This window comes from Cervus elaphus, chromosome 2 (genome assembly GCF_910594005.1).
Source record: "Cervus elaphus chromosome 2, mCerEla1.1, whole genome shotgun sequence".
NCBI classification, from domain to species: Eukaryota; Metazoa; Chordata; class Mammalia; order Artiodactyla; family Cervidae; genus Cervus; species Cervus elaphus.
In genome coordinates this window covers 4,905,382-5,188,772 of record NC_057816.1, presented here as the reverse complement: position 1 = coordinate 5,188,772, position 283,391 = coordinate 4,905,382, and the positions used below count along the sequence as shown (strand labels likewise).

Genomic DNA, 283,391 nt, shown 5'->3' with positions numbered 1-283,391 from the left:
AACACCTTCATACATGCTTGTTGGCCACTTTCTTTTATAAATAGGTATATATTAAAATGCAGAACATACGTGAATACATACAAACAGCTTTAACACTTAACTACGTGGTTCCTTTTTCTGTGAAAGCCAGCGTCCTTGATGGCCTGTTTTCTCCCCTCAGAGGTGACCATACATTCAACACCCAGTTTAATGTGTTGTTTAAACACAGTAACATGTACTCCTTTTTTACGTCATTCCTGTCGTCTTATAATCTTCTCTTTTTCATTTGCTATTTGTATCACTAACATTTTCTTTACTTTTACATTTTCAGTCTTTTTTGAAAGCTAAGTAGTATTTCCTAGTATGTAGTGTAGTACTTAGTCACTCAGTCATGTCCGACCCTTTGAGACCCCGTGGACTGTAGCCCACCAGGCTCCTCTGTCCATAGGGGTTCTCCAGGCAAGAATGCTGGAGTGGTTTGCCATGCTTTCCTCCAGGGGATCTTCCCAACCCAGGGATCGAACCCAGGTCTCCAGCGTTGCAGGAGGATTCTTTTCCATTTGAGCCACCAGGGAAGCCCATTTCCTAGTATGCGGACACCGTATTTCATGGCTTTTATCCAGTTGAGGAACATGTATGTTTTTCAGGCTTCATTACTATTACAGGTCATGACACAGTGAATATCATGGCATATGTACCTATGCACCTGTGTACAAGCTCTTTTGTATGATACCTTCCTCATCAAAGAGTAGATCCATTTATACAATTTTAAAGATACTGACAAATTCCTTCAAAATTCCTTCCTGCACCCGTTTCTACCCTATCAGGAATCTCTGAGGGTACACACTTTCCCCTCTCCTCTCTGTTGCTAGAAATTGCCAGATTCTATTTTTTAAAGTCAATTTGGTTAAAAATTATAACACACTTTGATTTGTTATATCTCCTGGAGTTTGGTCAAAGTCATGTCCATTGAGTTGGTGATGCCAACCAACCATCTCATTCACTCACTTCTCCTGGCCTCCGTCTTTCCAGCATCAGAGTCTTTTCCAATGAGTTGGCTCTTCACATCAGGTGGCCAACGTATTGGAACTTCAGCTTCAGCATCAGTCCTTCCAATGAATGTTCAGGACTGATTTCCTTTAGAATTGACTGGTTTGATGTCCTTGCAGTCCAAGGGACTCTCAAGAGTCTTCTCCAGCATCCGAATTTGAAAGCATCAGTTTTTTGGTGCTCAGCCTTTTTTATGGTCCAACTCTCACATCCATACATGACTACTGGAAAAACCATAGCTTTGACTATATGGACCTTTGTCAGCAAAGTGATGTCTCTGCTTTTTAATACACTGTCTAGGTTTGTCATAGCTTTCCTTCAAAGGAACAGGCATCTTTTAATTTCATGGCTGCAGTCACTATCCAGAGTGATTTTGGAGCCAAGAAAAATAAAATCTGTCACTGCTTCCACTTTTCTCCCCATCTCTTTGCCATGAAGTGATGCCATGATCTTAGTTTTTTGAGTGTTGAATTTTAAGCCAGCTTTCTCATTCTTCTCTTTCACCCTCATCAAGAGCCTCTTTAGTTCCTCTTGATTTGTAGGAACTCTACTGATTTGTGGGCTTCCCTTGTGGCTCAGCCAGTAAAGAATCTGCCTGTGATGTGGGAGACCTGGGTTCAATCCCTGGGTAGGGAAGATCCCCTGGAAAAGGGAAAGGCTACCCACTCCAATATTCTGGCCTGGAGAATTCCATGGGTGGTATAGTCCATGGGGTCGCAGAGAGTTGGACACAACTGAGCTACTTTCACTTTCACTACTGATTTGTAGGAACTCTTTATTTGGTGTGGACATGAATTCTTTAATATATTTGCTCCAGATTTTTCTTCTGGTCTGTAGCTAGTTTTCATCTTTGTTTTTAGTGGTTTATTATTCCAGAAACATCAGAAAGTTCTGTGTAATAAAACTCAATCTGTTCTCTTATGGATTCTGGGTCCCATGCCTTGTTTCTCTACCCCTAGATGGTAAATGCATCTTCCTTTATTTTCTTCCAGGACTGTTGTTATTTTGTTGTTTTATATTCAGACATTATTCTTGTTTTTGTGTGTGTGTGTGGTTATGGTTTTGGGGATATATGGTGTGAGGTAGGGATCTGAATTGTCCACCCCTGCCCCCCAGTAAGGGGACAGGGAGTGAATGGTGTGGTTTATCTAACCCTAACCCTCATTCACGTAAAATGCTACTTTTTCACCTAAAGTGTTCTCAGGTGCTTGCCTCCTCGTTCTGGAACCTTCCCTCCTCTCTTGACCCACTGGTGTCTTTCTGTACCAGCCTGCTGCTGTTTTTAATCTCTGCAGCATCATTGTATATTTTGAGATCAATTGTGAAATTACCCTGCCATTGTTCTTTTTGAGAAATTGTGTTGACTCTTCTTGTGCGTTTACGCTTTGGGAATAAACTTCACAGTCAGCCTATGAGATTCTATCGTTTGCTCTCTTGATCTGGGGACAGTAACTGGTGACATTCGATGGGTGTCAGAGGGCTTTATACGTGGCCTCCGGCAAGCAGTCTGGTCTCCGGCTGTGGCAAGAGATTCGTGTGCAGCCACGATGGAGCTGGTCCTCGCATTTTCTGTTCCCGTTAGCATGTGGAGTGCTTCAGAGGCGGTGTGTCTGCTGGATGGCCTGGGCTACTCCTGCTGCCCGGCTCCCGCCCGTGTCCGCTGGGGAGACCAGCTCTAGTGCAACTAATTCCAGCGCCAGCCTGGAGGCAAATATAATTACCTCTTAAATGATTGCTCTCCTGCCCTCGTTCATTCCACAACAAAATGTGAGCAACTTTAATTTCTTCCCTGGGCTGTACCCCTCTATTAAGCCAGATGGGGAGGCGGTACCTGTCTAGCAGAACTCTCAGGAAATTGCTCAATGGGCATTAAAGGCCTCCTGAGTGTGTGGCCCTAGCCCAGACACGTGAGTGTGGGGGCCTGGGGGCCTTCCAGACCCGCCTCTCGTGGGCAGCTGCCACCCTGGACTCCGCCCTGGAATGAGCAGGCATCGTCCTCGATGGGAGCGAGGGGATGCCTTCCCCACAAGCTGGTTGCCGGGCAAGGTGTGTTCTTGAGCTGGCATTCACTGGGGAAGGCCATGGCTCTGAATTTTCCCCAGAGTGAGCTTGGTTTCCCGAAGAAGACTGGATGGGGGATTGGGGTGGGGTGGCACCATCTCAGCCGCCTGCCCTGATTCATCTCTACTCAGACTGGAAGTGGGGGCCACTCTGGTGCCCGGTCTTCCTCTCTTCTCTGGATGTGGTCTGTCTCCCTTCCTTCCCGTACCCAGACTCCCGGCTCCGAGGCTGCCCCCCTGGGCCGTCACGGGGCCCCACGGAAGATAGATTCCGGGTAGAGGATTACGTCAGCTTCTAGTTGTTGTCCAGTCCCTAAGTCCTATCTGACTCTTTGTGACTCCTTGGACTGGAGCCCACCAGGCTCCTCTGTCCATGGGATTGTCCAGGCAAGAACACTGCAGTGGGTCACAGTATTTCCTCCTCCAGGGCATCTTCCCGACCTAGAGATCAGAGCTGCAGCCCTTGGCTTGGCAGGCAATTCTCGTGTCACCTGGGAAGCCTCGCTTCTAGTTGGTCTCAGCTTCCCAGAACCTTCTTCCCCTTGCCCATTTCTCTTTCGTCCCGGCAAGATTCATTTTTCTGAAGCTAGTTTCATTACGTCCTCCCCTTTTTAAGAAAATATACACTGGTTTCTCGGTGTCCAGAGTTGAAACGTTTTGGTTTGGCGTTCCACGCCACCGCTGAACTGGCATTAGCCTTCTCCTCTGCTCTCCAAGGTGAGCGCTTCTCCAGGCAGATCTGTCTCCTCCAAGTCCATGGTCTCCTCTGAAACCTCCCGTGGTCCACCCAGTCTGAGGGCCTGGGGTGGGGCAGATGTCTTCATCCCATCCTTCTGCCTCTGGCCTGGTGTCTGGTGGGCAGAGGCCCTGAGGATGCCCAAGGCTCCGTCTGCCTGGGGAGTGGATCTTACCCATCCTTACTCCCTCTGGCCCCTAAATCTACTGTGTTGTGGACTCCCGCCTGCATCCCAGACTCCACCCTGATTGTGTTTCCCGGGTAGCAGAATACCTGTCCTGCCTCATGACAGCAGGATTCTGGGGCAAGTGTAGGACCCCCCCCTTCCCCCACTTAGAACCCTTATTTCTTTTTTAAAGATTTTCCTGACCATTTTTAAAGTCTCTTGAATTTGTTACACTATTGCTCCTGTTTTATGTTTTGTTTTTTTGGCCATGAGGTCTGTGGGACCCTAACCCTGACCAGGGATTGAACCCATACCCCCTTAGTGGAAGGTGAATTCTGAACCACTGGACTGCTAGGGAAGTCCTAGAACCCATATTTCTGAGGTCTGTATTCTAAGATGAAATGTGAAAATGTTAGTCGCTCAGTCATGTCCAACTCTGCAACCCCATGGACTGTAGCCTGTCAGGCTCCTCCAGGCTAGAATACTGGAGTGGGTAGTCATTCCTTCTCCAGGGATTCTTCCCGACCCAGGAATGGAACCCAGGTCTCCTACACTGCAGACGGATTCTTTACCGTTTGAGCCGCCTGGGATTCTAAGATGGCCTGCTATAAATAAAGCTGGCCTTTGTTTTACTTCAAGAAACCCAGCAAATCTCAGATGCACTTGACTGTGATGTCTTGGGCCCAAATAACACCTCCCCACCTCTTGGAAATCAACCTTGAATATTCATTGGAAGGATTGAGGCTGAAACTGAAGCTCCAATCCTTTGGCCACCTGATGTGAAGAGCCAGCTTGTTGAAAAAGACCCTGATGCTGGGAAAGACTGAAGGCAGGAGGAGAAGGGGGCGACAGAGGATGAGATGGTTGGATGGCATCACCGACTCCATGGACAGGAGTTTAAGCAAACTCTGGGAGGTGGTGATGGACAGGGAAGCCTGGCGTGCTGTAGTCCCTGGGGTCGCAAAGAGGCGGACACGACTGAGTGACTGAACAACTTCCACAGCCCAGACTGAGACATCACAGGGGTCCTGACACCTGCATTCTTCATTCGTAGTTTGTATCATCTTTCAAAATAGCATAGAACATTTTCAATCATGCAAAAATAGTGGCAGTGGTGGGAGAAGGATTTTTATGCTAAAAAAGAAAGCTTGTGTGCTTTTGAGTGACAACTGCAGAATAGGAAGCTGAGTGACAGATACTGCTAATGAGTTTTCAGGAGTTTAAGCATTAAGAGAGCATTGCCCCCTTAAGGTTGCCCCTTGAGAGATATTTTAGTTCTTTTCTCAGTTGTATCACTTGTTAAAATTGAATCTAGAAAAATTTCTTAACTAAAAATAAGACTTTTAGGGACATCCCTGGTGGCCCAGTGGTTAAGACTTCGCTTTTTGATGCCGGGAGTGTGGGTTTCATCTCCAGTCGGAGAGCTAAGATCCCACATGCCTCACGGCCAAAACGCAAAACATAAAACAGAAGCAATATTATAACAAATTCAATAAGGACTTTAAAAATGGTCAACATCCCCGGAAAAAAAAAAAAAAGACTGTCTTTTCTATATTTAAGCAGGTTTGTGTGTTGGAAACTTTCTGATTAGGCATATTTATCTCTATATCATTTTATTTAGTGTCCATTCAAAGCATGGGAATAAGTTAAATGAATTTTTAGTAAAAAGTTGCCCCCTTGGACGTCTGAAGCTTGTTCTGGTCGCATTGGCACTGCCGGGCTTTGGCGTGAGTTTGCTCGGCACCATTCGATTCCTGGTCTTGTGCTGTGTCATGGACAAGCGGGCAGTGCCCGGCTCCCGAGCCTGGCCGCGGTGGGCTTGCCACTTCTGCCTTCCCCTTTAAGAGACTCACTGCTCTGCGCGCGGCCACTGCAGCTCGGGTCCTTGCCTGGCTCCCCACTGAGGCTCTGAGCTGCCCAGAACCCACGAGCTGCTGACTGCCTGCTCAGGGTGCCCCAGCGGAGGAGGGGCCTGTGCTGGCTTTTACCATGTTGCCTGTGTTGGCAGTTTTCTCCAGCTGGAGTGTCGGCTCACAGGGCTGATGTGCTGGCTTTCTGCCAGGGTGGGGGCCCAGTGCAGGGGACCTGGGCATGCATCTCTGCCCAGAGAGCACAGTCCTGGTCACCTTGGGGCAGACAGTGGTCTGCCCTTGGGGTGGCCCATCCCCACCTCCTACGAGCAGTGAGTGGTTCATGATGCACAGAGAATATTTAACACCAAAGAGTATTTCCATCCTTTTGGCTACTAGGTCTAGTTTTTTAAAAAAATTTTCCCTCTTTTGAAAGATTTTATCCTTTCAGGGAAAGTACATTTGTTAAGTAGTAATCTTTTCTCTTATTGATCCCAGACGCACACAATCGCCAAGCCGGGCTTGCAAGCTTTCCATCAATCCCTCACCAGGGAGTTTGCATTTGGCTTCTCAGCCATGAAAGTGCCTCTTGGGGCCAGCACACCATGTGGCCCCTTGGGCTGTGGAGCCAGGCTGGGAATGAACTGATTTGGAGGAGGATGTGGGGTTGGCTCCAGGATCCAGGCAGATCTGGCCTCAAGGTGGGTGCTGGGCTTCAGGCAGCCCCCTTGCCCGGCTCCGTCCGTGAGGTTTCAGGAAGACCGGTTCAGAGCACCCACCAGGTGACTTTCTCCTGCTGGGCTCCAGTGACCCTCCCTGCAGGGCCCAGGTCTTAACATCACATTTGTCTAGGTACCCAGTGCCCCGCCCTGCCAGGGTGGAAGATGGCTGAAGTGGGGACCCCACCCCACACTCTGCCCTCCAGCCTTGGATGACTAAAGGATTGTGTTAGGGACTTTGGACCTGTGCTGCTGCTGCTAAGTTGGGCCAGTCCCCGTGTCCGACTCTGTGCGACCCCAAAGAAGGCAGCCCACCAGGCTCCTCTGTCCATGGGATTTCCCAGGCAAGAGTACTGGAATGGGTTTTGGACCTGTGAGGGGGAAGTTTTCCAGACTCTCTGGGCATGTAGTCCCCAGTCTGATCTTCCGTTATAAGGGTTAAGGTCTCTGGAAGGCAGGGGTCTCAAGGGATGTTGTGTTTTCAGTGGGGAACTGGTGAGGTTTAGGGTTTTTCCAGGCTTCCCGAGCTGGTGTCAGCAGCGCAGGGCGGTCACACAGGTGGGGGTGCCCAGTTAGGAACGTGTTCTGATCTGTGATGTGTGGTCCTGTGGCTTCAAGGGACGCATTGGGTACGAGTGTCCCTGCCTCCCCTTTGCAGGTGTGAAGAGGACAGGTGGACCTCTCTTTCCTCTTGCCTGCCCACAGGACCTAAAGCCAGCTTGGTCCCCAGTGGACACTCCAGGTGGTCACCCTGGCGTGGCGTGCAGTCCCCTCCAGCAGCCTTGTCCAGTGCTGGCCTCCGAGCAGACCTGCTGGCTCAGACACCCCAGGGTAGAGGACACCCTGAGTGCCTGGCCTCCTTCCCTGTCACCACCCGCCCTGGTTTGCTGGGAACAGCTGAGGGGGCGGCTGGCAGAATCCCAGCTGCGATCCTGGGGGCCCTGGCCTGGGGGCTGCCCACCCAGCCTCCTCGGCCTGGAATCCCAGGGCACATCGGGCCCCGCCCACCTGTTTCGGCTCACATTTCTGGCTCCACTCCCAGCTCTGCAGCCTCCGACAAGCGAGCAAACTCCTCTGGCCTCAGTTTCCCCGCCATCTGGGGGTGGGGTGTGTGTGTGATTGTAGGGCGCCCACATAGACACGCCCGAGGATGCACAGAGATGAGGCTGTAAAGTGCTTAGCGCGGGGCCAGCTCCTGTGAGCCCTTGGTAATTATTAGCTATTAGGGTTATTATGGCAGCCATAATTGTGGTTCTCCAGGGAGAGGGCCCTCAGGGGCTTCTGGGATCAGGTTCAACTCCAGCTGAAAAGGTGGCCTGGTGGGAACCTCCTCGGTCCACCTCTGATGAGAAGGCGAGTGTCTAGTTGCGTTAAATTGCCCGGAGCGGCCTGATTGCTGTAGTCCTGAACTTTCTTCCTCCTTGAGGTCGAGACGGCATTTATACTGTAGCTGGAAGCCCGCTGTGGTGGGCTGCGGGAACCCTGGGGCTGGGGGCAAAGGTGCAGGTGTTTGAGGGCGGGGTCCCTTCTGGGGCCTCTGTGAGAGGCGTGGCCGGGAGGGCGTGGCCGGGAGGGCGTGGCCAGGGGTGCCCGGCCTGTCTTATTTGCTCAACCCCTGCCCCTCCCTCCTCAGAGGCCGCTGTCCTTCTGCCGGCCTAGCCGACTCTCAGGGCCTCCTCTGGTTGGCTGACTAGGCCCCGCTCCAGTCACCTCCAACCCGCCCCCCAGTCCCTCCAGCCCCCCGTCATCGCTGGCCTGCCCGCCCCTCGCTTCCTCCCTGGGCGCTGAAGGCCGACGAGGGAGCCCAGGTGCCCGCTCTTCGCCCTCCGACCGCAGTCCGAGCTCCACGTGGCTTCCCGCTCAGCACCCGGAGGGTGGAGTCCCCCGCCCCTCCTCTGCGGCCCTGAGCTCCTGCCCCCCTCCATAGCTGCTCAGGTGGGACGGGCCTCCGCCCCAGGCTAGATGCTGACCCCGCTGTCACCTCCTCTAGCCTCTGGCAGGGGGTGCCCAGAACCACGCCCCCAGGAGCCGCATAAACACCGCCAGACAGGCGCTCTCTCCTCGTGGCCAGCCCAGGCCCGCGGTGCTTCTACCTGAGCTGAGGGCTGTGAAGGGCCTGCCCTCCCGTGCCTGCTGCCCAGGGGGTGCCGCCTGCACCCCGTCTTCCTCTGGATCGGTCCCCCTCTTGAGAAAGCGCAGCGGCCTCTCCCCCTGCAGTGCTTGCCTTCTGGAGCACTATTCTTCCACTCCTTCCACCGGCTCGGAGTGCAGGGAGGTCAGCCTCATCTCCATGGTCACTGATGCGGCTCAGAGTGGGGACGTGAGTTTATGGGGTGACCTGGTGAGGGGATACGCCCCCTCCCTCCGCCCCCAGACTCAAGGCTCCATCATGCAGGGTACTTGTAACTCCACGCTGAGAACACCTGAGCTCCGCCCCGTCCCCCCCAGAGCCCACACGGTCCTTATGACGAGAGCCCCTGGGGGACGTGGGCTTGGACTCTTAGGTGGTTGAGTGGCTGAAGCTGGTGGTTTGTCCAGTCCTACAGATGGTGCGCAGGGACAGGTACCTTCCCTGTCCACGCTGGCAAGTGGGGGCCCAGGGTGGGAGCCCCAGAGATGAGCAGGAGGGGCTGTTGACCCAGCAGCCTGGCCAGCGAACCCTTCAGGCCCACCGGGAGCAGAGTCCTGCTTCCTGGGCTCTTTCTGCCTGAGAAGGAACAGCAGGGAGCGTCAGGCTGATGACAGGCGGGTTGTCCTGAAATGCTCGAGGGAACCTGGTCAGAGGCCAAGGGTCATGGCAGTGCCTTGGGGGTGGCAGCTGCCTCAGTGTCCAGTCTTTTTGCAGAGAGATCTCAGGTCATTTGATTGCCCTGTTATGTAAAATGAATGGATTTCAGGTGTGGCAAGAAACTCAGCTCTTTGATCTCTCATCATTGGCCGAGTGGGACTTTGGTCCCCTTGTGCCTCAGTCTCCTTGTCCATAAAATGGGGTTTCAGCAGCTCCACTTCCTATGAGGACCCAGTGACATCAAGTACTTGGAGCACTCGGTACTCAGATGCGCTGCAACTCGGGAAGGGTGGTCAGACGTGGGGAATCGGGAGGCTTCCAGGCACAGTGAGTGAGGGAGGGGCCTGGGGAGGGAAGGAGTGGGGGGTTTCCTCCAGGTTTTCTCTCTGGCGAAACCTGCAGCACGTCTCTGTACCTGTCTGCAGGGTCCCCCAGCATGCTAGGGCCCTGCAAAGCCCTAACTGTGGGCGTATCCACGTTTATATGAACCTGCAGGCCCAACACTCAGCTTAGTTCATGAGAGAATCGTTGCTGCTCCTCAGCACTTCACCCCAAAGTAACATAAATATTTGGAATTGAGAGCTGCCAGCCCCTCAAAGAATGTCAGCATCCTGAAAGGCTTCAGCAGGGAGCAGGGGGCAAGAGTTTTCTTTTATTCGAGTTTTCTTTTATCTGATGGTTTTCATCCATCCCCTCTCTCCGCAGGACAGAGGTGTCCTGAACCCTAGGCCTTTGTTTTGGCTCTTGGGGCAGCCTCTGGGCCTTGGCACCCAGGTGGCTATTTTTTTTTCCAGGAGCATTGGAAAACAGAACCTCCCAATTTTGCCCCATAAAAAGGAGATTTTGTAGAGTGATGGTCAATTTGGCACATCTTTATTATTATTATTATTATTATTATTTTCTACAACACTTAGAAGAAAAGCTGGTACAAAGGTATGCTTGTTTCTGAAGTGAGTTTCCTTTCCCAGATGTTCTTCTCTGCCAATTCCAAAATGCATTCTGAGCTCAGCTCTCTGGTTTCCTCTCTGCGGGGCAGAACAATGAGGTCTCTGTAACCACACGCGGAACACGCCGCCTTCCTTGCCAGTGGGCACAGGGGGAGGTGGGACCGTCCCACCTTCCCCCACCTCGGTGGAAACGATCAGCCCGTGCCAACCTGGTGAGAGGCCCTGGCTGCCTGTTGAGGGCCTGGTGGTCTGCTGGCCCGTGGGGGTGATCCAGGGGTTGTGACTTAGAGGCACTGAAGACTGCACCTTCGTACCCAGTCCTTGAGTTTGCCACGTGGCCTGGTGCTAAATTCTTGGGTCTGCATGGCGTTTATGGACCTGGGACTCGGTACTCTCTTACCAGGAATTGATCGGGCCCCTTTCCTCTTATTTTTTGTCTTTATTGCGTCAGATACCGGCCTCACGCCAAGGGCAGAGCTCCGGGACACAGTGCAGACGCAGAGTTTGCTGGAGAGCCAAGTAGAACCAGGTGGGCATCACCAGAGCCCAGTCACTTCGTTACTTGACATACAGGGTGTATGTGCTCCTTACGGGAGCTGTGAGGCACACACACACAAACACACACATACACATATGCGCACACACACAGTACCCTTAGAAGTGCTTCCTTAATTGATTTCCAAGGACAGCTAAGAGACCCTGAAAAGTTGCACTTAGGGCTGTTCAGATACTGGTCTCCATTAAGAACGATCTCTGTGGGATCACTTTATTTGGAGCATGCATTTAACGAAAATCTTTATTTTTTTGACCATTGCATCCTGCCTTAAAACACCGAAGATACAGATCTCTAGACTTAATAGATAAAAATAGCTCACATTTGTGCACACTTACAGTGTACCAGGCAGGTCCTAAGAGATGTTCACTGATTGACGCATTGAATCCTTCTGGCCTCTCAGGTGGCTGGGTACCATCCGGCCCCCATCGTACAGGTGAGGAAGCTGAAGCCGGGAGAGCTGAGGAGCTCTCAGGGTCAGGCAGGCACTATACCTGGCTGACAGATGATGCCCCAGTGCCTGCCTCTTAATTGCTATTTGAACTACAAAAGTATTTTCTTTCCATCTAAAAGGAATTGCCTGAAAAGCCCCCAGAGCATTTAAGTAAGTGTGGTGCTGAGTCCTCCACCCAGACCTCCCTGTCCTCATTTGCCAGGCGAGGAAACTGAGGCGTGCAGCGGGCGCTGCCCTGGGAATCCCTCTCTGGGGGGAGCCCCGCTTTCTGCACAAACCAGGGGGCCTCCTGATGCCTGTTCAGGATGGGGCCTTGGGACTTTGGGCGAAAGCCACGGGCTTGCCTTCCCCCAGAGCGGACAGAGCCCGTCCCCATCCAGCGACCTGGGTCTCCCATCTTTGTGGTGACCTTGGGCAACTTCCGGGAGCCTGGCAGGCCCGGAGCCGAGGAACCGAAATGGTATGTAATCAGAATGCTATATTTTGTCGAAAATAAGAATGTTAGTAATGGGCTGGTTTCTGGCAAGTCAAACTGGGACTCTGAAATACATATTTTTCCTGTTCTGCCCTAAACCTTCTAATTAGTGAAAACGCACATTGGCAGACATAAATCAAATGTCATATCCCCTAAAAACTTGTCCTTGGTATCACTGAGTGGGTAACCTTCTACAGCTGCTAAATTAGGGCTTCCAGAGGGGAGTGCATGTGTGGGTGAGTGTGCGGGTTTGTGTGTGGGGGTGTGGGGCTGTGGGAGTGTGTTTGGGGGTGTGTGTGGGGGGTGTGTTTGGGTGTGTGTGTATGTGGGGTGTGTGTGTGTGGGGGGCAGTGAATGGTGTGGGGGTTGGCTGTGGGGGGATGTATGTGTGGGTGTGTGTGTGTCTGTGTGTGTGGGGTGTGTGTGTGGTGGGGGCTGTGTGTGTGTCTGTGTGGGGGGGCTGAGGGGTGTGTGTGGTGGGGGTGTGTGTGTGTGGTGTGTGTATGTGTCTATGTGTGTGTGTAGTGTATGTCTGTATGTGTGTGTCTGTGTGTGGTGTGTGTGTCTGGTGTGTATGTCTATATGTGTGTCTCTGTGTGTGTGGTGTGTGTGTGTGTGTCTATGTGTGTGGTATGTGTGTGTCTGTGTGTCTCTGTGTGTGTGTCTGTGTGGTGTGTGTGTGTGTGTGTGTCTGGTATGTGTCTGTGTGTGTGTGTGTGTGTGTCTTCGTGTGTGTTTGTGTGTGTCTATGTCTGTGTGGTGTGTGTGTGTGTGTGGTGTGTGTGTGTGTGTCTGTGTGGTGTGTGTCTCTGTGTGTGTGTGTGTCTGTGTGGTGTGTGTGTGTCTGTGTGGTGTGTGTGTGTCTGTGTGGTATGTGTCTGTGTATGTGTCTGTGTGGTGTGTGTCTGTGTGTGTGGTGTGTGTGTGTCTGTGTGTGTGTGGTGTGTGTGTGTATGTGTGGTATGTGTCTGTGTGTGTGTGTGTGTGTGGTGTGTGTGTGTGTGGTGTGTGTGTGTGTGTGTGGTGTGTGTGTGTCTGTGTGGTATGTGTCTGTGTCTGTGTGTGTGTCTGTGTGTGGGTGTGTGGTGTGTATGTGTCTGTGTATGTCTGTGTGTCTGTGTGGTGTGTGTGTGTGTCTGTGTGGTATGTGTGGTGTGTGTGTGTGTGGTGTGTGTGTCTGTGTGGTATGTGTCTGTGTGTGTGGTGTGTGTGTGTCTGTGAGGTGTGTGTGTCTGTGTGTGGGTGTGTGTGTGTGTCTGTGGTGTGTGTCTGTGTATGTCTGTGTGTGTGTGTGTGGTGTGTGTGTGTCTGTGTGGTGTGTGTGTGTGGTGTGTGTCTGTGTCTGTGTGTGTCTATGTGTGTGTCTGTGTGGTGTGTCTGTGTATGTCTCTGTGTGTGTCTATGTGTGTGTGTGTCTGTGTGTGTGTATGTGGTGTGTGGGTGTGTGGTGTGTGTCTGTCTCTGTGTGTGTGTGTGGTGTGTGTGTGTGTGGTGTGTGTGTGTCTGTGTGTGTCTGTGTGGTGTGGTATGTGTTTGTGTGTGTCTCTGTGTGTCTGTGTGCTGTGTGTCTCTGTGTGTGTGTGTGGTGTGTGTGGGTGTGTGGTGTGTGTGTGTCTGTGTGGTATGTATCTGTGTGTGTGTCTGTGTGTGTGTTTCTGTGTGGTGTGTGTCTGTGTGGTGTGTGTCTGTGTTTGTCTCTGTGTCTGTGTGTGTGTGTGTCTGTGTGGTATGTGTCTGTGTATGTCTGTGTGTGTGTGTCTGTGTGGTGTGTGTGTGTGTCTGTGTGGTGTGTGTCTGTGTGTGTGTCTGTGTGTGTGTCTCTGTGTGTCTGTGTGTGTGTGTCTGTGTGTGTCTCTGTGTGTGTGGGTGCAGGGGGCAGGGAGGGACAGAGATGCCCCTGGTGAGCCCCCCTGCACGTTTTCTTCCCTCGGCTCCGCTTCCAGCCCCCCCGCCCCCCCGCCCCCCCACCGGCCTGTCAGCACCTGCCCAGCCTCTGCAGTGGAATATATTTGCCCAGTTAAAATGTAACTCACGGGGGGACTTCCCCGGTGGTCCAGTGGCTAAGGCTCCGTGCTCCCAGTGCAGGGGTCCCAGGTTCCATCCCTGGTCAGGGAACTAGATCCCACGGGCCACAACTAAGAGTTCACGGGCCGCAGCGAAGATCGAAGACCCTGTGTGCGGCAGCTAAGAGCTGGCGCAGCCAAATAAATAATCAAATAAAAAGGAAATCTACTTTTTAAAACTGCAGATAAGATCGCTCCTGTCTCAGCAGGGGGCCCTGAGGGCAAGTGGGGCAAAGGTAGGGGGTGGGGGGCCCACAGCAGGCGCTTCTTCCTCTGCCCGGCCCGCTGGGGTCTGCGGCACCCCCTGCCCCCCACCCCCGTGGGTGTTGGGCTGGGGGCTGGGCACTGGTGGTCATCACTCGCAAGGTGCGGGACTTGAGGACAAGCTGCTGTCATCCCTGGGAGTGACCCTGGGCTGGGGGTGACCCTCTTGCTGGGTGGGAAATGGGCCACATGATCATTCCTGGAACGGTCCCAAGTCACCTGGCTCAGGGTCCAGACCCTCAAAGGGGCCCTTGGGGCTGATGGGCTGCCCTGACTGACATCCAGGGGTCCCTCTGCAGGCAGTAGGCCTGGGTCAGGCCCTGGCCCTTTGTTTGTCCCCCGGGCCTTCCAGAACCTTCCGAGCCCAGGCTCTTTCCAAAACAGAGGTTCAGTCCTGTCCTTGGCACGGTCAACGTGCCCTCCTGCTGTCCCAGGGCTGTTGTGGCCCAGTGTCAGGGCGATGGCCCCCCATGTGGGGGATAGCAGGGACGCCCCCCCGCCCCAGCCCATCTCCCCGTTTCTTGAAGACTGGGAGCCCATGTTCTTAGTTTCTTTGTCCTCCAAGGTATCTGACACCAACCACCTCATTTTCTTTTTATCTTTTGCAACTGATTTCTTCTTTCCTGCTCCACCCCCAAACCTGCCCCTGACTGTTTCCTGTTCGCCTGCTTCCCTGACCTTTGAAATGTGGTCCCTGCTCTGGAAGCTTGCCGGGGGCCCAGGGTTAATTACCACCTTCCCACAGGGCCCAGTGTGTGTGTGGAAATTAGACTGGGATGGGGGCTGGGGAACAGCAGAAATGGGGGTGACTGAGCTGGGGGGGAGAGGGTGTGTTGAGAGCCCGGGCCTGGCTGTGGGTCTGGGTGCGGAGCACATGGTGTGGGGGGCAGGCAGGGAGGCACCGGGAACTGGGCAGTGGGGGTGAAGGTGGGAGTGATTGCGGGGAGCAGGGTGTGACCACGTGCCTGGGCAAGGGCAGGGAAGAGGTCAGAAGGGGTGGCCCTGGTCCTTCCCCCCGTGATATGCACAGACTCGGAAACACAGCTTGATGCGTGAACGTCCACAGCTCACCTGTTCGCCCGGATCAAACCTCCAGTGTTCCGGAAGATTCCTTGAACTGCCTCCCAGACTTCACCCAAGCACTGGACCCTGGGAGCCAAATTCTAGTGTGCTCTGCTCTGAACACCCTTGATATCCCAAGCAGCCTGGACTTGGGAAGAGGCAGGCTGTCCTTCAGAGTGGCTTCCAGTCTTCTGCCTGCCTTGGCTTCTTCATATGCTGCGGATTTGAAGCAAACTCTGGGTCTCAGAGAGTCACGACTGAGTATGCGTGCCCGCGTGCATTTCTTCATTATTTGTACGCAAATGTCAGCAACTCACACACTTGGTCAATTGATCGTTATCCTGACAGCTCCTGCAATGGGAAGGGTGGACAGCCCCCACTGGCAGCCGGCCTTGCTCTGCATGGGGCCCTGTGGGTGGCACCCCATCCCTGCCCCCGGGAGAGTCGGGTGTGGGCCCCACCTGATGAGGTAGACAGCGCGCTCAGGGGATCAGGGCCAACTGGGCGGACCCAGGGAGGACACAGGCTCCACCTGCGCCAGGCTTGGCAGCCAGGGAGGGTGCGATGGGGGTGGGAACCGCGAAAGGCGTGGGGGTGGAGTCTGCAAGGGAACCTGGGGGCCTGAGGCCAGGGTGGAGAAAGAACAGGGAAATGCGGGGATGTTCCCTGGCTCAGTGGGTCCAGAGGTGGGTGGGTGGGAGGGAGGATGGATGGGGGGGTGTGGACTTTTCTTATGAAGGGAGGGTCTATGAAAATTTAGCTGAGGTGGAAGGCGGGGAGGAGACTCATTCCCCAGCATTTGGAGATGTTATCAAAGATTCCACTTTCAGGCCTGCAAGTTTCAGTTTGCCGAGCTTTCCATAAAAGGGCAGAGAACATCTGTTCAGTTAAAGGAAACCTAAGATTTTATTATTGTCGTAAATGTCAGGTCTCTCCTTTCGAATATTTAGACAACTGCAGGATGGTGTCCCCGAGTCGAGCCTATCTCGAAGGCTCGAAGACCAGGATAAAACGTAGGAATCTGTGGCTGGGATTGTGGTCCCTGTGGCTCCACGAGGGTCCCCGTGGCTTCTGTGGCCCCCCGCGGGAGCCGCACGGGCGGTGAGGGCCCCCTGGGAACTGAGGGTCGGGTCGGAAACCTGGGGCAGAGGGACTCTCGGCTTCAAGGGACTGCCTGCAGAAAAGTGAGCTTGGATTTTTATGAATAGTATTTCTTCTCCCTTAATTAGGAAAGTTCCAGAAGAAGCCGAGGTGTTTGTGATTTTGCGGAGATGCTGCTAATGGCTCAGCAGTGACTATTTCCAGCCCATTTTAAGGTCTCTGAGCCTCATTCTGGGCAAAGCGGTGTGTGGTTCTTCTATCACACTTGGAGACAAGGGACAGAGTTTTTCTGTGCTCAGAGCCAGCCAGGGAGGCTCTTTCGCTGGCAGTTTGGGGGACCCCACAGGTTTCTCCTTGGTCCCCGTCATTGTAGCTGGATCAGCACTTTTCACCCAGTTCCTCTTAGATGGGTAAATAGAACTTTTCTGTTTGGGGGCTAGGGGAGGCTTTGTCCACACCCCAACCCAAGCGTCTTTGAAGTTTCATGTTTTATCGTAAGATTCATGGGAATTTGGCAGTCTCTCTCTGTTATAGTCATGCTAGTTTCATTTTTTTTAATGCTTTGAATTTTATTTGAAGCACCTGGAACTGTATCTGAGACATAATGTGCAAAATTGTATGCACAAGAAATAATAAGATTTTATGGAGACACCAGAAGAAGACCTAAATAAATGTTTATGGCTAGGAAGACAATATCATAGAAATGCCATTTCCCCCCGCAGTGAGCTGTAGACTCAGCAGGATTCCCTGCCTCTCCCCCGAGCAGAAATGTTGGTGCCTACATCTGAGGACAGGTGGTGGGGGGGGGGGTGCCAAGGTGAGGCGGTGACATGACCTGGGGGCAGAGGAGTGGAGGGGGAAGGCCAGCAGGGGCTATGGGAGTGGTTGGAGGTGGGTGATACTGAGCCGATAAGTGTATATGTTGACAATCACAAAAGCCATGTTGCTACTTTGGAGAGAATACTAACAAATGTCGTAGAAAGAGGGAAGGTTAGGAAGTATCTCGAGGGGGGACCTCCCTGGCGGTCCAGTGGTTAAGACTCAGCACTTCCACTGCAGGGGGCAGGGTTTGCTCCCTGGTCAGGAAAGTAAGATCCTGCATGCTATGTGGCATGGCCAAAGATAAATTTAGGAAAAAAAAAAAAAAATCAATGAATGGCAGTACCTTATTTAAAAAAAAAACATAAAATTTAAAAGAAAGTACCCTGAGGAAATGTTTAATAACATTTCACAGGAAGAGCTATGAACGCGTGGATTTTTACCACGTAAACACACACACACACAGAGAAATGGAGAATATGATGTGTGTGTGTGTGCGAGTGTACATGTGTATATAGAGGGGAAGATCCCCTGGAGGAGAGCACGGCAACCCATATTCTTGCCTGGAGAATCCCATGGACAGAGGAGCCTGGTGGGCTGTATAGTTCATGGGGTTGCAAAGAGTCAGACGTGACTGAGCGACTAACAACAACACATATACACACAGATTTTCATTATTCACAGTCATTCTGTTTTATAAAGCCACTGCAAACACCGAATGATGCAAATTCTAAACTGCTGGTCCTGGAAGAAATACAGGCTTGGGTTTCCCAGAACCTCGGGTTTCATTTTCCTCTGCTGATCAGTACACAGTCTTGTGGGCAATTAGACACCTTATTCAATGTGAATTATTATTTCATGTCCAGGTGGCTAATGGTAAAGAACCCACCTCCCAACGCAGGAGACAGAAGAGATGCAGGTTCAATCCCTGGGCTGGGAAGATCCCTGGAGAAGGGCATGGCAGCCCACTCCAGTATTCTTGCCTGGAGAATCCCATGGACAGAGGAGCCTGTCAGGCTACAGTCCATGGGATCGCAAAGAGTCAGACACGACTGAAGCGACTTAGCACGCATGCATGTTGTTTCATTCACACTGACCATGACCAGTAGCGCTGTAAGCTTACCTAACCCGCCGTTTTCTCTGTACCAACACCACACCGCCAGCCACCCTGTATTCTGACAGCCCTACAGCCCTGTGCCTGGGGCCACTGTCAACATTGAGTGTTAGTCACTCAGTCGTGTCCAACTCTTTGTGACCCCATGGACTGTAGCCCACCAGGCCCCTCTGTCCATGGGATTATCCAGGCAGGAACACTGGAGTGGGTTGCCATTGTCTTCTCCAGGGGGAATTTCCCGACCCAGGAATCAAACCTGGGTCTCCTGCATTGCAGGCAGATTCTTTACTGTCTGAACCACTAGGGAGCCCAACAGTGAAATTCAACAGTGAAATCACCCACAAAAAGCACAGAAATGCAAACAGCGTGGCATCGAATGGAGAGGATGCTCATTTCCGCTGTGAGCTGAGGCAGGAACCTGGAGCTGGCCTGTGCCACCTCGTCTGGGGGCCCGTGTGTGGGGTGACTCTGTGCATGTCCCGAACGACCACAAAGCTCCCAAGCATCGGTGGGATTAAATGTAAATCTGGTCCAGCGGGCGACTCTCCAGGCGGCATCTGTGAACCAGGAGAATGGTTGGACTGTGTGAATGTTTTTCCAGCACCGCCTGATGAGAAGACCCAGGAGCCGTGGGCACCCCCAGCGCCCAGCTCTTGGCTCCTAGGGATCACTTTCCACTCAGAGGAGCCAGAGCTCATTGGGAAACGGCCGATTCTCAGGCGAGGGCAGGGAGAAATTCACTTGAGCCTGGAGCATATTATTGTTCTAGAAAGAAAGTAAAGAAACCCTCAAGGGATGGTGTGGGGACATGCCAAGAAGACTCATGGGACGGTGTAAAGGGACCCTCACTGTCCAAACCTGGGAAACACTTGAAGGTCAAAGTGAATGGGGATATTGCATCTTAATCCATTTGATGAAATAGGAATAGACGAGTCTACTCTGGCTTCAATTAATTAATAAATATTGGGTTGGCCAAAAAGAAAGGGGGTGTGGAAATTCGGACGAACTTTTTGGCCAACACAATATTGTATGTAGTGGGCATGCTTTAATGACCAGCCAGCATTTAAAATAAAAAACCCTGGATGAAGTCTGTAGCTGTAATTCTGAATTATTCTTTTTTTAAAAGAATGATTTTTTAAAAGTAATTTTTAAAATTTTAATTAAATTTAAAGAAATCTTTTAAAAGATTATTTATTCATTTTTGCCTGTGCTGGGTCTTTGCTGCGCGGGCTTTTCTCCAGCCGTGGTGTGCAGACTTCTCATCACACGGGCTTCTCTCGTTGTGGAGCACAGACTCTAGGACACACCAGCTTCAGTAGTTGCAGCTCAAGGACGCAAACTGCTTCTGAGTAGTTCTGCAGCAGTTCCCAGGCTTCAGAGCTCCAAGCTCAGTAGTTGTGACACACAGGCTTAGTTGCTCTGTGGCATGTGGGATCTTCCCAAATCAGGGACCGAACCCGTGTCTCCTGTATGGGCAGCCAATTCTTTACCACTGAGCCACCAGAGAAGCCCCCGAGTCATTCTTTTTTTGTAGCTTATAATATTCTATAGTATCACTAGACCGTCAGTTTTTATTTATGTTATTATTTTGAATTGTGTTAAAATACATATAACTTAAAATTTACCATCTGGCCCGTTTTGAAGCGTCTGGTTCGGTAACGTGAAGTCCATTCACGTTATTGTCCAACCGTCACCTCCGTCCATCCCCCACCGTAATTCAATAAATGAGTAAAAGCAGGTTTTCACATTGTAAACACTTTTTTAAAACGATGCCATGAGGAACCCCAGAGGGATTTTATGGGACTTGAGAGCTGGTGGTGGGCTGTGTGAGGGGACGTCGTGGGCCTGGGACCAGCCCGGACATCCCGAGGGACGTACATTGGGAGGGACCATCTCCGTGGCGGCCGGGGCCGGCGGGGTCGAAGGAAGAGGGGCCAGTACCCAGTCTGAGAAGCCCAAGCTGGAAGGCACCTGGAGCCACGAGGCGTCAGGAAAGCTGTTGTGGGTAGAATTCATTCCCTTGAGCGCCTTAGCTGCATCTTAGGGTTGGGCGTCGGCATGCTGGCTAAGGCCCTGGTCTCCCTCCTCCAGGAAGCCCACCGGGGCCCCCACAGCCAGCTCTTCTGTCCTCCAGGAAGTCTGCCGGGTTCGGGTTCACGTGGCAGCTCATTCTCCTCCAGGCTCCAGGCACCGCCTGTCTATGTCACTCATCTGCCTTTTCTTCCTGCTTGGTGGCTGTTTATCCGCACGTGTGCGTGTGTGTGCCTGTGTGTGTGTGTGCGTGTGTGTGTGTGTGTGTGTGTCCTGCCCGACTGCTCTGTGAGTGCCCCGAATGCGGCCCCACCTTGTCTTCCATTTCTTGGCCTTCTTCGTGGGGCTGGTGTGGGACGAAGGACCGTTCCTGCCCAAGAAATCCGTAGGTTGCGTCCAGGTTCCAGGCTGCTCCAGCGAGCAATGTGATGCTTGGTGAATATCAATAAGGCATGTACTAAGACGTTGCTTATTTTGGTGTCGCAGCGGAGTATTCGGTTACCGTGAGTCGGGCTGTGTACAGTGTAACCATGTGAACGGTGTAAAACAGAGGCTATCGGAATGGAAGCCCAGACATCTGCTATGAATTCTATATATAAATACTGGCTCTGCTTACTTTACGTGGGTTAAAATGGGATTGTTGGCGCTGGCTTCTCAGCCTCCCGATTCCTCCGCGGTGGGGGCTGCATGTTAGCCATGGTCCCAGTACCCAGGCCGGGAGGGGAGAGAGTGGCCTTTTTTCTGACACTGATGGGCCGAGGGTGCTGGGAATGGCCCGAGACCCACCCTAGAAATAGGTGGGAGTGGTCAGCTCTCCGTCCCCAGGCAGGGAGCTGGGGGGAGCCCCTGGGACTTTGTGGGTGTCCCCAGGGCCGTGCCGAGAAGGGACTGTGTGATCAGGGTCACAGAGGGGCTTGTCCTTGCCTGAGAAAGCCAGTTGGGAAGCCAGGCCCAGAGATGGCTGTCACGGGGGGAATTCAGTGGACTTGGTGTGCGGCAGTGCCTCTAAAAATTATTTATTTTAAAAAAAAAAGGACTACCCTGGTGGTCCAGTGGTTAAGACTCTGTGCTTCCTTGCAGGGGCACCGGATTGATCCCTGGCCTGAGAACTAAGATCCCACATGCTGCATGGTGTGGCAAAAAAATAAAAAAAATTTATCTATTGAGGTGAAATTCATGCAAGGTAAAATTAACCATTTTTTAAAACTCGTACTTATTATTATTAAAAGTGTATTTATTGTTCCATTATTATTTTAGGCTTCGTAGAGTCTTCCTTGTGGCACACGGGATCTTTCTTGTTGTGTGGGGGCCTTAGTTTCCCTGCGGCATGTGGGATCTTCCCCAGCTAGGGATCAAACCTGCGTCCCCTGAATTGGAAGGTAGATTCTTAACCACTGAACCAACAGGGAAGTCCCTAAAATTAACCATTTTAAAGTGAATAATTCAGTGGTGTTTAGTGCATTCACGGGCTTCCCCGGCGGCTCAGCGGTAAAGAATCTGCCTGCCGTGCAGGAGAGGCCGGAGATGCAGGTTTGATCCCCAGGTCGGGAAGATCCCCTGGAGGTTGGCAAGGCAACCCACTCCAGTGTTCTTGCCTGGAGAGTTCCATGGACAGAGGAGCCTGGCGGGCTACAGTCCATGAGGTTGCAAAGAGTCGGACACCGCCAAGCGACTTAGCATGCACACAGTGCATTTGCAGTGTTGCAGCCGCCACCGTCTAGTTCTAGAACATTTCATCACTCTCATAAGAAACCTTGGAGCCATTAAGTGATCTCACCTCATTGCTGCCCACCCCTCCCAGCCCCTGGCCAGCACTAATCTACTGTCTAGTCGGTCTTTACGGATTTGCCTACGTGGGACCTTTCACGTGACCAGAACCCTGTGCTATGTGGCCTTCCATATCTGTCTTCTCGGAGCACGATGCTTTCAAGGCTGCTTCGTGCTGTGCCCTGTGTTAGTTCTCCATGCCTTTTCATGGCCAGATAACATTTCCTTGTGTGGACAGAGCACACTCGGTTTATCCATTTGTCTGTGGATGGACATTTGGGCAATTACGAGTCGTGCTTCTGTGAACATGCGTGTACAAGTATCTTTTTAAACAGTTTTATTTATTCGTTTACTTTTGGCTTTGTTGCAGCACAGGTTTTTCTCTAGTCCCAGGGAGCGGGGGTTGCTCTCCAGTTGTGGTGTGCGGGCCTCTCGTTGTGGTGGATTTTCTTGTTGCGGAGCACATAGGCTGTAGGGTGTGCAGAGTTGCCGGCCCGGGCTCTAGAGAGCAGGCTCAGTAGCTGGTACACGGGCCTAGTCCCTCTGTGGCATGTGGGATCTTCCCGGACCAGGGATCGAACCCGTGTCTCCTGAGTGAGTAGCTGGATTCTTGACCACGGACCCACCAGGGAAGCTCGAGTGTGTAAGTGTTCGTCATCACCCTCTAACTTTGGTCTGTTGGGTGCCCACCTAGGAGTGGAATTGCTTGGTCACGTGGTAGCTCAGTGGGTATCCTTTGAGGACTAGCCGGGAGGCTCTGCACCACAGCAACAGGGGCCAGCGGGGCCTTTCCTAAGGAGTTACCGTTTCCTGCTGGATGGATGAGGAAACGGGCTCAGAGCGGAGATAAAACATCTGGCCCCAAGTCTCCCAGCTGGAGGTCAGGCTGAGGTTTGCACCAGGCTCCCTGAGTCTGAGTCCAAGTACTTTCCTTTGTAGCAGGACTGGATGAATGAAACATTTAACTACAGCTGCTAGCACTGCCCTGACTGGTGTGTGTATATATATATATATGTATTTTAAAAAAAAATGTCCTTGGCTACTACGCCACGTTGTCAGGTGGAATTTTAGTTCCCTGACCAGGGATTGAACCTGCGCCCCTTGCACTGGAAGTAGAGTCTTCACCACTGGACCTCCAGGGAAGCCCCTGGAAGGTATTTGTTGAGAGCCTAAAACGTGCTGTTGCTGGGTGAGGCTTTGTGTGAATCGTTCTGTTGAAGCCTCACAGTCTCTGATGTGGGGGTACAGTGATGACCCACATTTCACAGAACATTGAGCTCAGAGAGGCCCAGGTCTCAGCCGTTCCCCTGAGCTGGCTCCAGGGCTCTCCCTCGGAGAGCTGCCCTGGGCTATGTGTCCTCGTGATACGTGGTCCTAAAAAAATATATACTTGCACAGAGAATGCCGTAGCCACATACGTGGAACCTGGGGTTAAAATATTTAGAGACATAAGGATTTCCCTGGTGGTCCAGTGGCTAAGACTCTGCGCTCCCAAGTCAGGGGGACCAGGTTCCATCCCTGGTCAGGGAACTAGATCTCACATGCTGCAACTAAGACCCAGCGCAGCCAAATAAATGGATACATTAAAAAAACAAACAAAAACAAACCCAACCATTTAAAGATATTTATCTAGTGACTCCACAGAGTCGTTCACTGTGCTGTCACTAAGTCGAGTCCACTATCCAGTCTCTAGTTCAGTCTTGGTTCCCACCTAGCACCTTCTCGTACCTGCAGGTCAAGTCCAAACCAGGGTTTATAGGTGTGTGTGTGTGTGTGTGTGTGTGTTAACATTTCTTACACACTTGCTGGTGTCACTGCAGTCATTGTCTTATTGCTTTAACAGACACAACAACTTTCTACTAAGAGAACAGTCTAGGTACCCGACGCTGGAGATTTTGTATTTGTTTATTTTTCTTCTTATGAGGAAGGCTGCAGCAAATATTGTGTCTAGGACGTTTTCCTTCCTTCAGGTGTTCCCTGGGATAAGGTCCTGCGAGGCTGATCCCTGGGGAGAGCGTTGAAACGGTTGTGGTCCCAAATACCAGCAGGCGAGGCATTTCCTGAAAGGGCTGTTCCTGCCTCTGTGGCCGCCAGTGGCCATGTCTTTTTCCCCCGACCCCGAGGGGGTCCTGGCGGCCCACGCATGGCCCTGCTGTCTGCCCTCCCCTCCTCTCCCTCCTCACACTCCTTGTTTCCTCTCGCTGCTCCAGGAGCTTGGGCCACTTGGTAAGAGAGCATCCCGGAGTGGCCTGGGGCAGGTCAGGGCGCCCTTCTAAGAGCCGCAGCCCTCACCTGGGCATGTGCAGCTGGGACTCGGACCTACCGGGTCCTGGGCCTGCGGGCACATCACCTGGGCAGGAGCACGTAGGACCAGTGTCTGCCGCCTCCCCCAGGCTTCACCCCAGGGCCTTTGCACCAGCCATTCCCGTTGCCGGGATGCCTTCCCTCTGTCCTTCTCTCTCCCCCTTCAAGTTTTTGTCCAGGGGTCACTTTCTCAATGAGGCCACCCTGACCATCTTACCTGAAACAGCGGCGCCCACTCCAGACCCTTCACTCGGCCCTGTTTCTCCAAACCACAACTGACATCACCTCACCCACATGCTGGTTGTCTTGCCCCCCACGTAAGACAAGGCAGGAGGCTGGGTTCTTGGCTTGGTTGCGTGTCCCTGGCATGGGCTTTATAACACTCTGCCGCCAGCCCGCTGGCTGTCTCGGTTCTGGTCTCAGCCCAGCGCATCCCTTCCCAGGACTGCCTGTCCACACCCCAGCCCCTCGCTGGCTGCTCCGATCCTGCCCAGTCCTCAACCTCTCCCTCTCCCTCCCGTGGGGCAGGGGGGCCCCCCTGCCAGAAGCTACATCTCTGTGACCAGCCAGAGCCCCTGCTAGGCTTGGGGCCGCATCAGCCAGGGCTTCCCAGGCCCTAGGAGGGGCCCTGGGCGGGCAGGCGGCCCCGTCACAGAGACCCCCGTGGCTGTGAGTTCCCCAGGTGACCCGGAGAGTGAGTGAGTGAAAGTCGCTCAGTTGTGTCCAGCTCTTTGCGACCCCATCTACTATGGAGTCCATGGAATTCTCCAGGCCAGAATACTGGAGTGGGTAGCCTTTCCCTTCTCCAGGGGATATTCCCCAACCCAGGGATCGAACCCAGGTCTCCCGTACTGCAGGGGGATTCTTTACCAGCTGAGCCACAAGGGAAGCAGACTTAGGAATGGAGTGTGTGGTGGTCTCCAACCATCTTTGAAGCAGGAGCCGGTCCTCCTGGAAAGAGCCTGCCGGCCCCTGACCCTCCGAGGCGGCTCCCTGCCTCAGTCTCCGTTTGAGAAAAGCACAGAAAATTGAATGCCCACCCCTCCCACCCCCCAAGATCATCTGTGGCCTTTGAAGGGTGCACCTGAACAGCCCAGCGTGTAAACGGTGGTGAAAATGTAGTCTTTCCAGTTTGGGGAGAAAGAACAGAGCAGAACTAGGATGCTTTTTGCCCCGGGGCAGCTTCCTCCCCATCTCTCCCCAGCCCTGGCTCCCCATCCCCCTCTGGGACTTTTGCCTCGGGAAAGGCTTTACTTACTGGGTTTCTGGCTGACAGGTGGGGCTGGTGACTTGCTTCCTGGCTATTTCCCTCCAAAGAGCTTCCCCTCGGGGCTGGAAAATTTCCTGTCTGAGACTCCCTGTGTGTGGGCCGTCCATCTCTTGATGCGGATGTCGGGTGAGTTTCGTCCCTCACCTACGGTCACCAACGTCCACTTGAACACCTGTGGCATCGGGGAGTTTACCTCTTCCCAAGATAGTCCCTCACATTGTCGCCTGGAGATGCTAATTTGTCTGTTTATTTTTAGTACTTAGGGCTTCCCAGTTGGCTCTAGTGGTAAAGAACCCACCTGCCAGTGCAGGAGACATGAGACGCAGGTTTGATTCCTGGGTCGGGAAGATCCCCTGGAGGAGGGCATGGCAACCCACTCCAGTAATCTTGCCTGGAGAATCCCATGGTCAGAGGAGCCTGGTGGGCTACACTCCATGGGGTCACAAAGAGTCAGACATGACTGCATGCATGCATTTTTAGTGTTTATTTGTTTGGCTGTGCTGCGTCTTAGTTGTGGCATGCAAAATCTCTAGTTGTGGCATGTAGGATCTAGTTCCCTGATCAGGGATCAATCCCTGGCCCTCTACATTGGAAGTGTGGAATCTTAGCCAGTGGACCACCAGGGAAGTCCTCAGAGATGCTAATTTAGAGAAGAAAGTGGAATTTGCATCCTCAGGCTGGGGCTGGGCACACCCTGTTGGCGGGGAGGTCATAGGCCTTGGTGTGGGTACCTGTGTGTGTGTGTGTGTGTGTGTGTGTGTGTGTGTGTGTGTGTGTGTCCCTGGGGAGAGGATCAGCTTATCCGGGAGCTTTTGACCCCCAGGAGGTTAGGAACCACCTGGCCAAGGTAGGACCACACGAGAGGAGATGAGCCGGGATACCTTGCTGCGAGGAATCTCGGGAACCTGGGCACATCGAACAATGCCGGCAGGGTAGGATTACCGGTCATCTTTGCTCCAGTGGCCGGAACGACCCTGGTGACGGTGAATGAGCAGGTGCCCTGGGGGTCCTGTTGCCCTGAGTATGCTGTTGGGGGTTGGCTGACGTTGGCTTTGCTGCCTCCCCCCATATGCCTCCAGATCTAACACTTCTGGCCTTCACGATTCTTCCTCCTCTGAAGGTCTGGACCCTCCCGGATCCAGCGTGTCATCCCCTTGCCCTCTGTCCTCTGACTGGCCCGTGTCTGACCCTTGGAGGGCAACTGACTGCCGGCCAGGCCTCCAGTGGTGGGTGTCACCGCCTCTGCTCCCCGGGCCTCCGGCTGATGGTGGGGTTCTGGACCCTTCTGGGCCGCCCATCCTTTTCCTTCTTCCCTCTCAGAGTGCAGAAGCGACTCACTGTCTTGAAGCTGGGATGCTAGGGGGTAGGGGGAGGGAGGGTGAAACGCTTTTATAGAGCAGCTGCCTGTGCTGGGGCTGGGCAGGGCAGGGCAGGGGCGTTCTTCAGATGGGCAGGTGAGCCCTCCTGGAGTGCAGGGTCCACCGGAACCCTTAGCATGCTATAGCAGCTGGGAAAACGGAAATTTCCATTTTTAATTAAAAAGACCTTTTTATTGAGGTACCTATACACAGGAAAGGAATGCATTTTTGTAAACTAAATCTATGTTCACAAGCAGTATACGATGAGTGTTCCAGAGTGTGGCACCTCTGGTGTGCTATTGAACTTTGTTCCTCTCGAAGACTTAACTTCCCCTTCTGTAAAATGGGCCAGCTGCCACCCGCAACCCAGGCCTCTGTACCGAGGGCCCAGGGCACTCAGAGAGGAGCCCGCCCAGCCCCGCGTGCTGTGCATGGCCGGCAGAGAGCTGTCGGCCCATGACAACTCACGCTCTTTATTATCTGTTCGGACCTGCTAGGGGCAGGGAGGGGTGAGATTCGGGACAGATGTTCTCCATGGACCATCTCCTCCTTGCAGGATGTCAGGACGCCCAGCTTGGATGCAGTGGTAACACCCCATTGTTCGAATGTTGCCGTGTGATGTAATGTGGCGATGGTGATGGTGGGAGTGGTGAAGCCCCGTGGGCGGTCCTGACCTGGAGCCCTCCACGTGGCCTCTGTCCTGCAGGGGTGGGGGGCCAGGATGTGAGCCGGTGTGCGCCCTGGCAGTGTGGCCTTGTGGTGGCATCTGTGGGCAAGGTGATAGGTGTGGCAGGAAGGGCTGCTGGGGCCTGGCGGGGGTAGTGGGGACACATGGTAGCCCTCGGTGATTCCAGTAACTATAGCTGCCTTGAAAGAGCCTCTGAACGGGTGCTGCGCCCACCCAGGCGGCTTCCCGGCAGTGCCCGGGGATGGAAGGCAGGAGCCGGGAGCCTTGGGCACAGGCCGGGTGGGGGCCCCGGGGTGGTCCAGGCACATAGCCCTGCCTCCCAGGCTGTGCGGCCTGCAGCTCAGCCAGGGTCCTCACAGTTTGCTTCTGTCCCACAGCCTCGCCGCTCCTCCTGTTTGCCAACCGCCGGGACGTGCGGCTGGTGGACGCCGGCGGAGTCAAGGTGGAGTCCACCATCGTGGTCAGCGGCCTGGAGGACGCAGCCGCCGTGGATTTCCAGTTCTCCAAGGGAGCCGTGTATTGGACAGACGTGAGTGAGGAGGCCATCAAGCAGACCTACCTGAACCAGACGGGCGCCGCTGTGCAGAACGTGGTCATCTCCGGCCTGGTGTCGCCCGATGGCCTGGCCTGCGACTGGGTCGGCAAGAAGCTGTACTGGACGGACTCAGAGACCAACCGCATTGAGGTGGCCAACCTCAATGGGACGTCCCGGAAGGTCCTCTTCTGGCAGGACCTTGACCAGCCACGGGCCATCGCCTTGGACCCCGCGCACGGGTAAACCCAGCACCTCACCTCCCTGGGGGTTGGGGGTGGGTGGTGGTTGTTCAGTTGCTCAGTCATGTCTGGCTCTTTGCAACCCCATGGACTGCAGCACGGCAGGCCTTCCTGTCCATCACCATCTCCTGGAGCTTGCTCAAGCTCATGTCCATTGAGTCGGTGATGCCATCCAACCATCTCATCCTCTGCTGCCCCCTTCTTCTCCTGCCCTCAGGCTTTCCCAGCATCAGTTTCTTTTCCTGATGGTGGAGTGGGTGGGGCCGTGATTTTTCTCTTGAATTTACTTGAGACCAATTACCTTTTTCTGAGAAAACCCGCAGTCTTAAAATGAGTCCACCCTGCAGAATTTGTTGAAACACCCTGGAATGTGTTTCTTTTCTAAACTCACTGCAACCGATGTGCTTGGCCGTGGATCTGAATTGTTAAACGTGTGTGTGTGTGAGTGTCTGAGGAGGGTATGGGCACTCTGCCAGGTAGAACCCACACCTTTCACCTTCTTTATGACTGCATCAGCTGAACACGGTAGAAAAAGTGAAACTCCCCATCCAGATGTGGAACTTGGAAAATTGTTGCTCTGGTGTCTTCTGGAAGCCCTCTGCTCCCCCCTGCTTCGGTCTGCTGAGCTCATGAGACCCCCCCGGAGGCTCAGGGCCCAGCCCCAGTTCCAGGTGGGGTGTTGCGAGTGGCGGGAAAGCTAAGGACTTACACAGAGTTGAAGGCTGGGCTGGAGGGATGGAGGGGAGATGGCAAGCTGCCCTCCAGGCCATGCTAGTGGCAGGCTTTCCTAGCGGGAGCTCTTGACTTAGTAACCCTTGGCCCTCTGTCCCCTCCTCCCGCCGCCTGGGAAGGACACACCCTTAGTTGGGCGGTGTCAAGCCTGGTGCCCGCCCACTGGCCACGCCCAGCCCACTGCTGGGTCCGTCCGCTCCTCTGCAGCACGCTCATCAGGAATGGCTGTCGGGCATCTTTTGAACAGAAACGGAGTAGGACCCTGGTTTCTGATCCTGATGCCCTCCGCTGCCCTGGGGGTGGTGCTGGCTGCCCTGCCTGCAACCTGGGTTGGAGGGACCTCTCAGCCCACCTGGGATGGGTGGAATGAGGGCCGAGGGCGGAGGCCAGTCCTGCCAGGGCGGGTGCCTGAGTAGCTCGGGGAGCACGCTAGGTGAGGGGGGACACTTGAGTGGCTGATTAAAGTTCCTTCCGTGGACTTCTCGGCGTGTTGACTTGAGAAAGTGCACTCGACTGCATCTTGATACCAGGGAGGAGTAGTGCCTCTGGAGCTGCTGGGTTGTGTAAAAGCTGAGAGTGTGTGTGTGTGTGCATGCATTGCCGGAAAGTGTGTCTGAGCCTCTGAGTGTGGGCCTGGAGGGTGTGAGCGTGTGTGTTGGTACCTATTTGAGTGTACCTCTGAGTGCATCTGTGAGCACACGTGTGCCTGTGTCTGTGTCACGCATTGGGGGTGGGTGCGTGAGATTTATTGCCCTTGGTAGCTGACTCACCGAGGTCAGGCTAGACAGCCCTGGTGCCCTCACTCCCGAGGGCCGCCCCAGTATCCCGGGTGGGGGGCATGCCAGGCAGTGACTTATCTTTAGGCCCCCTCACCCCCCGAGGAAGGCTGAGCCACTCCAACCGCCGGGAGGGGCTGGGGGGGCAGGCTGATCTTCCAGGAGGCTCTCTGCATTGCCTGGGAAACGGTCCCTGCCTCAGACCTCTCCCATCCCGCAGTGTGGCCGCAGGGGTCACAGAGGGTCACTGTCTTCTGGGTTGTGGTGGCTGGGGTGGCTGAGTCCCACTGGCGAAGAGGGGGCATCCGTCAGCAGCGGGAGAGGCTGAGGGGAGCAGCCCCGAGGACGTCACAGTGCGCTGGGGGGGGTGCCGAGAGGGGGGTGTGCCACGCGAGGGGGCGGCAGGGCGCGGGCACAGGGAGCGGAGGCGGGGGCCTCCCGCTGTGGTCAGGAACCCGGGACGTCTCTCGGTAGCATTTGAGCAGAGACATGAAGAGATGAGGGCAGGAGACATCTGGGGGAAGGGTTTCTGGGCAGAGGGCGCAGCTAGTAGGAGGGCCCTGGACCTGTTGCAAGGGTGGGTGTGTGGGGGGACCAGACGGGCTTTGAGGGGAGGGGTCGCTGGTCTGACTCACGCTGAAGGGGCTCTCTCTGGCTCTTGGGGTGAGGGGAAACTTTAGGGTGGGAGCTGGGAACTCCATTAGCAGCTGTTACTGCGCTCCCGGCAAGAGAAGGTGGACAGGACTGGGCTAGTGGGTGGAGGGTGAATGGGTTAGAGGTAGTGGGCTTGAGTAGTGGGGGGTCTGTTTTGAAGCTGGAACCATCTGCATTTAGACAAGAAGGGAGGACGGTGCAGGGCTGCCCTGTGCCTCGGCATCCCCATCTGTACAGGGTTGTGACCCTGCCCCATGTCATGAACACCAAGAACGGTTGTAGCATCAATAAATGGTCACTGTTATGTTAAAAATGTCCCTCCCGCCTGCCTGAAATGTAGTCTTCATATCTGTGCACAGACTTCTTTTTTCTCTTCCTGGCGGCCTTTTGCCATCTTGGTTGGGAGGTGCTTGGTGCTTGATTGGGAGGTGCTGTTGCTTGGTTGGGAGGTGTTTGGTGCTTGCTTGGAAGGTGCTCAGTTGAGAGGTGTCTGGTGTGGTCGGAAGGTGCTCAGTTGGGAGGTGCTGGTGCTTGGTTGGGAAGTACTCAGGAGGTACTTGGTGCTTGGTTGAGTGATGCTTTATGCTTAGTTGGGAGGTGCTTGGTGCTTAGTTAGGAGGTACTGGGTGCTTGTTTTGGATATGCTTGGTGCTCAGTCAGGATGTGCTTGGTACTCAGTTGAGAGGTATTTGTGCTTGGTTAGGAGGTGCTTGGTACTTGTTTGAGAAGCGCTTGGTGCTCAGTTGGGAACAGTGTTCATGCTCACACCCACACTGGCATTGCCTGTAGCATTCACAGGAGTTGGTCCATCTCTGGCTCTGGCTTGTCTTATTTGAAATCTTTTCTGATCTTGCCTTTGAATTCTCTCCTCAGATCCTGCTGGGATCACACCCCTGCCCCTGGGGGCAGAGTTGACTTTGGTGTTGAACCTTGGGCAGGATTTCTGAGGCCCCAGCCTCTCCCCTTAAGCTCCTCCTTCCCCGGTGATGTGTCTGATGTGTGATGGAGCGAAAATGATGCTGCCAAGTGTCACTCTCACCAGCTGGAATGAGGGTGAGAATTCTGCACTGTGGTCCTAGGCTGGCTGTCTGGGGTGTGGTTAAGGTCAACAGTGCCTGCTTTATCTTCTTAAGCACCGCTGCTCAGCAGGGGAGGACTCTAGGCTGGTGCAGAGGAACCATAGGCAGCACCCCAACCTCGCTAAACACTGGCCTGGTGGTGGCCCTTGGTGTGAGCTTGAGCTGAGTCCTGGGACAGTGGGTTTCTTTCTCCGCCCTGGCCACAGGTGTGAGGCTGCAGGGGGCATCACCACCTCCCCCAGCCCCGTGGGAGGCTCTCCTGTCTCCCTGTGTCCTCTTGTGATGTCCTCTTTCTGCCTCACAACTGGGGTCCCTCCTCTGATGAAGGGATACTGCCCCAGATGTCATTAGGAGGGTCCTCAGTCCTAATGTCCACCCCAGGCTGCACGTGCCCAAGAGCCCCACAGGCAGAAGGGCCCACAGACCCCGGGGACTGGACTGGGGCCGTTTCAGCAGTGGCACAGTGCAGCGCCCAGGCCAGGCCCCTCCGCTGCCAGCATCAGGTGCCCACGTGGGGGGCAGAGCAGGCCTCTCTGCCCTGAGGCCCTGGGGCTGTGAGGACATCGGCCCCGCGCGGGGGCGGGCGATGGGGCCCATGCCTGTACCAGCCCACCAGGGAATGCGGTGGCTCCTAGGTCTCCAGCTGAAGCCAGGCTGAAACCCAACCCCCTCTTTAAAATGCAAAATGGCCCTTCCCTAAAATAAGACCCGACCACAACCGCACCAGCCGCGGCCCTCTGCGCTGAGCCCAGGCTGCAGTGCTCGGCCTCGGAAGTCGCTGCTCCTCCGTGGAACTTGGCGGGGCCTCCGGCAGCCTCCAGGCCCGGCACGAGCACGTCCGCACCGGCCGGGCTCTGGGAGCGGGGCGGCCCACGAGTTCCCCATTTAAGGAAACCAGCCGGCCTCTGTTATGAAACCCGGGGGAAGGAATTTGAATTATGCTCCTCGCGGAGGTCCTCAGCCTGCACTTTTTCCGGCCTTTCCCGCTGGCCTCCGAGGAGACTTTGGGGAGGGCACGAGTGGAGGGCTCTGAGATTTATTCTCCTGATACCTTCTGGGCAGCTGGGCGGCCGGAGGCTGGGCTCGTTCCAGGCTGCTGGGGGTGGGAAACACACAGGGAGGGAGGGTGGCCCGCACCAGGCCTGCGGGAGCCTTTGCAGCTGGCCGAGGGCACCTGTGAGCCTCAGGGGCCAGGAGAGGTTCACCACTGCCCCAGGCGGGCAGAGGGCCATGTGTCCCCAGGTGGACAGGCCTTGGCCCCAACGAGAAAACCACACTCTGCTCCTCCTGGAGCCTGTGACCGGCACAGCGCACCCTTTCAGAGCCTCGGTTTTCTCCCTTGTCCCGCTGGAATAGTAATTCCTGCTCTCCCTGCATTTTGAACTGTGGTGCTGGAGAAGACTCTTGAGAGTCCCTTTGGACTACAAGGAGATCAAACCAGTCCATCCTAAAGGAAATCAACCCTGAATATTCATTGGAAGGACTGATGCTGAAGCTGAAGCTCTGATACTTTGACCAACCTGATATGAAGAGGCGACTCTTTTGGAAACGACCCTGCCCTGATGCTGGGAAAGACTGAGGGCAGGAGGTGAAGGGGTGACAGAGGATGAGATGGTTGGATGGCATCACTGACTCAGTGGACATAAGTTTGAGCAAACTCAGGAGGAAGGTGAAGGACTGGGAAGCCCGGCGTGCTGCAGTCCATGGGATCGCAAAGCGTCGGACACGACTTAGGGACTGAATGACAACTGTGTCACTTCTTGCTAGATGCAAAGAAGCGTGCATAAGAGGCTTTTTGGAGAGGCGTTCTGAGTTCTCTGGGCCCACGGGGCTGGAGAACAGGGGAGCTTGTGACAGCGGGGTATGGCTGGCCCCTCGCTGCACGTGAAGCCCCTGCAAGCTCGTTCTCATCATCTGTCACAATGCAGCAGCACCAGCTCCGACATGACCCCCTCACTTGGCCCCACAGATGGGGGTGGTCCTCAGAGCTCCGTCTCAGGGGGATGGCAGCCGTGCGCATGTTGTTTTCTCTCTCCTGCTGGACAGAGACCCCCAGAGGGCAAGGCTGGGCCTGGTCTCCCCAAAGCTCCTGCCGTCTTCGCTGGTCCCTGGTGAAGGGCAGCACAGGGTTTGTGGTGAGGTTTTACCTCGGAAGTTGTGGAGGTGAGAGCCGGGGGGCGGGGAGGAGCTTGATTGGTAAAAGAAGCTGCTGAAAGGGAAGCCCATGGTCCAGGGAACTAGGATGCCCGTGAAGTCACCTGTTGTCACTCCCGGTATCCCACAGCCTCTCTGGTCCCCGTCTGGGCTTGAGCTTCCTCCCTGACTGCCCACCCCGCCCCCCACAACAGGACAGGTGGCTCCTGGGAGCTACCCCTTCCAGACTGACGCCCGTTTGCCCAGTGTAAACCAACCATTTGTTTCTAAAGCAGCCTCTAAGGCCGAGGATAGTGGGGTTTGCTAACTGCCCAAGACTCTTCTGTGCTGCCCCAAAAGGGGGTGTGGGGGCAACCACTGCAGCTGGAGAGTCTCATGGGGGAGAGGACCCTTCGAGGGGAATCCAGGCCCTGTTCCCCCTCCACTGTGGAGAGACGCTGATGGACAGAGAACAGGTCTGCCCCTTTGTGTCCTGTGACTGACCCACAGCCAAAGAGGCCAAGAAACCAGGAGATGCGTGCCCTCCAGGCTGGTGGGTCCCCTCTGCTCTCCACTGAAGGGCCGCATGGAGCGGGCATCCCGCTAGGACAGCTGGGCCCTGATGGAGTTTGAACCCATCACCCGAGATGCATGCATATTATCTCCGCTCTCATGGTGGGACATCAAATAAGGAAGCCTCTACAGAGGTGATGGGTTCTGGCTGGAGACCCTGAGATCATGGTTAAGCAGAGCAGAATCACCCATAGCCCACCTTGGAATAACTGAGATGTTTATAATTTGTTTTTTTTTGGCCACACCAAAATAAATAGGGCATGTGGGATCTTAGCTCCCTATGATGGAAGTGCAGAATCTTAACCACTGGACCACCTAGAAAGTTCCAACAGACTTTATTTTTTTTTTTAAGCAGTTTTAGGTTCACAGTAAAAATGGGGGGGGGTATAAAGAGAGGTCCCACATATCCATGAACATTTAATGGCTTTTGACAGAGATTTAATGTTACATGTCCACCATTGTCGGAGAAGGCAATGGCACCCCACTCCACTACTCTTGCCTAGAAAATCCCATGGGCGGAGGAGCCTGGTGGGCTGCGTCCATGGGGTCGCTATGAGTCGGACACGACTGAAGTGCCTTAGCAGCAGCAGCAGCAGTCCACCATTGTGTTATCCTGTGGTGGTGGGTGGTTTAGTCCTTCGCTATTTCCTGTCCAACTCTTGCGACCCCATGAACTGTAGCCTGCCAGGCTCCTCTGTCCATAGGATTTCCCAGGCAGGAAGACTGGAGTGGGTTGCCATTCCCTTCTCCAGGGGATCTTCCTAACCCAGGGATCGAACTTGGGTCTCCTGCACTGCAGGTAGATTCTTTATCGACTGAGCTACCAGGGAAAGTCCCGTATTATCCTGTGGAATCATTTCACTGCCCTACAGATCCTCTGCGTTCCACTTATTCGTCCCTCCCAAGCCCAGAGCAGTCCCTGATCTTTTTACTGTCTCCATAGTTTTGTCTTCAACAGAGCATCCTGTGCGGGAACCAGAGCATGCAGACATTTCACGCTGGCCTCTTTCACTTACTAATATGCATTTCGTGTTGCTCCGTGTCTTTTCACAGCTTAATAGCTCATTTCTTTTCAGTGCACAGTAACATTCCATTATACATGTTTTAGCTGCCTTTTAGAAGTTCATTTATGGCATTTTCGTAGGAGCAAAAAATCAGAAACAACTGCAAACGTTCAGTGTGGAATCACTTAAATAACTTACGGAGCCTGGTGGGTTATAGTCCAGTCAGTCAGTTAAGTCACTCATGGACTGCAGCACACCAGGCTTCCCTGTCCATCAACTCAAACTCATGTCCATTGAGTCAGCGATGCCATCCAACCATCTCATCATCTGTCCTCCTCTTTTCCTTCCACCTTCAGTCTTTCCCAGCATCAGGATCTTTTCCAGTGAGTCAGTTCTTCACATCAAGTGGCCAGAGTATTGGAGTTTCAGCTTCGACATCAGTCCTTCCAATGAATATTCAGGACTGATTTCCTTTAGGATGGACTGGTTAGATCTCCTTGCTGTCCAAGGGACTCTCAAGAGTCCTCTCCAACACCATAGTTCAAAAGCATCAATTCTTCAGTGCTCAGCTTTCTTTATAGTCCAACTCTCACATCCATACATGACTACCAGAAAAACCAAAGCTATGACTATATGGACCTTTGTTGGCAAAGTAATGTCTCTGAATTTTAATATGCTGTCTAGGGTAGTCATAACTTTCCTTCCAAGGAGTAAGCGTCTTTTAATTTCATGGCTGCAGTCACCATCTGCAGTGATTTTGGAGCCCCCCAAAATAAAGTCTGTCACTGTTTCCATTGTTTCCCCATCTATTTGCCATGAAGTGATGGGACCAGATGCCTTGATCTTAGTTTTCTGAATGTTGAGTTTTAAGCCAACTTTTTCACTCTCCTCTTTCACTTTCATCAAGAGGCTCTTTAGTTCTTCTTTGCTTTCTGCTATAAGTGTGGTGTCATCTGTATTTCTGAAGTTAATATTTCTCCCAGCAATCTTGTTTATAGTCCACAGGGTTGCAAAAGAGTTGGATGTGACTTAGCGACCAAACAATGACAAAATTCCCCTTAAAAGAACAAGAAAGATTCCTTTTAGTAAGAAGAAGAGAGTACTCAGAAGATACTGCTCAATGAGAACAAGTGGAAACAAGGATATTTCATTATTCAGCTTTGATTAATAAATAATATGTTAGTGGGGATTCCACACTTTCATTGCCAAAGGTGTGTGTTCAATCCCTGGTTGGGTAACTAAGAACCCACAAGCTTCCTGGACAAAAAAAAACATACGTAGCACTAATTGCTTGAAAGTAAATCAGAAGTAATAATATCCCATGGCCTAAACACTGGGTGAGATTTCCAGGCAGATTCATCGTCTCTGTTTCATATGCTTGCATTCATGTAGACAGGAAAGAAAAACCAAACAAAAGCAAGCTTTCTATCCTCGTAGGTATATGTACTGGACAGACTGGGGAGAGACGCCTCGGATCGAGCGGGCAGGGATGGATGGCAGCACCCGGAAGATCATCGTGGACTCGGACATTTACTGGCCCAACGGGCTGACCATTGACCTGGAGGAGCAGAAGCTGTACTGGGCCGACGCCAAGCTCAGCTTCATCCACCGTGCCAACCTGGACGGCTCCTTCCGGTAAGTCCTGGCTCCGGGCCCTCCCCTCATCTCTGGCCCGTCAGTCCCCTCTGGGCACTGGTTGACCCTTCTCAACTCAGGCCGGTGGTCTTGCATCTGAAACCCTGAGGGCCTCAATGCAGGCCTCCTCAGAACAGAGATCAGTAATGGTGTGAGCACCGTATCTGACATCCCACCCAAGCGGGGTCTCGGGAGGCACCTGTATCTGTTTTATGGCAAAATGTAGAAGGTTCATTCTAAGTGGGATGGAAAAGGCAATAAAGAACCTCTCAGGTTTTGCCACCAAAGCGCTTTCAAATTTCAGAGTTTTTGGTTTCAGTATTGCAGATAAGCGATTGTGGACTCAGGCCCTGGAGTTGATGGGGTGTGATGACTTATCTGCACACCTTCCTCCCCCCAGCACTGAGTTTCTGGAGGCAGAAGCATGGCCAGAATTTTGTTCACTTCATTCCTGTCTAGCTAGAGGGCCTTACGTATAGTAGGTGCTCAATAAAATAGGCTGAATGAATGAAAAGGATGTTGTCTTTGTTGGTAATTGCTGTTAGGGCTTGCTGGTCAGCTGGTCAGCCTAACAGCTTAAAATGCTTCATGACATTTTACATGTAAGGAAACCCCCCGAGCCCGCACCCCGCCTGCCTGCCCGCCCTTACAGGTCAAGGGTGGTTTATTCACTGACTTCCTGCCTGCTGGCTCTGTGCCAGGTCTTGGGACTTCTCCCCCTTGAACAGACCCTGAACCTACACTGGCGGGGCTCCTGGGCCAGGCGGGCAGTGTGTGGGTGCTCAGGGTTGTGGTGACATTGCATGGGGACGATGCAGCAGCCGGACCTCTGCAGACACGGGCAGACACCAGCTGGAGCAGATGTGATGAGGTGGCAGCCTTGCCACATTTTATCCAGGCCATGTGCCGTGATCATCTGCCACTGTGTATCAAAGTACCCCAGACCCTGGCAGCCTGAAGCAGCGAACAGACTTCTGGGGGCATCTGAATTTAGGAGGGGTTTAGCTGGGGGGTTCTGGCTCTGAGTATATTCCGAGGTTATAGCCAAGCTTCCAGCTGGGGCTTCGGTCACTGAAGGCAGGACTGTGGCTGGAAGACCCACCTCTAAGGTCACTCTCCTGGCTGTTGGCAGGAAGCCTCAGTGCCTCTTGGGCATCTTAGAGCTGAGCCGTGTGCCCCAGCTGATCTGAAACGTTCCCTCCCATTGTCCTTGGATCACAGCCTGGCCTGGGGCCTGTTTGAGGTTTGGTGGCCTGGGGAACCAAGGTCCTTGGAGAACTGAGTGATCCAGGCAGTTATGAAGGGTGAGCATTAGAGTCTACAGAGGCTGCGGGTGGGAGTGCCCTGCTCAAGGGGTTGTGATGAGGGGCAGTGAGGATGATGGTGGCATTTAAATCATGGTAGTGGTGGTGGTAGTGATGATGATGAAGGGGATGATGGTGATGGTGATGGAGGTGGCAGCAGGATGATGTGATGGTGATGGTGGTGATGACATGATGGTGATGAAGGTGATGATGGTGGTGATGACATGATGGTGGTGATGAAGGTGATGATGATGGTGATGAAGGTGGTGATGGTGGTGATGAAGGTGGTGATGGTGATGATGGTGGTGATGAAGGTGATGATGGTGGTGATGGTGGTGATGATGGTGGTGATCGTGGTGATGATGGTGATGAAGGTGATGATGGTGGTGATGACATGATGGTGGTGATGGTGGTGATGATGGTGATGGTGGTGATGATGGTGGTGGTGGTGGTGATGATGGTGATGATGGTGATGGTGGTGATGATGGTGGTGGTGGTGATGATGGTGATGATGGTGGTGGTGATGATGGTGATGATGGTGATGGTGGTGATGGTGGTGATGATGGTGGTGGTGGTGATGATGGTGATGATGGTGGTGGTGATGACGGTGATGATGGTGATGGTGGTGATGGTGGTGATGATGGTGGTGGTGGTGATGAAGGTGATGATGGTGGTGATGGTGGTGATGGTGGTGATGGTGGTGATGATGGTGGTGGTGATGATGGTGATGGTGGTGATGGTGGTGATGATGGTGGTGGTGGTGATGAAGGTGATGATGGTGGTGATGATGGTGATGGTATTGATGAAGGTGATGCTGGTGATGATGGTGATGATGCTGGTGATGAAGGTGATGATGGTGGTGATGAGGGTGATGATGGTGGTGATGAAGGTGATGATGGTGATGATGGTGATGAAGGTGATGATGATGGTGATGAAGGTGATGATGGTGGTGATGAAGGTGATGATGGTGATGAAGGTGATGATGATGGTGATGATGGTGGTGATGAAGGTGATGAAGGTGATGATGGTGATGATGGTGATGATGGTGGTGATGAAGGTGATGATGGTGATGATGATGGTGATGAAGGTGATGATGGTGATGATGGTGGTGAAGGTGATGATGGTGGTGATGAAGGTGATGATGGTGGTGATGGTGGTGATGATGGTGATGAAGGTGATGATGGTGGTGATGATGGTGATGATGGTGGTGATGGTGGTGATGATGGTGATGAAGGTGGTGATGGTGGTGATGATGGTGATGATGGTGGTGATGAAGGTGATGATGGTGATGATGGTGGTGATGAAGGTGATGGTGGTGATGAAGGTGATGATGGTGGTGAAGGTGATGATGGTGGTGATGAAGGTGATGATGGTGGTGATGAAGGTGATGATGGTTGTGATGACATGATGGTGGTGAGGACATGGTGGCAACGTGATGATGTGATGGCTGACCCTTGTATAACATTGGTGTTTTCCTGGACATCCGTCAGTTAATTTCACCCTCATACCCACCCTGTGAAGTGTTTGCTGTCTAGTATGCCTGTGCTTAGTCATGTCTGACTCTGCGACCCCATGAACCGTAGCCCTCCAGCCGCTTCTGTCCATGGAATTCTCCAGGCAAGAGCACTGGAGTGGGTTGCCATTTCCTCCTCCAGGGGATCTTCCCAACCTAAGGTTTGAACTCATGTCTCTTGCATCTCCTGCATTGGCAGGAGGGTTTATTTTTTTTTTAACCACTGGCACTACCTGGGAAGCCTTGTGTTATGATCCCCTCTTACGATGGTCTACAGAGAGGGACTTGAACTTGCCCAAGGCCACACAGCTAGTCAGAGCCAAGGCTGGAAGTGAGGCACTGTGACTCCGGGGCCCACTTTCAGCCTCTCTTCTACCTACTTGATTTTTCTGGCTCTGCAGATGGTCAGTGCTCATTATGGATGTGCCCAGGGCTATTCAGATGGCACATTACCTCCTGGTAAACAGGGTGAGCCCTGGAGCAGACGGACCTGCCAGGCCTCTCTCGTGGTCATGACGGTGACTGGGTTGCTTCACTGCTCTGAGCCCTGGGGCCGGGGATGGGCTTTGGGGACTGTAATGCTGCTTCCCGGAGGCATTCACAGGGTCTGACTTTTTTGTGCGTGGTGTCTGGACACAGTAAGCCCTCAGTGAAGACGTGTGCTCGGGATGTTCCTGGGAGGCAGAGGGGGCATGGGTGGAGTTGCATCCAGGGGCCTGGGGCATCCTGAAAGGAGCAGTGAGGGTGGGTGAAGTGAGCTGAGTCTGGCACTGGCTTCGTGGCCCAGCTGAGGCAGGGCTCAGGGAGGAGAAACATTCCTGAGAAGTGACGGGCCTCTGGCTTCTCAGTGACGTCATGGAAAGCAGTCTCATGGTTCCCCAGGGTGTGAACGTTGAATTATCGTAGGATCCAGCAATTCCGCTCCTAGGTTTATGTTGCTGCTGAGTTGGGCCTATGTGCTCAGTCCTATCCGGCTCTTTGAGATCGTATGGACTGTAGCCCGCCAGGCTCCTCTGTCCATGGGATGTTCCAGGGAAGAATACTGGAGCGGGTTGCCATTTCCTGCTCCAGGGGATCTTCCCAACCTGGGATCGAACCCGCATCTCCTGTGTCTCCTGCATTGGCAGGCTCATTCTGTACCACTGAGCCACCTGGGAAGCCCTTCTAGGTTTATACCTGCAAAAGAATTGAAAATCGGAATTGAAATAAATGCGTGTACATGAATATCCATCGCAGGACCATCCATAATAGCCGAAAGGTGGAGACAACTCAGATGCCCACCAGTGGATGAATGCTAGATGGATACAAAAGGGGTGTCACATCTGTGCCACGGAGTATTGCTCACCCATAACACGAATGAAGCACAGAGAGATGACGCGCCACAGATGGCCTTGGAGACATGCTGTTCCTGAAAGAGACTGGACGCCAAAGACCACATATTGTGTGACTCCATTTATTCGGAAGGTCCAGAGCAGGCCAGTCCTTAGGGACAGAAGGCAGACTGGTGTCAGCAGGCGCTGTGGGGGCAGGGGAGTTGAGGAGATGAGGATTAATTGCTTGGTGTGTTCGGGGTTTTCCTATGGGGATAGGAATGTTTGGGAAGTAGCTGGAGGTGGTGGTTGCCCAACATTGTGAGTGTGCTATGCGGCCCTGAATTATTCACTTTGAAATGGTTAGTTTGTGTTATGTGAATTTCACCTCAAGACATTTTTTTTTGTTTGTTCGGTTTTGGTTTTTATTGAGATAAAATTGGCATATACAATTATGTTCATTTTGGGTGTATGACACTGTGATTTGTTACACGTGTATGTTGCAAAATGATGACCACAATAAGTTTGGTTGTTTAGTTAACATCTATCCTTTTCACATAGTTACATTTTATTCCCCTTGTACCTGTATATTGCAAAATGATGACCATAATAAGTTTGGTTGTTTAGTTAACATCTACCCTTATTACATAGTTACATTTTTTTCCCCCTTGTACATATATACTGCAAAATGATGACCATAATAAGTTTAGTTAACGCCTATCCCTATCAGTCAGTTCAGTTCAGTCGCTCAGTCGTGTCTGACTCTTTGTGACCCCATGAATCGCAGCACGCCAGGCCCCCCTGTCCATGACCAACTTCCGGAGCTTACCCAAACTCATATCAATCGAGTCGGTAATGCCGTCCAACCATCTCATCCTCTGTCATCCCCTTCTCCTCCTGCCCTCAGTCTTACCCAGCATCAGGGTCTTTTCAAATGAGTCAGCTCTTCACATCAGGTGGCCAAAGTATTGGAGTTTCAGCTTCAGCATCAGTCCTTCCAATGAACACCCAGGACTGATCTCCTTTAGGATGGACTGGTTGGATCTCCTTACAGTCCAAGGGACTCTCAAGAGTCTTCTCCAACACCACAGTTCAAAGCATCAAATCTTCGGCACTCAGCTTTCTTTACAGTCCAACTCTCATACATGACCACTGGAAAAACCATAGCCTTGACTAGACGAACCTTTGTTGGCAAAGTAATGTCTCTGCTTTTTAATACGCTATGTAGGTTGGTCATAACTTTTCTTCCAAGGAGCAAGCGTCTTTTAATTTCATGGCTGCAGTCACCATCTGCAGTGATTTTGGAGCCCAGAAAAATAAAGTCAGCCACTGTTTCCACTATTTCCCCATCTATTTGCCATGAAGTGATGGGACCAGATGCCTTGATCTTAGTTTTCTGAATGTTGAACTTTAAGCCAACTTTTTCACTCTCCTCTTTCACTTTCATCAAGAGGCTCTTTAGTTCTTCTTCACTTTCTGCCATAAGGGTGGTGGCATCTCCATATTTGAGGTTATTGATATTTCTCCCGGCAATCTTGATTCCAGCTTGTGCTTCCTCCAGCCCAGCGTCTCTCATGATGTACTCTGCATATACGTTAAATAAGCAGGGTGACAATATACAGCCTTTTCCTATTTGGGACCAGTCTGTTGTTCCACATCCAGTTCTATTCCTATACGCAGTTACAGTTTTTTCCCGTGTGATGAGAATTTACAAGGTCTGCTGTCTTGGCAACTTGTAAATTTACACAATATTGTTAACTGTAGTCACCATGCTGTACATTACAGCCCCAGGACTGACTTACCTTAAATCTGGAAATTTGTATGTTTTGATCTCTTCCACCTATTTCAACCCACCGCCCCACCCCTGGCAACGGCTAGTCTATTCTCTGTATCTATGAGTTTGGGCTTTTAATATTTTCTGTTGAGTTATAATTAGCATAGAATATTACTGTATTCGTTTCAGGTGTAAAACATAGTGATTCAATTATGAAATGATCACAGCAAGAACAGTTAACCATCTATCCCCAAGCAAACTCATTATGGTATTATTGACCATATTCCTTATGTGTACATTACATAAATCCCCATGACTGACTTATCTTGTAGCTGGAAGTTTGTACCTCTGATCTCCTCCACCTATTGCGTCTGTTTCCCCACCCCCTGCCCTCTGGCAACCACCTGTTTGTTCTCTATCTATGGGTCTGTTTCCCTTTTGTCTTCTGGAATTCACATGTCAAGAAAATCATATGGTATTTGCTTTTCTCTCTCTGACCATTTTTTCAGTTTGCATAATACTCTCCAGGTCCATTCATGGTGCCACAAATGACAAGGTTTCATTATTTTTATGGCTGAGTAGTATTCTGCTGGATTTTATTCACACACACACACACACACACACACCCCGTCTTTTCTTTATTCACTCAGTTCATCTGTCTGCGGACACAGGTTGCTTCCATACACTGGCCATTATAATCACAGTTGCAGTGAACACAGGGATACTTATATCTTTTCAAGTTTGTGTTTTCATTTTCTTAGGGAAGTTATTCAGATATGGAATTGCTGGATTGTACGGTAGTTTTATTTTCAGTCTTTTGAGGAAGCTTGATACTGTTTTCCATAGTGGCTGTACCAATTTACACCCCCACCAGCAGTGCACGAGGGTGTCTTTTTTCTACATCCCTGCCAACATTGTTGTTTCTTGTCTTTTTGGTGATAACTATTCTCTGCTTCCTCTTCTATTTTTTGGAATAATTGGAGAGGGACAGGTATTAACTCTTCTTTAAATATTTGGTAGAATTCACCTATGAAACCATCTGACTCTGGACTTCTGTTTGGGGAGAGTTTATTGATTACTGACTCAATTTTGTTACTAGGTATTGGTCTATTCAGATTCTGTTTCTTTGTGATTCACTCTTGGAAGACTGTGTGGTTCTCGGAGTTTATCCATTTCCTCTAGGTTGTCTGGTTTGTTGGTATATATTCTCTCATGAGGGCTTCCCTAGTGGCTCAGTCTTAAAGAATCTGCCTGCAGTGCAGGAGATGCAGGTTTGATCCCTGGGTCGGGAAGATCCCCTGGAGAAGAAAATGGCAACCCACTCTAGTATTCTTGCCTGGGAAACCCCATGGACAGAGGAACTTGGCAGGCTACGGTCCCTGGAATGGTAAAAGAGTCGGACACGGCTTAATGACTGAACACATTCTCTAATGATCCTTTGTATTCAATAAATTGTTTTAAAGAGTGACATCAAGAAAACAGGGAAGGGACTTCCCTGGCAATCCAGTGGTTAGGACTGTGTACTTCACCGCAGGAAGCTTGGGTTTGATCCCTGGTTGGGGAACAAAGATCCCACATGCCGCCTGGTGCGACGAAAAAAACAGGGAAGAGGCAATGTCGGGTCAGATGGACACTGAGCATGAGCGTATGGTCTTTGGTCAGTGATGCCTCTCGAGTATTCCTCTCTCCTGGGTGCTGTACCCGGGGCTGAGGACGTGCTGGTGACCACCCACCCACAGCTCCTACCCCCTCCCCTATAGTGGGCCGAGAGTCATTAAAGCAGATAATTGCATGCTACCAGCTGTGTAAATTACGATTCTCTTACCAGCATCCATAATTTCACTAAAAAACAAGTTCTTGTTTGCTGGGTTTTATAAATGCACAGAACTCTTTTCCCCTGCCCTTCTAGGTGCTCATTCGTGTCCGACTTTCTGAGAGCCCATGGCCTGCAGCCCGCCAGGCTCCTCTGTCCATGGGATTTCCCAGGCAAGAATATTGGAGTGGGTTGCCATTCCCTTCTCCAGGGGATCTTCCTGAACCAGGGATCGAACCCACGTCTCCTGCGTCTCCTGCATTGGCAGGCAGATTCTTTATCATTGAGCCACCTGGGATGTCCTAAATACACAGAAGAGAATACCTTTTTTTATTTTCACATTGATGCAAGTTTAATTTGCTTTGGTAAATAAATTATTGGTTTCAGAGGAAAGAGCAAGTTGCTTTTGGTCTGGTTTGTATTAAGCTGTTAAAGCACCAGGGCAGGACAGGTGTGCTTGTCATCTGTATGTTATCACCAGCTGTGGCTTCTTGCTTGCCACTTCTCTTCCGTGTTTCTTCCTTGTGGGGTATTTTGCCAGCATCCCCTATTCTAGAATCAGCTTGGATGGGGAGCAGTTGTGTGTGCAGGGGCTCCCATGTCACTGTCGGGGGTGGTCGGAGGTTGGCTGGGTCTGGAAGGTGCAGCCTGATGGAGGGTTCCTGGGATGCTGGGGTCTCAGGCTGCTCCATCACTGCTCCGTGATCCAGTGTGATATTGATGGGTCAGCAGTGATGATGGAAGGCTTACAAAAGAGGGAGTGCAGTGGGGACCCCCCCTGATGGCTTCTCTACCCGCCCCTGCAGGCAGAAGGTCGTGGAGGGCAGTCTGACACACCCCTTTGCCCTGACGCTCTCTGGAGACACCCTGTACTGGACGGACTGGCAGACCCGCTCCATCCACGCCTGTAACAAGAGGACTGGAGACAAGAGGAAGGAGATCCTTAGCGCTCTCTACTCGCCCATGGATATTCAAGTGCTCAGCCCAGAGCGGCAGCCTTATTGTAAGTCAGGGGGTGGGTTGGGACTGAACGCAGGAGGCTGGTGTCTTCTCCTGGGGAGGGAGCAGACTGGGAGACATCCCTCTGCAGAGCTGGCGCGGGGGCTGCTTTGGGCAGGGCTGTCCTCAGGGGTGGCAAAAGGATTTCCAAGGAAGGTTGCCCTGTTTTCAAGGCCCAGTGGAGGTTACCTACTTACTCATATAAAATCTGCTCCAGGTCTGAGTTCTCCGCCTGGGCTCCCCGTGGGGTCATGGAGGGGTCTCTGATGGTGAATAGCCCCTGTGACAGGCAGAGCCAGGGACTTGCGTTCACCCGCTCCTTCAAGGACCACCACCTGCTTTTATGGGGACCTCCACCAGTTTCCATGCGGACCACGGAGGAGGGGTGGCTTCTGGCCTTGATGCTGTTGAAGGTCCCAACTTTGAATTTAAGAGTGGGGGTCCCAGGGGTGGAGTTCTCTGAAGTTGTTTTCTGGGGAGAGCTCCATGGTTCTTAAATGCAAGCTGGGTTCAGTCCTTGGGTTGGGAAGATTCCCCTGGAGAAGGGAATGGCAATCCACTCCACTATTCTTGCCTGGAGAATCCCATGGATGGAGGAGCCTGGCAGGCTATATAGTCCATGGGGTTGCAAAGAGTCGGACACAACTGAGCGACTAACACTTTCAGCGTTTCGTGTTTCTTGGGTCCCGTCCCATCCTGTCCTGGGCAGGGTGAGATCCCGGGAGCGTTCGTCAGTTCAGGTGCATGATGGTAGTGCCAGGGAGAGCGAAAAGCCTCGTCATCAGCATCAAGAGGCTCGGCCCCGTGTGGCCACCGAGCGCCTCTGCAGAGCCCATGAGGTCCAAGCGCGTGACAGATAAGACAGGCCTCCGCCCCAGGAACCCCCGACCCAGGGCGCACCACTGCCAGGCGGGCAGGTCCTGGGGTCCTGCCGGCGAGGGCTGGGGGTGGCCTCCACGGGGGAGGTGGCCTTGGAGGGGCCCTGATGTAGACGGGGTTTCTCGTTGTAGGAAATCGAGAGGAGGAGGGGGAGGGGCGGGGAGGATGCCCACGTCGGGCGAGGCGGGGGTGGGGGTCGAGGGTCAGTTCGGAACTGTGTCCCCCCGACCCATTTCCCGCAGATCACACGCGGTGTGAGGAGGACAACGGCGGCTGCTCCCATCTGTGCCTGCTGTCCCCGAGGGAGCCCTTCTACGCCTGCGCCTGCCCCACGGGCGTGCAGCTTCAGGACAACGGCCAGACGTGCAAGGCAGGTGAGCCGGGGAGGGGCGGCCGCCGGCCTGGGTGTCTGCCGTCTGCTTCCCTCGGGGAGGGGCTCACACGGTCTGGGCTCAGAGCCGCTGGGATTGGGTCAGATCTGGGCTCTGCTGCCTGATGGGCACGCGGGGGTTCCCATCTATAAGAGGAGGTCGTGCCAGATGGGCTGAGACCCTGAGTGCCGAGCACCCTGCCTGCTTGTGTGATCACACCCTAAAAGCCGGCCGTTGAGGAGGGCGGTGTGCTAGGAACTGGGAGACAGGAGGCAGTGTCCTCTCCTCCCGTCTCTTCCGAGGGTTCCCGATTCTGCAGCACCATGGGCCCTCCTGAAAGCTCCTGTCTTTGCTTTTCTTTTTTCGTAAGCGTTGCTGTGGAACTCATAATTCATTGAAAAAATTTTATTTTTTATTACTACTTTTTTTTGGCTACACTGTGTAGCAATATGGTTCCCTGACCAAGGGTGGAACCCGCGCCCCCTGCTGTGGAAGCACAGAGTCTTAACCCCTGGACCATCAGGGAAATCCTATAATTCATTTTGACCCTTGCATCCCGTTCCCTTGGGATCTTCGTGCCATAATCACCCCCCTTCTTCCCGAACCTGCTGGAAACGTAGGTCGTGAACACATCCTTAATGGGAGTTATCTTCCGGATGCATGAAGTTTACCTGATTTCCTGCCCCCCACACCCCTGCACGAGTGATATTCTTTGCTTTTGACATTTTTCCGCCTCTTTATTCTCCCCCTTGCTTGTCGCACGCTTGCTGCTTCAAGCACTAGTGCTGTGATTATTTGTAATGAGGTGTCATCTGTCTTGGGGCGCTGCCTGGGGCCTCTACTGCCAGGTGTGGGGTTCAGGGTGTGCTCTTCTGGAAATGATGTGTGTCCAGGATTCAGCTTGTCCCCTGGGGACGTCCAGGGCCCAGCACAGCCAGGCAGCACCAGGGTGAACTTGGGCCAGACCAGCGAGGGGGGTAGTGAGAGGTGACTGGAAGCAGCCACTCCTGGGCCAGCCCCACTTGAGGGAAAGAAAGGGAAGCCGAGGGCTTCCCTGGTGGGCTGGGGGCAGAAGGGAGGAGCAGTAGTAGAACTTGGTCCTGGATTTAAAACAAAAGTTCATGATGGCAAATCTGAAAAGCGTGGCATCTGCTAGGTTCCATATACCCCCAGGTCGTTCCCACATGCCTGCTATATGCTGGGGCTAAAGCAGGTAGCAAGCCGGGCAGGCCTATTGGCCTGCCGCTCGCAGAGCACACGTGCTAATTGGGTCAGGTTGGTGGGGCACACATGTGAATAAAAGTTGTTAACAGATTTGGATCAGAGTAATGCAAGACACACGAAAGGGGCTGAGACAGAGAATATAGTCACTTACACTTTCACTCACAACGCAAGACCCACGAAAGGGGCTGCGGCGGAGAATATAGTAAGTCCCCTACATCTGAATGAGTTCCCTTCTGGGAGTGCGTTGGTAAGTCTAATTTGTTGGTAAGTCTAACAGTTAGCCAAGGTAACCCAACTAACACAATCGGGTATATAGTACTGTACTGTAATAGACTTATAATAGTTTTCATGCAAATAATACATAAAAAGCAAACAAACATGAAACTTAAAACATTTCTTACCTTACAGGATAGTACCTTGAAAAGTACAGTAGTACAGTACGCAGCGAAAAGGGGCTGGCATCGAGTGAACTGGCAAGAAAAGTTGCTGACTGGGGGAGGGAGAGGAGCTGGGAGACGGCAGGGCTGAGGGATGGTCAGCGACGGGAGCCGGCGGGACAGGAGAGGTGCAGGGCTGGGCACCTCTGGCGTGCGTGGCACAGGTTCTGACCCCCGCCGGGACCAGACGCGCGTTCGCATCTTTAAAGTTCGCAACTTGACGGCTTGTATGTAGGGGGCTTACTGTAATGCACAGGGGGATGGGTAGGGGGGACTGACTGCCTGAGGTGGATGGCCAGAGAAGGTCCACCCCAGGAGGCACCATTTAAGCTGAGACTTAGGGCCTAGCAGGGAGGAGGGGGATGGAACAGAGAGAAGGAGCAGCCTGTGTGGCTGCCCTGTGGCAGGAGCCGGTTGGTGTCAGGACCGACCTCACGGGTGTCTGATCTGTGCAGGCACCTGGAGCCCCAAGTTCAGAAGAGCCCCATTTTGTGCTCTGTTGTCAACTTGAAAGCGCCCTGCATTTTCACTCTGCAATGGTCCCTGCAAATTACGGAGCCATTTCTGCTTTGTGTATTGCAGAAACTAAAAGGAAATCTGGAATTAGTGGAGATATTTTGGTGTATCTTTCTCTGCTCTTTTGTCCAAGTGTGTCTCTACATTTCAGTTGACAATATTGCAGGAGTATTTGCAATTACATGAGCTATGTCCCACGTGGTTCAGTGGTAAAGAATCCACCTCCCAGTGCAGGAGGCGCAGGAGATGTGGGTTTGATCCTTGAGTTGGGGCGATCCCCCGGAGGAGGAAATGGCACCCCACTCCAGTATTATTGCTGGGAAAAGCCCATGGACAGAGGAGCCTGGTAGGGTACAGTGCATACGGTCACAAAGTGTTGGACATGACTACACATGCACGCACAGTGCTTCAGGAGCACGTGTTTTACTGCCTGAAGAATGTTTTATCAAGTGTGTAGACCTTCAAATCATCTTCCTCCTGTTGGGCATTTCTGTTCTATTTGTGTTTTTGCAATTTCCGAGTCTTGCTGCTGTGAGAGGGCTGGCTTGGGGCCTGGCCCTGGAGGTAGAAGGATCTGGATCTGCTGTCTGTTATCTGCCATCGATGGGTGCTATCTGCCTGAGCCCTGAGTTGGATTGGTTGGTGATGTCTGCTCTGGGAGAGGGAGGGGGATACAGGTATGGTTGCCATCTCCACCCACTCCAAGTATCTAGAACCAGGCTGCATGTGGACATTTGGGGAAGGACCAGGGATGGATATGTCAACTTTAAAAAATACACAATATGAGAATTGTAGTTGTGTTTTATTTGGGGCAAAATGAGGACAATAGCCCAGAGAGCATCTCAGATAGCTGAGAAAGTGCTCCAAAGAGGTAGGGGAAAAGGTCAATATATATATGATCTTGGTGAAGGAGAAGTACATGCAATCAAGTGCATATTTTTGCAGAAGTTTTCTGCTAGTCACAAGGAACAGACGTCACATGAACGGTTGTAGCGCTTTTCTAGATATGAGGAGATATAAGAATTGGGCTCATAAAATTGGCGTCTGAAAATATCTAACCATCTGAAGACCCGTCCTGCCAGTTTTTCCTGGAGCACAGACGCCTCCATTTCTACTCTCCACCCTGAGCTCCTTTCAGGACGTGTTGAAAGTCAGCAGCCGCAGCCGCACACGATTTAATCTTGGTAGAGGTGGATGGCAAGTGCCTATGCCACGTGCCAATTTGTAGTTGACAGACACAACCCCAAGAAGGTAGATCATGCAGTCGTGCCTTCCCCAGTGGGGGCCTTGTGCAGCTGCTTTTGTTAAGGGGCCTGGGCGGCTCCTTCCCGCATCAAAGTTCCAGGAGTGGGGTGTAGGCAGAAGTGGGTTGTGAACCCTCACCGAAGCCCAGAGTCACGGCCCAGTGAAGTGGCACAGCCAGAGAAGCCTGGTGTTCCAGAAGGGACTTGACCAGATTGCCCTGGGGTCCTGCCACTCTCTGCCCCCCTTCCTTATCTGTGAGATGGCGGGGGGTAGGGGGGCACGGGTTGAGACCACCCCCTGCCAGGGAAGCTGTGGAGAACCCAGGGCATCAACAGGAGTTGCAAATGGGACCCCCTGCAGGCAGTGGGTCCACATATACAGTGGCCATGCCCACCATTCACACCGCTGACATTGCGTCAGGCCCACGGGGCTAGGTTTGCCTCCATTGTCGGAGGATCCTGCCACCCCCTGGGGGAGGCCCAGATTCCTTTCCAATCAGAACAAGTTGGGACTGTAGGCTTCTTTCGGGTTTCCACCATCCCAGTAGCTGGGGCCTCTGAACTCTGGGGGCCGCTGCCTGGGGTCGAGTCCTTTGAGAGGCTTGTGTACCCTCTGCAGGCATCAACCGCAGGGAGAGGGGTGGGAGGGCTTCCTGGAGGAGGCAGTACCCGGGGCTGGAAGCTCTGTGCTGGGAGCTGACACCGATACCCACAGGGGGAACTGGGGATTAGTAGCAAAGCCAGTCTTTCCTGTCGGAAGCAAGCCCTCGGGGGCGGGGTGTGCGGGGTGTAGGGTGGGGTGGGGCTGGGGCCGATCCAGTTCCCAAAGAGCCCCTGGGAGTCAGCCACAGGGGCCACCTTTCCTGGTTTTGTCAGAACTGCCCGCTCCCCAGCTGTGAAGGACACTTTTTCAAATGACTCAGCTGGAGAATGCCAAGCTCGTGGAAGAAAAATGTTTTTGTTGTCATTCCGAGGGGCCCCTGCTTGGTTGGGAGCGAGGAATGGGGCGGGGGTCTGCATAGAGGCAGACAGGATCTCACACTGAGGCTGCATCCACCCGCGTTTGCTCCACATGCGCCGTCCAGGACCAGGGTCAGAGGAGGGAACAGCTCAGGGAGACAGAAGCCGTGGGTGGGAGTCTTGGTTTGCATGAGAATGGGATGCCCAGGGCCCGGTTTTTAGGAGGCTGGTTCGCACCCCAGTTGCTTCCCACTGACACACGGGTTCGTTCTAGGGGTCAAGGGCGGCTTACGTAGCTCCCTCCTTGGAGTGTGTTAGAAGCTGAAGGGATCTGGGGGCAGCCGGGATGGGAAAGGGTAAACAGAGTTTCCTAAATGTTTTAATTGAAGTCGAGAAGCAACCCAGAAGCTTCTTAGAGCATTTCAAGGGTTTGCCCCCATGGTGGCTTTCTGGACATTCGAGGTGGTCCTCAAACATCTCCCCATGTCCTTCACCCAGAGGAGCGCGGGCGTGAATGAGAAGGGGGTTCTGTCCCTGAGGGGGCCCCCTCAGCTGTCTCGGTGACAGATGCAGCGAGTCAGAGCCTGTTCTGTGATCGAGGACCCAGTGGGGCTGAGGGTTTCAGATGTCACAAACAGTGACGCCCCCCCTGGTGGACCGGGGGCTTCGGGACTCGGATCCCCTTGCGTCCAGTTTCTGTTCCTTGCCACAGAGTGTCGTGTTAAAGGACAATGTTTGATGAAAAGGACGGCCCCCGCCCCCCTGCCATCACCTGAGCGCGGTGGCTGCCTTCCCTGCTCCCGCAGCCTCCCGAGCGGCCGCGTCCCCTGACGTGTGTCGTTCCGCGTCCCGGTGGACGTAAATCGTGTGTGGAATGCGGGTTTTGACTGCTGACGCCGTGCGGGGTATCAGCTGCAAACACTGCCTGGAGACAGAGGCTGGCAATGCGAGGGTAACATGAAGAAAACGAGGCGCTGAACCTGTTGAATGTCACTGGCGGGGCTCTGAGGATCTGGCGCAGGCGCCTTGCTGGCCGGAAGGCAGCGGTGCCCGTGGAGGGCCGCCAGGGTCTTCCGAGGCTCGGCGTGTCCGGTAGGGAGGATGCAATTTCGGGGCCAGCTAAGGAGGCCCTGGGATCACTCGGGGATCTCCTCTTGGCTGTGGAATCGGTGAGGTCCAGTGTCCCACGGCGGGTGAAGAGCCAAAGCCATGTGGTGAGGGCTCTGGAGGAGGCCCTGGGCTAGGGGGATGGCCCCTGGGACAGAGGGAAACGGACACGGACTGTGCCTTGGGTGGCTTCTGTCCAGGATAAGGTATGTCGAAGGCAACATTCGCGGCATGTAACACGGCTTTGGTCCCCAGTTGAGAGCCTGCCGAAGACTTTTAGGGTAGCAAGGAAATGCTCTCTCAGGCAAACCCAGAATTTAGAGTGATTTTCCTGGTGGCTAGGATGGTAAAAATCTGCCTGCAACACAGGAGACTCAGGTTCGATTCCTGGTTTGGGAAGATCCTCTGGAGCAGGAAATGGCAACCTGGGACTCCAGTATTCTTGCCTGGAGAATTCCATGGACAGAGGAGCCTGGTGGGCTACAGTCCACGGGGTCACAAAGAGTCGGACACGACTGAGCGACTAACACTTTCACTTTTCAATCATGCGATGGCTTTCTGTGTCCAATCTTCCTTTTATGAAACCTTAACTCATGTCCCGGCTGTGTGATCTTGGGAAATTGGCTCAGCCTCTCTGTGCTTCCATTTCCTCAGCAGTAAAAAGGGATGATCAGCTTCCCTGGTGGCTCAGACGGTAAAGAATCTGCCTACAGTGCAGGAGACCTGAGTTTGATCTCTGGGTTGGGAAGATCCCCTGGAGGAGGGCATGGCAACCCACTCCAGTATTTTGTCTGGAGAATCTCACGGACAGAGGAGCCTGGAGAATCTCCATGGACAGAGGAGCCTGGTGGGCTATTGTCCACGGGGTCGCAAAGAGTTGGACACAACTAAGCGAGTAAGCATGTAGTACCCGATTCATGGGGTTGTTGAGAGGAAGGCCTGGCTGCCTAACAAATATGAGCTATGCTTGAATTTGAACTTGAACTTGGAGCCAGGCAGGCAGGATGGCAGGAGAGCAGCTTTTCCCTGGACATTTGGAATCAGGAGTAGATGTGGATGCCAACTGTTACCCAGAGGAGTTGGGAGGGGGCCCAGTGTTTGGGGAACCCTCTTCGCCTGGCCAGTGGGGAAGCCAGGCATGTGGCTCTCCTTTCTGGGATGAAGGTCGGCATTGAGCTAGAAGGATTCTGGATCGGGGCAGGGGCCTGGCTGTGTTGGAATTACCATCACCCACGTGACATCCAGGTTCCTGGCCCCAGCAAATCTCCATGACAAGGGACTCGGTGTGGGCAGCGAAGGGCTGCCTCTGCCCTGGATGCGTGCCCAAGGCAGCTGCGGGGTGGTGGGTCGGGAACCACCAGCGCAGCCAGAAACTTCTCAGGATGGGAAGCCAGGGTCTCGGGCGTAACTTGCGGATTCCTGGCTCTCTCACCCCAGGTGCCTGACCTTTTATGCTTGTGTGTGTGTGCTAGTCACTCAGCCGTGTCTGACTCTTTGCGACCCCATGGACTATAGTCCTCCAGGCTCCTGTCCATGGGATTCTCCAGGCACGAATAATGGAGTCGGTTGCCGTTTCCTCCTCGAGGGGATCTTTCTGACCCAGGGATCGAACCCAGGTCTCCTGCATTGCAGGCGGATTTTTTACCAGCTGAGCCATCAGAGAAGCCCATGGAGTTGAATTTGAAGACATTTGTGTGATGTGAGTGAATCCTGTTTTTTTCCTGATTTTGAGCCAGGGAGCCTGATTTTGAGCCGCCCCTGTGCAGGGGTCAGCGCTTTCCCCAGGGACAAAGCTGAGATGGGATGATGCTTGGACCCCAGCATGTGGGAGCCTGCGACATCCTGGGGTGGGTGCGGGGGCGGGGGGCGGCCCCCGGGAAGTGGAGGGTGGAGTGGGGGTTGGTTCACTTGCTGCTGAATGTCCACACAGCGGGGAGTCCATCAGCCCGCTGAGCTGCGGCCTCCTCACTGGTTTTGTGGGGAGATCGGAGGACACCCCTCAGCGGGGCTGGAGCGGGTGTCAGGGGAGAGGCAGAGCCTGCCGGGTGGGGGCATGCAGACAGGACAGGAGCCCTGGGACGCCCTGCCTGTGGGCCGAGGGGCGTCTCTTCCCACAGCCCCCTGGGCGCGGATATGACACCCACTGGCTCCGGGGGCCCGTGTTTCTGGAGACTCAGGGAGGCACCTGTGGGTTCCGAGACTGGAGTGGATGTCCCAGCAAGTGGCCTCCTCCGCCTTGGCCCTGCTGGGGGCTGAGTGAAGTCTGGGGGAACCGAGTGACTCTGGTCCCCAAGGCGGGGCGCCCGCCCTGGGCCAGGAGCCCGCCCCAGGCCAGACCGCGAGCCTGCGTGCCCTTCAGCGCCAGCCTCCCCGCCCCCTCCCTGGCAGCCGCGCCGACGGAGGTGCCCGGCTGGCTTTGGTTTTCCCCATGTTTTTCCAATTATGTGGAATGGGCTAAAAACAGCAGTAGTGGGCCCTTATTTGGGAGTTACCACCAGCGACCCAGGGCGCCCGCTCTTGCCGCTGCTTCCAGCCGCTCGGGGGCCCGCCCCTCGGGGGACCTGCCCTGTTCTTCTGACTTCTGTCCCTGGGCCTTCCTCACGCCCGTGGGGCAGCCCCCTCCTCGGGGCCCGAGTGACCTGGGCAGGTGACCTGCGGCTTGTGGCTCTGCCACCCGGGGGTGGGCAGGCGGGGCTGGGAAGTCACTCTCCGTACCCCCAGCCCAGGCCTTTCAAGATGAGGCGGGGGCTCGCTGAGTGACGGCCCGCCTGCCGCACCTCGCCAGGAAGGAGTTTTAACAGATGTTCGTGGGGGCAGGAGACGAAAGGGCGGCGGGGATGTGGCCAGGAGGGGGCAGCGGGAGGGACAGAGGCGCCCACTGTCGGGTCTGACGGGCGGGCTGACAACTGGGCCCCTTGCATCCGTCCGTCTGTCCGGGAGGATTAGCCGAGGCTCGGGCCCGAGGGATAAGGGGTGCGTTTGTTCCCAGCCTGGCTGTCTTGTCACTTATCGGGGAAGTAGGTCGAAGGGAAAAGAAAGGAGGCCCTTGTGGCCCAGGCTGCCGCCACCCGGGCAGTGATTGGCGTCGACTCTGCAAACAGAAGGCAGCTGCTGTTCTCAGCCACGGACCGTGAATTTTTAATAGCAGGAAAATCAGATTGCACCGTCCCAGGAAATGGTGTCACAAGCCCAAGTGCTGATTTTTTTTTTCTTTTTTAAGAAATTGAGGTATTTAGTATAACTTGCAGACAGTAAAACGCACAGGTTCTAAGTGTAGATTTTGATTAGCTCTGACAGTTGTATACGTCTACATAACCACCACCCCACACCAGATACAGAAGACTTCCATCGCCCGGAAAGTTCCCCCATGCCCTTGGCAGCCTCCCGCCATAAACCAACCCCCCCCCCCCCCATCCCCCCCACCAAGGCGGCCGCTGTCCTGACTTCCATCACCACGGATTAGTTTTGCCTGTTCCGGAACGTCACGGAAATGGAACCACACAGCATGTGTTCTTTTGTGTCTGAGTCTGAAGACGAACTTTTAAAACTAATAAAAGAGGAGAGGGGAGCCTGCCATATTCTTCGAAAGAAAACAGTGTCATCATGGGGCTAGGCCCTCGGACAGGCAGGCCTCCGGGGTGCAGTCAGGCGCGGGGATGCCCGTGTCCACCGGCCACAGTGAGACTGCGGTCGCTCCACACGTAGCCCCCTCCCTCCCAGCCTGTCCGACGTGCCTCTTGCTTCTGCAGTTGAGCCCAGCTCCAGCCTGGCCCTGGACGGACCCCGGGGGCTGAGACGGCTCCCCACAGGGACACGTTCTGTGCTCTCAAGGTCCGAGCTCTGGTGGATGGACGCCCCAGCCCCCAGCACTTCCTGGGGGCTAAGGGTGACGCTGTGTGAGGCAGGGTCTCTGGCCGGCCTGTGTTGTCCACATGCACAGTCAGAGCCACAGAAGGAGGGGCAGAGACGGGACCTGAGCCCGCGCAGCCTGGCCCAGGGTCTGTGCCAAGCCTCCCCGGGCCCCGGGGACGTCTGCCTGCAGTGCACCAGAGTCGTCTACGGGACACTTCTGGTCTGCCTGGGCTCAGAGCGACCCGCGTATGGGCTTTCTACAGAACAGAGCCACCTGCCTGAAGAGGTGGGACGGAGCCTTCCTCGTGCAAGTCCCGGGCTCTTTGCCAGCCCCCCACCCCACATTCCTGCCTTTCAGGGAGCCTGGCTGCCCACTTCTCATTTGCCCACCCAGCCACCCTCTGTTGGAACATGTCTCTCTCGTTCCCAGCCTCGCGTGGGGGCCTTATCCACACCTGAGTCCTTTCCGTGAGGGACGGGCCAGCTTGCCTGCTCAGGGTCACTCAGGAGGGAAATGGGGCTGGGGGCTGAGGTCGGTTGTGACCCCTGGGCGTTGCTGCCTGTGGAGGGCCATGTGAGGGGCCTGGGGAAGGGGCCGGAGGTGACTGGCTGCAGGGGGGTCACAGGACTGGCACTGACCCGGCCGCTGTCCAGTGACCCCGGGCCCCAGGGCGGGGGTGACCCCCGTCCCAGAGCCGGGCACACAGGCCCAGCCCCAGGCCAGGGCGGGGCCCGTGGTTCCCAGGGGCCGTAGCCTCCCTGCAGCCTGGCCCGCAGGCCCGAGGTGGGCCGTGCGGGGGGACAGCTGCTCGGGCCTCAGGTTTCCAGCGGAGCCAGCGTCCGGCCCGGCCACTTCCTCTGTGCCTTGTGACCCTGTGGTCGCTCGGCGCGGTTTCCTGGGCTGGAGTGCCGGCCTGTCGTCTCGGTGTTTGTCCAACCGCTTACCCCCAGGGGGGCAGTGGAGAAAATCAATTGCTAAAAAACAAAAACAAGCCGGCTGCCTGCCTGCTGTGAAGCTGTTTATGGCCTTAGAAGCTGCAGCGTGGACCGCGGCCTACGCTGGGCCCGGCTCTGCCCGTGTGGTTCTGGGCCCGGGTCATGGTCAAGGCGGGCTCTGCCTCCCGTGGGGGCAGCAAGGGGAGATGGATGCGGGAGACCCGAGAGCCAGGACCGGGGCTGAGGACGCGTCAGGCAGGCGGAGAGGCATCTCTGGTAGGAGGAGCCGTCGGGGGTGGTGCGGCCTTGGGGGAATCTCCAGGTTTGAGCCTCGTCCTTCCTGCGGGGTTGGGGTGGGGGGGGGCGTGACCTTGGAGCTGCAGGTGGTTCAGCGGGGGGACAGGGTGCTCTCCATCCTGCCTGCTGGGCTGGGGGGTGGGGAACTCACAGGCCCCGCCCCCTCTTGTATCTATTGATGTGGCCAGTCCAGGCCCTGGGATGCACGCTCGTTTTGCCCATCATGAAAAGTCCGTTTTCCGAGTTGGGGTGTGGAAGGGGTTAACCACGAGGCCCTTTCAGGTGGCCCCCACACTGGGCGACCGCCACCAGCAGCGTCCTCCTGGACTTCCAGGACTGTAGACCCTTCTTCCCCATCCCTCCCTTCTGTTCTTCCAGCTCAAACAGCTCAGAACCTCGAGGCCGAATATATCCCCCTCCAACCTCCCTACCCCCGTGGCAATTTAGTGGAGAGTTAGGGCACTCCCTGCCAGGTCACCCTTGAGAAAGCCGAGGTGGGTCCCCGGATTTAAGACCATCACCCCACCTGGTCTGTGAGATCTTCTAACCTGAGAAAGGGAAGGTGGATCCCCAGAATTAAGACCATCGCCCCACCTAATCTGTGAGATCCCCTCGGGATGAACTCGTGCATTGTCTTTTAAAGCCTTTGTTTTTCTTGTTTTGAAGTGACATTTGTGTTCTCTGTAGGAAGGAAAACATAAAAAATAACTGGAGAAAATAAAAAGCTCTCGTAATTTTGCCACCTAGAGATAGCTGCTGTTAATATTTTGAAGTGTGTTTCTTGTCCTTTTATTTATTTTTTTGACTGTCTCGTGTGGGATCTTAGTTTCTTGACCAGTGATCAAACCCGTGCCGCCTACGATGGAAGCGAGACGTCTTAGCCACTGGACCACCCCGTCCTTTCTCCTTTCACGCATTCACATCTTCTTGCGTGATTTGTTCGGATCATGTGTGTAGCATCATGCTGACTCTCCCGCTTACTGCCTCCCCAGCCTGTCCTGCCCCCGCCTTCTCCAGAGGGTGCCGTTGGGGCCTGTGTAATGACTGACCTGGACTCCAGCCCCTTCATATATGTAATGCTTTCCTGGTGGCCCAGAGGGTAAAGCGTCTGCCTGCAATGCGTGAGACCTGGGTTTGATCCCTGGGTCGGGAAGATCCCCTGGATGAAGGAAAAGGCAACCCACTCCAGTATTCTTGCCTGGGAAATCCCATGGACGGAGAAGCCTGGTAGGCTACAGTCCATGGAGTCGCAAAGAGTCAGACATGACTGAGCAACTTCACTTTCACTTTTTTTTCCTTTAGTGAGATCTCTAGGTTCTTTACGGGTTCTTCCCTTCGGGTTTGGGTTTTGCTGTTTTCATGAAGCCTTGGGGACCCTCTGTGACAGAGAATCCATGTGCATTTCTAGCTGCTGTTTTGGGCTGGCTTCTCGGAGGGGAAGTTGCCTGGCCAGAAGGTCCCTAAGCCACACTGCCATCCAGGAAGCGTGCCCGGGACAGTCCCCTGGGAGGTGGGGACACCCTGACCCAGCTGGTAGCAGCAGGCCTCTCACTTCTACCTGCAAGAATCCGCCTGCAATTCAGGCGACCCGGGTTCGATCCCTGGGTCAGGAAAAACCCTGGAGAATTCCATGGACAGAGGAGCCTGGTGGGCTACAGTCCATGAGTTTGCAGAGAGTCGGATACTACTGCGTGACTAATGCTTGGGCGTCCCTGGTGGCTCAAATGGTCAGGTTACCAAGAAGTTACCCATTTGTCGTGTTTATTGACTGTGTTTTTTGTCTTCTATTAGTTTGTGTTTATGGTCTTTGCCCATTTATTGTTGGGGTCTGGGTAGTTTTCTTATTGATTTGTATGCTTTTATATTTTATATTTTTATTTTTAACGGACTTTATTTTTCAGGCAGTTTTAGGTTTACGGGGGAGTGGAGTGGAGAGCACTTGGAGTCCCTCTGTGTTCCCTCGCCTCCTGACATGGTTTCCCGCGTTATCAGACTGTAGTTCTGATACGTAAAAGTCACACGTACTGTCCCACCAAGAGCTAGCAAACCCCCAGCCCCCACCCGTGGGCCAGACGGCTCGCGGCCTGTTTGGGGGCAGCTGTGGGCTAAGTTCGGTTGAATGAGGATCACGAGAGGAGTGTTTTGTGACCTGGGAAAGCAGTAGGACCTTCAGGTTTCGGCGCCCACGTAGGACGCTTTGCTTACACGCCTTTGCTGATGCGTCAACTGTGGCAGCTTCTAGCTGCAGTGGTGGAGCCGAGGGGCCGTGAGAGGCGGCCGTGGCCTCGCAGAGCCCGGAGCGTTTGCCGTCTGGCCCCTGGACGGAAGGCGCACGGAGCCCTGTGGGGACTGGAAGGCAGGCTGGAGGGTGCGGAGATGACGCTGGTCACAGCGGCTTCCTCTGGCCTCTGTCCCGGGGGGCTCTGTGTGTCTCGTGGCCGGGCTCTGCTATCCCCACGGCCTGCCCTTTCCACGAGGCTTCCTTGTAGACAGGGGTGGGCTCAGAGCTGCCCCGGCATTCAGCTTGCAGAAGGTATTCAGGGTAGAGTCGTGGTCTGCTGGACCACCCTCGGCGGGTACCCAGCCTCTGAGCTCAGATCAGACCCCACGGGAAGGGGGCGGTGGAGGGTTGCCCCACTCCTGCCTGCGGGGCTGCAGAGCGGCCTCCACAGCGCCCCTCTGTCTGGAGTTCCTGCCCCTGAACCCGTCCTTCTATGGAAAGTGTCTCCCAGCCCCGTGCTCCCCAGCTGTTGGGAACAGAATCATATCCTCCCAAAAGACACGGTGAAGCCCTCAGCCCTGGAGCCTGTGGATGTGACCTGCCTAGGAAATAGGATCTTTGTGGCGAGAACCAAGACAAGGTCGTGCTGTGTTTGGATGGGCCCGACCCCCCAGGGACCAGTCATCTTCTCAGAGGGAGGCTTAGACACAGACCCCGGGGGCGGAGGACGTGTTAAGACGGTGGCAAGCAGCCGCAGACCAGGGGACATCTGGGATTGCTGGCAATGACCAGAAGCTGGAAGAGGCTGAGAATGGTTCTTCCCAGAGCCTTCTGCGGGAGCTTGGCCCTGCCAGCACCTTGATTTTTAATATTTAATTTATTTATGTTTTAATATTTATTTTATTGACTGATTGATATTTATTTTACTTATTTCGCTGCTCCGGGTCTTGGTTGCAGCATGTGGGATCTAGCTTCCCTACCGGGGATCGAACCCGGGCCCCCTGCATTGGGCGTGCAGAGCATTGTTAGCCACTGGACCTCCAGGGAAGCCCTCAGCACCTTGACTCACTGGCCTCCAGGACTGTCAGAGAAGCAGTCTCTACTGATAGGAGCTGCCCAGTTTGCGGGAGATGTGACTGCAGCCCTCGTCGTTTGTGGGGACGGTGGCTCGGTCTGGATGCTGTGTTGTCAGGGAGGAGGGCTTGAGCTTGAGTGTCCGTGGCATCAGTCTCTCCCTCCAGTCTGCTTTTCCATTTTGAGGCGAACACTCTGCCGGGGAGGGCTGTGTCCTGAGCCGACGCCTGACCCCAAGGCAGGGGTGCGCCCCTCTTTCCTGCGTGGGTGGGTGCGTGGGGGAGGGGAGGGGTCAGAAGTCGGCCCCGAGGAGGCTCCAGGGACCGCTGGCCAGCCAGCGAGGGAAGGTTTCACTTTCTTCGGCAGTGCCGCGGGGCAGGCTATTTGTTTAAACAACCCCAAAGAAAACCATTTGGCCAAACTGTTAAGTTTCTAAACAGTTTACTTCCCTGGTGTTTAAACAAAGTCCTCCCCGGGCCCTGTGTCTGGTCCCAGGGAGGGGTCGCCTGTCTTCCTGCTGGGCAGCCCGGCACCCTGCGCCCACTCCAAGGCCAGCTGCTGCTTGCACCTTGCCGCAGACAACCCTGGAGGTTGCCCCGGTGAGCGTCTGCCGACCGAGGGGTCCAGGCCCCCTTTGTGGTCTTCTCTCTGTAGCTGCCCCGGCCGACCTGGCCCGGGACTGCACGCCCCACGTCTCCGTGTTGGCCTTTGCCTGCTCAGACCTTCAGGCTGACCATGGCCGGACCTTGGCTCTCTCCTGGGGGTCCTAGTCTCTGCGTTTTTTTTTTTTTTTTGCAAAGCTCAACTAAAAACCTCAAAGGCTCCGTGGCCCAAGGGGTGTCAGAGGACTCCTCACCCCGGTTTGGAGTCATTCAACACCTACAGATTTATCCCAGCGTTTAATTACTGCCTCGGCCTCAGAGACTTGATTCTGAGAAACGCTGATGATGGGGGTCCCTGATGGCGGGGTGTGCGCAAGGCTTCGTACTGACTGATTACCTGAGGGCCGGGTCTGGGCACACTTCGCCCCTGGTGGCTCCGCGCCCGTCAGGGACAGGCTGATGGAATCTGTTGCATCCGTGGTCACAGTCCTGTGGATCCCAGAGGCTCCTGCTGGACCCCAGACCCCTAGTTTCAGCCAGCCCCCTTACAGGTGCCCATGACCCCCGCTTTCCTCCCAGCGCTGGTTCATTAATGGTCATATTCACTGAAGGTCTGTGTCCTGCAACTGCAGGAGCACCATGCGGGCAATTCCCACATCTCTTCTGCCCACCCCCAACCCCAGCACCAGGTTCGGGGCCTGGCCTGAAGCTGCTCCCCACAAAGCCACTGGTGGAGTGACCAGACCCGCTGGGCCAGTGCGCTGACCTTGGGCTTCCTGTGTGTGCCAGCTCCGGGGATTGAAGTATTCATGGGACCTTACTTTGCCCACTTGCTGCTGTGTGTCCTTGGGTGAGGGGCTTAACCTCTCTGTGCATCGGGGTTCCTCTTCTGCAAAATGGAGCATGAACTCATCTCAGAGGTTGGTGTGAGGATGGTGCTATCTCAGATAACTGTGTCTGTAGGATCATGGGAACAGGGATGGGTGAAACAGGCTCAAAATATGTTTGGAAACCGAGTGTCTGGTTCCCTAAGGAACCAGCATTATCTGGGCGCTCTCTCCAGCTCCCATGGGGGCAGATTAAGGCAGAACCCGCCATAGAGTTTGGTTTATGGTTCTCCTTGACGTCAGGGCTAGATGGGGATTCCCATCAGGTCTGGCTGATTCTTCATTCTAAATGAGAAAACCAAGGCCCAGAGAGGGTTAGGGACCTGCCCCACGTCACACAGCAGGAGCGGGTCCAGGAAGTTTCTGCCCTGAATTCTCCCTGCTTGTCTTGGGGTATTGGTACCTGCTCTGGCCAGGGCCTTGTGCTGGGGGGCTGCAGAGAGCAGAGCGGGCCACGGGCCAGCATCCCTGTGAAGCAGTGGGGGCGGGGGGTGCCTGTGTATGTGGTCCCTCTGACCACTTGGAGGGGAGGCAGGAATGGCTTCCTGGAGGAGGAGGCAACCTGTGACCTGGCCCTTGAAAAGCAGGCCTGATGTCACTAGAACCTTTTGGGAATGGAGCCCAGCAGAACTCCCTCCTCTCTGTTCCCCATACCCCAGGCCAGAACTTGCATCACACCTCTAGCTAAATCTGAGTTCAGGGAGGTTTCCAATGAAGCCGGGTGCCTGGGCACCTTCTCCAGCACTCCCAGCGCCTCCCCATCTGCCTCAGTTTCCCCAGCCCTCGGTGCGTGAAGCCGTTGCTGTCCGTGAGCCCCCTCTAGTGGGGGGATCGGGTTATGAACACGAGGCCTCGGATCAGGTTCCTGCTTTCACTGGAAACGCAGGGCGGGGGTGGGGGGACCCCAGAATCACTCTGCAAAGCTCCGGAGTCCAGGGGCTCCACCCTTGAGGCCAGAAGCTGATCGGCTGTTTGAGGCCTGTGGCTGGACCAGGCGTGAGGAGACCGCGCAGTTGAGTGCAGAGCCCAGCCCTGGGGGCCTCGGCCTGAGGGGTGCAGGGTTGGTCCCCATCCTGTCCGCATCCCTCCCTGCTGTGTGATTCAGGCGGGTCCTTGCCCGTTCTGGGCCTTCTGTCAGACCAGGCAAGGGACCCCCGAGTGCCAGAGATGGCTTCTGAGCATAATCTTTTTGCTTCTGTGGATCCTCGAGACCAGAGAGGGCCAGAGTGAGTGAACGGGTTGGGGGGGGGGGAGGGCCACATCCTGGCCCCAGCAGCCTCTGGGGGTGTCCGGGTCAGGGCTGGCCAGCACCCCCAGGGCCCTACACGGAAGGCTCTGTGTAATAGCATGGGAGGCTACCTCGGCCGGAAGTTCTGACGACTCTCTGGGAGGATCCAGGATGTGTTTTGTTCAGGGCAGGTTCTGCTTAGAGACCGAGACTGTCTTTGCCAATGATTTATCTAACACAGGTTCACTGTGGGGAACTATGATTTATGCTACTAATAGTTCACAAGCCAATACTGTAAGGAAACAGTTCAGTCACTCAGTCGTGTCCGACTCTTTGCAACCCCGTGAATCGCAGCATGTCAGGCCTCCCTGTCCATCACAAACTCCTGGAGTTTGCTCAAAGTCATGCCCATCAAGTCGGTGATGCCATCCAGCCATCTCATCCTCTGTCGTCCGCTTCTCCTCCTGCCCCCAATCCCTCCCAGCATCAGGGTCTTTTCCAACAATCAACTCTTCGCATGAGGTGGTCAAAGTATTGGAGTTTCAGCTTCAGCATCAGTCCTTCCAATGAACACCCAGGACTGATCTCCTTTAGGATGGACTGGTTGGATCTCCTTGCAGTCCAAGGGACTCTCAAGAGTCTTCTCCAACACTGCAGTTCAAAAGCATCAATTTTTCGGCGCTCAGCTTTCTTCACAGTCCAACTCTGTAAGGAATACTCTCTTAGTAAGTCAATAAAGAAATAACGTTGTTGTTTTGTCACTAAGTCGTGTCTGACTCTTTGCGACCCCGTGGACTGCAGCACTCCAGGCTCCCCTGCCCTTCCCTGTCTCTTGGAGTTTGGTTGGTGATACCATCCAACCATCTCATCATCTGCTGCCCCCATCTCTTTTGCCTTCAATCTTTCCCAGCATCGGGGTCTTTTCCATTTGGACTTTAAATACTGAGAATCTGTGAGCCCTGGGCAAGGAGACTCTTGGCTGACCTACACTGCCCTCCAAAGATCTTGAGAGCTCCAGCCATGGCCAGGCCCACTCCCGGTCAGCAGTGCTGTGAAAGCATGCAGCCATCTCAGGAAGGGAGGAAATAGCTGTTCCTGCCCTGAAGAGCCTCCTCCACACAGACGGTGGGAGAGCAGCGTCAGGGCCCCTGGAGTGATGACCTTCAGCTTCAGCATCAGTCCTTGCAGTGAATATTCAGGGCTGATTTCCTTTACCGTTGACTGGTTTGACCTCCTTACAGTCCAAGGGACTCTCAAGAATCTCCTCCAGCACCACAATTTGAAAGCATCAATTCTTTCGTGCGCAGCCTTCTTTATGGTCCAACTCTCACATCCGTGTACTCAAAACCGGTTACATTATTGTTCCGGGCAAAGGGGAGGCAGGTGTAGCTAAGATGTGCCTTTCTACGAGTTGGTTCTCTGTAGAGTCAGTCCGTCCAGTTAAAAGCTGGCTCAGGTCCCTTGCTAGTGGGTGACAGAGCCTGTGGGGTGGGCAAGGTGGGCTCTCAAGGTCATCACTCCAGGGGCCCTGACGCTGCTCTCCCACCGTCTGTGTGGAGGAGGCTCTTCAGGGCAGGAACAGCTATTTCCTCCCTTCCTGAGATGGCTGCATGCTTTCACAGCACTGCTGACCGGGAGTGGGCCTGGCCATGGCTGGAGCTCTCAAGATCTTTGGAGGGCAGTGTAGGTCAGCCAAGAGTCTCCTTGCCCAGGACTCACAGATTCTCAGTATTTAAAGTCCAAATGTCCTTTGAGTCATTGTCCCTATCGAGAAGCCCCCCAGCAGAGCCTGGAGTGCGTCACCAGCTGAGCTTATCAGCCATGAAAGGAATCGATGACATCACCCCTGCTTGGCTTCCTCCCTGTAAACTGACTCACCTTTAGATCAAAACAGCTTCACTTAATTCGTAAACAAGCCGATTGGAAATCACAGCAAATCAATAACACAGCAAATAACACAGCACAATATGGCCGGGTGACGAAGGGGGAGGTGGGGCGCCTGCCTCCCAGGCACTCGCTCATGGTGGTGAGATGGCCACCGGGGAAGGATGGACTCGTGATCATGTGCGTGGTCACGGGACTTGAAGCTGCCTTTCTGGGTGGGTATCGGGAGGCAGGGTGGGCTTCAGGCAAGAGGTGGCATTTGAGTCCAGCGGGATCTTTGAGGAGCATGGTGAGCAAGCAGAGCCTGGAGCCCAGAGCCTGGGCAGGACTGGTAACCGGGGCTGTTTGTGGCCAGGAGAGGGGCTTGCAGGGGAGAAGGGGGACTGAGCGAGAAGCAGCTCTCACAGTGAAGTCAGATGGCTGTGTGGCTTTCTACTGGCCGCTTAACCTCTCTGTGCCTCTGTTGTCTCGTCTGTAAGACGGTGATGCAAACAGCGCCAGATGGACTAGGGATCGTGTAGGAAAATCTCGTGAATATTCCCTAACCTTAGCTGCCCCGGGAAGGAAGCCCCGGGGACCTGGCTGAGCCCCTCCCCTGCCGCACCCCACCCCACTCCCACCCCGCAGGCCCGCCGTGCTGCCCGTGCTGCCCGCCTCTGACCCCGCTGCTCATGTGTGTGTTGGTCACAGGGGCGGAGGAGGTGCTGCTGCTGGCCCGGCGGACGGACCTGCGGAGGATCTCGCTGGACACGCCGGACTTCACGGACATCGTGCTGCAGGTGGACGACATCCGGCACGCCATCGCCATCGACTACGACCCCCTGGAGGGCTACGTCTACTGGACGGACGACGAGGTGCGGGCCATCCGCAGGGCGTACCTGGACGGGTCGGGGGCGCAGACGCTGGTCAACACTGAGATCAATGACCCTGATGGCATCGCGGTTGACTGGGTGGCCCGCAACCTCTACTGGACCGACACCGGCACCGACCGCATCGAGGTGACGCGCCTCAACGGCACCTCCCGCAAGATCCTGGTGTCCGAGGACCTGGACGAGCCACGAGCCATCGTGCTGCACCCCGTGATGGGGTAAGGCTGGGAGGGGGTGCTGGGAGCCAGCCCGAGGCGGGCTGGGGGTCCCGGAGCTTTCTCCCCTTCAGGAGGAAACAGATGTCTGGTTAGGAGAGCTCGCCCTTCTAACAAGCTCCCAGGTGATGGGCTGATCTGGGAACCAGACTGAGAAGCTCCAACACAGAGCTTGGTTAGGTTTATAGAAAACCTAGAGACCTTGGGTAAGTCATTTCCCACCCTGGGCTTCAGCCTCCTCACCTGTGAGATAGAGCTATCCACCATGGTGATTTCTGGGCCAGCAATGGCAACAAGATTGACGGCCACCGAAGCCCTTACTCTACACGTGCTGGGTCTCTCACACGTGTCCGTCTTGCCCTCACCTTCTGGGGTAGGTTCACTGGGGGGACGCTGAAGCCCAGAGAGGTTCAGTGACTTGCCCAAGGTCACACAGCTGGGAGGCGGGACTTGGACCTGGCAGTCTGGTTCCAGCTTTCCCATGGAGGAGTCTGTGAATCTTGGCCATCAGGGTAGGAGCCTTTCTGAGACCACCCCCCCAGCAGCTCAGAGGGTAGCAGCTGAGCACCTTCCTGCAGCTTCATGACCAAGAACACGAAACTGGCATTCCCTAAGTCAGCGGGGTGGGGAGCCCTGAGAGCGCTTGAGGGCTGGTATTGAGGCTGCAGGGAAGCCCCCTGCCCTCGGTGTGGGATGGGCCCCCCTCACTGGGCCCAAATCCTGGGGCCGGCCTGGAGGGGCTGGGAGGGCCGCCCTGGGAGGCAGCCTCAGGGGCGATCACTGGGGTGGTAACTGAGCTGCACTGGCCGTAACCATGGTACCCGGAGCCCCCAGGGGTCTCCAGGTGCTCTTCCTTTTTCCCCTGGGGCTGAGGCTCCGGGTGACCTGACCCTCAGGGGGCCTGGTGGCGGGCAGGCTTGCAGCCCACCTGCCCGGGGAGCCTGCGCTCTGGGCCCTGCTCCCTGTGGAGCTGCCTCTGTCTCTAGAAGCCCAGCGGCGCGGTCCTCGGGGTGGTCACAGGGCTGCGGCTGGACAGGCCCGGACCTGGAGCCTCGAGCACCGCGGAGTTCGGGGTGGGGCGGGCCGGCAGACAGACGCGGCTCCGTACAATCTGCCAGGGAGCAGGACCGTCCCTCGGGGAGGGCAGGTGGGCATGAGAGGCCAGTCCCCTGGGTCTGCGGGGCAAGGAGGCAGGAGCTCGTCACCAGTGATGGGACCCGGGCTGTGGGCCGGGGAGACGGGGACCTGCTCCCCCCACCCCTGCCCTGATGGAGGCTGTCAAGTCAGTGCCTCTGCTGGCCTCACTTGGGGGCCTCGTCCTCCCCTGTGAGATGGGATCGGGTCCTTCCCAGCACTGGGTGTGCTGAGGGGACAGCTCTGGATGCTTCCCTGGACTGAAGCGTGCACACAGACACACACACACACACACCCCGCCACCAGAAAGCCCAGCCACTGCACGCATCTCACTTTGTTTCTCGGACAACAGACAGCTTGTTGCCTGATGTGCTTGGCACGTGGGGCCCTTGAGCTACTTGAAGGAGGTTCTGCTCTGCCTCTCTCCTTCTGGGCGCTCGTTGCCTGCGGCCCCGGGACCCTCGGCGGGTTGTCTGCTGGCTGCAGTCCCAGAGCCCGCCTGGTTAAGCCCCTGCGGTTCCCCGCGGAGTCCCTGGTGCTGCCCACGGGCTCAGGCGTGATGAGGGTGGACGCCGTTCTCAGTCCCGGGATGGACCCAGGACATGCCGGACGGGCAACCTCACGGACGTGTGCTTCTTCTCCAGCCTCATGTACTGGACAGACTGGGGGGAAAACCCCAAAATCGAGTGCGCCAACCTGGACGGGCAGGAACGGCACGTTCTAGTCAATACCTCCCTGGGCTGGCCCAATGGCCTGGCGCTCGACCTGCAGGAGGGCAAGCTCTACTGGGGAGATGCCAAGACGGACAAAATCGAGGTGAGCGTCCCCATCAGGGATCCCCAGCTGTTCTGTGGAGGTGGGGGCCTTGCCCGTCAGCCCCTGACCCTGGGCCTTTCCACCTTCCTGGGTCCTGCCTGGAGCACAGGGCAGACCCTTCTGGCATGTTTTTCAGTGGAGAAGGGCTGCAGGGTGAGCTTTCTGGAGGTGCCCTGAGCCTTCCCGGAGACTGGGTCGTGGGAAGCACGTGCCAAGCACATGGGCTGCCCCCTCTTGGGTCTTGGAGTTTGCCTCTGAGCACCCAGTGAGCACAAGCTCTGCTGCAGGTCTGGGTAGACGTGCCCAGCAGATGCTTCTCCGTCTTTCATGCCAAGTCGCTTCAGTCGTGTCTGACTCTGCAGCCCCACAGACTGTAGCCCGCCAGGCTTCTCTGTCCATGGAATTCTCCAGGCAAGAACACTGGAGGACGGGAGTCTTCCTCCAGGGGATCTTCCGACCCAGGAATCGAACCTGCATCTCTTTTATCGTCTCCTGCATTGCAGGTGAATTCTTTACCCCTGAGCCACTGGCTTCTCCGGTGCGCCCCTCAAAGGATGAATATTGCGAACCTTGGGGATTAGGCTGTCAGCTCAGGTGCGGACACCCCTCCTGGGGTCCAGTGGAGTCGGGGCTTCAGGAGAGCAGCCTCGGGTGAGGGGCCGCATCTCCTTTCCTGACAGCGTCATCAGACTCCAGGTGGGTGGGACGGTCAGGGGAGGCCCCCCTGGGGCAGCCCGGTGATGGGGCGGCTTCCCGCAGTGGTTCTGTCTCCAGTGCCCCCGCCAGAGGCTAAACCGCCGAGCATCTTCTCTGGCCTGTCTGGCCGGGTTGCCTTGGAGGGGAGAGAGGGTTCCTTCAGCATGGTCGCGCCCGTGGCCTGGCTCCGAGCTCCGAGCCGGGGCACTGGCAGAAAGGAGCCCTGCATGGTCAGCCGGCTTCCCTTTGAAGCTGGCGGCAGTCTGGCTCCTGCTTCACGGGGCAGCTGTGGCAGGTCCCCCGGGGCGAGGGGGAAGGAGAACCAAGCTCTGGAGCCCACGAGGCATGGATTCCTCTGGCTTCCACTGGCCGGCGGTGGCGGCACATGGATGGATTTGTGGAACAGCGTCCAGACTGTGGGAGGGGGCTGCGAAACCTTGCAGGTGGGCCTCCTGCCGCCTCGTCTGTGACAGCATCCTGGACGGCAGGGTCAGGCCAGCCCAGGTTCGCAGCCCCTCAGGGGCTTAAGCGCAGGGCGGCCCCCAGCGTGGGGTGTGGGTGGGGAATGGGCTCGGGGCCGGCTCGCTCGGGGAGACAGCCCTGAGGTGCCCTCCCTAGCCTCAGGGACCAGAGGTGGACTGGTCAGTCAAGACTGGAGCTGTCTGGGGTGGGGGTGGGTGCGGGCCTGCCTCCCTGCAGCCCCAGAGCTGCCCGTGCCGCCTGCCCTACTGACTTGGGTCTGGAGTTCCCCTGCGGCGCCTCCTTAACTCTCGTCCTGAGTCTGGAGCCCTTGGGGTTGGAAGTTCCTGCCACCGGCGCTCAGCCCTTCCTGTGACTCCGGCCGCACCCGGGGCCCTGGCCTCTCACCCGCTTCCTGCACCTTTTCCCCTCCTGCCCGTAGCCAGGCTCCCAGCTCCTACCCCTCCGATCTGCCCCTGCTCTCTTGCGCCACGAGATTCAGCTTTATTGGTAAAAGTATCTGGGACTTGCTGGCTCCCTATTTAGTCTCAAATCGACGGCCGCTTTGGCCCAGCCTCTCCCTCCTTTCTCTCTGACCTGCTTCTTGGTAGACGCCAAGCTTAGTGAGGGTTCTTCGCGAGGCGGGGCCATCCATCCAGAGCTTGTTCTCGAGCCCACATGCCCAACTGTCCCAGCTCTCTCCCCTGGAAGCATTGGTTCTTCGGCACTCAGCCTTCTTTATGGTCCAACTCTCACATCTGTACGTGATGTGGAACAGCCAGAGCTTTTGATTGTATAATGAAATACATACCCCTGCATGGATCACAGCCTTGTTGTGGCAAACGGACTTGCAGATTTCATTATATACATACAAGTGTAATAAGAATAGAAATAAAGTGCTCAATAAATGTAACGTGCCAGAGCCATCCCCTGACCCTGGCCTGTGAAAGGACTGTCTTCCACGAAATCCATCCCTGGTGCCAAAAAAGCTGGGGACCATTGAAGTAGAAGCAGGGGGCCCGCCCTTTATTAATCCTGAAATGGGCAAAGCGTTCACACAGCCCTGTGCGCACACCGTGATCTGGCAAGGTCCCTGGATGGCAGTTTGAGCCATTCCTGAAGAAGAGCAAGGCCGAGTCTTGCCCTCTGTGGCCTTGCGGTATCTTCTAAAGCTTCCTCCCTAGCGGCTTCCCTGGTGGCTAAGACAGTAAAGAATCTGCCTGCAATGCTGGAGACTGGGATTCGATCCCTGGGTCAGGAAGATCCCCTGGAGAAGGGAATGGCTACCCGCTCCAGTGCCTGGAGAATTCCGTGGACAGAGGAGCCTGTCGGGCTACCGTCCACAGAGTCACAAAGAGTTGGACACGACAGAGTGAATAACCCTTTCAGTTTCACTTCTCCCCAGGGTTGCTCTGACTCCGGGTGCAGTCTCACGGGCCGACCCCATAGACCTGTTTGGCCCGTCTTTGAGGCAGGAAGTGTCACCTGTGTGTGGGTTACCTGGCACTTGCTGGAGGCCCAAGGGGTCACCCGGACTCCTTGTGGCTCCCCCCGCCCCCACTGCGATGTCTTACTCAGCCAGGACCCTGGGGAGCTGGTGTCCTGCAGCTGACATCTGCTGGTGGTCATCTGCTGTCAGGGTGGGTGCTTGTGGGAAGTACCCAGCGGGGATCGACACACCCGGGGGGGGGCAGGTGGGCCAAGAAGGAATCACAGCCTAAGATGAAAATATACTCCGTCCCCCTGCTCCTGACATTTCCTGAGTTGGTGGAGGTGATTTCCAGCACATGTGGAATAAACCCTCATTGGAGGAGTGGTGGATGGGCTGTGTGTCCAGGTCCATGAACCCTGGGGAAGAAGGTTGCAGGACCCCTGAGCAACGGGGCCATAAGCTCTGCGGGTGTGCGTGGGTATATGTGTAAGATCTTTTGAATTACGTGAATCAAAATAACCAGGGCAGTTTTAATTTGGGGTTTTATGTGAGTATAGTCATTCTATCAGAGAGCAGAACTCTTTTTCCTTGTTTTTTTTTTTCAGTTTTTTTTTTTTTTTAATGTGGGCTATTTCTAAAGTCTTTATCAAATTTGTTACAACACTGCTTCCTTTTTCTTAAAAATGTTTTGGGTATTTTTTGGCCTTGAAGCATGTGGGATCCCAGCTCCCTGACCAGAGATCAAATCCACACCCCCACAGCATTAGAAGGCAAAGTCCCACCCACTGGACCGCCAGGGAAGTCCCTCTTTTTCCTTTAAAAGTTTTGCTTTCAAAGTATTGGTCCTGGGAATCACACCCCTTTGCACAGCTAAGTGCTGGAAACAGCATTCAGTGTAAGGAAAGTGCACGTCAGGGGACGTTTTGGGGTCCCCTGGTTTGTGGGTGGCCATGCAGACCCCGCAGCAGTGGGTCCTGCCCCTTGGACATGGCTGAGGGTGGGCTTCTCTGGGGTCTGCCCACCCTTCCTCCCGTCGCACAGCTGTTGTTCTGCAGGTCATGCAGTGAGCTGGTCGGGGGACGGGTGTGTTCTCCTGCCACCCCCCACTTCCCCGACCCCAGACCTGGGCCTGGTGTGTGAGGTCAGCTGAGCATAGGAGGCCGGAGGCCTAGAGGTCAGAGAGAACACGCTGCATGCGGGCCCCTTCCGCATCTGGCTTGGCCATTTGAACATAACTTCCTGGAGGCATCTAGTTCTGGGTCCTAACCACTGGACCGTCAAGGAATTTCTTACACTTTTAAATAAAAACAGTCAAAGGAGTAGTATCTCGTGGCATGTGAAATTTATATGAAATTCCAATTTTTTTGTTTTTATTTTTTGTTTTTGTACAAATGAAGTGTTATTGGGACATGTTCCATTCCGTTCAGTTGCTCAGTCATGTCCGACTTTGTGACCCCATGGACTGCAGCACACCAGGCTTCCCTGTCCATCACCAACTCCCAGAGCTTACTCAAACTCATGTCCATCGACTGGGTGATGCCATCCAACCATCTCATCCTCTCGTCCCCTTCTCCTCCTGCCTTCAGTCTTTCCCAGCATCAGAGTCTTTTCTAGTGATTCAGTTTTTCGCATCAGGTGGCCAAAGTATTGGAGTTTCAGCTTCAGCTTCAGTCCTTCCAGTGAATATTCGGGACTGATTTCCCTTAGGATGGACTGGTTGGATCTCCTTGCAGTCCAAGGGACTCTCAAGAGTCTTCTCCAACACCACAGTTCAAAACCATCAATTCTTCAGCACTGAGCTTCCTTCATAGTCCAGCTCTCACATCCGTACATGACTACTGGAAAAACCATAGCTTTGACTAGACAGACCTTGTGGCAAAGTAATGTCTCTGCTTTTTAATACGCTGTCTAGGTTGGTCATAACTTTTCTTCCAAGGAGCAAGTGTCTTTTAATTTCGTGGCTGCAGTCACCATCTGTAGTGATTTTGGAGCCCCCCAAAATAGTCTCTCACCGTTTCCATTGTCTTCTCATCTATCTGCCATGGAGTGATGGGACTAGATGCCATAATCTTGGTTTTCTGAATATTGAGCTTTAAGCCAACTTTTTCACTCTCCTCTTTCACTTTCATCAAGAGGCTCTTTAGTTCTTTGCTTTCTGCCATAAGGGTGGTGTCATCTGCATATCTGAGATATTGGGACAGACTCACACTTATTCTAGGCTCCCTCCATGGCTGTTTTTCTACGACAAGAACCTTATGGCCTCAAAGCCGAAAATATTTACGCTCCTTTTCAGAAATTGCTTGCCAGACCTTGTCCTGGACGGTCCGCCTGGCCCCCATGTTGTCGATATCCCAGGTTCGGATCTGTTCTTTCTGCATTCTGTTCTGATGTGTTACTCACCCCAGAGGCTGATGGATGGGTTCCCTGTGTCTGTCTCCTCACCCTCCGTCAGAGGGCCCAGGGAAGTTGGAGGTCCCCAAGTTGGGCCCAGAGGGAGCCTGGAGGGCTGACATGTGTCTACCTGTAGACAAGCCGCCCTCGTCAGGATTTGGGAAAGACCTGGCACAGCAGAGTTACTTTGACAGATGTGTTGGATTTGCTCAAGGTGTGCTGAAAGCTGCCGTGAGAAAGGCTGCCGTAGGATCGTTTATTTTCTTGAGTGTTAGAGTCTTGATGTTTTTCCAAGTTGGAGGGCTTGCTGGGTGTTTCATGGGGTCTGTAATTGTGCAAAGAGGAAGAAGGGAGGGCTTCCGAGGCAGAGGAGTGCCCTGCCAGCCCAGAGCCACGGGTCTGTGCTTGTGGTGGGAGCCACCAGCCTGGCCCCAGGGAGCAGCTCACGGCCTCCCCCACTTTGTTCTGGACAACTGAGACGGGGAGGTGGGGGGCAGGCAGAAACGGGGAGGTACTTCCGGGCAGCGTCCGCCCCCCTCAATGGTCCTGTGTCTTCCGTGGGCTCACGTTCATCATTCCTAAGCTGGGAAAATGTACTTCCTCACCTCAGTCAATGGAACGTGCGCTTACTTATGTCTGTTGCTGCTGCTAAGTCACTTCAGTTGTGTCCGACTCTGTGTGACCCCATAGACGGCAGCCCACCAGGCTCCCCCATCCCTGGGATTCTCCAGGCAAAAACACTGGAGTATCTGGAATGGAGTTATTAAAGGAAATGAAGAAAATGTGGACCCAGAGAAGGACGAGAAAAGTCTCCAGAGAGATACTGCTGACCCTTCGGTGTATAGCAGGTGGCGTCTTTAGGTTCCAGACATGGGTTGTTTTTGTGGTTCTGATCTGTATCCACGGCCCTTGCCTAGCCCTGGGTATTCAGCGTCAGAGAAGGAGTGGGTGTGTTGCCTGTGTGTGTGTGTGAATGTGAGATGGACCGTGTATTCTTGGAGACGCTCTTCCTCTTGCTGTGCACTCCCCTCAGGTGAGACCCCTTCCCCAGGTCCAAGTTCTGTGTGAAGCGTGTGTCCACCATCTTTACGTGCCTTCGTGTGGTGGGGCCAAAACCAGAACCAGCACCCTGCACCAGCTTGGAGTGTCCCTGCATCCATCGCCTGGCCCCTGGGGCTAACCCGCGGGCCAGAAGTGGAGCCCAGAGCTCTGCACAGAAATCCTGCCATCTGAGGTCTGCACGCCAGCTCGTGACACAAGAGATGGTCCCTCACCTGGGCGGCTCATTGGAGCCCCCAGGGGGGCCCGTACCTGGCCTTCCAGTTCTGATGTAATTGCCCCTGGTGGGGCCCAACCACAGTAGTTTGATTAAGTTCCCAGGGGGACTGAGCTGCCCCCCTTAATTACAGGTGGGCAGACTGAGGCCCTTGGGGTGCAGGGACTCGGCTGTGGGCAGAGCAGGGGTGGGCTCCCCGGCTGCAGGGTCCTGAGCTGCCTGTCCCGCCCCCACCGTTTGACCCAGCAGTTTTGAGTTTTGTCCTGTGCTGTCCAACAACAGAGGACCAAAGTCTTTTCTGCTCAACACACACCCGATCTGTCTTACGTGTGTGCCACCTGCACAACAGAAGGCTTGGATCCTCTCCGATGAGCTGGAAATATAATCTGGCTGTAGGAGGCCTGTTGAGACTTGCCTTTAATTCATTGTGTCTCTTTGATCCTGGCCTGAAAGCCCAAGAGTTGGGATGTTGCGTTTTCATCATCTTCCTTTTCACATCAGCTTCTGCGGGCTCAGCTATCGTCACAAGCACATCTTATCCTGTTTGTGTGTTTCGGTTGGTTAAGGCGTTCTTATGTTTGACAGTACTTTTCTCATCTGTGGCTTTTGTGGTTGACGCTTTTAATCAGCACTGACTCGTCAAGAAGATTTAGCTTTTACATCTCAGAGTTAACGACCACCAGTGTGTGTCTGGGAGGGCGTCCCCTGCTGGCTCAGCGGTAAAGAAGCCACCTGCCAATGCAGGAGATGCAGGTTGGATCCCTGGGTTGGGAAGATCCCATGGAGTAGGAAATGGCAACCCTTTCCTATGTTGTGCCTGGGAAATCCTGTGGACAGAGGAGCCTGGTGGACTATAGTCCATGGGAGTCACAAAAGAGTTGGGTAGGATTTAGCAACTCAACAACAAGAAGTATGTCTGGGGTTGGATATTGTCTTAGAGCTCTAGGCTTCAGACTTAGAACCAAAAGTGTCCTCAGAGTTCATCTGGTCCTGACTGAGCGAGAAATTAGTCCACAGGCAAGCGGGAGGCCTTGTCTGGGGCCTGCAGTGCGTTTGTGGTCCAGCCTTTTGAAACTGGGCTCTGTGTCGGGGTGGTGATCAGCGCCTTCTCGTGTTGTGTCTGGGCAGACATTGCTAATCAGTCGGTCTGAGACCCACACCTTGGTACTCCAGTCGATCAGCAGTGGTGAGGCAGAGGATACCTGTTTGCCTTGCCTGCCCCTCTCAGCACAGCATGCACACCCAGGTCTGGGAGGCAGTAGGAAAGAGCCCCTGAATGGCTCTTCACTGAAGACATCATTCGTCCAGCTGCCCCCGTGAGCCGTGATGCCCGGCCTGGCCAGCGGCAGATGCATCTGGGGCCTGTCCTATTCCAGACCGCTCAGGCCCAAGGCTGGCTCAGCCCCATGTCTGCCCTCCTGCAGGTGATCAATGTCGACGGGACGAAGCGGCGGACGCTCCTGGAGGACAAGCTCCCGCACATTTTCGGGTTCACGCTGCTGGGGGACTTCATCTACTGGACCGACTGGCAGCGGCGTAGCATCGAGCGTGTGCACAAGGTCAAGGCCAGCAGGGACGTCATCATCGACCAGCTGCCTGACCTGATGGGGCTCAAGGCCGTGAATGTGGCCAAGGTCGTCGGTGAGTCCGGTCAGCCTCCAGCCCGGGGTCGGTCCTGCCACAGGCTGGTGGCTGCCCTTTGGTCCACAGGCAGCCGAGCTGGAGGCTGAAGCTGGGGTTGTACGTGCTGGACTGGGGCACCCACTCTGGGACTGGACAGGGCAGGAGATGGTGAAAATATGAGGACACGTGATGGGGTGGGGTATGGACTGGGCACAGTGAGTGGGCGTGGCTGGCAGTAATTGCTCTCACGGTGGCTAACACTTATTGAGTGCCTGCTGTGTGCCAGGCTCTGGCCAAGCACCTTGGTGCCCAGAGCAGCCCTCCACACTAATGACAAGGCGGCCCTATTAGTGCTGGGGAGAGGGAGGCAAGACCTCATACAAATGGGCAATCAAGCTCAGGACTCACGCCTGGGGCTGCCCCGACCTCACTGCTGGGCTGGGCTGAGATCGTTGTGCAGTGTGACAGGCTGGACCCTAAAATGCACACCTTTAATCTAAAAGCCGGGATCTGCAGCAAGTTCCCTTAACACAATGACTTGTCTCTTTATGACTAGGATTCCCAATGCAAGTCTGCCAGCTACACTGGGGGCAGTAGTGTCCAACTGCGCCAGGGGGACAGAAGTGGGGACGGGGCAGTGGGCTCTGTGGGGACAGGGACTCTGTCCCCACCTGGGGCCCCCATGCTGAGTCCTATGCCTTCTCATCAGAGATACTCAGTTAACCTTTGACGAAAGGAGGGAGGGGGGACTGACCAGAGAGGCCGAGGGCTTGCCCTCAAGTTGCTTCTAGTCCAGTGGGTGAGACACTGCTTTGTCAGCTCTGCTGCCAGGCTGGTGATTAAAGCTGAGATGTGAAAGTGATGCCTGGCTTTAAAATGCAAGGGAGGCCTCCAACTAATAAAAAAATTAAAAAAAAAAAAAAAATGCAAGGGAGGGCATTTGAGCATGGAATTTGGGGAGCAGGTGGGGGCAGGGTCTGCCTGGCAGAAGGGACAGCTGAGCAGGAGCCTGGAGGTGCGGCCTGAGGGCCACCTGGGGGGTGGGGCAGGGATGGTGCACCCCTGTCTCCAGGAGAGGTCTTTGGTCTCAGCCTACCCTCCTGAGACCAGATGATGTAATCAGCGCACTTGGTTTACCAGCCGCCTTGGAAAACACATTCATTATCTATGGCAGAGCGCAAGGCCCACCAGCAAATGGGTGTTTGAAAAGCAAAGAATAAAACTGCAGAGATAAGAAAAACGATGCCTCCATGGGGTGTGATTTAAAGTTGAGAAATTGGGTCCCTTCCCACCTTCTTTCTCTCTCTTGTCGGGATTTACTGAGAAAGATGGCAGAGAGGATTGCTTTTTTTAGCTGAAATATTTAACACGAAATTAAAGCCAATTTTAACAGCACTGCAGCAGAGTGAGTCTAACAGGCTGGCCCAAAATAAAATGTATGCTGACTACTGTCTGTTGGAATAAGAAAGAGGCGCCTTGGGCCATCCTGGGTGAATCTCAGATTTTGAGGGCGCTGAGAATGTCGGGGACTCAGAGGAGGAACCATCCGGGTGGTGACCTGGGCTGCAGTCTGGTCAGCAGGCGGGGAGGCCAGGCCCAGTGAGGAAGGGGGAGCAGAGGGCTAGGTGTCCCCAGGTCGCCTTGAGGATGGAGGCGTTCAAGTGTGCAGGGAGGCCCCGGGCCCAGAGCCTTGCTCCGTCCTGTCCTTGATCCGGCGGGGAGGCCCTGGGTTTCCACCAACCCTCCCTGCTGTCCCCTAGAGGCGTCTGGAGGAAATGAAGCCACCTACAACCAGGGAGCCAGCGCCCCCACTTGCAGGGCCACTGGGGCCTAGAACCTGTGTCTTTCCGTCCAGGAACCAACCCGTGTGCGGACGGGAACGGGGGCTGCAGTCATCTGTGCTTCTTCACGCCCCGCGCCACCAAGTGCGGCTGTCCCATTGGCCTGGAGCTGCTCAGCGACATGAAGACCTGCATTGTGCCCGAGGCCTTCCTGGTGTTCACCAGCCGGGCCGCCATCCACCGGATCTCCCTGGACACCAACAACAACGACGTGGCCATCCCGCTCACGGGCGTCAAGGAGGCGTCCGCCCTGGACTTCGACGTGTCCAACAATCACATCTACTGGACCGACGTCAGCCTGAAGGTACGGCAGCGGGGTGTCCTGCTCTTCACCTCTCCTCTGAATACCTGCCAGCAATGATATCGCCTCAGAGGCTTAAAAAAGGCTTTCTTTTTTTTAATAGATTTTCTTTTTGGTGGGCCATACCGTGTATGATCTTAGCTCTCCGATCATGAAGAGAGCACAATGCATGATCCCCCTGTGTTGGGAGGACAGAGTCTTAAGCACTGGACCACTGGGAAGTCCCTTAATATATTTTTTAATGGTTTATTTATTTGGCTGGGCCAGGTCTTAGTTGTGACACTTGGGATTTTCAGTCTTCGTTGTGGCAAGCGGGATCTTTGGTCTCAGCCCGTGGGATCTAGCTCCCCGACCAGGGATTGAACCCAGGCCCCCTGCATTGGGAGAGTGGAGTCTTAGCCCCTGGACCAACAGGGAAGGCCCAATAGTTTTGTTCTATTTTTTTTTAACGGAAGTCTAGTTGCTATACAATGTCAGTAGCAAGTGCACTGTATAGCGATTGACCATTTTGAAAGGTTATACTCCATTTATCACTATTAATATATATTAATAAATTATCCATATATTGGCCATATGCTCCGAGTGGTCCAGTGTATCCTTGTAGCTTATTTTATACCTAATAGTTTGTACCGTTTGCTCTCCTACCCTGATGTTGCCCGCTCTTCCCTCTCCCCACTGGTAACCACTGTATCTGTGAGCCTGCTTCTTTTTTGTTATATTCACTAGTTTGTTACAGTTTTTAGATTCCCATATAAGTGATATGGTACAGTATTTGTTTTTCTCTGATTTATGACAAAGCATAATCCCCTCCAAGTCTGTGCATGTTGTTACAGATGGCAAAATTTCATTCTTTTTTATGGCTGACTATAAAAAATTAAAAGAAAAAAACCATAGGGAGTTCCTTGGTGGTCCAGTGGTTAGGACTCTGTGCCTCCACTGCAGGGGGCACAGGTTGCATCCCTGGGTCGGGGAACTAAGATCCCACAAGCTGCAGGGTGCAGCTAAAAATAAATAAATTTTTAAAAATTAAAGCAAAAATTAAAGAAGTATTTATTATGGCTTGGTTCAAACCAATAGAACACTAGTGAACCCATGTTAATACCTAAGCATAAATGATTACAGTGAGCAGATCCAGTGGACACACAGGTGGCCATTTCTAGAGTGATTATGTATCCATGTGTCTTTTGATTCACCCCACTCACTCCCTCACGAGTCCCCACTTACTTAACAAACTTTCTTTGTTCTGGGCACTAATGTAAATATCCTGGATAAATGTAGGAAAGCCTCCTTTATCTTCTCAAGTAGAGTTTGGCAAACTGGTCCTTGGGCCAGCCTCCTCATTTTGTCAGTCAAGTTTTTTTGGAACAGTGGTACCCATTTGCCTGTGGATCGTCCACACCTACTTTTGTGCCACTGTGAATGTGTGCTAATTCACTTCAGTTGTGTCTGACTCTTTGCGACCCCATGGACTGTAGCCCGCTAGGCTCGTCTGTCCATGAGATTCTCCAGGCAAGAATATTGGAGTGGGTTGCCATGCCCTCCTCCAGGGGATCTTCCTGACCCAGGGATAGAACCTGCATCTCTTGTGTCTCCTGCATTGGCAGGCGGGTTCTTTACCACTAGCGCCACCAGGGAAGCCAGTAGGTAGTGGCAAATCCATGTACCCTGTGATACCTGAAATATTTACCAGAAAAATCCTCTAACCCCTGTTCTAAAGCCCTGGACAACTGAAATGGTTTAATCATCTATCTTTTATTCTACCATTGATATTACATGGTTCGTAAGACTTTTTTCTGATTTTAAAAGTCATAGGGTTCAGTGTAGAAAAAGAGAAAAATATACAGAAAAAGTATAAAGAAGAAAATAAAACACCCACATCTCCATCATCTCGAGTCAACCACTGATGTCATTGTAGTGCATTTCCTTGGATTTTTTCCCTATGTTATTGTTTCCATAATCAGTCATACGCTACATAGAATTTTGTATCCTGTTTTATTTTTTTGGTCACATAACATATTTTATCAAGCTATTACAAACTCTTCAACATAATTCTTTAAATGTGTATTCTACCGTGCGTATATTTCTTAATCATCGCCTTATTTTAAATGGCCTTCCGGTTTTTTCCCAACTCTAAACCATACCACAGTAAATAGATATCTCTGTGTGTAAGGTCTCTTTTGTATTTTCTTTGCTTTGAATAACATTTCAGGAGGAAGATCACTGGGTGAAAGATCCTATGATTTCTTTTTTAGGGTGTAACTATTTTGAAGGGTCCTGAGACGTGTATATATAACATAGCTTATATAATGATTTATTATTTTAAAATTATGTACTATTATATAATATTTACATAAAGGATGTATCATATATATATACATATACATATTGCCAAATTGTTTCTTCTGAAAAGGTTGTGTTTCAAAAGTTCCTTTAAAAACGCGAATATTGAGGGGGAATAAATAAAAGAAATAAAGAGAATAGAAACTCAAACGTTGCGATCTTGCCCCTCATCAGTAGCTGGTCAGTAGTTGCTCCAGCATCACCTGGTGAGACGTCTGCCGAAACTCTGGTTCCTAACGGGTGGTCCTCTCCTCCTCCCCACTCCCAGACCATCAGCCGGGCCTTCATGAACGGGAGCTCCGTGGAGCACGTGATTGAGTTTGGCCTTGACTACCCGGAAGGCATGGCCGTCGACTGGATGGGCAAGAACCTCTACTGGGCAGACACCGGGACCAACAGGATCGAAGTGGCCCGGCTGGACGGGCAGTTCCGGCAGGTCCTCGTGTGGAGGGATCTAGACAACCCACGGTCGCTGGCCCTGGACCCCACCAAAGGGTAAGGGCTGCTTTGCCAGCCCGTGCGCCCGTGTCCCCACCACCTCTCCACACCAGGCAGAGCGGTGATGCCCCGAGGCAGACGGCTGCCCACCGCCCGTCGACGCTGCAGTTCAGAGTAGTAATGACCGCCGCTAGCTTGGAGGCGGCTGGGACCAGCAGAACTCTCGGGGGTCATCTGGTTCATTTCACAGTCGGGACACTGAGGCCCAGAGCAGAAGCAGGAAGGAAGGGAAGCCCCCGTATCAGGTACCGCCTGGGCCCTCCCAGGGGAGCCTCTTGTCGGAGCACCCAGGGGCCCTGCCAGGGTGGGTGTCTTTGTACCTGATTTCACGGATGCAGAAACTGAGGCTCGGAGAAGCTCAGAGACTGAAGGTCACTGAAGGTCATGTCAGTGGTCCAAGAAGCCCTATCCAGACACCTGTCTGGAGCTTCTTCTCCTGGCTTCTTGCAGCCGCTTGGCTGCAGTTTAAAACCTGCCTTGCAAGGCGCATGCTTTGATCTGTCAGGCAGCCTGGGGACCCTGTCCTGGGGCCAGAGGGCCGGGCGGAGTCTTCCTCTGCCTGCAGTGCTCACCCCATAAAGCATCAGTGATGTGTAGGGAGCACCCCAAACCCTGCCTGCTGCATGCTGTTAAGGAAGGAAGATTTCTGCAGAACAAAGGGAGAGGTCTGGATTTTAGTGAAAGAACCAGGAAACACAAGTCTGGGATGGAGGTTTCTTCCCCAGAGCTGCTGTTGAAGAGCCAGGAAAGAGGTGGCGGTGGAGCCGAGTTCGAATCCCGGCCCTGCAAGGCCTGTTTGTCTGGGGCTCTTGTTTTCTTCCTTCTTTGAGGAAAGGGGCTGTACGCCCTGATTGGCCCACATTCTCCTGTCCAGCCTAGTTAGTGTTTGTCTCTGACACGGTGTCCCAGCCTGGATGTCCTGGCACATGGTCACCACGTTTGTGCACCCGAACAAGAATATCAGGGCTTAGCTTGCAGGATGTAGCTCCGTGGCTGCTCCTGGAGGACAGTGGGGTGGTGGGGGGCTCCCAGGTCTCCCCCTGGTCCCTGCTTCCTGCAGGATGCCTTCAGCATGGCCCAGGAGATGGCGGCAGGCAGGCTCCCTGCCCTGACTCAGGGGTGGACACGCTGACTGCACCCGCCCTGCTCCCGTGTCTTCCAGCTACATCTACTGGACCGAGTGGGGCGGCAAGCCCAGGATCGTGCGGGCTTTCATGGACGGGACCAACTGCATGACGCTGGTGGACAAGGTGGGCCGGGCCAACGACCTTACCATCGACTACGCTGACCAGCGTCTCTACTGGACGGACCTGGACACCAACATGATCGAGTCATCCAACATGCTGGGTGAGAGCCGGTGGGTCCTGCCAGGAGGGGGCACCCCTGGTGGGGTGCTGCCTGCCTTCAGCCCCCAAGGCACTGTGCCCTCGGGCCTGCAAGGTGTGGACAGGCCCCAAGTGCTGACCAGCATGCCACCCGAGGTGTCCCTTTCCGCCCCTGGTGCCATTGTGTAGAGGCCCTGGTGCTGACAGCCAGCTCCTGGCCAACCCCAGGCCAGGATTCTAATCTGACCTGACATCACATAACATAGGTTTGCGGTGATGGGGAAACTGAGGCCCAGGGAGGTCACGGGACCTGTGTAAGGTCACCGAGTGTCGCTCAGCCCCCAGGATCACATGCTCCATCTCTATCCAACCCTGAATTCCTCCTGGGTACCAGGCATCGTTCTGGGGCCACTCAGCACCCTGGGATTAGATTAAAAACAAACCCAGGACTTCCCTGGTGGTCCAGTGGTTAGGATTGCACCTGCCAATGCAAGGACACAGGTTCAGTCCCTGGTCGGGGAAGATTCCACATGTCAGGGGGCATCTAAGCCCCTGGGCGACTAAGCCCCTGCAACACAACTCCTGAGCCCACTCCCTAGAGCTTGTGCTCCCAACAAGGGAAGGGAGTGCTCCCTGCACACAGCAACCAGAGAATGCCTACAGGCAGCAGCAAAGACCCAGCGCAGCCGAAGACACATAAATAAATAATAATTAAAAAGCAAAAAAAAAAAAAAACCAAAACCCCTCATTCCATATCACCCAGCCGTGAGGGCAAGATTTGAACCTAGAACATGACTGGACTTCCTCATGGGGGGGCGGGGGTGGCTCTCTTGGGTGGTACCAGGTGATGGAGCTACCCTTTGCAAATAAGGGAATTTGGCTTCCTTCCTTAATGCTGCTGCCGCCACCTGGGGTAGGCACAGTTGTACCCACTTTACAGATGAGGAGACTGAGGCTTTGGTGGGCCGAACCGCTTGTCCCAGGTGCTGTGTGAACAGAGCCAGGGCCAGAAGCTCTGTGTTCTGGTTTCTGCTCACAAGGGGCTGCACCCGCCCTGCACACAGACTCTCCTGGTTCATGGGGCCCGCAGCGAGGCTTGGCTGCGTCTTCGAGGCCACCACGCCAGCCCCGCAGGGAGTGAGAGGGGCTGGTGGCAGGTGGGAGACCGGTTGCCGCACAGCTGTGGTTGCCCGAAACAATTAGGCTCCCTGATTACCCCCGAGTGATGACACAGTCAGAGGAACAGCAGTGACAGCCCTGGAAACCCGCCCAGGCCTGCAGGTCGGGGGCAGCCGGGTGCATCCGGCCGGGCTGTTCTCTGCCGTGGCAGGTTTCCCACTGAACGGCACAGACGTGTTCAGAGCACTTGGTTAACAACAGAGGAGGCCCCAGTGGGAAGAGGGCCTGTGTGTAAGAGCTGAGCATGGATCGTGAGCCTGGGGCTTTTCACTTTTTTCCTTTTTAAAAATCATTTTCAAAACATTATTTCAAATCGTGCCATAGATGATTTCCTTCTGCTTCCTCCTATTCCCACATAGGAAGAGCACGTCCGCATGTCACTGATTTGTTTTCATGGGCTTCACTTTAAAAAAAATATTTATTTGGCTCTGCAGGGTCTTAGTGGTGGCACGAAGGATTTTCCTTCGATCTTTAGTTGCAGCACGCAAACTCTTAGCTGTGGCATGTGGGATCTAGTTCCCTGATCAGGGATCGAACCCCGATCCCCTGCGTTGGGAATGTGGAGTCTTAGCCACTGAACCACCAGGGAGATTCCCATCATTGGCATCATTTTTACTGTGAAATAGAACATATGTGTATATCGGTTTCCGCAATGACTCAGCAGTAAAGAATCCTCCTGCAATGCAAGAGACGCAGGTTCGATCCCTGGGTTGGGAAGATCCCCTGGAGGAGGAAATGGCAACCCACTCCAGTGTTCTTGCCTGGAAAAAATCCCATGGACAGAGGAGCCTGGCGGGCTATAGTCCATGGGGGTCACAGAGAGTTGGATACGACTGAGTGACTCAGCATGCGCACAGAGCATATGTGAGGCGTTCGCAGAGCACACACTTTGACAAGGGCAGACTTAGGAACCCTCACCGGGGTCGAGGTCGCGTGTCCCCGGGCTCCGCACGTGCTCCCTCCCTCCTGCGGGGCTCAGCCGCTCTGCGCCTTTTCCACCACGCGCCGTCCTCTCGGCCCTGAGCCTGCCTGTTGGCGCTGTAGCCCCGGCAGCTGCCCACACGTGTGTGTGTTCCGCACGTGGCTGCTCGGGGATCAGACCCGGTTCACTTGACAAGTCCTCTGCTGCGGCGTTAGCCTCAGCAACCGTACCCCCACATGGCGTCAGTGGGCTACAGTCAAGGTGTGGGCCTCCCTTCCGGAGGCTGCTGTCTGGGCCCAGTGCCTTCTCCATCTTCTGGAGGCTGCCTGCCTCCTTGTCTCATGGCCCCTTCCTCCAACTTCAAAGCCAGCCCCTCTCACTCTCCTGTTCTCTCTACCCTTGTGTTTACACCGGGTGTCCTGGGATAATTCAGGATCATCTCTGCAGTTCAGAATCTTTAATTTGGTCACACCTGCAAAGCCCCCTGGCCATGTAAGGTACGATGTTCACAAATCCTGGAGATTAGAACGTGGACCTCTTTGGAGAAGAGGGAGTGAGTGAGTGAAAGTCGCTCAGTCCTGTCTGACTCTTTGTGACTTTATGGACTATACAATCCATGGAATTCTCCAGGCCAGAGTGGGTAGCCTTTCCCCTTCTCCAGGGGATCTTCCCAAGCCAGGGATCGAACCTAGGTCTCCCACATTGCAGGCGGATTTTTTGCCAGCTGAGCCACCCGGGAAGTCCAAGAATACTGGAGTGGGTAGCCTATTCCTTCTCCAGAGGATCTTCCCAACCCAGGAATCGAACCGGGGTCTCCTGCGTTGCAGGCAGATTCTTTACCAACTGACCTATGAGGGAAGCCCTGGAGAAGAGGGAGGAGAATGTTATTCTGCTCATAACTTCTTCTTCTTGTTCAGTTGCTAAGTTGTGTCTGAATCTTTGCGACCCTGTGGATTGCAGCAGTCCAGGCTTCCCTTTCCTTCTGTCTCCCAGAGTTTGTTCATGTCCATGTCCACTGCATAGGTGTTGCTGTCTAACTATCTCAGTCTCTGCCACCCGCTTCTCCTTTGGCCTTCAGTCTTTCCCAGCATCAGGGTCTTTTCCGATGAGTCCCACCCGGTTCCTCTGTCCATGGAATTCTCCAGGCGAGAATACTGGAGTGGGGGGCTTCCCAGGCGGCTCAGTGGTAAAGAATCTGCCTGTGCATGCAGGAGACGCTGGTTCCAACCCTGGTCTGGGAAGACCCCACATGCCTCAGGACGACTAAGCCCACGAGCCAGGACTATAGACTTGTGCTCTAGAGTCCGCGGGCCGCAACTGCTGAGCCCTCGGGCCTGTGCTCGGCAGGGAGAGAAGCCACCGCAGTGAGAAGCCTGCTCACTGCAACCAGAGCATCGCCCCTGCTCGCCACAGCTAGGGAGAAGCCTGAGCCGCAGCGAAGGCCCAGCACGGCCAGAAACAGACAGATAAATACAAGGAATACTGGAGAGGGCGGCAATGCTCTTCTCCAGGAGATCCTCCCAACCCAGGGGCTGAATCCGGGTCTCCTGCATTGCTCATAACTTTTACCAGGCACTCGCTTTGAGTACAAAGCATTTTGACCATTCTACTTGCATTTTACATGATCTCACTGAATATTTATCACAGTGGTAATCACAGACCTCACTGATTTTTTATCATAATTTATTACTTTTAAGTATCATGGGTACCCATGAGGACATTTTGTTTTTCAGTTTATTAGACTGCACCGGCTCTTTGTTGGCAGCATGACGGATCTTTAGTTGCGGCCTCCCTGGTAGCTCAGCTGGTAAAGAATCTGCCTGCAATGCGGGAGACCCCGGTTTGATTCCTTGGTTGGGAAGATCCTCTGGAGAAGGGATAGGCTACCCACTCCAGTATTCATGGGCTTCTCTGGTGTCTCAGACGGTAAAGAATCTGCCCACAATGCGGGGGACCTGGGTTCAATCCCTGGCTTGGGGCGATCCCCTGGAGAAGGGAAAGGTTACCCACTGGCCTGGAGAATTCCATGGACTGTAGAGTCCATGGGGTCACAAAGAGTCGGACACGACTGAATGACTTTCACTTTCACTTTGTGACATCTAGTTCCCTGACCAGGGATTGAACCCAGGCTCCCTGCACTGGGAGTGCAGAGTCTTAACCACGGGACCGCCAGGGACGTCCTGAGGGCACTCTGAAGAATACTCACTTTGCAGATGGGGAGACTGAGGGTCAGGGAGCTTACACAGATTGCCCGAGGTCATGTGATCAGTGGAGGAGCAAGGGGACCCAGGCTGACTCCAGAGCCTGGTTCCCATCCCTGTGGTAGACTGCTACGCAGAAGGTTTAATTAAAAATTTTTTATTGACATGCAGGGAAACTGAGGTTCTACAAGCCTCATGATGTGGCCAAAATAAAATGAGCTATTTTCTGACATACAAATACAGTAAAGTACAGAACAGTGGTCAGGTCGGAGAACTTTTACATACTGATATTTGTACATCCATAGAGGCATCAACACAGCCTGTGCAGCTTCCATGCAGATCAAAACCAGGAAGCTTCCAGCCCCCGAAAGGCTCTTAGTCAATCTCACTGGCCTTCTCAGGGCTCACTGCTGCACTGACGTCTGTCTACATGCTCCAGTTGTGCCTTTCTAGAGCTTTCTATCACTGACCGTACGGTGCGTGCTCTTCAGCATCTGACTCCTTTCAGTCTAAGGACTGAGATTCACCCACTTTGTTATTCTGTCTTACTGCTGCGTCATGTCCATGGCACAAAGATCGTGCCTTTTTTTAAACCCTTCCTACTGTTGACGGACTTTTGGTTGTTTCCTGCCGTGGCTGTTACACACACTTGCCACTGTGTGCGGTCTCACCTGTGTCCTCTGGGGACGCTCTGTGCACATCTCTTGTGCTGCAGGCGGGGAGTTGCCTGATGTCAGGGTAGGCGCGCATCTGGGCTCAGTGGGCCCTGCCGGTTTCCCAAAGTGCCCACAATCTTTACAAGCCCGTCGTAGGTCGCCAGGCTGTGGGTTGGCGCCCATGCGGTGCCCTGGCTGACACCGCGCCCCCGTGTCTCCGCGCAGGTCAGGAGCGGGTCGTGATCGCGGATGATCTCCCGCACCCCTTCGGCCTGACCCAGTACAGTGATTACATCTACTGGACAGACTGGAACCTGCACAGCATCGAGCGGGCCGACAAGACCAGCGGCCGGAACCGCACCCTCATCCAGGGCCACCTGGACTTCGTGATGGACATCCTGGTGTTCCACTCCTCCCGCCAGGACGGCCTCAACGACTGCATGCACAACAACGGGCAGTGTGGCCAGCTGTGCCTGGCCATCCCCAGCGGCCACCGCTGCAGCTGCGCCTCGCATTATACCCTGGACCCCAGCAGCCGCAACTGCAGCCGTAAGTGCCTCACTCTCCCCCCGCCCCTCACTCCCACATGAGATCAGCCTGCCTCTGACAGATAAGGCAGAAAGAAGCGTCTTATCTGGGGTGCACATGGGCAGTTGGGCAGGTTGTGCACTGCACATATGCATACTGTTACCTGGAGGCTCGAGCTGGGCAGAAGACCTGTTGCTTCATCAAGACATGATTAGATGGGCCAAGCCCACAGCTGACACGTCCCGTGGGAGGCTCTTTGGCTGTGAAAAACAGTCTCTGTCACTTATAGATTTGGACACTGTTCCAAATGCTTTTTATGGCACTTAATTCTGTAGTCCTGGAGAAGGAAATGGCAACCCACTCCAATATTCTTGCCTAGAGAATCCCGTGGACAGAGGAGCCTGGTGTGCTGCTGTCCATGGGGTCGCACAGAGTCAGACACGACTGAAGTGACTTAGCAGCAGCAGCAATCCTCCAGTCTATGGGATACGCAACATCACTGTCCCCATTTCACAGACAAGGACCCTGAGCACAGACACACGTAGTTACCCACCCAAGGCCACACAGCAGTGAGACTTGGAACCAGGTCTGAATCCAGGCAGGCTGGCTCCAGAGTCCCCGCGCCGACCCCTTACTGCCAGCCTCACGCCCACTTGTGTGATCCTCACACTGACCCTCTAAACGAGGTCGGCCTTTTCTCTTTCATTCCGGTACTCAGAAAAGCGAAGTTCGGAGAGCTGGAGCGTGACTTCCCCTCGGCCCACAGGGAGAACAGACGTGTCCTGTTGGCAGGCTTTTCTCCTGTGACCTCACCAGAGCGTTGCTTAGAACTCGGGCTCTGAGCAGCTGTAGACAGTTTACAAAGCTCTTTGTCACCCGGGGCCTTGTGTGAGCCCCTCGCGGCCCTGGGCGTCGGGAGGACTGGGCGTCCGCGGTCCAAAACTGTGGATGAGGGACCCACAGCCTCAAAGGGCGGAGGGGCTTGGGGGCAGTCCTCGGCTGGTATGTGATGGGACTCCCCACTCCTGGGCTCCCTTTGGTCCTGTTGTCCATTTTCCGGGGGGCGGGGCATAACCTCGAGAAGTCAAGTGGAGGCGCAGGTCATCCACCCCCCAGAGGGGATGTGACCTGGGTGCCAGCTTCCACGGCTGCAGACCCAGGGCCACAGTTGGATTCACGTGGAGCAGCCGTAGCTCTGACAGTGGCCTCTGCACATTCTGGGTCCTGGCAGCCCCGAGGAGCACCCTCTCCTGGTCTCACTGTTTACATGGTTTTCGGCTATTCCCTGGAGCTCATAGAAAGAAGCCCCTGGAGAATCCCACAGTCACCAGAGCATATCACAAACTTGTCAGTCAGAGTCTGAGGTTCACTGCCTTTCCCTCCTTCCGACTTAAGTCTTGATAATCTAAAAAGAAATGGGGGCCTTCCCTGGTGGTCCAGTGGCTGAGACTTTGCCTTCCAGCGCAGGGGGTGTGAGTTGGTTGGGGGGAATAGGATCCCACGTGCCTCTTGGCCAAGAAAACCAAACGTAAAGCAGAAGCAGTATTGTAACAAATGTAATAAAGACTTTTAAAATGGTCCACATCAAAAAAAGGTGTTTTTTTTTTTTAAATGAGGGGCTTCCCTGGTGGTCCAGTGGCTAAGACTTTGCTTTCCTGATGCTGAGGGCCTGGGTTTGACCCCTGGTCGGGGCAGTAGTCCCACGTGCATCCACTCAGAGAGTGCATGCTGCAACCGAAGGTCCCGCATGCCTCAACGAAGGTCCTGTGTGCTGTAACGAAAACCCAGCGCAGCCAAGTAAACCTTTTTCAAAAAGAAATGGGTATCTAGTTTTAAAATAACACATGCACTTATAATAAAACACTGAAACGACAGAGACACGTGTAACACAGTCAAATTCCTCATAGTCCCCACCCCGCCGGCCAAGAATCGACTGTGTCCTCCCAGCCGTTTCCACGTCCGTCTTGCAGGTACACACACGGACCTACTTTTCACCATAGGGTGCGATGCTGCCCTCCCCGCCCCCTCCCTCTTCGGCGCCGACACTGACCGGCGGCCCCTCCTCTGTCTGCCCCCCTCCAGCGCCCACCGCCTTCCTGCTGTTCAGCCAGAAGTGCGCCATCAGCAGGATGATCCCTGACGACCAGCGCAGCCCAGACCTCATCCTGCCGCTGCACGGCCTGCGCAATGTCAAGGCCATCGGCTACGACCCGCTGGACAAGTTCATCTACTGGGTGGACGGACGCCAGAACATCAAACGAGCCAAGGACGACGGGACCCAGGCAAGCGTGCCTGCTGGGAGCGCTGGAGTGTGGAGGGGCAGCCAGGGGGGTGTGCTTCCAAGAGGGACTGGCCCTGGCGGCCTCTAGGCCACCACCACCCCCTTTTCTAGGCAGAGGGGGTGCCAGGGGAGCATGGTGGGCGGTAGGTGATGATCTGGGCCCCAGTTATGTCCTTGTGGGGTGTCAGGCTGAGTTGTGCGAAACCCTGAGATGATGACTCTATGTGGAAACTGGATTTTGCAGTTGTTTACAGAGTGCTGGTGGATGTCAAACCCTGTGGGATCTTTTTTTTACCCCTTTCCACAGTGGTTTTGTACAAGGACAGTTGATATTGGTTAGATTTGTTTTTTATTTCAGAGGATTTGTATACTGTCGGTTCTGCTATGATACAGTATGTGTGTTTCTGAAAATCACCACACTGTGTAAAATGGTGCAGAACAGACCCCAGGTCTGATGGGGGGGGCGGGGTGGGGGGGACTAGGAATTCAGCTCTCAAAACTCCATCAGCGACAAATTAAGCCAAAGAGAGGAACCTGGTGATGCAGAGGCCCTGCCCTGCACTTTAAATGGTTCGGTACATAAATGCAATGGCAGATGTGGCCCTTGACCTTTCAGAGACCTGAAGTTGGCTGAGGACCCAGGAGTCGGAGGGTTGCAGTTTGTGGGTTTTTGGTGGAACTGTGGAAGGAGGGTTGCCTGAGATGGGATGTAACATTGAAACCCCAGGATGGACGGTTTTTTCTCCCAGTGCACGGGGTCTGAGGGGCACTGGAGGCACGTGTTCACGCACCCCTGCTTGGTGCGGTGCCTGCTGCGTGCTCTGCACTTGCTAGTGTTTCTCCTGGATGGAGTTGTGCAAACTCAAAAACCACGCTCTGCTGAACTTGCCCCTGATACATCACAGCGTGGGAGCAGAGGCACATTTTCCAAACCTGAGTCTGGCAGAACTGACTGCTTTTCTGTGTTAGGTGTTTGTGACCCAGGCCAGGAAGGACGTTGTCGCTGCAGCCTCCAGGCTCATCCAGCGTATCCAGCCATGTGACAGGGAACTGTGGCCAGGATCCCAGTAGGACACGCCTGCCTGGTCATGCCAGTTTCGAAAGGCTCCTTTCACAAAAGCTATGGAACCCAGCTGTCTCCTTCTCGGTCAAGTAGCCACTGCAATAGCTTATGTCATCGTGGGGGAGTCTGGCACTGTCATAACAGCAAGGCTGTTTGTGTCAGGAGGGATTTTCAGAAGATCTTCCTGTCTGTAACGTTAAGTGTTTCTGTTCCCTGCCCCGAGCCGGGTACCAGGGCTGCCTGTACAGCCGGGCATCACGAGATACTTCGTCTGGCAACAATGGCCAGTTAGCCGTCCTTTGACGAGTGTGTCCTTGGTGGATGGTAGCAGCTCCAGCTGTGCCCGGGTGGGAGCAGAGCCTGGGGAAGATGGTGGGAATGGATTTCTTTCATATCTTTCCGGCTCAGGTGACAGTGACTTTGAGTCCTTTGGAGAACGTAAAGTGTTAATTGATGGACTGTGGCTTCCCTGCTGAGAAAGTTGCTGGGTGCAAATTGCCTTCAGGTCCCACAGAGAGGCCGTTCTTTTGCGTTCTTTTATGGTGTCTGCCAAAGGGGGGGAGGACTTTGAAGAATAGGGCCCTTTTAAGAGCACTTAATCTAGATAACGTTCATTTCCCTCCCTGCTGAACTCTGTTTTCCTGTGGCTTTGATTATTTGGAGCACCACCCCCACCCCAAGGATGGTGTTCTTCGTTATTAATTGCGTGCTCAGTTGTGCCTGACTCTTTGCGGCCGCAGGGACTGTAGGCCCCCAGGCTCCTGTGTCCTTTGAATCCTCTAGGCCAGAATACTGGAGTGCGTGGCCATTCCCTTCTCCAAGGGATCTTCCTGACCCAAGGATCGAACCTGCGTCTCTTGCGTCTCCTGCACTGACAGGCGGATTCTTTTACCACAAGTGCCGCCTGGGAAGCTCATTATTATCTGCTCGGCTTTTATTTTTCTAGTTAATTTTTTATTCTTTCATTGTGGTAAACATACATTACATAAAGTATGTAATGTGTACATAAAGTGTACCATTTTAGCCATTTTTAAGGGTACAGCTCTGTGGCATTAAGTACATTCATACTGTTGAACGCCCATCACCACTGTCTGTTTCTGATGACAGTCTGTCCCCATTAAACACTAACTCTCCACCTGCCTCCTTCTCCCCTGGTCCCTGGCACCCACCATCCTGTTCTCTGTCTCTGAGAATCTGACAGCTCTTAAGTCCTGCCTGTAGGTAGAACCACACGATCGATGTCTGTCCTTTTGTGACTGGTTGATTTCACTGAGCACAGTGACCTTGAGGTTCATCATGGCAGGTATCAGAATTTCCTTCCTCTTTAAGACTGAATAGCATCCCACTGCATGTACAGAACACACTTTTCGTATCCGTCCACCCACCAGTGGACACGGGTTGCATCCGCTTTTGGGCCACTTAGTTAAGGACCACTCTGTCCTGTGAGGGGGCAGGCTGTTGATGGCGACATTGAGTTGGCTTCTGTTAAGACGGTTTGCGCTGGCATTGTACTGCTCCTTATGTGAAACCTGGAGTTCGGGCTTTATGAAACTGGCCAGCCATGTAAAGTTATCTCCTCCTTCCTGTCTGCCCGGGGAGGGACGTGGGCGCTGTGTCATTATACCAGGCACTTTTCTCTGCTGATTGTTCCGATGAGTGTGTGCCCGGCTCGCACATACCACCCTCCCCGGGGAGCCCGACTCTGGCCAGGGCCGGCTGGAATCTTGCTTTACTCCCAGGCCGTCGGCTGCACTGGTCTGCGGGCTTTGGCCAGAGAGCTCCGTGGCTCCTGAGAAAGGAGGGTGCTGGTTGGAGTTGATGCTTGCCTCCTAGGGCCCACAGCTCCCGGGGCATGGATGTTGTTACCTGCAGAGATGCGAGTGGCATACTTCTAGTTGCTCAGCAGGGCTGGACCAGAGGCTGCTGGGTGTGGGGGGGTGGGACGGTGTGGGGTTCCTCTCCAGCTGGGTCCTAGAGGCTGGGCCTGGGGAAGGGGGCTTCCTTTTGCCTGCAAGCCACCTCTTGCCCACCAGGTGACTTGTGGTTTTATTAACTCCTGAAAAGAGGCAGATAAAGAGGGTCTGCAATGAGCTGTGATCAGAGCATCATTAGAAGATGATTCCCTTCTCAGGAGAAGGGGCTTTTCATCCAGACCATTGGTGGCAGCAGCCCAGGAGTTTGGGAAGCCCCTTTGCACCAGGTCAAGTCACCCGAGCACCCGGGGGACCACATCCACCAAGGAGTCGGGCTCTGGCCTGGGAGGGAGATGAGGGGTGCTCCTCCTCCAGCATCAGTTCATGAAACGAGGGATTCCCTGTCAGTGACTCTGAGAGATAGGCTCATCCCTGAGATGTAGCAGATGGCACAACGTCAGGCAGAGCTCCCGGGAGAGGCTCGGGGTGGAGACCCAGAGGGATAACAGCCTCTGAGAGGGGCCCGCGTGCCCCTGTGCTCCCAGGATGCACTGCAGGGCGGCTCTGTACCCTCACCTGCCCTTGGAACCGCCCCCCCCAGCCTCTGACCCTCAGGGAAGAGACTGAGAGGCGGACCTCCAAGCTGGACACCTATTGTCCCGGCACCCTAAATTTGGTTCAGTCGCTCAGTCGTGTCTGACTCTTTGTGACCCCATGGACTGCAGCACGCCAGGCTTCCCTGTCCTTTACCATCTCCTGGAGTTTACTCAAACTCATGTCCATTGAGTCAGTGATGCCATCCAACCATCTCATCCTCTGCCGCCCCTTTCTCCTCCCGCCTTCAGTCTTTCCCAGCATCAGGGTCTTTTCCAGTGAGTCAACACTTCACATCAGGTGGCCAAAGTATTAGAGCTTCAACCTCAGCATCAGTCCCTGAGTACTTTAAAAGACAGTAAGACTTGAAAGTCTTAATCCAAAAGCCTGGGTGTAAGGAAACAAGAAGGGAGGAGATGCCTTGAGCCGGGGGCCTGCGATCCTGGCTGACCACTTGGCCGCCTGGCAGTCTCCCTCTCTGCGAGCAGGCCCAGGCCGGCCAGCCAGGGTGGGGCGGCTGCCATCTGGGTCCCGTGCCATCACCAGTGGCCGGGCCTGGCCCAGAGCTCATGGTGAGAACTCCCCCGGAGGCTGTCGAGGGAGCCCCTTCACGCTCAGGTGGACGTGTGGGCAAGAGCTGGTTGGAAAGGAAAGGTTCCAAACAGGGTTGAGATTTTGACGCTCGCTGTGGACCGGGTCAGAGGCCTCTGCCCTCCTCGCTGCGTCTCCAGCGGATGCCCGTTTCTTTATCGTCTTACAGCCCTTCGTTCTGACCTCTCCGGGCCAAAGCCAGAACCCGGACAGGCAGCCGCACGACCTCAGCATCGACGTCTACAGCCGGACGCTGTTCTGGACGTGTGAGGCCACCAACACCATCAACGTCCACCGGCTCAACGGGGACGCCATGGGCGTGGTGCTGCGGGGGGACCGCGACAAGCCGAGGGCCATCGTTGTCAACGCCGAGCGCGGGTGCGGGGCCGCCACGGGCTGGGGTGCTGTCCCTGCAGGGGTGCACCGGGCGCCTTTCCCGTGCATGCTGACCTCTCGGGCTGGGAGGGATCTTCCACCCCCAACACACCCATCCATCAGGATCTCCCCAGGGTCCCTGCCACCACAGCCAGGGGTTGGCGGGGCGAGGCAACACCAGCTCATTCCCAGTCGTGGGGAGGAGGCGGAGGCAGCCAGGGACGGCCTGGACTGAAAGCCTGTGCAGGGGTGGGGGCTTTGCTGAGAGACCCAGGCAGGATGTGAGCTCGGTTCATAGGTGTCGGACCATCCCATCAAATTTGAACCCTGTACAGCCATCCTTTCCATAGCATCCCAGGTGGTGGCAAGTTATTCACTTGCATAGGTCCCACCACGGGGAGGTCACTATCTGACTGGGAGCTTCTTCCTTCCATGAAGCTCCCTGACCCTCCGACTGTCAGCCCTCAGGTTCTCTGGTAGGCTGAGACATGTGGACAAATGTGGAGGGTCCTGGAGGAAAGGACCAGGGCAGGGGGCGCCCAAAGCCCCATGACATGAGGTTAGGGACGTTTGGAGGTGGGAGGCAGGAGCGTGGTGGTCACCCCAGATGCCCGCAGGGCTGGCCATTCAGAGCCAGAGGCACACCTGTCCAGGCCATGTGTGCTGGGGCTCCTGCCCAGGGGCTGTCATGCAGACCCGAGTTCAAATCCCGATTCCATCACTTACGGCCTGTGTGACCTCAGGCAGGTGACATGACCTCCAGGGACTCAATTTCCCATGAGCACCCGTGGGCTCCGTTAGTGCTGGTGGTTCTTCAGGGACCAGTGGAGGGGCCGCCACAAGTGACCACAGACTGGGGGCTTCAAACACGGAGGCCTGTTCTGTGGTTCCAGGGCCAGAGTCAAGGGCAGTGAGGCCGTGCTCCCGCCAGAGTCTGCAGGGGAGGCTCCTTCCTGCCTCTCAGCTTCGGGGTCCCTGGGTGCTCCTAGGCTTGTGACCGCGTCCCTCTGCTCTGCCCCTGTCATCACGTGGACCCGTGTCCCGTGGCCTCTTCTCTTTCTTAAGGCCACTCTCACTGGTTGAGGGCCCTTGCACAGCATGCGGTATCTTAGTTCCCTGACCAGGGATTGAACCTGTGCCCCTCCTGCAGTGGAAGCTCGGAACCTTAACCAACTGGGACCTCCAGGAAGTCCCAAGGGTGGCCTCATCTTGATCCTTAATTACATCTGCAAACACCTTGTTTCCCAGTAAGGTCACATTCCGAGGTTCCAGGTAGTGTGAGGTCTTGGGGGACATTCTCCAGCCCCTCCAGCATGTGACCTTTCACCTCCGGGGGCCACCCCCTCGAGGCCGGGGTCATGTGACCGCTCACCTGCTGGATGTCCGCAGGCTCGGGGCCGGTCTCTCTGGGGCTTTGCCGAGGACGGGGCAGGACACAGCAGGTCCTCACTGCCGCCCTCCGCAGGTACCTATACTTCACCAACATGCAGGACCGCGCCGCCAAGATCGAACGCGCCGCCCTGGACGGCACGGAGCGCGAGGTCCTCTTCACCACGGGCCTCATCCGCCCCGTGGCCCTCGTGGTGGACAACACGCTGGGCAAGCTCTTCTGGGTGGACGCCGACCTGAAGCGCATTGAGAGCTGTGACTTGTCAGGTATGCGCCCCAGGGCCTCCCTGGGGATTGGTCCCTCGACAGCCACCCTGTCGGACCCGCCGGGATGCCCGCCTTCCTGGTCATCGGTCACACGCCACAGTCTGTCGGGGGGCCTGCTGCGAGGAGGCACATAGAGTCTCCCAGCCACATTCCAGGATGTGGGGCCCAAATGATTCCTGATTGGTAGAGTCCAGGGAGGCTCAAAGAGGGTGAGCCAGCTGCCCGGGGCCCCCGGTGTGGGATGGAGCAGGAATCCTGTGCCCTTTGCCTCCAGCACCCGCACTTACAGCTGCTTGGCCACGGCTGCCTTAGTCTGGGGGCCCCTGGGCTGGAGAGGAGCAAGAATGAGAGCTTGGAGGGGCTTTTCTGCCAGAAGTTGGGGTGGGCTGGGGGAAGGGGAGGCACCATGCTTTCAGGGGATCAGCAACTTGGGTCCACGGCCTTGGTCACAAGGCCAACCCAGGTGGGAGCAGGGCTATCTGAGAAGAGGTCTCAGGTCTGCCTGCTTCCAGGGAGCGTGCCCAGCCTGAGCCCAGTGTCCCCAGACTCCCAGCAGCCCTCCATTCTCCCAGAGCGAGCATGGGCTGAGCGCTTGGGGTGAGCCGCCACTCAGGGGGTGCTTATACCTCTCGCAGGGGCCAACCGCCTGACCCTGGAGGACGCCAACATCGTGCAGCCTGTGGGCCTGACTGTGCTGGGCAAACACCTCTACTGGATTGACCGGCAGCAGCAGATGATCGAGCGTGTGGACAAGACCACGGGGGACGCACGGACACGAGTCCAGGGCCGCGTCGCCCACCTGACCGGCATTCATGCTGTGGAGGACATCAGCCTGGAGGAGTTCTGTACGTGGGGAGTGGGCAGTGGGGGTGTGCGGGGGCCCCCGAGGGGAGGGAGCGCCTCTGTACAGACCGCAGCAGCCCCTGGACTGGCCCCCTTGGAGAAAGGGAGGAGGGCGGACCAAGGCCAGAGGAGGGCTGAGGCCGTTTTCTTTCTGGCTGTTGGCTGGGCCCAGTCTTGGTGTCCAGAGGCCACCCTCAGGCCCTCACCCCATCCCCTTCTCCATCAGCAACAGATCGGACCACTCTGACTTCCGTTTCTAGCTCTCGAACCCACTCTGCTTTCCAAGTGCCTGCGATGAGATTTGTTTGGCCCAGCTTTAGATGAATCACCCTCTAGACTGACTCCAAATCAACTGATTAGTAACCTTACTTACACCTGTGCGTCCCTCTGCCAAGAAAGGTGATAAAGCCATGGGCATGATAGCTTATCACATCCTCCCCAGCTGGGGAGCAGGGTGGGGAGTTTGGGGGGCACTTTAGGATTCTGTCTACCACAGCCTGGCTGTGTCCAGGGGCCTGAGAGAGGGATGTCCGTAATCGGGACCTCTGGTTCCGATACCCGGTCCTTGGCTATACGTGGATATGGAGATGTGTGTGTCTAAGTGTCTACCTGTCTCTGTTTTCTTGCTTTTCTCTCTTTATTCAGTACGTACACCTGGGCTGTCAGCTGAGTGAGGAGGGCCATCATTGTTCTTGTCTTGTGATGCCCACGGTCTGGCTGCCCTCAAGGCCCTGGGACTGCCCAGCCTCACCCCAGCCCAGCCTCATGCCTTGGCCACACTGCATTTTGACTGTTTTGCACCCCAGCCCTGTTTTCAGCATGTTATTACATTATATATGTTATTTCACAATAATTTATAATTTCAAATGAAATTATATTTTGCAGCTAAAAAAAGTAGAACTCAGTGAGGGTATTACTTCCCCTGTTACCTGGCCAATAAACACAAGGGGGCTTGGATTTGCAGCCAGAGCCCAAGCTTTAGCCACTGGGACTTTTTCTGTTAGGCTTCCTGCTCAGAATCAGGGACATGACCTCTGAACCAGTCGCTTCTTTGTTGCCTGCTCAGTGGTAATTTCTGCCCTTGTGGTCATCAGCTGGGTCCCAGATAAGTGAAGTCACCAGGAAACTAGCTTCTAGATAACCGAGGCGCCCCATACCTATGGGTTAGCAAGCTTGTGTTCATCTGGCCCCTTAGACCATGCTCAGCCAAGTCACGGATTCCTGGGTGTCACTGGCGGATGGTCAGAGCGGTGAATGCCCAGCCCACAAAGGTCAAGACCCGCTGCCTGCTGGTGTCGGCAGAAAGCTCCTTGGAACTGGGGCCAGGAGGGCCAGGAAATGTTCAGTGAGCAGGTTTGAGGTTGGAAACCGGGGACGTGTCTGTGACACAACTGAAGTGACTTAGCATGCAAGCACGCAAGAGGTGGAGACAGGGGAGAAGGCCAGGTGATGGCAGAGGCAGAGGCTGCAATGATGCAGCCACAGGAACAGTGTGCGGGGTCTGGAGTGCCATGCAGAGGCTCCTTGTTTTGGGCGAGCGTGGGAAGTCCTTCGGTGGGCTCTGCCGTGTTGATCTGGGACATGGGCCACCCATTCTGCGTCCGCACGCGATCCCACAGCTAACCTGTGGGTCCCTGTCGTCCTGGCTGCCTTTGCCCTGCAGCTGGCTGACCCGGAGTCACAACCGGTGGCCTGGCCTGTGAAGCCAAAATTATTTACTTTCTCATTTTTTATGGAAAAAGTTGGCTGACCCTGCTCTCAACTATGACTCTGCCATTTTAAAAACACCTAATCCTTGAGATTGAGGAGGAAAAAACCATGGTTTGTCTTCGGGGGTAGGGGTGAGGAGCAGAGTGCTCTTTGCCATTTCCTCTCACCTGGGGGAGGTCAGCCACCCTCCCAGGCTCCTAACCATTGTCCAGAGATTGGGCACAGGAGGTTAATGGAATTGAAATATTCAAGGTTCTGGGGGTTCACCACCTTTACTATGTTAATTTCCATGTGTGTTAGTTTACTGCAGCTGCTGTAACAAGTGACCACAAACTGGGTGACTTAGAGCAACAGAAATGTATTCCCTCAAAGTTCTGGAGGCCAGGAGTTCAAAATCAAGGTGTCTGCAAGGCTGTGCTCTCTCGGGAGGCTGGGAGTGAGGGGGCTGAGGGGATGGGGACCAGGGGGAGGCGAGGATGGTTCATGGCTACAGGTGTTCCTGTGGCTGCATCATTGCAGCCTCTGCCTCTGCCATCACCTGGCCTTCTCCCCTGTCTCCACCTCTTGCGTGCTAAGTCACTTCAGTTGTGTCTGACTCTTTGCGACCCTACGGACTGTAGCCCGCCAGGGTCCTCTGTCCATGGGACTCTCCAGGCAAGAATACTGGAGTAGTTGCCATGCCTTTTTCCAGGGGATCTTTCCGACCCAGGGATTGAACCTGCATCTCTTATGTCTCCTGCCCTGGCAGGCAGGTTCTTTACCACTAGCACCACCTGGGAAGCCCTCACCTCTTATGCAGTCTCTTACAAGGACATTTGTTAGTACATTTAATGCCCACCCAGATAATTCAGAATCAGACCCCATCTCAAGATCTTTAATGTGATCACATCATTTGCAGAGACCCTTTTCCCCAGCAGAGGTCACATTCTCAGATTACAGGTATTAGGATGTGGACACACAGGCGGGCAATGTAGCTTGACGGTTGTGGGCACGGTGGGAGCTGGTGCGGAAGGCCGAGGTGTGACGTCAGGAAAGTTCTAGAAATGCTTTTGGCCTCCACTTCCTCATTGGCAGAATGCAGCGTCCACAGGCAGGGACTCGCCTGGCTGCCCTAGGAATGAAGTGAGAGGGTTAACAGCACTCCTTTAGGGTAGGAGTGCAGTTGTTGTGAGGTCTTGCCTGGCCCTCACCCCTCCCCTCCTCTAGGCTGAAGTCCTGAGAGTGGAGGCAGAGTCCGACCCCCTCCTTCTTTTCTCTCCGCAGCAGCCCACCCTTGCGCCCGCGACAACGGAGGCTGTTCTCACATCTGCATCGCCAAGGGCGATGGGACCCCACGATGCTCGTGCCCAGCCCACCTCGTGCTCCTGCAGAACCTGCTGACTTGTGGTGGTAGGTGTGACCTTGGCACTTTCTGTTGGGACACTGAACAGGGACCTGGTTCTCTGCCTGCCAGGTTGTTACCTGGCATTTTTAAAAAAAATCCATAGTCCTTGTGGCATCCAGTGTTCAAAGCAGACTGTCTTGTTATTTGTCCTCTTTTCTAACACATGCATTTCAAGGCTATGAATTTCCCTCTAAGCACTGCTTTAGCTTCATCCCGCAAATTTTGATGTTGGATGGCATCACCGACTCGATGAACATGGGTGTGAGCAAGCTCCGGGAATTGGTGATGGACAGGGAAGCCTGGCTTGCTGCAATCCGTGGGGTCACAAAGAGTGGGACATGACTGAGCGACTGAACTGAACTGAAAAAATTTTGATAAATTGTATTTTCATTTTCAGTTAGTTCAAATATTTTTTAATTGTTCTCAATAATTCTTTGGCCCTTGTGTTATTTAGAAGTGTGTTATGTGACTTCCAAATAGTTGGGAATTTTCTAGCTATTTTTCTGTTAGTGATTTCTAGTTTAATGCCATTGTGGTCTAAGCACACACATATGATTTCTATCCTTTTAACTTTGTTCAGATGTTTTCTTCCCCAGCTTGTGGCCTGTCCTTGGTGAATACTCCTTATAAGCTTGAGAAGCTTTGTCACGTGCTGTTGTTGGGTGGAGCGTTTCTATAAACGTCGGTTAGATCCAGTTGAGGAGCAGTGCTGTTTAGGTTGTCTGTATCCTTCCTGATCGCCTCTGCTGTCAGTTACTGATGGAGGCGCTGAAATCCCCAATAATGGTTTTGTCTAATTTTTTCAGTAGTTCTGTCTTTTCCCCTCTTTCTACCCTTGACCCTCTTCTTTCCAAAGGCCGCATGGGGCGTGCTTAAGAACGTAAGCTTTAGGGTCAGCCAGACCTGGTTTCCAATACCAGCTTTGCCACTTCCCAGCCGAGTGACCCTGGGCTGCTCATTTGCCTCCCTTGTCCTCCGCTTGCTTTTCTGTGAAACAGAGAAACAGAGCTTTTATCTGATGGGTTGTCATTAGTAACCGAGTGCTTTGCATGGCCCTGCGTGCGCACAGGACTGCCAGGCGCTACTAGTCGTGAGGATGGCGGAGTAATAGACAGGCTGAGCCGTTGCTGTCACCGCCAGGGAACTCACCCCAGGGCCTCCTCTCCTCTTCCTGCAGGTCCTCCAGGTGACCCTGGGGTGCTGTTCCTGTGCTCCTTTCCTCGTGTCCTCTGAGCTCCAGGGGCTGGTCGTTGCCCTGCCCCTTTCCTTCTCACCCTCACCCCCTTCATCCCCACACCTTGTCCCACACATGGCACATTTCAGGGAGCAGGACCACGGGACTGTCTTTCTGAAGCTTTCTCCTGCCCCACCTCACCACCGTAAACCACGGAGACCCTGGCCAAGAAGAGGGGGGCCGTTTGATGACTGTCTGCGGGCGGGGACGCCTCAACTCTCCTGAGCTTGCTGGGGGGCCTTTTTCTGAGTCCCGGCCCCAGGGCCCACATGGCTTTGTGGCCTGAGAGTGGCTTTGCAGCTCACACAGACATCCAGACTGCCCTGGAGGAGACGGGGCCTGGGGAGAGAGCTGCCCCAAGCGCTCAGCTCTCCCTGGGACCCCAGCCCTGGGTTTCCCCCGGGGAGGACATGCCCCTCTGTCACCCTTGCTCAGGGCCTAAGAGGCTTGTGTCCCCATCTCCATTCTTCCCTGGCCTCTTCTCTGGGAGCTCTCAGAAGGTCAGGGGCTCACGGAGGTCCCCAGGAGGTGCCATGGAGCCTCGTGCCTCATGCAGTGACCCAGACGGGCAGGGCGCCGCCCGCGATGCCAGGGTGTGCTCTGCAGCGGCCTAGCTGTGTGAGCCCAGCCCAGCCGGGCGCTCGCGCATGCACACATACTCCCGCTCACATGTGCACGCGCACACGCTTGCGCCACACTGCTACTTCTGCGAGGAACTGGTGATCCAGGCGGGCTGCTTCTGTTTTAGGGACGAGGAAACTGCGGCCCTGGGAGGTTGAAGGTTCCTCAGGTTGCCCAGCTGCTGCGAGGAGCCTGGGTTCAACCCCACATCACACACACACACACCCCACCCCTCCAGGTCCTGGCTCTCCAACAACATCTGCCAGGACTAGGGGCCCTTTGGGAAATCAGAGCCTGCCCCACGCGGACCCTCTTCCTCCTGGCTGGGCTGTGGGGGTGGGTGGGAGGTGGAAACAACGGTCAAAGGCACAGGGCCTTTGGTTGGAGTTCAGGAGTGGGGCGTGGGCCACTGTCCACACACAGCTTTCCGTGGCCAGCGTCCCTGTGTTCCTTGGCAGGCAGCTCACCGTGCACACATCCGTCTTTGGCTCCTTTGTCCCCGGTGTGTCCTCTGTGGCCAAACGCAGTGGGAACAGCGGGATTGTATTCATTTTTGTTCACATCTATTCCCCCATCTCCCATCCCCATTCAGTCCAGTGTGGACCCTGAGGTTATGGGGGAGGCACATGGGTTCCAAATGTTGAAAGGCTTAGAACATCATGAAATCAACACTTTTGTGAAATTGATGTCTTTTAATTTTTTTGGCCGTGCTCTGTGGCTTATGCGTTTTAGTTCTCCCAGGGATTGAACCTTGGCTACATCAGTGAAAGGGCCCAAGTCCTAACTGCTGGATGACCAGGGAACTCCCGATACCTTTTTCCTTAATCAGATTTTATGGATATTGATGACTGTTCTTAAACTTGACATGGAGTTTGGGCTGATTTCTGGGCCTCCAGTTTTCTGTGATTTTCCAGCAGAGGAGGGAGAGATGATGACAGGACCCCAGGGAAGGGGGGCAGCCCAGGGCCCAAGGGGCTCCTCCTGAGTGTCTCTGCTGGTGCCCTGGCATTCATCATGCCCGTCTGTATCCAGGCCTCCAGGACGGTGCCCCTCCCTGAACACTACTGTCCACACTTGACCTGCACTAGAGAAGTGGACCCTGAGGGGGGATGACTTACCATGGCCACTGGTAGGAGGTGGCCCCAGATCTCCTGTCCTTCACCCTCTCAGCTCACCACCCTCCCATGACTCCCTCCACCAGGGAACCTTCGAACCCCCTCCCCACTGACTCTGCTCCCCCTAGGTACCCTTACCACCTGCCTTTCCTCAGCCCACCCTTCAGTGAAGGGCCTGGGTCCCCCACCAGCCTCCACCACCATGCCTGTGGGCTCTCTGGGCGCTCAGTGTTCTGGCCCCATTGCCCCAAATGTGTAATAGGTGTGGGTGTGGACCCCTGGCTTTCTGACCCTCCTACTTCCGGCGGGGGTGCAGTGGACACGCCGGTGTAGCTAGGCCCTGCACACACACCTATGCTTTGGGTCGACAGCTTCATGGCCTACTTGGGGCTGGAGGTGGGAAGGCAGACAGGACACAGGGCAGTGGAGACGAGGTGGATACAGCATGTATGAACTGACCGTATTCCCCGCTCTGAAACCCAGACGTGCTTCGCCCAGCTTTTGCCCAAAAGCGGGCGCCCATGATGGCCTTTCTCTGCCCCGCAGAGCCTCCCACGTGCTCCCCCGACCAGTTCGCCTGTGCTACTGGGGAGATCGACTGCATCCCCGGGGCCTGGCGCTGTGACGGCTTCCCCGAGTGTGACGACCAGAGCGATGAGGAGGGCTGCCCAGTGTGCTCGGCCGCGCAGTTCCCCTGTGCGCGGGGCCAGTGCGTGGACCTGCGGCTGCGCTGTGATGGCGAGGCGGACTGCCAGGACCGCTCGGATGAGGCGGACTGCGACGGTGAGGCCCCGCCCCGCCCCGCCCCCAACAAGGTCCCGCCCCTGTGTGGCCCCGCCCACCCCCTAGGCCGTCCCCTTGGCCTCCTGGAGCTTGGGCTTTACCCGGCCGCACAAGAGTAGGGTCGCTGTAGGACCTTTGCCAAGGTCCCTCAGCTTGGGAAGGAAAAAATGTTAGTTACAGGCCCCCTGAAGGCTCCTGCCGTCTGCCCTACCAGTTTGGCATGAAGGTGGGCTATGAGAATCTGTCTTGCCTTCCCTCTTTCAGTCAAGAATTTTACAGAAATCCCAAGACAAATGCGTTAGTCGGCTAGCTTTCCATGGCTTACACCCTGGTTAATTCCCATCTCCAAAGGCAGTACCAACGTGTCTGTGGGATAATGCTTACTTCTGGGCGATTTCTAGCATCCCACTGAACCAGGAGTTACAGAGAGATTTGTCTGGTCAGCCTGGGTCCACTCTGACCAGCAGGATTTTCCTTTAGACCGTGACAGTGAAACAAATGTTTGTGCTCCCTCTGAGTTTTTCCTTTTATAAATAAATGACCTTCTCGGTTGCTTCCTGCCACATATTGTCAGCACCTCGGCTGCGTGTTGACTGCTACTGAGCTAGCTGTTAATAGGCCTTTCTAGCGGCTACCCCCATAGCCACTGGGTCCTGTACTTGGATAACTCAGGTTTTATCTGTTCCCCGCCCACTCATGATAAGCAGCCATTCTGTGGAAGATGAAGGCCTGGGGGTCATTACCCCAAATGTTTTTATAAAGCTAGTCGTAAAGTCTTTACAGCTCATAGACCCTTTGAGAACTTGATGGAGACTAGACCAGGGATTAGCACACTGTGGCCTAAGGGTTAAATCCAGGCCACCACCTATTTTGGTAATAAAGTTTTGGGTGCATGCTACATCACCTCAGTCATGTCTGACTCTTTGGGACCCCATCAGCTGTAGCCCACCAGGTTCCTCTGTCCATGGGATTCTCCAGGCAAGAATACTGGAGTGAGTTGCCTTGCCCTTCTCCAGGGGATCTTCCTGACCCCGGGATCGAACTCCTGTCTCTTATGTCTCCTGCATTGCAGGCAGATTCTTTACCATCTGAGCCACCAGGGTAAGTTGGTATTCTTTACCAACTTAGCTGCCTAAGTTTTATTAGGACACAGCTAGGCTCATTCATTTACATGTTATCTTGCCTGAAAACAGCAGAGTTGAGTAGTTACTGTAGAGACCTATCTGTCTCTTTACAGAGGAGTTTTCTGAGCCCTGCCTTACGCTGTTGGCCCCAGCTGGTGGCCAAGATCTCGGCGGGTGGCAGAAGCCCTGATTAGGAACCACTCCCCGCACTCCTCCCGCTGTGAGTTTCTCCTGGTGGAAGGAAGCCCTGGGAGAACAGCAGGCCCTGGTGCAGGCTCTGGGTTCCACCCTCCGTTTCAGAAGCTTCCTCTCCTGCTCGGTGACCAGGAGATCTGCCCACTCGTTGCACGGACAGGGTTCCTTGTCTCCAGTGTCGGGCGTGGGGCGCCTGGGCTGGGGCAGGTGGGGAGCGTAGACAGGAAGTACTGGGGGCAGGTGACCGGCGAGCCCCCTGGCAGCTCCCTTCCTCACAGAGCAGGCGCCCTTTCCAGGTCAGCAGGGCAGCCGCCGCAGCTACAGTACCCAGCCTTCCTCTTCCTCTTCCCCTGAAAGCCTGAGAGCTGCATCAGTTGCTTGCGTGGCCAGCCTCTGCCTTTCCGGTTGAGCTCTGCCCCCGCTTCCTGACCCCAGAGCTCTGCGGACGCGTTGGCCATTCCCTGCCCTGCCTGGTTAGGAGCCTGGCTCCTCTGCGCCTTCCACTGATTGACTCTCACCTCCCCATGACCTGGAAGAGAGCCTGGGCTCAGGGCCTGTGGGAGGTCTGGTGCTTTGCAAGCCTGACCCATGGTAGGATGCTGGTGAATGATTACCTCCCTAGATCGTTGAGGTCTCTTCCCTGCCAGCCCGCCCCCAGCATTTCACAGGCCTTGAAAGGGGGGTGGTCATCAAGGGGAGGGTGAAGACTGGTTTGACCGGAACCATGCCCCGACCTGGTCCTCGAAGGGGTCCCTTTGTCTGCCCTGCATTTGGATCCCAGACCTCTGCTGCTGGGCCTGGGGTCGCGGGGCTGGGTGCACCTCTTGCTGGTCATCTGCTTAGTGCTCCTGGCTGCGTCATGCCCTCCAGCCTCTCTGAACGCAAGGCCCCTCCTTGCAGCCGTCTGCCTGCCCAACCAGTTCCGCTGTGCCAGTGGCCAGTGCGTCCTCATCAAACAGCAATGCGATTCCTTTCCGGACTGCGTGGATGGCTCCGACGAGCTCATGTGCGGTAAGCTGGCTTCCTGCGGAGGGCAGGGTTAGGGGGCGGTGTCACCCTGTGCTGGGCTTCTGTTCCAGGACTGTGGGGTCCAGAGGGAGGAAATGGTGCGGACTAAAGAGGCTGGGAGGTCGGGAGTATCGGGCCTTGGTGGGGGAGTCAGGGAAGCCTTCCTGGAGGTGGAGACAGCCGTGAGGAGGGAGAGCTAAGGGGCATTTTAGCTGGGACAGAGGCACAGAAGCAGGCCCCCTTTGGAGAAGGCAGACCCCCACCCTTTGGGTGGGGCTGACTGGTGGGCCGGGCCTGAGTGGCAGGCAGAGGCAGCATGTTTCTGCCCAGAGACCTCACTCAGCAGCGTCTGCCAGACAAGATCACCTCGTGGAATAGGGGCTGGGTCCCTTCCCTGGCAGCCTGCAGTCTGGCTGAGGAGGAGCCGTGTGTGGCGGTGTGCAGAAACACACATGCGCACGCACACACGCACACATATGTACACGCACGTGCTGCAGGCCCCTTGAATGGCATGGTCTGTACAGTCAGGGGTACCGGGGTACAGAGGATGTGAAATGAGGGCAGTCAGAGAGGACTTCCTGGAGGCAGTGGCTCTTGAAAGGCTGTCCGATTCAGACAGGAAAGGAGCTGGATTCCCAGGAAGTGGGGATGTGTCCACGCATCTGGGGATGTGACCTCTTTGTTCACGGCAGGACCAGGGTTGAGAGCTCTGACTGCAAGATAGAGATGACTTATGAGTGGGGACGAAGGAAGGGGTCCCAAGGGGACTCACTGAGCACTTTCGTACCGTCCCATCAACCTAGGGCAGGCCCCTCAGCTACCACCTCAGGGGTGACATCTGGGGTCAGAGGGTAGCAGTGGGGCTCTGAGCCCTGCTCCTCTGGTGGGCAGGTGTCCACGCTGACCGTGTCTGTCTTCAGTCTCCTGTGTGACTGTGGCCCCAGTCATTGGGGTGATATTTATCCATAGTCAGGCCTCCTCGCTGGAACCAGCAGCTTTCCTCCCTTTCTTTGGGGGGTTTGGCCAGCTGGAGGGAACGGAGTTGACTGTCCCTAGAACCGTTGTGCTGACCTGATGGGGACGTGAGTGTTCTTTGGACAAGGTTGAGTCTAGAGCCCAGACCGGGAAGCTCTGGGTCAGGGGCGTGAATAGGAGGAGGCTGCTTTGGAGGAGTCGCTGGTGAGGGGCTGGGGGCGGTGGGAGAGCTCAGTCTGGCTGACGAGGGGCAGGAGGCCGCTGCGGGCAGTCTGGAGGGGGGCAAGCCCTTCAGGGGTGCTGCTCCAGCCCCCTAGCAGCTCCACCAGTGGGTGCTGGGCCGGGTCGGGTCCAAGCCCTCCAGGGCACACAGCGCCTGCCCCCCCGCAGGAGACCCGCCCCGTTTGGGTTGACGTCCACCGTCTCTCCCTGCCCGGCCTCCGGCAGAAATCACCAAGCTGCCCGCGGACGACGGCCCGGCCCACAGCAGCGCCATCGGGCCGGTCATCGGCATCATCCTGTCGCTCTTCATCATGGGCGGGGTCTACTTCGTGTGCCAGCGCGTGGTATGCCAGCGCTACGCCGGCGCTAGCGGGCCCTTCCCGCACGAGTACGTCAGCGGGACCCCCCACGTGCCCCTCAACTTCATCGCCCCCGGCGGCTCCCAGCACGGTCCCTTCACCGGTGAGGAGCGAGCCTGAGCCCCGCGAGGGCCCTGGAGGAGGTGGAGAGGGCGGTCAGGGCGGGCTGCGGGGCGAGGGGGTCAGATATGCTCTTTGGACTTGACCTGAGCTCGTCTGAGTCGCCCACTGGGGACACCCGTCACGTGGGGCTTCCTGTCCTGAGCCTGGGTCTCCTGGGCAGAGGGGCTGGAGAAAGCGCGCTATGTCCGTGGGGCGCCCTGGCCCCTGACCAGGCTTCGCCCGCCCCCGCCCCCGGCCCCCGTCCCACAGGCATTTCGTGCGGCAAGTCCATGATGAGCTCCGTGAGCCTGATGGGCGGCCGGGCCGGGGTGCCCCTCTACGACCGGAACCACGTCACCGGGGCCTCGTCCAGCAGCTCGTCCAGCACCAAGGCTACACTGTACCCGCCGGTGAGTGGGGGCAGGAGGAAGCCCGGCTGGCGTGGGGTCCCCAACCCATGACGTCAGGGCTTCTAGAATTACCAGCCAGCCGTTCCATCCCTCAGGATGGTGGATGCATTCACTCACCTCCCGGTCCTGACCTGTGGTTTTTTCCTTTCTCTTCTGTTATTGGAGTGGAATTGCTTTACAGTGTTCTGTTCATTTCTCTGTACCACGAAGTGAATCATCTGTGTGTGCACACATATTCCCTCCTTCTTGGACCTCCCTCCCACCCTCTGGGTTTTCTGTTTAGAAAAGAGCACTCCCTGTTTATTGTGGATAATCCAGAAGTCACATGACGTCTAAAAAGTGGAAGTTGCACCCATAATCCCCCCTCCCAGGGGCGTCCTCGCGTCTGGGTGGCAGTCCTTATTCCGAGGGCCTCCCCCATCCACGGGGCCTGTCTGGATGGACGTGAGCGTCCCTTCCGTATCCCCACCAGAAACACCCTATTTTCCTGTCCTAAGGCCTTGTTGGTTCCCAGAAAGTAGCTAGATTGTTTTCTAAGGACAGGCACTCACAGGGTGACTTTTGTGCTGACTTTTGCTCCCTGGAACTTCCGGCAGCGCAAGTGGGGTGTGGGCTGGCTCCAGGCCACACCCTAGAAGGAAATGATTGTAGAGGGTGACACTCTGAAGCCCTTAGTGTCCAGGTCCCACTGCAGGATCCCGAGGGGGACCTTCTCCTCCATGCTGGCTGGGAAAGCCACCCCCATTGCCAGGACCATGGCCCGGGGAAACCGGGTGAGCTTGATGCATGGACGTGAATCTGGGGGTACGTGTCAGGTTCTGACTTTACCTGGTTCTCTGCTTCTTAATTCTTCAAAACCTGACTCCCTGTGATAGAATACTCTTCTGAGGTGAAGATGGCCCCTTGAACTTTCTCTGGGGGGTCCCAGCGAGCTCCACCCACCAGGATGGGGCCTGCCCGCCCTTCTGAGTGTCCCCCACATCCAGGAGGGTGTTGCCCTTCCTTATTGCACCTGATCCTGGCAGGGTCTAGGAAGGAGGAGGCAGTGGGGGTTATTATCTTGGGTCCAAAGGATTCGGTCCGAGTCTCCTGGAGGCCTCAGGGCTGGGCTGTTTAGGGGTGGGGGAAGCAAGGAGTCAAGAGACTGGAGTTGAAGAACCCCTCCTCCCCGCACTGTTCTTGTCCTTCCTGCTCCTATTGTCACCTGACCTTCGGATGTTCCATGTAGCCAGCTAGAAACCCCAAGAACCCGTGTGAGACTTGAGCTGACTCCAGAACAGCCCCCTGCCCACCCCTTCCCCCCTCCCCCGACATGGGCACCAGGATGCTTGCAGCCTCTGGGGAAGCTGGGAGCTGGGGGGATCGCGCTTCGCAGCAAGAGACGACAGTGACCACCAGCAGTTTTTTACAATGGCTTTATTGAGATATAGTTCACATACCATACAACCCACCCACTTAAAGTGTACAAGTCCCTGGGCTTTAGTATATTCACAAAGTTGTGCAGTCATCACTGTGGTTAAATTTAGAACATTTCATCATCCCCAAAAGAAACCCTGCGTGGAGCCAGCTGTTTAAAAATTAACTACGTTGCTTTGAATCAGTAATATACGTTCATGGTACAGAATTCAAAGGGCACAGTGAAAAGAGGGCCCAGCCTTTACTGTGACCAGGAATTCATCCCTCCCCAAGGGCACAGCCCGTGCGGAGTTTATTGTGTGTCCTCCCAGAGGAAATCTGTGCATAAGCGAGTATACGAGAGTGCGGACTTTATCTTCCCAGAAAAGAGAATGATTTTTTTTTCTTTAATTTTGGAGCTAATTGTAGCTCCAATTCGGAGCTAATTATCTGTAGTTGTAAAATATAATACAGAGTGGTCCCATCTCCCTTTTACCAGTTTTCTGCACTGGTAACATCTTACGTAACTATGGTTGTCTTAGCACATGCGTGCTGCTGTAACAAAAATACCGTAGACTGGGCAGCTTAAACTACACACATTTGTTTCTCACAATTCTAGAGGCTGGGACGTTAAAGATCAAGGTTCTGGTTTCTCCCTGTTGAAAGCCCAATTCTTGGTTCATAGTCTTGTTTGTATATGGTAGAAGGCACGAGGGAGCTCTCTGAGGTCTTTTTTTAATTTAAAAAATTTTTTTTGGCCATGCCTTGTGGATCTTAGTTCCCTGACCAGTTCCCTGACCAAGGGTCAAACCTGCAACCTCCTGCAGTAGAAGTGTGGAGTCTCAACTCCTGGGCCCCCAGGGAAGCCCCCAGGGTCTCTTTCTTAAGGACACTTATTCCATCCCAGAGGGCTCTACCCTTGTGGCTTAAGCACCGTGAGAAGGTCCCACTCTTCAACCATCATGTTGGAGATTAGCTTTCAGTATATGAATTTGGGGGAGACCCAGACATTAAGTCTACAACAGTAACACAATATCATAACCAGTGCATTGATACAATTCCCTTTGACTTTATTTAGAGTTCACCAATTTTACATATGCAGTTTTTAAAGACAACTTTTAAAAACTCTATTTTTATTTGCTTGTTTATTTGGCTGCTCTGGGTCTTAGTTATCATGGGGTCTTTAACCACGGCATGCGAACCTTTCGTTGTGGCGTGTGTATATAGTTCCCCGATCAGGGATCGAACCCAGGCCCCCTGCATTGGGAGCGTGGGGTCTTAGCCACTGGACCACCAGGCAGGTCCCAAAGACAGCTTTTTATTTTTAGAGCAGTTTTAGATCCATAGCAAAATCGGGAGGAAAGTTGGGAGACTTCCCAAATCCCCCCTCCGTCCATGATCAACCTCCTGCACCAGAGTGGGACGCTGGTTGCAGCCCATGAAGCTGCACCCAGAGGCCACAGTGTATGTCTGAGCTCACTCTTGGTGGTTTGGATTCTTGGTTGAATTCTGTGGGTTTGGACGAATGTGTAATGACATGAAGCCATCATTAGCATCTCGTACAGTGTAGTTCCGCATGTACTTTTTAAAACCCGCATGATAGCATCTGAAGGTAATGGTAGCTCCTCTCTCAGCCTCACTTTTTTTTTTAAATGAATTTATCTATTATAATTGGAGGCTAATTACTTTATAATATTATGGTGGTTTTTGTCATACATTGACATGAATCAGCCACGGGTGTACATGTGTGCCCCCATCCCGAACCCCCCTCCCACCTCCCTCCCCATCCCATCCCTCGGGGTGGTCCCATTGCACCGGCCCTGAGTGCCCTGTTTCACACACCGAACTTGGACTGGCGATCTGTTTCACATATGGTAATAGACATGTTTCAATGCTGTTCTCTCAAATCATCCCACCCTCGCCTTCTCCCACAGAGTCCAAAAGTCTGTTCCCTATCCCTGTGTCTCTTTTGCTGTCTCACATACAGGGTGGTCGTTACCATCTTTCTAAGTTCCATACATATGCGTTAATATACTGTACTGGTGCTTTTCCCTCTGACTTACTTCACTCCGCATAATAGGCGGCAGTGCCCTCCGCCTCATTAGAGCTGACTCAGCCTCCCTTTTTGCTGCTGAGGCTCAGAGAAGGGCTGGCCTTTACCCAGAACTTCGGAGGAACACCCTCCCCTTGTGCTGCATCACCCCGACTCCAGAAGGGGGCGCTATCCCCACCCTATTTCGCAAAGAGGAGGCGGAGGGACTGAGTGGCTACCCGCCCCCCCTCCTCTCCTCCCCCGGGGCCATTCTGCCCGAGCTGACCACTCCCCACCCGGTCTCTCCTGCATCCTGAAGTTTGTTTTCATTCTCGGGCAGCGCAAGCTCCCTTCTTGGTGACTGGACAGCGCCCTTTGTTGGGGTGTGGCTGGGCCACACCAGTGGGTGTCTAGTCACCCCCAGGATCTTGTTACCCCAGCAGTAATGCTTAGAGCTCCTGCAGTTTCCTCAATTAGGGGAGACGCCAGGAAGATGACCTGTACCTAAGGCTGAGGGTCATCTTGACCTTTCTTGCCAAGGTCGGGGCGGTGGGGGGGGGGGGGTCCTCAAGAGATGACAGTCCCTCTTCCCACCAGCAGAGGGCAACACCGGCATGACTGTCCCTCTCACTCTCCTCGGGTCCAATTTAGGGTAAAAATGGTATGGTAGTGTAACTTATATTTCAGTTATTACAAATGACGTCAAACATCTTTTTGTATGGTTAATAACCTTTGTAGTTTTATTTTCTCAGAAAGGTGTGTTTATGTCCTTTTTCTATTGGGTTGTTGGTTTTGTTGGCTTTTTTTTAAAATCCATTTGTAAGGGCTCTTTGGGTTTCCCAGGTGGCACTAGAGGCATGCCAATGCCAATGTAAGAGACGCAAGAGATGTGGGTTCAATCCCTGGGTCGGGAAGATCCCCCGGAGTAGGAACTGGCAGCTGGCCCCAGTATTCTTGTCTGGAAAAATTCAATGGACAGAGGAGCCTGGTGGGTTACAGTCCAGGGGGTTGCAAAGTCAGACATGCCTGAGTGACTGAGCACAGTGCAAGAGATATCGATGTATTAAAAGAATTAGCCTGGGGTATGGGTTGAAAATATTTTTCCTAGCTTTTGGTCTTTTGATTTGGTTTATGTTGTGTTTTGCCCTTTATACTATGAAATTAAGTCTGGAGGGGTTTTGGGTCATGCCCAGAAAGATTTTCCCTCCTCATAAAAAATAGTTTCTTTCCATGTTCTCTTAATGTTCTCAAGATTTCATGTTTGTATTTAAAACTTGCCCTTGGAATGTAATTAGAAGGTCTGGGTGAGTCTGGAGGTACTGTTTCTGTGCTGATGGCTTCCAGGCAGCTTTTATGAGTTGAGGTCCAGAAACCATATGGGGATTTGAACAGAGAAAGTTTAATACATTATTAGCAGGGATTGGAATTCCAGGGAGTTCGCCAGTGAGAGGTAAAGAGGACTCTTTAGAACACAGGAAAAGCAGATTATCTGGGAGGGAGTGACGGGGAAGAGGCCCCAGCTACCACCAGAAGATAAAGAAGTGGCCGAGGTGCTGCACCAATAGGACTTGCTAGAGATCTGCCTACTGCCCTACTGGGAAGACTTCCCCACAACCCTTCCTTGACCTTCACCGCCCCGGCGCCCTGGGGGAGGTAGCTCTGACAGCCAGCAGGGAGGGGACTATGGGCAGGATCCCAAAGCTCCTTGGAGGCGGAAGTGAAGAGGAGCCAGGTCCGGTCAAGTTCAAGGGCAGATGCAGAAAAAGCTCCCCCCCCAACCTGGGGTGAGGGGCAGCGGGGGGCTAGGCCCTTTCTGCTGGTGGTGCTCCCTGACTGGTTTCTGCTCCCCTCTTCCCCCCAGCTGTACCTTCCCAGCTTTGGGGTCAAATCCTGAGCATCCCCAGGCTGGCTGTTTGGCTGAAGAGGACCCTTCCCCCAGAAGAAGGAGAGGGGTCCGTGTGGTTCCTGAAGGGCAGGGGAAGGGCCTTGGCTTTTCCTGTAGGTTATTCACCAAGTGTCAGGACCGCCTTAGGAAGCAAGTCTTAATTTTTTTGTTTCTTTTTTAAATTTTTCTTTCTTGGCTTCACTCTGAGGCATGTGGGATCTTAGTTCCCTGATCAGGGATTGAACCCAACACCTCCTGCATTGGAAGCACAGAGTCCTAACCACTGGACCACCAGGGAAGTCCCTAGCCCCAGTTTAGAGATGAAGCTACTGAGGCCTCGGAAGGGGAAATCCCTCACCAGGGAGCCTGCTGCAGCTGGGAGGTGCTACAGAGGACTCGGTCCACATCTTCCCGGAGACAGGCTGTGCTCTGTCCACCACCCCAGGGACCTGGGGAGAGTCTGTCCTTCAGGGCACACGCGCAGTGATAGCCCTCTGCCCGCTGTGCCCCCTGCAGGGAAAGCTGGCAGGAGGTGGGTGGGGCGGGGGGGGGGTGGTGGCGGGGAAGTGCAGACCTTCCTGCTGTCTGGGCCCCCGGGTCCCACGGCCCCCCTCGTGGGGCCCCTCGTGTGCTGCCTGGCTCTGAAGGACACGTGCTTGGGGGGAAGAGTTGTGTCTTTAGCACCACAGTTTGGGGGCAGTATAGTCCCTTGAGAAAGGGTCACCCTTTCCTGGTTGGTTGAGACGCTGGCCAGGCGGGCAGCTAGGCTGTAGCCCCCTCCCTGATGGGTGGACCCCCCTGCGTCTTCAGGGTTCCCCCAGGAGTGTTTGGAATAAGGAATGAATTATAGAGATTAGACTTTTGCACCACGTGGAAGGAGATGGGGAAGTAAAAGTCCCAGAGGAACCTCGCCAGGCGCTCTGAGGCCCAGCAACATGCCCAGGCCGGCAGGGACACCTCCCCGCTGGTGACCAGGGTGCAGGACCCGTCGGGGACCTGAACGCGCTGGCCTGGGATCACCACTGGTCAGCAGGGCGGCCCTGGCAGCCACCCTGCTCTGCCCCTCCGCGTGCCCACCCGCAGGCCACGGCTGCCGCTTCGTCCCCCAGACCAGGAGGGGTCGTGGGAGGAGGCAAGGCGGGCGGGGTTGGCGGGGACCGCGGGCTCCAGGGCGCGTGTGACCTCGCTTGGCCTCCCCTCAGATCTTGAACCCGCCGCCGTCCCCCGCCACGGACCCCTCCCTGTACAACGTGGACGTGTTCTACTCTTCCAACATTCCCGCCGCCGCCAGGCCGTACAGGTATGGAGCCCCCCGCGGTCCCACGCCTGGCCCCCTTTCCCGGGAGAGACAGTGGGGAGGGGTCGGCGCAGCGTGGGGCGCGCTGAGGTCAGAAAGCACCCGGAGCCCGTGGGTGGGAGCCCTGGGGGTCTTTGGAAGCCACCGGGGGTCCCCACCGCGGCTGGCCGGGTCCCCGAGGGCTCTGCTCTAAGACGGTGCTTGAATCCGGCTCCGGGACCGCGGAGGGGCAGCTACCCCGCGCTGCCTCCACCAGCAAGGAGCGGGCGAGGCCGGCCTTCGACGGGGCGATCCTTCCTCCTTGCTCCCGGCGCAGGCCTGCTACAGGGGACGTCGGGTCCGGCTCCGCTGTCCAGGGGCGGGTCCGAGCCAGGCGGGGCGAGCTGAACCTGCTGAGCTTCAGCCACCCGGTGGTCTCAGCCCACAGGGCCCACCCCGCCCTGGGCGGGCTACCTGATGGAGCACGTGGAGGCTGGGCCCCGCTAGGCTGGCCCCCCGCCCGCGTGTAGAGAGCCGGGATCTGGGGGTGCCAGGCGAGGCGCTTCGTGGTCCTGGAGCCGCGGAGCCGCGGACCCTCGGAGAGCGGCGCCGCCCGCCCTCTGGTGGCCGTTTGGGGGACTCCCGGGCCTGGAAGGGGAGCCCACCGATACGGAAGGCACAGCTCTGGTCAGGAACCTGCTGTGGCTCCCCAGCGCCTCAGCGTCACAGCCTGTCCCCAGGGGTCACGTCCACTCCAGCAGGCCAGCCCCCTCAGCCTCCAGTCTGCTTTGCTCGCCTGTCCTCATTCTGGTCCTGCCTCCAGTACCTTTCCCCTCCGCGCTGCCTGTTGGGGTCCTGCTTGCTCCCAGGGCCCCACGTGGGGTGTCCTCCTGCTGCACCTTCCTCAGCGACGGGCCCTTTGGAGCCGGCTCCCCCTTCCTGCCCACTGTGAGCCCCACCTCGGGCCCAGGCCACAGGGGATGGTCACGGGGGTCATCAGGAGACATCTCCGGGATCAAGACGGGACTGGCTGGTCTCCACTGTTCACAGCAATGATACAAATGGGGATAGCCGTCGAGCACTTTCTGGTGTTGAGCACTGTTTCTAGCACGTTCCATGCAGAATCTCACTTTAATCCTCACAAGCCGCTTTTGAAACGGATACCGTTTCATGCTTCCCATTTTATCGAGAAAAGGAAGCTCAGAGAGGTTCAGTAAGTTTAGCCCCAAGTGGGCTCTGGGGGCCTCGTTCTCCATAAAGGTGACCTTGGCCCGGGTCTGCAGTCCTTGCCAGGGCCCGGACTTGGCAGCCTTCAAGGTAAGTGCAGGCGCGCCCACCTTAGAGGTGGTACTGTGGAGGCTCAGAGGGGCCCAGGGACCGATGGACGTGCAGGCGGGCCCCTCTGAACGCAGACTCCCTTTGCCTGTGTCCCCTCCAGGCCCTACATCATCCGAGGCGTGGCGCCCCCGACCACGCCCTGCAGCACGGACGTGTGCGACAGTGATTATAGCGCCAGCCGCTGGAAGGCCAGCAAGTACTACCTGGATCTGAACTCGGACTCAGACCCCTACCCGCCTCCGCCCACACCCCACAGCCAGTACCTGTCGGCGGAGGACAGCTGCCCGCCGTCGCCCGCCACGGAGAGAAGCTACTTCCACCTCTTCCCGCCCCCGCCGTCCCCCTGCACGGACTCCTCCTGACCTTGGCCGGGCCACCCCGGCCTCTCAGCACCCCTGTACATAGTTTTAAATATGAACAAAGAAAAAAATATATTTTATGATTTAAAAAAAATAAATATAGTTGGGATTTTAAAAACAGGAGAAATGTGAACAGTGATGGGGTGGGCAGGACAGGGAAAAACTTTGTACAATGGAGAAAATATTTATAAACCTAATTTTTTAAAACATCATTGCCATTTTTTCATGCCATGTGTGTGTGGGAGCTGCGTGTCCCCGAGGAGTGAACGACCCACCCTGGGCAGCTGTCGGAGTCCTGCCCTTATCCTCCTGGGCTCCTGGGTGCGGGCATCTCATCTTCAGGCTCCCCCAGGGAGGGGCGAGACCTCTGGGAAGAGGCCTGCGGGTGGGTCAGCTTTGTGGATGCCTGACTCATGCACGACTTGATGTTTGATTTTATGCTCTGCGATTGCTGTCCTGAAATTCTAGACAATTTGAAGACTGAGGCCCTGCATTTTCATTTGGCCTTGGGCTCTGCAGGCTATATACCTGGGCTTTGGGCTATTCCCGGGCTGGTCCCTCCTACTGTCTGACCTGTGTGTGTCAGCTCAGGGCTGCTACTGCCCATCAAGACACACCCACCCCACCTGGTGGTCCAGTGGTTAGGACTCAGCGCTTTTACTGCCCAAGGCCTTGGTCCAATCCTGGTTGGGAAACTAAGATCCTGCAAGCTGCACGGTGTGGCCAAAAAAAAAACACAACAAAAAACCAGTGCTGGGGGTCCTGCCATCCGTGTTGACCCAGTGGATGGTGCTGCCAAGCCACACTTGCCCTGGGTGGGGGAGGGAGACCCCAGCCCTCCTGCTGTCCCTGGCCCCCTGCATGCCCATCTCTGCGGATGGGCTGCGGAGAGCCCAGCCCTCACCGAGACGGTCCATACACGCTACCTAAGGCCTGGCCTGTGCCCACCCGGGTGGTACTGGAGGAGACATGGGTCAGCCTGGTCCCTGCCCGGGGGGCCCCAGGCTGTGAGAGTCATGGTGTGTTGTGGGCAGGCTAGGCTGTTGTGGGGCCAGGTAGGAAGAACCACTTTTGCAGGGTTGGGAGGAAGGAAAAGGCAACAGCCAGGAAGGGCCTGACCCTTTGGGAGGTGGATGGGAGGTCAGGGGAGAATCAGGGCGGTGCTGGTGCGCCCTCCACTGGAGACTCAAAGCACAAAGACCCGGAAGAAGACTGCACTCCTGACCCCCAAGGCCTGGAGACGGGTGACAGCCGACGGAGGGGAGTCTGGTGGGGTGAGGATGGCGTGGCCGTGAGGGCTCCAACTGTGGGCCCAGGGGTCAGAGCTGGGATGGGCCTGGCTTCTTGGGACCGATCTTTTTTTTTTTAAATTTTTGGCTCTGCTGGATCTTTGTTGCTGTGAGGGCTTTTCTCTAGTTGCAGGGATGGGGGCTACTCTCCAGTTGCAACGCGCAGGCTTATTGCAGTGGCTTCTCCTGTTGTGGAGCACAAACTCCAGAGCACAGGCTCAGTAGTTGTGGCACACGGGCTTAATTGCTCCGCAGCATGTGAGATCTTCCTTGACTGGGGATCGAACCCGTGTCTCCAGCATTGGCAGGTGGATTCTTTACCACTGAGCCACCAGGGAAGCCCTGGGACAGACTTTTGAGGAGCCTCCCTTGAGCCCTGATTGCCTGTGAGTCCCCCGAGGTCACGGCCCAGCCTTGACGGCGGTAAGACACAAATGGGCTTGCTGGTACCGCCGCTGCTGGGACCTCGAGAACAGATGCTGGGGATGGGGTGGACGGCTGTTGGTGCAGACGAACTGTGAGAGTGGGTGGCCCCATCCTGAGTGCTGATCGTGGGTGGGGTCCACGCTCAAGGCCCCTTTGAAATTTATTTTTACTTACAGGAAATGGCAACCCACTCTAGTATTCCTGCCTGGAGAATCCCATGGACAAAGGAGCCTGGGGGGCTACAGTTCACGGGGTTGCAGTCAGGCTTGACTTAACATGCATGCATTTATTTGACTGTGCTGGGTCTTAGGTGCAGCACGTGGGATCAGTTTAATCGTTCCCTGATCAGGGATTGAACCCAGGCTCCCCACATTGGGAGTGTGGAGTCTCAGCCACTGGACCAGCGGGAAAGTCCCAAGGCTGCTCTGCAGACCACAGGGGTCGGATCTGCCTCTGCTGGAAAAGCTTCGTCTCTTATCCGCTCCGTCCAGCTGCTCCGTCTGTCAAGGAAGGGTGCAGCCGCCTGCCCCCTGGGACTAGAGTAAGGCTTCTGTGAGATAAGCCTCGCCCAGTCGGGGCCTGGCAAGCGGCAGGTCCTCAGTAATGGGCGAGGTGACATACTTGCTCAAGGTCGCAGCACTAAGGACCAGCAGGACGAGGGTGCACCTCACTCCCAGGCCCAAGTCGGCATCTCCTGCCCACAGAGCTGCCTGCGGAGGCTCAGGACTCCTAACACTTGGCCCCGCACCCTGAGGTGCTCATTAAAGCACCTGTCTCCATGCAGGCGGGGCTTCCCAGGTGGCGCTAGTGGTAAAGAAACTGCCTGCCAATGCAGGAGACTTAAGAGATGTGTGTTTGATCCCTGGGTCGGGAAGATCCCCTGGAGGAGGGCATGGCAACCCACTCCAGTATTCTTGCCTGGAGAACCCCAGGGATGGGAGCCTGGTGGGCTGCCGTCTCTGGGGTCGCAGAGTCGGACACGTCTGAAGTGACTTAGCATGGCGATGCAGGCGGCCGGGGGGGAGGGGGGAGCGGCTGCATCATGGGGGAGACCCCCCTCTCCTGCCCTCCCTTGGGCAGCCAGGGATCTGGCGGCAGGGTCGGGGTGGCGGGAGTGGCTGGGCTGTGTGCACTGACAGAGGGTCGAACCACCCCCTGAGGTCCTCCCCTCCCTTGCCTGCAGGCCCCTGGATAGAGCCTTGGCGTGGCCTGGGGTGCCCGAGGGTGCATGCCACTGGACCCGTTCCTGCCATGCAAGGTCAGCTGGTGGAGTGGGGTCAACCCACTGGCCTCCTACATGTGCCAAGTAAACCTGTCAGCCTTCATTCAGCAGCTACTGTGTGCAGAGCTCTGCCTGTCAGTCCCATGCTAGAGGACCCAAACAGTAGCCAGATGGGACCCTTCCCTTAAAGGTGCTCAAAATTGGTAACAGAGGCAGCTTCCTAAGTTGTGGGAAGCATAATTTTGAGATATCTTGGGGCCTATATGCAGGAAGGCAGGGAGGGCTTCCTGGAGGAGGTGATATCTAATCTGTGTCTTCAGCAAGGGGGTGAGGTTAATTGGCTTATTTCATTTAAACTTCACGACAACCCAGCGAGGTAAATGGTATCCCCGACTTGTCGTTGAGGAAACCAAAGCTTGGGGAAAAAGAAATAAAGACAGAATTTTTTTCATTCATTTCTTGAACTCTTCCTTTATCTAGCAAAGGTTACCAACTGGCTCCTGGGTGCTGCTCCATGTGGCCAGAAAAGCATCCACCTTCCCTTTAAACCCTCTCTCTCTGCACTGTCACCCACTACTTCCCAAGGCTCTGTCATCCCTTTCGGAGCCCTGTGGGGTCTCCCTCAGGTAATGGGCTCCCTCCCCACAGACCCCATCAGAGGGGATCCATTTGTTCAACTCAGCCTGCCTTCAACCCCGGGACGGGTGTGGGAGCTCTTCCCTGCCTGGGGTCCAGCGCCCCCTTGGGTCTACAGCTGCCCTGGGCAGTTGAACAAAAGCCACGTGCCCAGATCTTGGGCATGTCCACTGTCAGGCCACACGCTGGAGAACCAGGATGTGGGCAGCAGAGGGGGTTCTGTCCCTGAGAAGCCTGGGTGGTTGCTAAGTTGGATGGGCTTGGATCCCACTTGGCCCCTGCAGTGTTCCTTCTCTGGTGCCTCCAGCACTGGGACCCCCTTGTTGGATCGTACTCTCCAATAATGCAGCTGGGGTCCCACCAAGGAACCCCCATACTGTCTCCTCTCCCAGATTTCCACTTCTCGGCCTCTCCTTCTTCACTCAAAGGCCGTCTTCTCTTTTCTTTCCCAGCAAGTTCAATCGTGACCCTCATTATTAGGAATCCTAGTGGTTCTCCTTCCTACCAAGCCCTTTAATGGGGAAAAGAAAAAAGAAACAAGTTAAATTTCCATGTGAAAGTGGGCCAACCTTCACATCCTGCTAGAGTTCCCTATTTGCCCCCTTTTCTCCAGCCTCAACATGTCTTAGCCTGACCACCCGGCAACCTCCCAGCACTGGCTCGGGCCCTCCCAGGGCATGTCCACCGCCAGGGCAGCCCCATTCCACCCCTCGGATCAGGACTGAGCCCTGGTGACATAACAGAAGGAAAGACAATGTGGATCTTTGTTCTCAAGGCAAGCTCATTCCATTTCAAGCCTTTTCTTTATCTTGAGCTGGTCTTTTCTGAGTGTATTAAAATGCACTTTCTGTCTTTATTTTTCAGTTGCCTTGGGTCTCGGTTGCTGCACGCACGCTTTCTCCAGTTGCAGTGAGCAGGGGCTACTCTAGTCGTGGTGCACGGGCTTCTCACTGCAGTGGCTTCTTTAGTTGCAGCGGAGAAGGCAATGGCACCCACTCCAGTGCTCTCGCCTGGAAAATCCCATGGACGGAGGAGCCTGGTGGGCTGCAGTCCACGGGGTCGCTAAGAGTCGGACACAACTGAGCGACTTCACTTTCACTTTTCATTTTCATGCATTGGAGAAGGAAATGGCAACCCACTCCAGTGTTCTTGCCTGGAGAACCCCAGGGACGGCGGAGCCTGGTGGGCTGCCGTCTGTGGGGTCGCACAGAGCCGGACACGACTGACGTGACTTGGCAGCAGCAGCAGCTTCAGTGGCAGAGCACATGCTCCGCAGTTCCCGTGTGCAGCTCTTAGGGCTGCACGTGGGCTTCGGGGGTTGAGTACACAGGCTCAGGACTTGGGGTGCATGGGCTCAGTGGCTCCGCGGCATGTGGAGTGGTCCTGGACCAGGGATCAAACCTACATCTCCTGCACTGGCAGGCGAATTCCTATCCACTGTGCCGCCAGGGAAGTCCGAAATGTCCTTTCTTTCATAAAATCACAGTAATAGTAAATAATATTTTAAAAAATCGTTACTTGATAGAATTAAAAGCTGGCAGCTCTGTGTCTTGCCGAAAGTTAAGGAGTCATAGCTGGGTGATGGGCACATGTGTGTTCACTATACTTTTCTCTCTACTGTTGAGTGTGTGTGAAATTTTTCATATAATTTTTTTAAAAGTCGAGATGGGTTGAAAGTTGAAATATGAAAAATCAAATTACAAAGGGATTAGGGAGAAAAAGGGGAAGGTGGTGATCTGAGACATCTAGAAGTTTTATGATGGTGAGGCCAATGCAGAACTTTGAAATCACTGTCTTCCGTGAAGCCTGTCAATGGCTCCCTGTGGTCCTCAGAAGATAAGCTGAACTCAGATGCCTTCTCTTCCAGGAAGTTCTCCCTGACTTCAACCCTTCTAGTTAGGCTAGGAGCTCATCATAAATGGAAACTTTGGGTGCTCACTTATGTTGGGTGAGGAACTGCATTATTTCATTTAATTATAGTGCAGATGGCTCTGTGATCCACCTGAGTCTGGGATGGAGAAGTCTGAAGCAGGTACCAGCGAGGCCTTTGATGATGAATGAGTAAAAGGATTCAGGGATCAGTGGGTGGCTGGGCCAACTCCTCCACAGGAGGGCTGTCCCAGCCCTGGTTGCCCCCTCCTGCCCACACACTTAGAGATGTCCCTCTAGGCACCAACCCCTGTCAAAAACAGTACTGACCTGTGCCAGAAAACCGGAATAGGGACATGCATATGCAAGAAACAGACCAGATTGAAGAGGATGAAGGCTTTGTGCTGGATTATTTGGAAAGGAAAGGCAGGAGATAAATAGGCTTGAGACTTCCTCACCAGATAGAAGGTAACATTGGAAGAAGGAGGCGGTCCCAGTTGCAGAGAAGGGTCACACCAAGGACAATTCTCAGAGCATCTGGTCAATCAGAAAGGTCAGGAGGTCTTTAAAACTTTTTTTTTTTTTTAATTTTTGGCCACCCCAAGTGGCATGTAGGACCTTAGTTCCCTGACCAGGGATTGAACCCACTAACCCTGCATTGGAAGGTGGAGTCTTAACCACTGGACTACCAGGGAACTCTCTAAAAAGTTTTTAATGAAATTAACAACTATTTACTGAGCATCTACTGAGCTGGTAAAGAATCCTCTTGCAACGTGGGCAACCTGGGTTCGATCCCTGGGTTGGGAAGATCCCCTGTAGAAGGGAACAGCTACCCACTCCAATATTCTGGCCTGGAGAATTCCATGAACTATGCAGTCCATGGGGTTGCAAAGGGTCAGACATGACTGAGCAACTTTCAATTCAATTCACTGTGTGCTAAGTACTAGGTACTGGGGTGAAAAGAGAGTGAAAGTGTTAGTCACTTATCCATGTCCGACTCTTTGCGGCCCCATGGACTTTGGCCCACCAGGCTCCTCTGTCCATGGAGTTCTCCCAGCAAGAAAACTGGAGTGGGCATCTGTTCCCTTCTCCAGGGGATCTTCTCAACCCAGGGATCAAGCCCATATCTCTGACGTTGCAGGCAGATCCTTTATTATCCGAGCCCCCAGGGACGCCTCTGTGGTACAGCAGCAAATAAAGGAAAAACTAACCTCACGAAGCTTCTTCTCCAACAGATCTAGGAACAGAAAGCTGCGTTTTCAGTCCTGATCACAAGCACACGGTCTGTCTTACACTTAATGTTACTGAAAGCATCACATTGTTTAGAGAGTGCTTTTACTGTCCTGGGGTTGCCTGCAGACTCTCCTGTGCTCCAGGGCAAGCCTCTCTGGTCCAGCACTACTCACGCTGTACAACCTTGCTGCTCTTAATCCAAACCATCCTTTCTAAAGCATGGCCAGCCCTGAATTTGCTCTCTGTTGCTCCGAAGTTTTTCCTTTGCTTATCCTCCAAAGCTTCCATGAGTCCCTCCCTCCCATTCTTTCCCCCCCCAGACATGCTTCTGCAGTTCCCTGCTTCTCCCCTGCCCACCCAGGTTATCTGTATATAGATCCCTCTCCCTAACCCTCTGCATATCTTTTTGAACTTGTTGCAATCTTTTTTGTTGGATCTTAGTTCCCAGATTAGAGATTGAACCTGTGCCCTCAGTAGTCAAAGTGCAAATCCTAACCACTGAACTGCCAGGGAATTCCCTGGCTTCAATCTTGAAATGAATTCTTCACTAGCTGTAGTAGGCTCCCAGCCTCTCTGAACAGTAGGATCAGGCAAGTAATATTCATCCTTGGTTGCTGCCTCTCTAGAGGCCCGATACCCTTCAGGGCATGGACACAGGCGGTGTCACCATTATCTACTATCACTGGTACTTTACAGATACGATCTGGAGATTTAGCTGTTGTTCAGTCGCTGCAGCACGCCAGGCTTTCCTGTTCTTCAGCATCTCCCGGAGCTTTCTCAAACTCATGTCCATTGAGTCAGTGATGCCGTCCAACCATCTCGTCCTCTGTCGTCCCCTTCTCCTCCTGCCCTCAATCCCAGCATCAGGGTCTTCTCCAGTGAGTCGGCTCTTTGCATCAGGTGGCTGAAGTATTGGAGCTTCAGCTTCAGCATCAGTCTCTTCCTGGAGACTTAGAGGGGTTAGATTACCCAGCCAAGGTCGCTCAGCCAGTATGAATGTGTAAATTCCTTCTGGGCCTCAGTTAATTAATGGGTAAAATGGGGATGATGATTCACCAGCAGTGAAGTCTTTCTGAGTCAGCTTCCAGCTGCAGGTTTGCCGAAGGTGTGAGCTGGGGGACTGGCATGTCTGCACCAGAGACCCAGTTCCCCAGGCACTATTTGTGTGTGTTGAGTCGCTTAGGTAGTGTCTGACTCCTTGCGACCCTATGGATTGTAGCCCACCAGGGTTGACGCAATCCAAGCTGGGCTCTCTTCTCCCTGCCATTTGGCACGGGCGGGGGGTGGGAGGGTGGGGCGGTGGCGCTCAGAGAGTCTTGAGTCAGGGAGGTGGAAGGCCAGCTGGGGCCGAGGCAAAGGGGTGCAGAGGGAAAGCACTGGCAAGGCAGCCCAGTGGCCAAGCCCTGTCACTTTGCTCAGGCCTGAACTCTGGGAGGTAGCTGGGGGAAGCCCCACAGTAAAAGCCTGCCTCCGCTCCTTGAGCGGGAGTGATCATCCCTGACCAAGCCAGTGCCCCCAGAGACACCTGCCAGTCTCCCTGCCCAGAGCCCTCATTGCCAACCCGCGCCGAGCCCCGCGGCTCTGTCCTCCGTGTCCCGTGGGTGGAAACGTCACCTGCTCAGGACCACCACCGCCACCGCTCTGCGGCCTCTTGTGTTGCTCAGGTGGAGTTTGACGTCCGGGACCCTCTGCTCCTGCGTACCCCGGCCGGCGGGGCACAGAGCGAGTGGTCACTAGATTTGAAGCAGCAGCTTCTGCATAAATTCTTCCGCAAGGCAAAAGGAATCCCCCGCAATCCATCCAGTTTTCCTCCCTAGGAGAGGCGGGTTCACAGATAGGGGTACCTAACACACCTTGTCCTCACATCTCCTGGTACAAACTCCACCTTGCGAGGCAAGTGATACTGACCGTTAACTTCCCCGCTCCCTCCCCAACTTTATAAAATTCAGCCGTGGAGAATGCGGGCATCGATCCCACTACCTCTCACATGCTAAGCGAGCGCTCTACCACTTGAGCTAATTCCCCAGCTCTCAGCGGACTTCCGCCAGGGAAACACATGGTGGCTCACGTCATCACCGGTTTCCCCCAAGCCCTCCGGCCTGCCTGCCTGCGGGTCTCGCTACCCCATTGGTTCTTGTATCTACTGCCATGATTGGCTTGGCTCACTTTAGTTTTAAAAAAGCATTGGCCATCCGATTGGTGGCCCCAGCCTTCCGTCAAGAGAAGGCCCTGCTGTTGCTATGGCGTAGTTGGGGGGAACCCAGCCAAGGTTTCCCTTGGTTTCTGATTTGTTGGCTCCAGACTCCGGGGTCCTAGAGGTTCCGGATCCGTCAAGTCCATGGGAAAAGAATGCGCCCCCTCGCCCTTGACGGACAGCGTCCGCGAGCCAATCGGAGTGGGTTCAAAGGGGCCGCAGCGTGACCCAATAGGCGGCAGGGGGCGGGAGAGGAAGGCCAATGAGCGCGGAGCCGGGGGCGGGGTCAGGGCCGTGATTGGCCGCGAGGCGCTCGGAGGGAGGGCGGGGGGAACTCAAGGCCTGCTTGATACGTCCGCCATTTTGGGCGCTTCGCTGATGGTGTCGGTGAGCGCGTTTCCCGCCTGAGCGCAACTAGCGGCGAGTCGCGGGCACCTCCAGGTAATGAGGAGGGGGGGGCGCGGCGGAGCGGGCCGCGGCGCGGGGTGCGCTGGGTGCGCGGCGCGCGGGCGGCGGCGGCGGGGCCCCTCCGCCCGGCCTCGGCGGCGCGGGGAGGGAGCGTCCCGGCCCCCTCCCCTCCCCCCCGGAATTCGCCTCTCGGCCGCCGGGGAGGCGCGGCGCCCGGGCTCCCTGGCCCGTCCCCGCCCGCCCCTGTCAGCCGCCCGCTCGCACGCTGCGGGGGCCCCCGCCGAGTCGGGCCGCGGGCCGGGCGGCGGCGAACTTTGCGCCCGGGTTGACGGCCGCGGCCTGGCGCGGCGGGCGGGCGGGTGGCGGCCGGGCGCGCCCCTCACTCGGCCGGGCCCCGCTCCGCGCCGGCCGGCCCGCCCCGAGCGAGCACCACTCGCCGCCCGCGGGCCCCGGACAAGGTCTTTGGGCGCGGGCCCCGGAGCGTGTCAAGTTGAGGCGGCGGCGGCTCGCCGGAGACTCGCGAAGAGGCCATTGTTGGACTTGGTTCTCTGGGAAACAAGTTCTGTGGGTTTCTGCTCTTTAGCCGCAGAGTCAGCGGGATACGCCGGTGCCCGGCTCGGAGTGTTTAAAACCTCCTTCCGAGTGATTTTTTTTTTAAACTCCAGGGTTGCGACTCCAGCGCAGACGTGGTCGCGAAAGCCTCCCTGGCGAATATGCGCTAGGGTTGAGGGGGGGGGGGGTGGTCCTTCTCTCGGCCGCAAGTACCTCCCTCTTAAAGAAGCCTTTTCCCCGCTCCCTTGGAGGGGTTTCCTGCGGTCCGGCTTGCTCTGACCACAACCTGGACTCTTGGTTGGAGGTGGACGGCATGAGTCCTTGGATGCACCTGTGTGTCTTGGCGTCTCACCCTCCGAGCTCCGAGTAATCTCTGTACTTAACCCATTTTCTCTGTGGGTCGGATCGAGCTTTTCTGTTTTGCTTTTCTGGGAGGGCTCTTGGGGGTTGTTTTCTGTTATCATCACAGCACTTGTGAATGTGGCTGTTTTGTTAACGTGGAATTGACTGCGATTTTGTCCTCAAGGTCACGTTGTAAGTAGGCAGCAAGTGGGAAAGAGGCTCTAGATATCCAGCCGCTGGAAAATCCACTTAAGGGGTGGTGTTGGAGCTTCCTTTGCTGTCGAGTTAGACGGCGTGGTTTCCAAATCTTGACTTCACCACTTTCTGGCGCTGTGACCTTGGGCAAGTCCCTCAACCTCTCTGCTTCTTCTGTAATACGGGAATAACAGTGTCTGCCTCAGAATTCTGTCGGGAGGAAATGAGTTAATATGTGTAAAGCAGCTAGAAACGGTGCCTGGCATGAGGAATCCGCTTAGCAGTTAGTGGCTATTATTAATTTGGATTTGATTTTTAAATGTTTAGATATATTGGGAAGTCACGTGAGTGTCTAAGCCCTGGCTTTTGGTGACTGTCTTTAGAAAGCTCTGTGTTTTTGAGTCTTTCGGGCTGAGAGTCACCCAGGAGAGGGTGGCTGAGGATTGATTACTTTTACAGACGTTTTCTGGAGTCATTAGTGGTGATGCCTCAGACTGGCTTGTTGAAGAGATGGTTAAATAAAAGCCCACCAGGAGCTCACGTCAGGTTCTGTTCCTCCTGTACTTTTGAATACCACTTATTGCGTGTGATTGGCCCCCAAATCAGTAGTAACTCCAGAATTTCTTAGTGTACTCCTGGGCTTTTATTGAGGTTTGAAAAGTTACAGTGTATTGAGATATTCTTCAGCGAAGATAGTTTGGGAAATAACTGTGGTCCTGGGTGGATGCTTTCAAAGTTATTTTGCATTTCAGTTATGTTTGATCAGAGAGTCTAGAATATTTAACAGAATGCCTTCCACTCATGCATCTACTCAGTCTGTTGATTCCTGCCCTGTGCTCTTCTCCCTGCTGCTTGAAACCAGGCTTGTCCTTCCCCTGGAATTACCTGCTTGGGACCTGGCTTGCTTTGTTGCCCTGGGAAATGTTGTTTTGATAGACTCCGTCTTAAGTAGAGATGAACATCTTGCTGGTGTAACTTACTGAAGAACAGGAAGAAGATTGTTTTAGATTAGAAAACTAGCTTTTGTGTTAAGTGTAGCAGAACAAAACTTGCTGGTTTCAATTAACTGCCTGGCAATTTGAGAATCAGACCATAACTGGACAGAAAATGAATAGTGACGAAATTAAGGCCCGACAGGGTGAGGTTTGCTTAGTCTCTTTGAAATAAATTTTGGCACTGATGTGGTACAGAGATAATGTGCTTATTACAGATAAGACATCTTCCTTAAGACAGTATTTGTCAGGATTGTATTTAGTTTGCTTCTTTGATAAACTTGTATCTGTGGTTTTATATTTTGGATATTTGAGAGGTAGCCTGAGTATATATATATTCATCTAAAATTTTACACTGCTTTCTTACTGGTATAGAATCGTTAAGAATGATAGTGGCAGTGAAGTTCTTGTAACCATCTGCTCAATTAAAACTCAGCACTGAGTTTATTTACGTACAAAGCACAAGAGGCTGCGGTTGGTTCTCATAAGTCAAGATCCGAGCCCTGGTGTGGCCGAGTGGAGTTGACCGCTTTTTCTTAGGTGAGCTGGATGGAAAAAATAGACCTGATCTCTTGGCTTTAGGAAGTTTTCTTATTTTTTTCCTTTCTTAAGGGAGCCTCAGATGACTGGGTTTTTATTTACTCTAGAGCAGAAGTTCTCAACTTGAGAGGGGTGGATTTTGCCCCCAAGAATCATCTGGTGATGTCTGGAGAAATAAATTTTGCTTGTCACATCTGTGGGGTTGGGCAGTGGCTTTTCTAGAGGGTAGAGACCAGGGATGCAGCTGAGCACCCTGTGATGCACAAGATGGCGACCTCTCCCTCAACAGAGCGTCAGCCAGCCCGGACGGCAGTAGTGCTGAGGTCAGAAACCCTGCTGTAGACAGGTGCTGGTCTGACCTGCTTTGGGATCATTTGGAATACTTTTCAAGACCGTGGGTGATGGACCCCACTTCTGTAAATGTGTGGTGAGAGTGAGAATGTTTTTAAAAGCTCCCAAGTAATACTGATGTGCAACCAGGTTTTGGAACCACTAGACCACAGATTTTAGGACCTACGTGTGGGTCAAGGAATTCTGTTATCTGTGAGCTCTGTCTATACCTCGATTCTACTTGGACATGACTTAGTAATGGGGAAAGATGGTATACATATGTTATTTTCAGGTGCCTGAAGACTGAACTTTAAAAACTTTTTTTTAATTTTATAAAGTAATTGAGAAACTTTTTTTTATTCTGTTGCTTCATGAGAATCCATGAACATACTGTGTTGAAACTTACCACTCTCAGATATTCAGGGCTCTTGATGGCTATGCTAAATAGCCTTATTCGGCGGTGGTTTTTGAGTTTTGTCTTTTTTTGCCCTCATCCTGTCAGTCAGCTGTCAATTCTGTTTTTAGATGCCAGCTTCATTATTATTATTATTTTAATGAAGGCCTGTTTTCAGAGAGTTAGCCCTGGATTGATTTGCCAGCTCTGCCCTTGGCAAGGCAAGAGAGAGGCAGATTGTATGCTTATCTTTTAACACGGTGACCCTTGCTTGCTCCCATAGGGGGCTTGCCTAAGCCCTGGACTCTGACCGGAGTGGGCGAGTGTTCTTGCCTCTGGGGAGATGAAGTGCAGTGAAAGAGAAATCCTTTTCTCTCACATCCTTAGAAGACGGACGATCCTAGTGTATTGAGCGGGAAGAATGTTACTATAAAACTACAGATTTTTGCCAACTGAATGTTAAAGTCTGGATGTATGAAAGAGAGATCCGGGAGATCTAATCCTTCGTCCTGAAGTTTGGTCCATGGCTATGCATCGGTGAGTTAGCAGAGGCGGACACGACTGAGCGACTTTCACTGAGATGCTGAGAATGACAGGTGACCACTCCACTGTCTGTTTCTTCTGTGTGAGTAGTCGCTCAGTTGTGTCTGACCCTTTGAGACCCCGTGGACTGTAGCCTGCCAGGTTTCCCTGTCCATGGGATTCTCCAGGCAAGACTACTGGAGTGGGTTGCCATTTCCTTCTCCAGGGGATCGTCCTGACCCAGGATCGAACCCACATCTCCTGCATTGGCAGGCAGGTTCTTTATCAGTGAGCCACCAGTGAAGCCCCTAAACCGGAGGTTGTTTCTGTCTTGCATGTATATTCATTTGTGTTGTTTTTAATTTGCACAGAAGAGATATCATACAGTATCACACAAGTCTCCTCCACTCCTGGCTGCCCTAAACCCAGTGCAGTGCTGTGGCATGGAGGTGGTGGGAACAGAGCATTACCAGGTAGATAATGGGATCCTTCACAGGAAAGCCATGAATGTTGCTATCTAGTCTTCATTTATTTCATCAGCAAATATATTGAATCCTTGCTCTGTCAGGAACAGTATTAGGGGTTCACTCATGAACAGGCACTTAAGGACTTTCAGTCTTTGGGGGGAGGCAGCACCGACAAGAGATGTCCTTTGCACTGAGGCCAGATAACTCAGCTTGTGAACTGAGTAATATGGTGTAAGTAAGCAGAATTTTAGTGAGAGGCCCTAAAGGCTTCAGAGGAAAGAGCTTGTAATTGTTGGTTCGGTGGTTTGAGATTGCCAGAAGTCTGTTGCCAAAGAATGAAGTAGTTACACCTTTGTTTCTCATAGATATTAAATAGTTAACTTCCACTTCCCTCCTTGGTTTGGTTTGTCTTAAACAGCAATGCTATTATTCTTCCTGTGCTGGTAAAGCTGTTTTGTAATGACAAATAGGATTGACCTGTGTTGTCTTTTGCTCCATAGATGTTGGCTGTCACTTGATCAAACTTGAAAAGCTCACTTTCCCTACTGATCAGAGGCTTGGTGTAGATTCATGCTAAACGTCTTGATTGTCCTTGAAATCCACGGTGCTTCCAGTGGGAATGGGTTTTTTCCCCTGCTGCAGTCTGGATTGAGGTGACTGGAGATTTGTTTTTGTGGCCTTTTTTTTTGTTTGTTTTGTTTTTGTGGCCTTTTGACTTTGGCTTAGATTTAGTTGCCGCGGAAACCCCCTTTCTTCCTCCCTCCCCCTTTATTTTTCTTTACTGGGAGGAGAGAAAGTTACTATTCGGATCAATCCCCAGTTTGTTTCACGTTTTGGATGTTTATGAACTGACATCTGGTTATCAGGTAGATTGGCTAGATGGTAAAGAAGCAAGTGAAAGGGAACCTTGGCAGTACTTGAAAGGCTTCCTACCTTAACTGGGACATTTTTGTGTCACAGACTCACGAAGATCTGAGTAGAGGCAGTTTACTGCTTCTCACTTCTGCTGGCTAGTGTTGACCTGTTTTATTAAGTATTAGTGAAGACTCCACAGTTGACTGATTTTATATAAATAAATTTGAATAGATTATGAACATCTTTCCTGATACAAAGAGACTCTTATTTTGTACTTCTCGGCAACTCTGGAGAAAGCTAGGGTATTGTTAGTTCCAAAATTTCTTGCAGAGGGTGTGTGTATTGATTTGGAATGGTTTGTGTGCCCCAGAGGCTGACTGCCATGAAATCTGGGGGCCCAAAGGAAAGATGAATGAGAATTTTTTTTTTTGAAGCAGTAGGAAGCAACACTAAAAAGGTTGCAGAAAAGTAAAAACTGCAGAAATAAAAGTATGACTGAATGTTGAGTCAGACTTGGAGAAAGCTGTGTGGATCGCTCGTGAGAGCCTGAAGTTCCCTGTCCTTGTGTGTAAATCTAAACAGTAATGCCGGTGTGAACAATAATGCAGTGTGTCAGAGACACTGGTGAGAAGGGGAGCTTGCCTGAGAATGCCTGGCCCCCTGGGACCCTGAACCGGGCAGGTGGGGCACGAGTTGTACTGGCCACTAAGGCACATTCCGGGGTGGCCTGCAGTATCCACTGAGGCTTGGTCAGGAGACACTGGCTGGATCTTGGTGAAGCCTGGGCTTTCATTCTCCCGACGGGGCAGTAGTGGGAGGAACATTGACAAGTATTGACGCCGGTGGCTGTTTGGGGCTTCCTTTCATGAGAATCATGGTTTTGGAGGTCATTGATATTAGAGAAAAATTTAGGTCATGCTGGAGAAAGGGCCTGTAGGCAGCAGAGAAATCTCAGTGAGGCCTTAGGGTTTTGGTGGCCCCACTAGACCATAATTTTAAGTGTCAGTTGTTTCAATAGTAACATAGCTGGAACTCACAGAGTTAAGAATAAATACAACATTGTAATCAATCAGCTGCACTCCAATAAAAATTAAAAAATAAAGAATAAATGTTTAACTTCTGAATTGGTGTTCTGTCTGTTTTTGTCATTGTCATAGATGAGGGGGTAGTGCCTCCTAGTTTACTTTTGTCGACAGAGATGCACAGGGTTTCTGTTGCCTCTGGGCAGTGGGCAGTTCATGTCTGCCTTAGCTGCCTTCCAGTGAGACCCAGTCCCTTCTGATTAAGCAACACTTTTTGAATCACTCCCCCCCCTTCCACTGTGGACCTTGTGTCCTCGATTTATTATTATACTTGTAGACGATACAGCAGCTGTGCATTTGGCACCTACCATAGGCATAGTATATTAAACTAAGGGAGTTTTCACAGACTGATACCTGTTCTCTGCTCTCGGTCAGAGTATCTTGTGGAGGGCAAGAGTGCAAAGGATCTAAAAAAGCTGACTTTGAGTTCTGGCTCCCCGTCTTCCAGCTGTGTAATCATAATATTAGGTGACATCTCTGTTCCTTGGTTTCCTTATCTGTGAAATGAATATTAAATGTAAACTAATTAGTACAGTGCCTAGCACACAGTAATATTTGTTTGGGTATTATTACTGTTATTATTATTACTAGTCTTCTTCCTAGTAACAGTAGAAATAAGGTCAGAAATGACTAATAGAAGTTGCAGTGAAACGCCCTGAAGAAATGGAGCGGAGTAGTATGGTAGAAGGCCTTGGAGATCTAACTAGCTGCTCTGGGGAAGTATAGGGTGATGGTGAAGTGGGTCAGGGCAGGTTATCGAGTTAGGTGGTGGTGGTGTCCCCCCACTCCCCAAATTTGGATTATTTTATATAGATTTGGCTCACTAAAATGTGACTTTTTTTTTTTTTTTTTTGCTGTGTTGAGAGTAGACATCATAAATTTGAAGTTTTGCTGAGTCCAACACAACTAAGCCCGCAGGCACGTTCTGAAATATTCATCTTTAAAATCTCTTTCTGGTGCTTGAAGACAGTATAAAAAACTTTGCTTTGGAGTCCCTCATGTTATATAGAGCCATATTTTTTCAATGTTCTGTGCTGTGAGATAATCACACATGTTTTGAAGGATCAATTTTTTTTTTCCTTTTGTTTTTTGAACTTTTATTCATTTATGTGCTCAGCTGTGTGTCATGTGGGATCCTAGTTTCTCAGCCAGGGATCAAACCCGAGCCTCCAGCAGTGGAACTGTGGAGTCTTAACCACTGGACTGCCAGGGCTGTCCTTGAAGGATTGGTGATTGGCTCTTTTAAATGTTGTTCTTAATTTGTTTACAAATTTCACATTATAACAGCTGTGTTCTGTAAAGGGCCAGTGAATGAACACGTTAGGCTCTGTGGGCTCCGTGGGCTCTGTAACCACTCAGTTCTGCCGATGTGGTGTGAAAGCAGCCGTAGTCAACACGTGAACAAATGAAGCTTCTAAGGAGAATTGTATTCTTCTGGTAGAATTTTATTTACAAAAAGAGGTGGTGGGCTGGATTTGACCTGTCTTGTTCTAACCTATTTTTTTATTTTAATTTTTAATGGACTCATACGTCCCAAGAGTCTCTGTTGGCCTGTGTACAGATATTAAATGTTCAGACCACCAGTTTCAGTGACAGAACGTTGCCATTACCTCTGGCTTCCTGTATGACACCCCCGCCCCCCATCCCTCCTTCTCACCTCCCTTAAGCAGGGCTGCCCCGCATGTGTCATTTTGTTGATTTACTTTATGGTGTTAGCACCTGTGAATGTATCCTTTTATCCTTACATAAAGTAATTTAGTTTTTGCCTGTCTTTGTATAAATTGAATCATTTTGTTGTATAACTCACCCTCTCTCCTCTTACTGTTTTTTGAGATTCATTTGTATGTTTGAGTACTTATGTCTTAGGCAGTAAGACATATGTTGTGATGTTGACTATATTAGTAGTGAGCCAAAAAGACATTGTCCCTGTCCTCTGGAAGTTACATTTTAGTGGAGAAAGACGGTTAACAGGTGAGTCAGAGATGCAGCTGTCATGGGTGATACAGCTGGGAGCAAAGTCAGCCGGGAGTGGCTGGGTGGGGTCTGTTTGCAGATTGAATAAGGTGGTCAGGATGGGCCTTCCTGAGACCTCTGAACATCAGCAGGTGAGGGAGGGAGCCACATGGCTACAGGTGGGGGTGAGGTCGGGGGAGTCTTATAGGCAGAGTCCAGTGTGCGTGAGGTGCTAAGAAGGGTTGTACCTGGTGTGTTAGGGAGACAGTAGAGAGGCCAGCCTGGCGGGGTGGAGGATGGCAGGGGAGGAGGTCAGAGGGGGTGGGGTGGGAGCCATTCTTGCAGGCCCGGGTTAGGATTTTGCCTCTTTCTCTGAATGAGATGGGAAGTCATGGAAGTGTTTGAGTAGTGGTGTGACATGAGATCTGATACGTGTTTTTAAAAGGTCCCCCTGAAACTGTGTTAAGAATAGCCGTCCCTCTGGTGCCGAGGACCCCCCAGAACGATGACGGCGGCTTGGACTGAAGGGGCACAGGGGCGGCAGTGAGAGGCGGAGGGATGCCGGGTGCATGTGGACGGTAGAGCCGACAGGATTTGCTGACAGATTGGACGTGGCTGAGAGAGCAGGGTGAAGGTGCTCCCTGCCGACCAGAGGTTTCTGCTCGTGGTGCAGGTTGTGGAAGTAAGGTCGAGTTGGGGTCAGACCCGCTGCTCTTGTGAAACTCCAGAGAGCCGCCGGGAGCCACGTGGGATGAAGGTGTTTGGAGTGGAGGGGAGAGGTCTGGCTGAAGACAGACGTGAGAGTGTTTAGTGTCCTCTGACACCGAGAAGTCCTTGACGCTGACAGTGCAGGATGAGGGCCGAGGCAGCCAGGAAAACGGGGCCGGGCAGTTTCTGGGGTGGAGGAGGAGCGGGGGCCTTGAGTCTTTGACGTCAGGGGAGGTGTCTTCAATGGGGAGGGAGTGAGAACCCCCTCGCAGTGCTCCTGCCGTGCCCTCCAGTGGCACGAAGGCCCGGGCTTGTCCTGCGGCTTCGCTGGCACATGAGTCATCGATGGTCTTGACGGGAGCAGTCCCCACACGGTGGTGGGGAGAGCCTGGGAGGGAGGCTTCCTGAGGGCTTGAGAGCAGAGGGAAGCCCGTCCGTGGGCACTTGCCACAGCGCTGAGGGGAGAGTTGGGACCCTGAGAGGGCTTTGTGGAGATGGCGAAGTCACAGTGATTGTACTGTTGGTGGGAAATGATACCTGTGCAGAATGCACACCCTGATGACTTGCATTTGCTGGGAAGGAGACAGGGAATGGACCCACGGGGAGCGTCCACCAGCTCTTGCTTGGTGAGAGGACGGGGAGCAGACTTGGGGAGCTAGTGTGGTGGGAGCAGGACTGTTTTCTTTTTCTTTTTTAATTAATTTTATTTGTTTTGGCCGTTCTGGGTCTGTGTCGCTGCTCGGACTTTTCTCTAGTTGGGGCGAGGGGGGTCTGTTCTTTGGAGTACGCAGGCTTCTCGTTGCAGAGCCCAGGCTCTCGCACTTGCAGGCCTAGCAGTTGGGGTTCGCAGACACAGTAGTTGTGGCGCACAGGCTGAGTTGATCTTCCTGGACTGGGGAGCGAACCTGTCTCCTGTGATGGCACATAGATCCTTTACTACTGAGCCACCAGGGAAGCCCAGGACAGTTTTCTTCTCAGTGAAACAAGAAGTTATCAGTCAGTGAAAATGAGGGTGAGTAGGGGCGGGTTGTCTGTGAGGAGAGAGAAAGTGCGGAGTATCTATGGAAAGAAAGAATGTGAGTGGATCTGCAGTGTGGAATGGGCTCCTCGGGGAAGCCGTCCTAGTTTAAAGTGGAAAAAAGCAGTTGTGTTCTTTTTCCTGGGAGTAGAGTAGGCAGTGTTGCAGTTGTGGTTTCTGCGTGCAAGAGTGACGGAGCGAGAGCAGGTCCCTACCCTGCCGTGTGTAGAGTGGAGAGCCAGTGGGCGCCTGCTGTATGGTGCGGGGGGCTCAGCTCGGTGCTCGGTGATCTAGACAAGTGGGATCCTGGGTGGGTGGGCAGGGGGAGGTCCGAGAGGGAGGGCTGTAGGTGTCCGTATAGCTGAGTCACCTTGTACAGCAAGCAGAAGTTAACACAGCGTTGTAAAGCGTCTATACTCCAGTTGAAAAAAAGAAGGTAAAGGGGGAGTTTATAATGGTGAGGCCTGGATTTGAAACTGGGAAAGGAGGGAAGTGAGGCCCTGCAGATAATGAGTTTTGGCTACATTGATGAGTTTAGTTGCTAAGTTGTATCAGACTCTTTCCTGACCCCATGGGGGACTGTAGCCTTCCAGGCTACTCTGTCCATGGGATTGCCCAGGCAAGAATACTGGAATAGGTTGCTATTTCCTTCTCCAGGGGATCTTTCCGACAGGGATTAAACCTACCTCTCCTGCATTGGCAGGTAGATTCTTCACCACTGAGCCACCTGGGAAACCCACATTGATGTGTGTAATTATAGTTTATTCCTTTTCGCTTCTGTGTTCTTTTTCAGGCTGAATATATTTGATTTTATTCTTTGTCCTATCCTTATGGGATAGGATTGTTTCCAGTACAGAACAGTGAGGCTTTGTACAAGTGCAAAAAACATTTCTGCAAGATGTAAAGCCTGGAGAGACTTAGAATTGCAGGGTAGTGGGACCTGTACAGTTTTAACTTTAGTTAAAAGTAATTGAACTTTAGTTAGAAGTACCCTCCTGCCAGCACTGTTGTTCTACATCTTTGCCAGCTCTTGGTATTGTCAGACTTTTTTATATTTGTCAAATTGGTGGTTATGACCTTACATCTCCATCAATTACTAGTTTTATTGAGATGTAATTACATGTTACAGTTTACCCATTTAAAAGGTACAATCGAATAGGTTTTAGTATGTTCAGAGAATTGTGTAATGATCACCACAATCTAATGTTTAGAACATTTCATCATCCTAAAAAGAACCCTTGTACTTGTTAGCAGTGACTCTATTTCCACCCAACCTCTGGGCAGCCACTAATGGACTTTCTTATGCATTTGCCGATTCTGGACATTTCATGTAAATGGAATCATACAATGTGTGGTCTTTGGTGACTTGCTTCTTTTGCTCAGCATGTTTTCAAGGTTTATCCTTGTTGTAGCATATTTTGGCATTAGCGCTTCGTTGCGTTTGAGCGCGTGGACATACCGCCTGTTATTTATCCATTCACAAGTTGGTGGATGTCTGGGTTGTTTCCACTTTTTGACTGTTAACCAACCATCCTTCTGTGAGTGAGTGCCTATAAGTCTTTGGAGGGACTTAGGTATTTATTTCTCTTGGTGTGTACTTAGGAGTGGACTTGTTGGGTAATGTTCCTGTGTTTTAAAATTTTGAGAAACTCCCAAACTGTTTTCCAAAGTGACTGTACCATATTACATCTCACCAACACCATACCGGGGTTCTAATTTCTCCACATCCTCACTAATATATATTTTTCCATTAAAAAAAATTATAGCCATGTTAGTGGGTGTGAAGTGTGGTGTATCATTGTGGTTTTCCCTTTCCTGAATGACTAATATTGTTGAGCATCTAGTCATGTATGTATTGGCTGTTTGTGTATCTTCTTTAGAGGAAAGTCTATTCAAGTAGTTCTTTGCCCACTTTTATTTATCACTGCATGGTTTTAATGTTCTTTTTTCAAATTACTAATGAAGTAGAGCATCTTTTTTTGGCTATTTAGATTTCTACTTTTGTGAAATAGCTGTTTATGTCTTTCTGTTTTTTTCCTGTTTGTCTTAATTTTTCCTCTTGAGTTTGATTTTTTTCTTATTTGTAGGAATTCTTATATATTCTGATTCTTGTTATTTTTGTGACAAATACCTTTTCCCAATTTGTGACCGTTTTACTGTGTTTATGGGATTTTTAAAAAAGTGTTTATTGAAAGCATGTAATAAAAGGACCAAAATGGATTTTAGTATTTTCCGATTCTTTTCTTCTGTCTTCATACTACCCAGGTAGAAGAGGAAATAGATTTTTTGGTTTATAGGTAGTTGTCTTTTTAAAAGTTTTATATTCTTTTCTTTCTACAAATTTTGCATTTTTTGGTTAGATTTATCCTTTGGTTACTTTATATTTTTGTTGCTGTTGTAAATTATTTTTTTAAGTTAAAAAATTCTATTTGTTGGCAACTGGAAATGCAGATTACTTCGTATGTGGCTATTATATCTAGTAGCTTCTCTGGCTTAATAATAATTTTCTTGTGGACTCTTGGGGTTTTTATGTAGATAATCATCTCATCTGTGAATAATGACAGTTCATTTCTTTCCAGTCCTTTTATTGTTTGATATATTTTACTCTAGTATTACTGCGTTGCTGCATGGCAGCCATCACCAGTGGAGAATATAAATGCTAGTGGCGGGCATCCTTATCACAGCCCCAGTTTTAAGGGAAATGTTTTTATCTTTTATCATTATAGGTGTGATGTGTGGATACTTTTTTTTTCTTTTAACAGCTTGAGGAAGATGTCTTCAACCTTAGTTTATGGAGAATTAAAAAAAAAACAAACTCACAAGTGGGCACTGAACTTAATTGAATGCATTTAAAATTTTTTTCACTTATTTATTTACTTTTGGCTGTGATGGGTCTTGGCTCTTCTAGCTGTGGCGAGTGGAGTTGCTCTCTGGTTGTGGTTCGTGGGCTTCTCTTGTTGCAGAGCAGCGGGCTCTAGGGCGTGTGGGGCCTTGGTTCCCTGACCAGGGATCAAACTCGTGTCCCCTGCCTTGGCAGGCGGATTCGTCACCACTGGACCGCCAGGGAAGTCCTAATTTTGTTTTCTACATCTATTGAGATGATGATATGACAGTTTTTCCAGCTTGATAATGATGTATTCCTTTAAGAGTTTTTTTTTGTTTTGTTTCTGTTACATATGTTTTTGTCTGTTTCAGGTTTTTGTTGTTTTTCTGTTTGTTTTGGGTTTTTTCCTGGCCTTTCCACACTGGTAGAATCTTAGCTCCTCAACCAGGGATTGAACCTGGGCCCCAGCAGTGAAGCGTCCTAAGCGCTGGACTGCCAGGGAATTCCACCCCCCACCTCTTTTGTTTTTAATTTGCTAATATCTCAGGTTTTATGTATCTTTGTTTATTGGTGAGAATGTTCTCTAATTTTCCCTTTTTGTTGTATCAGCCTTATGAGTTTTGTTACCAAGAGTATTGTAGTCTCATAAAATAAACTGTGGTGTTTCCTCCTTTTTATTTTCTTAGAGGGTTCATAAGTAAAATTATTTGTTCCTTCAGTGTTTTATAAAACTTGCCCGTAAAACCATAAGGGTGTGGTGTTTTCTGTCTGAGATTTAAAAATTATGGATTTGATTGCTTTAATGTTTATAGGATCATTAGACTCTTCTTTTTCTTGAGTCACATTTGGTAATTTATGTTTTTCTAAAACTCATTTTGTCTGAATTTTCAGTCATTGGAAGAAAATGATAACTTCTTAGTTTTTGAATCTGCCTGACTTGTAATTAGTTATTAATATTTAATTTCTTAAACAGGATTCTTAGGTCATTAATTTTTAGCATGCATAATATGTACTTTATATATGTAAATAGAGTAGTAATTACCCTTTAAATAACAATTTTGCTATGTAGGATTTTTATCTTTCAGTTCTGAATATATTCACATTTTCATTTTGACTTCTCTCTGACTTAGAAGTTTAAAAAGTATGTAGAAAAATCTTGATATATGTGTGTATATATATCTTTTAATTTTTGCTACTGATTGCTAGCATACATTGTGCTCATAAGATGTGGTCCAGTGTGATTCTTATTCTTTGAAATTTGTTGAGGCTGTTTTAACAGTGTCTAGTTAGTGGCAAATTTTTATTCCATGTGTGTTTAAAAAGAATGCGTTTCTAATTTTAAGGTCAGGTTTCCACATGTCTGTTAGATGAAAGCACATTAATTGAAGTCACATTCAAACTAGTGTCTTTAACTAATATTGTTTGCTTGTTCCCTTAGTTACAGAGAGGGGTATTGTTAAAATTTCATTATGATGGAACATTTGTTGAATTGTTGTAGTTCTCAATTTTTGCTTTATCTTTATAAGTTTAGAATTGTTGTTTCTAGTAACTTGCACAGTTTGTCATTCTGTAGTGAATCTTTGTTTCTAGGAACATGTTTTCCACTAAAATACATTTTGTCGGATATTGGCATAGCTGTACCAAGTGATTTTTAATTAATGTTTGCCTGATAAGTATTTTTTTGCTTCTTAAGTGTGTCTTTGGTGTGCCTTTTGAAAGCAGCACACAGCTGGATTGGATTTTCATTATTCGACTTTTTGTATTTCAACTAATTTACATTAATTGTGATTGAAATATTTGGTTTATTTCTACTGTTGTATTTTTGCTTTCTAACTGGGGCGTTTTCTTTTCTTGTCTATGTATTGTGGGGTTCTTTCCCCCTTAATTCCTGTCTACTCTTTTTGCCTGTACTCAGTAAGAGATTAGACACTTCTGGTGATCTTAGACATTTCATATTTAACCTAAGGCCTAAAGTTAATTGATGTCTTTATCCTTATAAGAAACTTTTGAATGCTTTTAGTCTCAGTGTCCTTTCCAATTTCTGTGCATCTACTGCTTAATTTTCATTTTGCTGCTCTTAAAATCCTACAAATTGGGCATTACAAAAAAATACTGTCATTCTTGAAAGGCATTTTGCCTAATATCTAGTTCTAGGTTGATGATTGTTTTCATTGTTTTCCCTGAGCACTTCAACAGTATTTCCTACCTTTTTCCACTTGCTATTGAGATTAATTAGAAATGACTTCTCAGTTGTTCCTCATCCAGGAGTCTGAGGTATTCTGTACCTAAAGTGCTCTTCATGTTAACCAGTCCAGCAGGTATGTTTAGTCTTTTTTTATTTTTAGGTTGCTGGTGTTGGTTTGCTCTTTTGGTGTCTTGCTGCTTTTGAATAATCAAGTATCAGATACTGTTTTGAATATGTCTCAATCAGTATTCAAAAAAACTTAAAAAAATTACAAGTAAAAGAGGATATTCATTTTACTAAAAGCTGGCAGATGTGATTTTTTTTCTCCATCCTTTAAATGGAGTGTCAGTAAAGAATTTCTTAAAGATTTTCTGCTCTTTCATGTTAGTGGCTCATTTTGGGGCTTCCCAGATGGCCACAGTGGTAAAGAATCCGCCTGCCAGTGCAGGTAGACGTAAGAGACAAAGGTTTGATCCCTGGATGGGGAAGATCCCCTAGAGAAGGAAATGGCAACCCACTCTAGTGTTCTTGCCTGGAGAATCCCATGGACAGAGGAGTCTGGCAGGCTACAGCCCATGGGGTCTCAAAGAGTCAGGCACAACTGAAGCAGCTCATTTTTATATCCAGAAATGGAAAAGATTTCCAGAATAAGTTACCTTTTTGAAACAAGATCATTTTGATTGCTAGAAAACGTTTATGTGAACCTTAAATGCGACTCTAACCAAGTATAGAACACCAAAAACAATCTGGAAAAGGGATGTGGACCAAAATAGATTACTGGCCAAATCCGTCTTTGGGAAATGAAAAGAGTGGAGTTCAGCATTCAGAGTACTTGGCCTCTCCTGGGGGAGAGGAGGGGTGGTTTCATACTTGTTGGTATTTCTTTATACAAAGTCTTTTCTTATTCCAGCTAATCAATGAAAAGAGAAGTGGAGGGACATACTGGTGTAGGCTGTGCGAGGTTGGAACTCACTTTGTGACACTGGTTAGCAGCCTTGCAAACTGCGGAAGGATTAGGGGGTTTGGCGTCAATGCTGCTGACCCCAGGAGCAGAGAGTTAATTGCTACTTTTAGTCCTATCCTAGTAATTTTCATTGATGCCAAGGAGTTTGAAATGCATAGGCATTGTAACTATTGTTTTCATCAACTTTCAAAAAATAAAGTTTGGTAATCTTCTAGGGCAACGAGGAAAGAATGGGAAGGCATTGTAGGGGCACAGGGTAGAGAGAGCACGCTGGTTTAGCAGAATTGTTGTGAGAATCAAGGATAAACATTACTGGGCATGTTTGTGTTTATTCTCTGAGAAAAGAAGAGTCCATTCCTGCCATTTACCATATTGTCAGGCCTAAAAGTTTTTCAGCTTTTGGTGTCAGTTACTGTTGAATTGCCTCTTGATTAGTGTAAACCTTCAGCAGCCTGCCCTTGCTCATGTACCCACTTCAGCCTTGTTCATTGTTGTTCAGTCACTAAACTGTGTCCAACTCTTTGCGACCCCATGGACTGCAGCACGCCAGGCTTCCCTGTCCTTCATAGTTCCCAGAGTTCGGTCAAACTCATGTCCATTGAGTTGGTGATGCCACCCAACCATCTTGTCCTCTGTCACCCCTTTCTCCTGGCCTCAGTCTTTCTCAGCATCAAGGTCTTTTTCAATGAATTGGTTCTTTTGCATCAGGTGGCCAAAGTATTGGAGCTTCAGCATCAGTCCTTCAGTGAATATTCAGTGTTGATTTCCTTTAGGATTGACTGGTTTAGTATCCCTGCAGTCCAAAGGACTCTCAAGAGTCTTCTGCACCACAATTCAAAAGCATCAGTTCTTCAGCGCTCAACCTTCTTTATGGTCCAACTCTTATGTCCGTACATGACTATTGGCAAAACCTTTGCTTTGCCTATACGGACCTTTGTTGGCGAAGTGATGTCTCTGCTTTTTAAATACACTGACTGGGTTTGTCATAGCTTTCCTTCCAAGGAGCAGGCGTCTTTTAATTTCATGACCGTAGTCACCATCTGCAGTGATTCTGGAGCCCAGGAAAATAAAATCTGTCACGGTTTCCACTTTTGCCCCATCTGTTTGATGTGAAGTGATGGGATAGATGCCATGATCTTAGTTTTTTTGAATGTTGAGTTTTAGACCAGCTTTTCCACTCTCCTTTTTCATCTACATCAAGAGGCTTTTTAGTTCCTCTTCACTTTTTGCCTTTAGGGTGGTGTCATCTGCATATCTGAGGTTATTGATATTTCTCCGGGCAGTCTTGATTCTAGCTTGTGCTTCATCGAGCCCGGCATTTTGCATGATGTACTCTGCATATGTCAGATAAGCAGGGTGACAATATATAGACAATATACTCCTTTCTCAATTTCAAACCAGTGCATCGTTCCATGTCCGGTTCTAACTGTTGTTTCTTTTTTTTGTTTTTTTCCTAACTGTTGTTTCTTGACCTGCATACTGGTTTCTCAGAATACAGGTGAGGTGGTCTGGTATTCCCATCTCTCTAAGAATTTTCCACAGTTTGTTGTGATCCACACAGTCAAAGGCTTTAGTGTAGTCAATGAAGCCAATGTAGATGATTTTCTGGAGTTCTCTTGCTTTTTCTATTGTCCAGTGGTTGTTGGCAATTAGATGTCTGCCTTTTCTAAACCCAGCTTGTACATCTGGAAGTTCTTGGTTCACGTACTGTTGAAGCCTAGCTTGAAGGATTTTGTGCATTACCTTGCTAGCATGTGAAATGAGCACAGTTATATGGTAGTTTGAACATTTTTGGCATTGCCCTTCTTTGGGATTGGAATGAAAACTGACCTCTTCCAGTCCTTTGGCCACTGCTGAGTTTTCCAAATTTGCTGGCAATATTGAGTCAGCACTTTAACAGCATCATCTTTACCCTGGGTAGATACAATCGTGTCTCTTCCTGTTCTGTTTGCCTGGCGCCTGTTCTTACAGTCATCACTTGTGCTGGACTCACTGCTTGCATATTGTAACACTTCTCACCTCAAGATGAGTGTAGGCTGTTCATCTTTTGTGTGAGGAAGGAGCTCCTGGGAGGGCGGGAGGACGGCGAGCCAGAGTGATTTCCATAGAGTCGTTAAATTGATGAGAACTGAATTGGAACCTTGGTTTGAGCCCTGAACTTGCTGTCTGATTTTGGGCATATTATTTCACTTTCTGAGCTCCAGCAGCTTCTATGTAAAATGGAAATGATATTAAAGTTCTCTTTTCCCCATTGAAGGTTAACTTTGGGTAATTTGAATTTGTAGGGATTTTTTTTTTTCTTCCCTTGTGAGTTTATTAATGTAGAAATTATAAACTTTCATAGAACAGGTGATATGGTGAAGCTGACTTTGTTAATGATTAATACCTTATTTTATGAAATCTTACTGACTTTGGTTTTGAAATCTTGACTGGTGGTAGGATGTTGTGAAATTTTCTTTTTTACTCTTTTGCCATTTTTCTGTTTAGAGGTCTTAGTTTTAAAAAATTGGTTAATGTGTGATTATATTTGCTTTGAAAAAAAAAAAAAACAGGTAAGACTAAAATCTCTTTTGCTCACCTTCCCTCAGTCCTTTTCTGTCTTCTGCTGTTAATCATTTTTTTTTGTCTGTTTTCTTGATTTTCTTCTGTTTGTGTATTTATTTGTGTGTTTATAGAATGGGAAGCCCAGTGTTGGGCATGCACACCTTTTTCTTTAATCATTCATCACTTTTCGCTGACTCCCATGCAGTACCCAGAAATCGGCCTTCTTTTTACTTACTTACATGGAGGTGTTTTGTAGCCCCTCCCAGGTCAGTGGGCTTTAGATTTCTTCTGTCACAATTTGACTTGCTTCTAGTTTCTTACAGTAAAGCACTTCAAACTTCGAAGATTTTCGAAGTTGCGTTTGGTACAGAAATAGGTAAAATACTGAATTATAAGCTGGATTCTTTGCTTTTTATTGTCATATATAAAGTACAACTGTTAAATAGTTGATGGAAACCTTGTTTTAGAAAGCTTTTCTCTTTCCTTTTCAAATGATGTATGACATATATGATGTTTTTAAGCTCTACTATAAATGAAAAATTATTTAGCAGATCTTTTTTGCTCTAAAAATATGTAACACAAATTTACATTTTAACCATTTTTGAAAATTAATAAACTTTATTTCATGGAGCAGTTTTAGGTCCACAGCAGAATTGAGCCAGAAGTACAGAGCCAGAAGGCCACGTACGCCCGTCTCCCCACGTGCCGCCTGCAACCTTGTCGTCACTGTCACTCAAGAGTTCACAGGTTATGTTAGATTTAGTCTTGGTGTTATATATTCTTTGAGTTTAGACATATGTGTAATGACATATATCCACCATCATAGTAGTCTACAGAACACTTTCACTGCCCTAAAAATCCTCTGTGCTTTGCCTGTTCATCCCTGCCTCAGACTTAACCCTTGACAGCCACTAATCTTTTTAATATGTCTCTAGTTTTGCCTTTTCTAGAACAAAATATAGTAGAGATCATGCAGTATTGTAGCCTTTTTAGACTGGCTTCTTTCACTTAGTAATATACATTTAAGGTTCCTCCATGTCTTTTCACTCCTTAAGAGCTCATTTCTTTTTAGTGCTGAATAATGTCCATTGGTTGTACCACAGTCTATCCATTCTACCTGAAGGACATCTTGGTTGCCTCCAAGTTTGGGCAGTTATGAAAAAGCTGATGCTAACATCTGTATGCAGTCTTGTGTAAACATAAGTTTTCAGTTCAGTTGAGTAAATAGCACTGAGCGTGATTGGTCTCATAGAATGAATTAAGACGTATTCCTTCTGTTTCTATCTTCTGAAAGAGACTGTAGAGAATTGGTACAGTTTTTTTTTCTTTAACTGTTTGGTAGAAATCACCAGTAAACCCGTTTGGACATGATGCTTTCTGTTTTAGAAGGTTATTCATAAGTGATTCAATTTCTTTAATAGATATAGCTCTATTCAAATTGGCTATTCTTATGTGAGTTGTGACAGATTGTATCTGTCAAGGAGTTGGTCCATTTCATCTAAGTTATCAAATCTGTGGCTATGGAGTTGTTCATAATACTCTTTTATTATCCTTTTGTTGCATATGAGATCTGTAGTGATTCCCCTTTCATTTCTAATGTTAGTAATTCAGGTCTTTTTTCCTTAGTCTGGCAAAAGTCTTACTTTATTGATTTGGCAGGGGGTGGGGGCGGGGATACTCAGCTTTTGGGTTTGTTGATTTCCTCTTCTGATTTCTTGTTTTAAAATTCTTTTCTGCTCTAATTTTTATTATTTCAGTTTCTGCTTAGCTTGTAATTAATTTGCTTTTCTAAGGCGAAAGCTTAGATTATTGATTTTAGATTTTTCTTTTTTGATATGTGCTTTCAATTCTATAAATTTTAATCTAAGCAATGTTTTTCTGCATCCCTCTAATTTTAATAAGTTGTATTTTCATTTTGTTCGATATTTTTAAAGTTTCTCTTGAGAATTTTTTCTTTAATCCATGGACTTTTTAGAAGTATGATTTGGAATCTTCAAGTCCTTTGGGCTTTGCCAGCTGTGTTTCTGTCACTGGCTTGGCTTGACTGCATGCGGTCTAAGGGCAGGCGTGGTATGACTTCTGCTCTTTGTTTGTTAAGGTGTGTTTCATGGAACACGGACTGGCCTGGCGCATGCTCCATGTGCATCTAAGAATGTATGATTTTCTGTCGTTGGATGCCGTAGTCCATACATGTCAACTGTTTACAGTTGATTTGATTGATGGTGCTGTTGAGTTCTGTTATGTCTTTACTGATTTTCTGTCTGATGGATATATCCGTTTCTGATAGAGGAGTAGTAAAGTCGATAACTGTAAAAGTGAATTCATCTATTTCTCCTTGCAGTTGTATCTGTTTTTAACTTGTGTTTGTGTTGTTAGGTGCATAGCATTAAGAATTGTCATGTCTTACTAGAGTACTGGCCCCCTTTTCATTTCGGTAATGACTTTTTGCCCTGAAGTCTTCTCTGTCTGCAGTTACTATAGCTCCTCCCACTTGCTTAATTAGTGTTAGTATGGCACAGCTCCACTCCTTTACTATTAGAGTGTTGGGTTTCTGTCTTAAAGTGGGTTTCTTGTAGACAGTATACCCCCAGGTATACCTGGGCGTAGGTTTTTATTTTTCTGTAAATACAGAAAAATCTTGCTAGTGTTCCCTGAGATTCCTGATGTGTGGTTTGGTGTCTGATAATAATTTGGGGAGATTTTTGGTCATTATTGCCTCAAATATAGTTTCTATTCCTTTTCCCTTCTTCCAGTATCCCATTACATGTATGTTATACCTTTTATAGTTTCCCACGGTTCTTGGATGTTCTGCACACCCCACCCCACCCCCCCATCCCATATTTGTTTTTGTCTTCTCTCTTTGCTTTTCCATTTTGGAAATTTCTGGTGTTACATCTTCAAGCTCAAGAGTTTCTTTCCTCAGCTCTGTCCAGTCTGCTAACAAGTCTATCAAAGACATTGTCCCTTTCTGTTAGTGTTTGGTCTGAAGCATTTCTTTGATCCTTCGAATGTTTGTTTTGATTATTTTTTCTCTATTTGCATGTTGTCTACCTTTCCCATTAAAGCCCTTAGCTTTTCTGTTCTGATGATTTCAGTGTGTGTGGCATACATGACTTTTTTTTTTGCTTTTGTTTTGTTTTCTGGTTGGGGGCACAGCACATGGCCTGTGGAATCCCAGCTCTCTGACCAGGGATCGAACCTGCGCCCCTGCAGTGGAGCTGCGGAGTCCTAACTGCTGGACCCCAGGAAAGTGTCCCTATAAGTGACTGCTTCAGATGCTTGCTCAGTCTTTGCAAGCTACTTTTTGCCTTAGTATGCTTTGCAATCTTTCTGAAAGGCAGACATGATACACTGGTAAAGGGAAATGTGAAGAACAGACCTTTGGAAATGCAGTGTAATTGTCTTGGGGAGGGGAAATGTTCTGTAGTCCTATGCAGTCTCAGTTTTTTGGTGAGCTGTGAACTTCACCAGTGCTTCTCTGCTTTTTTCCTTTTCATAGGTGGTACAGGATGGCTAGAGTGGTCTGGAGTTGTGTACTTCTCTTTCCTCATGCAGAAGGTTAGAGGGGCTGGAGTTGGATATTTCCCTTCCTCCAGGTAGGTTAGGTTCCGGTAAAACCCCAGTGGGTCAGGCTCTGGTAAAATAGTTGTTTTTTCTTTTTTAAGGTGAGCTTTGTTAAGGACAGAATGTCCTGATGTTAAAAAAAAAAAAAAGTTCCTTTCCCCCCTCCCAGAAAAATGAAAGAAAGAAAGTGAAGTCGCTCAGTCGTGCCCGACTCTTCGCAACCCTATGGACAGTAGCCTGCACCAGGCTCCTCTCTCCATGGGATTTTCTAGTCAAGAGTACTGGAGTGGATTGCCATTTCCTTCTCCAGAACATGAGGGGAGGGGGAAAAGGTTGCCCACGCACCCACTGAAGGACGTTTTGGTTGCTTCCAAGTTTGGAAGAAGCTGCTGTAAACATCTGTGTGCAGGTTTCTGTTCATGTTTTCAGCTCCTCTGGGTAAATACCAAGGAGCATGATTGCTGGATTATATGGTAAGAATGTGTTTAGTTTTGTATCAAGCTGCTAAACTGTCTTCCCATTGCCTGCACCATTTTGCACTTTGGTCAGCAATGACAGAGTTCCGGAGGCTCCACACCCTCCCCAGCATTTGGGGGGGGAGGGTCAGCCTTGTGGACTTTGGCCATTCTAATAGGTGTGTAGTGGTATCACATTGTTTTCATAATAATTTGCATGTTTTCAGTGACATAATGATGTGAATCAACATCACTTTTAATGACTGTATTTCATTGGATAGATAAAAGAACCTTGGGGTAGATAAAATCTTTGTTACTCAGGTTCCATGTATTGTGGATGACCTGTATTGTTTGTCCTGTGGTGGTCCCCACCGTGTCCTATGACCTCTATATTTGGATGTCCCCTCCCCCGTTATTAACTCTTTGGACATTTGTTTTTTTTGTTTTTTAATTTATTTGATTGTGCCAGGTCTTAGTTTTGGCATATGGGATCTAGTTCCCTGACCAGGGATCGAATCCAGGCCCCCTGCATTGGGAGCACAGAGTCTTAGCCCCTGGACCGCCAGTAAAGTCCCTGGACATTGTTATATATAAGACTTTTAACTCAGGGTGAACACCTTAGGATGAACTCATTAAAGCAGAGTAATTGGGTCAAGGAATGTATAGATTTTAAAACGCTTTGATATCCATGGCCAGAAAAACTACCCTAGTTTGTACTTTTACCAGCAGTTCCATCCAATTTTATATTGATGTATGTTTAAAGTCTTCTTTATCAGGGGAAAATTTTAACATCCTCAAACATAGAATAGTGTAATCAACACTCAGGTAATCAGCTCCAGCCCCATAAACCCAAGGTCAGCAGTGCCCCGCTTACTCCTTCAGTCCCCACATCTCTCCTGGACTCTTAGTGGCTTAAATCTGTATTGAAGTGTGATAGAAATACAGAAGAGTGTACGTCATAAATGGCTTTTCACAGTCTGAAACCCACCTGGGTAACTGGGTCCCAGGCATCCCCTTTGTCCACTTTCAGTCATACCATCTGCTGAGAACAGCCAGGGTCCTGATACTTAACTGTGTTGATTAGTTCTGCCCAATCTCATTCCTTCCGTACATCGATGGTATGTTCACATGTGTCTGAGCTTTTCTCTTGACATTGTGTGTGGGATTGTTGGGGATATACCTGGAGGTGAAATTGCTCGGTTGTAGAGGTGTGCAGGTGTAGAGGTTTCCTCTTTGGAAACCTGTGGCTGCATCTGCTAAAGTGGCAGTACCAGGTTACATTCCCCCAGCGGTGTGTGTCCACTTACTCCATCCTCTCTTGAATGGCTCCTGTCTTTCATCCTTTTCATTTTACCTTCATTCCTAGCTGTGTGGTGATGCCTTACAGTAGCTGTAACTTGGGCTAGTGATGTCAAGTAACGTTTTCATGCCTTTTTTTGGTCAGTTATTTTATTTTTAAAAATTTTATTCAAGTATAGTTGATCTGTGTGTTAATTTCTGCTATACTGTAAAGTGATTGTTTTATACACATACACATGCGCACACACGTCCTTTTTAATTTCATTTTTATTTACTTATTTTTGACTGCACCATGAAGCATGTGGGATCTTGGTTCCATGAACAAGGGTTGAACCCCTGCCCCCTGCAGTGGAAGTGTGGAGTCTTAACCACTGAACTGCCAGTGAAATCAAAATACATTCATTCTTTTCCATCGTGGTTTATCACAGCATATTGAATATGTTTCCCTGTGTTCTACAGTAGGACTTTGTTGTTTATCTGTCTTATGTATAATAGTTTGCATTGGCTGATCCCAAACTCAGTCCTTCCCCCGCTGCCCCATAGTTATCCTTTTTAAATGAATATGCTGTGCCTAGTTGCTTAGTCCTATCCGACTCTTCGCGACCCCATGGACTGTAGCCCGTCAGGCTACTCTGTCCATGGGGATTCTGCAGGCAAGAATACTGGAATGGGTTGCCATGCTCTCCTCCAGAGGATTTTCCTAACCCAGGGATCGAACCCAGGTCTCTCGCATTGCAGGCGGATTCTTTACCGTCTCAGCCATCAGCTAAGCCCAAGAATACTGGAGTGGGTAGCCTATCCCTTCTCCAGGGACCTTCCCCACCCAGAAATTGAACCGGGGTCTCCTGCATTGCAGGCGGATTCTTTACCAGCTGAGCTACCTGGGAAGCCTTTTTTTTTTTTCCTTTCAATGAAGAGTGATAATTACGTCTCCTCTCTTTTTTCTGTTGCATCATCTGTTTTATCTTGTTAGCTCTCTGTTGATTCATAACAATTACCCCTAAACCTCGTGGCTTATGACAAGAGTAAACATTTATTATCTCATAGTTTTTGTGATTTAGGAACTTGGAAGTGGCTGGGCTGGGCTGTTTGGCTTGGATGTCATCAGCCTTCCAAGTCTTGACCGGAGTTGGAGGATCCTTCCCCAGGTGGCTCGTTTTCATGCCCAGCAGGTAGTCCCGGCTGTGGTGGGGGCCACAGTTCCTTTTCTGCAGGCCTTTGTCCTGAGGCCTGGGTCCTGTCCTCAGGACGTGGTGACCTCTTCCTCCTGAAAGAGGGAGATCTGAGCGAGATGGCACCAAGCGGAAGCTGTGATTTTTAGGACACGACCTTAGAAGTCTTGTGGCATTCAATTTTGCCATATTCTGTTTGTTAGAAGAGAGTCACTTACCTTGTCCCACCTTGGAGAGTGAAATTCCATTTTCTGAAAAGTGTCAAAGAGTTTGTGGACAAATTTTCACACACAACACTTGGTAGGATTTCTTTTATTCTGGATATGAATCTTTCAGGAGATATAAATATGGTGAATATCTCTGCCTACTCTCTGGGTTGTCATTGTGTCTTTTGAGGCAGAGGAATTAATATTAATGTAATTCAGTTAGTTAATTTTTCCTTTATGGTTAGCCTAAAACTCCCACAAAGTAGTTGCTTGATCCTATCCAGTGCCTAATCAGAGTTGAAATTTTCAACTGTCTCAAATACAGTAATTTTTATATGTATAGTTTTCTAATATTTTCAAATTGAGATCCAAATAAAGTCTAACAATTAAAACAATTCCCCCTATACCTCTTGCCACCTGTTGTGGAAGACCTGGATTTTTTGTCTTCTATCCCCGCAGAGTTCTCTGTCTTGTAAGCAGGTAACTGTGAGTTTCTGTGTGCGGGCGGTAAACTGGACTGCAGTTTCACTAGCGTTTCTACTTTGGTTGTGATTGATCTCTGGAGGTTTAGTGTGGCCCCAAACTGAAATTTTTAAAGGGCTTCCAACCTGAATCACATGGAAATTCATTCAGATTATAGTCTGTACTATGTCTTGAGATGTGCTCTGTGTGTGTGAAGCTGTCAGGAGTGCATGTTCCCTGGAGACCTCACGCTGACTGGAGGAAGCCTTCCCTTCTGAGGGTGCCACCCTCTCTGGTAGTTCAGATGTCACGGGGCATCACGTAAGGTGGTCTGACACGTCTTTGGGGGGTCCACATCCTCACCCCCAGGGGTTTTGTTTTCTTTGTTTTTTCACTTGTTATTGGCATACAGTACTGTATTAATTTCAGGTATACAATGTAGTGATTGGACATTTAAGTACAGTAAGTCCCCTACATACAAACCTTCATGCTGTGAACTTTCAGAGATTCGGGTGTTTGTTGGCGTGTCCGGTCCCGTGTCTGGTGTACGGTGTCCCGTGCGTGTATCCCCTGCAGGTGGCTGTGCTGTTGGGCACTTCCCAGTACTCTGTGGGGTACCGCAGTGCAGTGTCTCAGGCCCAGGGTGTCTGGAGGCAGGCGTAAAAGCAGCGGTGATGGAGCTGGTACTGCTCAGAAGAGACTTATGACACAGGAAGGGGCAGGGAGGTTTTCTTTGTGTGAGGAGGCGCTGTGAGCTTGTGAGTCACAGGCCCCGAACATGGAATGGTACCCAGGAGTTGCAGCAGCCTTTCAGAATGCAGTCCAGCGCTACCCTGTCACCTGTGATGAGAAAGGGACTACTGCCCAGACATCACTGGGTAGTTTTTTCAGGAGGGTAGATAGAACCGAATTCAGTAAGGAGCCAGAACCTGTGCCATCGAATGCCATCCGCGTCAGGCAGGAGTGACCCTGCAGCTCGCCCTTTGTCTCCGGATGCGGCCGACCCTGCAGCTCTGCCACCCCCCACCTCCTCTCCTTCCTCCAGGCAGTGACTCTTCTGGCCTGTTTACTCGATGCCAGCTGTCGTGCTGTGCTACTGTGCTTTTCAGGGTACTGTGCTGTGAGATTGGAGATGTGTTTTAGTCTTTGTGTTTGTTTGCTTTTTATGTCCTGTTTGTGTGAAAAGGGTATTGCTCTCTTGCAGTACAGCGCTACACGGCCGATTGAGTTAGTTGGGTGTCTGGGCTAACTCTGTTGGGCTTATAAACAAATTGGGCTTACAGACGTGCTCTTGGAACAGAACTCATTTGTATGTGGGGGACTTACTGTACATTATAAGATGATCCCTACTCACCTCTTACTTATTAGACTTTCCGTGTTAATAGCGACCTACTTATTTCTTTTCTTCCTTGTACTGTCCACTAGCTTTCCTGCCATCATGGATGATCTTCTGAGTTGTGGTGACTAATGTTTTAAGGGTTGATGACTCAAAATCTTTTTAGGCCGCCTTGATTTTCCAGTCTTCTCCGTTTCTGTCTTTCCTTTCTGATAGAAAACTTAACAATGGAAAATTATAAAAATTAGTGATATAACTAGAATGATTGTTAGAGAAGTAGACAGTATTTCTTAAAATTCTTGTATGTGTAAAGTTGTTTTCTTAGTAGTTCTGAAATTGATTAGAAGGAGCTGGGTAGGTAAAAGGAGATTGTCACTTTATGTGTGTTGTTTTAATAGTTTAAAAGGATGTATTCGTGTATTTGTATACATTCAAATGATGTTTTATTGTAAAATTGCAAAATATGAGAAGCAAAGAAGACCATTCTCTGATCCCACGTTACGGGTTTTCCTTAATAAAAGGGCAGCAGTGCACCCACAACAGCACTAGCTGGAAGTTGGGACGCATGAATCTGGTGGCTCTGGAGAGCAGGTCTCAGTAAATACTTGTTGAATTAAACAACGAAAAAAGTAAAGTTGTTTTCCTAATAAAAATTTTACTTTAAAGTGTGGTTCAACTTCAGGTAAGAGGTAAAAATTCCCGTGTTTCACTTTTAAATGCGTGTGCATAAAGGATGGTGCTTGTTGGCTGTAGTGCCTCCAGCAGATACCTGGGTGCCCGCCGATGCCAGGCCTGTGCTTGCTACACGTTGGTCCCGTGGACTCAGGTGCCCTCAGTGAGCCAGGACAGTGTCTCAGATACAGAGCAAGCTGCATATGTAACCATAAGGTTTCTAATGGCCTCATGAAACGGAAACAGGTGACATTAATTTTAATGTATTTTAACCCAGTAATACAAAATATTATCATTTCAGCATGTTGTACAAAAGTATTAATGGGATATTTTCACTTGTCTTTTTTGTACTCAGTCTTTGAAGTCAGCTGTATTTTATACATGAACACTTCTCAGTTTGAACTAGAAATACTAGCCGTGTTTCATGTGCTCCAAAGCCTGGCATGGCTACTGCAGTAGACCCCATAGATCAGATTATCATCAGTGTTGTCATTGCTCACGTGAAGTGGCAGGGGACGTGGACTAGGAACCGAGGTGAACGGTGGCTTAAAGGGGCAGAGGAGTCGCAGGGGAATCAGTTAGGAAGCTGTTTCTGTCCTCTTTTTTTTTTTTTTAAAAAAAAACTTTATTTTAAAATTTTGGTTACAGTTTCATTTTTGTTTTCTTAACAAGTCTACTGTTTAATCTCTCAGGATTAAAAAAACAATTATTAATATTCTAAAGAATTAAACAACAAAGGTATGTCAAGGGAAGGGCACAACTGCCCCATTCTCTAGTTTCTGTCCTCTTGGTGGTGGCCAGAGAGGATGGAGAAGGGGAGGTGCTCAGAAGATGAAGTTGACACAATTTTGGTGAATTGGATGTTGAGAGAAAAAAGGAGTCTACCCCAGCTGGAGTGTGCCTTTTCTGGGATGGGGCGGATGTGGTGAGAAAGGATTTGTTAGGTGATCGGTGTGTGATAGAGAGCAAAAGCCTGTTTAGGAGAGATTAAATTTAATATACTTGCAAGACATCCAGGGGCAACCGGGTGCCTGTGTTTGAGGTGCAGAGGTGGCTTTAATCGGTTTTGTAAATTTGACTCTCCTGTGCTTATAGAGTTACGTTTAAAAACCTGTGGAAATGGCTTCATTTATTCAACAAAACCCTTTAAAAAAGATTCTCCCCAAGTCTTGTTTGAGTTGCTGCAGCGATCGTGTGAATAGAACAAGTGGAAACTGACACCCTGACCACTGTCGTCAGCCTAGGAGAGTGTACCTAGGTAGTGTCCAGTCTGAACCTGGTGGGAACCTCTGCCTTAGAGGAGACCGAGAGGTGGCCAGCAAGAAAACAAGGAGGATGTGATCTCAGAGAAGCCGAGGAGAGAGACTGCGTCAGTCGGGGGGTCTAGCCCTAAAATGTGCTGACTGCTCCGAGCACAAAGTTGAGACGAGGACAGAGGGGTTCCCTTAGACTTAGCCCCATCTGGAGGTCACTGGTGACTTGAAGAGGCAGTTTCAGTTGAGTGGTACAGATAGACACCAGATTGGACTGAGTGGAAGAGGGAATGCTCTGTGACAGAGGGCTCCTTTTCTTTTACTTTTAAAGAACCACTACAGATCATTGAGAAGACGAGCCCAGTAGAAAAACAAACAAAAGATATAAACAGACAGTTGGAGAAAAGTGAAGTATAAATGGCTCTTAGACAAACACAGTGCTCCCAGGAGAAGACTTTGCTGGGCATGGGTGTGAAGAACCAGGCGGGGCTGGTGGGAGTAGCCATGACCTCCGGGGAGAGCCCTGAGGCTTTGTGTGCCTAATCAGAAATGGGCCTTGTTCAATCCAGCAGTTCCACTTTTGGGAAGTGGCATTTTTTGATAATAGTAAAAATTGAAAACTAAATGGTCATCAGTGGCGCCCTGGTTAAATCACCTGTAGTGTAAAGGAAAGTCAGTATCAGATAAAACATTTGGTTTTGTTTTTTTCTACCATGCTATAAATGAGGTACTTTGACAGTGAACCCGTCCCTCCATTTTATAAGATTGAGAAAAATGCCAGTTGGTCTGTTATTGGCACAGAAGATATTTGAAAATACACCTTTGGAGAGCAGTGTTAAACCTGTCGTTCTCTCTTGATCTGCCTTTTAACACACGTCACATAAATTATTCGTCACTATTCCCTTCTCCAGTTTCCTATTAGGATTTTTTGTCCTGTTTTTTATATGTTCTGAGCTGTAGATCACAGGAAAGATGGATATAAGTTAAAGGTTCATGGATGAATTCACTCCCATTTTCCTTATTTAATCTAAAAATAGCCACAACTCCTTTCATGAGAGGATCGTTTTACTTGGTTTGGATCATTGACAGGGTAGGCAGACGTCTGGCGTTGTCCGCGGAGCCTGCGTGTGGCGGTGGCGACCCCACCGCCGCCCGCCCGCCGGGGGAGGAAGGCCTCGGTGCGCTCTGAGGGGCGGGACCGCGCCGCCTCTGTGCGCGCTGATCTCGCGCCTCCCGCAGCAGTCTGGTCTCCTGATCTCGCTGCTTTGGAGACCCTGAACAGACCAAGCTGGTCTCCCAGCAGAGGACACTGACACTGTGTGACTTTAAATTCTCTATCATTGGGACTGTCTACTTTAAGATCTTGTTTAAATTTAATCTCTTTTGAGTGTGAGACTGGTTATTCATTGATTCCTTTTTCTTCATTTCTTGGAGTATCTTGGTTTCACTTATGTTCTTCATAGAGCCACAGAAAAGGAGTAGTTCAGGATTTGAAGCATCTTAAACAATCGTTTAGTCTAATCCTCTCATCTTACATTTAGGAAAACAAGCTTGAAAAGGTGAGGTTACTTGTCCAAAGGTGGACTGAACTGAATCGGTGTTCTCATGGTCTTCCTGTTAAGTTTCGTGAAGTGAGGGGTAGTGTGATACCCTTGTATGATCAGAGTGAGGTAATCTGCCAGAAGTTTGAGGGGGAAGTATGGCTTTAATTACTTCACAACAGTTCTAAGGAAGGCATTAGAACTCGTTTACCTGCTGCCCTGATTTATTTTTAGTCACAGAGACAGTCGGAACCCTCTTTACATATTTTGATTGAGAAAACTGAAGCCTGTAGATGTGAACTTAACCCAAGATTATAGACAATAAATGTTTTATTCTGTGCTTCATATCTAATGTGAGCTGGAACAGTGCTGTCCAGTAAAATAGTATACTTTATCTGGGCTCAGTGGGGCTATTTAAATTAAAATTGAGAATTTAGTTCCTTAGTCTTAACTAGGTGTATTGCAGGTACTCATGACTGTGTGTGGCAAATGGCTTACTGTATTGGACAGTGTAGGTACAGAGTATTTACCTTAAAAAAATTTATTTATTTTTTTTACAACTTTAGAAATGTTGGTGACGGACACCAAGAGTTATGAGTATGATTAGAATTGCCAGTTAGGAATCAGATTTGTGTTTAAAAGTAGGAGCTTGTGGCAGTGCTTGTGGTTGTGACTTGGGTCTTTTCTCCATTCCTGTTTCATCTACTCTTTCGGACAGTAACCAAGAGCCTATTTGAAGGACTTTTCCTTTTTCATGTCTTAGATATCTTGGTTTGCTAGTTGAAAATCCCATTCCTAGGTTGAGTTCTCAGTGAATATATTCATTCACCTTCATGTTGCTTAGCATGTTTTCCAGTCTCTGTGCTTGGGTTTCACATATTACTCGCTTGGTTACCAAGATGTCCTACAGCACGTCTTTCTTGTTGTACTGTGGATTATGGGAGTTTCAGCTCTTACATCAAATTAAGCTTGATGTGTAACTGTGGGTGAGCCAGCTAAGTATAGCTTTGGCGATTGGAACCCTGTCTTTTGTACCATTGCTCTACCCCTCTGCACACTGACATTGTAACAGGCAGAGTTGGTTTTCTGGGCTTTACTTCGGATGCTAATTTACTAATTTAGGATTTGGCTCCATTTTAATAGCAACTTGGGTTGGATTGACTTTATGCACGATGGCAGTGATTTGAGTGTCCATTAGGGTACATAGCCAGACGATGATGTAATCCGATTAGGGGCTAAAGTTTTTACTTAAGGTACTTTACATACATGATTTTGCTTTTGAAAGGTGGTAGTATGGATTTACCTTGGGAGTTTTATACTTTAAAAAGTAGTCTTTTTGTATTCTTGGTACAGATATTTTTGATTACTGCTTTCAAAGTCTGTCTTTTTGCCACAGCTTGTATTAAATTGGTATTTCTGAAATTAGCTGATAGTTACATATGTGTGTGTACATATATGTATAATACACATACACAGTTATTGTATATATAATATATACTGTGTATATATATATATATAAAGATGCCTCTGAAGTTATCAAGTGATGTTACTTATTTAGGTTGTTTCTCTCAATTACGAGTGTTTGTGTGCTCATTTTTGACGATTTTTGTGGTCAGAATATGGGGGGGGTTAATTTATTTTCTGTGTGTTAGTCATTGATAAAACGTTGAACAAAATATTATGGATTGTCTTCCCATCTCACTATCTTGCATCTTTTTAGACTTAGGTTTTTGGGGAACATGTGTGAGCACACTTGCAGAAAAAAGATTATTAAAAGCCACATGGAAACGATTGAGTTGGCCTATCTCAGGACTTGCTAGTAACAGTAGTTACTTCTTCTGTGTGTCCAGCCTCTAGGCTGTTTCACCTGTTTGTAACTGAGAGGTTGTTTTTAGTTGTTTGTGTATGATATATGATACAAGGAGAAAATATTTTCTTGCCTATTATGTAATAGCTGTAGTTTCCTCTTGTGAATTTGCATCTGTGAAGAATATCAGGGAATTTATATTAAAAATTCATGTAAGAGCATGGAGAGAGGTTATTATTCCTTTCTTCCCCCAAAGTGAATTTAAAAAAATAATAATTTCAGTGTTCTTTTGGAGTAAGTCCTTTCTTGTTATTCTCAACTACAGGATAGGAATAATACCTAAGAGGATTGAGAAGCACGTGTATGATGCTGGCACAAAGGGTTTGTAAGGGTAGACGTTCACTCTTGCTATTCTCGAGTTCTGTGACTAAGCAAGTACATATTTAGTTACTCTTTAGTTGAGAATCTGTTCCTTTGCTGTTTTAGGCTAAACTCAGCCCTCATTCTTGACTGATATTTTTATAATTATGTTCTTACATTCTCTTCATTGGCCTTGATCAGACTGATTGGTATTGGAAAGAGGACCCCCTTTTTGATAGGGTTATATTTGTAGGTTATGATAGGGTCATTCCTTTAAAGAATGATTGACAAGAATAAATATGAAAGTAAAAGTATATTATCTTAAAAAAAATCTTGTTTTCCCTTTTTTGAGGGCGCTCCTCTGGATGCGTTTCCTCTGAGAGAATAATCTAAAGCTATCAGTTGTTATAGCTTGAATGTTTGTGTCCCACTCCAGGATTCTTATGTTGAAACCTAATCCTCAGTGTGATGGTTTAGGGGAGTGAGGCCTTGGGGTGATGAGGTCATGAGAGTGGCACTTTAATGAATGGGATTGGTAATCCCAGAGGGTTCCTGGGTTCCTCACCCGTTCCTGCTGTGTGAGGATCCAGAAAAGGCCGCTGTCTGTGAACCAGGAAAGGGGGTCCTCACCAGACAATGGACTTCCTAGTCTCAAGAAGTGTGAGAAGTCTAGTTCTTTTGTTTGTAAATTATGAATGTAAGGTATTCTGTTGTAACCCGGGAGGACTGAGACATCAGATGATTCTTTAGTAGCAAATCTCTCATTTTCCTCCTTTAGCTTCTATGACTGTGCAGTTGGTCCCACTGCTCTGTAGCGATGTCCTTTTCTCATTTTGTCCTTGCCAGGATTGGGAACTCTTTTGTCTTCGTTAATCAGACAATGCTATTCTCATTTCACCTTCACCATCAGCACCATCTTGGTACCCACAGGCTTAAAACAGAATTTTTTTCCCCCATTTTACTTCTCTCTCCATTTATTATTTCACCAAGTCTTGCTTCATTCTTTCTGTAATTTAATTTGCTGCTGTCCATGGCCACTGGCACCATATTTAGAATTTTGATTATTTTTATATTAGATTTATAAATTTATTGAAACAGGAAGGAAGTTTAGACTTAATTTAGCCCAGCTCCTTTATTTTGTAAATGAAGAAATGGACTTGTGTTAGGTCACATGACTAGTGAGTGGCTGACGTTACACTTCTCTCGTCTCAACATCTAATGCTCTCTCCCAGTCTGATATTCTTCTTAAAATGTATTTGAAAAAAAATTCTTTTGGCGTCAATTTTGCATACCTCCAGTTAAGGGTGAACCAGTTTTAGGAGGTAGGATAGATGACAGCATTTCCTAGGCACCCCTCCCTCTTTTCCCTCTTCCCTGAAGGTAACTATATTACTTAGAACTCTTTTAGCCCATTTAAAAAAATACATATTTACCTCCATATGTCTGAAGAGCATTTTGGAAGAGTTCATACTTGTATGCATGCTTGCTGATTTTTTTTCTTTTTAGTTTTGATTTCCTGCTGTGAAAAGAGAGGACGGATAAGGATTAGCTGCCCCCCACCCCCAACACTGCACCCTCTTCCCTGTCTCTCCAGTATAGTTCTGTTGCAATTTTGGTTAAATCAGTATTTATCCATTATTACTTGGGTTGCTGTTTATAGTGTCAAGTGGTCAATTACAAATACTTTTTGTAAACAGCTTCTGGTATTCTTAGGAAATGATGCTTTTTTTTTTTTTCCTTTAATGTATCAATCACTAGTTTAGCCTTAGACTTTTAACCAGTTACATATTCAGGTATTCCATCAGCTTAATCATTTGAAGTTTTACCTGCTCCAGACTGGACGGCATGCTCTCCCTGCTGGGACCCTGGGAGTTCTTGCCTCTGGTCGTCGTCTCCTGTTACTCTGTTGTTGTCTTTCGTGTTGTTCTCCCTCTTGTTTTACGGGGGCACAGTCTCTAGCGGTTTTCTGTGAGAATGGACTGTGGGAGGTAAATCTTCTGAGACTCTCTGTGTATTCTTTATTGATAGTTTGGCTGGGTATAGACTTCTGGGTTGGAAATAATTTTCCGTATGTATTAGTCTGCCGATGATTCTCGGTGCCCTTTTGAATAGTATACTGTTTTTATTTGATGAGTATACTAACTGAACACACACACACACAGGTTTATCTCCCTGAGGATGTCAAATAATTTAAGGTACTTTTTTCCTTGTGTAGTCTTTCCTCCATCCTGCATTTTTCTGTTTGTTTTGTTCTCTATGTTTCATGATAGAGGTTTTCCTGAGATGCTATCAGAACCTGTGTTTTTCATTCATATTTAAAAGTTACACAACACATAGAGTTGAATTCATACAACAGTTCCATTCTTTCTCAGCTTTGTTCACTGTCTGTGAACATAGTCCCCAGATCTTTATTTCTGAACCACATCTTCCGCTATAAGGAACGGGGAGTCCTTGGAGAAGCGCTGGGGCAGGAAATGCAAAAGTTTAATCTGGAACATGTTGTTATGCTTAGTTATAGTGTCAGCTGATACGTGTAGAAGGAACAGTAGATTTACAAAATAAACATAATTTTATAACTGTCAATAGCAGTTGATTCAGACAAGAATTGCCAGAGGTTACTAAAACTATTGGGTGAATGTTTTAAGAATGTAATATCAAAATTTATCTTCATACAGATTATTTACTAGTTAATTACTGAGGGGAAAAGGGTTATTTTACAGTGAAGAAATAAGACAAATATCATTTTCACTAAGTGATCAAAATCCCAATAATGGGACACATTGATACCATCTTACTACTTACGTGATACTCTAGGAAAAACAAACCTCACTTACCACTTGTGTGGTGTTACTGCCAGAAATTCATAGCCTGGGTTCTTCAGAGATGCCATGAAAGACAAAGAATTGCTGAAGAACTGTTTTAGATGGAGACACAATGTCAGGTGTGATGTGTGAGCCTGAATTGAGGTGAAAGGGGCTTTCCATCAGGGACATCATAGAACAATTGGCAGAATTGGAATGTGAACTATATAGTCTATGTGGGACTGTTAATGTGTTAAATTCCTGATTTTGACATAAGTACTGTGGTTGTATAAGAGAATATCCTTGATCTTAGGAAACACCTAGTGAACTATTTAAAGGTAAAGAACATGATGGCTGTAGAAATTCAAATGTTTGGGATGGGAGAAAGCAAAAGTGATATAGTGATTAGTTGTGAATCTAGGTGAAGGCTTTGTGGGAATTTCTTGTTCTGCTCTTGCAACTGTTGTAAACTGCAGGTTTACATTGAAAACTGTTAAAGAAAAGATGAAAGTAAGGGTGGCTGGTTGGAGACTCCATTCGTGGGTAGGAGCTCATTGGCTGGGAACTGTTTATCAGAGTGACTGGTTGAGCTCCTTTGGTTGGGAAGTACCCAATGTCAGGATTTTCAGGCCTGCCTTTCTTGAGGTCAGTGATAAGAAGTCATTAGCAGTCTTCCTCCTAGCTGGAAACGGCAGAGCCCAGTAGGAGAATTTGGAGGGGGTGGGGTGGACAGATGAGTGGGCCTCACTCTGCATTCTTTCTGCAGTTCACAGGGTCCTTCTGTTTTTAGTGGCAAACCCATCCTTAGCTCTGCGGTGGTCACCATCCTTTCTGGCTTCCTCTTGTCATCTGGGGCTGGGAGGGATGGAAGAAGGCCAAGGGGATTTGGGAATCTTAAGTGTTCATTGAATAACCTTTTTCAGCCAGTGTTCCTTTTGCTTCCTTCCAGCACTCCTCTAATTTTGTTGATTCTTGGGATTATGCCTTTAAAAAGCAAGACAAAACACCAAGACAGTTCTTTCACTGTAGTTTTAGAGGCATTTCAGTGTATGTTCAGTATACATTCTTTACCCAGGAGTAATAAGAATGCACTTAACGTACCATTGCATTCTGTTTTCTATCTTTTGATCTTGTTTCTCACATTCTCACTTTGGAATAACGAGATTTCTTAATATCGATAGTATAGACCCCACTCTTTCCCATAATTAGTCTAAGAGAAAAGACTAAATAATTAACACAGACCTTTTTCCAGAGAAGTCTTACTTTTTACAACTTCATAAGCACCTGGATTTGTGATGCTGTGAGTGTGTTTGATGGCTGTTTTATCATTTGGCTTCCCTGGGCAGGAGTTTGCAGCACATTGGGGCTGGCAGGTCGGTACAGCTCTGCTGGGAGCCTGTGATTGACCAGCCTGGAAGTGGGTGGTCTTGACTGGTGGGAGAAAAGATAGTAGATCACTTGAGGGCCCTACACCTACTTGAAGTTAAATGCCAAATGTGTGGGGCACGTATGCATTTTGTGGAGTACGTAAGTAACTTCATTGGATTTTTAAAGGGCTTTGGAACCCCTTCCACGGAGAGTGGTTGTGATGGGACTAGAATTACCTGCAACATTTAGAAACCCACTCATTACACCAACACACTGAGTTAGTCACATCTGAGGACTATGGAGGTGTTCTTATGATGTAAAGCAAAAATCTAGGTGATTAGTTAACTTTTTCAAGGTTTTGTTTAGAAAACATTTCACTGGTAAAATGCTTTGTTTTCAGAATCAAATATTTTCTTCATAATAAACTAGGCTTTTGTTGATTCATTTTCTTTTAGCAAGTGGTTAGCATTGTTTCTATTTATTATCTTGTTTGAGGGAAAATGTTTAGTTGATCACCCTGTAGTGTGAGTTTTGTGGAACAATGGCATGAAATGAACAGCCTTTATTTTGAGATGCCTTGTAGACTGCATCCTTATAAGACTTCTAATTAGTATATTATCCATAGTTTGTGTCTTTTCCTGCAGTGTTTAGGTTTAAACGAAGTGCCTTGAAAGACAGTTTAAAGTCCTTCATGTGTAGCATCTGGTTAATTCACATTAGAGACAGGATTTGGCTGCAGCTAGTGCTTAAGTGGGGCTTTCCTGGTGGCTCAGAGGTTAAAGTGTCTGCCTGCAATGTGGGAGACCTGGGTTCGATCCCTGGGTCGGGAAGATCCCCTGGAGAAGGAAATGGCAACCCACTCCAGTATTCTTGCCTGGAGAATCCCGTGGACGGAGGAGTCTAGTGGGCTACAGTCCACGGAGTCACAAAGAGTTGGACACGACTGAGTGACTTCACTTTCACTTCAGTGCTTAAGTGAACTTAATGTTTAGCTTACAATTTCTGGTAAGTTACAGTTGTTTAAAGGTATTACATGGGGCTACAAGAGAGTACTTTAAAAATTTGTTTTAGTATTTTGAAATATGATGCCTTTGCTGTTAACTAACCCTGTGTTGAGTGAGAATGTCATTGATGTTTTCATAAGGTAAAGATAAGCATGTGCATTTTATTTGTTCATTCTTATGTCTCTGTTTCTGGGTTATTGTTTAGTGTAGGGTAAGAACTTAAGTAGAAGGATGGCCATGCCTTTTCCCTCTTGTTACATAGAAAACATTTCAATTAGCCAGAACTTTTCAGTCCTCTGAGGTTTAGCTGTGTGTGAAGACCTTGTGCCATTATCTTTAGTGGCAGCTCTCATTAGACCGAAAAAGAACGCACTGTGATTTTGACTCTCTTTTTCTTTATAGGAGAACTTCTGCCCAATGTCCACCATCCTACTTTATTCCTACTGATCTGCTAATGCAGTAAATTGGAAGACAGCCATTTCCAGGAGAACCTGTAATGGGCAAGGAGCCACAGAGAAGAAAACATTTCTTTTAATTTTTAAACTTGGTTTGAAAGGTAAGGTCACAATGATAATGAGGAGTTTCTTTCCATGAGTTACATCAAGGAAAGCAGTTTTCTGTTGTGAGACCCTGGAGTCTAGGTGGACCCGTCTGGGTCGTCTCTGAGGTGGTCTGGTTCTGTGACACTATGGTATTTTTAGGAAATTAAATAGCAGCCTCTGTAGTTTGCTCTGGGATGTCTTGGAATCTGCAGTACCCATGGGATTCCCAGTTTCCAGAGGATGGGGGTTGGGGTGGGATTGAGCTGGGCCCTAGGGACTGGATAAGGCAGCATGCCAGAGCAAGACTGCTAGTAGAGACCCACCTGCCACCCCTTGGCCAGCTGGCCCTGTGTGTGTGTTGGGGGGTGGGGGCTTGTTTTGTTTCATACCAGCCAGGGGACGTCTGGCTTCTAGCCAGCCACCTGACTCTTTTGAGTCTTAGTTATTATCACCTTACAAGTCTTTCCTGAAGTTTTTTGTTAAAGACCAGAGTCTTTAACATACTTGACTTTGGGGTCAATTGGCACTTAATAGAAAGTGGCCTGGTAGGACCTTTTGGGGGATGTGTACACATCTTAATCCAGTTTCGCTGCTCTGTAGTATCTGGAGGAGCAGGTGGGCATGGACTGTTTAATCATCCTCGTTTCAGGCTCCAGTGTCTCAGGAGATGCTACAGTGGTTCTGTTGTGATAGTTCTCTGCCTCTAAACCCCAGTGAGTGCCTCGAATTCCTAGGCAGTGAGCCCCTTTGCGTGTGGGCACCACCCCCCCCCCGCCCCCATGAAGGACTTTTCCTCAGCACCCCCTTCTGCTCACACAGTGAAGCACTGGCTCTTTCTTAAAGAGAGATTCTCTCTACATCTCCTGTTTTGTCCAGCTTTATTTATTTATTTATTTCTGGCTGTGCCGATCTTTGATGCTGTGCGGGGCTTCCCCCGGTTGCCGAGAGCGGGGCTGCCCTGCTGGGGTGTGCCGGCTGCTGGTGGCGGCGGCCTGTCTTGTTATGATTCTGGGCTCTGGGGCCCGGGCTCAGTGTCAGTCGTTGCTTGGGTGCTCTGCAGCGTGTGGAATCTTCCTGGATCAGGGATCGAACCCGTGTGTCCTGCATTGGCAGGCAGATTCTTTACCACTGAGCCACCAGGGAAGCCCCTGTTTTGTCCAGCTTTTATCTTCATATTATTCTTTATACATCCTGGGGGGAAGAATTCCCTTAAGTGAATTCCCATTCACCCTTGGCAGCTTGTCTCATATGGTTGGTTGGTTTGGTTGTTTTTGTTCAGGGGGCCCAGCCCCCTTTTCCTCCGCCCTAGTATAGGTTCTCACTCTGCAGGTTTGGACTCTTCAGTTGCCTGCCTGCCTGCCTGAGTGGAGAACTCAGTCAAGGGTTCAGCTTTATTAATAAGTCCAGGAGCATGCAGTAATAAACTGATCTGACCGTCTGACTCAATAAAGAGGATACTTGTAACACACACGATCATATTGTTTTGTCTTTATCCACTGGTTCGGAGCTGGGGGCAGTGGGAACAGCGGTACTAATTTCAGAACCCCACAGAGACCTCCAGCTTGAATTCAGTTGGTTATTTTACAGGTTCACCATGTTTTTATGTTTATTGGGAAGTATATATTATTGATAACATTTATCCTTTTTTTCTATTGTGATACTGGATCTCAAAAACTAAATCTGTCTGATTAAGCCTTTTTTCCCCATACGCAAAATTTTACCACCATCAACGTAGCACATCATGGCAGCAAGAGAGTCAGACCCAACTGAGCGACTGGGCACACGTGGCAGATTCTACTGCAGGTTGCAGTGATTTCATCTCTGCTCAGCTTCTCTGACAGTATTCTGTCTGTAGTTGTTTAACATGAACTGTTCATAGAAGCTAATTCTTCGTCACTTCAGACTCCTCAAATAAATGACAACTCCAAGATCTTAAAGTCATCAAGAATCAAGGAAAGTCATCATTGGCTTCTTGAACTTGTTAACAGACCAGCTTTGATTGAAGTTTTATTTTCATTTTTTATGAAGAAATTTTCCTGTTAGAAGATATTCCATTTAGTATTCTCTAACTTTTCTGACTGTTGCTTTCTTGTGAGTTGGGGATACTGCAGTGACTGCTTAGTCTGCTGACGTCAACATGCAGTGTGTGCTTTCAGCACAGGGATGGCATGATCGCATAATAAACAGTGCTTTGCCCTCTAATTTCATAACAAAATAGTCCATATCCCATTGTACCTTAAAAACACAGCATTTGAAGTCCAGATTTTCTTTTCTTGTTTTGACATGTTGGGTGTGCACTGGAAATAATAAAGCACTGCAGTGCAGCGTGCGGCACTTGGAGCACTGTTGTGTTACACCCGCATCTGCATTCGTAGCCCAGCTGCAGCCCCAGGTGACGCGAGGCCTGCGTGTGGTCTCTTGTCACGAATGCTCAGCTCGGCCCTTCTGGTGTGAGAGCAGCAGGAGGCAGACTGTAGAGGAGGGCACGGCTGTGTTCCCTTGAAACTTTATGGACACTGACATTTGAATTTCACGGGATTAGTACAAAAGGTACCATGTTGATTTTTGCTGTTGGTTGGATTTTTCTATTTCTTTGTTTTTTTGTATGGAGGAACCTTAAGCATGTGGAGTTGCCTCATGGTCTTTCTGCCAGACAGTCTTTATGAAACCCTGATTCTAGACTGTACCTACATTTGTAGAGCCCTTCCTGAGTGCCAGGGACTGTGCTGAGTGCTCTTTATTTTCTTTTCATAATCTTTTATTTTACCATACATAGGTATGTAGCTTACGTAGATACATAGTTTAAAAATCAAATGGTATCACAAGATTAATAACAAAAAATAGCAGTCCTCTCTTTGATCTTGGCCATCCTATCCTCTCTGCATCCTTGGATTACTCACCAGGGACAGCTCCCTCTGTCTCTTAGCTGATTCCTCATCTCTGCTTCCTTCTGCATTTCTGTATCATAAAACCGTAGGTAGCAGTTTCTGATCTATCTTACTTCCCAGTTATGAAGATGAAGGTTTACTTCTTTGCACAGCTGTTTCCCTCTCCATCTCCCAGCATAGTTAAAGCACAACTTTGGTTAAGATCAGTAGTAGAAGTATGGTATATGTTGTTTGATTTTTAAATCTCTGCCTTAATTTGCAAAATTCCTCTCAACACGGTAACGTCCATCTGACAATACTTTTCCTTGGACATCTCCTTTCCAGAGCCCCTGCCTCGTGGCCTGCTTCACGCTGGCTTCTCTTGCCGTTGTCTGTAGCTGCAGTGCACCCCTCCTGGGGGTTGTCTTTGCTGCTCGGTGTGTGGGAGCCCTGGCTTTGGCTTCATGGATTCTGTGTCTTCTGCTTGTGGCTTACTGCCCAGCTTTTTTTCCAGTAGCTTCCTGAAGAAATTGTGAACAAATCTTTCCGAACTTCCAGGTCTGAAAATGTTCTTTTCTAGAATTACTATTGAGAAAACTGATGTCGTTTTGACTTCCAGTTCTTTTTTAAGTTTTGTCTCACTAGAAAAGTTTAAATATTCTTCTTCTGTTTTTAAAATCTCTAGTCCTGTTGACTTTTACACTGTATCTTAAAGGATCTTCTCACATTCTGTGTGATACCATGTGTAGGTCCTAAGGGGAGAGTCACATTTTTATGCACTGAGAAAAAATTTTTTTGGACAAGGGAGGTTGGTGGTGAATTAAAATATGTTCTTCTAAAATTTCTGCTACTTGGATGATGGACTTCCTGAATTGTTCTCCATTTTCTATCTTCTCATAAATTTGTTGGCCGCCTTCTTGGCTGTTGTTTCCTTTGTCTGTTGTTGTTGTTTTACTAGAGCTTCCAGAGGAGTGGAGGATTGTGTGGGTTTCAGCCCACTAAGCATCTGGAAAGTTGCATAATCCTTTCTGTTTTTTTGTTGAGACTCCCTGTCAGCCCAAATGTAGCCATGCCTTTTATATCAAACAGACTTCGAAAAGAAATTCATGAGGCTGTGTGGTGATCACTTCGTACAGCCTTCCTCTCCAGAACGGGAAGTTGCCCTCTTAGAAAATCCAGGCTTCCAGGGCACCTCCAGCCTTGGGGTCTTGTCCATGTTCCTTACCTTTAGCACATTTCTGCACCCCCTGCTCACAGACGATCTGCCCTTTTCACTTACTGGCTCATTTTCCCCTTGGACGCTTTCTGTGATAGCATAAAATAGCTCTGAGATAGGCAAAGCTAGTTATTTTTTTCCTCCATGGGGCAAGTCCTTCCGTCACCCTGGTTCTTTTTGGGTGCCATGTGTTGGCAGTCTCTTCCTCTGCCCCAGAGTAGGACACCATACTGTTCGATGTGGGCTGATCTGCCCAGGGAAGGCTGCAGTGGAGTTAGTAGCTTGCAAGACCTAGACATGATTATCTATGACACATTTTGAGATTACTTGCTTGTTACTCACACCATAGAAAAGCTTTATGTTGAACTTCTAATTAACTAAAATCTTTGAACTTGTTTAACAGTTTTCTTATGTCTGGCAATCCCCCCCCACCCCCCCCACCCCATGGTGTCATATTTTTCAGTTTAAAAAAAAAGGACTTTACATTTATCCCTGTTTGGTAAATTTCTCTTGGTTTCGTCATGTCAGAATTTTAAAATACTGACTCACTTGTGTTTTCTGTGCATTTTTGTCAAACTTGGCATCCTGGTCAACCTACTCCGATAGAGTCACTGGCCACAGTGCCGAGCTCCTCCATTGTTACCACCCATGCTCTTGGAGCTGAGTGCTGTGTGCCAAGTGAATCTTTTCCTGCCTGTGAACACACATGGGTCCTGTTGATGAGTGTGTCCCGAGAGACATGAGGTGACAGGTCAGCCTGCTCCAGGCTGGCCCGGGGCTGACTTGCGTTCTTGATGACTGCTGCTGGGACCGGCCACTCACCAGCTTTCTCCGCCAGTCTTGTGGCCATGTGCTGTGTTGGGAAGAGCGCAGACCTGGGAGTCCACCTTTCACGGAAAGTTGCCGTATTAGGCCTTTTACTGTTGCTGTGGAATAGCTGGAGGAGACTGTTTTTTGTAAGGGGCTGTGGAGACTGTTCGCCCTGCTTGTGTCTCATACCATGCAAGGTGCTTGGACACCTGTACGGTTGCAGCAGTCCGGGCTGAGACTGCCTCTTCCTGCATGCTCGGCTGCATGTTGGTGAAGCATTCATGACAGAATACACTTCTGGAGACTTTTAACTGCCAGTCCAGGGAGTGTTGAGGTAGTCTCATATATATGCCTTATGATTATACTTATTCTGATTAGTTTGCTGGGCAAGGAAGATGGTAGGTTAAAAAAAATGGGTAGTGGGAGGGCTTTAAAATTTGTGACCAATTTGCCATTTCTGTCTTCTGTTACAGAATTATAACCAGCTCCAAATTAACCAGGATAGTTAGCTCATTCTTAATCTGAAACTTGTCTCTTTTTGGTCTTCCTTCAGTGGCATTTCAGTTTTCTTCAGGATTTGTATCTGATTTGAAAAGGCTCTTCTCTTTGGGCACCTTGTCCGTAGTAGATTATGAATAAAAAAGGGGCTACTTGCTTCAAGTTGGATGACTCAAAAACTGCATAGAACTGCTTTGCTTTCACTTAATAAAAAAACATGGGTGAGTTGGATTTTCCAAGTCTTTCCCCAACCCTGTGTTAGTACAGAATTCTCTTTTTTTCTGTCTGTGCCATTTTCATACCATTCCTGACTTGGTTAGGACTAACTTTCCTCCTTACAGTTCTATTTCATTTACTGTTTAGCCACATGGTGTGGCCTGTTGCATCTTATTAGTTCTCCCACCAGGGATTGAACCCTGGCCCCAGCAGCAAAAGCTTCAAGTGCTAATCACTGGACTGCTGGGGAATCCCGTCGTTACAGTTTTAGATTAGGAACTATTTCCTAATCATTTCAGATGACAGGTCTTTTGTTTGCATTGCGTTTTCTCCTACTCTCCAGTTACATGTCACTTCTTTATGATGTTTGAGTCAGATTTATTGACAACTCACTTGGTGTCAGAGATTCAGAGAATGCTGGACACTTAAGATGGAAAACCCTCTACACTTTGAACTTTCTGATTTGACTTTTGTCATATTCTCTTATCTACACTGCGTCCTCCCTTTACACACACACACACACACACACACACACACACACACCCCTCCCCCCAACACACACACACACACACACACACACACACACACACACACACCCCTCCCCCCAACACACACACACACACACACACACACACACACCCCCCCCCCCCCCACACACACACACACACACACACACACACACACACACACACACACACACACACACACACACACACACACCCCTCCCCCCAATAGACTCCTCTATCCTGCTCTGATCTCTGACGAGGCTCCTGGCACAAAGGGATTGCTGTTGTCTTCATTGCTTCTTTTCCAATCCCTTAGTTTTTAAAATACACCCACACCCACACACTCCCACACAACTTTTTCTTGTATGTATAAGTATGTGGAAGTCATGCTTTGCATCTACTTGTATTGAAGTTTTTGAAGCTGGGGAAGTTGTGCACAGAAATTCATGTTCACTTGAGTTTTCGTAATGAGAGTTTGTAGAGGAACACTTTAGAGGACACTGTGACAGGAGTGACGCTGGATGTTTTTGACTGGCAGTTGGCTATTTAAATATAAACATGAAGTGGGCGCTTAAGGTCACACCCTTGCCAAATACACTCAGAAGTGTATTTGGAGTTAGCCCCAGTGTGTGGCTAGGTATCAGAGAAGGCACTGGCAACCTACTCCAGTACTCTTCCCTGGAAAATCCCATGGACGGAGGAGCCTGGTGGGCTGCAGTCCATGGGGTCGCCAAAGAGTCGGACATGACTGTCTTCACTTTCACTTTCCACTTTCATGCATTGGAGAAGGAAATGGCAACGCACTCCAGTGTTCTTGCCTTGGAGAATCCCAGGGACAGGGGAGCCTCATGGGCTGCCGTCTGTGGGGTCTCACAGAGTTGGACAGGACTGAAGCGAGTCAGCAGCAGCAGCAGCAGCGGCTACATATTTGCTTTGTGTATTTGCCAGGTGGCTCAGAATTCCAGGGGCAAGCCATAAATCTGATACATAAGTATACAGCTAGGAATTTCAAACATGAAAATTAGGCCTTGGGGGAATTATGATTGAAATTGGAGGGTGAGGGGATAGATATTTAATGTGAAATCTCTAGGATTTCAGGAAGGGAATAACTTGCTTTTCAAGGAGGCTTTTGCAAGGCCTCACTGCCCTCTGTGAGTTCTTAAAACCATCTCTGGGTTACCTGCTCTTTGCCTAGGCTCACCCTCTCACATGCATCTTTCCTGTTCACGGTGTGTAAACTCTAGAGCTGATCTTGTTGCCTTGCTTTACTTGACTTTTCTGTCTGTCTTCAAGTGGTGAACGGTACCTGCAGTGCCCACCTCAGTGGTTTTGTCTTCAGCACCCCCTGCCCTGCGGTACCTGCAGTGTCCCCCTCAGTGGTTTTGTCTTCAGCGCCCCCTGCCCTGGCCCTCAGTTCAGTCCCCCTCTCGGACTTTGTGGGAGTACAGTGTGTGGGAGCGCCACAGCTCCCGTTTCATCCCCTTGGCGTTTTCCTCTACTTCTGTTCAGACTCATCTTTTTCTGTGTACTGTGTTTAATCTTTGCTATCACTATCTTAATGGGTTTCCCAGGTAGCTCAGTGGTAAAGGATCCACTTGCCAATGCTGGAGACACAGGAGACGAGAGTTTGATCCCGGGTCAGGATGATCCCCTGGAGAAGGCAACCCACTCCAGTATTCTTGCGTACAGAGCTATCTTAATGTACGGTTATCTCAGGTAGAACAGAATGGCTCCCTCCCACGCCGCACAGCAAGCCTGCCCCACTCTGCTGTGTGTTCCTGCCTGGCTCTTTGAGAACTGGTTGCCTCACCTTCCCTAGTGCCTTCTGTAAAGGTTCTTACTTCTCGTCATCGGGACCTTCTCCCTGCTGTGAGCTCCTTCAAGTTATGGGTCTGTCCTCCGAGCTTGCAGGATCACCTACTAAGTCTTACCTGTGTTTTGAGCCCAGCTTAGGCCTCATTTTCATGACGTCTTTTCTGGCCAGGCTCTTCTCCCTGGAGCTCCCTTTCTGCAGAACAAGCTTGGAGTTTATGCCATTCATTTTCTGTATCTTCCTTGTTCTCAGTTGTGTTGTACTCTTGAAGAAGATAGGCAGCATTTATCTTGTTATTCCTGCATTCCTCAATACAGTGCATAGTAGCGCTTTAAAAGTACTGGCTAATTAACATAGTGCGTATTAAATGGATTCTACTCCTTTACTATTCTCACAACCTGAAGAAGTCACAGATTAAAACTGGGAAGAGAGTCTGGAACATCTGGATGATAGAAACTTGATTTCTTTTGATGTGTTCTTCAGAAGGAGCAGTTCTGGAGCAAATATAACAAAGCTGGCCCTGAGTTTGTATTGTCCTTTCCTGTAAAGAAATTGTGCTTGCAGCAGGCACTTTGATTCTTGATTTGATTAGTCCAGCCTCCGCGTGGGGGTGAGGAGACAGTTGTGTGAGTTGCATACCTTTGCTGAGAATGGAGAAGCAGCTACTGTGTAGATGTCCCAGCCCATTGTGGTATTTTCCCTTAGTACTTAAAGAGGACTGCTTTCAAAGGCCTCCGTTACTCCTCTGTTGCATGCTTCTTCCTCTTCAAATGAAAATTGCAGCATTTGCCTTCAGCATTGCTGTCGGGGGCTGTTTATCAGTGACTTACTCCCTTCAGAGTGACTGACTGCATCCTCCTGTTTATAGGTGCTTTCCTCTGTCCTTTCCTAGTGGTGTGCCTTCCTCAGTGAACACCCTTCTTGAATCCAGCCTGCCCCATTGGGGTCTTGTCGGATGCCGCCCAACTCGGTTCCCTGCACACCTGAATCTGAGCTGGGCCCCAAGGCCCCCGGTGTCTGGACGGTGGCAGCAGTGGGTGAGCCAGTAAGAACAGCGTTTGGGAGCGTGGCTTGTTCACTCCGTCTTGTTCCCAGGCTGCTGGTCAGCTCGGCCAGAGCTCTGGGGTAGATGTGTCTGCCCCACATGGGGTAATAAGCAAGTTGTTTTGTAGGAGGCAGTGAAGACTCAGTTTTCTCTCAGACAAGTGGGGAATCCAGTTTTATTTATTTATTTTTAAAATTAATCAAACATCGTTTCCCAATATGTTTGAGGGATCAAGGCATTTTTTTCCTTATTTTTTTTTTAAATTAACTTAGGAAATGAAATGAATTCCCAGAGACATGCACCTATTTTAAAGTTTGGCCAGGTGTATCTTTACCAGGAGTGAGCCACTTGTAGCCTTCCTGATTCCAGCTAGCATCCTCCTTTATCTCATGGTGAAGAATTTAACATTTTACCTTTTATCCCTATGAGTATCCCTAGATAGCAGAGGTTAAAAAATAGTTCTAATTTTCTTGTGACTTATTTTTTGAGTTAAGAATGTCTAAGTTGCTTTATATATATAGTTATGTATACACACACGTGAGAGTAAACATGATTTCTCAGGTATGTTTCTATTTTAAAAGAAAGGAAAACCATGGCCCATAACCTGTCCTCGCCCACCCCATATTGGCCCTTGTGTGGAAAAAGTGGTTAACTGTTGACTTTGGCAGTGGAGGGAGATGGGGAGCCTGTCTCAGTACCAGGAGAGAGACTTTGACTCCAGGTGTAGCAGTCACACGACTGTAGCTGTCTTGTCCCTTACGGCCACCTGTGACTCTTAAGCATCTGAAATGTTGCTGCTCCAAATTGTGAAGTGCTATGAAGTGTCAGAACAACAAGAATTTGAAGACTTATTACCAAAAGAATAGTAATGTTTGAAATAGTTGAAATAGTAATGTTTAGATATATGAGGTTCAGTATATACATTTAAAATTAATTTTACCTGTTTTCTTTTTTACTTTTTAGCCACTTTCCCTAGGCAACATAATTCTCCTAAAAGAGAGAAGTAGGGAATGAGAGGGTAACAGGTAGGAAGGCTGGGAGTCTCCAAATGGAGGAAATAGGCTGCAAACGTCAGACGTTTTTTCTCTCTCTCTTAAGCAGCAGGAGGAAACAAACTACAAGTGTCAGAGTTTTGGCTTCCCTGATAGCTCAGTTGGTAAAGAATCCCCCTGCAATGCAGGAGACCCTGGTTCAATTCCTGGGTCGGGAAGATCCACTGGAAAAGGGATAGGCTACCTACTCCAGTATTCTTGGGCTTCCCTTATGGCTCAGCTGGTAAAGAATCCGCCTGCAATGTGGGAGACCTGGGTTGGGAAGATCTCCTTTCCCCTTAGAAGGGAAAGGCTACCCACTCCAGTATTCTGGCCTGGAGAATTCCATGGACTGTATAGTCCATGGGGTCTCAAAGAGCCAGACACGACTGAGTGACTTTAAATGTAAAAAAAAAAAAAATGTGGCTAGTAGAAAATTTAAACTTGCATATGACTCATATTGCAGCTTGAGTGATGTTTCTGTTAGTGCCAGCTCTTCTCCTTCTGTGTACCATGGATCCTGTGGTCTTAGTTTTTTTGAATGTTGAGTTTTAAGCCAGCTTTTTCACTCTCCTCTTTTACCCTCATCAAGTGGTTCTTTAATCTTCTCTTTCTGCCATTAGAGTAGTATCATCTGCATATCTGAGGTTGTTGATACCTTCCCCTGCAGTCTTGATTCCAGCTTGTGATTCATCCAACCCGGAATCTTGCATAGATGTTAAATAAGCAGGGTGACAATATATAGCCTTGGCCTACTCCTTTCCCAGTTTTGAACCAGTCTGTCTTCCTTGTCTCATTCTAACTGTTGCTTCTTAACCTGCATACGGGTTTCTCAGGAAACAGGTACGGTGGACCAGTGTTCCCATCTCTTTAAAAATTTTTCACAGTTTGTTGTGATCCACACAGTCAAGGGTTTTAGCGTAGTCAATGAAGCAGAAATAGATGTTTTTCTGGAATTCCCTTGCTTTCTCTGTGATCCAACGAATGTTGGCAATTTGATCTTTGGTTCCTCTGCCTTTTCTAAACCCAGGTTGTACATCTGGAAGATCTCAGTTCATGAACTGCTAAAGCCTAGCTTGAAGGATTTTGAACATAACTTTGACGGCATGTGAAGTAAGCCCAATTGTATGATAGTTTATACATCTTTGGCTTTGCCTTTATTTGGGATTGGAATGAAAACTGACCTTTTTCAGTCTTGTGGCCATTGTTGAGTTTTCCACATTTGCTGACATACTGAGTGCAGCACTTTAGCAACATTATCTTCTAGGATTTGAAATAGCTCAATTGGAATTCTATCACCTCCACTAGCTTTATTTGTGGTAACGCTTCCCATTTGACTTCACACTCTGGGATGTCTGGCTCTAGGTGAGTGACCACACCGTTGTGCTTATTCGAGTCGTGAAGATCTGTTTTGTATAGTTCTTCTGTGTATTCTTGCCACTTCTGAATCTCTTCTGCTTCTGTTAGGTCCATAGTGTTTCTGTCTTTTATTGTGCCTATCTTTGCATGAAATGTCCTCTTGGTATCTCTAATTTTCTTCAAGAGATCTCCAGTCTTTCCCATTCTATTTTTCCCTCTATTTCTTTGCATTGTTCACTTAGCAAGGCTTTCTTACCTTTCCTTGCTATTCTTTGGAACTCTGCGTTCAGATGGGTACATCTTGCCCTTTCTCCTTTGCCTTTTGCTTCTCTTCTCAGCTATTTGTAAGGCATCCTCAGACAAGCACTTTGCCTTCTTACATTTCTTTTTCTTTGGGATGGTTTTGGTCATTGCCTACTGCACAGTGTTATAAACTTCCATCCATAGTTCTTCAGGCACTCTGACTATCAGATCTAATAATCCCTTGAATCTTATTCATCACCTCCACTGTATACTCAAGGGATTTGATTTAGGTCATACTTGAGTGGCCTAGTGGTTTTCCCTACTTTCTTCAATTTAAGCCTAAATTTTGCAATAAGGAGCTCATGCTCTGAGCCACAGTCAGCTCCAGGTCTTGTTTTTACTGGCTGTATAGAGCTTCTCATCTTTGGCTGCAAAGAGTAGAATCAATCTGATTTCGGTATTGACCATCTGGTGATGTCCATATGTAGGTGTTGTTGGAAGACCATATTTGCTATGACCAGTGTGTTTGCTTGACAAAACTGTTAGCCTTTGCCCTGCTTCATTTTGTACTCCAAGGCCAAACTTGCCTGTTACTCCAGATACCTCTTGACTTCCTACTTTTCCATTCAAGTCCCCTGTGATGAAAAGGACATCTTTTTTGGGTGTTAGTTCTAAAAGGTCTCGTAGGTCTTCTTAGAGCTGGTCAACTTCAGCTTCTTTGGCATTAGTGGTTGGAGCATAGACTTGGATTACTGTGATTTTGAATGGTTTGCCTTGACACTTGAGATCATTCTATCATTTTGAGATTGCACCCAGATACTGCATTTCAGACTGTTGATTCTGAGGGCTGTTCCATTTCTTCTTGCCCACAGTGGTAGATATAATAGTCAACTGAATTAAATTCACCAATTCCTGCCCATTTTGGTTCACTGGTTCCCAAGATGCTGATGTTCACTCTTGCCATCTCCTGCTTGACCACATCCAGTTTGCCTTGATTCGTGGACCTAACATTCCAGGTTCCTATGCAATACTGTTCTTTACGGCATCCAACTGTACTTTCATCACCAAACACATCCACAAATGAGCGTCATTTCCACCTTGACCCAGCCTCTTCATTCTTACTAGAGCTGATAGTAACTGCCCTCTGCTCTTCCCCAGTAGCGTACCGAATACCTTCTGACCTGGGGGCCTTATCTTCTGGTATCATATCTTTTTGCTTTTTCATACTGTTGATGGGGTTCTCCCAGCAAGAATACTGGTGTGATTTGCTAGTCTGTCCTCCAGTGGACCACATTTTGTTAGAACTCTCCACTGTGACCCGTCCATGTTAGGTGGCATGGCTGCACGGCATGGCTCATAGCTTCATTGACTTATATGAGCCCCTTCACTGTGACAAGGCTGTGATCCATGAAGGGCAAAAACAACTCTAGGATTTTTCAGAAAGATGGAGAGTAGTTTGATTTTACCATTTCTCTCTTTGTTAGTATTTATTTAAAAGTCTGTGATTTGGTTTACTGTAAGAAATTGTGTTCCCTCTTATCTCTCAATCCTATTGAGGTATATAGCTAGGGTAAAAATTTTAGAGTACTTACATTTACTGAAAATGAGCTACTGAAATTCTGACTCCTTTCAGGTTTTTTTTTTGTTTTTTTTTTTAGTATATTAGACATTTTTCAAAGGGCTCCATTTACCTCAGGGCCCCTGGCAGTTGACCTTTGTACCTGTTAGTTCATGCCAAGCTTGATTCCACTTCAAAGGTCAAGTTAGTAGAACTTAGGGGCAGGCCAGGGGTAACTGATTGACCAGTGCTATTTGCTTCCAGTCCAGTTTGCTGTTTGGCTGGAAGATAAAATAATGTTTGTTTAAGAGTCTACTGTGGCTTTATTTTATTTTTAAGCCTGTAGTATACCTACTCAATTTAAAGAAAATGCACTGTGGAAATGTGTATTTTAAGGTGTCCTGATTTGAAAAATGCTATTCTAATTTAGGATAGTGGAGAGCAAAAGGAGTTAGGCATTTTAAAACACATAGTTGCCCAAGAATTCTTTTCATATGTATAGTAAAATAAGTATAAAGGAACATGATGCTGTGGGCTCCGGAGATTGGAGGAGATGGCTGGGTACGTGGGCTGTCCTGCTGGATCCCAGACCAGGTGTGTGGTGGCTCCTCATCCCGTGGCCTGGGGTGACTCTCAGGTGGGCGGGCAGCGTTTTTCCACAGGTTGACTCAGGGATGGAGGTACCTTCCATCTTTGGGCCTTACTGTCTGTCTCAGGGTCTTTTGTGTCATCAACATTCAGCCAGATGAAAAGGAGGCCACCTGGAGGTTTTGATGGCTCACAGCACATTGGAGAGAACGTTGTCATGTGGCCATACCTACCTGCCCAAGAGGCTGGGGACGTGGTCTAGGCAAATGCCCATGGAAGGGAGAGAATGAGTCTGGTAGATGGTCATGCCTGGCACCGCGTGGCTCCACCCCTCCAGGCAGTTGCAGAGATGGCAGAAAGGAATGTGAGACGGGACACTGAACTTTACTGTGAACTACCAGATAGTACATGTGCAGGCCCCCGTGGTCACTGCCTCATGATCTTACCTCAACCCCGTTCTCTTTAACAGCCCTTTAAAAGTATCAGAGCCCTTCTTAGCTTGCAGTCTGTGGGCTGGATTTGGTCTATGAGTCAGAGTTTGCCAACACTGGTTATTTCAGCACCACTGATGATCAGTTTTTTCTATAAACCAGTATATGATGAGTTACCTTTATAAGGTTAAAATTTTGGAAGTTATTTTTTTAATCGATGTAGATACGTGACTATATCTTGATCCATGTTTTAATAGTTTGTGGACATTTACAGTTTTCAGTTGATGATCATGAGTGTGTATTTTATTTATGCTGATAAATTAGCCAATAGTAAGGGCTCTATCAGATTTGCTTTTGTGATTCACTTATTAATACTTTTCTTTATATTTTGCATGAAAAGACATGCTACTTTAAATGAGACCTAATTTTTTTTAAGACTTAAGACTAAATTATTAACTACATCTAGCTTTCTGACTTCAAGTGGAGAGACTATTAGATTATCAGAAATTTGGCTTACAGATCAAAATAAGCATATACAGGAAATGGCAACCCACTCTAGTATTCTTGCCTGGAAAATCCCATGGATGGAGAAGCCTGATAGGCTATAGTCCGTGGGGTCACAAAGAGTCAGACACGACTGAGCAGCTTCACTTTGCTTTTACTTTTGGACCCAGTGACTATGGGATGGGACATGGGAAGGTATTTGAAGATCACTAGTAGCTTTTCAGTCAGTGACTTTGCTGAAGTATTTAAAATAAGCATGGTGAACTATTTTGTCAATCTGTAGACATCCTAAGGTTTAATTTTCCATGATGAACTTTGAAGACAAGGTGAACACTTCTCTTTTTAAGGTAGTTTTACTATTTTTTGTTTCTTTGTTAAGAATGGCATCAGTTCAGTTCAGTCGCTCAGTTGTGTCTGACTCTTTGCGACCCCATGGATCACAGCACGCCAGGCCGCCCTGTCCATCACCAACTCCCGGAGTTTACTCAAATTCATGTCCATCAAGTTGGTGATGCCATCCAGCCATCTCATCCTCTGTCGTCCCCTGTTCCTCCTGCCCCCAATCCCTCCCAGCATCAGGGTCTTTTCCAATGAGTCAGCTCTTCGCATGAGGTGGCCAAAGTATTGGAGTTTCAGCTTCAGCATCAGTCCTTCCAATGAATACCCAGGACTGATCTCCTTTAGGATGGACTGGTTGGATCTCCTTGCAGTCCAAGGGTCTCTCAAGAGTCTTCTCCAACACCACAGATCAAAAGCATCAATTCTTCGGTGCTCAGCTTTCTTCACCGTTCAACTCTCCCATCCATACATGACCACTGGAAAAACCATAAACTTGACTAGACAGACCTTTATTGGCAAAGTGATGTCTTTGCTTTTTAATATGCTATCTAGGTTGCTCATAACTTTTCTTCCAAGAAGTAAGCGTCTTTTAATTTCATGGCTGCAATCACCATCTGCAGTGATTTTGGCATAGGTTTTACTATTTTACGACTTTCTGATTTTCAGCTGTGAAAGTGCTATTGGGGCTAAAAGTTCTGGTTTGCAGTGGTTATTTAATGTTGTAATATTCTGGAGAGTACCTCATACGTAGGTCTCAATACTTGTCATTTGTAGTTGAGGATACTAGTTCTGTGTAAGAATGTATTTCTCACCCTGAAGAAAAGATTTATTTTCTTCCTTTCCCAGCACTAAATTCTTTAAGTATGGGTGGGTTAATTTTGCAGGTTAAAATACCAGGTTTTAGCATTCTTTCAGCATTTTCAAGTCAGAATTTTTTGGTATCTATAAAAATATTTTCTGAGAAGGAAAATGTCTTACCAGTTTTACTTACTTAGAAGGTACGTTATAGATTCAAAATGAAACTTGTTTTTCTCATGTGATTCAAGTTGGCATTTTAGACTGTAAAACTAAGTGGAAATTTGAAAAATTAATATGTGAAGTTGAAGTTTTATTTTAAATATCTCTGCATTTTGTTTAGACCAGCATGTTTTGGAAATTTGATCTTCACTCATCATCCCACATAGACACACTTCTAGAAAGAGAAGATGTAACGCTGAAGGAGTTAATGGATGAGGAAGATGTTTTACAGGAGTGTAAAGCACAGAACCGCAAACTTATAGAGTTTCTCTTAAAAGCAGAATGTCTCGAAGATTTAGTCTCATTCATTATTGAAGAACCACCGCAAGACATGGATGAAAAGATCAGATACAAGTAAGAAAATTCAATCTTTTCTTTAGGGTGGGGCTGAAGTGAAGTGGGGGCAGGATGTATCACCATTCTTGTTGTCCAGCAACTTCTCAGGGCTGCCGGAGACCAGGTACAGAATGTTAACGTGTCAAGAGGGACAGGCTCAGTGCGGCAAACAGCCTGTTCTGGAACCACGTCCTGTGAAATCACAGGAGTTTTAAAATGAATGTTGTAAATTTCCGCCAGAAGGTTTTGTCTAAGGGCAAAGTACATTATAAACAGTGATAAAGTTCCTTAAAATAGTGAGATGATCCAAGTAAATATTTTCTCTCTTTTTTTGCAAATAGGAAAACAGAGATTATGTGACTGTCAAGATCACACGGCACAGCCGAGCCAGAGCTTGCTTTATGAACTGTGTTGCTGATTATAAATTCTGACCTTTTGTTAACTGAAAATAAGGGTATGGATCTTGGTGAACATTAGTGTAGCTAAGTTTAAGCAGCTGATACCTTGGATAAATACTGTGGATTTGTCTTCTTCAGCACTGGTTTTGTCAGCTCATAATGCTTCCCAGGGTTCAGACCACTGGACGCTCGTTGTAATTATAAATACTCCGTGTGTATTTAAGGCATCGGGTTTCAGCTGGTTGCTTTTCCACCTCCAGCTCTTCTGAAATGTTTGGCATCCCTCTCCCCCTGAAAATAGAACTGATTCAGGAACAAAACAAAAGTCATTGATTATGCATTAAATAAGTTTGATGGCATGGGGAGAATTATGGCCTATAGTAAATTCTCGTTTCTCCCTCAGTCTCCCTCTTTTCAGTTATCTTTCATTTCTTCATGGGGAGAATTTTGTTGTCAGAGGAATAATACTTAGTGATGCTTTCAGATTGCTCATGGCTTGGATCTTCAGGGAATTCATGCTCTCTGCCAGCCATTGAGATTGTCAGCTGGCCTTCAGTTGCACATCCACTTGGAGATCAGTACTTTAGACAAGGAAAGAAATTTGGTGGCAGAAATACCTGTGTCCTCCTTTCCTCAAAAACAGATGCTTCATGCTTTGGAATGCCCTTCCCAGTGAGCCTGCATGTGTGAGTACTGCTCGTTGGGGGCTCATCCTGGCAGGAGCCCCCCCGGGAGGACGGTAGCCCTCTCCTCCTAGAGCTCCAAGAACTTGAACAAGAGGCCCCCCTTCTTGGGTCTGTTTCCTCACCTGCTGCGTGAGGCAGAACACTTCTCTAGCTGGAGGAGAGTAGGCGTGCCTTGTGGAGGTCGCTGATTTTACCAAAAAGCAGTCATGACGTCTGCTGTATGGCCACGCCAGTGTTCTGTGCTTCCTCAGAGGCTGCAGGAGCAGGTGTGTCTCCCTGGACATGCAGCTTTTTGGTTGGCACCATTTCGAGAGAGCGTAGCTTGAGCTGAGTGGAGCGGCTCTCTGCTGAGCCTCTGGCCTGAACAGAGCCAGCAGCGATGGTAGCTGCCCGGAGCTGGCTGACTCAGAGACCTGGACTAGCGCAGAGCGGTTTCTCAGAGGGGACCCGAAAGCTGCTCGGAGTTAAGGTGGACTGTGGTCATCTAAGGAAATTTAGACTAGTGTTGCATGTATTTAGGCTAGTTTATGAATGATGGGGTGTTTGCTGTGGCAGAAATTTGAACGAACCAAACTTTAAAAGTAGGGCGTTAAGTAGTGTTATAAATCCCAAAGCTGAGATGTTGTTGGTCTGGTCAAGGTTCCCACAGAGGGACTTCAGAAGCAAGAACAGACCCAGGCGGGGCTGCTGCCCTCAGTGTCAAGGGTGGCCAGGCTCCAGGAAGGGGAGATGGGACAGGGGACTTGGGCGCTGTGCTGACAGGCCAGGCAGCCATTGGCGTTTGCCATGTGGAGGCCCCTGCAGTGCCCGTTTCTCAGAGCAGAGGAACAGAAGCAGTGCTTTTGAGGGAGGATTGGAGGCCAAGCAGAGAGCTCTTTCAGGTAGTTCTCTGGAAAAGGCGCAGAAAGAGCAAGTGGGAGCTACAGGCAGGTGTGGAGCTAGGAGAGGCGTTTGTGTGTTTTCCTAGATGGAAGAAATACTGGTGTGTTTACGTGCTGGTGGGGTGATGTGGCGCTGGGGAAGCGGGCCGGTGTAGAGGGAGTGGGGGTCTGGTGATGGGCTGGGCTGGCCTCAGTGGTCAGGAGGACAGTAGGGGGACTTCACCGCAGAGGAGGAAGGGGCCAGGTGCAGACAAGGGGCCCAGCGGGGCTGGGCTCTCTTCCCGTTGCTGCTGTGTTCTCAGTGCAGAGCAGCTGAGGTCAGGGTGGGGCGGGGTGGGTGGAGGAGTCTCGGGGTGTTTGAGAGGCTTGTTTAATCTCAGGGAGGTAGGTAGGAGAGTGAGAGCAGCCCCGCCCTGTTCCACACCAGAGCGTTGAGCCTTCGTATCAGTGCCTGGACCTCATGTGCGTGCTTCTTCAGCGTGATCAGACCTCCAGATCAGCCGTGGAGAAGCAGGTGGAAAACTTTACAAGATGCCATGCCCTCTGGACGTCCCGTGTTAGAATTTTGAGACTACTCCTTACACGTTGGGTGGCAGTGGAGTTGGGGTCTCCTCCCTTTTACTGACCCTTTGCCTGCTGGCAACTTTCACATTGGGGCAGTTGAGATAACTCCACATCCCAATAAAACTTCATTTCAGAAGTTTCATGAAGTAGCAAATAAAGATAAATTAAAACAGCTGGTATTTACTTACTCTAGACCTTCTCAGAATTTTGTATTATTCTCTTCCATGAGATAGGGATTGTTGTCTTCCTATTGCAGCCTTGGAAACTGAGGTCCAGTGAAGTCAGGTAATGTGCCTGGGGTGATACAGCTTGTAAGTGGTGGAGGCAGGTTCTGAGCCTGGGCTGTTTGACTCCAGAGGCCCCATGGGTCACCCCTGCTTCCTCTCCAGCCTACTGGTGACTTTGTGTTGTGGTGTCTTTGAGCCGATGTGGCTGTAAATTGAAGTGAGGACAGACTTTGATTTGATTGAGCCATCGCCTCAACGACAGCGATTTGGCGATGTGATCTTTGCGCCCACACGCCTGCCAGTTCTGTTGTATGTCTTTTCCGTGTTTTTCTCCCTGAAAAGGCTGATTTGGGGACATTCTTACACTGTTCAGTGTCCCACCCGCTAAGTACTGCAGCTTCTGGTCCGCTGCCAGTTGCTTCTCAAGTCACTGGTCCACAGGCAGCTGCCGGCTTGTCTCAGGGATGCCGCATGGGTTCTGGCCACAGTCTCTAGCCCTCTCTGTTGTCACAGAGCCATTTCAGGCTGTTTTGTCATCTCCCTGTCCTGGTCAACATCAGAGCTCGCCACTCCCTGCTGCTTCTGCTCACCAGGGAGGGATAAAGAGCAAAGAAGGGAATGGCAGGTGGGGGAGAGTGCAGTCTGGGCAGGCCTGGGAGTCTCCGTGATCGCTCTGAGAACAGATGAGAAGTCATTTGTGGTTAAAGAAGCGAGTGGAGGAAAGGAATCTGCTGCTGCCTGTTCAGAGAGAGCGCCCCGGCGCTCAGGGCAGACGTGCCACTGGGGTGTGGGTGTTGTCAGGGCTGGGGGCCTATGGAGGAGGGCTGTGGCACAGAGCAGTGAGATCCGAGGTGGGCTGGTCCCAGGAGACTGGAAGGCTTCTGTGGACAGCTCAGTTTCCATATACACTTTGTTTTCCCACACGGGGAATTCAGGCTGTGTCCTCTTCTCTGCTCGAGTATATTAAAGTGTTTATTCTCTTCACATGTAATGTGGACTGGATACTTGGCACGCCCAGCTTTCTAATACCACAGACAGCCCTTCTGAGAACACAGGCCGCCTGTCCAGGAACCGAGCTGTGTCTTGAGCAGCCGCACGGTGCCGTGAGCAGGGCAGTTTGCCGGAAGCCGGCTTCCCCTGCGGTGGTCCTGCAAGCTGCGCTGCTTCCCGCACCAGAGCGGGCGGCTGAGGGCTGCGGCCCACGGCTGCGTCTTGCCCCCTCTGAGGGGTCCCCGCCCTCGCCTTCTGAGTCCCAGGTGTGCTCTGGTTTTGTTGGGGAAACTATTGGTTTTTAGACATGGAAGAAAATTCACTCTAGTTTAAATTGGCAGAATGGATTGAAATTATTTTCTCATTCCCGGAAGATTTTTTTAAACAATTTTCACAAAGTTTTAGGAAGCCTTTCTGATCTGTGTTCTGATTTATGTAAGTAAACTGTTCATACAGATGATGACGTGAGTATCCTGTTCTTCTAGGTATCCAAATATATCTTGTGAGTTGCTCACTTCTGATGTCTCCCAAATGAACGATAGACTGGGAGAAGATGAATCCTTGCTAATGAAATTGTATAGCTTCCTCCTAAACGATTCCCCCTTGAACCCACTACTTGCCAGTTTCTTCAGCAAGGTGCTAAGTATTCTTATCAGCAGAAAACCAGAACAGGTAAATACTGTTTTCCAAAAAGGTAAGTATTAGGGCTGAGCATCCCCTGAGGTGATCCTCAGTGATTTTTGTTGCTTCAGTGTTCTGAGTGTGCCTTATGTCTCACGTTCTGTAAAAGAATAGATTTTATACCTTAAATATCCTTAATGCTTGCTGACTTTCCACTGACTTAACGCCTTAAGGAACACTTTCTAATTTGATCTTTTCTAAGTGCCTCATATCTCAGTTTTTCAGTGTACTTTGGCTTCCTTTTCTGACAGGTGGTTGGAAGCAAGAGCATGTTGGGGTCAGTTTGTGAGGGTCGCGTGAGGGTGCACAGGGCAGCAGGGTGTGTGGGTGGTGTCCCAGTGGCTGAGGTAAATCAACAGTTCGTTTATTTATTCTTTTCCCTGGTGAAGATCACAAGTGAAGCTTAAGTCAGAAAGCTTTCCCATAAATGCGATTGGTGATTAGTTCATACAGTTAGTTTTTTTTTCCTTCTATTTTGCTTCCACCCAAAAGCTTGAGACCTCTGGGTAGTGACTGCCGCGTACACACAGGGGGCGTTGCTCTTCTGTCCAGTAGAGCTTGGCGGGGATTCGGCCGGGACCTCCTCCCGCTGTTCTGCTCTCCCTCCTCCTCCTCGTTCTCGTCTATCTGGAAACTTGTATTTCCCAGTATCTGCTGTGTGTGGTTGTTCTCCAAAGTGTGGTCTCTGGTCCAGCAGCATGAATACCGCCCGAGAATTTGTTGGAAACGCAGGTTCTTGAGCTCCATTCCAGGCCTGCTGAGTCAGACACCCTGGGTGGGGCCTGCGGTCTGGGGTGTAAGAAGCCTCCCAGATGACTGGGATGCATGCTAAAATTTGAGAATCATGGCTCTGGCGGGTACTGGTGTGGAAAAGGATCTGCTTACAAGGAGATTAGGATTCACTTACAGAAACGGGCCCCAGGGAGCAGCAGGAGCCTCAGATGCCCAAGAACAAACTTAAGAGTTTGCAGAGTGCAGGCAGTGGGGGTGTGATGACGGGGGTGCAGGGGTCACAGCAGTTGGGCCTGGCATCCTTCATGGTGAAAGGCAGGCTCCGTGACCCGTCCTTGCTATCAGCAGACCTGGAGGGGCTGGGACTATTTTCGGCCCAGTACGCCTGCCCTGTGCCAAGGCCAAGTGCATGCAGGCCTTATTTTAGACAGGCGAGGTCATGCTTTCGTGTTCTTAGTTGAGCAGGATTGCCTTTCTCAATGTGTGGGAACTGAGGTTCTTGTTTCTTAGATAGTAATCCCCGAATCCCAGTCACTCCAGTACAGCTCGTCCTTCCTCCTCCTGCTTTTGGGTGAGAAATGACAGGACTGCTTACTCTCCTAGGAGAGCTCAGGTCACCCCATCAGTCTGTGTCCTGGTCAGTTCCCGGTGGCTGTGGTCACGATCGAGACCAGTCTCACATCTCCTTGTGCCTGTCTCCTCCCTCTGTGCCCGGGAGCCCAAGTCTGTGGGGCCTGGTGTTCCGTGTCTCTTTAGTACAGATTGAAGACACACTTTGAGCCCTCTGGGCTTCACGAGGTCAGACGCGTTACCTGTGTACAGAAGGCGGCACGTGCCACTTCAGCGCCGAGAGCAGGCCTGTTCACTCTGCTGCTCGTTGTGCTTCTCAGTTCGGCCCTCAGTCACGAGAGGATTCCAGAGTCCTTGCTTGCTCTTTCAGCTACAGGAGAAGCCCACACTGGCACCTTCCTCTCCTTTTGAGAATTATGAGTGTAAGTGAAGGTTTCCCATCACATGATATGTTAGTAAGGGTATGTGCGACTGAATTCAGACTCAGTCTGACTTAACCAGTGCAGACCCTTCCCAGAGCAGCAGGACCTCTGTGAGGGGCACCCTGAGTGCTGGTGGGCGAGCGCCCTCCCCCAGACAGGCCGCCTCGCCTTCCTCGCTCTGCCCCCTCGGCCCTGCCTGCCGGCTCTGCAGTCGGTGCTTCGGCCACTCAGTGCAGTGTTTTGATCACATGCCTCCTTTTCTTCCCCTCTCCTCCACTGTGCTTTTAAAAATGACTATGTGACTCAGCTGTGAATGGATTAATTATGTATAACTTACTGAAGGTCTGTGTTACAGCCTTTAACCTCACTGTTTAGAGAAGCAGTGTGTGATGGTGAATTCTGCCTTTCCACCTGACGGTGTGAAGCAGTTTTAGCTCACCCCGCCTTGTAGCTGTCATGTGGGGTGATGAGCTTGTGGCTCTGTTGGATTTAAATCTCAGGGCAACCACTTTTTAGCTTCTAGCAAAATCCTTGACTGGTCTGGGCCTCAGTTTCCTCACCTAGAACATTTGAGTTGAGCAGCCCCACCTTACAAGCTTCTGGGAGACATCAGGGTGATACTGTCACGGCAGCTGCCTCACTGGCTGTGCTGCTGCTGGGACTTCTGAGCAGATGATTCCTGCACGCGGACAAAAGCCAGAAGGTACACGGGGGTCCGAGGCAGAGCAGGTCTCTTCTGTGCAGGAGAGACCCAGGTGGCAACCCTGACTTCAGTAATGTTTCCTCATCCCCTCGGGCTAATGGTCAGTCTCTCCCACGCTCACCCTCCTGGTGTTAATCTCATCAGGTGAGTGGCTGAAATAAAATGCAGCTGTGATTTTCTGTAGCATGTGAGTTAGCCACTTTGATGCAGAAATCTGTTTTGAATGTTTTTCTTACTTGCTAGAGTACAGTTAGGACTTTGAATGTTTAGTCTGCATTTTTGTGTAAAGTCTAATGGACTTGCTTTATGTCTATAAACTGTTAAGTGGTATATTCTCTTGCCTTTTATGGAGTGTTAAATTTTTGATCCTCATTCTTTCAGAATTAATAATGAAAGTGAGCAGAAATGAAAGATTCTGTTATGGTGTGTTTGTATCAGGGAACAGGTGGTGACTTAGGAGATTTTTTTTTTAAGAGGTTTTTCAGTTCTGTAACAATCAGAAGGCTTTCCAGTTTGACATCTTATGACTAATTCAGCCTTTGACTTGCCTTAACTTAAAGTGGTGATGGGACTTTGGAGGGGGCAGCCCGAGGGGTCAGGACTGAAAGTATCCTAAAGCTAGTAGTTCCCCTGGGACGTGTCTTTCAGTTGTGGCTATTCTCCTCTAGATTGTGGATTTCCTGAAGAAGAAACGTGACTTTGTGGACCTTATCATGAAGCACATAGGAACGTCGGCCATCATGGACTTGCTGCTCAGGCTCCTGACATGCATCGAGCCCCCGCAGCCCAGGCAGGAGGTGCTGAATGTGAGTGGTCAGGGCGGGGCGCTCCCGCCCCTGGGCTGCGCCATCCGCGTGGGACTCCAGGGACTGGTAGTAAGGGTCTGGGAGCCAGGATGGGGGGCAGGAGGCGGGCTCCACCACAGGAAGAAATCCGGATTTTTCCAGGGTTAGGGCTGCCCGTGTGCATGTCCCGAGAGACACAGGCTGTCTTCTTGTTCTTTTCCTTTGCTGGCTTGCTCTTTAGCGGAGTGGGAAGGTAGACTGGATTGAGGATTTGTCTTAGCTGGTCTGGTGGGAAGAGCAGAAATGAGAAGGTCGGGAGCTCTGAGTCTCGTTTGAGCAGGCTGTGAGGAGTCTTCTCTGTCTTGAGATGGTCACCTGCAGGGATGTCTCTAAAAGTCAAAAGGAAGAGGTGTGGTATTCCCAGGGAATCTGGCTTTGGGAATAACCTTCTCATGGATGCCTAGGAGCATGGGATAGGAGGAGAATGGAGTTTACCTCCAAAGGGGCAAGTGTTTCAGATTTGGGGGAGGTGGTTATTCCGGGACATACGTCTCTGGAGGATTGTCTTGGGTGGGAAGAGGAGGGTGTGAATGACTTGAAGGTGACGTTTCTCGCAGGCTCTCAGCTCTGCCTCTTCCGTCTCTTCTTCTCTTTCGTCCCCTTCACTGCCTTGTCCAGAACCATTCCCCAGCCCATTCTGTCTTTAATACTCAACCTCAAACCTCAGAACTCTGGAAATGAGTTTCATTGACAATGCTGAAGACCTGGGAAGGCCCAGAGGAGAGTTAGTGGGGTCTGCCAGGAAGTGTCCCAGGGAGAGGGGCACAGTCCGCCGAGGTGGGCAGGCGTGACAGGTGTGGGGTGTGGTGTGGGGGCGGTGTCAGGGAACGGTGTCAGGCCGGGTCTGTAGGACCAGGCAGAGGTCTTCTGAGAGCATGGCCACGTGAGTATGTCAGCTGAGAGGACCTGGTGTGAACACCCCAGGAAAGGGCCCTAAACTGGGGCTTCGGCCACCTTTAGGCGTGTGTTTGAGGGTGCGAGTGTTTTCTCCGTAGAGACTGGGACTCCAGAGAAGGCAGTTACGGCTAAGAGCGTGGTTGCCTTCATATCTGTTATTACTGGAGTAGGTTATTCAGTATGGTTTCTTAGAGTTCCTTTGGTCACTTCTGGGTTGGATTTTAGGGCTTACTTCCAAGGGAGTAGGTGTGCTTCTCAAGGGATGTAGTAGTAGGTGGTTAATAAAGGCAGAGGTCGAGGGAAAGGTAGTTAGAACTCCTGAATGTCTGGCTTTGATCTGGGGGCCAGCTGTGGGCTTGGACTGTGGGTACTTGCTAGTAGCTGTGAAGGTGGGTGGGGGGGATTGATTTGTTCACTGCCCACAAAGTTTCCTACTTTCTCTCTGGGTGGTCGGAACCCTCAGCCCTAGCTTCTCTGTAGAGGTGTTTGTGTCCTGTTTGAGGACGTGGCTACTCAGAGTGTGGTCCCAAACGTCACCTGGATCTCACCGCTGCCCTGCTGGGTCAGAATCTGTGTGTGAACATGACCCCCGAGGGGCTTCATGTGCACATTTTAAAACATCTTAAAATAAGATGGGCCCCTGCCTTCCTGGTGGTCTCCTGAGATCTTTTGTTTGCATTTTCCTTCGGCATATTCTCCTTGAGGAGCTTGAGGACAACCTAAGAATTTCTCTGCGGCCTTTGGCAAATTGTGTTTGATTTCCTGCCTCCCATCCCCCATCTCTTTTAACTTTAGGGATTGTGTGTGTGTGTGTCCACCCATCTGTTCTGGGTAGAGATTGCCTTTATTTACTTGGTGTTTCTCTTCCTTGTGGAATTAATATTATGCCAGGTGTTTTTTCATTTATTCTTACCCCTTTCATATTTTCATTCATGGCAGTAGTTCATACATAGTTAAAGAAGAATGTCCTAGTCATGATAACAGCTCTTTGCTAACATGTGACCGGGCAGATAAACTTTCTGTGCCCCCCCCCTTCAGCCCCCACATTTCCTGTGGTTGTTTTTGTTTTAGAATCTAAAAGTTCATCGTGTGTTTTAAACCGGAGGCTTGATACTACATACTGTTTTTCTCAGCCTTTCTGAAGCTCCCTTAAAATGACCACTCTTACAGAAAATGTATAAATTCCATCTCCCCTTCCACTTCACAACCAAAGTACAGACTTTTTTAGTACTCAGTGCCTGAGAACTAACATCACTAAGCTGATGTGTAGAATTTGGGGATGTGGTTTTGCGACATTGGGAGTAGTTGGTACTGTAGCTACTGTTAAAATAATATTTTCACTGGTATTTTCTTTGGGGGACTTTTAATTTCCTGTTGTGTTCAAAGTTCAGAGAAAACCTGTAGCATTCTCCTTAAAATATGATGGATATTTCCAAGTATGTTAATCTTCATTGGGGCTTGAACAGGAGCCACTCATTGCTATGATTCCTTCTACAATGTGTTTTACAGTGGTTAAATGAGGAGAAAATTATCCAGAGGCTCGTGGAAATAGTTCATCCATCGCAAGAAGAAGATGTAAGTTCTCTTTTGTGACTCTGAACTTGATTTTTTTGGAAAAAGAGTCATGTTCATTTGGGCACAGAGCATTTTACTAGATGTGAATGTAGAGGACAGGTACTAGTAATCACCTGGCATGCTTCAGGTTGGCAGTTTTCTAAATATTGAAGGCTTTCAAAAATGCTGTGTTTTGCTGATACCCAATTTCCCAAATGTGAAACGGTAAGCCCTGGGTCTCGCTCCATCTCTTTAGAGCGGGGGCTGCATCTGTTCGCCTTCGTCACAAACCTCCTCCACACATTTTTCTTTTATCCCCATCTTTAGCCCAGAGGATGTGGCCACATCTGTCTGCGCTTGTGGTTTCCATTCTGGAGAAAGCCTCCAGACACACAGCAGCTCCGGGTCCCCAGTGGGCCCCAGAGTGCTGGGCTCTTGGGGACTCAGGCTTTTGCGCCCTGACTGGTTTGGTTTTTGTCCTGGGTGCTGAAGGTTGATTGGGTGGCAGCGTCAAAGCTGCTCTGGAGTTTGCACAGGGAGCTCGGTGGGGTGGGGTGGAGTCACCAGTGGGTGTGCCGCTGTAGTGGAGACAGTCACCCAGCTTCTCTGCTGCTCTGAGCCCTGTGGAGTGGCCAGCATGTGGCCATTTCTGCCTAGAGAAGTGATGGTTCCATGTGGTTCGATGTAGTATCTACAAAGGAGTTGGTTCAGAGAACACGCCGGGTGTGTCACGCACACAGGCGCCCTCCTGCGATGCTCTGGCTTGTGGGTCAGTTGGAGAGTGAGCGCCGTAGAAGAACAGTGCCGGGGAGGAAGCATGTGGCCGGAGGGTGTTCTCCCTTACGAAGGGGGACTTCCCTTCTACTCCAATCCATTCAAAACTTTTTGGGACCTGGAGTTCATCAAAAGCAGGCTCTCCATCCCACTGTCGCCTTCAGAAAAAAAAGAGCTAGGCATGAATGGGGCTATAGCTCTCCTCCGACAGTTCACTTGTTCCCCCTGTGGTATTGTTCCTGCTGACACTTAGGACACTCCCGTGTGGACCGGTTTCTGTGCCACAGCTTTAGAGGGGCCTCGGCCCTCCTGCTGTGGCTGGGGGAGGGGAGGTGGGGGGCGGTCGATGGTTTCTAGAGCACATTTCCCGTGCGCTGTACGTGAGGGCAGAGGTGGGCCTGGCCTATTCCTGGGGTGGGGATGCAGCTTGCTCCTCACTAGCCTTTTTCTTGCTCAGCTGGACACGGTCGCTGTCTGAAGGGTTGATGAAGGAGAGGCCCACCTCTGCAGCAAATCCTTTTGCAAAGGACCAAGTGTTTGGGGCATCAGCACCTTCTCTACTTGACTTGCAAGAAAGTTTATTTTGTTTTTCTGGACAGTCCTGTTGCTATTTCTGTTGTGTATTAAGTGATAAACTGCATGCTACCCTATACTGACCAGTGTATATTTATTAAGTAAGTTTGTGACACCTGATTCCAAACAGTGGGTTTTGATATCCTGGTGCCTGTTGTCATCTGCACTAGAATCCCACTGTTCTGCTCTCCCCGGGCAGGCGGCGCTCAGTGCCAGCATCTCAGAGTGTCCTGTAGGGTCACACGCTAAGCATGGGAAGAAGGTGTAGTGTTTCTTACTAATACATTCCAGAAAGCTGCGCTTTTTTTTTAAAAGTCAAGGAAGTGGGTTCATCTTTCTGTGCTGCTAAAAGTATATCAGTTGAGGGCATACATTTTTTTTTTCAAGTTTAATTGTAGAAATTTTCCTTGCCAGAACTTTAATCACATTTCTCTACACGCAGCAGCTGTATTTTGTTGTCAGTATTGTTAACAAAGCTCATCAGCCCAAGAGGGTAAAACACTCAATACTTTACATACGTTATTTCTTATTTACTGTAGCTTATGGCCAGTGTTAATTTGTGTTACTTCTTAAGCAGTTTCTTCACTCTTTATTGTAAGTTTGACTCCTGGTGTGTTCTGTAGTTGACACTGTGCTTCTTTCCTCTAGCGGCACTCAAATGCAGCACAGTCACTTTGTGAGATTGTCCGCCTGAGCAGAGACCAGATGTTACAGGTCCAGAGCAGTGCAGAGCCAGACCCCCTGCTTGCCACTCTAGAGAAGTATGTTTGCATCTCTGTTCTTGTTGTCTTTTCTCCTTGACGCTCTGTGATACGTTACCCTTGTCACTCTTTGGTAAGTGTTCCTCACGTGGGGATTGAGTCCCCGGAAAATACCTGTGGGCAGGCGAGAAGGCAGGAGAACCTGCTCATCTCATCTCAGCCCCTCATGATGCCCATTGGAGACCTACAGGGTAAGAATGTGTTAATAAATAAGAGCCATTTCTGTGTAGGGTTGTGAGATGGGACACCGATACCATAACTGCAGTCACTGCCTCCATGGTCTTTGAGAGAAGAGAGTCTTAAGTGCAAACACATTTGATCAGAAGCTCTTCTTAGGATTCACTCTTATCTTGGCGGCTGTCGAGGGGTCTCCTGACCAGGCCTGATATGAAGGGTTACACATCCTGGGTCTTTTGTTTCTTTGTATTGCTTTTGCCCTTGTTTCTAGGCAATTCCCAGTGAACAGACATCCTGTATTAAGGTGGAAGACCACTTAGGGATGGTGTACGATTGTGAAGTTTGTGAGTGGCCAGCCTACCATACTGGTATATCTAGAGCCACACGATTTCAAGAAGAATATTGGCCATCAAGCATTGTGCATGTATTCAACCTGAATCCATAAAACTAAAAGTTATTTTAATAAAAATAAGGCATTTCCCCACTTTGGATGAATAATTGGGAAAGACCGTGAATAGTTAGCATTGTTACATATGAATGACAGTTTAGCTTCAGTTTACTGCTACTGTTGTTCTTCTTAGTGACTTTGTTGGAACGTTTTTTAGTGTTCCTATGTATTGAGGCTTATTTGCATCTTTTGGCTTGGAAGGCCCTTTTATTAAAATAAGACGTGTGTGTGTTATTTATTTATCAGGTGTGAGACAAGCAAGGAGCAAATTAGAGACAAAATATCTTGTTTTAAACTGTATTCTGAGAAATGAAGTTTTATTTTCCAGTGTGTATTATAGAAGAAGGAGTTCACTAGTTCTCTCGAGTAGCAAAACTTAAGAGATTGTAAGCTTCTGAGTAAAATGTCATTTTATCTGCCCCGTTTTAGTTATCCTTGTCATTGTGGCTTAGGTACTCCATACAGTACTAGTAATTATACTAGTATGATATTGAACCATATGAAATTGCCATTCAAATAGGTTAAAAAATGTGGGCTGTCAGTAATTTCATATGGTACATGATTGTGTTGTCTAATAAAAATACAGTAAAAGTCACATGTAATTAAAATTTTTCTAGTAGCCATATAAAAGTAAAAAATAGGTGAAATTAATTTTTATATATTCTAGAATAAGTATATATTTATAATTTATACAAAATATTTATGTAAGTGTATATTCTATTATTGATAGAAAAATATTCCAACATGTGTTTATTTAAAATTACCAATGAACTACTCTCCATTCACTTATGTGTACACATTTGGGGAATCCAGCGTGTACTTTGCACTCAGGTCAGTTCAGACTGGTCACCTCCTGAGTGGCCGTGTCACAGGTGGTGCTTGGTACCTCTCTCTCTGCGGTGAGGCTGCTGTTGGAAGAATATATGTGTTTCCTGTAAAAAAGAGAAAAGCAGCCTGTTTTTCAGAGCTTAATTCCAAGTTTAATATTTATTCTATAGACTGCTGTGTGTTGAGTGACTTTTACAATACTGTTTAGGGTAGAGGTCTTATAAGCAGTTTGAGTGCTGGCTGGGAATACTGGAAGACTGCTTCCTGCGAGGGGATCCTCTGAAGTTAGGTTAGATGTCAGTTTTGTTTGCTTCCTCCAAAGAGGAAGAGTGTATTCCCTGCTTGCCATCCTGCCCTGGCGGAGGAGCTGGCGTTAGTATCCGTTGAGCCCACTGTGCTGTGGGGAGACTGGTGTGTGTGTCAGGCGAGCGACAGGAACACCCAGCTGTCGGTCACAGTGCGAGGGAGATTCCATTTCTTAATCCGCACGGGTTCTAAAAATTACTGAGAGCCTGGGAAACAGATTTTCCTTGCGAACATGCGTATAAATTTACCTAACAGGTTACCCTTGTATTTTACCTTAATTGTGACCTGTTTACATGCATAGGAGAGTGTCCTGGATAGAGCTTGTGGAGAATACTTGATGGGCAGTAGTTCAGTCAGATCCATTTCACTACTGCCACATTATTTTGATTTACCAGGTTTTAATTTTAGGGCAAAATGCAGCAATTGATACTCTCTTGTACCTGTTTTAGATCTTTGTTAATTAAGTACATTCTTATATAGTACTTGTATTACTGTGACCTTTTCTTCCGAAGTTGTTAGTGTTAAATAACATTACAGTTAGCACTTGACTGTTGATTTGTTTCCCTAGGCAAGAAATTATAGAGCAGCTTCTATCAAATATTTTCCACACGGAGAAAAATGAATCGGCCATAGTCAGTGCAATCCAGATACTGTTGACTTTACTTGAGACACGGCGACCAACGTAAGTTTTCCGTCTGTTTCGTGAAATGAGTCATTTGGTTTTCCTTTTAGAGTTTTTACAAACTAAGAATTAAGTTAGAGGTCTATTCCTACAGTATCATGCCCTTGAATTTCACTTGCTGAATATTTCTATACTATATAAATAGTTTTTTTTTTTTTTTAAACATTTATTTTTATTCATTTGGCTGCATAGAGTCTTAGTTGTGGCATGTGGGATCTAGTTCCCTGACCAGGGATCGAACCCAGCCCCCCTGTATCAGGAGCGCAGAGTCTTAGCCACTGGACCACCAGGGAATTCCCATAAATAGTTTTATATGAATGGAATACATAGATGCAGTTGAAAAATATGCTTTAGCAAGCAGTATTGGCAACATTTGGATTCTTGTCGTTTGAGGTTGTGTAGTCATTACCAAAATGCTCCTATAGTAAGTCAAACCCGTGCAGCATGTCTCACATATGAGAGCAGCTTATTTCTTGTTTATGTGAACTGAAAACAGCTGCTCCTGGTCGGCGTGCAGCTCTCTAGGTGGCGGTTCAGGGCTCGTCTGTCCGCTCTGCGCTAACTTGAGGCTTCACACGAGGCACTGCAGTTCATTAGGCTGTTTTAAAATGGATGGACTGGAAAAAAAAAAAAAAAAAATGGATGGACTGGTGGCTTGAGGCCTTAAGGAAAACTCTGTGGTGTGTTTAAGAATCAGAAAGATAGTCTATTTTTCCTATTTGTGTGCCTCTGGACAAGTCATTTAATATTTGTCATTTTCTTTACAGTTTTATACCTAAAGCTGATTTACTTTTTAATTGTCAGAGTTTTCCAGATTGTTTTCTGGAGAATGAGAATTTGAAGAGGTGTGCATATATTCGTGTTCCAGGAGCATGTGTTTAGAATCAGAATTTGTATTTTCCTGTTCACCATTGGATCCATCCTGTAAAGCAGAGGCATGAAGTGAAGGAGCAACAAGATCGGCTGTCAGCATAAGAGAATTTAGCCATCCAGGACTTCTGGATTTGTTTTTAATGATGTCATTTGGTTTCTAGCAAAACAGTAAACACAGCCTTATCAGTCCTTGGTTCCCAAAGTCTTCATCTCTATTCCTGTCTTTTTCATCTCTGGTTACTGATCATGGAATGTCAATGTGGCAGCAGTGCTTCAAGTATATTGTAATTTTGGGATTGTATCTGCAGTTCTGACTTATCCTGTGTCTTCCCTGTTAAATCCTGTTTTAAATAATGTAACCAGTAACTTACGATATTGATCAGGTGGTACAGGAATGTTACCTTGCTACTGCTGGTGTAAGGCAGTTGCATCATCTCTTAAAATGCTTTAAAAGCACATGAGCTGGTGCTGTGAGATTTATGTTGACGACTTCGACTTGAGAACAGAAATAATACAACAATAAAAGAAATGACAGAAGAAATTTCTAATCAGAAGGAACTTACCCCAGACCACAAAGGTTGATCAGACACTAAGCAGGATTAACTTTAAAGAGGGGCGGACAGAGGGGTTGGTGGGTGGCTAAGATCTTAGCCTTATCCTTAGGAGATTTCTGAGTCCCTAGGATACAGGGTAAATCTTAAAACCATTTGGACAAGAAAATATGGGTTAACTGCAAAGCAGATCAGATTGCCAGACATCTCATTTATAAAGTTGCATAAACACTGAAAGACAGGCAGGATTGTGACCCTGAAATACTTGGATTGCTGTGTGAGGGCATGAGGCATTTTCTGTCATATGAGACCTCAGTGTTCCATCTGTTCAGTATTTCAGCTCCAAAGGTGATCGTTCTGACGTGTTTTCTAATAAACGTAGAGTGATAGTAGGTCGCTTAATGCCGTACGTGCCCCAGGTGCGGGGAGAGCAGGTGTGCTTGAGAACTGTGGACGCAGGGCTTTGCGCTCACTTGCTGGCCCTGCTCAGGACATGCTGGCTGTCGGCTGTTGAGCCCCTGGGGAGAGGGCGGCACACCCTGTAGCCCTAAAGGCGCAGGTGGGGTTTCCAGGTGGCACTAGTGGTGAAGAGCCCGCTTGCCACTGCAGAAGACATGAGAAATGTGGGTTTGATCCCTGGGTGGGGAAGATCCCCTGGAGGAGGGCATGCACACCCACTCCAGTATTCTTGCCGGGAGAATCCCATGGACAGAGGAGCTTGGCGGGCTACAGTCTATGGGCTCACAAAGCGTCAGACATGACTGAAGCGACTTAGCATGCATGGGGGCCATTGGCAGTGGGGGGAAGGGACCAGGAAAGAACCTCTATCCCACAGAACAAGCAGGGACACAGTCAGGACCCAGGCTGTTAGAGAGCCCCTGTCCCTGAAGTAAGGGCAGGATCACCGAGATGGCCCATCCCTGAGGCCCAGGGGCATTTCCGGTGCCTGAGGCTGAGCCAGAACAACAGAGCCGTTGCTCCCATGCCTCCCCCACCCCAGGCCACCATGCGTGGAGTGGGTATAGCCCGGTGCTGACAGAGGGGAGGCTGCGGCGTGGCGCAGGGAGACCGTCAGCATGGGAGTGAGCCTGAAGGAGGAACTTCAGCTGAGGGCAGAGCAGACACTGAGAGAGACCTGGCGGTCCAGCCGTAACTATAAATACAGAGTAACTTGAGACCAGTTTGACGTCTTGGTGCACTGAGAAAAAACAGTCACAGCCACAGCCCGAACCGAGCTCCGCTGCTGACTGTAAATTGATCCCCAAACTTTACACTAAAGACTTAGGGGGAAAGAGGTGTGTCTGCTGCAGACAAGTGCTAGTTATATCAGTTTCTGTTGTCTTACACAGCATGTCCACGTTTCAATCAAAAAGTTGCGAGATGAAGAAGCCAGATAAAAAGAAGCCGACAAGCTCTTAAGAGAAAAAGCAGTCAATAGAAATAGAATCAAAAGTGTTGGGACTATCTGGTAGGGAATTAAAAAAAAAAAACTGTGATTGATATGTTAAAGATTTGTGGGAAGAGTGAGCAGCAATATGTGAACAGATGGAGAATTTTAGCAGAGCTATGGAAGATCATCTGGAAATGCTAGAAATGGAAAAATATCTTTGGGCTCATTTGTGAACTTCGACATAGTTGAGGAAACAATCAGTGTAGGACATTAGAAATTACCTACAGTGAAATATGAAAAGTTAGACCCAGGAGACAGTTGCTTTGTGAGGTCCAGAAGCCACGATGTCCTGCCAGAAACAAGTGCACCATGTGCCGGGGTCTTGGTTTCTAACCCCGCCCTCCAGTCAAGGAGTCAGGGCTCTGGAGAAATGGCTGGTTCTTCCACTGGGGTAAGACATACATGAGATGAGTGTGGAGCATTGTGCAGTGTAGAGACTAAGGATGTGCTCAACAACAAGGAAGACCCACAGGGACTTCCCTGGAGGTGCAACGGTTAAGACTCTGTGCTTCCAATACAGGGGACGCAGGTTTGATCCCTGGTCAGGGAACCAGGAACCCATGTGCAGGATGACCAAAAAAAAGAGGAAAAAAACCCACAATAAGGGTGTGTGAACAGGACACAGGAGGCAACTGAAAGAGCTCCCGTTGGCCAAAGCTGGGACTGCCAGTACTTGCACAGTAAAATAAAGCATTGTATTGTATTATAACACAAAGTAGCTATATAAAATAACTTTACCATGAATCCATACTGATACAAATAAATGATTGAACAAATAAACGGGTAAGAAGAGACAACTCTTCCATGTGGCAGAATTCCAAGTAGTTCATAATTCCATCTCTAGGAGGAAGAGCAAAACTCTCCACTCTTTACTTGTAGCTGGCACCTCATGACTTCCTTCTAGAAAGTACAGTGTGGAAGGACAGCTACAACCAACACTTCCTCAGCCGGACACTCAAAGTCAACAGCCAGTGTTAAGTTGTATTGATGCTGTGTCATGAAAATGGCATTTTACTTGTGTGGTCTTCCTCTCAACAACCCACGATCATGAGAGAAGTACAAGGCAAGGTCCCGGCTGAGGGACCCTCTGCAGAGTGCCTGGCCAGGGAAGTTCGAGGAACTTTCAGAGCCAAGAGCAGGCAAAGGACAGAGCACATTGACAGTAAACATAGTGAGGGTCCTGCATGGACTCCAGACAGAGACACAGCTTGAGGTAAAAACACGGAAATCTGAATGAAGTGTGGATTTTACGTGTATTGGTGAATTAATTTTGATAAATGTAAGATAATGATGGGGGAAATTGAGTATAGGTCATATGGGGGCTCTAGTACTTTTGCAATTTCTCTTTAAGTCTAAACTATTCTCAGAAACAGACATAACTTTTATACAGAAATCAGTAAGAAGCACAGTGCTAGCAATTCACTGGACCTGACTGGCAGGACCGCAGAACAGCGGGAGCCCTCTTTCCTTGCTGGTGGAAACGCAGAATGCTGCAGCCACTTTGAAAGGCAGTCCAGCACTTTCTTACAGAACCAAACACGCTACAGTCCCAGCAGTTATGTTCCTTGGTATTTACCCAAAGGAGATGAAAACGTATGTTCACACAAAAACCTACACGTGGTTGTTTAGCAGCTTTATCCACCCTTGCCACAACATTGGAAGCAGCTAAGATGTCTTCAGTAAGTGAGTGGATAAACAAACTGTAGTTTATCCATACAGTGGAATATTATCCAGCCCTAAAAAGGTGCCCTCCAGCCGTGAAAAGACATGGAGGAACCTTGAATGCAAGTGAAAAAGAAGGGAAAGAAAAGGCTACATAACCTTCTGGGAAATGTCTCATTTTACTGTGGAGACGGTAAAAAAGGTCACTGATGACCAGAGGGTGGTGGTGGGGGCGAAGTGAATAGGTGGAGCCCAGGACCTTTAGGGCCGTGAAAACCCTCTGTGTGATATCTTCGTGCCCCAAATGTGTCATTGTTTGTCCAGACCCATAAAATGTACACCGTCTAGTGGGCTCTATGGAGTGCTCTGGGCTCGGGGTGATGGTGATGTGTCCGTGTAGGTTCACGGGCTGTAATAAATGCTCTGGTAGAGGATGTTGGTAGTGGGGGAGGCTGTGCATTTGTGAGGGCAGGGGGCATATGGCCAGTCTGTACCTTCCCCTCCATTCTGCTGTGAACTTAAAACCACTGTATAAAAATAGTTTTTATAAAAATCAGTGTAATTTGTATCAACAAACTAAAGAAGTAAAACCGTGTGACCATTTCATTAAAATCTTTTGTGATAAAACACCTGCAAATAAGAAATACAAAGGAACTTGGAAACTGAGAAACAGAAAGAAGACCCTTGAGCGCCGTCATTCTTGATGGTAGAGGCTGAAATCGCGGCCCCTAAAATCAGGGGCCACGGTGAGAACATCCCCCTCACCAGTTCTTTTCAGCCTCATGCTGTCAGTCGTGAGGCAGGAAGAAAACCTAGGCATCCAGATGGGGACTAGGAGGTAGATACCATCAGCCCACTAAGCGTAGCTAAACCAGATGAGCATAAACGAACAGCCAGTGCTGGTGACCGTGAAGCCTCACACGGTCCACCTGGGATGGAGAGTCATGTGGCCACCTTCTGAAAGCACCTGGCAGTTCTCAAATGACAGATCTTTGTTATCCAGTGCTCTTAGATATTTACCCATGAGAAGTGAAAATTGTATCATACAGACTTACAAGTGAAGGTTTGCGCGCTTTACTGGTAATCACCCAGAACTGCGCAGGCAGAGTGTCTTTACCGGGTGAGTGGTGAGGAAGCCGTGGTGTGTCGGGACACTCGGTCGCCGTTCAGCAGAGAAAGGACGCTGACTGCCGCCGATGCCCCCAGCAGCCGCCACTGCCTGTGCCTTTCCAGGTCTAAGTTTCGCAATTAACGTGCCTCTGCGTGGAGTGTCAGTGTGAGCTTTGTTTTCGATTTGGTGGATTTTTACATACATTTGAAAGAACTAAAATGTGAGAGACACCGTGGGTATTGACTGTTGTACCTGAGTCAAGGCAGGTAGATAAGTTTATGCTCACTGTTTATTAGTTGAACAGCTCAGTCGGTAAAGAATCTGCCAGCAATGCAGGAGACTGGGGTTCAATCCCTGGGTTGGGAAGATCCCCTGGAGAAGGGAATGGCAACCTACTCTAGTATACTTGCCTGGAAAATCCCATGGACAGAGGAGGCTGCCAGGCTACAGACCATGGAGTTGCAAGAGTCAGATACAACTTCGCCTCTGCACCACCACCAATATTTATCATATGAACAAATGAAACTTAATGTGAATGAGTAAAGATTTTGAGTATAAGTTTTTGTGTGGTATTTTCACTTGAGTGAAAAAAAGCAGATCGTAAATGTGGCTTAGAAAGCGACTCGCCCCTTGGGGAAGAAATCCAGTGTCTATGCCTGTTTTGCATAAAAATAAATTCCAGATAAATTAAATGAAAAATACTAGAGGAAAAGTATGCAGAAGCTCCTAGGATTATGACATTGTAAAGAAGTTTTAAAGTATGGCTTCCTGGACAGAAACTGTAGTGAAGAATGCTATATTTGGCCACATAAAGTATTAAAATCCCTACACAGTAAAAGGCACTGTAATCAAAGCAGAAGTCCTTCCCCTGCCCACACGCCCTTTCTGTAATTGCATTTCTGAATGCTGTTATGTGAGGCTCTTGGAAGTCACTTGCACGTGTGAAAAGTTTTCAGATAGCTGTCGTAATGGTCCCTCTCTAGGTGTTGGCTGTGCCAGGCTCTGCTCCTGGCCCTGTGTGTCAGCGTGGTCCGCGGCAGTCCTGGGTGGGCTGTTCTTTCCGTGTCAGGACAAACAGCTGGTGAGCAGAGGGCCAGGACTCAGCGCAGCCTTCTTGCTCCAGCAGCTGTGTTGTTAGGAGCGAGCTTGCACTGACACGCCACTCCCAGGTTTATCTCTTAATCTGAATTGTGCACCCACATTTCTACACCCCTCCCTCCTGTCCCCCGACTTTGAGAATCCCCGTGCTTCCTTACACTGATTCTATGAAAGCAGTTTCGTAATTGTTTTCCTGAGAGAAGTGGTTTATAATGACTATAAGTGAAAGGAAGTGAAGTCACTCAGTCGTGTCCGACTCTTTGCAACCCCATGGACTGTAGTCTACCAGGCTCCTCCATCCATGGGATTTTTCAGGTGAGAATACTGGAGTGGGTTGCCATTTCCTTCTCCAGGGGATCTTCCTGACCCAGGGATTGAACCCGGGTCTCCTGAGTTATAGGCAGACGCTTTACTGTCTGAGCCACCAGGAAAGCTCCAAGCTACTTCTAGTGACTGTAGATGGAGCTTTATACAGAACATTAATATAAGCCTTTTAAAGAAGAAGCAATGTTGATGGATTAGGTAAGAGAATCCATAGAACAAATACAGGCCTATTTATTTTGGCTGCTCTGGGTCTTCATCGCTGTGTGTGACACGGGAGACAGGCTCTAGGGTGCCTGGGTTTCGTAGTTGTGGCACATGAGCTTAGTTGCACCACAGCATGTGGGATCTCTGGACCAGCGATCAAACCTGTGTCCCCTGCATTGGCAGGCCAGTTCTTAACCACTGAAGCACCAGGGAAATCCCAGGCCTGTTATTATTAGCAGTCATCCAGTGGTAGGCAAGGATGGTATGTGCTGTAATTCAGGGATCTCTCATTGCTTTCCACATTTTCTGGTTAGAGACGTGGTAGTACAGTAGGTTCAGGAGAAAATGGGAAGAAATGGTATATAATTTCTCCCCTGACAGCATATGTTGTTGGATTTCTGGTCATGTCAGCTGATCCCTATCAAGGTTTTATTATACCCTCTTTCTGTCCTTTCAGAAATTTTGATATAATACATATATTCCACAGCTGTTTTGAATATCCCTATATTCTGATACGGGTTTCCCTGGTGGCTCAGTTGGCAAAGAACCAGCCTGCCAATGTGAGGGACACTGATTCGATCCCTGGATCAGGAAGATCCCCTGGAGGAGGAAATGATAACCCACTCCAGTACTCTTGCTTGGAAAATCCCACAGATGGAGGAACCTGTTGGACTATAGTCCCTGAGGTCGCAAGAGTCAGACACGACCTAGTGACTCAACCGCCACCATTCGCTGTTACAGAGCACCTTGAATGGTTTGTTCTGAAATAATAAATAAAATTAACTTGCTTTGTTTCAAGATTTGAAGGCCATATAGAGATCTGCCCACCAGGCATGAGTCATTCAGCTTGTTCAGTCAACAAGAGTGTTCTAGAAGCCATTCGAGGAAGACTTGGATCTTTTCACGAACTCCTGCTTGAGCCCCCCAAGGTAAGGCAGCTCTCTGAAGCAGCATTGAACAGCTCCGTAGTTTGATTTCAGCTGTTAGAAGGTACATGAACCTTCTGAGTTAAAGAACCAGCTGTGACCCAACCCCCACTGTGCAAAAGTATGTTAAAAGTGCCATTGTTTAAAAAAAAAAAAAAAAAAGTGCCATTGTTTTCATTGCTTTTGAACTAGTTTTTAAATTGACTTTTATCTGTATATAGTGTCTAAATTGATGAATGAAATAGAATTAAGTAAGATACTCACCTGCTTAGAAAACTCAGCTTTTTGTTCTTTTTTTTCTTCTTCTATAAATTTTGTGTATTTACATGCAAGTAAAATAGTTTTCTTCTCATAGCATGTTACTTGCACATCTTTGAGGTACATGTTAATCTTCAAGAAACTAATCTTGGAAGTTGAGTTGTCTTACTCAGAGTTGGAGTAATGTAACTGCCTGATGGACAGATTGTCATTTAAGAAGTGGTGGGTTGATTGTGACTTGGAGTGTTAGTTTTTCTGTCAGGGGCATCCGTGTGCTAATCCAGAAATGACTGTGTACTCAGACGGCCACTGAGAACTCAGACAGTGAAGACCTACAAAAGCAGGGTGTCCATGGTCCATAGTGGTGTTCTTCGTGACAGCTACGGATTACTGCAGGCTGAGGTTAGGGGATGAGGCTCTTCCTTATGGTGTCTCTGGGGTGGAAGACAGTTCTTGAGAGTTCTGCCGCCCACACCGGTTCTTACACATTGGTTTTTCCTTCTGTGTGCGTCATTGCATCTGGCATCCCAGGCTGTACACAGTGCATCTCTGTAGCCTCTGCTGAGTGAGTTCCTGGGGATAGAGTGTAGTAGTGTCTCCCTTCTGCTTTAGGTGTTTCCAGTTTGTGGAGGGGGCGCAGAGAATAATTTATGTCCACTGTGCTTGGAGTCTGGTTCAGCCTCTAGATTGTCTCCTCACATGAGCAGCGAGCAGGCAGTGGTCTGGGGTACAGGCCGGAGTGCTCAGGGCCCACCGTGGAAAGTGTGCCTGCTGATGCTGGCCAGCGGAGTCCTTCGTGCCAGGCATGGGGAGAAGGGCAGGAGAGGCAGAGAAGAAGCAGGGTTTGTTCAGGAGAAAAGAAGTGAAAGCGGAGGAGGGGAGGACCTGAGAGAAGAGGGGGTGTGGCCGGTACCCCCGACCCGAGTCTCAGGTGTCCCGTCTCCTTTCTCGGTGGACAGGAGAGGCAGCATCCCGTGTGGATTGTCACTCTGGCGCTCTTCTTGGGCCTGATTCCAAAGGGAGACAGTGTTTTGTGTGGACCTCTCTTTCCCTGCTGGGGGCAGTGAGCTCAGGCTTTACTGCACAGTGCAGAGTGTGAGTAGATCCGTGTTCATTAGCGCCGTGTGCAGGGAGTGAAGGGGGGCTCCCCTTTCCCCTGAGCCTGGAGGAGAGCAGGCAGCGGGGCCGGGAAGCCCTTTTGGACGGGGACATGGAGAAGGATACCCTTTTCACTTTGTTGCGAGTCTCCTGCCAAACTTCTAACTTCTAAAGTTCTGAAATGTTCTGGGTCTATCTTCTGTGATTTCAAAGAATACAAACTCCCTTTTATGAAGGAAAGCAGGTTTGAGGTTGATCCTGTTTCTAGGTTGTGACCCAGAGGCAGCTACTGAGTTTGCATTTCTATCCCAGATTTGGCAAAGATTGAGGACTGTGTCCAAAACCACTTGTCACTTTTCTTAGTTTCTCAGGTTTCTGGTCAGGTTTGGAATATTGCACTTTTTCTTCATGAACTTGCCAAATTTTCTGCTTTCTAGAATGTTGAAGGCAGGGGGATACTTGATTTCTTACAAAATACGTAGTCTAGGGAAATTACCTATTTTTTTCTCTTATATTTATTTCATCATATCTTAAAGATATCAGGAGGAGTTTCGGATTTTCCTGCAGGTGTAGAATTTAGGCCAACTTGTTCGCAGGCTTAGTTTAGTGTTGTATCTTAGTACATACTCCTGCACCATTTGTTTATTGAGCTGGTTTTTAAGTTGTTTATCTATTTGTGGTTGTGCTGGGTCTTCGTTGCTGCCTGCCGCTCTAGTTGTGGCGAGTAGGGGCTGCCGTCTGGTTGCAGCGCGAGGACTTCTCCCTGAGATGGCTCTTCTTGTTGCGGAGCATGGACTCCAGGGCGCGTGGGCTTAGTTGCCCCATGACATGTGTGATCTTCTTGGACCAGGGATCAAATCTGTGTCCCCTGTGTTGGCAGGCGGATTCTTCAGCACTGGACCGCTGGGGAACTGAACTGAATCTAATCAGAAAGCTTTTTCTTTCTCAGAAAAGTGTGATGAAGACTACGTGGGGCGTGCTGGACCCCCCCGTGGGGAACACCCGGCTGAGTGTGGTTAGGTTGGTATCCAGCCTCCTCCAGACGAATACCAGCAGCATCAACGGGGACCTCATGGAGCTGAATAGCATTGGGGTCATACTGGTAAGATGTTCCCGAAAGACGTCTTCATTTGCCCTTGAGCTTTTATAAATAAGATCACTGATTGTAGAATCTCATAAACTCACAGTATGTGTCAATGACTTTTCTTGGTCTGAGTGCAAACAGTCTTCCCCTTGAGGTTATCATCAGTTTTGCATGCTTTTAATTTCTCAGTGGTGATTTATTGTTGCTGTGCATAAAGGTCTGTCTGTGTTAGAGAGAATTTCCAGGACAGTCAAGACACAGACATTCCCCTCCAGAAGCCCTGTCTCCCGTGGAGGATAGAGTGAGTGCAGTCAGTTTCTTTGGGGGATTGTGTGCGCCATAGATGGTTGCTGCCTGCAGCACTGTTCTCCCTTCATAATGCTTCTCTTCAGGGGACAGGCTTTTGTCTACTTTGCACTGAGAGAGATCTGCAGAGGGTATTAAGACTGTCTTTGAGTCTGTCTTTTCATTTAGTCTGCTTCTGTGGAAGCAGAAAGGAATGGAAGGGAAAAGGAAGAGCCCAGGAATTATCTGGACTTCCCGAATCCCCGAGGTCCCTGGCTCCGAGGCCCGTGCTTAGACGCCACGGGCCTGGCCCGGGGCCCATGCCTCCTCTGACCTGTCTCCCGCAGCACGGATGCTTCCCGGGGTGGTCACACTGTGCCCCGGGGGGATCTGGCGTGTGTTTCAGAGGAGGGCCTGGTGTTTGCTCTTCACGTGGGAGGCATCAAGTGGGCACTTCATATACATTCTCGTATGATCATGGGTATAAGCTGTTTTTTTCAGATCATGCTCAGAGAAGGGGTACATTCCACGGCTAGTAAGTGGTAGAGCAAAGATTGGAATTCACGTCCACGTTCACACCCATGCGTGCTCTGTCAGCCATACCATTGTGCTTTGTAGCATCACTGAGATACTTTGGTTGTATTTCAGCCTGATGTGTTAAGTGACACATCAGTAAAGGGCACAGAGAGCAGGGCCGTTTCGGAGAAAGAGGAGACGTTACAGGATTACACTTTCCTCTGTCCCCCTGGGGACAGAGTCTCTGCCTCACCCTCTGGCAGGAATGTAACTTCCCACGCCTGTCTTTGGGAGTCTCCTTGAAGTCATCAATTACTAGTAATAAGTGTACTGCTATTGTTAATTCATTCTGTTGTTAATATTAGAGCCACTTTTGAGTGCTAAATTTGATAAAACTTTTAAATGGATCATTAATCATTACTTCTTCATTTGAGATTGGATAACCAGACTCAGAGATATCCTGAAAACATTCTGCAGTTGTGCATTTTGTGCTTTTAGGAGCTGTCTTCTTTTCTGCTACCTTTACCTTTTCCAGGCAATCTGGAAAACCCTTGCCTCTCCAGGAGCCCCACACGTCACCGCCTGCCGTGCGCCTTGTTTTGCTCCGTCTGCTGACAGCTCTATGAGTTTGAGTGGTTATTTTCTAAGGTGTGAGCTCCTTGACGTTGGAGACCGTGATTTTGCAGCTAGCACTGGGCACTGCTCAGGAGTCATCAGTGAACAGTCTGTTGAATCAAAATGAAATTCTCATAAATTTCTTTGAAAATCATTGGAAATTTACTAAACTTAATATCTGTATTAGTCACTGTGAAAACAGACAGATTTTCTCTGAGAAATTTATTATTGTCTTTATGCATTTATTGTTGGTCTCTGTTAGGTTCCTTGCAAATTCTGACATGTTGAATGAGCAAATATAATGTTATTTAGTCTATGAAGGCGTTTTAAACTGCCTTTAAAAATAATGTATTCCTTTTCATTTGTTTTATTGTACCAGGAGCACATCATTTATTAATTGATTATTTGGTGAATGTGTTGAAGTAGTGACTGAAAGATTGAGGTGACAGTAAAAGAAAGCATTACTTTTTTTTTGTAGGACATGTTCTTCAAATACACATGGAACAACTTTTTACATACACAAGTGGAAATTTGTATTGCACTGATTCTTGCGAGTCCTTTTGAAAACACAGAAAATAGCACAATTACTGATCAAGATTCCACTGGTGACAACTTGTTATTAAAACATGTAAGTTTACTTGGTGTCTTTTTTTCTGCCACTCCTGGTTATAGTAGTGTTCTACTTAAGTTATGAAGTGAATTGAAGTTTAAGGGTAAGAGGTGAGATTTCAGAATCTAAGGATTTAACTGTCTTAATTTGATTGTACTTTTAACCAGTGAGTCTATAAATCATATCCTAGGCAGTTCACCATTAGATGAACTTTTAAAAAAAGTTTCAGTAAACTCAATAGATTTGAAGATTTAGAAACGTTTCGGAAATTAAAAAGCAATACAAATTTAAATAACATTTGAACAGGTATTTGGTTTGCCTGAGTTTTGGTTTCTGGTGCTGAATCTGTGACTGGAAGTGGGGGGAGGTGAGTCTCTGCAGAGTCAGCACACCTCTTTCGGGGACCTGTTGTCTTTTGTTACATATGAGGTGGTGATTTTACTGAGTCTGTCTTCAGGAGTCTTCTTGCTCTGCAGTTCTGTGACTGTGGACATTCTCTCGCTCATACTGTGTTACCCCCAAACCTTGAAGATGGGCCAGGCTAGCCTGGAGTGACCAAGTAGATGGGGAAGACAAATGACATTTGAATGAGACTGGCTTTGCACATTCTGATAATGCAGCCCACAGCTCTGGTCACTGGCCTGCAGGATTTGGCCAGCCACCCCTGTTTTTAATAAGAATGCAGTAATGTTAGTTCATGTAGAAGTAAGTGTTGCTCACATTTGAAAAGTACAAGTATTGCTGTGGTATTGTGAACTAAAGTTTTGCTGGGGCATGATTCCATTTCAGAATAAAACCTGGCTTTGCTTTAGGTCAGCTGCTCACTGGTAGCAGTTACTTTATCACATTGCATCTGATTTAGCCAATAATTCACAGCTGTATTTAGCTTGCTGGGTTGTATGTATAAAGTGGTAGGTATCACTTTTCTGTTTAACTAGAGTTCTGTTTCACTTTAAAATTTTGACACTTTGACATTTATGTCAATTTTAACCTGAAACATTCCTTTTTATTCAGCTCTTTCAAAAATGTCAGTTAATAGAACGAATACTCGATGCCTGGGAAATGAATGAGAAGAAACAGTAAGTATATTGTTTTCTGACAGGACTTCAGTTTGGTTATTACTTATTTACATTTGGCTGTGCTGGGTCTTGGCTGCTGCTCAGGCTTTTTTGCACTCGTTGTGGCATGTTGGGTCCGCCCCCCAGCTCCAGCACATGGGCTTCTCACTGCCGTGGCTTTTCTTGTCCAGAGCACAGGCTCTAGGCACTCAGGTTTCAGTAGTTGTGGCTCCTGGACTCCAGATCACAGGCTTAGCAGTTGCCACTCCGCGACATGTGGGGTCTCCCTGGACCAGGGAGCAAATCTGTGTCTCCTGCGTTGGCAGGCAGACGCCTCACCACTGAGCCTCCATAGAAGCCCTGATTTTTAATTTGAAGAAAATGTGCACCCTTTCTCTAGACAGGGAACAATGAATGGTTACATGGTATAGGCCACCTTACAGTTAGTTACAAATGGCTCTCTTGGGACTTCCAGAGCATTTAATTGTTAACAGGTATTTTTCTAATAATTTACTTTTAGATCTCCCTGTCTTTCTACCTGTCTTGAGGGGAAGCCAGGGGTTGGGAGTACACCCCTCCTCTGTTGCTGCCTTTGGAACTTCTTGTTTCTTTGTGAATGGTGGTTTTTCTGAGAATGATGGGAAGGAGAAGGAAGAGAATGACAAAGGCAAGTCCTCCGTGATGATAATTAGCTCCTAGAGTCACTTTGTGCCTGGAGCTAGAGGAGGGTAAAATTGCCTAGTATTTCCATTTTTAGAAAACTTCCGTTAGCTGATCGGCTCGATTAGTTGAGGTATTTGTTGCTGCCTGTGAGTGGCTTTGTTACACAGAGTTTCCTGTAGCAGTGTTGTTTGGGGTGAGCATTCCTCTCTAATGCCCAGGGAGCTTTTATGCCTTCCCATAGATTCTGCAGCAGGGGAGTGTGTTTGGGAAACACTCTCAGGGCATTCTTGTATTTGCTCTTAAGTCAGATTTATGGAAGCATACATTTTGGGGTATACATTTCTTTTAAAAATCACTTACAAAAAACCGATAGGGCTTTGCTTTAATTCTTTCTGGAGAAAGATGGCTTGTAGTTGAGTGTGGCTGGGGCTCAGACCCTCTCCTCTGAGTAGAGCCCTTCTGTGGCCAGACTGACGTCTCTGGTCCATCTTCACCTTCCTTGACTCCCTTCCTCTCTCTGCCTCGTCTCACCAATGCTCTGCTCCCCGTGAGCTCCAGCCTCTGAAATCCTGGCTAAGATTATTTCTTCTTTCTTGGGGGGTCCTGAAAGAGCTTTCTAAGGTTTCCTTGAACAGGAAACGTAAAGAACATTGGGAGCCTTGGGCCAGAAAGCTTGGAGATGGGTGTTTGTTTTCACTTGTGGAGGTTTGAGGGAATGCAGCAGAGTTTGTAAGAATTTGGCCCGAATGAACATTCAGGTTCTTATTGTGAATCTTATTGTGAAACTGAAAGAAGTCGCAAAGAGCTGGACATGACTGAGCGACTGAACAACAAGAGAGGCTCTTAGCAGCTCAGCTGAAGTCCACCCTGTGCCTTCCGACCTGTAGGTATCCCTGGAACCTCTAAGCTTAGTAGCAGATACTTTTATTTTTGAGGCAGGCCTGTAAACATTATGTGATTTTTTCTTTTTTAAAGTGGTTCCTGAAAGAGTCTCCTTTTAAGTAAAGATCGCTTCAGTTTGTTCCCTCCTGTCTGCATTCAAAAGTCTTCTGTTTCATAGATTTAAAATATTGACACTTTTTAAATATTCAGATAGAAAGGTCACAGTGATGTGAGAAGTCTTAAGTGTAAAGATGGGTCAGTTGTGAAGATTAGACTCTGGTGAGGGAAGGGGTGAGGAGTAACATGCATGTCTGTGTTCCCAGCAGTGTATGGGCCAAATGCAAGTTGACTACCTCTCCTCTTGGCCAAGTCCTCGATTGAATCAGCTAACATTTTAACTCAAGAAATGCCATTAGTAGATAACTTTCTCTGGTAGTTGATTTATATGATTGAAATTTAATATAATGTCTTAGCAAAATGAACCAGTAGAATTCTCACCTCAGTTCTTTACAGTCTGTTTAGTTTTATAGAAAGAAAGGAAAGTCACAGTCACAGAATCATCAGGCGCCAGTGAATGTTTGGGTTTTTGTTTTTAAAGATAATATGTGACTGAAGATGGTTGGTTTGAATACTTGAACAAAATTTGTCCTGTCTAGTGAGGCTACAGTATAATTTTTTGAGTAGACTGTTTCTGCCACACATTTCACTACCCCCTCGAGTCTGATAAGACTCCTCAACCTCCTCTCCTGTCTGTTCTTGTCCTTGGTGGCTCGGATTTTAGAGTGATTACTTAACTCCACAGTAGTTCCCAGCTGCTTCATCCATCACCCACCCTGTCAGGAGTCTGAACATTTGTCCTTTGCCCCCTGGCAGGGCCGAGGGAGGTCGACGGCACGGCTACATGGGCCACCTGACGAGGATAGCCAACTGCATCGTGCACAGCACGGAGAAGGGCCCCAACAGCGCCTTAGTGCAGCAGCTCATCAAAGGTAATGGGCTCGGGGTTGCAGCGTCGTTTCTGTCGGATGGGAGGAAGAATTTAAGGGCAGAGTGGAAGGATTCCTAGCTTTTTAAAAAGCTGTCTGAGGAGTTTCCTTCTATGTCCACAATATCTGGAGATTTGAATGAGACTCTTGAAAATGCATTTGAACAATATACCTCTTTGCTGTATCTCTGTTCTTAGTTCTGCAGTCCTTTTACTAAGTATCGGCAGGCGTGGCCAGTAACTGGAGTCACCCCCTTTCATTCTCTAAGGGCATGGCTCACAGGTCGCTCCTTTAGCTTGAAGTACTCGTAGGCTGACAGTGGACCTTGTGAGCTACAGTTAGTTACTTTTGCTTTTTCTTTTTTCCTGAAGGCCTCCACATGGCCTATGGATTTGAGTTCCTTTCACTAGCATATTAAGATTCTTATCAGCATTTTTTTCTGCCTCTATTACTAAAATAAGGGCTATTAGCCAATATCCTAAAAGACTCTGTACTAGCATTTGAATGTAGTCAGCCCGAGGTTACTTGAAAAAGCTGTGCGGATGCCTTTTATTTACCCTGGCTCCCCGGCCTTGCGCCCACCTCCTCCTGGACGAGAGCATCGAGAACCCCGTGTGCTCCTGTGGGGTTAACGAGTCCTGTGACTCACTGCAAAGGCAACATGTCTTAACCTCCGTGGTGCAGCAGTTGTTCAGTTGTTAGCTTGCTGAAGATCAGTTCCCCGTCTGTCCCCCGCCTCTCTCAAGAATGTTTGTGTTCAGGAGGCTGTTACCTATTGCATGTGCACTAAAAGCACGATTGTGGCCCAGTGATGGAGACAACCGGGGCTTGCCCACCTGGAATTTTGCTTCTTGAGAGAGAGATTAGCCATGTCGTCACACTGTGTGTCCTTGGTCGTGCATGTGAAATGGCCGTGTGTGTGTGTGTGTGTGTGTGTGTGTGTGTGTGTGTGTGTGTGTTCTTTTAGAGCAGTCTTAGTTTTATGGCAGTTGCTTCCCAGATGTGTGTGTGAGGGTGTATGCACATGTGTTTAAACCAGAATTGTCAGATGACAACTTCAGTCTAGTGAGGGCTCGCAGATTGCAGCTATAGTTTCATTTTCTCATAAAACTATTTGTGTCTCCTTTTCTTTAAATTTTCTGTAGAGAATAGATTTCACTATTGCACATGTATCCGTTTGTTGTCCTATGACACAGGTATTTAGACAACATTAACTTTGAGGAATTTGAGAACCCACACTGGGTTCCGTGGGGCAGTCATGGGCTAAACGCCTCAGAATTTCTCAAGAAAGAGTGCAGGAGTCAATGTGTGCAGGGTTTCCTGAACGCGCGTGACTGTGGAGCAGGACCACTGTTACCCACACCTTTATAAGGAGTTCCGTGGAAACACTTACATTAATATTTTCCAGGTTAAGTTTTTACCAAAAGATCCTAAAACAGTTGTTAAATTCAGATAACTGGTTAGGGCTCTTGGCATCAAGCATAGACCATGGGGGCGGGGTAGGGGGGTTCCTGAAAGTTCTCAGGGTCCAGATTGAGCACGCCTCTGTAACCCTGAGCCTCCCAAGAGCCCGGCGCCCAGCCTGCAGGGCTTGCTCACCTCTGATGACCACATGGTGGCGCCCTCTCGTGCTCCCTGTTTGTCTGTGTGTCAGTCACTGTAGTGATCATGCTTTTTTCCTTTTCTCCCCTCTGAAGATCTTCCAGACGAAGTCAGGGAGCGATGGGAGACGTTCTGCACGAGCTCCTTAGGAGAAACTAACAAGAGGAACACGGTAGATCTAGTAGGTTCTTCAAGATTACATTTCTCTGATTTCGGTGCTCTGGGGCTTTGCCCGTTTATTCAAAAAACATGAGGCACCTTTCTTCCACTTGTCCTGGTGATGGTAGACCAAGGGGTACGTTCATGTTTCTTACCAGTGAAAGAGGTTATGTCCGCAGTGCTCTGGCTCGTTTGTCCAGTTCCGGCCTGGGCCGACGTAGGGGACACGCAGCCCCCTGGCCCCGCTTCCTGCCACTCCACGTCCACCTCCCTCGGCACCTGCTCCCCGGGCTCCTCAGCACAGCCCCAGACGTCCTCTCACGCTTGGGTCTGTTGCCTTATGCCTGGATAATCCCGGGTTGTTAGAGACCCGAGACATTTCTGTGACTGGTTTTTACTTCTGCTTAGTTGAGTTTACCCGCATTAAAGTCATTCCCAGTTGGGGGAAGTTCTGCAGATGACTTTGGAACCCCAGCTTTAACAGATTGGTACTTTGAGCCAGGGAACAATGGCATTGATAATACTTTTAAAAATTATATTGGACTTTGGAATGTAGTCTTTGTTTTCTTTAAGACATTAAGTTTTAAGGTAAGTATTGATTTGGTTTTGAAGATAAGGAAAAGCGTTTCCTTTTGCAAGCACATGCCACCTGATAACTGAGATGGTAACCTTGATTGTATACGGAATAGATGTGTCAGACATTTCATTCTGTTTTTTAAATTGATCAGCTGTAGTCTTAAATTTCTAATACACAGTAACTCCCTCGATTGTTAGGCAGGCAAGTACCTGGCAGCCTTATCTCCTCAGAATAGAATTTAGAAGTGGGGGTGGGGGTAGGGGTGCTACAGAGCAGTCCCCGGGTCACCCTGTGTCACATGGCCCCAAGGGCCTGTCGCCTCCCACTCTGTAGATCATCTCATAGCTTTGGTTGTCTTTTAACAGACTCTTGACAGATTGGTGGCTTGTTAAGGTGGATATAGTGAGAGAATTATTAGGTACTAGAAGCTGAAAGAATTATGAAGAGGTAAGTGTAGAAAGGGAGCTGTGTGGGGCCATTTAATTAAAACAGGTTTAGTGGCCCCTGTGTCTCAGGGTGTTACAGCCCAGCAGAGGAAGTGACATTCACTTTGACATTCCTGTGCTATCAAGGAAGGGCTAAGTAAGTTTTAATGAATGTATTACCCACTGTAGATTGTTTTTTCCCCCGGTCAAATTGGTTAAAATTCTGGATGATCAGGGTGTTACTGAAGAGTAAAGTTGTTCTCATACTTTTAAACTGAACCTCTTAATTTAGAGGTCCTCATATTGAGTCCTTGTTAAGAATTCAGGCAATGTGATCTCCTTGAAAGGGAGTTTTGACTTGTTTCTTATTTATAGAGAAATAGTTAGGAGTATTAATTCTAATCTTGTTTGGGAAAATTTGTTAAAACTTGCCCTTTGATTAACTTCAAAGGTAGAAGTAAAAAATGTCAGTTAAACTTGTTATCAGGATTTTTAAAAAACTTTGGTAATTCAGGTACATTTCTCTTGTCAGTGTGTAAAGAAGGGCCACATTGCAGGTCGGGGGACACTCAGCTGCTTTGCCCTGTGCTGCCGGTCGTCTCTTGTGTGACTGTGTGTGATGTTGTCTGTGGCTCCTTTGGGTCAGGTACACTTAGACAGACATTTCCATCTAGAAGGACATTTACACCTGCGTGGCAGGAAGAGTTATCCTGGGCTCTACCTGTCATGCTGACTGAAGCCTGGTTCTCCTTTGCCTGTTTCTCTTTCTGCCATAACACTTGGACTATGCAGATAATCCACAGTAAAACAAAAGAAGGGGAAGTCCTTTATGTAGCAGAAGTGGTCAGTAACGAGCCTGTTAACATTGCTCATACCCTCTGTCTACTTGGCCCCACTCTGTGATCTTGTTTCCTGAGACTCTGTGTTGCTCTCCCAGGACCTCTCGCTTTGGTTTCAAACACCCAAGACTAACAGACCACCTCCAGTTAGTCTGAGTCCTTCAGTGGGGAATTCTGCTTTGTAGTATTGGGTTGACCAAAGAGTTTATTCATAAGTGTTCTGGCCAACCTGTATTTTTAGGGATATGGGGGTTCCAAGTTTTTGAGGATCCTTTTACATTAATCCCAGGCCACCAAGGAGGCTTGAACTGCAGCTTCCAAACTCTGTTTTCTGCCCAGAACGTCTCAGACTGTGCCCCGGTGGGGATGCAGAATCGCCTTCCTGCTGAGCTCCTTGAGGTACTTTAACCTTGTGACCCTGTATTGCCAAAGTAAAGGCACGAGAGATTCATGCACTCTTTATATTTTTGTGTTGGGAGCTTATTATCAATAAAACTTGGTATTTTAATTACATCCAGAGACCACACTGTTTTGACTAAGCCTGCAAACTGTGAAAATTGGTAGGGATTTAGGTAAATTTAGAAAATGTAGGAAATGTTTTTGTGCTGAGTTTGGAGAATTGAGTTTGTTTCATTCTTTGCCTTCCTCTCCAGGGGCAAGGGTGTCTTTTTTAAATGTTGAGGTAGTTTGTGAGATAGTTTATGGAGGTTGTTTAGAGTAATACAGAGCGCACATATGAATTGTTTGCGGGCCCAGTGGGTCAAGGTGGAACCTCTGAGGGTTTGTGTTTCTAACCAGCCCAGGGTCATGTGGGTCCTGAGGGTCCACAGTGGGACTACGTGGAGCAAGGAGAAGAGTCTTTGGCTTCTACTTTTTACTCAGATCTTACCAGTCAGGTCATACTTAAGATTGCATAGCAACCTAATCAGGCAAGATGAAGAAAACTCTTACTTGCCTTTTCTTTTCACAACAGTTAATAAATCTGAAATTTTCCCCTCCTTTCACTGCAGTATTAAGAGTATAGTTTACTCTTTTTGCACAAAACAAAAGCATTTTTGCTTATTAAAAAAAAAGTCTAGTTTGCTTAGAATATGGCTTGCTTGGCAAGAGCTCTTATCTCCTTGTTACTTTCTTAAAACTTATGATTCTGTATTCTCATTTAGTGATTTATTGGTGTTCCTTAATTCATTAACTCTTTGAGTGGATACTGTGTGCTAGACACTGTGGATGTTGCACTAGACAAGATTGGCAAAAATCCCTGCCTCAGTGGAGGTGGATAACCAAAGGGGGAGGGTAAACGAGGGGAAGGGAGTCAGGGTGTTTTGGGCAGACATGCATTTAAAATTAAGCGGTCTAGGGAAATGTCCTTGAGAATATTGGTGTAGAGGCTGAGGCAAGAGGGGATGGAAGAGCGGGTGCGGAGGCCGGTACGGCGCCTGCATGTTTGTGTCAGAAAGAGTGTGGCAGAGATCTCTTGAAGCTTCAAGGCACGCTCCTGGATTTGTGATCTTAGAGAGATGAAAAGCCACTGGGTTTGAAACTGAATGAAAAGTGCCATGATTTAATGTCAGTGGTTTTAAATCTGTCATGATTTAAAGGATCACCATCAGGCTGCTGGCCTGAGGACAGACTCTAGTGGGACTAGAGGTGCAGCAGAGAGACTGCTGGATGCAGTGTGCATCCAGGTGAGAGAGAAACCCTCCCTAGGGAGGTGACGATAGACTTGAAGAGAAGTGATGGGGCTTCAGGTTCTGCTTTGACAGTAAGGGTGAACAGGTGTGGCTGGGACAGAAGAAACAAGATGACGAGACTTCAGCTGGAAGAAGAGGAATGAGGGAGGCACTTATTGAGCTGAAGATGCTTCAAAAGGGGTGTGTTCTGAAAGTTTAGATCAGGGACTAAGATTAACAAGTTAAATTGCATCTTTTAGCTCATTTTATTAATAATGATTTCAGACTGCATTACCCTGTAGGTAGAATCAGAATCACCATATCTGTCAACAGAATAACTGAGAAGGTGCACTTGCTTTGTGCTGTTATTAGTAATAACTTTCTAAAACAGTAGTTTCTTTCTGGAGGAAAAGATTACTTGTATTACTTTGAGGATACTGGTTAAGGAGAAGATGGAAAGGGTCACAGTGTCTGGCACACAGTAGTTGCTCAAGTTTGAAAACAAGGCTCTAGTTTCCTATTTTCATTAATGAGCTGATAAATTCTTATTTTGTAGCAAAAAGTATGAATAAGGATACATTGTATTCTTATTGAACTTGAAACAGCAAGACAGACCAGGAGTGGTGGACTGCTTTTTGGCTCTGTCCAGTTCTCCCAGCTTTCTCTTTGGTTTGTCTTCTGTTTTTGAGCCCCACCCCCCCGCCACGGGCTTAGTGTGATTCTTGTACTGACTTGCCAGCCCCGTGGCCTGAAGCTCCTAAATCCACTGCAGCGGAGTCACTTGACCTGCTCTCAGTTGCAGTCACCCTGTGAGGTGCCAGCTGCCGTGACCAAGCAGTATTCCACCCTCCCATCTGCACTCTGGCTGGGCTCTCATGGACAAACTACACACACACACACACACACACACACACACACACACACACACACACACAATTTTTCCCGTCTACTTGCTAAAGCAGTGGTTGATTCAGGCAGGCAGATCACAAATTCTGCTTTGATTTCATCAGGTCAAGTGCAAAATTCATGCGAATGTTCTGTCTGCACTTTAGGGAGGATGGAGAGGGAGTTAGTTGGAAACTCTGGGTTATTCACTTGGACTTAGTATCTTCCTCAAAGATGTCCAGATAAAGAGAGATGAGATTAGTTTTATTCAGACAGTGATTTACTCAGAATTTCATAAGCCACACCACATACAGACCCTGTGGATTCCACTTCGGGCTTCTTAAATCAGTGTTGGAACATCACAGAGCAAACCAGGCCAGCGTCTATGGCTCTAGGCTTCTGGGCACAGCTGCAAGGGCTGGCAGTTAACGGCTGCTGTTTCTCCCCTGAGGACAGAGCTGTCTGCCTGGAACACTGCTATAGGGCAAGTAACTCAGAAAATACAGTGTAAGTTACCTGAGAAGTACAGTGCCTGTTCTTAGAATTTTGCAGACTGTTCACATTTATTACTTGCTCTGTAGCAATTACCATTATTAGTGTGGTACTTAGTCATTTCTATTTGTTAATATGTTTATGAATGAATGAATGAATGAATGAATGAAAATCACTTACTGTGAATTGGTGAGCAGTTCCTGTTTATGCTTTTGCTTATTTAATTAATGTGAGTTAATTTTAAGTTGTGAGGGCAGGGATTACGTGTTAAGGGGCAGAAGGTCTGGGGTCTTGTAATGAGCAGGGGACTATTGACTCAAGTCATATTTATGAGCAGTGCTTCTCTTAGAATGGGCAAGAAGTGCCAGAATTCAAAATGAAATGGTTGCATTTAAACCTGAGCTTTTTAGTGGTGCATTAGTGATCCCTGGGATTGCAGTTTTACCTTTCTGGCTTGAAGTAGTTAATTATTTCATATTTTATCTGAGGCATTGCTTCCTCCTCCCCTTTGTAAACTCCTAATTGGAGATAATTATCAAAGTCCTATCCATGGAGTAACTCGTCTCTCACGTGCTTTGCGGTGCGGTTAATGCGGGTAAAGTAGCTGCAGGTGCGCAGAAGGCTAGGCGGCTGGACCTCCTGATTGAGTGACGTGCTCCCTGGAATTATGGAGTGGATTTTACAGCTTAGCTCTTATTGTTTTTGTTCATACTATTGTTACACATTTGAGAGAAAAACTAAATGTGATTTTTTTCCGTAAAAATGCTGATACAAATGTCCAAAATTTTTCTCTCTTAAATAGTTTTTTACATTTTTATGCATATAGGTTACAACCTGCCATATTCATTCATCCAGTGATGATGAAATTGACTTTAAAGAAACGGGTTTCTCACAGGATTCTTCTTTGCAGCAAGTGAGTCATGCCTAAAAGTTTTGTTTTTTGTTTTTATTTTAAATGCTTAGTTTAGTTGTCATTTATGAATCAGCTTTGGAGTCAGACATGCATTAAGGTTTGTTTGGGGGCTACTTACTAGTTAGGTCAAAGTGTTTAAAAGAGGAAGTGTTGGGTATGTGAGAGAAAGGTGTATGTTGATTATATTTCCAGGGCATGTTTCTTTAGATCTGATAATGATGATGAGTCAGGTAACTTTTCAGGAGATTTGAATGATCTGGATAGTTCAGTAAGCGTGCGTCTCGGACATGCTCATTATGCAGAGATTCCTGCAGTAGGGATTTGTGGATGACTAAGAAACTTGTTTAATGTCAGTGAAAGTAACTTACCCAGTGTCCTGAACCAAATGGCTTATATGTTTCTGATATCTTCAGATTCTGTAGCATCCCCAGATTCATCCTGTCCCCAAATTCCTCTTCATTTATCAGGTGCTGGTAATCTTTGTGGGGGCAAAAACAGGATATAAAAACGGGCATACTGATATATCCTCCCTTGGTAGTTCTGTGGAGGTGAGGAGTGAATTCATTGTCCCTTCTGGGTATCAGGTTTGGGAGCTCAACCTGGAAGCCCTTTTGGAAGGTACTAGCTCCTCATATGGAGAAGCTGCCCTTGGTCAGGACCAAGTCTTGCCTGTCAGGTGATTTGGTATGGCAGTGGAATTAATGTGGTTACCTTCCCTGGCACTGAATGTTTTTCCCAGTCCTGAAGCCCCTTTGACCAGGGCCAGGATGAAGTTTCTGATGACTCTGCAGGCGCTGCCTTTTGGTGTCCAAGTAGACTGACACACCCGGGTATAGGCTGAACTAAGCAGTCATCTGATTTTAGGACAAAGGCAATTTAATGTGTACATTTTCAGGATGGGTCTGAGGTAGCATTTTGGCTTCTCTTGATTCTTGGCACTACCCCTGGAGACTGATTTCCCGAGGTGAGGGGCAGGGTGTAGCCAGCCCGCAGGGGAGCTGTCCAGCAGGTGGGTCTCCTGGTCCGCCCGCACGTTGGTCTGCGGTCTGGCAGCACTGGCCACCCCAGAGGCCTGGCTGGCTGCCTGTGAGCCCTCGTGCCTTCGAGCAATCCTTCCCCGACCCTGGAGCACCTGGACAGTATCCAGTTGGTCCCCTCAACCTGCTCTGAATCCCAATTACACATCGTTCTGCCTCTACAGAGAAGCTGAATGGTGTGCAGTGTGCATTTTCAAGGTGATTCTGATTCTGGTGAATAGCTTTTAAGAAAGAGAACACCCTGTTTTTGCAAATATTTGCAAATAAGTTAATGAACTAGTTTGCGGCAGCTAGTTTAATCAAGCTGATGACGTTCAGGTGTCTGGAAAGTGAATTCCCTACCTCTCTCTCGAGATCTGGTTCCAGGGTCGTAGGTTTTCTGGGGAGAATTTTCTGACTGATGACGTGTGTATGAACCGATCTCAGTCACCAAAATGCCTCAGTGACACCAGGCTCCTGTTCTGTGGATTTTATCCACTTTATGTAACCTTCAAAAGTAGGGAGAATAATTATTCTTTTTTGATTGACAGGCTTCCAGTAAACTTTTTTTGCATGTTGAAATTATAGACCAGTCTTGAATCATTTCGAAAATAGGAAACATACTCTGAAGCATTTTTTTCTGAATCCAGGAACTCACTTCTGGGTTAATCTAAGATAATTCATGCTGGTCTCCACTATAACCAGATAGTTCTGTGTGTCCCTTTGGAGCTCTCACTCACATCTGAAGCCATGCCTGGTGACGCTCGCACACGGAGGGCTCAGGGCGGGTCACTGAACAAACCCGCGGGGCCACGCGTGACCAGGGGTGCTCCTCCTGGCTTCCTCACTCTGGTGTCTGCTCCCCCTCCTCCCGCAGCCACCTCGCTCGGGGACGGGGAGGAGGTCTTCCTCATGTGGTGTCTGGAGCATTGGGCCCAGCTGCCGCAGGTGGACACCACTCCCGCTGCCCAGCTGGGACCCCTAACCCCTCAAGAGATTGACTTAATAAAGGATCAGAACAGCCCCTGGCTTTGACCAGGGTGACAGTTTTGAGACGTAGGGGGCTTTTTCCCCCTTTTTAAATGCAATTGAAAGTTTTTAATAATTGCACAACCATATGGGGCTTTCCAGACTTGAATTTCTCAGAGTCCAAAGCACTTTCATAAAGCTTTTGGGAGAATACAGTAACACGGCTGTGGGTTTAGTGAGCCTTGACAGCTTTTAGGTTCTTTGCTGGTAGTGTCTCCCTAGAAGCGACAGTGGACCCAGAACTACTGAGGACTGCGGCTCGCTGCTTTCCCATGTCCTCTGTGTTACTGTGTGGAGGCTTCCTATGACAGACTATGTGTCTGTCTTCCTCCTTAGGTGGATAGACAGACAGACAGTGCAGATATGTGTGTGCATATTTATGTGTATCTGTGTGTACAGCTGTATGTTCACACATGTATGCATTCACACATGTTTTTATAATACACGTATTTACATTCTGTTGTGAAGCATTTAAAGGTGCACTTTTGGGAATATTTCTTCCTTTTTATACCCAAAAGATGTACAGTATTATTTGTAGAAGTACAAAACTTTTAAAGAAAAAAGAAAGGAACCGAAACAGTTGGAAAGCACTGTTTCCCCTTGTGTGGCCACATTCTCCGCAGTGAGCTCAGAGCCCGGTTTACACCGCCTGCCCGGAAGAGTGACTGTGATTGTTTATTGCACCTTTGATGGCACCAGCCACGTGTCCTACCTTATAAGAGATAAAGCAGTTGAGACAAATTGGTTTCTCTCTGCTCATAACACTTTGTGTTCATACATCCAGAACTCGCCCTGCCTCTTGGGACTTGTCCTTGCCCTCTGCTCTCACCCAGACTCCCAGAGCCTTTGTGCGCCTTAGCTTGTGCACACCTGGGGGCCAGCCCCAGCCCTCAGGCGCTCAGGTAGTGTCGTCTCTGCAGGCGGGGAAAGGGGCAGCCTGAAGGTGCCATAGTGAGCAGGGAGCCGTGGGTATCAAGTTAGAGAAACGCGAGCGAGGTTTTAGGTTCTCAGTAAACTACATATGCAGCACTTTTTTAGATCTAAGGAAAAGATGCCTTCCAAAGCCAAATATAAGGTTTATTTTTTAATTATCCACAATTTGGATTATCCATGCCATAATTCCCTGCCACCGTAATGAATCATCAGGAATTAACGGCAGAGGCATTTCTGCAGGGTGGAGTCCGTGGGCCCTGCTCAGAGGAGAACACAGGAGGCTTGGTGGCCTGCGTGGCAGGCCTCAGGGCCAACACCTTTAGTCCAGCCACAGCTGTCGCTTGAACCCCCGCACAGTCCACGTGCAGCTCTGTCCACGGGCAGCGCACGGCTCGTCTCCGTGTGGGTGCTTGCGGCAGAGTGAGGAGGCCCTTGCTTGTCTTCGTCTCGTTGACCCTGACTGAGCGAGCCTGGAGCACGTTTGCTGACTTCGCCGCCCCCTGGCCTGCTGCTGTTGACAGGCAGGACAGCAGCACTCCTGTGGAGCCCATGGTAGCGTCCCCCTCTTCACCTGAGAATGATGGTGCCCTGTAGAGACGGTGCAGCAGACAGACCGGACTCCTCCCTGGGTCTCTCAGTGGTGTGGGTTTTTCAGAGTGATTTCCAATCAGTGTTAGAACTTTCTGTCCTCTCTCTAAGGTAGGTAGGCTAGTAGTTACTTTGTATTCTTCTTAGCCTCTGAGACTTAAATCACTTTATTTAAGAAAGTGAAGTATCCCTGGAGATGGTGTGGTAGAATTGGGATTGTGATCACTAGTCATTTTTCCTCTGTTGCCATGTTGCTGTAGTGGACGGGGGTGGGGAGATGCAGAAAGGGAGGGTGGGTGGTGACCGCTGGGTTTTAAGGTTGGTTGTGTTCAGAGGTGGCTGATACACCTTATAATTTCAGACTGTCACATGTCACTTGATCACTTTTTGAACCAGACCCAAACCTCTCTCTCAAGACAATTCAGAATAGAGGACAGTGGTCATTTAACACTTCTTACATGGCATGTGCATTAGAATAATTTGTGGACAAAATTCCAAACATTTCCTTTTTGGGGTAAATTGTGTTTAAAATTATTATTTTTTTTTTTTTTTTTTTAAAAACACACCAACTTTTTAAGCCCTATGGCTATGTATAAATAAGGTGGTTTCTGGAAAATAAATGGGCATATAGTATGTAGAATGTCATTAGAATCATTGTATCACTGTCACTGGTCCTGGGGTTGCCAGGCCTTTTCTGATTATCAGATGCAACAAATGACGTCCAATTTTATTGACCAGTTTGGCTTCAACGATGAGAAGTTCGCAGATCAAGATGACATTGGCAAGTGAGTATACCTTTCTGTTTGCACAACCTGTGTCCTGCAGTCCTGCCCTCTGTAGGAGTTTATGATTCTTCTGAGTTCTTGGAATCCTTGTCTTTGTGAGTTGGGAGGAACCTGCCCTCCAGGTGTTCCTTCAGGTCCAGCCCATCAGCCTGAGTCACCCAGACAACTAAAGGAATAGAATGTGACTCCCATAAGGAGAGCCTGCCCTTGGGCTTGGCATCTTCCACAAAGGTTTATTTTTGTTAGACTTAGGAACTCAAGTCGTTCTCCCTTTTAGGGTTTGGTGCTGGGTCGCAGTGTCTCTGTCAGTTCAGTGGCCTGAGCAGGTCTGGTCTTTCACAGCACAGTGGACGGAGCCACGCTGTGGTTGAGCAGGCTCCACCCTGCCCGCGTTCTCTTCTCTGAGTGACTAACTGGAAGGTGGAGTTGGGGTTGGGCTCCTGCCCCCGAGGGCCAGGCAGTCCGTTCACAGCGTCCTGCAGTCAGGGAGAGAGGAGCCCAGAGATGCGGAGCACCCATGAGCAGCTGCCGTGGGAGCCGTCCGCAGAGAGGAAAACAAGTGGTCTAGCCCCTGACCTTGGGAAACACCGCGCTTATAAACGAAGTGTTTACTCGAGCTGTGTTGCTAGGTGTGTTGCAGCTCTCTGAGCAGCGTTCTCTTTCACGGGAGTGCCCTGAGCAGGGTCGTCAACACCCAGCTTCTCTCAGTTTCCTCCCCAGCAATAGATGGTCCGGCGCTGGTTAAACTGTAGCCAGTGGAGGCTGCTGTTTGTCCTAAGTTGCAGTTTACAGCAAGCGAGAAGCTGAAAGACTCTCCACACCCTCTGATCGTGCCAAACACTATGCCGTGTAGGCACGGGGCCTGGAAAGTTTAAGTTTAGTCGCTCAGTCGTGTCTGACTCTTTGCGACCCCACGGACTGTAGCCTACCAGGCTTCTCCGTCCATGGGATTTTCCAGGAAAGAGTACTGGAGTGGGTTGCCATTTCCTTCTGCGGAGGATCTTCCCGACCCAGGGATTGAACCCGGGTCTCCCACATTGTAGGCAGAGGCTTTACTGTCTGAGCCCCCAGGGAAGCCCTGGAGGCCACACTGTCAGTCAGTAGAGCAGCGGTAGAGGCTGTCAGCTGCCCTAAGAATCGGCTCATTTCAGCCCCAGAAGAGCAAGGACTTTACACATGGGGCTTGTCTGCACCTCGGGAGCACTCACAGCAGAACCTGCAACCCCTACCCCTCACCTCCCAACACGGGGTATCTCAGCACCTGCCTGTCTGGGCCCATTTGTTACAGAGTTGCTGGTTTGGAATCCAGTCTCTTTAGAATTTGTATGGGATACTTGGAATGATGTTTGATTCAAACAGATCCTTTAAGGATTTTAAGATAGCCCTACCTACTCAAAAACTACACATTTAATAGGCTAGGAATTCTTTTAATCCCTATTTTTGTCCCATCTATGCCATACTGTAGTGTAAGACTTCAAGGGTGTCTGTATTTTATGTATGCATTTGTCTGTATCTGGAGAAAGCTCAGGGTCTGACAGCGTCTATGACCCTTTTTTCATATTTCAACCTGTTTCTTATCTGCAGATAACCTTTTTGGGGTTATGTAGGCATGGCCCACAGAGCCATGCTTTCCACCATGGCTGCTAAACACGGTTTATGGGAAGGCTTCAAGGCCTCCTGTTCTGTGTAGACTCCTCACACCAAGGGAGGAGGGGTCACTTAACGCAGATCATTTGGTTTTACTAATGGAGGCTTTTGTCATACTGTACATTTGGATAATTTCATGAATACTGTTTCTGAGTCTATAGATAATTAACTATTGCACTTATCTTTTGTTTACAGTGTTTCTTTTGATCGGGTTTCAGACATCAACTTTACTCTCAATACAAATGAAAGTGTAAGTATTCATGCCGATCGTGAGTAGCGAGGCATATGAGAGGTCGATCGGTGGGGATGGGTGCTGTGTGCGCTGGGGCTCCCGACTCCAGGAGCCTTTGTCTTAGATGGCGGTGACTTCAGCCACTCACGTGACCTGCCTGGCCCCATAGGCATGTTAATTTGCTGCCCTCGTTTAAGATGTGACAGGGCTAATGAAGCCAGTGTAGACATTTGGCTTCAAAGACAGCAGTTTGACTCCAACCTGCTTCCTTTTGCATCTGCTGAATGTCAGTAGGAGAGAAACTTGGGCCAAATGAGGGCCAACCCCTCATCACTAGGCAGTTCTGAAATGCCAAGTCAACCACATCTACGTATGGACATGGGGTTGGTGTCATTTGAATGGGCACAGTGTTGATTTTATGTCACTTAGCATGAGACACTGCTGGTTTATTCGCTGCTGGGATAAGATGGAGACTGACTGGTTGGACGTTGACACTCCTCACTGTGTAGGTGGCCCTGTGACAGCAGGGGAAGTTCAGGTTGCTGTTAGGGTGGGTCTGGGGACGCACGCTAGGCGGGTGGCCCAAGGAGGCTCTGGAACGAGAGCACTGCTCTCAGTATGTGAAGTGAGCCTATCTGTAGACAGTCTCAGTTTCCCGTATACTAGTTTTGAAGCCAGTCCTTGGGGGCACCTTTTTGTTGTTACTTACATAGAAGCTGACTTTACACGCTTATATTTTATTGTGGTATAGGTGATAGGCATTTCCTGCCACAGCCCCTCCCCCCCGAAGGACATGGAAGAGTATGATTTGCATTAGTAACTTTTGCAGAAAATAACTTAATTAAAAAATTTTTTTTCCTCTCTCATTTAGGGAAATATTGCCTTGTTTGAAGCATGTTGTAAGGAAAGAATACAACAGTTTGATGATGGTGGCTCTGATGAGGAAGATATTTGGGAGGAAAAGCATATTGCATTTACACCAGAATCCCAAAGACGATCAAGGTGAGCGATAGCTTGTTATCGTAGTAAGTGTCCCATGCGTAAAACAAGTATTATTTGCCTCTCCAAACATACACATTTGACCCAGAGATCAGTACTTTGTCGTGATCAGAAAGGCCCTTGTTAACCGGTGTGAGTTGGTACCACCTCATTTGTCTGCAGTGTGAACAAGTCAGGGTGACCTGTTTGAAAGTGCTCCAAGTGTTCTGACATAGTTCATGAACTATTGGGACACAGCCTCTTGTGATGGAGAAGTGATGCTGAGGAATGCCGTCATATGTTGCCTTGAGGAGGTTCCCTGACTAGTAATAAGAGCAGCAGCTGAGTTACATGTTGTTTCTTATAAAAATCTGAAAGTTTCCCTGGGGAGGGGAAAGTTGTTTCTAAAAATTAATTTTACTTGAGGAGACAAGAGTCATGTCATATGATACCCATTGGGATCAATTTTCAAAATTCTATCCAAAACACTAAATGAAATGCAGAGCTTTCAGATTGGATAAAGAAAAAAAAAAGGCCTGACTTAATGCCGCCTATGGGAAATGGTTTAAATTATTTAAGAACTTAAATTTTAAAATAAAAAAGATTTAAACAGTTTAAAAGGTAGAGGAATCTTTATTAATATTAAAGTAGATTTCAAAGGAAAAGATTAAAAGGTCATAAAGGGGTTTTTAGGAGAGCATAATGCCAGTTCTGTCAATATCTACAGACCTAATAACAGGGTTTCAGAATACACAGAGCAAAAACTGATAGAATCTGTCTACAAAAGTAGACAGATTCCACAGTTACAATGAGATGTTTCAACACTCCTCCCCTAGTAATTAATAAAAATAATAGGCCATAAAAGTATAGAACACTTACACAGTACTATCAACCAGCTTGACCTTCTGGGGATTTTTAAAGCTTTCCACAGAAGAGTGTGAATTATTTTCAAGTGTACATGAAATACTTAGAGACCATCTTTGGGCCACAAAGCAAGAGTCAATAAAAAGATTTCAAGTGACATAAAATATGCTCTCTGACCCAATGGAATTAAATTAGAAATCAATGACAGATCTCTAGAAAATCTCTAAATATGTGGAAACTAAATAACACATGAGTTAAAGAAAAAAGGGGGAATTTACACAGTATTTTGAATTGAAAGACAATAGGAACTCAGTGTTTATCAGGAAGTGGGGGTTGCGAGTGAAACGTACTTAGCACTACGTGCTTACATTAAAAAAGAAGAAACAAATCAGTGACCTCAATTTCCACCATAAGAAATGGCCAGAAATATGAAACAGAAAAACAGTAGAGAAAATCATTGTAATCGATGGATCATAATTAAAAGTTGTTCTTTAAGAAGATTAATAAAATTGATATACCCCCTAGACAGAAGGATCAAGGAAAAAAGATACAAATTATTAATATCAGGAACAGGACAGGTGACATCACTATAGATTTTACGGATATTAATAGGATAATAAGGAATACTAGGAGCAACTCTTCGCCAATAAATCTGACAGCTTAGATGGTCTTTGAAAGACACAAACTACCAAACCTCAAGCAAAAAGAGAAAAAGATAACCCAGATAGTCCTGTGTCTGCTGACGAAGTTGAATTTTTAGTATAAACCTTCTCACATACACGCACAAAGAACCAAGGGCCAGAGGATTTTCTTTGTGAATTCTACCAAATGTTTCAGGAAGAAATCACAGCCGTTTGTACAGAAGTTTTCAGAAAACTTGTAACTTGATACCAGAAGCTGGCATTGCATTACATGGTGTGAAAAGAGCACAGGTACAAAAGCTTCTTTAAAAATTTTCGCGTCGATCCTTTTGTAGTTCATGAGCATGATGATTGGGTGTTCACGCTGCTGCGTGACATGTGCCTCCCTCACAAACCTTGTTACGACATCGGCACATTACCTGTCTGACGTAAAAAAAAAAAAAAAAAAAGGAAAAAAAAAAAAAAAAAAAAAAAGAGAAAAAAAAAAAAAAAATTTCGCGAACAGCGGCAGCATTGGTGCATCATGACCATGCAAGATTTATTCCAGCAGTGCAGACTTGGTTTAACATTTGAAAGTCAGTAGGCATGTGGCTAAATTCAGCATCTGCTCCTGGTAGAGCTGCTCAGCAAACTGGAGACAAGGGAATGTCTTCAATTTGTTTAAAGCTTGTGTAGTAAACCTAACAGTTGACATCACACTTAATGGTCAAAGACTAAATGATTTCCTCCCAAAATCAGGAACAATATAAGGATATCTGTTCTTAACCCCTACTTTTCAGTATTGTGCTGGAGATGGTAGCCAGTGCAGTGAGTCAAGAAAAGGAAATAAATGGTATCTTATTGGAAAGGAAAGGTAAAAATTACCGTTATTCTTAGACAACGTGACTGTCTATGTAGAAAGTTTGTTGGGATCTACAAAAAGACTACTAGAACAGTTCAGTGGGTTTAGCAAGATTGTACATCTTGGATCAATGTAATTGTTTTTAAACACACTGCAGCCAACAGTTGGAATTAAAATTACTGAATAGTACTATTCAAAATAGCATCAAAATATTAGATATGTACAGATAAATTGACAAAAGATGTGCAAGGCTCATACACTAAGAACAGCTGAGAGAAATCAAGGCCTGCGAAGTGTTTATGATTTCGAAGACAATATTATTAAGATACCAACTCTCCCCAGATCTGGATTGATTGAGAATCATTGCTATTCCAAACAAAATCATAGCAGGTTTTTTGGTAGCTGTTGATAAGTTGATTTTTAAATTTATATGAAGATGCAAAGGGCCTAGAATAGCCAAAACAGCTTTCATAAAGAACAGTATTAACACTGCCTGACTTCAAGGTACAGTAACTAAGACAGGGGTAGATCAGGGGACAGAATAGAGAGCCCATAAATAGGCCTACACACATACCTAGATGTCTGATTGATGGTGGATGTACAGAGGCAGATCAGTGCAGAGAGGGTAGTCATCTGAAGAAACAGGTGGAATAGTTGGACATTATATGTGAGAATACATAGTAACCAAAAGTGGATCTTGCGTCTGAATCAAACACAAAATTAGAAAACTTCAATACTGGAAAATCTTTGTGACCTTGGGTGAGGCAAAGATCTCTGAGATACAACACCAGAAGCACTATACATGAAAAAAATTCTTGGTAAGTTAAACTTTAGCAAAATTGAACACTAATATTCTTCAAAAGACAATGTTAACACAAGGACAAGGCATCTATATTAAGAGACAAAATTTACGAATCATATATCTTATAAAGGACTTACATGTAGAGCATATGAAGAACTCTCAAAACTCTATAGTAATGAGAAAAGACAACCCAGTTTTTAAAATAGGCTAAACATGTGACAAGACGCTTGAGCAGAAGGAGCTGAGCACGAGAGGCAGCTCAGCATCCCTGGTCGCGAGGGAGGTGCGGACTCTCCCCACCAGGGGGCGCCCCCACGCCAGGCAGCTGCAAGGGTTCCGGGGAGTCTGCACGCACAGCCCAGCGCTCGCAGCGGTGGCCCGGGGCGGGCTGAGTCCCCACAGCGCCAGGCGCGTGGGGCCCAGGGGAGGCTCAGCACGGGTTTGGTGTGGGATGTCTTCTGAACTCTTTGGAGTTAGCTGGTGGCCAATATGCAGCAGTCATATTTTGGACTTTTTCCCTAGCTCGGGGAGTACAGACAGTGAGGAAAGCACAGACTCTGAGGAAGAAGATGGAGCAAAACAAGACTTGTTTGAGTCCAGTGGTGCCAACACGGAGGACAAAATGGAGGTAGACCTGAACGAACGTAAGTGGCCGCCTTCTCTGTCAGCGCTGTGTGTGGAGGTCGCCTGCAGAACCCGGGTGGCCTCTGAAGGGTGGTTGAGTGGAGGCACACGCTGTCATTTGAGTTCCCTTGAAGGTTTACGTCTCAGGGACCGGGCCTGAGGGAAGGAACCAGTCACAACTCTTTACAGTTTGGAAGCCCTCTGCGTGCATCTGGTTAGAGGACAGCAACACATCTGTAGGTCCATCCTCCAGCTGCAGAGACTGGGTACCATATCAGAAGGGGAGACACCGTAGCCTCTGGGGAGATGAGAGAAGACTGTAGAATCAGGAGTGCACCTAAATCACAGGAAATACCCTATAGTTGGAGCAGGTTTAAACAGCGTCTTCACAGTTTATGAATCCTGTAATCCTAAAAGTTGCCCAGCTAAATGCTTATATATGTTTTACGTAAGAAGACTTACGTTGACTGGCCTTTTAAAAATACTGTTAACTTCTAAAAGTTCAGACAGATTTTCACATAAAGTAGCCATGTAGGTTGATATCGGGGCTTTCCTCCAGGCCAACAGTGCTTCCTGTTGCCTGGGAGGGTTTTTATGCCTCGGTTCTAGAGGCCGAAATCCCGCTCTGGGGTCAAGTTCAACTCTTCGTGACCTTGGAACTCGGCAGGCATCCAGCAGACCCTGTGCGGTCCACGTCCTCTGTCCTTTCTCTCCTTCCCGGCTCCCCACCTTCAGGAGGGCGTGATGCTGTTCACACCAGCCGGCCTGTGTCACATTCCTGCTGTGTGCCAGGGGCTGGGGCTCAGGCATGGCCTCCAGGGCCTCGGAGTTTCTGAGCAGATGGAGAGACATGCAGTCCAGTGTGGGGAGGACGGGGGCCCCGCTCCCCCAGGCCTCTGCAGGGCCCTCCCAGAGGACGGGGTGTGTCATGAGGACAACTAGGGATGAGTCCGCTTGCAGGAAAACAGCTCCTAGGAAGGCGCAGAGACCCACCGCTGGTGAATGTAGCTCAGGAAAAGGGTGGGATGGTGGAGATGAGGCCAGAGGCCAGAAGGAGAATTTAATTTTGGAGGTTGTAATCCTCCTCCTGAGGATTTTACTAAGAATCCCGTTATTTGATCTGTTTTGACATGATTGCTCTTGGTAGCAGTGTGAAAGCTGAATTAGAAAGTGTGCTCGGGGACGGGAAGACCACAGCGACCCTCACTGTGACACGTGAGAAGTGACGGGGCCTCATCAGGAGCGGGGCGGGCGGCAGGGGGGCGAGGAGAGGCCGCGGGGCCCCGCGCTTGGGGCTTGCGCGCGCGCGTGTGTGTGTGTGTGTGTGTGTGTGTGTGTGGCTCAGTAGTGTTGTGGGTTCATACTGCTGTGCAGTGGAGCCTCTAGAACTTTCTCACCTTGCAAAGCTGAAGCTATACCCATAAACAGCACTCGCCGTTCCCCTTTCCCCAGCCCCTGACGACCACCGTTCTACCTTCTGTCTCTGAATTTGACTCCTCTAGGGACCTCATCCGAAGTGGAATCATGGAGTATTTTGGTTTTTTGTGACTGGTTTACTTCCCTTAGCATGGTGCCCTCCAGGTTCATCCATGTTCAAGTGTGTAGCAGGATTTTATTACTCTTTCTTAAGGCTGAAGGATATTTTGGAGTCTATGGATCTGTGAGATTGCTGAGTGGGTGACAGGTGATTTGCAGAGAGACCATACACTTGGTGTGACTCACTCCCACTGTCATGGTTCTCTGGAGCTGGGTGTGGGGACAGGGAGAGATGAGGGGCAGGGGTGTGATGTTTACTCACAGGTCTCAGCCCTCCTGACCTTGCTGCTGGGGAAAGCTTTCTTTGCACTGGCAGGTCAGCTGGGGTTGAGGTGGGACCAGGGGTGGGGAGTGCTCCTCTCCAGGACTCTGAGCTGCCTCAGCCTCTGACTTGAGAGCTTCCGCCGTCCACCCAATCTCTGTGGCTTTTTCCAGAGGTTTTCTTGACTGTTGAGAAGAGTTACTAATGTTAGGGTAATTCTGGGGAGCTAGTCTGGGAAAGACTATCCTGGGATGATGATAATAGGAAATGACTAACAATAGTCATTTCTTTGTAGCCTAGTTTATTTGGATGGAGCGAGTCCAGAACTTTGCATATGGTGGGCAGGCAGAAATACCTGTCACCTTCCCTGGAGGCTCGGATGGTAAAGAATCTGCCTTCAATTCAGGAGACCAGGGTTCGATTCCTGGGTCGGGAAGATCCCCTGGAGAAGGAAATGGCAAGAAGTTCCAGTATTCTTGCCTGGAAATCCCATGGACAGAGGAGCTTGGTGGGTTACAGTCTGCGGGGTCGCGGAGAGTCAGACATGACTGAGCGACTAACACTTTCACTTTCTTGACTTTCTGAGGTTGCAGGTGAGGTTTTCAGACGTTAAGGTCCTATTCCTTCTTAGAGCCCACGGAGCCCTGCCGCGTGGGTACACAAATCAGAGGGTAGGAAGCTCAGAAACAGCCCTCCTTCAGTACCTGCTAGACGAGGCCCTCATTTAACCCTCAGGACTAAGTAGATGGTTTTATCTGAGGTGAACGAATGAGGAAACCTAGCGCAGGGGGAGCTGAGTAAGTTGCCCGGAGTCCCAGGAAGGTCTGTCTGTAAGTGGGAGCACTTCTGTGATACACAGGTCCTTCTTGGTCGTTTGTCTTGAGGAGCATCCCCAAGTAGCTCTCGGATCCCGTAGCCTAGCATTCCTTCCTTACAGCCTGGAGCCTCCAAATTGTGATAGAAGGCATCCCTGATAAAGAGCGATGGTCCCCACTGCCAGCTCGTCCGCAGCAAGGATTTGGGCATTCAGCATGGGTACTGTGAAGTAACAGTACAGTGTGTGCTGAGAGCAAGCAGACCTGATTTCGTCTGAAGGGACACACCCCGGGGGGCGGCATTTAAACAGACAGAGACCGGCAGCACCCAAACCGCAGCACAGACAGGGTGCAGCGCCCCGAGGTCCTGCCACCCCTGTCTCTGAGCACGCTCCCGTGCCTGCAGGACCTAGAAAGCCAACGGGAACAGAGCTCCTCTCTGCTCTCAGAACTTCACTCCTGACACCAAATGTGTGAGTCTCCCACACAGCTCAGCCGAGGCACTGACTGTCCGAGTCGGGCCCGCAGCTTAGGGCTCACTCACCCCGCGAGCCAGCCGCCCGTCCCCACCCCCGCCGGTGCTTCTGACCAGCTGGCTGTAAACTGGGAGTTCCCGTGACCTCTTTGGCTTTGATTATTTGGTAGATCTGCTCACAGAATTCAGAAAAACCTTTTACCTACCATTACCAGTTGATTATAAAGGATATATTAAAGGCTGCAAATGAACAGGATGGGTCCTCAGGGTCCCATGGGCAGGAGCTTGGGTCCTCAGGGGAGTCTCTCCAACCCAGAAGCCCTGAAGCCCTGCAGCTTGGGTGTTCCTGGGGACCTTGCTGAGGGGGCGTGATTGGTGAAATCTTTGGTTATTAGTGATTAACTTGACCTCTAGCCCCTTACCCTTCTAGAAGGTTGGCAGAGGGGTGGTGGGGAAGGGCCAAAAGTTCAAACCCTCTAAACACTTGGTTGCCCCAGTCCCCATCCTGAGGGTCTCCAGGAGCTCCCAGTCTCTTCTCATAAGATACAGAAAACCTTTGTCACTTCAGAGATGGCGGTGGGGTGGGCAGAGACTAAGTCTGTATTCCTCATGGTGTCACAGGAAGCCCGCTGCTGTGCGCTCAGGTCTAGACTGCAGGGTGGCTGTGAGAGTGTGGAGGGGGATGGGGCGGGAAGCCTTGAGGTTGTCCCCAGGTTACTGTGACTGAGTACTAACATGCTTTTAAAAAAGTATTTATTTTATACTAAGTTTGGATTTACAGAAAAGGTGCAGAGATTGTCAGGAAGTGACTGTATACCCTTCACCCATCTTCCTCCTAGTATTCATGTAACTTTGGTATATTTATCAAAATCAAGAAATTAACATCAGTGTATTGTTTTATGTGTGACTTTGTATTCTTGTGTGATAATCGCTGTTGGAAAAAAAATTCACAGAAAGGGGAGTTGCTAAGGGATCAAAGGAAACACAGTTTTATAGTAGACGTTATCGTATGGCCCTCCACGTGGTCGTACCTTATCCACTTCCACCACTGGTGTGTTAGAATACCCTTTGCCCAACACCTGCAGTCTTTCGTTTTACTTACCACTACACATCTGTTTTTGAAAAATACTTGTGTTACATTAAACTACTGAAGCATTCTCAAGGTGGAATCCCTCCCCTCTCTTTAGCGCCCAACTGGTCAGCCAGCTTCGATGTCCCCATGGAGACGGCGCACGGTGCTCCCTTAGACTCCGTGGGGTCTGACGTCTGGAGCACGGAGGAGCCTGTGCCCACGAAGGAGACAGGCTGGGCTGCTTTCTCAGAGTTCACGTCTTCCCTGAGGTGAGCGCGTGCGCGGCTCTCCAAGCCTTCCCACCTGAGAACCGGGCGTGAGGCGTGTTCCCAGTTGAATACAGTGCCTTAAACAAGATTGAAAAGTCGGGGGGTGGGGTGCGGATGTAGACACAGCTCTGAGTTACAAGGAAAAACCACCCCCTTCTTCCCTCCTTTCCTCCAGGGTGAACTGGGAGGAGGAGTGGATGATAAAGTGGGCTGAGGAGATGGCCCAGGGAGGCAGGGAACAGAGCGCTAATGGTGGAGCCAGGACAGGCTTCAGACGAGGTGGAGCCAGGGCGTTCCCGAGGGGTGCGTCTGGAAATGCAGCGTGTACCTTGCATTTAATAGATGATGTCAACATTATATTCCGTATATATATATTCTGTCAGCGTATATTCCGCTTGGAGCTAATCTAGTGCTGTAAATTTAGGGGTGTGTCAGGTGTGACTGTCAGTCCTGTTAATTGCATTATTCTCAGCAACAGCAACTGATCATTTTGTAGTTTTCCTGAATAATATTGTCAGCATTTGAGTATTAACCATGGATTTCACATGTCCTTACACTTATTTTGATTTGCTTACTGTTGTTTCATTTTGTCTCCTGAAAAAATGGAGTGGAGATTTCTACCCCCCGACTTGAAAGACTTTTTTTCCCTGTTCTAACAAGACATGTTTTTAAATAGTCGCTGTAATGGCAAAGCTTAGAAGACAACCTGATATTAGCTAGCAGTTACCATTGTAGACAAATCAGAGCGGAGACTAAAACCCACAGTGCTTTATAGCAACTCTGATAATAGCAGTGAGCCATTATTCAGAGGCGAAGTGAGATTTATGGAAAATGTCTCCAAAATACAACAAGATGCTGGTTCTCCTCCAGCGCAGGGCAGCCAGGTTTCCACTCTTCTGGTTACTTGAGAATGCTGTTGAAGCAGCTGCCTCCCTCTACAAGCCCTTGTGCGCGGGCTGTGTTGTCTCATTAAACATCATCAATAGGGCCACGCCGTCTAGGTGGTTTGCCTAGAGGTGATAGGGTTTTTGTTAAAATGGAGCTGTAGATACAATTGTTAGTGTACAGTGTATGCACTACTGTCCCAGCCTCGGGAGCCTGGTGGTTGTGTGAGCATGAGGGGCTGGGGGCATCCTGAGACTCTCTGCCCTGCTGGGTCAGCAGGGCATCCCCCACCCCGCTCACCCGCCACTCCACTCTGCTGTCCACACTCACGTGTGTGTTTCTTGGAGTCTAACCAGCTGTGTCTCCACAGTGGATTTGGAACTAGTGTTCAAAGGTTTTCTGTGAATGATGATCCCAAGGGCCGTCTCCCACCGCTCACCTCTGAATTTTCTCTTTTCTAAAAGTACGAAAGATTCTTTACGGAGTAACTCCCCAGTGGAGATGGAAACCAGCACCGAGCTGATGGACCCACTGACGCCCAGTGTGGCTGCGCTGGCTGTGCAGCCGGAAGGTGGGTCTGGGCGGCAGACTGCTCCCGGCGGGTGTCTGGTCTGGGCGGCGGACTGCCCTCCCAGCGGGTGTTTCGTCCGGGGCAGGCGGACTGCCTCCCAGCGGGTGTCTGGTCTGGGCGGTGGACTGCCTCCCAGCGGCTGTTTGGTCCGGGACCTGCAGACTGCTTTCCTGGCGGGTGTTCGCTCTGGAATGTGACGCTGAGTTCCCTAGATCTGGAAAGTTGTCTTTGTCTGCAAAGCAGCTTTCTAAAAAAAGTTCAAGGGTTCAAAGGACCCAGGAAAATGTGGGTCTGATATCCTCAGGGCTTTGGGTGAAAAGCAGTTGTGTGTTTATTCCAGAAACACAGCATGCTGATCCTAGAATGAGTAAGGTATCTAAGTTGCCATTCAGCCACCCTCAGGACAGGACAGGAAAGGAAACAGGCCCAGAAAGGATGATGTCTTAGCCTGCAACACCCAGGGGGAGTGAGACCAGCACTTGTCTTGTCATGGGTGCTCCAGGCTTGGCTGCACCTGGTGCTTTTATTCCTTGGAGTGTGCTGTCTGGCTGCATTTCAGGCTGTGTAGTTGTTTATTTCTTTGCATCTTTATGAACAGGTGAAATGGTTGAGAATGTCCAGTGGCTGTCTTACTCAGAATGGGCAGGTGTGATTTGCATGGGCCCTGAACTGTTTGCAACCTGATGATGAGGGCTGTGGGAGGTTGGTGAAGGGGTGAGGAGGGATTGGTAGTTCATGGAGAAGACAAAAAGTTAGTTCTCAGAAAATGATGGTACATGTGTAGGGTACAAGAACCAAGGGGCAAGGGAAATAAATAAATCCAGAAATAAGTGTTTTGCCACTTACTAAGTCATTCTTCTAAAACATTCTATATAGATGACCTAATTTATCCCTGAGCAGTTCTATAAGGGGGTTCAAATGCCTCCTGTTGCGTTCATAAGAAAACTCGGGCCCAGATGGGGTGCTTTGACCTGGTCTCTGAGGCCAAATATGAATTCAGATGCTCATCACCAGTTTACCACATGACTTCCTCTCATAGGACAAAAAAATGATCCACAGAGAACCACAAAAAGGTAATTTAACAGGAAAAAATAGGACCCGAGTGTGGACAAGCCAGAGGAGCAGGGTGAATGAGAACATTGCCGGCTGAATGCTGGGTTGTGGCTGCAGAGCGTACGGCCGCCTACTCTGCCCTGTGCTGGGAGTTGGAGAAGGGAGGGGCAGGGCAGTCATCTGAGGGAAGTTGGGTATGCAGGTAGTGGGAGAGACTGGGGGTCTAGCTGGTCCTGGGCTGCAGGGACCCCATGCAGCTTCTCTCTCATGGGCGTCATTAAGAGGCAACAGCGGGCAGATCATCTCATGTCTCTCTGTCTCCAAGCAGCTGAGGTGACGCTGGGTGAATGGGTCTGCACAGAGGGGCGGAGGTCCCAGTCGATGTGGGCACACGTGACCATCAGCCATGTGTTCTTTTCAGCGCCGGGCAGTGTGGCCATGGAAGCCAGCTCCGATGGCGAGGAGGATGCGGAAAGTACAGACAAGGTAACTGAGACAGTGATGAATGGCGGCATGAAGGAAACTCTCAGCCTCACGGTAGATGCCAAGACAGAAACTGCGGTCTTCAAAAGGTAACCAGGCTCGGTCATACTGGCACCTTCAGGTTGTCGGGAGGGTGGTGGAGGAGAAGCCACAAATATGAACATCCTTAATTTGGTTCCACTGTGGGTTCAGACATTAGCTTGACATCGTTCTAATATTTCCATTAAATTTATTAAATTTTAACAAAGAGATGGAGTTTGGGTCCCCCGGTGTCTGTGCCCTTCCCCTTTTAATAGTATTTTGAAGACTAAAGGTTGAGAAGACTGATGGATTCAAAATACATGAGTTTAAAAAACTGACATACCTCTAGAAACAGGAATTGCATTGGATACAGGCAACAAAGGTGGGGCCATCTGAACCATAAGTTTGATCTGTATAAGATCATTTCCTCCAGACACAGTGCAACCAGCAGAATTCAGTGACAAAATGATAGCTTACAAAAATATATTTGGAAGTTACTCTCACTTGTAAACTTACGGGTCAAAAAAGGAATCATAATGCAAATTAAAAGCAAAACTGAAAAAGTAGTGAAAAAAGTTCGACCAAAACCCGCAGACTGCAGCTAAATCAGTGCTTAGAGCTCTGGTCTCCATCTTACACAGACCCTCTCATATCACAAGAATAATGCTTCCCAACTTGTGAAGCCAACACAAAACAAAGCATGAAAGAAGAAACTATTGTAGGCTGATTTCATGTGTGGGTCTATATATAGAATACTTTAAAGTTACAAGCTAGCAAACCAAATCCAGTGGTGTGTTTTAACTCATGACCAAGGATATATCTCATGAATGTAAGAATATTATAGCATTTTAAAGATTACTGATGGTAATTCACTGATAAAAGGTTGGAAACCTTTTGGACTTTGAGTAGGTAAAAGAAAACATTTGATAAAAATTAAAGCTATTTGTGACTATTTAGCAAGCTAGGAATAAGAAGTAGCTACTGATAAAAGTATCCACTGAAAATCTACAGCAGACTCTATTCTTAACAGTGAAACATTATTTTGAAGAAATACTCATTTTCAAAGACAAGACAGTGAGCCCTGCAGTTACTGCTTCTCATCAGCAGTGTGCTTCTCTGTGCAGACCCAGCAGTGTGCATATGCTTAGCATATGCAGCATAAAATAAAAGTAAGTAAAAGGCATACAAATTCAAAAGAAGTAGAATGGTTATTGTTTATTTGTAGGTTTAGTTCAGTTAACTCAGTCATGTCTGACTCTTTGTGACCCCGTGAACTGTAGGTTATTTGTAGGTTATGACTTTGTATATAAAAAATTCCAGTGGAATCTGTAAGTAAACGTTAGAATTGCTAGGAAAGTTTAGCAAATTTATTAAATACACCCACAAATTGATTGCATCTTAGAAGCTAGCACAAGATGTCTTAGATGTGCCCCTTCCCCCTTTAAATGAAAAGTTAAACCTTGTCTGTAACTGAGACCAAAAGACCTAAATACGTAGGGAGAGATATCAGTACCATGTTTCCTTGTTGCTTAGTCGCTAAATCATGTCAGACTTTGCGAGCCCAGGGACTGCAGTGCACCAGGCTTCTCTGTTCTTCACTAAACTTTCCCAGAGTTTGCTCACTCCTGTCTATTAAGTTGGTGATGCTATCCAGTCGTCTCATCCTCTGTTGCCCCTTTCTCTTCCTGCCCTCAGTCTTTCCCAGCATCAATGGCTTTTCCTGACCAAAGTATTAGAGCTTCAGCATCAGTCCTTCCAGTGAAGGGTTGATTTCCTTTAGGATTGACCAGTTTGATCACCCTGCAGTTTAAGGGCCTCTCAAGAGTCTTCTCCAGCACTACAATTCAAAAGCATTAATTCCTTGGTGCTCAGCCTTCATTATGGTCCACCTCTCTTATCTGTACACGACTACTGGTAAAACCATCGCTTCGACTATATGGACCATTGCCGGTAAAGTGATGTCTCTGCTTTTTAATACACTGTCTAGGTTTGTCATAGCTTTCCTTCCAAGGAGCAAACGTCTTTTAATTTCATGGCTACAGCCACCATCTGCAGTGATTTTGGGGCCCAGGAAAATAAAATTTGTCACTGTTCCAATCTTTGCCCTTCTATTTACCATAAAGTGATGGGACTGGATACCATGATCTTAGTTTTTTGAATGTTGAGTTTTAAGCAAGCTTTTTCACTCCTGTTTCACCCTCATCGAGAGGCTCTTTAGTTCCTCTCTGTTTTCTGCCATTAGGGTGGTATCATCTGCATATCTGAGGTTGTTTCTATTTCTCCCGGCAGTCTTCTTCCAGCTTGTGATTTATCCAGCCTGGCATTTCACTTGATGTACTCTGAATAGAAGTTAAGTAAACAGGGTAACAGTGTATAGACTTGACATACTCCTTTCCCAGTTTGAAACCAGTCTGTTGTTCCATGTCCAGTTCTAACTGTTGCTTCTTGACCCACATACAGGTTTCTTAGGAGACAGGTAAGGTCATCTGGTATTCCCATGTCTTTAAGAATTTTCCACAGCTTGTAGTGATCCATACAGTCAAAGGCTTTAGCATAGTCAATGAAGCAGAAGTAGATGTTTTTCTGGAATTCCCTTGCTTTCTCTGTGATCCAGTGAATGTTGACAATTTGATCTCTGGTTCCTCTGCCTTTTCTAAGTCCATTCTATACATCTGGAAGTTCTCAGTTCATGTACTGATTACCTTGCGAGCATGTGAAACGAGTGCAGTTGTACTGTAGTTTAAACATTCTTTGGCATTGCCTTCTTTGGGGTGGAATGAAAGTGAAAACTGACCTTTTCCAGTCCTGTGGCCACTGCTGAGTTTTCCAAATTTGCTGGCGTATTGAATGCAACACTTTCACAGCATCATCTTTTAGAATTTGAAACAGCTTAGTTGGAATTCCATCACCTCCACCAGCTTTGTTCGTAGAAATGTTTCCTAAGGCCTAGTTGGCTTCATACTCCAGGATGTCTGGCTTGAGGTGAGTGACCACACCATCGTGGTTATCCAGGTTATTAAGACCTTTTATAGTTTGCTAATTACTATGTTTGCCAGAAGGGCTTCCCAGGTGGCACTAGTGGTAAAGAACCTGCCTGCCAGTGCAGGAGACATAAGAGGTATGGGTTCTGTCCCTGGGTCAAGAAGGCCCCTTGGAGGAGGGCATGGCAACCCACTCCAGTTCTTGCCTGGAGAATCTCAAGGACAGAGGAGCCTAGTGGGCCACAGTCCATAGGGTCGCCAAGAGTCAGACACGACTGAAGTGACTTCACACAGCACGTTTGCTAACTTTGGCATTGCTTCTCAATGGACTTCTCAAAATCCCAATGGAGTTTTTTATGAAAGGGAGGCACTGATTGTAATCTTCACAGAGAAGGCTGAGGAGAGCCGTGAAGAGCAGGATCACTGCAAAGAGGAGAGTGAGGGGCCTCACTGTGGTGGCTGTCAGGGCTCCCCGTTACTGAGATGATGCGCAGAGCTGTACGGGCAGACCCGCACACTGACGTGGTCAGGTGACGTGAGTTAGTGAAGAGAGGGAGGACTGATGCATTGTAAATACCCATGTGAGAGGACAAGCTAAACCTCTGTTCTCATATAGGTATGAAAGACAAGATTTCTAGTCTTCTAAAAGACACAGTAAAATGAAACATAGCTAGCAAAGAAATACACAAGATATAGAAAGAACCTAACATCAAAGGAAGAGACAATAAATAACTTTTTAAATTTGACAGAGGATACAAACAAGGCATTATTTGCAAAGGGAAAAAGTAGCAGACTGACTAATGGGTCAGGCTTATGTCAGTGATGGTGAAGATTCAGTGCTGTTTCATGCATGTTACATGTTAATCTATTAATTCCTAAGTTGTTACAGAAAATCAAAAAAGTGCCAAAACTGCCTGGATCTTTTTATGAAGCAGTGAAAGCCTAATTCCAGAACCAGATGAAGATAATTACAGAAAATGATCAGCTTATGTCACTTACAGGCAAACTAAATGCAAAAATCCTATGTAAAATATTTGCTAACTGAACCTAACAGTATACTAAAAATACTCATAATGACCAGTTTATCCCTGAACTGTAAAGATGGTTCAACATCCTTAAAGTATACCAAAAATAATTCATAATGATCAGTTAATCCCTGAACTGTAAAGGTGATTCAACATCAGAAAATCTGTGTAATTCAGTGCATATTAATAGAGTGAAGAAGTCATTTGACATTTTTGATGGCGCATTTGGAAAAAAAATTAGTTGTATATGATTAAAACTGAAAGCGCCATGGTTATCATCCCACTTTCCAGATGGGAAAATGCAGTGCTGGAATTAAGTGGTGTGGCCAAAGTCTCACAGTGGTTAGAAGCAAACACAATGTTCTGACCTGAGGGCAGAAAGTGGCTTCTTTTTCGAAACAAAACAAACTGCCTTTAAAAGCATAAACCTCATGTAAAGAATAGGATTGGGTTACATCAAAGTGAAGAATTTCTGGTTGATAAATTACTGTAAACAAAATTAAGAGGCAGATGGCAAATTAAGGGGGAAAAGTTTACAGTTCTAAATCAGTCAGAAATTAGCATTTAATATTCAAGCCAGTAAGGAAAAGAATGTAAACCCAGATCAGAAAATGGGCAAAAAATATCAATAGGCAGTTTATACACAAGGAAACCCGAAGTGGCAAAAAGAAGAAAAACTCAGAAGAGATTCTGAGAACTCAGACACATCTTATTAGACCAGCAGGAGTGGGAACGATGGGGAACGTGAGTGTTGGTGGGTGTGGGGCCGCAGGAGCCCCAAGGCCCTGCTCATGGTGGATGCTGACCGGGGCAGTCATTCTCGGGGGCAGTAGGGGCTTCCTTGTAGTTGGAAAGATGACCAGCGTTTTCCAGTCTTGGGTGTGAAGCCCTGAGAGGTGCCCGAGGGGGTCCCCTGGGGCGGAGGCAGGCAGTGGCGGCCGTTGCAGCTTTGTGCATGGAGGCTCTGGTCTCTGCGAGGTGCGCTCTGGAACGGGAGGTGGGCGCCTCGGGGTGCTGTGCCCCAGTCAGCAGGGCAGACGGAGCTCCCAGCTACGCTAGGACAGTCCTGAGTGCAGGGAGGGTGCAATTCATGGCCATTCATTGGTCTCAGAATCCACATGGGTAAAATGACTGTACGTTTTACAACAATGAAGGTAACAGGCATGGAATACATCAGCATAGCTGCGTTGGGCAGGGAGTGGAGAGTAGGGATGAATTAGGAGGAGGAATGGGCTAGACTTCGGGTCCCTTCCCATAAATGTATTGTCCCGAGCCATCTGAAAACCACTCAGAAGTCATCCTAAAATGAGGTTTCTCACAAGCAGATGGAAGCTAGGACCCAGCATTAAGGATAGTGGGACCTGCAGCTGCGCTCAGGCTCTGGCCAGCGGTGCCTTGAATTGTGTCACAAAAAACAGGAAATCGGACAGAACAGGCCAGAGTCTTTGAGTTTCCAGTCCACAGAGAGTGGAGAGCCAGGAGCATCTGGGGGGAAACCATCCTTTGGTGTTTCATTTCCCCAAGCCCTCTGACCCCTTAAGGCTCGGTTTGCCCCGGTCCTGGCCACTGTTCCTGCTCTCTCCCGCCATGGTTTGTCCTTCTCAGGCCTTGTCAGAGACAGCTCGAGAAGCTGGTCCTGGCTCAGCTGCATGGCCTCCTGCTTCCGGGACCTCAGCCAGCAAGCCGATGGGGTGCTTGGCCCTGGGTGCAAAACCTTTAACTGAAGACTCATTCCTTCAAACAGGTTCATTTGACACCTTCTCCGAGCCTGCAGTTTTGCTTATGTGCAGTCGTGGACATAGTATTCCCCCAAATACCTCATTTTAGGAGTATTCTGAAAGTCTTGTCCATTTCTTTTTCTGTTTTGCACCCTTGGCCTCAGAGTGTTGAGATCCTACCGGTATGTACAGTGCCGCAGGGCCGTTCTTTACCAGACACCAACCGCATCACATCGTCCCTCTCTCGGCTCCCACGTGTGTGGTCCTCCCCTTCCGTGGCCTCCCCGGCGTGTCCGTACCCCTGCGCCCCCTCCCCAAGCATGCTCAGCCCCGGGCTTGGCTCCATGGACACCATGACTTCAGAGCCATCGCATGCGTCCTCATCCTCTGCCCGCTGGTGCCGCCTCGGCCTCTCACACTGCCTGTCGTCCTCTTTATGCAGTGAGGAAGGAAAACTGTCTACCTCTCAAGATGCTGCTTGTAAAGACGCGGAGGAGAGCCCTGAGACGGCGGAGGGCAAGCCTGTGGCCACCCGGCCCCCCAGCAGCAGCCCAGAGCAGAGGTGAGTGCCTGCTTCCTGCCAGCTGGCCTCAGCCTTGCCCCGCCCTGTCTCCTGGGAGCCGAGAGGGGCGCGGGCCTGGGGGCGAGGGGTCATCATAGTTGTCCTCAGGGGATCAGTGACTGCTTAGCATGGCAGTGTCCCTCAGCTCTGGATGGCAGCCGGATGACTGAGCTGAGAACTTACACGTCACAGTTCGCCTCCTAGCCCAGAAGCTGAAAACTGCTTCTTGGAGGTAGTGCCACTGGTTCTCTGAGAAGTTGTTGGGATGGAAGGGTCTCTCGTGCTGGAATGCCCCCTCCTGTTTTTCTTGAAGGGGCCCCAAGTTGGGGCTGATCCTGAGCCCCTCCAGGATTGGGTTGCCTCTTTACTGCAGTCCCCCAGTTACCAAGACAAGCGGCTCCTGTGCCCACTGGTGCAGATGTGGCCACGTGACACTCAGGTGGCTTCCCAGGGTGCAGCTCCCTGTGTGTAAGCTCAGGGTTCTCAACTCTGATGGGAGTCCCTCTCTGGTTTTATTTTTGCAAAATATGTATCTTGTCCAGATGAAGTGTGAAGCTCCTACCTGCAGAGTCAAGGGATTTGCAGTATAACACTTTCTCTCTAGTTGCCTGAGCCGGTGGTCTGGAGGGACAGGCCAAGCCCCAGCCCCCACCCGTCCCCGAGGCCCACCGTAGGCCTCACAAGCCAGGACAGCCTCCTGCTGCTGCAGAGCTTGCCTTGGACCACACAGACCTCTGCTCAGCCCTGCCCAGAGGGAACCTCTTTGATTGAATATATCCAATATATATTGAATATATCCTATATATAATCAAAAATGTATCCTTTTTTGATTGTATATTCCTTCCACAGGGAATAGAGTAACTTTAGGAAGCCTTTTCAGCGAAGTGCTTTCTGCTCACCTGACACCCCAAAATCCAGGCATTTTAGGGGCAGTATAACCAGTGGTCACAAACGGGGTGCTCTCAGTCCACAGGTCTGTAAACCGCGTAGCAGACCGGCTTTTCTTCCTCGTGGAAATTGCGGCTAGAATGAGGGCTTTGCTTTTGTCATTAGTGACTTTGTGTAAACTGAATCAGTTATAAGAACTACTTGTGCCTGTTGGCTCTAGTGGAGGATTTGGGAGAAAGAGTCCAGGGACCCTCTAGCTTTGGGGGTCCAGCCAGAGCTGTGCTGCTCAGGGTCTAGGTAAGTCATTTTTTTGCCTGGGGTTTTTCCTTTGTTTTTCCAGAGGTCCTCTGTCGATCTGACTTCTAATCAGTTATCATCATCTCCGCACTGTCTGCCTGTAAATTTCCTTTATGTTGTGCCCAGCCTACAAGCTAGCTAACCTGCCTACTCTGGAGTCGTGGCCCCCGGGTCTGCTTTCTCTGATGTGAGTGGTGCAGGCCTGTGGGAGCAGTTACTGGGCTGTCTGGAGTGCAGGGGTGTCTGCCCCAGGGGAAACCCGCATGTTCTTCTCCGAGCCTGGAAACATCTCCCAACCTGCAGGCCTCCGGTGCTGGAGGAGCAGGTGGGGAGAGCCAGCAGGAGGAGAGGGAGGGGGCGTCACACATTGGAGCGCAGCAGCCCCTGGTTTGGTCCTGGTGATAGGCCCACAGGTAACATGGGGGCGTGAAGACTGCGTGCTGCCTGGTGAAGGACTGGAAGGGGCGCTCTGGGAGGCGGATGCCTGCCCACAGGGACAGAGGCAGGCCTGCCCTGCCGCATTCCGAGAGCAGCGTATGTGAAGCGGTGCCGAAGATGGAGACAGCTCTTTGGGACTTCATGTGCAGTCTTACCCTTGGGGGTCCATCTACTAGATACGAGGCTGTAGGTACACTGTTGGTGTCTGTTGCCACAAAATGTTATCTTTCAGTGTTGATCGAGTGTGTGTGTTATCTGCCATTAGTGTGCAAAATAGGCATTTTGCATACATTGTAGACCTACTAATCTCTGTGGGGACTTACTGTCCCCCTTTTACAGGGGGAAAAAATAAACTGAGAGAGGTTGAGAAGTTTACTGAAGATCACACAGTTTGCGGGTGGTGAAGGCAGGCCCTGTGTCTGTGGCGTAAGGAAGACAGCGTCAGGCGTGGGTCGGGTCTGCCGTGTGTGTGGAGCTGACCTCACGGAGCTCTGTTGGGATTGGCAGGGGCTGAAACAGCGGACGCTGGGTCGGGAGTCCTTGTGCTACCTGCTGTCGTTGCTGTCTCCTTTCCTGGGTCTACTTTGTGAGATTTTGGAAGCACCAGGAAGAATGTCTTAACATGCTCCAGTTGTGGTTTTGGCAGGAAGGTCCTGGGTACCCTGTCATCACACACACACACACACACCAGTGTTACCCCGGCACACACACACACACCCACACCCACACCAGTGTTACCCCGACACACACACACACACACACAAGTGTTACCCCGACACACCCACACCCACACACACCAGTGTTACCCCGACACACACACACACACACACACCAGTGTTACCCCGACCTTAGCTTCATGGGAAGGTCCTGGGTACCCTGTCATCACACACACACACACACACACACACACACACCAGTGTTATCCCGACCTTAGCTTCATGGGAAGGTCCTGGGTACCCTGTCATCACACACACACACACACACACACACACACACACACACACACACACACACACACACACACACACACACACACACACACACACACACACACACACACACACACACACCAGTGTTATCCCGACCTTAGCTTCATGGGAAGGTCCTGGGTACCCTGTCATCACACACACACACACCAGTGTTACCCCGACCTTAGCTTCATGGGAGCACGTGTTACAGGGCACACCTGTGTTCTCAAAGTTGGTCCTTTTACAGTCTGTTTCCTCCCCCGCTCCACCTCTTCTGAGTCGCAGAATCCTACTCTTCCAAGTGAAATTTCATGTGAGTGCCAGTGTATGGGACGTGAAAAGCTGTGCTGAAGGAGGGGTGATCAGATGGCTCCTGAAGGCTCAGGGAACAGGGGCTGCATACCCTTGGCCCTTCCATCCCTGTGCTTCCGGCAGTGAGCTGGGGGTGGTCTCCCAGCACCTGCTGCTCTGTGGCCCTTGTCAACCCCAGCTAGCTGAAGCTTAGAACTGTGCAGTTAAAGTTTCTGGAGCTTTAGGAACGTTCGCTTAAGAAGCGTGTCATGGGGTGACTCCTGAGTGCAGGCTTTGTGCTGGGCCCATGAACAGCCTTCAGATAACGTCGTCCACCCCTTCCTGGGGGCGGCACGCCGTTGGGTCTCTCTGGGAGTCCTGAGGCAGTCTCTCGCCCCCTGCAGGACCGAGCAGCCGAGCGTGCCGGGCGACGCGGCGGTCAATGGCCCCGTATGATGAGGAGCCCCGTGCTGCTGACCGAGGGCTGCGGGCGCTGTGCGGGCGGGGCTCCGGGCTGCGTGGGGGGCCCACCGAGCCGCTGCCGCCGCACTCACTCTGCAAGGGATCAGGACCAGCAAGCTTTCTGTCCTAGTCTAAGACGCTGTACAGAGAAACCCAGAAGTGTACAAATGTTGCACATTGACAAATACCAAGAATTTTTGCGTATGTTTATATTGTATTGTTCTAAATAATGGGTAGCCTGTGAAATAAGATCTTGCCACCCATGTAATAATAGTAGTAATACTATAGTTAAAATGGCTGTAAGAATAGTTTTATAAAAGTGAATACACAGATCTATTGTATTTGAAACATAACTATTTGACAATTATTAGTGTGACCAAAGTATTAGGCAGTTTTCATACATTTTTCACCTTGTACAAAATTCTGAATTCATTTTTCTTCCAGGTTGACAAGGAGTTGTAGGATTGAAATGCCCTCTAAGTGTTATTTTGGTTGTTCTAACTTACAAAAGTGATTTTGAATAAGAAATATTTGGTGTTCTTTTTATAACCAGTTTTTAATTGGTAACTGTTTTCTGTATTGTTTAAAAACGGATCAAAAAATGTAAGTCTATTGGTAGAGATTAAGTATTTATTGCTACAACTTAGTTGATAAATTGTGTTATTGTAAAGCCATATGTTCTGTTAAAGTCTTGTTTGCTTGAACTGTTTATCCTTACAGGTGAAACACTAGAATATTTGGAGTGTACATGGCTTGTGGTTTGGGTTTTTTTTGTTTTATGTTTTGTTTTGGTTGTTCATCTGCCTTTTAACCCATTCACCAAAATTTACCTTGTTAATAACAAGCATCACCAATGAACATTTCAGAGCAATCTGCATATTTAACATACCTGAATCATATTAGGCAAGTCAGTGGAAAAATGCTCGTGCTGCTAAAGGAATTAGAGTGCGTCCATTTTACAGGCTAGTCTTTTTAAACTAGAAATCGGAGTCCAGCACCTCAGCATGTTCATTGTTTTACTGTACCTTGTGAGGTTTTCACTCGTAAATTCTAAACCAGTGTATTTTTTTTAAGAACTGGTTTGTGTACATATATAGTGATTATGGATACTAATTCAATGTAATTTATAATTTTCTATGTCAATATAAAAATACATCACAGCCTTCTCAAACAGCTGAAGCAATATATTGTATATTGCCATATCGTCTGGTGAAAGGGTTAAATTACTTCACCTCTTGCACTTTTAGATGCAAATCAGTTTTTCATTTCTGTAATAGAAAATTATTCACGTATTTTTACATCATTTGTTTTTCCTGACCAGTATTTAAAACCAAAAGGATATTCTGAAAAATGGCCAACGATTTTTTTAGAAATAGCATCCCAAGCAGCGTGCCTAAACATTACATTGCATATGGAAATAAAAAAAATCAAATGTCTAATGCCTTATTTCTGGTTTACTTTTCCACTGTAAATGGTGTGGAGGCCCTTGGTGAGGTTTCTGGAGGCAGACTAGCCCCCAAGGACAGTGGGGCCAGCCGCGTGCCCTGGGACAGTCGGTGGGGCTGCCACGCTGGCCTCTGCACCAACTCAGGGACCCTTTTTGTCGGGAGCTCCTCTCAGAAGACACTGTCCTCGAGCATGCTCCCCTGGACCCTCAACGCCGCCAGAGGACGGGCCTCCCCTCGCTGGTCTCAAGGGTGCTGACCTACGCGGCCGGACCTCGGGGACTGCTGGTGGCCGGCGTGCCCTGGTCTGGCCTGGTGGAGAGCTCTGCGGGCACCGCCTGGCTCCAGGGCTGCACGCACAGTCCCGCACCCTCTGGATCTCCTCAGCCTCTGCACCCTCCCAAGGTAAACCCGGCATCTTGTTCATCCCACCTGCTGCTGATGGAAGGGCCCTCGGGGCTTCTCCTTGGGGTGGGTTGTGTTCTGCTCGTCTCGCCTGGCAGGGAGGGGACATGGGTGGGCAGTGCAGAGTCTGTTGGGGGGGTGGGAGTCTGCCAGCCCCAGGGATTGGAGCGAGTACACGCTCATTGAGTTTCTACTTTAATTTTTGTGGGTTGGCCCTACTGAATGCAAGACTGCAGATGTCTATAATACCAGACCTGTATTTAAAAGAAAAGACAACAAAATAAAGCCTGGTTCTTTGTTTCCAGAAGTCTTCTCTGTACCTTGCTTGGGCTCTAGTAACCAGACAGGGTTTGGGGCCGTGAGAGGACCACCACTGGGTTCTGAGGGGTTAGGCTCCCTTCACAAGATCCTGGGCTGGCGAGAAGGAGCCATGCCGGCTGATGAGCTACACGCGTCCTGCCCCCACGGCGAGGGCAGTCAGTGCCGACGGCGGGAGCGCTGCGCGAGCGCGTGTCTTCCCTGCTGTGTGTGTGTCCTCCGCGTTTAGCGCCTCCCCAGCCTGGGGCTCTGGCATCGAGACCTGCCAGTAACTTGGAGGTGAAATTTCTCAGTTCCACAACGCCGCTGCCACATCACAGCCGCTCGCTTTCCCTTTTTCCCCATCTGTTTGCGTAAGAAAGTGTCCCCCTGGTTGTTACCCATCCGCCAGAGCCAGCTGGTCACCAGGCCCCCGCGTTAGTCTGGACATACACCTCTGTGTACCTGGACGCCGCAGCACCTGCCTGGCCTCACTCACAGGCACGCCACCCACACGGGATGGAGAACTTTTCTGTCTCAGGTGCTTTTTTGTCACGTGGGAAAACTCAGCAATGAGTTCATGGGTGTAAAACAGAAAATGTTAGTATGAACTCCTTACTTGCTTCTTCTCCTACTAACGTTACCTGCTGGCCTTTGTAAATCTTGAATTTGAGCCTGGATTTGAGCTGTTTACAGCCTGCACCTCCGGAGAACTCAGGTGCCTTCACTCCAGTCAGATGGATCTAGTAATCTTTCTCCTTCAGGGTCAGCTACCTCACATACCAGCTGTGGCCCAACACCTTTGTTCAGTTTCATCGGGACAGAGTCACACCCCTTGTCCACTGTCTGCTGCGCCTGAACCCCGGTGACAGGCCCGGAATTGAGTTGCTTGCCTCACTCCACAGCCAGTGTTCACCCTTTGATTCAGTTTCTTCGTCTGCTTACTGTTCCTGTCCTTACTGATGCCTCTCCTGCTCCGCCCTTCATTTCAGTGGTCAGCGTCTGGGCTTTGCCCTTACCGTCTATACCAGTCTTTCATCACTTACCTAGTGAACAGAACAAAGTGCTGCCTTTGAATTTATTCCAAGATGGGTTATATGTGCTTAAGGACGAGGACCACTCAGCTGACGGAGTTTCATACCACCTGACATAAGATGTTGGGTGGTCTTATTTCTCCTGTACAATTCTCTGCTTGTTAACCGAAACTGAGATCTTAACGCACTATTCTAAAAGCTTTATGTGCATTAACTTTCCTTCACGGCAGTTTTACGAGATGGAAGGCTGTCCTCATTTCACACATGGATGAGAAGGTCACAGAAGTTAGTTTTGACAAAGGGCGCCCAGCTAGCAAGTGACAAGAGTTGTGAAGATTAACTTTTCAGTATTTAAAGAACAATGCTCAGCATGTAAATGCTCAGCTAATGCCAGCTGCCAGTACCAGTGACTGTTTGTTAGTATAGTACACTCCCAGTCAAGTCCTCACGGTGTTTATTTGTCAGTTCGGCGCCAGGGTAGAGCAGTGAGTGGAGGCTACCCAGCGGTGAGCTTAGCGGCCGGTAGGACAGTAGACATGTGACAGGCGCTGTGGGCGACGCCGGAGGGTGAGCAAGGCAGCTTGGACACAGGCCAGTGTGCGCATGAGAATCACACGACGGGACTGCGAGAGCAGTGGCTTTTGAGGGGCTGATACTTACTCCTGGGCCCAACCCCAGCTGGCTGCTCTCGTGATCATTGGCAGAGTTCTGTCGTTGCAGCAGAGGTCACACGGCCTGCAGACCCCAGCATGTTTATTCTCTGGCCCTTACAGAGAAAGCTTGCTGGCCCCTGAAATAGATCAGTGAAATGGAATAGAATCCAGGAGTAGACCCACAGGTACATGGTGAGTTAATTTTCAACAACATTGCCAAGGCAATTACACAGGGAAAGGAAAGTCTTTTCAGCCAGCAACTGGTTATCTGTATGGGAAGAAATTAATCTTGGGTCCTGTCAAACACCATGTAAAAAAATTAATACAAAATAATTGATGGGGGACTCCCTGGTGATCCAGTAGTTAGGACTTAGTGTTTTCACTGCTGAGGGCCCGGGTTCAATCCCTGGTCAGGGAACTACGAGTCCCCAAGCCATGTGTCACAGCTCCCCCTCCCCCCACCCAGAAAAAAAACAGAACAGATGATGGGTCTAAAAACATAAGCATTTACATAAGCTTCTAGAAGAAAACAATGATACTAGCTTTGCAGTGGGCAAAGAATTCTTAGGACACAAATCACAAGGGGAAAGAAATGAGGCTGCCATCAAAATAAAACTTTTCTGCTCTTCAAAATGAACAGGTTAGACTGTGGACAGCCAGGACAAGAGTAACCTCTGTGAGTCTGACAGAGGACTCCCATCCAGAAAATAGAGAAATGCAACTGAAACTGAGGTGAAGTGGAACCGATGGGAAAGAGATGAGCACATCATCACCACGGAGTGACACAAGTGACCAATAAGAGCGGTTGTCGAGTCACTAGGGAATGCAAATTAAATCACAGGTAGTTACCCTTCCCCACCTGGTAGAAGGGCTAAAACTAAGACCAACATTAGCAAATACTGATGAAAATGTGAAGCCAGGAGACTATATGTTCACAAAAGGTATACAAGGATGCTTATTGTCACTTCATTCATAATAACAAGATGGAAAACATGTCCAACAGTGGGGAAATCGGTATGCGGATTATAGTATGTGAGGTCACAGCTGTTCACAGAGGTCCGTGCAGGTGGGAGGCTGAGGACAGCCGAGGCTGGGTGGGCTCCCGCTGCTGTTTCAGTTGTCCAAGTCTGTGTGCCTTGTGGACTGTAGTCCCTCATGCTCCTGTGTCCACGGGATTCTCCAGGCAAGGGTACTGGGGCAGGTCGGGGGAGGGTTGCCATGACCTCCTCCAGGGGGTCTTCCTGGGCAACAGCTGGATGGACTCACTGGTAAAACAAGTGGGAAAAGGGAGCCAACCCCTGTCTGGTGGAGCAGCGGGAACCTCAGCCTGGATCAGCCTGCCCCGCGGTGGGCAGGGTCCCTACACAGAGCAGGCACCTCAGATATGCAGAGGACACCGCCCTGATGGCAGGAAGCAAAGAGGAACTAAGGAGACTCCTGATGAAGGTTAAAGAGGAGACTGAAAAGGCTGGCTTAAAACTCAGTGTTCAAAAAACTAAGGTCATGGCATCCGGTTCTATCACTTCATGGCAAATAGATGGGGAAATGATGGAAACTGACTGACTTTATTTTCTTGGGCTCCAAAACCACTGTGGATGGTGACTGCAGCCATGAAATTAAAAGACACTCCTTGGAAGAAAAGCTATGACAAACTAGACAGCATATAAAAAGCAGAGACATCACTTTTCCGACAAGGGTCCGTATAGTCAAAACTTTGGTTTTTCCAGTGGTCACATACAGGTGTGAGAGTTGGACTGTAAAGAAGGCTGAGCTCCAAAGAATTGATGTTTTTGAACTGTGGTGCTAGAGAAGACTCTTTGAGAATTCTTGGACTGCAAAGAGATCAAACCAAAGTCAATCCTGAATATTCATTGAAAGGACTGATGCTGAAGCTCCAATACTTCGGCCACCTATGTGTAGAGCCGACTCATTGGAAAAGACCCTGATGTTGGGAAAGATTGAGGGCAGGAGGAGAAGGGGGGCGACAGAGGATGAGATGGTTGGATGGTATCACCTACTCAATGGACATGAGTTTCAGCAAACTCTGGGAGATGGTGAAGGACAGGGAAGCCTGGTATGCTGCCTATCCATGGGGTCATAAAAAGTTGGACACGACTGAGCAACTAAACAACATAAAGACTAAGGATGTTTAGGAGGCTCAAGGAGAGAAACAAAGATACACAGAATGAAGACCTCCCCACCCAAAGAAACAAAGCTATGGTAAACAAAGGATCAGAAGAAGAGGGGAAAACCAATCAGAACTCTTGTAAATGAAAAATACAGTCAGTAACATTTTTTTAAAAGTCGGTAGGCAAGATCAACTGTGGACATAGGTAGAGAGCTGATGGTTAGAAGATAGTTCTGAGAACTTCGGCCAGAACCTTGCATGAATGATGAGAGAGCTTGCAGGGCTTGGTGGATGGGTTGAGGCTGTAACATGGGCTGAGGAGAGTTGCAGAAGATTGTGGAGAAGCAATATTTGAACAAATACTAGCTGGTCATTTCCCAGAATTAGAAAAGACACAATTCTTAGATTGAAGTTGTATTTGGAATTCTAAGCAGGATAAAGAATAATCCCTTAGCACTTGCTCAGTTGATTTGAAAGAGTGTGCATGGGGTATCCTTGAGACAAAATTGCATTTTCTGGGAAGTAAATGAAATTTGTTGGTCTCATTAAAGAACAAATGGATGACCAAAGGAAAACAGGTCTGTGATGATTATATAGTTGTGGGAGCATGGAGGCGGGGGAAGCACACAATAATATACACCAGATGGGATGGACCTTGTTAATAGAATGAAGAATAAAAACCATACGATCTCAACAAATGCATAAAAAAGCATTTGACAGAGTTCAACATCCTTTCGTAATTAAAAAACTCTCAACAAATTGAGTATAGAAGGAACATACCACAACATTATCAAGACTGTATATGACAAGATAGTGATTCCATTTCCTTCCAGTTGTTATTGTTCAGTCGCCCAGTCATGTCTGACTCTTTGTGACCTCATGGACTGCAGCACGCCAGGTCTCTCTGTCCTTCACCATCTCCTAGAGTCTGCCCAAGCTCATGTCCATTGCATCAGTGATGCCATCCAGCCATCTTATCCTCTGAGGCCCTCTTCTCCTTCTGCCCTCCATCTTTCCCAGCATCAGGGGCTTTTCCAATGAGTCAGCTGTTCACATCAGATGACCAAAATACTGGAGCTTCAGCTTTATCATCAGTCCTTCCAATGAATATTCAGGGTTGATTTCCCTTAAGATTGACTGGTTTGATACTTCTGATAAATACCCAGAATTGGGATTATTGAATCATATGGTGGTTCTATTTTTAACTTTTTGAGGAAGCTGCATCCTGTTTTCCAAAGTGGCTCCACCAATTTCCATTAACAGTGCACAAGGGTTCCCCTTTCTCCACATTTTCACCAACATTTGTTATCTCTTGTTATCATTTGATAATGGCCTTTTTAACGGGTGTGAGGTGATATCTCATTGTAGTTTTGGTTTACATGTCCCTGATGATGATTGATGCTGAGCTCCTTGCCATTTGTATGCCTTTGTGAAAATGTATATTCAGGTTCTTGGCCCACTTTTTAATTGGATTATTTGGGAATTTTGCTGTTGAGTTTATGGGGCTTCCCAGGTGGCACTAGAGGTAAAGAACCCTTCTGGCAGTGCAGGAGATTCAAGTTTGATCCCTGGGTTGGGAAGATCCCCTGGAGAAGGGAATGCAACCCACTCCAGTATTCTTGCCTGGAGAGTCTCATGGACAGAGGAGTCTGGCAGCCTTCTGTCCATGGGGTCGAAAAGAGTCGGACACGACCGACGTGACATAGCCTGCATGCATGCATATGTGAGTTCCTTATATATTTTGTAGATTAATCCTTTATTAGATATATGGCTTACAAATATTAATATACTTTTTCTCACTTGTAGGTTGCCCCTTCATTTTGTCACTTGTTTCTTTTGCTGTGCAGAACCTTTTAGTTTGATGTAGTTCTGCTTGTTTACTTTTGCTGTCAAAATAAAAAATAGTCATAAAAAATATTTTATGATTTTGGTGTCACATCCAAAAACTTACCAAAACCAGTGTCAAGGAACCTTGTCTCCATGTTTTCTTCTAGGAGTTTTTCTTGTCAGGTCTTCCATTTCAAGTTAACGTTTGCAAGTGGTGGAAGGTAGGAGTCCAGCGTCGTTATCTGGCACACTTCTGTTTTCTTTCATCACCTTGCCTATGTTGTTCGTTTATTTAATGAGCACCCAGTGTTGTTTCTCTGCATGTGGTGTGTTGTTTTTTCTCTCTTGCAACTTTCAAGATGTCCTCTTTGGCTTTTAGCAGTTTGTTTATGACGTGCCAAGGTTTGAGAAACTGGGGGTGATTATTCTTCAGGTACTTTTTCTGCCTGCCTCTTCCCTTGCATCCCCTCCCCTCTGCTGCTTTCCTCTCCTGGGATTCCAGTTCCTTGTGACCGCTTCAGATCCCACAGAGCTCTCCGGCTGTCCCTTGACCCTCGGTCTTTTCCCTCTGTGCTTTTTTGGTTAATTTATATTGACCTCTCTTCAAGTTCACAAGTTCTTTCTCCCACCATCTCCTTTTGAGTCTATCTAGTGAACTTTTCATTTATGTTATTTTACTTTTGGACTCTAGAATTTTCATTTGATTCTTTTTTGGAGTTCTCTTTTCTCTGTTGAGATCCCCATCTGTGTCCTCATTAAGACCATGTTTTCCTTCAGCTATCTGATCGTTTTAAAACTTAACTCCTTGAACATGTTTATAATAGCTGTTTCAAAGCCTGTCTGCTAAAGCTAACCTCTGGGTCCATTTGGGTCCGTTTCTGTTGACTGCCTTCTTCCTGAATATGAATCACAAGCTCCTGTTGCTTCATATGTCTAGTTAGTTTGTGTTGCTAACTGGACAGCATAGGTAGTGTTTTATAGCCACTTTGGAGTCTGTTACGTTCTTCTCAAGATGGTCGGGCGTTAACTGGACAGATCTGAAACTGTAAAGTCTCTCTCCATGGTGTGTAGACGCTGGCATTTCTGCGCAGCCTTTTAGCTTCCAGCTATAGCCTTTGTGGCTTGCCCTCTGCGTCTGCATACTTAACGGAATTTATACTCAGATTTGGAGGCTCAGCCCTTCTGTAGCTCCCTTGTCTGGGAACTTGACACCCAATTTTTCAGCAGCTCTGCCAGTCCACAGCCTATCCTATGACATTTCAAGCCAGTAAGGCTTCAGCTTTCTGTCGCTAAGCTCTGTATGTATAGATTGGGGAATATATCTAGTCAAAAGAGAAGACTCATGAATATCACCCAGAGCGGTTATGTCTTTTAAGGGTAGATGTCTCTCGCATATCTGTCTGCTTTTTTTTCTCTGAGGTCCCTTAGAGCTCCGCTATGCGTGTCTGGTGTGGTGGTCGTCTTGGGGTCTGGGCAGAGTGTAGCTTGTGGGTGGGGCTCACCATGCAGCTTGTGGGATGTCAGTTCCCCACCAGGAATTGAACCCAGACCATAGAAGTGAAAAAGCCAAGTCCTAACCAGCCACTAGGCCACCAGGGAATTCCCCTGGGCAGAGTTTATACTCAGACTCTGGGTCTCATTCCCTTCTGCTTCCAGGATTTCTCCCCTCTTGTTTCCAGCTTCTCTGTCACCCTGAGCTGGAAGGTCGTGACTTCCCACTGCCGTGACTGTGGCGCATACTGCATTGAGGGGCTGGCCCTTGATGCCTGGCTGCGTCGGTCACTGGCCATGGCCACCCCTGGTCAGGATGCAGAAACGTGATTTCCATCCACTGAGGGCACGCCTCCAGAGAAGGGGCCGTGCTGAGAGGTTCACCGCCAGCATTCACAGCAGCAGCTGGCCTGGCCTGGTAGAGTGGATCCGGGCGGGTTCCCCATCGCCCTCCCCATGTCGAATCCTGACATGCTCTCTAAACTCAAGGGAAGCCCCAGATGTCTCTCTGAAACACCACCCCACCCCGATTCCAGGCCCCTAAGAGACGACCATGGAAGGCTTGCTCAGGGATCTGTCTTCCTGGTCAGACGCCTCTGTCCCAGGAACTGTCACCGGCATCCTGCCTCAGGGATGAAATGACACGCTGGCTTCTGTTTGGTATGATCCACTCAGACACTGCCCTGCCCCTCAGAGCTCCCACCATGCCAGGGTGGGTGGAGAGATGATGCCCGCAGAGCAAACAGTCAGTGAGAGGTTTCCTTGAGGGAAATTTTATTCTATTTTTTGGCCATGCTGCATATCTTTTAAGGGATCTTAGTTCCCCAACCTGAGACTGAACCCGTGCCCTCTGCAGTGGAGGCGTAGTATCCTAACCACTCCATCCTTCAGGGAACTAGATCCCACGTGCCACAACTAAGAGTTTACATGTTGCAACAAAGACCAAAGGCCTCAAGTGCCCAAACTAAGGCCTGGCACAGGCAAATAAATACATAATTTTTTTAAAAGCCTATTGGATTTTAGGGCCTTTCTTTTTCTTCTTTTTTTATTATTTATCTAACAAGGGGTGACATCATTTTGCAGAGAAAATAACTGTCTGTGTAGACTGGGCTGAAAGCTGAAATCTTTTCCCTCTGATTATAGCATCGATAGTGGCTCAGATGGTAAAGAGTCTGTCCACAATGCGGGAGTCCTAGGTTCAACCCCTGGGTCGGGAAGATCCACTGGAGAAGGGAATGGCAACCCACTCCAGTATTCTTGCATGGAAAATTCCATGGACAGAGGAGCCTGGTGGGCCCCAATCCATGGGATCACAAAGAGTTGGGACACAACTGAACGATTAACACATTCATCTAACAGGGAGTGACATGATTTTGCAGAGAAACAGTTTGTGTAGACTGGACTGAAAGGTGAAAGCCACTATGAAATAACTAATAAAATCTTTTCCCTCTGATTACAGCAGCAATGCAAGTTCATTATAAAAATTCCAGAACATAAAGAGAAGCACAAAGAAAGCCACTTGCAATTTCATCACCCAGTCTTACCCATTCCTTACATTTCAAAGTATCTATCGTGCTCATTTGTTTCACGGCCTTGTCTATCATCTGTTCTTTGCATGTCAGGAACAATTTATCAACACCATTCAAGTGAACTGAAAAACTTTTTAAAAGGGCCTTTCTTTTTCTGTCATGATATTTCTTGGGTGAATCCTGCCTCTGAGTTCTGAGTATCTGCTTCATCATGATACAAAGAGCGTGTCCATGTCAATAAACACCAAATCCTAGGAGGTGCTGATTTCATTGGAGCCAGTGTTTATTTTAAAAACTAGCCAACACAAAATGTTCTACTTGGTGCTTTTTCCACCTTTGAAAAGAGAACCTGGCTTTTGAGCACCAGGCAGAAAGGGGACCCTTTTCAGAGAAATGTTCAGCCCGGAGTCCAACGCCTGAGAGCAGACAGAGGCCGAAAGCAAGTAAACCCGCTCCATGTAGAAAATTACAGGCCCCATAGATGCGTATGACTAATCGCGGCTAATGCTCACTGCTGTCAATTACCCTTATTAGCGCGCCGTCGGGCCCAAGATGACATTAATTACCACAAGCAGTAGTTCATTTGTGAGGACGGTGCATTGACAAAAAGGTTACCCTGTCCGGAAATTAATCATAACCTCCGCTTTGTTGGAAATGCAGGAAAACGGGGAAGAAAGGTAAGCAAGTGAATTTTTTTAAAAAGGTGATGAAAGTTACACAGTAATTTTTCCTATTATTTTTCTTCTATTTTATTTTCTCTGCTGAAGTGGACTAGGGCCATTGTATGCTTTTTTTTTTTTAATCTGTGAGTGGGAGGCAAAATTACTTGCATTAGTGTTCACCCGAGACATTAAGGCCATTACGGAGGCCATGCAAAAGAGCTCCCCAAGCTGAGCTTGGGAGAGGGACTGGGGCAGGCCTGGCGATGCTCCTCCACACTGGCCCGGAGCCCCCCACCCGGAACCAGAACCCAGCCGCCCAGCCGGCTCTGCAGAAGCCCCTGGCCCTTCCGTAGGCTCCCAGCTGCACCCGAGGGCCCCGTGGCCCTCCTACCCCGCTGCTGATGGACCCCCACAGGAGGGCGGAGGCTCACGGCGGGGGACTTGGGCACAGAAGAGAGCCAGGCCCCTCCCCCCACACCCCCAGCTCCACCCAGAGGAGCCCACACCCTGGACTCAGGCCCGTCGGTCTGTCTCCCAAGACAGCGCCCGAGCCCAGGGCACCTTGCTGGGTAGCAGGGAGTCGGGAGGGGAAACATCACCCTCCTCACCCTCCCATCTCCCATCCCCGTGTCCCCCCAGGGCCCCAGATCCTGAGCTCTGCTCCTTCACCCTCAGAGGCGGGGGTCCATGCCATCAAATCCCGAATTTTCTGCAGGCGCTTCAGCTCTTGGGAGTGGCCTCTGCCATACACAGGGATGAGGGTCACCAGGCTCACCTTTAACCGCCTGTCCAGTTTTGGTTCAGTTTAGCTCTTGTTACATGCTGGGCCCTGGGGACCCTGTGGCCCCACCTTTTGGGGCTGATACTCTGCAGCAGGGGTGGTCCTGGAGCACAGGAAGGTCAGGATGAGAACAGGGCGCCTGGTCATCGGCCCCAAACCAGAGACTCAGGGAAGACTTGCCACACGACTCAGACACGAGGGGGGAGATTTCCGGGAGACCCGCTCGGCACGAGGCTGGCTCCTCGAAGCCCCCACCACATCCTGGAGCCTGGGGGATGTGGCGCCCACATCCCCGGCTCTGTCGGGTCCAGTTTTGAGTGCAGTTGTGTGTGGCTTAGGGTCACTCACAGGCACTCGTTGCTTTGCAGGTTCCCTCGAACTAACAACCAGTTTGTTTTTGCAACACAAGACTGCATACTTTATGCCAGGCGCTGCACTCAGTTGACCCTGGGCCCGTGGGGTGCAGGCCAGCTCTGTCCTTGCCTGCATCTGGGCTGCAAGGTGACATTGGAAGGCCCAGAAAGTGTCAACATGGCATGAGGACTTGTGTGGCCTCCTGCTGCTGTCCCTGCCGGGGCCCTGGGGCCCAGCATGGCTGGCTCTGATCCCCATCCTAGCACAGGTTCTGGGGACTTATTCTGAAAACGACGCATCCCCGTGTCTACACAGAGATCTCTGGCGGCCGATGAGCCACAGGCGGGGGCTCTGCACCCCGGGGGTCGCTCCCTCTAGCTTGGACTCAGCTGGTGCTACGCCAGACAGGTTTCCCAGGCCATCGAGAGGCCTCTGTGACCACCCGTGCCCTCTGACCTTGCCTAGGGTGTGTCTCCCCAGGGTGGATGAGCTGAGCCTCCCTGGGAAGAAGGTCTCCAGGCCTGGGCCTGAGGGCGGTGAGGGAGTATTCGTCTTGGGGAGGTGGTGGGACAGGCCCCCACCCCGCTGTCCCTGTTGAGGTGGGAGACACAGTGCGGCCCTCCGCCTGTGTCCCCAGCCTGGGAGGGAGGTGGGGGCCTCAGGCCTTGTCCTCACTCTCAGCCGGGGGCCCTGTCCTGTGCTGTGGGCGTGGGGGGCACGGGCCGCAAGCATGTGCTCGTAGATCACAGGCCTCCAGCGGCTCTTCTGCGCAGACATTGTGGGGGGTTGTGGGGAGGCTGCCGCTGGCCCCTGGCAGGTAGTGTTACCATCCTGGGTCACTGGTGCTGAGCTGGGAACCTGGGCCTGAAGGTCCGTTTCTGAGCCTAAAGGCAGAGCAGGGCACGCGTAAGGAGATGGGAGACCCCAGAGGGCCCGGTGGGCCTGGTGATGGAAGGAGTGATGTTCCCCTGGACCGGGCCCCCTTGCTGGGCCCAGGCTCCAGAGAAGCACCAGGAGGGAAGGGGCTTGGGGCTCAGGTGGGCATCAGGGGCACCTGGGGCTGGGGAATGGCTCTGGGGAGGCCGAGGCCCAGGTGTGTGAGGGTCCCCAGAGCCGCGATGGGGGGGATGCTGGACTGGTGGGGAGCGAGACCTGGCTCCTCAACGGGCTGAGGGAGCGGAGTCCTCCCAGTCCTGGTGGTCCTCTCGTGGGGCCTCTGGGTGGGAGCTGCAGTTGCCACATCTGGGGACAGATGCCCGGTCCTGGGTGACGGCTCATGGGGTGAGGTCAGAGCGGGTGCAGCACACCGCCCTGCCCACAGCCCCTCCGGGGGCAGCGTCCTGCAGAGCCCCCTCCCAGGTGCCCTGGCTGGGCCCGCAGCAGGAGGCTTCTGTGCAGGGTCGGAGGGCTCCCCGGGCCCCACCCCCGTCCTGCAGGAGGCGGGGGGCGGCCGGCCAGCTGCTTATCACAGAGCCCGCGTCCTGCTGTCACATTCGGGCTGTTTCCTGGTTTGGTTGCTACACACGGTGCCCCTGAGGACATTCTAGGGTGTGTCCCCAGGGAAGACAGGGCCGCAGTCCTGCCTGGGCGACCCCGAAGTGGAGCTGTGAGGCGTGACTTCGGTGGACATCCAGGTTGACCAGAGGATTCCGTCCCAAGGGAGCAGAACCTTTTACGTTTTACCCAACAAGGCACGAGGCTGCACCGACCTGCCTCCTTTCCCACACGAGCAGCGGTCGCATTTGGGTTGCTGACCAAAATCCTGGTTTTCTCTGCCCACTGAAGCTGAATAAAAAATGTGGAGACAGAGTTTGGAGGAAATAGGTGGCTTTAACCCTCAGCTGGCAGAGAGAGGAAGCCAGTAGGCTCACCCCTCAAGAACTGTGCCCCCGCCCCCATGAGGAGTCTAGGGACTCACATAAGATGAGGAACAAAGGTGATAGGATCTTGATTTCTTCCTCTTGCATTTTTTCAAAGACAGTCATAGGCTGGCATCAGTAACCCAGTAATTGACTGGCGTTTCGGTGGCTCTGCAGCCTCCTGTCTGATAGCTACAAGGGGAAGGGTGTTGTAAGGGTAAGCACCGCGTACAGGATGTATTTAGCACAAAGTCAAAGGAAAATTAGGTGTGAAGGGTAGCTCCTGCAGAGTTAGGGGACAGAAAAGCAAACTTACAGACATACAGAGTTATGAGAAGTTAAACTAAAAAAAATTCGGGCTTCCCAGATAGCTCGGCTGGTAAAGAATCTGCCTACAATTCAGGAGACCCTGGATCGGGAAGACCCCCTGGAGAAGGGATAGGCTACCCATTCCAGTATTTTTGGGTTTCCCTGGTGGCTCAGGAAAGAATCCACCTGCAATGCAGGAGACCTGGGTTCGATCCCTGGGTTGAGAAGATCCCCTGGAGGAGGGCGTGGCAACTCGCTCCAGTATTCTTGCCTGGAGAATCCCGTGGACAGAGGAGCCGGGTGGGCTACCGTCCATGGGGTCACACAGTCACGACTGAGCGGCTGGGCACAGCACAGCACACCAAGTGAAAACAGGCGTGTTCAGGCCTGCTCACTGTCCTCTTTATCTTCTCTGTTCTCAGGAAAGGGGAGGGGAGAAAACTCCTTCCTCCTCCTTCCTTTTCCCTGCAACGTTTGTGTGTCCTTTTCGGACGGAGCTCCATCAGCCGCCCTGGAGCGTCTCTCCACGGTGTCGGCGGCCACACCTCCTGCTCTGTGAGAAGCCTGCTGTGTCTTCCGTCCACTCGGTTGGGTTGACTTTTTTTCTCATGAATTTGTAGGATGCCTCCACAGCCTCATTCTCAGCGCTGATTCTTTGACAGTTCCGTGTTTCGCAAACATCCTGCAACAGCTAGTTCGTCTTTTCACTTTTGTCAAGACGCCCCTCACGGAGATGTGAGCAGCGTCATCGATGTGTGTTCAGCAGCGTGCGCTCGTGGCTGGTTAAGGGCGAGGCTCGCCCCATGTCCGTCAGGCCCAGGCCTCCGCATCCAGGTTCAGCTTCCCTCCAGGGCCTGAAGGTGCAGCTGTTCCCTCCTCTGGTCTCGGGTCCCTGACGGGAAACCCATGTCAGTCTGAGTCTTGTTTCCTAGCTGTGGATGTCTTCTCTCTGGAAGCTTTTAGAAGAGAGAGTGTGTGCTCATGTCCAACTCTTTGCGACCCCACATTGCCCGTCAGGCTCCTCCATGGGATTCTTCTCCAGGCAAGGATACTGCGGTGGGTTGCTATTTCCTTCTCCAGGGGATCTTCCTGACCCAGGGATCCAACCCTCATCTCTTGCACCTCCTGCATCGCAGGCGGGTTCTTTACCACTGAGCCACCTGGGAAGTGAAAGCTTTTAGAATTTCCTCCTTATTCTCAGAGCTCTGAAGTTCTGCTGTGTCTGGGTCTAGGTTTGTCCCTCTGGCCCGGTGGGCTTTTCAGTTCCAGAATCTCTGTGTTTCTTCTGTTCTGTGAAATTCTACTATTATGATGTAATTCAGGGAATGTAAGGGGCGTGGCCACTTCACAACAGTCCAGCTGCTCCTCAAAAAATTCAATGTGGAGTTACTATCTGACCCAGGGGCAGTGAACAGATAGGGCCCCACCAAAACATGTACCAGAATGGTCAAGGAAGCATTATTCATGACAGACAAAACATATAGAAACAGCCCAACTGTCCAAATGAGTGGGTAAACAGTGATCAAACCATACACTGGAGTAGTATTTGACTGCAAAACGAATAAATTAAACAACCTCAACAAAACCAAACAACTCATTTTAAAATGGGCAGAGGGCTTGGATAGACATTTCTCCAAAGAAGATGTATGAATGGCCAGTAAACTTGTGAAAAGATGCTCAGCATCACTAATCATTGAATTGTGTGCTGTGCCTAGCCCCTCAGTCGTGTCCGACTCTGTGTGACCCCGTAGATGGTAGCCCACCAGGCTCCTCCATCCATGGGATTCTCCAGGCAAGAATACTGGAGTGGGCCGCCATTTCCTCCTCCAGGGAATTGTCCTGACTCAGGGATCGAACCCTCCTCTCCTACATCTCCCGCATTGGCAGGTGAATTCTTTACCACGGAGCCACTTGGGAAGCCCCAATCTCTGCATTAGGGAAATGCAAATAGAGAAGGAGAGACTGTTTCACATCTACTAGGATGGCTAGTAGAAAAAAACAAAGAAAACAGTTAGACAGCATCACTGACTCAATGGACATGAACTTGAGCAAACTCTGGGAGATAGTGGAAGACAGGGAACCCTGGCGTGCTGCAGTTCATGGGATGGCAAAGAGTCGGACAGGACTTGGCGACTTGACAACAACCATCCCCACCAAGGGCCCCTCCCCTGGTCTCCCACCTCCTTCTCCCAATCCTTAATCTTCCCCATCAGCATGTAAGCTCATTCTAATACAGTCATCCTAGTGGCTCAAAAGCTTTGCTTGTGAATCAGTCCTGACACCTCCGGCTACAAGTAATAGAACATTGGACTGGCAGTGATTGAAAGCAAAGATGTGAATTACTCGTCTTCCTGAGAAGTGGGGAGGAGATCATCTCAGGGCTGGCTTGTGGCACGTCGACCACCCATGCTCTTTCTCTCTTTCACCCTCAGAACGCTGGCTTCCCATCCTTCTTCCTGTGGCCTCATGGTCTCAAGGCAGCTGCCCGGCTCTAGCCATCACATTTCACACAGCTTGTTGAGTGACAAGGGTGCCCTGGGGAATCCATTCCCCTTGCTCAGGGCATGACATTGAGTGGCTCCCAGGAGAAATTTGTAGAATAGGGGAAAGAGGAAGAATAGTAATAGCCAAAGCTATTTGAGAGGGCTGTGAATGTTCTCACGTGGTTGGTCCTGCGAGTTTTTGCTCAGGCCACTGCGGGCACATCCCTGACCCCACAGGGAGCGGGGGGCACCTGCGGGCAGAGCAAGTGTCAGGAGGATGGGTCCCGCCCCTTGGGGTCATCAGGACCCCAGGAGTCTGCTGTGGGAACTCACCAGTCCTGGACCTGTTCTAGTCTGCCCACCAGGAGCACTCGGCCTGTCCTTCCGGCAGCCTCCACCCGCCCCGTCCAGCTCCCACGGCCCTGCCCACTTCCTGACACCCTCGGGTCAGAGCCCCTCGTCCTTCTGGCAGAGAGGCCGGGGTGGGGTGGGGTCTGTAGGGACCTCGAAGAGTGGGGAGGTAGCAGAGCTGCGAGAAGAGCGGGGGTACGGTAAATACCATTTCACGAGAAAGGAAACCACAGCACATTACAGAGTTACGGAAGTCTCTCGATGCCGCCGTCATCACCGAGGGCAGGACAGTCAGGATGCTCAGCGAGGCTGGCTCAGCCTGGGACTTGTCGCCTGGTTCTGGAAAGTGCTCTCCCCTCTTCTCTCCACGTCAGGACCACGTGATTGTTTTCTGTGGAGAGAAGAGGCCGAGGGCACAGCTTTCCTTCCGGCGGCTGACGTGGATTCGTTTCTCCTCGTCGACGGTGGAGAGGGATGTTTGGAAGCCTCAGAGCTCATCTCGGGGAAGCCGAAGACTTTGGGGATCCCTCGAGCTTGCTGTCACTGAGGGGCTTTCACCGCTGTGACTCAAGTTGGCCGCGGGGGCTGCAGGCGGCTTGACGAACCCAATTCCCGTCAGAAGAGCGGAGCCTGGCGGTGGGTCTGTACCTGCGTGCCTAGCGCAGCCGGACTGGAGGGAGCTGGGTCTCAGTGGGCGTGGGCACCGACTGGCCTGCCTCCCTGAGCTCAGTGCCCTGCAGACTGGCTTCTGGCCCGAAGCCCCGCGCCCTGCTCCCCTGCGCTCCCCACGCAACCCCAGGGCTGGGCCGGGGGACACCATCGCCCCTCGGCCGTGCCTCGACCCTGCCTCCGTGACAGACCAGGGCGGCAGCTGTGTCCCCAGGAGCCACTCCTGCATCGGGGTGGCCGTCGGTCAGTACGCTAACCGCCCAGACGGGCAAGCCACAGGGACCTGTCTCCATGTGGCGGGTTGAATCCCGTCCCCCACACAGACAGGCTTATGTCACATATGCCACCATGGAACTGAATTCTGCAATGACCTGCGTGAACATGGTGAACTCAGTCTTTTGGCTTCGCGTGAACTCGGCCTTTTGGCTGAGCAGGGATTCCTATCAGGTCAGCAAACTATGGCCCGAGGGCCAGACCCAGACCTCTGCCTGATTTTGTGACGTTTTATTGAAACAAGGCTGAGCTGGCTTGCCCACACATGGCTTCAGCAGCTGTCACGTTGCAGCTCCAGGCTGAGCCATGTGATACCAGGAGGCCTGCAAAGCCTCAGTCACTGTCCGGCCCTTCACAGACACCCCTGCCAGCCCTTGATGGAGGTCTAGTCGTGGCTCCAAGGGGTGGTCTTCCTTTAGCCCTTACGTGGAGGATACTGTCCTGGACCAGATCCATGCGAGGCCTGGTCCATGCTGAGCTGGCCCTCAGAGGCCTGTGACCTCAGAGCCGTGACCCCTCAGCGCCCTGAGCCCCTCCTGCATCTAAACCACGTCAGGGGTCCAGCGATGAGCTTGTCTCCTGCTGATGACTTCCGTGAGCTGGCCTTCACTCAGAAGGGTCAGTTCTCCGGAATGTTCTCAGCTCAACTTCTTAATTCTGGCCAATATCCTCTAAATGTGTTTTTAATAGCTTCAAATGAAATTCAAATCTCGTTAGGTGATGCCCAAGTCAATTCAAATATACATCTCCATCTGCCTTTACCGCTTTCAGATATGAAAGTTATGAAGGGGAAGGCAAGTAAAGGAATATAAATGCAAACGAGATGGAGAGACTGGCCCGCAGGCGGCGGGGCGGCAGGTCCCTGACAGCGACCCGCATGGTCTGACCGGGAGCTGGGCCATGGGCCTCTGGGCAGCCTGTTAGCCAGCCCTGTTTCTAGGGCTCATAGCTCAGCTGTGGACGCATTAAAAAGAAAGCAAAACACCAAAATATAACCCCAGAAACAGCTACTCTAAAGAGTTCATCTTTATCCTGTGTTCAGGAAAGGCAGTCATCAGCCCATGAGCTTCAATGGCCCAAATTATCGATAATTTCGGCGTAAATAAGGCCATTATGTGCTGCCGCCAGGGCTCTCTGCCTGCTGATGAAAGTGAGCACTGAGCTGCATTGTTCTCTGCATCAGGGGCGAGGGCGGGGGACGGGGCCTCGCTCCTGTCTTTGGAGGCAAGGGGCTGCTGCTCTGCCGGCCGGGGCCCCGGGATGCGGGCTCTGCCGGACACACACTGCCTGACTCCCACCTAGCAGGCCCCAGGTGCGGCTCCGGGAAGCACCGAGCCCAACTGGACAGAGACTTCAGTCGACTCTGACATATTGACTGAGTCCATGGGTGGGGGGGACCGCCTTTCAGGGCTCCCTGGGGTGAGGGTGACCCACACGCTGGTCAGGCGCTCCCCCACCGGCGTGGTGGTATTCGGGGAGGCAGGCAGGGCCTTCGGGAGGTGATCAGGATGGGGTGACCGCCCGCAGGCCCGGCCTGGGGCTCAGCATCGTCTGGGTGGCCAGGAGCGCCGCCCTCGTAGCTGTGACCGTGACCTGGTCCTGTCACTCTGCTGGACTGTCCCGCAAGAGAGGAGGCTCGCGCTGTGGAACGGAGGAGACTCGGGGGCACTGGCCGGCATCCGCGGGGCCCCCTTGGGTCCTGCCTGATGCAGAGTCTGACATAAATGAGCTCGTCTGGTCGTGGAAACCCCCCAGGAGGTGCTCCGGGTACGTGGAGTGGATGGCGTGAGGGCAGGTGTGGGCCACACCTGGGCCGGGGGCCGTCCCAGGGCAGAGGCAGAGCCCAGAGGACCCGAGGGCCTGCGATCCCACTGACTCTCCCCTCCCCTCCCCTCTCCCAAGACCAGACCAGCTCAGGGCCCACGGTTTCTGCAACAGTCCAGCCTGTGGGCGGCTGGGAGGGACAGCAGGGCGTGAGGCTGCCCCGTGATTCTTGATCAAACGAGTCAGGAATCACAGCCCTGGCTTCCCCCACCCCTTACCCCCGCCCAAGTGGTCCAGCCTGGAAGGTCAGGGGTGACAAGAGTTTCAGCAAGCCTCTCCCCTCACCAGCTACGGTGACCCTCACCGACCATCAACCAAGGCAGGCCCACAGGGGGAGGGTGGACATGGGAGGCCGACCTTGAGTTGGGGGCTAGTGGGGACCTGCTCCTGCCGGAAGCCCAGCCCTTCCCAGGCAGGCGTGTTTAGCTCGTTTCCTTCTTGCTCTAAGTTCCTTGGCGGCCTGCGGGCTTTGATGTCTGGGAGGCAGTTTTCTCCTGGAAGGAAGGAGCTTGACCAGTGGGAACAGAAGGCAGACCGAAATAGCTCCCCACTTCATAACGCTTTTAGGGGTTTTGGTTTTCATTTAAAAAAAAAAGTTCATTTGCTATATATTATTCAATTAGGAAATTTGCCAGGCATGGTGACGTTTTTCTTAAAAAGGGCAAAAATAACTTAATAAGTCAAATTTGATTTGGCAAACTAGCATCTGTATGCTTTCCAGAGGAGGTGAAAGGTCCATGTGGCCCAGATGAGGAGAGAGGAGTCGAAGGCGGGGGAGTGAGTGGGGAGGTGAGGGGGGCACAGGGGTGCGGTGAGGCCACCCCAACCCTGACTGGGAAAAGGAAAAAAACCCCAGTACCTGCTCAGACCAGCTCAGCAGACCCCCAGCCCAGCCCCTCCTTCAGCAGGTTCCTGCCCCAGGAGCCCTGAGTTCAGGGGGCAGAGACCCCAGGCCAGGAGACCCCATGTTCCCAACATGAGGCCCCCCAGGGCCCGAGGACAGGGAGGGTCTGTCCCACGCAGAAGGAACAGTGCAGCTTCCAGGTGGAGTCAGGTGGCCATGACCTAGGGGTCAGGGTCACACCCAGGGACAGCCCCAGACATGCATGGGCACACGTGAGCGCGAACACAGTCCAGGGGCAAGGGGCAGCCAGAGAGCAGACATGAGGACCAGGGAACTCGGCCTGGGCCCCTCCCACGCTGATATCCACCTGCCCCCGACTCGACAAGGTCCCCAAGTCCTTAAGAAGATGCCTCCTGGGGAAATGGCACCTGACCCCCCCTCCCCCAGAAAACAAAGGGCGTCCCCCCTCCGGCCCCACACTGATGGGAAGCATAGGAAGTTTTTCAACTCTAAGCAGCAATATTCATTTAAGAATCTTTCCATCATAATGACCTAGAAATGAGACTTAAAGAAGTTGAGATAATGCCATCAGAAGGGTCACGCCGCCCTCATGAGTCTCTTGACAGGCACGCATTTATATAATAATCAGAAAGCATTTTTGGCATTAAGGGGCCCGGCAGGCCCGCCGAGGACGACGAGATCCTGGTTCACGTGGCATCGCCGATCCATCGCCTGTCACCTTGCACCGACGTTTCCAACCTTACCAGGAACACAGCAGACTCTGGGAGCTAGGTTGTGAAATTTGTAAGAATGTTTTTTCCGGTTACTTTTGGGAGGGACTTTGTAAATGAATCATGTGACTTGGAGGATAATTAGAGCTGACCCATGAACAGCTCAGGCAATGAATATGTATTTTGCATGTTATATGTTTGTCATTCGTATTATATACTGTATACTTACAATTCAGTAAGCTAGAGAATAATTGCTATTAAAATCATAAAGTAAAAATATGTTTATGGTTCATATATGTATTTATTGAAAGAAAGCTGCCTATATATGGACCCACAGGTCAAATCTGTGCTGTTCAAGGGGTCAGCTGGCTGTCTTCCCTCTAGTCATTTTTTCACTTTTTAAAATTGTGATAAAACATAAATAAAAATTTACCATTTTATACATTTTAAGCTTGAAAATCACTGGCATTAAAATATTCCTAATGCTGACACGATCTACTGTATAGGGAACTATACTTAACACTTTGTACTAACCTATGAGGGAAAAGACTCTGAAAAAGAATAGACATGTATATAGAGATGTGTAACTGAATTACTCTGTTGTACATGTGAAACTAAAATGGTATTGTAAATCAGTTATACTTCAATTAAAACAATAGACTTCAGCGCAATGAATAAATAAATAAAAGATATATATACCTATGGTGGTGGTGGTGGTTTAGGGCTCAGTCGTGTCCGACTCTTTGCAACCCGGTGGACTGTAGTCCACCGGGCTCCTCTGTCCATGGGAATTTCCAGGCCAGAATACTGGAGTGAGTAGCCATTTCCTTCTCCAGGGGATCTTCCCGACCCAAGGATTGACCCTGAGTCTCCTGCACTGCAGGTGGACTCTTTACTGACTGAACCACCAAGGAAGCCCCTGTATATACCTATATATATACCTATACATATTCACCACGTCCTACAACCATCACCACTATCCATTTCCAAAAACATTTCATCCTCCCAAACAGAAATTCTATTTCCATCAAGCTCCCTATGCCCCCCTCCCCCACGGAGCCCTGGAAACCTCTATTTTATGTTCTGTGTCTATGAATTTGCCTAGTCTAGGGACCTCCTCCAGGTGGAATCATATAGGCTTCATCCTTTCACATCTGGCTTATTTTATTGAGCATACCGTCCTCAATGTTCACCCCTGTTGTAGCTTGTATCAGAATTTCCTTCCTTTTGAAAGCTCCGTTGCATGGAGACCGAAGCCTCTTCATTCGTCATCCACCTGTGGACATCTGGGTCACGTGAACGAGGACTCAGCTGTGCACATTCAGTCAGCCTGACAATGAAGTGCTGGGCTGACGGCAGAGGTCCACCCCTGCAAGGGCTCAGCGCCGCAGGGCTGGGGTGAAAAAACCACGTGAATTTAGGGATTTGGCTGCAGATTTCAAGAATATAAAATCGTCCATACTCTTGGATCAATTATTTCCTGGGTAAGAATTCACGCAGACAGAGTCAGGACATACCCAGAGAGGTGGCTGACGGTTTTATCTCAAGTGGGGGGACTAGGGACGTTAGTTAATAGACAAAATTAAAAAAAATTTTTTAATCTGTACAACCGAGTTGGGATGTGAGTTAAATTTGCTCCTCGTGGCATCTGTGATCATACATATGTGTATGATTTAGATCATATATAGACTTTTTATAATTCACCTGTGTAAACCGTTATGGATCATAAAGAAGGCGTAGCGCTGAAGAACTGAAGCTTTCGAACTGTGGTGCTGGAGAAGACTCTTGAGAGTCCCTCGGACAGCAAGGAGATCAAACGGGTCCATCCTAAAGGAAATCAACTCTGAATATTCCCTGGAAGGACTGAGGCTGAAGCTGACGTTCCAATCCTTTGGCCACCTGATACGGAGAGCTGACTCATTGGAAAAGATCCTGATGCTGGGAAAGATTGAGGGCAGGAGGAGAAGGGGATGGTGGAGGACCAGATGACTGGATGGCATCACCGACTCAATGGACATGAGTTTGAACAAACTCCGGGAGATAGCGGAGAACAGGGAGGCCTGGCTTGCTGCAGTCCCTGGGGTCACATAGGAGTCAGACATGACTTAGCGACTGAACAACAACAAAGACCGCTTATGAAAGGCATGAGCTAAGAAAGACAGCCTAACTCATAGGGCTAGGTAGAATCACCCGCACGGCCGAGGTGGGGGCGGTGAGGCTCACCTGTGTCCCTGCCCTCCCTCCTGGGCCTGCCCCCGGCTCACCAGCCCCTGCAGGCAAGTCAGGATGACCTCCCAGAGGCGGGGCTTCGGCACCCCTCAGTCCGCCCGGAGCCCCAGGCCTGGAGTGGCCCCTCCAGGATGGGCATCCGCGACCGGGCTGGCTGAGACGCCTGCCCCCACCCCCAGCCTGGGTGCATTGTCAGCTGAGAAGTTTCTCCAAAAAATTGCAAACCGGCAGCACGGTTTTGCAGTCGGATGAGCCGTTTCCCACGTGTCCTCTGGGACTAGGAAAGCAGCCCCCTGCCCCTGACCGCTCCCGCCCACCACCAGCCAGCGCGGCTGAGTCCCTCCCAGGGCGCGGTCTGCCCCCTGCCTCCAGCCCCGTCCCCATCGGCCCAGCATCCGCCTCCGCGGCCCCCGCCGACTCGGGGGCTCCACAGCGCCGGCGAGGGCTTGGGTTCCGAGAGAAAATGTCAGCTGAAATTCCCTCTCATGTTGCCCCTCGCGTGTCCCATGGGAGGTTGGAAGAAGGGAAATCAAACCAAGAAGTGACCAAAGGAGCCAAATTATCGCATTTCAGACACACCGCAAAGGAGGTCGCCTCTAATGGGGCCCCCTTGTCCACGCGCCACTTCCGTCCCCTCACCCCATGCCCCCCAGATGCCCCTGCAGTCGCTTACCCCAGTCCACCCACCCCAGTCCCCCCACCCCAGTTCCCCCATCTCAGTCTGCACCCCACTAGTCTCCCCACGCCAATTCCCGCCCCCGGTGGCCTCCTTGGAGGTGACAAGTCTGTGTGCTGGTTGTCATTCATTCTGCTTTTAAGAACTTTCGTTTCTGGACATTTTATTCTTGGTGAAAATACACATTTATTACCATATACTGTTTCTTAGGAGAGGGAACATTTTAAGATAATTTCAAAACATCTTCTTGGCTAAGAGGCGATAATGAAAACAGTCATTTTCACAGCTAAACTATTTCAAAAAAAGAAACTAGATGCACTTTTCTTTCCTTCTTTGTCTCAGGAGACTTCAAGTAAGACAACAATCTGGAGGTTCTTCGGGACCATCTTAGTTATAAAAGCTAACCACTGTTCTTACATGGTGTCCTGTCGTCAATCAAAGTGAAATAGCAACGTAGGCACAGATACCCCAATTACATAAGATCTGTCAATCCTCAAGGAAGGCAACTCTGAATATTCAATTGGAAGGACTGATGCGGAAGCTCCGATACTTTGGCCACCTGATTTGAAAAGCCAACTCATTGGGAAACACTGAGGGCAGGAGGAGAAGGGGGTGACAAAGGACCCCTTGGATGGCATCACCGACTCAATGGACATGAGCTTGAGCAAACTCTGGGAAATGGTGAAGGACAGGGGAGCCTGGCACGCTGCAGCCCCATGGGGTTGCAGAGTTGGACATGACCTAGCAACTGAACAACAATGTTAACCTCATCATGTTTAGACAATAATGAACGTAAGGACAGCCTCTTCCTGGCCATGTGAGGGAACTCTTCCCAGGTCTCCAGGGTCCCTGAGAAGCTGCTGCTCCACCCACCCTGGTCCCTGCAAGGTCACTCATTTCCGGCATGGAGGAGGGGGAACACAAGGGCGTGACTCAGTCGGACACGGTGACCTAACTACAGCAAATCAGGCTGCTGGGTGACTCGGTAAAGGATGACTCCTCCCTGTCCTCATCCTCCTCTGAGCATCTTCACTGAGGTCATGTTACCTTTTCAATGACCGACTCCAGCTACAGTTATTTAAATAGATTGACGGGTGAGTTTCTCCCTCTGTTTCAGGGGAGTAACCTGACTTTCTAAGAACTGGCGAGGTGACCCTTACCACAGGGTAAATGGCAAAACAGTGAAATCACAAAAAATTTCCAAAGACAATACGGACAGATTCCTTTACAACCCTGGAGGAGGAAAGGTCTTTCTGATGGATTCAAAAGTCATAAAATTAAAGACTGATCAATTCTACCACATTGGAGAAAAGCAGAGCAAAACAAGCAAGCAAACCTCTATCAGTTAAATGCAAAAGTATCCGCCTGTCATAATGCAGGCCAGAGGCTTAGCTTCCCAACACACGGAGAATCCTTTGAGGAAGAAACAGTAGTGTGACTATAGTGGAGAGATGCCGGCGAAGGGCAGAGCACAGGGGAAGAAATGTCGTTAGTGTAGAAAAAGCACCCCTCCACTCCTGCTAAAGAAACGCACGTCAAAACTACCCTGAGTGGACATTTCTCAGCTGTCGGATTGGCCAGAACCTACCAGCCGGCTCACACTCTCACTGGAGAGTGATGAAATAGAATTTATGTTGTAAGGCAGGACAAGAAAACATTTGAACACAAAATTCCGTGTGTGTGTGTTTGGGCCTCCACTCCCTCCCTAAAGTGCAGCGTGCATCCGTCTTGCACATTAACCAGAGCTCCTAGAAGATGTTGGTCCTGCCCCCATAAAGATCGTTTTTTCCCTTTCTTCTGAAGCTGGCAGTGTGACTTCTTAAAGGCACTGTGTTCTTTTCCAGCTCCGAGTCGGGGTCGTGGTGACTTGTCCCTGCTCCCTCTGCATGTGGACTTGAGTCCCTGGTGAAGCTCACGGACAGTATCAGTATGCCATTTTGATGTATGATCTTTGGTCTGGAAAACGTGTATCACTGGGCCTTCGACTTCTTTCTGAGGATCTGCTTCCTGGGTTGTAATCCTCAGTTTGGCTCAAGTGAAATTCCCTTTTGTATTTCTTACCTTGATAGTTAGAGTTTTGTTGGAGTTTTTATTGGAGTTTTGTTGACAAAAGCAGTTGAAACTGCAACCCCGGGAGGGCAGTTTGGCAAAATCTACCCAAAGGCCAGAGCCGACACCTCTGACCTGCCTGTCTGCACTCAGGATCCAGCCAAAAACACCAACCCGGGAGTGCACAGGGTCACGCTCCGTGGGTCCCCGGTGTGGACAGACAGGATCCACTTTGGCCCCGAGGACAGACAGAGGGTCGGGTGGTTCTCCCCGCAGGGACTCCAGGGCCTCCTTGGGCGGTGCCCACTGTCTTTTCCTTTTTGCTCCTGGGAACGTGCTCTTCTCTCCCTACAGGTGCATTGAAGACCACCCCCAACCTCTGTTCCTCGTAAGTTGTACCCGTGGTGTCTGGGCAAAGACAGCACTGATGGGTGGGGATGGAAAAGCGATGTCTCGTGGGTGTCTGTCGTAGTCATTTTAATTTTTCACGGAGTGCAGGAGACCCGGGTTGATCCCTAGATTGGGAAGATTCCCTGGAGGATGAAATGGCAACCCACTCCAGTATTCTTGCTTGGAGAATCCCATGGACAGAGGAGCCTGGTGGGCTACAGTTCATGGAGTTGCAAAAAGTCGGACATGACTGAGCAGCTAATACACACATCCATCCAAATGGTTGTGGTTTTTTTAAATAAAAAAGAGAAAGATTTGGCCCATTAGTACCTGAACATTTCCTATCCTTTTTTTAGCTTAAAAGTTTTAATTGAAATGTGAATACGATGTTGTATTCATTTCAGATGTACGGCAATGTAATTCAGTTATACATGTATTAATATACACACATGTAGATTCCTTTCTATCTTAGGTTATTACATGATAATGAGTATAGTTTCTCGTGCTATACATAGATTAGTTGGTTATCCATCTTATATATAGCAGTGTGTGTGTGTTAATCCCAAACTCCTAATTTATCCCTCTCCTACGATTCCCCTTGTGGAAACCATAGGTTTGTTTTTTCACATCTGTGAGTCTATTTCTGTTTTGTAAATAAGTTCGTTTGTACCATATTTTTTTTAGATTCCACATACAAGCAACCTTATATGATATTTGTCTTTCTCTGACTTCCTTCACTCAGTAGGGCATTCTCCAGACCCATCTACGTTGCTGCAAGTGGCATTATTTATTCTTTTTATGGCTGAGTAATATTCCATTGTATATTTGTACCACGTCTTCTCTATCCATTCACCCATCAATGAACATTCAGGTTGTTTCCATGTCTTGGGTATTGTGAATAATACTGCAACGAACATCGGGGTGCATGTAACTTTTTGACTTACGGTTTTCTCGGGATATGTGCCCAGGAGTAGGATTGCTGGGTCATGTGGTAACTCTAGTTTTAGTTTTTTAAGGAATCTCTATACTGTTCTGCAGAGTGGCTGTACCAATTTACGTTCCCATCAACAGTGTAGGAGGGTTCCCTTTTCTCTACATCTTCTCCACCATTTGTTATTTGTAAACTTTTTGATGATGACCATTCTGACTGGTGTGAGGCAGTACCTAATTGTTTTGATTTGCATTTCTCTAATAGTTAGTCACTCTGAGTGTCTTTTCATATGCCTATTGGCCATCAAAATTTCCTATTCTGTTTCTGTTTTCAGTACTGAGAATTAAAAACCAGAGAGAGGAAAAAATCACCAAATGCCAAAAAAGAATTTTATTTTCTAAATGCACACAGAATAGTAAGTGGCTGGAGGGGAAGGGCAAGAAGATACCTTTAGCCAACTTGAAAAAGGATTGTCAGGGGGCTTCCCTGGTGATCCAGGGGCTGAGACTCCGAGCTCCCAGTGTCGGGGGCCTGGGTTCGATCCCTGGTTGGGGAACTACGTCCCAGGTGCTGCAAGAGAGGATCTGGAGTGCTGCAGCTAAGACCTGGCACAGCCAAATAAATAAAAATAAATATTTAAAAAATTGTCACTTCTCATGACCTGAGTCCAGCAAGAAAATATACTGTGTGTGAGAGATAATATTTTTTTCAGAATAAGGAAAAATGTACCCCTGGAAAGGATTTGCTCCATGTGTGGACCAGATGTTTGGAGAATAAATGAGCTGGGGCAGCTGGAGGGATGAACAGACGTGTGAGTGTCGGACACTGAGAGCCTCAAGTGGAGTGAAAGTCGTGTCTGACTCTGTGTGACCCCATGGACTGTAACCCGCTTGGCTCCTCTGTCCATGGGATTCTCCAGGCAAGAATACTGGAGTGGGTTGCCACGCCCTCCTCCAGGGGAATCTTCCTGACCCAGGGATCGAACCTGGGTCTCCTGCATTGCAGGCAGATTTTTTTCCCATCTGAGCCACCAGGGAAGTCAGCACCACATAAAACGTATAAACTTGATTCCCTGGATGATAATGAAGCTGCTGAGTTTTCCTGGAGCAGAGTTGCAGTCAGATCTGTGTTTGGGAATGTTCCCCGTGGCTGCCATGGACTAGGAGGAGAAGGAGAAATGGGGTCTGGGCCATTAGAAACAGCCGCAGATTCCCCCCACTTTGCCCACGGAGATGTGGGGGCTGTTTCCCGCCTCCTTGCATCTGGGCCGAACCTCTGACTCTCTGACCAAGAGCAGAACGTGGCAGAAGGGCCACTGTGCCGGGCCCAGGCCTCCTCCCTCGGGGAACTCAGCCTCTATACTCTATACAAGCGGCCACACCCGCCAGCTGAGCTCCAGGCCACAGTGACCTGCCAGCCCACCCTGGGGAAGGCTGTGTGCGGCAAACTGCTGCCTGTCTTGCAGGCAATGCAGGAAATACTGTCCCTTGAACATCTCAGTTTGGGGGCAGTTGGTTGCGCGCATGCGTGTTCAGTCACTCAGTCATGTCCAACTCTTTGCAACTCCAAGAATTGTCGCTCACCTGAAGCTACATGGACAGCTACGTGTCCTGAAGCTCATGGACAGGCTCCTCTGTCTATGGAATTTTTCCAGGCAAGAATACTGGAGTGGGTTGCCATTTCCTTCTCCGAGGATCTTCTCGACCCAGGGATCAAACCTATGTGTCCTGCATTGGCAGACAAGTTCTTTACCTCTGAGCCACTAGGGAAGTCCCGGGTAATCTGTTACGTGGCAATAAATGCCTGCAACCCTGGACATGGAGACTCTGGGAAGGAGGACTTGGCTGGACTCTGCGGATAAGCACTTGACGGGTGGAGCTGGGGCCCGCACAGCGGCCACCCTGAGAAGCCCCAGACAGGTCTGACCGCTGTTCCCAGGTGTCACTTCCTGCCGAAGTCACAGCAGCCCCATCTCCACCTCACCCCCTTGGCAAGCAGTCTGCAGGCTCCCCGGGGATGTAGTGGCCGGGCTGGGGGCCCAGCTGTCGGGCCAGGGGCTGCTGCCTGGACAGCTTGCAGGACAGCTGTGCTCCCCGGAAAACGAGGGCCCTGGCGATGGTAATTGGCAATGTCCTTCCTTTGGGAAGTCAGCCTGACTCTTCAAATATAATAAACAGAGTTTGAGAATTTAATTTTCTCCCCCAGGGTCGTGATTTGTTCTGCTGTCAACGCATTACAGGGGGAAGAAAGCTCTTACCACAGAGGATCTGTCAACCTGATTTCCTCCTAATTGGCGTTCACATCCACATCCCTACCAGATCCATGTCTTCTTTTAACAAAACACGGAGCCCACACAGGTCTCTCCGTTTTTCCTCCGAGCAGAGCTTGACCCCAAATACTTATCTGTGGAAATGAGGAAAGCGTCATCCTTGCTCAGCTTGCCTCCGTGACTAAGACGTGAGGTTCTGGAGGACGGGGTCCCCGAGTCCCCACATTGCTCTGACCCCTATGCTTCGTCGCTCAGTCGTGTCCGACTCTTGAAACCCCACAGACTGCAGCCCGCCAGGTGCCTCTGTCCATGGGATTCTCCAGGCAAGAATACTGGAGTGGGTTGCCACGCCCTTCTCCAGGGGGTCTTCCCAACCCAGGGATCGAACCCTTGTCTCCCACGTCTCCTGCATTGGCAGATGGGGCGTTTACCACTAGCGCCACTTGGGAACTCCAGCTTTTCAGGACAACACATCCCAAATATTGTGTGGACATTCTTACAATCAGAATTTGTTGTTTATCTGAAATTCAAGTTTAACTGCCTCCTGTGTTTCTACTTAATAGGGGGCCGTTTGGAATGAAGCGGAGCTGACTGCCAAAGCAAGGGGGGCCCAGAGAAAGGTGAGCGAGAAAGAAACGACCCAGGGGAGGGGTGATGGGAAGTGCAAGGAAGACCCTCCAGGGAGCATGAACTTGGACAGTGTCCCGGCCAGCTGAACCTGATTGGAAAGAAGAGGGAGAGGAAGAAGCCGGCAAAGAAATGGTGGGACCTGGGTGACCATCAGTCCCGGCTTGCCCAGGACTTCCTGGAAACCCCACAGTCCCAGGAAAGTGAGACGGTTGGTCACCCCAAGGGGGAAGGACGTTCTAGACCAAGGAAACAGCAAGTACAAAATTATGGGGCGAGTTTGCCTCTCAGAAATGTATCGAATCTACCCATTCTCCCCACACTGCCCACCCCCACCCCACTGGGCCAGGAGCAAAATGTAAGGGGGGCCCAAACTCGACGATCAAGATAAAGCCTTCAATGCAACATTGAACTTAAAAATCAAAATAAATCCAGTGGTTAAGACTTCACCTTCCAATGCAGCGGGGGAGGGTTTGATCCCTGGTCGGGGGAGCCAAGATCCCACATACCTTGGGGTCAGAAACAGAAAACAGAAACAATATTGTAACAAATTCAATAATGGCTTTAAAAATGGTCCATATCAAAACATCTTTTTAAAAGATCCAAATAAATGTGACATGTCCATGATGAGCAAAATATCAAAAACTTAAATAAAATTCCTTAAAATATTCAGTATAGAATTCCTATTGGGGGACGTCCCTGGTGGTCCAGCGGTTAAGAATCCACCTTCTAATGCAGGGAACGTGGGTTTGACCCCTGGTCGGGAAACCAAGACCCCACATGCTTCAGAGCAGCTAAGCCCGTGGGCCACAATTAAGACCTGAGGCAGCCAAGTAAACACACATATATAAGTATATATTTTAAAAGTAGTAACTACTTAAAAAAAGAATTCCTATCTGACCCAGGAACTCACCCCCTAGGTATATACCAAAATAAATTGTAAACAGTTATTTGAATGAAGGGGCTTCCCAGGTGGCGCTTGTGGTAAACAACCCACCTGGCAATGCAGGAGACATAAGAGATGTGGGTTCAATCCCTGGGTTGGGAAGATCTCCTAGAGGAGGGCATGGCATTCCACTCCAGGATTCTTGCCTGGAGAATCCCATGGACAGAGGAGTCTGGCGGGCTACAGTCCACGGGGTCTCAAAGAGTTAGACACAACTGAAGCGACTTAGCATGCACGCGTTTGAATGAAAGCCTGTCCACGAATGTTCATGTTAGTATTATTCACAGTAGTCTGGAGGTAGAAACAACCCAAGTGTCCTTCAGTTGATGACTGGGTGAAAATGTGGTCCATCCTCACGAGCGTGCTCCAGAACCATGAGATGTTACATTTGTGTGTTCGTGCTAAGTCACTTCAGTTGTGTCCAACTCTTTTTGATCCTATGGACTGTAGCCCTCCACTATAGTCCATGGGACTCCTCTGTCAATGGGATTCTCCAGGCAAGAATACTGGAGTGCATTGCCATTCCTTTCTCCAGGGGAATCTTCCCGACCCAGGGATAGAACCTGCATCTCTGAGGTTTCTTGCCTTGGCAGGTGGGTTCTTTACACTAGCACCACCTGGGTAGGTGTTGCATTGCTGTTGTTTAAGCTGCTTTGTCGGTGGTTGTTTCTGCAGCCCCAGCAGACTCCTGCAGGTCCCCTTGTCAGACTGGCAAAATCTGACCGTGTGATAGGACCAGACAGGGTTTGGGGCAGAGGGCAGAGGGTGTCAGGGGACTGTGAATGGGGACAACCTTTCCAGAAGGTCACTGGGCGCGTCTAACAGAAGTTGAGATGCCCATGTTCAGTGTCCCTGTCCCCAAGACTAAGACTCCATCCCCTGATCCTGGAGGACTCTGCACAAGGACGCCAGGATGTTGTAACCTGGGAAGGTGAGCCGGGCACAGTGGAAGGAACACGGTGGTCCTCGACTGGAAAGCCAGACCAGATGCAAATGGAAGAACAAGCAGAGCAAAATTCCACTTTGCTTTCTTTCTTTTTTTTTTCAACGTTTTATCTTATATTGGAGCCCAGTTGTTTAACAATGCTGTGATCATTTCAAGTGGATCTCAAAGTGATTTAGTTATACATATACATGCATCTATTCTTTTCTAAATTCTTTCCCTATCTAGGCTGCTACCTAATATTGAGCAACAACAACACCAACATAATTTTGAGCAGTTTCCTGTGTTATACAGTAGGTCCTTGTTGGTAAGCCACTTCATATTTTAATTTTTGGGTTATCTATTTTAAATAGAGTGGTGTGTACATGTCTATCCCAAACTGCCTAGCTATCCTTTCCCCCGTCCTTCCCTGCTCTGGTAAGCGTAAGTTTGTTCTTTAAGTCTGTGAATCTGTTTCTGCTTTGGAAATAATATCATCTGCAGCATTTCTTTTTAGATTCTGCGTGTAAGTGGCATCATACAATATTTCTCTTTCTCTGTCGGACCCACTTCACTCAGGCGGACAATCTCCAGGTCCATCTTTTCCTTTCCTTCTTAAATCACACATATCACTGCAGTGAAAACACAGAAGCACCTGGAAGAACAGACACACCTGTCGGCAGAGGTTTCTTCTAGAGGCGTGGGTGGCAGAACTCATGTTTCTTACTGTAAAACTTTGAAAAGTGACCCGATTGTGGGTGATTTGTGACTGTGCCCCCCAGGGAGCTAAGGCCAGCCTGGCCTTGACTCCAAGCTGTTCTAGGTAACTGGCCAGCATCAGTGATCTCAGCTGGCTGACCAGTGTCCCCTCCCACCTCACTCAGCGACCGAGTGAAATGGGGCGGTTGCAGGCAGGAGATGGAGACCCAGGGAGGGTGGGTGACTTATTAAGGCTGCAGGGCTTGCGAACCCGAGCTGGGATTTGAACCCGGTGTCCGGCCCCTGTCCTGGCCTCCGTGTGTGTACTTAGTTGGCTCTGAACCTGGAGCAAAGGCGGGGCCACGGTCCAGCCCTGACTCAGCTGGGCTCCAGGATGCTGGGGGGCCGGCCGTGTCTCCAGCACCCCTCCCCCAGACCACCAGGGCCAGGGGTCCTTCCGCAGGGGCTGCCCATTAATCCCGATGAGAGGGTGAAGCTGCGGAGGACTGGGCGTCCCGGTGAAGCCGGTCACAGTGGCCAGCACCCCCGAGTGACTGACCCGGCTCCCGTCCATCCGTGAGCCCGCCATGGGCCGGACGCTGCCACCCTCTGGCAGGCTGTGTGTTTACATGGACACAAGGCAACTCTGAGGGCGTTAGGCAGAATGGGGAGAGGGGTCCCGTCGTGCGGCTCCATTTCTAACCCTGGCGGGGGGCGGGGGGGGGGGCGCCTGGGGCCCTGGGGCGGGGGACGCTGCATCTTGTGCACATTCAGCCAGCTCAACACCCGAGCACCTTTGTGTCTATGGCTTGTTCTTCCATTAAAGGTTTTGTTTTGTTTTTTAACAACTAAAGGTTTTAAATGCTCATGGCTTCTGAATTCCCCTGAAGTGTTCTGGGTCCCTGAGAAGGCGGCGGGGCACAGGGTGGCTGCTTCCCCCGCCCCCACCGTTCGGCCCCTGGAATGGAAACGCCCCTCCTTTTGGGTCCCCCCACCCCGTTAGCCAGGCGGGCTCCCACATGGCCCTGGGGGTGCTGCCTCGGGTCTGACTCAGGGCCAGGAAACAGGTGCTGCTGCCCAGGTCTGCGGCCGAATCACCAGTCCACCTCCAGGCTGAGCCACCCGGAAAAGACCACCCGGGAGAGTCACCCCAGGCCGGGCGCGAGAGGATTCCCGAAGCCCAGGGGAGCTGGTCCTCTGACTGGCAACAGCACTCCCTGGGGCAGCTCCTCGGGGTGGGGGTGGGAGGGGCAGGAAGGGTAGGGAGCAGAAAAGAGTGGGAGGGGCCGGAGCTGGGTGGGCAGACCTAGGTGGGAGGAGGCAGGGGGGTGGGAGGGGCGTGTGTGGGGAGGGGAGGGAGGAGGGGAGGGGAGGGGGGAGGAGGGGAGGGGGGGAGAAGGGAGGGGGGGAGGGGAGGGGGGAGGGGAGGGGAGGGGAGGGGGGGAGGGGGGGGAGGGGAGGGGGGGAGGGGGGGAGGGGAGGGGGGGAGGGGAGGGGGGAGGGGAGGGGGGGAGGGGGGGAGGGGAGGGGGGAGGGGGGGAGGGGGGAGGGGAGAGGGGGGAGGGGAGAGGGGAGGGGGGAGGGGAGGGGAGGGGGGAGGGGAGGGGAGGGGGGAGGAGGGGAGGGGGGGGGGGGGGAGGGGAGGGGGGAGGGGAGGGGGGAGGGGGGGGAGGGGAGGGGGGAGGGGGGGAGGGGGGAGGGGAGGAGGGGGGAGGGGAGAGGGGGAGGGGAGGGGGGAGGGGAGGGGGGAGGGGAGGGGGGGAGAGGGGAGGGGGAGGGGAGGGGGAGGGGAGGGGGGGAGAGGGGAGGGGGAGGGGAGGGGAGGGGGGGAGGGGGAGGGAGGGGGGGAGGGGGGGGGGGGGGGAGGGAGGGGAGGGGAGGGGGAGGGAGGGGGGAGGGAGGGGAGGGGAGGGAGGGGGAGGGGAGGGGGCTGCAGATGGGGCGTTGCTGTGGGAGCTCAGACGCCGAGGGCAGGCTTAGGGAAGAGGAAGCCTGCACCCCCGCAGCAGAAGGGCAGGTGGCAGGCAAGGATGGCTCAGACCCCAGAGCCCAGGACTTGTCCGATGACCCAAGCTGGACCACCCGGGAAACATCAAGCCCCCGCTCCACTCACCCGGAGCTGAGCCTGCCCAGGAGCATTGAGCCCTGGGGGTGATGGAGTCGGGGGGTGCTGCTGGTGGGCTTGTGGACCTAATGAGAGGTCCCGATGGCCCCTTGAG

General features: G+C 50.1%; 2 protein-coding genes, 1 long non-coding RNA gene and 1 other non-coding gene across 21 annotated transcripts in view; 3 read left to right on the top strand and 1 right to left on the bottom strand.

The window, feature by feature from the left end:
• The window catches only part of LRP5 (LDL receptor related protein 5), a 124,789-nt gene extending 7,625 nt beyond the window's left edge, over nucleotides 1–117,164 (top strand). The window contains exons 1-23 of one of the 4 annotated variants that reach the window (XM_043924689.1): nucleotides 21,393–21,414; nucleotides 27,996–28,392; nucleotides 36,781–36,978; nucleotides 45,499–45,695; nucleotides 46,813–46,944; nucleotides 66,101–66,497; nucleotides 68,273–68,444; nucleotides 76,123–76,339; nucleotides 78,177–78,466; nucleotides 81,072–81,298; nucleotides 82,464–82,648; nucleotides 87,810–88,133; nucleotides 90,195–90,394; nucleotides 94,724–94,932; nucleotides 96,395–96,585; nucleotides 97,221–97,430; nucleotides 100,402–100,527; nucleotides 104,039–104,275; nucleotides 106,465–106,605; nucleotides 108,025–108,261; nucleotides 108,531–108,670; nucleotides 115,185–115,282; nucleotides 116,697–117,164. In XM_043924689.1, coding sequence (XP_043780624.1) covers nucleotides 21,408–21,414; nucleotides 27,996–28,392; nucleotides 36,781–36,978; nucleotides 45,499–45,695; nucleotides 46,813–46,944; nucleotides 66,101–66,497; nucleotides 68,273–68,444; nucleotides 76,123–76,339; nucleotides 78,177–78,466; nucleotides 81,072–81,298; nucleotides 82,464–82,648; nucleotides 87,810–88,133; nucleotides 90,195–90,394; nucleotides 94,724–94,932; nucleotides 96,395–96,585; nucleotides 97,221–97,430; nucleotides 100,402–100,527; nucleotides 104,039–104,275; nucleotides 106,465–106,605; nucleotides 108,025–108,261; nucleotides 108,531–108,670; nucleotides 115,185–115,282; nucleotides 116,697–116,958 — 4,794 coding nt within the window. In that variant the 5' untranslated portion in view covers nucleotides 21,393–21,407 and the 3' untranslated portion in view covers nucleotides 116,959–117,164. Of the gene's footprint in view, nucleotides 1–21,392; nucleotides 21,415–27,995; nucleotides 28,393–36,780; nucleotides 36,979–45,498; nucleotides 45,696–46,812; nucleotides 46,945–66,100; nucleotides 66,498–68,272; nucleotides 68,445–76,122; nucleotides 76,340–78,176; nucleotides 78,467–81,071; nucleotides 81,299–82,463; nucleotides 82,649–87,809; nucleotides 88,134–90,194; nucleotides 90,395–94,723; nucleotides 94,933–96,394; nucleotides 96,586–97,220; nucleotides 97,431–100,401; nucleotides 100,528–104,038; nucleotides 104,276–106,464; nucleotides 106,606–108,024; nucleotides 108,262–108,530; nucleotides 108,671–115,184; nucleotides 115,283–116,696 lie in introns of those variants that run through there. The other 3 variants (XM_043924680.1, XM_043924669.1, XM_043924698.1) reach the window with 3 other exon arrangements.
• On the bottom strand, nucleotides 107,095–108,897 carry LOC122708323. Its single transcript, XR_006345119.1, has 2 exons — nucleotides 108,788–108,897; nucleotides 107,095–107,315 (listed from the first exon to the last, which is right to left on the bottom strand). It is a non-coding gene; the product is annotated as an uncharacterized LOC122708323 (long non-coding RNA).
• An 8,987-nt stretch (nucleotides 117,165–126,151) lies between the features above and the next one.
• PPP6R3 (protein phosphatase 6 regulatory subunit 3) lies at nucleotides 126,152–249,642 on the top strand. Of its 15 annotated transcripts, none has more exons than XM_043924594.1 (26): nucleotides 126,152–126,265; nucleotides 148,199–148,295; nucleotides 164,402–164,555; nucleotides 180,704–180,936; nucleotides 185,150–185,336; nucleotides 188,441–188,578; nucleotides 191,024–191,089; nucleotides 193,064–193,176; nucleotides 195,504–195,617; nucleotides 203,690–203,819; nucleotides 206,122–206,274; nucleotides 208,151–208,300; nucleotides 209,297–209,361; nucleotides 211,759–211,874; nucleotides 213,569–213,654; nucleotides 219,347–219,433; nucleotides 223,738–223,784; nucleotides 225,627–225,681; nucleotides 226,535–226,665; nucleotides 230,312–230,433; nucleotides 234,689–234,842; nucleotides 236,192–236,298; nucleotides 237,773–237,923; nucleotides 243,744–243,761; nucleotides 244,022–244,141; nucleotides 247,428–249,642. In XM_043924594.1, the coding sequence occupies exons 4-26, from the start codon at nucleotides 180,710–180,712 to the stop codon at nucleotides 247,477–247,479; spliced, it is 2,589 nt and encodes an 862-aa protein (XP_043780529.1). In that variant the 5' UTR covers nucleotides 126,152–126,265; nucleotides 148,199–148,295; nucleotides 164,402–164,555; nucleotides 180,704–180,709; the 3' UTR covers nucleotides 247,480–249,642. The 15 variants fall into 15 exon arrangements, with proteins under 15 accessions (XP_043780529.1, XP_043780514.1, XP_043780479.1 ...); XM_043924579.1 differs by having other exon boundaries at nucleotides 223,705–223,784; XM_043924544.1 differs by having other exon boundaries at nucleotides 223,687–223,784.
• On the top strand, nucleotides 228,470–228,575 carry LOC122677499. The gene has a single exon (XR_006335811.1). It is a non-coding gene; the product is annotated as a small nucleolar RNA U13 (small nucleolar RNA).
• Nucleotides 249,643–283,391: the final 33,749 nt, after the last annotated feature.

Bases quoted from the DNA above. Each gene is read 5' to 3' on its own strand.
- PPP6R3 (XM_043924553.1), top strand. From the start codon at position 180,710: ATGTTTTGGAAATTTGATCTTCACTCATCATCCCACATAGACACACTT. The intron at 185,337-188,440 runs GTAAATACTGTT...ATTCTCCTCTAG, and splicing joins TCAGCAGAAAACCAGAACAG to ATTGTGGATTTCCTGAAGAA. The intron at 211,875-213,568 runs GTAATGGGCTCG...TCCCCTCTGAAG, and splicing joins AGTGCAGCAGCTCATCAAAG to ATCTTCCAGACGAAGTCAGG.